At 39.2% G+C, this 246,522-nt stretch overlaps 5 protein-coding genes, 1 long non-coding RNA gene and 1 pseudogene across 8 annotated transcripts; 4 read left to right on the forward strand and 3 right to left on the reverse strand.

Annotated features, from left to right (window-relative positions):
• Positions 1 to 21,845: 21,845 nt before the first annotated feature.
• On the reverse strand, positions 21,846 to 27,854 carry LOC118827949. Its single transcript, XR_005008923.1, has 3 exons — positions 27,689 to 27,854; positions 24,286 to 24,333; positions 21,846 to 23,070 (listed from the first exon to the last, which is right to left on the reverse strand). It is a non-coding gene; the product is annotated as an uncharacterized LOC118827949 (long non-coding RNA).
• An 810-nt stretch (positions 27,855 to 28,664) lies between these two features.
• MTHFD1 (methylenetetrahydrofolate dehydrogenase, cyclohydrolase and formyltetrahydrofolate synthetase 1) lies at positions 28,665 to 117,667 on the forward strand. Its single transcript, XM_036735182.1, is given in 30 exon segments — positions 28,665 to 28,871; positions 58,664 to 58,748; positions 64,783 to 64,842; positions 65,422 to 65,475; positions 67,174 to 67,310; positions 67,460 to 67,560; positions 72,592 to 72,728; positions 73,356 to 73,467; positions 80,105 to 80,232; positions 82,618 to 82,715; positions 82,872 to 83,045; positions 84,453 to 84,589; positions 86,475 to 86,521; positions 87,237 to 87,344; positions 87,478 to 87,552; positions 88,985 to 89,087; positions 90,731 to 90,807; positions 91,665 to 91,805; positions 96,111 to 96,179; positions 96,809 to 96,920; positions 97,033 to 97,172; positions 101,223 to 101,264; positions 102,214 to 102,314; positions 104,072 to 104,249; positions 110,640 to 110,685; positions 110,688 to 110,725; positions 110,727 to 110,747; positions 111,491 to 111,643; positions 117,288 to 117,381; positions 117,519 to 117,667. Coding segments are annotated over 29 exon segments (2,805 nt in total). The 5' UTR covers positions 28,665 to 28,830; the 3' UTR covers positions 117,378 to 117,381; positions 117,519 to 117,667.
• Positions 117,668 to 122,916: 5,249 nt separating this feature from the next.
• Positions 122,917 to 133,665, forward strand: AKAP5 (A-kinase anchoring protein 5). Its single transcript, XM_036769494.1, has 2 exons — positions 122,917 to 123,186; positions 130,854 to 133,665. The coding sequence occupies exon 2, from the start codon at positions 131,175 to 131,177 to the stop codon at positions 132,522 to 132,524; it is 1,350 nt and encodes a 449-aa protein (XP_036625389.1). The 5' UTR covers positions 122,917 to 123,186; positions 130,854 to 131,174; the 3' UTR covers positions 132,525 to 133,665.
• An 18,158-nt stretch (positions 133,666 to 151,823) lies between these two features.
• On the reverse strand, positions 151,824 to 160,608 carry ZBTB25 (zinc finger and BTB domain containing 25). 3 transcript variants are annotated; one of them, XM_036736942.1, is made up of 3 exons: positions 160,435 to 160,608; positions 156,046 to 156,989; positions 151,839 to 154,099 (listed from the first exon to the last, which is right to left on the reverse strand). In XM_036736942.1, the coding sequence occupies exons 1-3, from the start codon at positions 160,605 to 160,607 to the stop codon at positions 154,047 to 154,049; spliced, it is 1,170 nt and encodes a 389-aa protein (XP_036592837.1). In that variant the 5' UTR covers position 160,608; the 3' UTR covers positions 151,839 to 154,046. The 3 variants fall into 3 exon arrangements, with proteins under 3 accessions (XP_036592836.1, XP_036592837.1, XP_036592838.1); XM_036736941.1 differs by having other exon boundaries at positions 151,824 to 156,989; XM_036736943.1 differs by lacking the exon at positions 160,435 to 160,608 and adding an exon at positions 160,188 to 160,267 and having other exon boundaries at positions 151,839 to 156,989.
• A 9,027-nt stretch (positions 160,609 to 169,635) lies between these two features.
• On the reverse strand, positions 169,636 to 187,486 carry LOC118829860 (annotated as a pseudogene).
• A 1,641-nt stretch (positions 187,487 to 189,127) lies between these two features.
• ZBTB1 (zinc finger and BTB domain containing 1) lies at positions 189,128 to 213,107 on the forward strand. Its single transcript, XM_036736381.1, has 2 exons — positions 189,128 to 189,367; positions 209,584 to 213,107. The coding sequence occupies exon 2, from the start codon at positions 209,604 to 209,606 to the stop codon at positions 211,743 to 211,745; it is 2,142 nt and encodes a 713-aa protein (XP_036592276.1). The 5' UTR covers positions 189,128 to 189,367; positions 209,584 to 209,603; the 3' UTR covers positions 211,746 to 213,107.
• A 24,618-nt stretch (positions 213,108 to 237,725) lies between these two features.
• HSPA2 (heat shock protein family A (Hsp70) member 2) lies at positions 237,726 to 241,156 on the forward strand. The gene is made up of 2 exons (XM_036735102.1): positions 237,726 to 238,463; positions 238,675 to 241,156. Exon 2 carries the CDS (start codon positions 238,680 to 238,682, stop codon positions 240,585 to 240,587), a length of 1,908 nt encoding a protein of 635 aa, XP_036590997.1. The 5' UTR covers positions 237,726 to 238,463; positions 238,675 to 238,679; the 3' UTR covers positions 240,588 to 241,156.
• Positions 241,157 to 246,522: the final 5,366 nt, after the last annotated feature.

Here is a 246,522-nt window from a genome sequence, read left to right on the forward strand (position 1 = left end):
GGACTATAGAATCTCACTTTGGTGACAAGGAAGTTATACACACACACACACACACACACATATACATATACATATATATACGCACACATATATGACATATATATACACACATATATATGACATATATAACATATAACCAGAAGACAACAAAGTCTAAAATCCTACATCAAAAGCTGCAAGAAAAATGTTAATTGGTCTCAGGCCATGGAAGGGATTTTGAAAATCAAGTAAGAGAAGTAGAGGAAAAATTAAATCCCTGGAATAAAACATTCTTTCTGAATGATACAAGAGTAAACAAAGGTATAAACACAATGATTGATAATCATTATCCCAAAGACTAAGGCTGGGGCACACCTGAGCTACCATAATTAAAGTTATATTCCTTTCTACTATCCTAAACAACTTGGTAAACGGGTATTTGGCTTAGACATCTGCCTGTTACTAGATAGGTAGATAGATAGGTAGATAGATAGATAGATAGATAGATAGATAGATAGATAGATAGATCTGCCTGAAATAAGGTGCTTAAATGTTTCTAAATGATGTAAAATATCCTCCCAAGTTTTTTATTATAATTTGAAGTTAAGTTAGCCTCTTACAAGCAAATTCATTTGTATAACTATTGAACCCAAGGGTGGAAAGCTTCTAGCTGCAAAAGTGTTGTTACTAATATCTACATGTATAGGGTTGGATCCTCAATAGCATCTGATCCTCCTAAAATCATTAGAATCACAGTAGAAACTTTTTGGAAAGTAACAACATCAGAAAATACTGTATATCAAAAGTAAATAATAGCATCATGGGGGTCTTGGCTTCTTTCTCCTTATGTTTGGGCTCTGTATATTGAACTTGCCTGTCAAATTTCTGTCTTCCAGACTACATGTCATTCACTTACAGTTGGTAGCCCATACTTACCCATCATCCCCTGGATGTGGCCTATGCTTGGTTCCAGTCAAACTCCTTCTCAAGACCCACTGAAGCAGAGACAGTTCTACATCCCTTGCAAGCTTGAAGAAGTTACAGAAGCAGAGACTTTTGTCCCTTTTCCCAAATGAATTTGGGCCCCAGCTTTTTGAGGGGGGGAATGAAGGAATCCTAATAAAGCTGCCCCCAGCCTCAATATTCTGATTTCCTTATGGGCCCCACTGACCAGCAGGCATGCCCTGATTTGACTACATAATCTGACTATAACCACACCCCAGGCTCCCAGATTCAATATAGCCACTGCCCCTAGCTAGTCACTGCCCTCAGATCCAATTCACATATTTGAACAGGTATATCCAAGACAGGACCGCAATACCTAACTATATTTAGCAAGTTCTCCTAGGAGTTACCCCAGTTGAACTGTGCTACCTGCCCTGCTTGGAGCCGAGAAGGTGGGCTTAGTTTCTAAAAAGATCATCAAATCACAGTGTTCAGATTGTAACTGTTGCAGTAACTTGTATTTATTCATACACATATGAGTGTACATATATAAATATGTATATATATTTACCTATTTATATACTGCCATCTAGCCACCTATATATAAAAATATATAAACAATATTATATATGAATCTTATTTCTATTAAATTATTATATTAACCTATACAATTGAGTTATAAGCATTGATTATTATTCATTCTTCATTCTCAAAGAAGACCAGTGACATCAGGGGTGTAAAGTCCTGACTTGCAAGTGAATTGGATTTAAGTGAGACAGAGCTGTGCAAAATGACTAGCTTCAATCTGTTCTACAGAGTCATCAGAGTCCCAGGCAAGACACAGGTCAGGACAACTGGAGGTGGCCCCAGGTGCACCGGGATATGTTGGCCATTTTAAGCTAAGGTCTTTCCCAGGTCTCAGTTTGTTTGAGGCAACATTCATTCAGGCATTAAGGCTAGGTAAGAAATGAGGCAAAGGACGGCCTATTCTGCCTTTACAAAAGAATCCATCTTAGAGGGGAAGACCCTCAGGATTTCTGTCCAGAACAGAAGGTGCCTATTAAATGAAGGTAGGCCTCTATAGCTAACACAAGTGATATCTGAAAGGAATAACATCAATTATTTACATCTTTGCTCTAATTAATAAGTTCATGAGAACAAAATCTTACTACTCATGTAAAATTTGCTGGATGAGAAGGGAGAAATGTATAATCCAATCTGGCGTAATATAACCTGAACTGGAATTTTGTCTATGAGCTCAGACTTGGGTGTGAAGTTAATGACAATCCCTGAGCTGGTAAAGAACAACTGGGCATCACCTTCAAAAGGAAGTTGACAAAGAAATGTAGGTGTGGGGAAGGGGTAGAAAAAATGGGTTTCCTGAAGGCAAATTTTACCTCCTTCACAACTTAGCATAAGACTATCCCTGTTTAAAACATATACATGCATCAGTACCCATGTATATTTCAGTATAGGATTTTTCCAACTGGGGCATTTCATTCTAACTCTGGAGGGGACTTTGTGCTGGCATCTTTAGGATGGTCCCAAGAAAGATTTTTTGCTCTAAGTATTCCTCAAGGTGGCTACCCTTGATTAAGATAAAATGGTGAAATATTTAAATTTGTTTTCCTTTAATGGGACTGATCTCGAAGAGGACAAAAGAGGGGATTAAACAAGTCAGGTATCCCTAGGAAATATGGTGCTGTAAGTAAGCAATGTGTGTTTTTGGTGTCCCATCATTTCCTTTTCAGTATTCTCCTGGGCCCAGGGCGGAAATACCTAGTGCCTCAGAATGCCTCCAACCCTCATTGCCAGACCCCACTTTATCATGCCCTCCCCAAATCATCTCCCTTCCAACCTTTTACTCAAAGCCTTGATCAGGCCCAAAGATTCTAACAGATCCCTCTTGTATCCTAGAGCAATGCTAGACTGATTTGTTCTATTATGCTAATGACAATGAATGATATACTATTCTCAGCCCAAGGAATTTGCAAGATGAATCCAACAGTGATGATTCTAATACTCTATAGTGAGTGAAGGGTAAGAGTGGGATGATAGATTGAGACATTTGGGGTCTTCTGGTGCCTGTTCCTCAAATTCTGATGACTTAATAACATTTTTTTGCTGATTAATCTTCTGCTGTTCACAGAATCTCTTCAGAGGTATTATCATCTTGTCTAATTTGATCCTGATCATACTGCTATGAGGTAGAAAGGGAAGAAATTATTACTTCCCATTTTTCAGCTGAGGAAACTAAGGCTCAAGGTTTGCCCAAGGTTATATATCATATAGGAATCTTCCTACTCTGACTCTGCTTAGGTCTGCCTTATAGATGGTGAGGTATTCTTTGAGGACACTCTTTTCATTTTTCTGTGTTCCCATTTTATGAATCATTTGTGCTCCAAAGGCAAATTTTTCTTAATGAGACCCAAAACACAATTTTTACCTTTTCTTATGTTTTGAATTTTTTTTGAGAAACGATTTCTTGAAACTACTTAAGGTTTTAATTTGACTACATGAAAAGTCATTATATCTGGCTGATATTCTTCCCATCTTTCAAAATTCAAGTTCCACTTCCTCTGTGAAGACTTCCAGATGTTTTACTCAATTTCATATCTTGCTACTTTGCTGATGCTATTTATTAGTCTATTAGATTTTTGTTGATTTTATGTTCCACATAAACCATCTTATCACCTGCAGAGATATTGTAATATCTTCTTTCCCATGTTTATTCATGTAATTTCTTTTTCTTGTTTTATTGCTATAGTTAGAGGTAATATTTCTAGAGTGATTTCCAATAATAATGGTAAGAGTGGCCATCCTTACTTCACCCTTGATCTTTTGTGAGAAATGTCTAATATTTTTTCATAACAAACAAAACTGGCTTTTGTTTTTAGATAAATGTTTTTATCTGTGTTGAGAAAAATCCTTCCCTTCTTATATATTTTAGTATTTTTAATATAAATGAGATTTTTATTGAGATTTTTCTTTATTGATATAATCCCATGACTGTTTCTATCATTAATATTATTATTGTTGGACAATGTACTAATAAACTTACTATTTTATATTATTAGAATAAATCTACCTCACTTAAAATTAGTAATCTTTTTGAGACATTGCTATAATTTATTTTTAATAACTTTTCAACAATGTTCACTAGTGTTATCATCAGTAGTTCTTTTATTTGGCCTTATCCACCCTGAGTTAGGCCTCAGGATCATCAACTTGTTTTTATAGAAAGAGTCAAGTGCTGTTTTGGTCTGGGCTTGACTCAAACAAGTCAGTTGGTAGTTTCTGTTCAATACTGGAACAAAATGAGACACTCAAATCACTCAACAGTTAGGAGAAGGTGATTTATTTAGCCACAAAAGGAAAAGGATATTCAACAAAGATGAACCCTGAAGATAGACAGAGGTGATTTGGCTGAGCAAAGTCCCCCTCGCCTCTTAACTAGTCAGAGGTAGACTTCCAGCATCAAAGCATTCCTGCAGCCCCTCAAGAATGTTTGTACTCAGTATGACCAAGAAGTGATGACAGTAGCCTAAGCCTTCAGTCCCTTGAGCCAATCATGCCTCAAGAATGGTTTCAATACATTTTAAGAAAAAACCAGCATAACTTGTAGAGGGGTGTAATATTAATTAAGTTGGGACTTTTTTTTTTTTACTGTTTTAGAATGCTAAATTAAGTGTCTTTGATTGAGCCTTACTAGGTGCAAAGCCCCAGCCCAGACCCCTATGTACTAGGTGCTAAGCCCACGTGGGCATGAAGCTCCCAGGGCCGTAAGGGGAGTTGCTAAGGCCAGAGCCAATAGTATGAGCCTAAGTTCTGGTTGCTCAGATGACATTTAATGATGTCCAAAGACTGTGTAAAAAGAGAGAACAGAGCTATTGAGGCTCTCACTCCTGGAGGAGTGTTGGCATGGGACTCTGGGCAGCTGCCTTAAGAGCCTCCCAGCTCTTCAACCCAGATGTTGATGGCTTCTTGGTAACTATGAATTGTGTTTGGTCTGTTTATAATGTATCTTTGTAATTTGTTTGTATTTGCTCTGAAGTTCAGGGTGCTGGCTTTTTCCCCTGACCTAAGTGAATGATATTTGTATGTTGGATTAAAATGAGATTGTTAACCCCCTAACATTACTTTCCTTAATCAAGTAGATGAAAAGCATTCTTGTTGTTGGGCTTGTGTTGGTCTTTCACCCCCACGGCAGCTGCTGGCCAAATTGTTATGGCAAGGGGTGTGGGTATGGGCTAGGGTATTATTCCTATCACAAGTACCTTCTCTCTTTACTTTTGAAACCATTTCATGAACCATTTATAAAAGTGTGCTGATAAATGTTTAACAACCAGCTATCTGCGGGGAGATGTACACACAAGACTTTTAAGTTTAATTTGCATTATCAATATTTTCTCCATTGCTTTCTTAAGTCTAGATAATTAACAAAATAATAAATCAAGCTTTAATTTGTAGCATTTGCCCATATCCAAAGTGTAAACACTTATGCTGAAATTTAAACAATCAGCTCTCACAACTGGTTCAAGCTGGCTCTAGCATGCCCCTGAATAAAATTATTTTTTCTTTAAGTATTTGATAGCATTCACTCACAAGGCCATCTGGTCCTGATCTTTTGTTCTAGAAATAAGGGGGCTTGCACCCCTATGATTTATCCTACCAAGATAATTCTTTTATCAGACATATTTCTTAGATTTGTGGCGGAATACATGAAAGTGCGATTGGGATGGAGATGAATCATAAACAGAGGGCTAATGTTATAGGTAAAAAAATTTTTTTCTTCTGTAGGAGTTTAGTTATGCTTTGTTCAAATTTTCTTTTGAAATGAGGTTGTTTAAATTATATGTTTCTTGCTTTGGCAATTTAGGGGGTTTACATTTTATAAAAACTTCATTTTAAACTGTTCAGTTTTTCCATAATGGTTTTACTTGTATTTGTATTATTGTATTTACTTAAATATATTTATAAATTTATTTATTTCCTCTTCATTTGTTATAATCTGCCATTCTCCATTTTAGTTTTGTTCTTTTAGCTTCCTTCCCTCACTATTTTCATTAAACTAAATAATTGTTTATCAGTTCTTTTTTTAAAAAAGGTTTTTTTTATTTTACTTATTCCACTTACCACACTCTTCTCCTCCCCCACAGAGAGAGCAGTACTTCAGGTGGTCTTAGGGATGTGTGACTAGAATAACACTCAGAGTGCTGTAACTGGATGGGCCATCAGGCAAAGCACTTAATGTGAGCTAAAGGGCATGTACAAGCCAGGTTTAGCAGTTCTTAAACCTGAGCCTTGATCTCATTTACTGTTTGTGACAAACTTCTCTACCTCTCTGGTTTTGTCTACTCCCAGGTTTCTGTCAACAATCTAGGGGTGAAGGTCACCTGAAGGTCACCTTCCTCTTATACTTCATAATTCATGTCTACCCCCGTCCCACTTTCCCTTCTCAGTGACCAGAAAGAATTACTCACTCAAGTATAGATTAAAGCACATTTTCGGGAAAACATATTAAAAGTAAAAGGTGTTAAAATTTCGGTGGGACCACTGTTTTCAGAGTCTGAAATTCCAACACTCTTTTACATTCTGCCTTTTGTTGTTGCCATAAAGCAGAGGTTCTCGACCCAAGGTCATTAGTTTCTTTTAAAATATTTTGATACCTGTATGGAAATATTGGTTTCTTTTGTAACACTGTGAATTTTATTTTATGCATTTAAAAATATTATTCTAAGAGAGGGTTCCACTGGCTTCACCAGACTGCCAAAGGGGGTCCATGACAAAACAGAAAATAAGAACCCCTGTCCAAGAGACAAGTGGGTCCCAAAGTCATAAGAGTGAGGAATATTACATAAGCATTTTCAGTCTCAAAAATAAAGGGGACTAGGTTAACTTTCTTGGCTTCCACAACTGGCTGCTTAAATAAGGACTATCACTTGCATTATTGCTATTCAATACTTTCGTACTATATTGTGTGTGTGTGTGTGTGTGTGTGTGTGTGTGAGAGAGAGAGAGAGAGAGAGAGAGAGAGAGAGAGAGACAGAGAGAGAGTGAGAGAGACAGAGAGTTATTCTATTAAAAAGTACCTCCAAGTTTTGTGACATTATAGCTTCCTTTACATTAATCCAGAGCCATTCTACTCCCACTTCTTCTCCCAATGCCTTGGCACCTCAAAATATAGGAAATGGAAAGGAAAAACAAGTAGCAACTGCAATGTGGGAGGATAATTCAGTTAAGTGTTCATCAGGGGGTTTTTTGTTTGTTTTTGTTCAATTATGTTTATATCACCTTTAGTTTTAAACTTTTTTCTTTTTTATGTTTGCTTTGGGATAATTTGTTGCTCTTCTAATTTGTTAAACTGTATATTCAGTTAATTTATCTTCCCTTTCAGTTTTAAAAATACAAATATTCAGAGATATATATAGGCCTCTGAGAAAAGCTTTAATGGCAACCCATCAATTTTGATATGTAAAAAAACTATTGTTATCATGTTGTACTTTTTATTCTTTGTGACTTCTTTTTAAACCAATCATTATTTAACTAATCCTTAATTAGCTGCTATTTAAGTCTATTATACTCCCCCCTCCCCCATGTTTCCTATTTTATCATGCATGCTTTGTTTGTAAAGTAAATCTTACTTGGAAATTCTGTAAGTAATAAATTTTTGTTAAATTTGTTAGAAATCCTAAGTTTGTTTGAGAAGAAAATTAATTGTTTAATATTTCTATTCAGCTCTTTCAATATATCAAACCAGTTTTTTTTTTCAATATTCTGTTCTTAAACTTCGTTTCTCTTTCTGTTGGACTTTTCCAATTCTGAGAGAGTAGAGTTAAATTTTTTCATAACTAAAAGGTGAGGAAGGTGTGGCTAGATAGCAATTTAGCGGTTTTAGTGGACTGCAAGTTCAGTATGAATCATTCATATGATACTGTAGCCAATAATGCTCATGAAATCTTAGGCTGAATTTACAGACATATAATATCCAGAACTAAAGACCTGGTAGTGCTGATCAGCTCACAGGTGGAAGTACTATGTTAATTCTGGATACCACATTTTAGGAGGGATGTTGATAAACTGGAGTATATCCAAATGAAGGCAAACAAGATCATGAAAAGCTTCAAGATCATAGCTTGTGAAAACTACTTGAAAGAACTGTGGATTTTTAAACTAGATAACAGAAGATTTGGGACATTATAATGAAGGAAATAGCCTCAGAAAGGTCACATAGACAGTATTTGATTTGGGGATGTTTAGCAATAGAAAAGAAGATTTGATGAGGTGTGTGCAGGTGTGTATGCATGACATACTAGCATTTGAATGCAAGTCAGATGAAAGAAGCATTAGACTTTCATTGCTTGACTCTGGAGAGCAGAACAAGAAGCAAAGGTTTGAAGTTTAAAAAAAAGAGGCAAATTTGGCTTTAATGCACATCAAAACTTTCTAATAATTAGAGCTAATATTGTCATGGGCTATCTTGAGCAAATGGAGTTTCCTTGACTTGAGGGTTTCAAGAGAAGTTTGAATGAGTCAGTCAGTCAACAAACGTATATTAAGTGTTTACTGTGTGTGAGCCATTATGCTAAGAGCTGAAATGAGCACTTGTGAGACATGTTGTAGAAGAGACCCTTGCTCATGTGTGGTTGGATCAGATTGTCCAGCTGTTTCCCACCTTAATCCTGTTTCCCATCCTTAATCCTGATCAAAATATCTATACCCTGGCTCTGTTACCCTAGCCCTCTATTGTCTGTCATTTCCATGTAGCCTTCAGCTATTTCCCACCCTGGAGTCTGACCTCATCCCAGTCCCTTCAAGCTCCTCCTTAGACTCCTCCTCAAGTCCCTCCCTAAACTCCTCCTCTGGTCACCCCAGACCGCCCCTCAATCCCTTCCACAATCTTTGTGTATATAATCTCCATCTTGCCTCTATGAAGGTGGTCAGATCCAATCTAGCTCAGATTGATCTGGCCCACTTTCATTACAGGCGTCACAAGGGGTGGGATGTCTTGGGGCAGGCCTATTTGGCTAACTCTTAATAAACTTTGTCTTTTCCCTTGGCTGAGAAAGCTTGAGTCGAATTCTTTCAGCAGGACCCAGTGTGTCGGTACTTTGGGGTGTCGAGCACCCCTCACCCCAAACCCTCTTCATGAGGTCCTTACCAAATCTGAAATTCTATGATTTTGTGTCTTACTGTCTATGTTTTTTTGAATTTCAGTTTATTTTTCTTTTCAATACTTAGTTTCCATGCCATTTAGAATATGTGTGTGTATTAATATTAATAGGTGGTATAGTAGATAGAGAACTGCACTTGGAATCAGGAAGACCTGTGTTCAAATTGATGAGGTTTAGACTGTGGGGGCCCCCTTGAACTCCCCTTGAATCTTCTTACTAGATGAGGCATTTGCCTGAGGCCATAAGCCTTTCATTATTGCTAGGCCCAAATCTCTATGCTAGGTTACTCTAACCTAGCCTAGCCCTCTATTGTCTGGCTAGTTTCCACCCTTGATCTTGTCAAAGTGTCTATGCACAAATCTGTTACCCTTAAACTAGCCTAGCCCTATATTCTCTGTTACCTTCAGGTAGCCTTCAGCTACTTCCCACCCTTAATCCCATTCTCTTGGTTTCTGGAGTCTCACCTCACCCCAGTCACATCAAGCTCCTCCTTAGGCTCCTCCTCAAGACCCTCCCTAAACCCCACTTCCTATCACCCTAAGATCACCCTGGATCCCTCCCACAATCTTTGTGTATATAAGTTTCATCTTGCCTCCATGAAGTGGCTCAGATTCCATCTGCCTCAGATGGAACCTGGCCCACTTGTGAAAATGAGCATCAGAAAGGGTGAGATTTCTTAAGACAACCCATTATGGTAAACATTTAATAAATTTTGTTTCTCTTTAGCTGTGAGAAGGCTTGAGTTGAATTCTTTCGAGCAGGAGCCAGTGTGTTGGTATTTTGGGGTCTTGAGCACCCCTAAAAACATATAGTTCCCTGATCTCTTCAAAATCTTGCCTTAGAATGTTATTAGCCATACAACCCTATGTAGCAACAATTCAGCTAGCAGCTGCTGTAGGGGTGAAGGCCCACCAACAACCAGCACACAGAAAGCTGCTAACACAGTTTCTTTTGATCTTCTTTACTAAGGAAAGTAACTTTAAAGGGTTAACAATCTCAATTTAATCAAACATATAAATATCATTCACTTAGTTCAGGGGAAAAAGTCAGCACCCTAAACTTCAGAGCAAATACAAACAAATTACAAACATCAACAGACATGCAGAGGTTAAAGCAAACATGTTGATGGTAAAGAACTATAGGTTTCTAGGGGTGCTCGAGACCCCAAAATACCTACACGCCGGGTCCTGCCCAAAGAATTTGACTCAAGCCTTCTCAGCCAAGGGAAAAAAGAAAGTTTATTAGGGATTCACCATAATGGGCTGTCTTAAGAAATCCCACCCTTTGTGAGCCTGTTTCCACAAGCAAGTGGGCCAGATTCAACCTACTGAGCTAGATTGAACCTGAGCACCTTCATGGAGGCAAGATGGAGATTATATACACAAAGATTGTAGGAGGGATTGAGGGGTGGTCTGGGGTGACTAGAGGAGGGGTTTAGGGAGGGTCTTGAGGGGAAGTCTAAGGAGGACCAGATGAGGTCAGAGTCCAGGAACCAAGAGAATGGAATTAAGGGCAAGAAGTTCCTGAAGGCATGGATACTGATAATATCAAGGTTGGGAAGTAACTGAAGGCATGCATATCTATTGTTAAAATAGAGGGCAAGGTTTAGGCCTAATGATAATGTGAGGCTATAGTCTCTGGGGAAGGCCGGATCTAGTTGGAAGATTCAAGGACAGTTCAAAGGGGCTCCCAGAGACTGTATTACAGATTCAAGGGGGTTCCCAGAGACTGTGCCCTCATCAGACAGACCTTGTCTGATTCAAATCACAATTCATAGTTACCAGAAAATCACCAACATCTATCTGGGTTACAAAGCTGGGGGGCAGTTATGGCTTGACCAGAGTCTCAACACTCCTACCATGAGTGTGCCCCCAAAAGTCAAATGCCAACCTTGGATCTTATATAGCCATCTCAGGGCCCTGGGGCACTTGATTACCTTGGTGCTGAAAAGCACTCAAACAAAGAACAGTGAAAAATCCCATTTAGGGGGTGGGAGAGCTAATCCCTAGTAGGACTCCTGATTGTCTAAGCTGAGAAACATTCCAAGACAAGATCTTACTTTATCTGCCCCATTCAAAACAAAGGCCAGAATCATTAAAGACACTTAAAAGGAGAACAGCAAAAAGGTCCACCTTAATTACTGATACACCCTGAATGTCACCTAAACTCTCTCAGTATTGGTTTCTTCATGTGTTAAAGGGGAGGGTTTTTGCGACGTTTAAATGAGATAACACACATAAAACCACTTTGCAAACCTGTCTAATTATTACTATATAATTGTTAGTTATTATTGTTGTTATTTGTTGTACCTTTAAAAAATGAAATCATTTTCTTCTTTAACTCTCTATATTTTGGCTTCCAGTTATTTGAAATCATCATTGATGCTCCTGAATGGAGGGTCAACTGAGCTATAATACATTTTATTCCAGTCTCCCACTTTTAATCAGTATATATCCATTACCGTTTGGTATATAGGTTTTAGGTTTGTCTCTTTTATGCAACTTCTTATTGAACTATTTTTTAAAAATCTATTCTTATACTCCTTTCTATCTGCATGACAAGTTCATCTCATTTATATATTAAGGATTATGGCTGTTAAACTTTTTCCCCCCCCCCCCCCCCCCCCGTTTTCAAACATATTAACTTTTTACTATTCCTAGGTTGCAATGACCATCCAAATTGATTAGATCTCTGATCCATTTTAGTTTTAACTTTCACTGGACACATAACTTTGCACTTTGACACAAATACAGTCCACCATCTCCTCCTTTCACACCCTGTACACAGATCTTTGATTTTATTGAAATGAGATTTTCTAAGCTTCTCATCTCCTCCCTTCCATCAAATAGTTGTGGTTTGAAGAACTCCTTAAATCCCTCCCACCTCATTAATTAGCTTGAATTTTATCTGCAGTACTTCAGGTACAATAACTCATCCTTTTCCCCTTTTCAACCTTCTTCAGGGTCATTGTTATTTTTTTAATCTCCTATGAAGTACTACAAAGCAATTTCTCATTAATCAGACAATAAGCATTGATTAAGAGCCTACTAGTCGCTAGGGATAGAAATACAAAGAATAATACAATACTTACTCTCAAAGAGTTTATATTCAGATGAGAGAAAACAATAGGCACATATAGAGCTATATGCAGAAAAAATATCAAAAGAATAAAGAAAAGTGAGTGTTCCCGCGAGCACTGCACCCACTCTCCCGGGGAGCGTAATAAAATGCCTTCCTCTGCCCACTCTGGTCCTGAATTCTTTGGGTGTGAATGGGCAAATCACATACATAGATTTTCCTAAGGTCAAGTGAAGGGAAGCAACAGGCAGCGGAAGCTCGCCAGGCTTACTCCTGGATCTTGTCTTGGGGTGTCCTGTGATCCCCACTGCGGTGTTAAGGGGGCTACCACTCTGGATTCCCTTGGGGAACCCTGTGGTCTGCATGGCCTTCTTAAGGGGACATCACATGGGACTTCCGACCCTGTCTCGGGAGCCTTATGATCTTACTGCCATCCTAAGGGGCCATCACTTGGGTCTTTCTTAGGGTCTGACCCCTAGGAGGCCCTGTGATCCCCACAGATTAAGGGATGGCTACCACTTGGTCTTCCTCTGGGAGTCCTGTGGTCTGTACAGCCTTCCCTAGGGATTATCACAGGGTTCTTCTTCAGGACTTTGGCCCTGCCTAGGAAGTCCAGTGATCGCCAAAACCACGTTTCTCACAATTTGGGGGCTCGTCGCGGGATTCTGAAGACCCCAGGAAGGGTGAGTAAGATAGGGCAGAGGGAAGAGCGCTCCCGCTCACTGTTAGAGTGGTCCCACTGTCTTAAGCTGAAAACCCCCTGGAGGCTCTGAAGGACCCGAGACCTTGTTTGAACAAGAAGAGTGTGCAGACTAACGCAGAGGGAACCGTGGGAGACTGCGCAAGTCAGGTCACCTGAGCAAGAAGGCCTGCTGAATTTCTACCTGTAAGCTAATTGGTTGCAGTTCAAACCTATGGAGACTGGGTGCTGATTAAATCCTGGAAAGAAACTAAGCTTCAGACCAGCTGGGAGGGACCGTTCCAGGTTCTTCTCACTACAGAGACCGCTATGCTGAGAAAGGGTGGACTCATTACACCAAGGTAAAAGCACCTGTGGGGGGAATCCCAAGAATGGACTACTAAGGACAATTCCGACCCCTTGAAGATTATTCTACACCAGAAGGGAGAGGGACACTGGGAGAGAACGAACTCATAACCTTTGTATTAATATTGTTTCCATTATCTTGTTAATCATTCAGTATATGCCAGCTTCAATGAAGGATGGAGGGATTATTCCACTAGTTGAAAATTAGGAATAGTGGGGATAACAGGGACAGTGGCATTTTTTTTCCTTCCATCAGAATAAGGGGGGAGGCATAAGGGAAGGCACAGGTTTATTTCTTCTGGAAAAGGTAAAAGGGAGCCTATTGTCCTGGTTACTGGGATCACTCTGGCCATCGGAGCCCCTGTCTCCCCTCCATGGAAGGAGGAGAATAAGTTTACTCAACTGATGGAAGTCATTGCCAGAACTTTTAATGTAACCAATTGTTGGATCTGTGGGGGTCCACAACAATTTGAAAATTGGCCCTGGGTACCTGTACCTCTGAGTCTGGCCTGGATCCTTAGTAATCGGTCTCTTCCATACCAGACCTAATGACCTCTTGTGGTAAGGGTAATATAGGTCAGAATTTCTGGCACTCGGTAGCTATAGCAAGGTGTCAAGCAGAAAGAAACTAGTGGAATACTTCTGGATCCTTATAGACAGTGGGGATGGGATAATGGTTTTTGTTTTGGACATTTTGATACTTTTTGGAGTAAAAGTAAGAAAACAAGTAGCCCCCGGGTAGAAAGGTGTGAGTGGAGAAGGACAGAGCAGCTGTGGAGGTGCCAATATTGAAGGAATGGAACCCGGTCTTACCAAGGAGGGCCCTTGGGGTTCCACGATAAGCAATATTATCCCTTTCTTTGGAGTGCTTCCAAAACACACAAGACAGAGCAACCAGCCCTAAAAAGGACATTATTGGATTTGTGGCCACACAGCCTATGCCCATCTCCCTTTAAATTGGACAGGGGTGTGCTATGTGGGGTTGGTTAGACCAAAATTTTTCTTTTTAGCAGGACAAGAAGGGAACAAATTGGGAATACAGCTATATGACGATCTAATGCCCCCAAGTGAGAGGTTCAAGTGGGAGATAGATACTTTTCCTAACAGTCACCCGGGATGCCAATGGGTGGGGAGATGAGTGGCCCCCACAAAGAATTGTTCAAAATCTGTGGTAGAGATTATCACCAACCAGACTGCCAAGGCATTGGACCTACTGGCTGATCAGGCTACCCAAACCAGAGAGGCTGTGTTATTATTTGCTAGCAGAAGAGGGAGGTGTTTGTGGGAAACTCAACCTCTCTAGTTGTTGCATAAAAATAGATGATAATGGACAGGTTGTAAAAGATGTCCCAATTCAGACATGGACCAGTCCATTCAATCTTTCTTGGTTTGATTGGTTCAAGGGTTCCTGGTGGAAACAAATTATTGGAGTCTTCCTGCTAGCATTTATATTAGGAAGGCAGAATTTATGATTTCAAAGAGGATCTCATATGTGCCTAAAAGGTCCGGAACCGCAGGATATAAGGAATTCTCTAGGCAGAAGGCAGGAGAACTAAAGCATGTATTTACACTCCACAATAACAAGCCCACAAACCAGCGTCCCCATTTTGATATTTTCATCAAAAGCTTCCAGGCCCAATAAGTCCGCCTCACAAGGGTAATCAGAAGGCCACAGAGAAGCGAGATGGTATAAGGCAAAATCGTATACATGCTTACCCTCTACGGTAAGAAGATTACCCACTAGCCTCTAGTCAGCTCTGCTACCGGCAGCTCAGCTTTGGCTGTAGGTGTCTCTGGCTCCAACCGGAAAAGGAAAGGAGGATCTTCAAGCTGTCCTCTCCCCTCTTATAGAGTTTTTGACATCATCAAGCGCCGCCTGAATGACCAGGGCCGATTGGTTCTTGACTTGGCCCCCCTCCCCCAGCGTAGACCACGTTAACACACCTCCCCTCAGCCAGCGCCATGACTCATCACACAGGAAGCTCTGGTCCTGCCCCGGAAGAGCAAGCCCCAGCGTCCAGGGAAGTTCAACGAGGCAAGCTGAGTCATTCAAAGAAAACAAAGTCCATTCTGGCTACAGCATTATGTGGCCTATTCTTGTTACCTCTTATGTATACCCTGTATTATATAATTGGTTACCAAAACTGCCATTCAGGGTGTGGGGGCGGTATATTTTAATGAAGGAGGGAGGGTAAAAATGTTGATTGTAAAAACAGATGATGGGAAAGATGATGAAGAATGTGAATTAATGTTAAAACAAATTGAGAATAAGAAATGTGGGAGCAAAAATCTGAAAGCGGGGGGATGGAAGAAGTTTTATGAGATAATATTATTGAATCCTTATCCCATAGACTAAGGCTGGGATATAAAGTTATGTTGTATCTTTGTGGGATAGGGTCCTTAGATGTTTTAAAGTGATATAAGAGCAATTAGGTATTGATACAAATAGGGTAATTAATCACTGGAACTAAATCAGAGACATCTTCAGTTTAGGGAAAAGAATTTCAATATAAATCTCTTTAAAGGAGAGATAAGTTGTAGAATTGTGTTGATGGAAAAAGTTAAATGTGGATTTGAATTCATTCCATCATCTAAAACATAAAGAGAAAAATTATATGGTTCAATTCTTTCAGATCAGGTATAATTAGAGAAGAATAGAGAAATAGAGGAGAAACTGATGCAAATGTGTCAGAGCAGTAACTTATGATCTTAATGGGAAGATTTTATGAAAAAGGGAGGAAATGCTTGCAAGCTATTTAGAGCTAGCTTTAAGGATGTTCCTGAAGCAATGTGACTTTATAGTCATCAATTATTGGAACTTGTCATTCAAAGACTTAACGGGACTAATAACTAACTGTTTTTCTGAGTCTAACTCCAGGTGTGAGTATCAAGGAAGGCTGACCCAAGATGGCAGCAGCCCTGTGGGAGGGCAGGCATGAGCTGCAGGTATGATTTCTTGGCAAAGTTGAGGGGGCAACTGTTCAGCATGTGCTGAGGTGGGACCGTCTTGACCTGATGCCTCAACTGAAACCTGGCAGACTAGGCCTGGCTCAATGCAGCTTGCAGTTTGACACAGCCTCTGCCTGGAGTTGACAGGAAGCTGGGGAAAATATGGTCCCCTTACTCTAAGTCCCTACTCTCTTGGTGGCAAATTTCTATAATCAGAAGGTTTTGTAAATCTATTAAAATAATTGATTATGGAACATCTTAGATTACTCTAGGACTGGGACTAGTGTTAAGTTAGGTTTTTTTTTCTTGGAAATGGTATGGAGACAATTAGGTCAAGGGCTTGTGAGGATATTTTGTTATTTGGTTAATATCATGCTTGTCTAAAGCTTTGTTACAATTAGTAATGTTAAAAGAAGAATGGCTTGTGGTTTATTTCATACATGCCATCAAAGAAACATGGCATGACTAAAAGTTTTATATCTGTACTGTGTTAAGAATTGGTTATCTAATGTATTTAGGTAGGTGCTGGAGTCTGCTGTTAATTCCTTAGTGAAATATTATTCTCCTGGTGAGGAAATGTTAATGTAAAGTATGTTAAGTAAAGTATGTAGGGAGTTAATGTAAAGTATGAGGAACTGGGTTCTGATGTAAAATTTCTTAAACAGAACAATTGGTCAAGGTTCCAATTTTGAATTTGTAAAATGATTAGGGTTATAAGGATTAGAAATGGTAACTTAAAATTGTGCTAAGGTAACTTTTGTAGGAGAATGGAAAGAAAGCTGGTTCCTACAAGAAGGCAAGAAGAAGATGCTGGAGATGGCTGGAACAAATACCAAGGACCAGAAGACTTCACTGATGTTCCCTGCCAGACAGCTTATGGGAAGAGACTTTTGAATCTTAAAGGGATAATTGCATTATTGTTTTCTTTTGGGTCTCTGTATCTGTATTTACAAAGGGGACTTCCCCCTTTGATTTTTCAATGTGTCGATCAATCCTTCCCATATTTAAGGGGGTGATGATTAAGGAAAAAAATTCAGATGAGAAAGAGAGTAAGGGAATATTAAAAATGTGGAAACAAAAATTTGAATAAAAGAAGAGGGGGAAATTGTAAGAAATGGGGGAAGGAGTTTTGTTTCCACAGAACCAAAGGTGTGCTTCCCCGCCCTCCCCCACCCCAGCTTTAGCAGAGACCAGGCCTCAAGGTCGGTCAGGTGAGAGGTCAGAGGCTTGTAAGCATGTGCATACTTTTTGAGAAGGCAGTCTAGGGAATTAGAGAGGCCAAACCCACTTGAACCTGTTCAAACTTATCTAGGGTCTGGTCTTGGTCAAGAATCCAGGCCTAATTTGCATATGTTAAAGAGGGAAAGTAGAGGAAGTAAAAGAATATAGTTTAATCCTAAACTAAGACAAGGAAAATCTAATTAACTTCACTTTTGCTTCTGTATCCTTATTGTCCTATTTATATAAACTGTATAACCTAGGAAAACTGTGTAAAAAAACAAAGATTGTAAACTAACCATGACTCTAGCAGGAGTGGAGGGAATGGTTACCCCTGCTCCTGCAGCTGTATCAGTGTGAGTGTTCCCGCGAGCACTGCACCCGCTCTCCCTGCACCCGCTCTCCCGGGGAGCGTAATAAAATGCCTTCCTCTGCCAAAAAAAAAAAAAGAATAAAGAAAAGTAGTTATATACAAAATAGTTAGGAAGACAAGATAGTAGGAGTTGGGGTGTAGACATCAGGAAGGTTTCATGCATAAGGTGGTTCTTGAGCTCTGTCTTGAATTGACAAGACTCAGTGAGGCATAGGTTAAGAAGGAGTGCAAACTAGGAAATGGTTATGGGCGGTATAAAGGCACAAAGCAAATGGAGAAATTTTGAATAATTTGAATAAATTCACTTACCTTAGCAGTATACTTTCCCACACATTGATGATGAGGCTGATGCATGCATTGCCAGAGCTAGCTCAGTGTTTGGGAGACTCTGAAGGAAAGTATGAGAGGAGGGTCTTAGACTGACTATCAAACTGCAGGTCTACAGAGCTGTGTTGACCTCATTGTTGTATGCCTGTGAAACCTGAACAGGGTACCAGAGCCATGCCAGGAAACTGAATTGCTTCCTTTTGAATTGTCTTAGGAAGATCTGGAAGATCACCTGGCAGGATAAAGTACCGGACACTGAGATCCTTTCTCAAACTAAACTGCCAAGTGTTCAAACTCTACTGAAGAGAGAACAACTGATGGGCTGGCTACATTGTTCAAACGCCAAACATGTTTTCCTAAAAGATTATTTTACGGAGAATTCATACAGGGCAAGTGCTCACTTGTGGTCAGAAGTGATATAAGGATACAAGGACTCTCTGAAGAACTTTGGAATTGATTGCAAGAGACACTGGCTCAGGTGACATGGAAAATACTGCCACAGGACCCTGCACAGGACCACTCAGCAGGGTGTAACCTCTTCAAAGAAGGTGGTGTGTTCTATAAGCAAAGCAGAATTGAAGTAGCTCAAAAGAAACATGAGATGTGCAAATTTAGAGAATCCACCCCAAATGTTCACATGGACTATTTGTGCCAGACCTGTGGTAGAACACTCCAATCTTGTATTGATCTGATCAGCCACAGTTGGATAACTTGACTCTAACATAGTGATGTATTTTGGTCCTCTTTGAGGATGAAGGACAACAACTAACCAACACTAAAGGCACGAAGAAGAGAAATGGGATGTCATATGTAAGGAATAGCTAGGGGGCCATTTTGACTGGATTGCAGAATGTGGTAAGGGGAAAAACCTATCATGGCGTAAGGTCCGGAATTCTCCTGACTGGGGAACCCTGTACCCCGCCAACAACCATGGGGTGTTCTTTTTTTAATAGCAAAGGAAAAGGTCAAGAAACTCAAGATTGATCATAGCTTGTATAATCAATCATTATGAATACTTACAAACAGGGGCAATCTTCAGTCTGGGGAAGCAGCCCAACAGTTCTGTGAATCCCTGCTGAAGAACCCCCAAATCCCCATGGTAATTATAGAAAACATAAGCAGAAGGAAGAGGGATGAGCCAAGATGGCAGAGTAAAAGCAGGGACTTTGTTGAGCTCTCCCCAAAACCCCTCCAAATACTGTAAAAAATGACTCTAAACAAATTCTAGAGCAGTAGAACCCACAAAATGACAGAGTGAAACAAATTTCCAGCCCAAGACAACCTGGAAGGTCAACAGGAAAGATCTGTTTCACCAGTTTGAGAGAAGAGCACAGTCCAAAGTGGGTCACACCATCACAGACAGGGACAGAACAGCCCTCAGGGAACTGAATTGCTGGCAGGTGTGGTGGTTTCCAGACTTCTCAACCCACAAACTTGAAAGACAACTTAGGTCAGTAGGAAAGGTCTGTCGGACCTAGGTAAAAGAAGAACACAGTCTGGTCTGAGGGTGGCCGTGGTGGCAGAGCTGTGGCTGCTTCTGGAGCTCTCGGCCCACAGATGGTGGCAGGGATCAAGCAGCTGATCAGAGGGGAATTGCAGGGATCTTTTTGATGGTGTTGAGGCAAGATTCTCTTGCTTTGCCTCTACTTCAATCTGGGTCCCAATCCTGGGGGGAGATTTTTGGGGCATGGTGGACCTTGTGGTGGAGAGGGAATCCTCCTCACAGTTCTAAGACAGAAAAGAGTGCTTGTGGTCACTCAAAGACTAAGACAGGAATAAATACCTCTCCTTTGATCATACTACCTTGGAAGAACTGAAAATTTACAGGTCCCCAGAAATATCTCTGAAAACAGCTGCACAAAACCCCTGAAGCTTGGGACAGTGCACCCTCAACACTGGAAGCAGAGACCTACCTTAACAAAGAGCTAAAAAGTAAAGTAATAGGCTGGAAAAATGAGCAAACAGCAGAAAAAAATCAAACTTTAGAATCTTACTTTGGTGACAAGGAAGATCGAAACATACAACCAGAAGACAACAAAGTCAAAGCTCCTACATCAAAAGCCTCCAATAAAAATATTAATTGGTTGCCAGCCATGGAATAGCTCAAAAAGGATTTTGAAAATCAAATAAGAGAAGTAAAGGAAAAATTGGGAAGACAAATGAAAGTGATGCAAGAAAATCATGAAAAAACAAGTCAACAAGGAGACCCAAAAAATGCTGAAGAAAATAACACCTTAAAAAATAGACTAGCCCAAATAGCCAAAGAGGTCCAAAAAGCCAATGAGGAGAAGAATGCCTTAGAAAGCAGAACTGGCCAAATGGAAAAGGAGGTCCAAAAGCTCACTGATGAAAATAATTCCTTAAAAATTAGAATGGAGCAAATGGAAGCTAATGACTTTATGAGAAATCAAGAAATTATACAACAAAACCAAAAGAATTAAAAAATAGAAGACAATGTGAAATTTCTCATTGGAAAAACCACTGACCTGGAAAATAGATCCAGGAGACAGAATTTAAAAATTATTGGACTACCTGAAAGCCATGATCAAAAAAAGAGCCCAGACATCATCTTACAAGAAATTATCAAGGAAAACTTCCCTGATATTCTAGAACCAGAGGGCAAAATAGATATTGAAAGAATCCACTGATCACCTCCTGAAAGAGATCCCCAAAGGAAAACTCATAGGAATATTGTTGCCAAATTCCAGAGTTCCCGTATCAAGGAGAAAATATTGCAAGCAGACAGAAAGAAAGAATTCAAATATTGTGGAAACACAATCAATATAGCCCACGATTTAGCAGCTTCTACACTAAGGGATTGGAGGGCTTGGGATATGACAGTCCAGAGGTCAAAAAAGCTAGGCTTAAAACCAAGAATCACCTATGCAGCAAAACCGAGTATAATACTTCAGGGGAAAAAAATAGATATTCAATGAAACAGTGGACTTTCAAGCATTCTTGATGAAAAGATCAGAGCTGAATAGGAAATTTGACTTTCAACTACAAGAACGAAAAGAATCATGAAAAGGAAGATTCTCATGATCACCTGGCAAGATAAGGTACTAGACAGTGAGGTCCTTTCTTGAGCTAAACTGACAAGCATTCAAACCCTACTGCAAAGAACACAACTCTGATGGGCTGGCCATCTTGTTTGAATGCCAAACATACAATTGCCTAAGAGACTTTTCAGAACTCATACAAGGCAAGTGCTCACATGCAGGTCAGAAAAGGTGATACAAGGACTCTCTCAAGGTCCCTCTGAAAAATTTTGGAATTGATTGTGAGACATGAGACAATGGCACAGGACCACCATGCCTATATAGCATGTCCACATCAAAGAAGGCACTGTGCTCTATGAGCAAAGCAGAATTGCAGTAGCTTAAAAGAAACATGATGTGTAAATTTAGAGATATCTCCATTTCAAATGTTCTTATATAGTATTTGTGCTTGACCTGTGGTGGAGCCTTCTGAGCTTATATTGTTCTTATCAGCCACAGTCAGACACACAGTACGTTAACCCTGACATAGTGATGTTATTTTGGTTCTCTGACTATGAAGGATGAAACAACAACTCTCATTCCTAGATCACTGAAGTAAAAACCAGGTCTCCTTCTAGATATCATTCTGTTAGTCTAGTAGTTAAAACACTTTGGTTTACCTTTTATAGGGATTAGTCATGTCAACAGCCTTCATATGTTTAGCTATGTAACAATTAAAATTAAGATAGACAAAGACACAAAATTCTAAGTACAATTAATTTATTAGTAAAGCATGAATTTACCAATAAATCAGATCTCAGCTTCCCCATAAATGCTAAGACCTCAAATGAGGGGGACAGCTTTCTTTTATATTTTGGGGTAATACAGAAAATAGGAAGGCTGGCATCATAGTTGGAACAAAATATAATTGGATAGAAATTGCGAATGAGGGCTAGCAACATTCCCCTCCTTTCCTCCTATGACTAAGACACGTTCATTGTTTGAGTCCAACTGTATTTGTAAGGACAGCAGTAGCAAACCAGACTTTTTTGGATAATAAACTAGATATCCTTAAAAGATAAAAAAAAAAAGCAGGAGGAGCTACAGAATGCATCACCACTGATTGGTGGATATTTTTGGTTTTCTGCTTAGTAGTGAGCTTGGGAGTTAAGCCAATGTTATGTCCAAACAAAAGTTTGTGTATTTATCATGTCCTGGTCACAGTATTCTTGTTTTGGCTTTCATAAATCATAGTATCTTAAGTTTTGACTCAGTGTCTAAGTTATGATTTAGTATCTAAGTTACAATTTGTAAACAGATCACCATGTTTGGGCTTCCATCTTTCATAGAGTTTAAGTTTTGTGACTTTTTACTTATTACTCTATTTTAGGTGTTTTTCCCAATTCAAATCCTATAATCCACCCCTGAAAAGCAACCCATATAATTTTTTGAATATCTTCGGCAATGTCCTTGGGGCAGCTCTATGCTTAGGGTGTTTAGGGTCTTTTTAGGTACAGCCAGGATGATCTCATTTGTAAGTATAAACCACATACCCAATATAAGCACAGATTGGAAACAACATGACCAAAAAGAAAATTACCAGAATTGTTAGAATTTTCTTCCATTTCACCCTGGGGAGGTGAAGGAGAACCAATGGCATCTGGGGATTAATGGGTGAGTTGAATTTCTGAACTTGGTTCAGAGACAAAGAAACATGGCTTGGGTAGTTTTACAACATATTGGGGGTGGCAGAGAATAGAATCCATTACAGAATGGGATCAGAACAATTTGATTTTATCAATGAAGAAGGGACACCCCCAATGTCCATTTAATTATCAAATTTCATCTTGGAATCCAGATGTCCCATGTAGTTGTCTGGTGTCCGGAACATCTTTTCTTGAGGCCATCTGGAAAATGTCTTGTCTTCAGGGGCAGCTCTTCAGTAGAATTGTTTTTCTGGTTCCGTGTTGCTTGTATGGATTCCTTAGATATTCCTGCTAAAATCTTTTACAAAACAGACCTCAATACAAATTTAGTACAGCCTCTCAAATTTTACTTCTCCAATAACTAGTCCATATTGTGAAGACCAGCTCAAACCTTAGAGTTCTGATCTTAACCATAGAACTATATGAGGGAACATTAAAGTAGGAACCCAAAGTTGGCTTGAAAAATCAGAAAATTTAGGTGTTTTTTTTTTTACATGCCCCATCAGAATCATTTGTATCTGACATACAAGATTGTCTAATCTTGTTGTTTTCTCAAAATTTTCCACTCTGATTCCAAATCCTTTTGAAGGATCAGATACTATTAGGGATTCAATCCTGTATATGAAAACTTAAGTAACAATATTCTTGAAGGTAAAAGTTTTGCACCCCTGGGTTCAATAGTTATACAAATGAATTTACTTATAAGAGGCTGACTTTATTCCAATTATAAAAATACTTGGGAGGATACTTTAATAATTAATTCCAAAAGAGTTCATATCCATAAGTTGTTTATAATCAAATACATTTGTACCAAAGGACATGCAGTATAGACCTGCATTATTTCCAGATCAATAATAAACTTTGAATGAAATTGACTTATCCATTAATGTAAAAATATTTCATAAGAAAATTGATTGTGCCAAAATTCTCTTCAATAAACCAAAGCGAAGATGTTTCTAATTTAGCTTCAGCCATTAATAGAATAACAGCTGCCTTTTTCAATTAGTTGTACCAATACCCAATTATTCTTTTATCATTTTGAAATATTTAAGAACCCTATTTTATCTTTGCCTAATTTTTCCTATATTATTCTGAAAGGCACTTAATCTTTCACGTGGATGTGCACATAGGCAGACGACAAGCCTAAGTACTAACTTACCTAGTTGTTTGGGATATGGAATTACTACACATTCAAACTGAAAACAAGGTCTCACATACTTGCATTGTGCTCTGATCTTTTACTGACCAATTGTTCTGATTATAGAAATTTGTTATAAAAGGAAAAAGCTGATCATACCAGCATCAAAATGAGTCCTTCAGGCTTAAAGCCTAGGGGCACATATATGACAGGATAAAGTATCCTTAGCTATGTTTGAATTTAGATAAGAGTCCCAGTTTGGCACCCACCCATGCAGTATCAATTCCACCTCATAGCTAGACTCAGGAATAGCCAGGTGGGAAACACTCCTTTTCAAATGAACATGATGGGGAAACTGAGCCAGGAGCATCCTACCTTAGGCCAAGGTTGTCCTCTCAGCTTTTCTCAGATGCAAACCTCCACCTGTAACAGTTCAGGATCACATTCCTTCTGAGTAGTTTGTGGCATTTCTCTCAATTGGTGGATTATTGATTATCGATTAATTATTATGATCTATCAGACCTGAATTCCAAACTTGAAGCTCAAAACAAAATCTGTTACAGTATCAGGAGCTTTTACTTCAAACAACAAGTTTCACTAATCACAGCTTAGGGCTAGATACAGTTAGTTTTACTCTCATGAAGCTGCAATAAGCAATAAAAAATTATCAGGTCCCATATACTCAAAAGATTTCACTTAACATCTTTCACTTGTTTTTCTTTTCATCTCAAATTTAAATTTGTCCTGGTATAAAAGCCAATCAGAAATCATTTCTATATTATACATAAACTTGCAAATTCTCAGCAAGCCAAGTTCATTGTTTAGTAACTGTAGCACCAATGTGATATCTTGTAGTAGCAATTTAGATTTGAAGATCTTTCCCACCCATTAATAGGCCATGTGACCTGCTTACTCACAGGAAGCCTAAGTCACATGTGGTGGGAGGAGCTTCCTGATAGGAAAAGGAAGTTATATCACAGGAAATGCTGAGAGAGAGAGAGAGAGAGAGAGAGAGAGAGAGAGAGAGCTCGCGAGGGCAGCTGTGGCTGCCAACTGCTGCTCTCTCTGACTGCCTCCTCTCTCTCCAAGCTGCAGCTCCCACAGTCTCCCTCCCAGCTCTGACCAACTTCCTCTCAGCTCTGCTCCACTCTTCCTGCTCCAACCCTTCCTATGTCACCCCTTCAGCAAGCTCCTCCCACCACAGGCTTCATGTGACTCAAACTCATGTAACTTAAGCCTCCATGAGACTTAAGTAGGTCACATGGGCCTTTTAATGGATGGGAAAGATCTTCCCATTGCATTAACAATACGTTCAATACATTCACAATACAGAAACTCCATAGCCCAAACAAGCTCTTTTCCCAGGGCTGATAACCTTGCCCATACAGCTGGTTTCCAGGGACCTGGTAAGTTTACAAAATAAGGGGAATCAACAAGTACCCCAGGGAGGGGCTGATCCTGGTGCCGCTGCCTGCCAACCCCCATGATATTCTTCCTCTGGATTGATGTAAACCATATATTTTCTAGGTGGCAAGTCCCCTATTTTCAGTCTTAATTTAGTTTGTTTTGCCCCGACTTGATTTTCCCCATATCTTTCTGTGGCTACCTACTTGCCAGAACATCTCTCTGGGCTCCCACATAGCATCATGCATTCTGCACTGGTATCTTCCAGAACAGACACAGTTTGTTTATTTTTAGGACCCCAGCGCATGGTAACTGGCACATGGGGCCTCCAGTCACCTCCTGTAGCCCTGCATCTGAGGCAACTTTGCCCATCTTTCTAATGGAGGTGAATCAGGGTTGTCCATCCCATCTATCCTTAAAGCTGCTATTGGCTGTGCTCTTTGACACCACCACCCATCCTCCCCCAAGATGGAATAGATTAACCTTGATACCCCCAAACCTGCCTCTGGATAATCATGGAAATGCAGGCAGTTTACTGTTCAACTTGTAAAGTGATAGTAAACTTCTTTCTTTTTCAAAAGTTTCCAAACCATTTATTCTTAAACCCTCTCTTCACACTGTTCATGCAAACAGATAATGACTTTCTTTCTGCCCATACTCCTTTCATTCCTACATATTTAAACTTTTTTGCCTTTTCTTCTATCTACTTTTCTTCCCTCTGGTAGACTTTGATTAAAGCCTCTTTTTAAATGGCACATGTCTTATTTCTTTCTTATTCTGATCCTATTTCTCTTACCCTCCTCTACTTGCCTTTATCAATCACAACCTATACTTCACCAAAAATATTCTCTCTCTCTTTCTCCCTCTCTCTCTCTCATCCATTCACTCCTCTGAGGCTGCTACAGTCAGGGAAGGAGGGAGGGGAGAGAGAAAGAGAAAGAGCCTTGCTTGTGGCTCCATTTAATGGCAAGGGTAAGGGTTGCCCCATGTCTACCACCAGTCTTGCTCTCTTCCATGGTGGTATCTCTTTCTCAATGCCATGAAGAAGAGCTGTCCCCATGTCAGTCACCAGCCTTGTTCCCTTCCTAGCTAACCCCAACTCCCCTTTGGCATTCCATTGGTATCCTGCTCCACTACACCTAATGTAAGGTCTGGAATTCCCCCAGCTTGGGAACCCTGTACCATTCCCATAACTGTGGGGTGTTCATTTTAAGGAAGAGACCAAAGAGCTCAAGACTGATTAAAGGTAGTAATTTAATCAATCATTATGAATACACACAAACAGGGGCAATCTTTGGTCTGAGGAAGGAGCCAGGCAGTTCTGTGGATCCTGCTGAAGAATCCCCAAAATCCCTATAGTAATTATAGAAAACAGACAAAAGCAGAAGGAGCTAGAGTGCATCACCACTGATTGGTGGATATTTTTGGTTTTCTGCTTAGTAATGAAGTTGGGAGTTGAGCCAATGAGTTGAGCTCAAACATAAGTTTGTGTATTGATCATGTCCCAGTCACATTATTCTTGTTTTGGTTTTCATAAATCATAGTATCTTAAGTTTTGATTCAGTGTCTAAGTTATGATTTGTAAACAGGTCACCATGTTCAGGCTTCCACCTTTCATAGAGTCGAAGTTTTAACGCCTTTTCACTTATTACTGTATTTTATGGCTTTTCCCCAATTTGAACCCTACAAATGAGAATTAAATACAGGTTGAGGCCAGGTTGTGAAAGTCTATGAAAGCTGGACAGAGGAGTTCATGTTTAAAGAGCCATTCAAGATGAGGAAACTGAGGTAAACGGGATTAAGTGACTTGCTCAGTGTCATATAATAAGTGTGTGAGGCCTCATTTGAACTCAGGTCTTCCTGTCTCTGGGTCCAGTGCTCCCTTCATTGCGCGGCCTAGCTGCCCCACCCTTATTAGCAATAAGATAATAGAATTTTAGCTGGAATAACTTTAGAGATAAGATAGCCCAATTCGCTAATCTTATATATGGAAACATAAAACAGGCATAGAGATTAACCAACTTGTCCAATGATAAACATTATTCGATACCATATTTGGGAATGCACTTTTTAAAGCAACTACCACTAAAAATACATCTATAATAAAACTTTAAAGTTAAAAGGTTCATAACCCTCCCACTATTTTCTCTGAATGGAGATCACAGAATCCTACTTCTACCTGGAAAGAACTTTAAAGATCTTCTCCAACACCCCATTTTACATATGAAGAAACTGAAGCCCTGCTGGTGCCTTGTCTAAGGACACACAGGTGGCAAGAAGATCTACCTACACCCGATTCAGATCCTCTAGCCCCAAATCCACCTGCTATTGCTTCGTGCTATTACACGCCCGATTTGGAGTCCGGGAATCCCACCTCATACACTTGTGGCTTGTTCCTTCTGCGGAAGGGAAGCTGCGATCTCCCAACTGTTTCAACTTCGGTCCTCAGTTTGCTCATTTGTAAAATAGGGATGATAATAACTCCTACATTGTTAGTTACTATAATAACACACTATCTCTAAATATTCCGCTTTCTTTCCCTAAGGGGAATTCCTGGGGGGTGGTGGGGGTGGGGGTGGGGGTGTGTGTACGTATGTGTGTCGCGCGCGGTGATCTGGTACATGTGTGCGCGCGCACGCGCGCGTGAAAGTCAGGCGACCCAAATTCCAGCCCTATAGTTTGCAGAATCAGGGTACCTGGTTTATTTTATTTCATTTTTTGATAGGAAAAATATAGCCTTACTCCTTTACTACTGATACATAAGAAAACGCCCGACACGGCAGCATATCCTTATGTCAGTTAAGCGGCGCATATCGGCTATTGCAATACCCTCCCGATCAAAGCGAACACATTTTCTCGGAAACCAGAGGTAAAGTCCAAAGTGTTTTTTATGACAAGGTTGTTTGTGAAAGCCGAATCAGGCGCAATGGGGAAACGTTCATATTTGTCCCTTAGGACCTAACGTAATCGAGCGCCGACGCCAGCTAGGGGAAGGTTAGCCAAGTGTCAGCCTAACGGGCCCAGGAGACCCGCTCACACGCTTCCTCCGGATGTAAGGATGTACGCATGTACGCATGTACGCAAAACACACCCACCACCCCTCCCTCAAGGGAAACGGTTCCCACCCCCTCCAACCAACCCCGCCTACCCTTCACCGCCCCTCTCCCAAGCCTCCTGATTAGCTAGAATCGAGAGCGAGCTTGAACAAACACGAGCGAGCGGAGTCCTTTTCCCTCCGCCTCCCACTATAATGAAGCGTTCCGAAACCCATGTTCCCTCCAGCCAATCACTAGCGGCTTCCTCCTTCCGTCTTCTTTCTCCCCTCCCCTACTCTTCCATTCCTCCCCGCTGCTCTATTTACCGCGCGCGCGAGCGCTCCTGAGCCCAGCGCCTGCGTAGTAGCTATCGAGCCTCTAGGTGGCAAACACGTGGGGTCTGTTGGTCGTGCGCTGCTCCAGAGTGTTATTGAGCTGGAGGACTGTGAGACCCGAAGAGGGCTGTGGGCAGAGAAGAGCTATGGCGCCAGCAGAAATCCTCGACGGGAAGGTGATCTCCGCGTAAGTCACAAGTCGTTCCAGCTTGGGGGCAGGGTTGGGCTTTGGGACTGGGGGAGTGGAGGGACCCCACACCTCCTCGCCCGTCTCTGGATCTTGCCAGATCTGAGACGGGGGGGAAGGAGGCAGAGTTGCCCGAAGTGGAGCAAAGGGCCCCGTAGGAACTTGATCAGGGATACACTTGTTTGCAGAGGTGGTCCTAGGTCCTAGAGGAGGGGTCAGATTCATGGCAAGGCTTCCCCATGGGATCTGCCTTCCTCCCATCCTCCCAGGTAGTAGGACACTCCCACGGTGGCCTGGGACATGACCTGCCCTTTCCTTTAATAAAATTTCCTATTAAGTTACGAGGATCGTCAGGGACCACTCCTATGTCTATACTGTTTGGAATCCGGGCAGTGTTTTTGATCGGTCCCCTCCTGGAATCCAGGGAATCTTAGCACTTGTTTAAGCAAAAAAAAAAACAAAACAAACCTATTTTCTCCTCTTTCCCACGCTTAGTATTGAAGCGGATCAATGATCATTTTCATTGTTGCTACCCTTGAGAACCTTGCTGGGACTGATCCAGAAGTACACTTGGTGGATATGGGATTGTCAGAAACTTCTTGCGGGATCCTGCCATGTGTTTCCTTTCCGAGGAGTTGAAGAACTTAAAATTCCCTGAGGATTGGATTAGCAGGAGGGTGCTTTGATGCATTATTGTAGTTGTAAAGGTTGAAGGTGTGGATAAGGAAGATACATTCTTTTGGAATCCTGCTTCTGGGACCCTTGACCTTATCTGTTACTTAATAACTGTTACAACTTAAGTAGCAAAGTCCCACAAAAGCTGTTCTTAGTGCACCAGGAAGGTAACTTATAGCATAGTTGCTCCCAAAACCATACTTTTGGAGTTTAGAGATGCAGAGAGAAATGTAAACCGGACTGTAATGGAGGTAGCTAGTTTGGGTGAAGAAATCGCAGTTTCTTGGACTGAAAACTTGGTGGGGGGAGGAGAGAGGACAAATCATGTAGCTGAAGAATTGCTGTAGACTTGAGAGCAGAGACTGTTTTTTCTTTCCTCTTTTATACATAGTGGGCAAATAATAAAAGCTTGTTGCATTGAATTCAAGTATTTGAAAGGTTATGATGCACAAGAGGATAGATTTATTCTGCTTGGCCCTACAAAACACTACTAGGAATACTGAAAAGAAGTTACAGAAAGCCTGAGTGAGGCTTGATAGAAGAAAAAGCTTCCTAATGATAGAAAATTGTTATTATTATGACAGAAATTGTTAATACCAGATGTAATATGGACTGCCACACCTTTAAGATCCTAGTAATGTCATAATTTCGATATCTTTACATTCCTGCTCTTGAGATAATTTGCTCTTCATTAGGTTGAGTTGAACTACACCACAAGTCCCTTACCGAGCCACCCAAAGAATTTACCTTATAAAGGAACCTAGCTTAAGATGGATCTCAGCTTCTAAAGTCCATGTCCCCTTCCATTGGGATTTGTGCCATGAAGGGCAAAATAGGGAAAATGAATTGGTTTTTTTTGCCCTGATTGCCAGGGCCCACTGGGGTCTCATGATCAGGCCTTGCTATCTCATGCTATACCTCCTCCCCCTCTTTTCTTAAAATTATAAAGAACCTTTCTTGAGCCTCTTAGATGAGAAATCCATTGCGCTCTGCACTCATGAGACGTCCCCCAGGGTGGCAGTTTTGCTACCCTTCTATCTTAATTAAAGATGCTTTATCTCTCACCTCATGGCTATGATTTATTTCAGGACTTGATACAAAAATTGAAGTTAGTCAAAAAAATAGAGTGAGGTCCACTCTACAGTACAAGCATTTTCTGAACACATACTACATGCCAGGTACTGCACCAAGTGCTTTACAAATATTTCACTTGATCCTCACAATTCTGTGAGATAAGTACTATTACTGTTCCCATTTTACAGGTGAGGAAACTGAGGCAGATAGGGGTTGAGCGACTTGCTGATAAGTGTCTGAGGCCAGATTTGGGCTGAAAGTAGTAGGTTATTAATTTGTTCTGGAGGTTTTCAAGCAGAGGTCGGGTGTGTTTTAGAAAGGATTCTTGTTCAGATGTAATTTTGCCTGTGGCCTAGTGGGTTTTGTCAGTTCGCCAACTCCACCAAAGTTCTCAAGGACAGCAACAGTGAAAACGACCTTTGACTGGTATCCTGAAGGGTAGCACTCATGTGACTGCAAGTTGTTGGGGTTTTTTTAATTTGTTTGTTTTTTAAGATGAACAATTAGTAAGGTCTCTGAGGCTCTTTCCTACTCTAAATTTGAAATGGTAAGTCATTTAGTGTCACTGGGCCTCAATTTCCTCATATGTAAAATGAAGAGATTGGATTAGTTGATCTCTAAGGTTCCCCTGGCTCTAAATCTTTGATCCTATGGTCAGTGTCCAAAAAGGCAGCTAAATGGCACAATGTGCTGGGCTTGGAGTCAAGTGGGCTCAGATACCAGCTGTGACTCTGGGCAAGTCACTTAACCTCTGTCTGCCTCAGTTTTCTCATCTGTAAGACAGGGATAAAAATAGCAACTACTACCTTCCAGGGTTGTTGTGAGATAGTATGAAATATTTTTAAAGTCTTAGCATAGAACTTGGCACAAAGCAGACTCTTAATAAATGCTTATTTCCCTCCTTCCTTGTGTTAAGTTTCTGTTTCTCCTTGTTTGGAATCCTACATCTTCTTTTCTGCTTGTCATCATCATATATTGCTAACTTTACTGGTGTTATGTTTCAATTAAAAAAATGATTTTTATTTTCTATGTACTTACCAGACACTATCTCAAAGTATTTTTTTTTTCTCTCTCAGGTAGTCTTTTTCAGTAAGAATGATTATGAAAGAGATGAAACCTGGGCCTCCTGCTTGTGCATTTCATTATCTCCCCAAAATGACTTGTACTGAAAATTGGACCTTCAATACCTTTGAAATATTTCTATCATTTTTGCAAAAGTGTCACAAAATATAAAGAGCCATACGTGTATATGAAAAATTATTATTGATAATAGAATTAGTAGCATAACTATGTGCTTTATTCAGTGCTTTTTTAATCTAATCAGCAGTTAATTGCCAATGCAATGTAAAATACTTCCTTCCCTCAATGAGTTTATATTCTCTTATAGTAGAAACTTCATTGATTTTTGAACTAGTTGTATGTAACTTAGGAGCTGGTTGACAACCTGGAGGCGCTGAAACCTGAAGCTGTGTCTTCTGAACCATTACATAGCCACATTTTTTGAACAGGCAACATCGTTACAGTGTTTTAGGCACATACCTGGAATAACTGTTAACCCTATTCTAGTCATCCTAAGAAAAGAAGAAAGAATGGCAATGATTTGATGCACAGAAAAAGCAAGAGCTGCAAAAGTACCATTTCTTGTATTTTCTTGGGGTTAATGCAAAACTCATAGAGACTCCAGTAATTTACCCTGTGGCCAGAATGTGAATTTGTCCACTAACGGAGTTGAAAGTAGTCTCCAAGACTGACTCCTAGACCCTTCTGTTTATCAAAGATTTCCCTTTAGTCAGCCCTGTAAGACAAAAGGCTAGGTCTTCCCCAAATGATTTTAAGTGTTGAATTTGCTCTGGATCCTAAATATAGAATTCTTTTGCCTCTTTTCTTTTGCTGGAAGGAAAGCTTTCCTTAGAACTATTCAGTCATTAATGTGAAAATATATGAATATATATGTAGAACCTATATCAGATTGCATGCCATCTTGGGAAGGAGGGGGGAAGAATTTGGAACTCAGAATTTGGAATTGAATATTGTAAACTAAAAAGAAATTAATTTAAAAGGAAATAAGAAATATTCAGTCATTCTTATTCACATATCAGTTCTTTTGGTTGCATCTTTCACAGAGCAATCCAATGGATTTCAGGGAACTTGGAAAGAACACTAACTAGTCTTAGGGTCAGAACTCCTGGATTTGTGTTCTGGCTCAGCTACACACAAAATCTCAGGATTGGAAGGCAATTTGGGGGCCCACTAGGCTAGCACATAAAGAAGTGAATCATCAGGTCTTTGAAGATTTTGAAAGGGAAAAGGTAGCCCATTCCAGTGTGGGAAAGCTCTACTTACGCTTAAATTTTCCTCTTTGTCATTCAGCATCCAAGCCATTCAGTCAGCAAACATTCATGCTGCTTCTTAGCTGAGAAAAGAAAGACACCCTTGATTCTCAACTCACCGTGTAATGGGGAGATAACATGTAAACGTCCAAGAACAAAGAAGATGTGCAGCATAAATTGGAGATAATCTACGGTGGCCACATGCTAGTATTTAGGGGGCTTGGGGTCTTCTGGGAGGTAGGATTTGATCTGGGTCTTGAAGGAAACCAGCAGACAGAGTTGAGGAAGGAGAGTATTCCAGGATGGGGGAAAGCTAAAGAAAATGCCAGGAGCTGGGAGGTGGAATGTCTTATATGAGGAAGCAAGTATCACTGGATTACCGAGGGAATTAGGGAGTGCTATTGTATTGGTAATTAAGGTGGGACTTTTTTTACTGTTTTCTCTTTTAGCACTTATTTAATCAAATGCCCTTGTCAGTCCTGCCTTTCTTTCTTTGATTAAGTTTGGAGTCTTTGATGACTTCCTTCCCTCAAGGGAAAGCCCAGTTTGCATGGAGTGACATGTTTGGCTTTCAGGTCATATGGGTTTGAGTTGCACATTGTGACGCCCTTTGACCCTGAGCAAGATACATAAACCCAGAAGTTGGTGTTCCCCTTTGGGGCTCTCAGTCACTGGAAGAGTAGTGTGGGACTCTGGGCAGCTATTTTAAGAGCCCCCAGCTTATAAACCCAGATGTTGATGCTTTTCTGGTAACTGAATTGTGATTTGAATAAGGCAAAGTCTGTTGATGTTTGTAATTTCTGTTGGTATTTGTTCTGAAGTTCAGGCTGCTGGATTTTCCTCCTGAACTAAGTGAGTTATATTTGTATGTATGATTAAATTGAGATTGTTAGCCCCTTACAGTTACTTTCCTTAGTAAAGCAGATTAAAAGAACCTGTGTAAGTAGCCCTTCTGTATGCTAGTTGTTGGTATTACACAGTCACAGTAGCTGCTTGCAAGATTGTTGCTACAGCTGTGTGAAGTAAGGAGTCAGAAGACTGAAAAAGTAGGAGGGGGCCAAGTTACTTTGTAACTTTTACCCATTGTTCCTAGTTCTCCGCTCTGAGGACAAACAGAAGTCAACTTCTCTTTCATGTTTCCCCTCAGTCTTCTTTTCTCTGAGTTAAACATACTCTGTTCAAATATTGTCTTTATGACAGGGCACATCAAAAATTTGTTCTAAGCCTGTAAATTAGGAATTATTTTACTTGCACTACCCACCCCTCAGGGATTATGAGGACTGTCCTTTGTAAACTTTAAGGTGCCATATGAAACTTGAGGAGAAGCAGCATGTGAGTGCTAGAGAACTTTCCTTGGAGTTAGGAAGCCTGGGTTCAAGTCTTACCTCAGACACATGAGCTGTATGACCCTTGATAAGTCACGTAACATCAGCGCCAGAAGCAGGCAAGAACTCATTTCTCCCCCAAGTCAAATATATACTTAATTGTGTATATTAAGACCTTACACTGAGTTTTGGAAACCCATTTTTCCTGGTAGGCGGTAGATCCCAAATCTAATCGCTAAGTATGTCCTTTGCACTCTAGATGCCGACTCCTGCCTGAAAACTATTGCCCTCAAAAAGCTGTTCTCTTCTTACTTTCCTAACGCCCCTTCACCAAGTCAGGACCCCCAATCGATCAACAAACATTTGTCAAGGGCCTCCTGCATATCAGGCTTTGTGCTAGGGATTCAAAGGCAAAAATACAACAACCCCTGCTTCTCCCTCTGTCATTTGCTAAATATCTCCCAATTATATTTTCATCCGGTTCCCTTAGAACGAAATGAGCATTTAGTTCCTCCCAATGATTCCTCTGCCTCCATTCTCATTTCTATATGTTTCTCTATCTCTAAACACCAACCTCTGATCTTTCCAGCAGAGGCTTTTTGAAACTAGTGCCAGCAATTTAGATTACGTGGAATGAAGAATGAATGGGAAGAGTCGTCAGATTCATGTGAGCAGTGATCGGAGACTTTTACTTCAGCTGCCTTATTTAGTATGTGATATTATTATAACATAGTCTTATTTCTTATTCCATCTCTTCATGAATTGTTTCCCCAATCCCAGCAGGCCATTCCCCGCTTCTCTTGTTTTATGTAAACTGCTGCCCCTCCCACCCCACCCCCACACCCCTGCCCCATGCCTTCGGAGGATCCTTGTTTTCCTTAAAGGCTTAGCTCAGGTACTGGGGGCCGTCCCCAGTCATCCTGAGGAAAAAGTGAGGTTGGTGACTTTGCACAGCCCTCCCTCGCTTAAATCCAAGTCACAGCATCACCTTCCTGATGTCATGGTCTTGTCCAAGGACAAACAACATCTCAAGTACCACCTCTTCTTTGAAACTTTATTTTATTCTTTGCCTTCTCAGTTGTCAATGCTTTTTCTCTCCTCAAATAATCTTGCATTTACTTATCTAAATACATAAGAGTACATGTATAATTTTTGTCAGTGCCTAGCACAGTGCTATGAACATAGAAATCACTTAGTAATTATCTGCTGAGTTGAACAGGTGTATACTTAAGCACATTTGAAGATCCAAAAAACAGGCTTACATTACTCATTACTGTTACATCAGCTCTCAAAGGGAAGCCTTGGGATATCTCTGTAAGCCCAAATTCTGAACCCAGGGTTTGGAATGCTGTGATTAATTTTAAAAAAATAAGTTCAGGACCAACAATTTACAATTATATCAGGAGATGCTTGCCCGTGATTTTCTCAAGAAGTATCCAATGGCGTAGTCTTTTATTCCTGTATTAAAATGTTTTTGAGTTTCTGAATCCACAGATTTTTGTGTAGTGAATTCACACTGTCTCAAGTTTTTCAAATTATAACTTTTTAAAGCATTTACATAGGCAATAAAAAGCACCTTTTTTTGGTCTACCTTTTACCTGCTTTTGTTTATTTTGTTTACCTATTTCATTAGTGGGCAGCCCGGTCTATTGTGACAATACATTTCTGTAGAGAGTGTGGAATATTCCTTTATGAAAAAGTCATTGTATGGCCTTCACAGATCGTCTCATTTATCCAAAATTCCATGTTAAGAAAGGTAACTTCTCTTTGATCAGCCAAGATTTCTTTAAGAAATTGCTAATTGAGTGTGGCTTGCCTATGAACACCAATTTACAGATGTTATATATTTACAGCTTGTTATTGCTATGCTAGGAAGGAGGGGACTTTTTGCTAGGTGAAAGTTAGTTGTTGAGAAACAGCCCTTCCTTTCTGGGGAACTTGTACTGCATTAGAAATTCTGTAAGGGGTATGAGATGAGTTATAAATTGTAGTGCATTTTTCCCTAGAAACAATGTAAATTATGCGTAGCTTCTCAAGCTGCTTCTAAAATATGCTGTCAGGTCACTTTTTGGACTAATCTGGGAATGTAACCATCATTGATTATGTTACTTCTATGAGAAAATGCAGTCCAAATGCCAAAAAAACAAATTTTCGAAACAACCTCATTTAAAGTTAAGTGCTGCTTATAGTTCACTGACCTGGACAAAAAGATTTCATCCAGTACTCTTTTCAGTAACCAAAGTAGGTACAAACAAAATCAAGGCCCCGTTTAAGTGCCAGCTACTACCCGAAGGCTTTTGTGGTCTTTCTAGTTACTTTCTCAAATTACTTTGTATTTACTTAACTTTATACGTATTGTATCTCTCCAGTAAAATTTAACCTCCTTGAGGGCAGGGATTGTTGCTTTGGGGAGAAGGGGTGTCTTACTATCACCAGCACCTAGCAAAGTGCTTTACCTAATTTTTTGTCCTAATCCATGATTTTATCAGCATAGGGAACTTTGAGTAAGGAAAGTCCCTCTCTCACTACAGATGAGAGTCTCTTGGGAGTGCTGACCAGTTAAAAAACTTGTTCAGCCACTGTATGTAAGAGATAGGACTTAAACTGTGTCTCCCTGACTTGGAAGCCACCTGTGATACAGTGCCTTTCGTGCAGCAGGCATTTGATAACTTTATTAAATTGAATTTAAGCAAAGTGCCCAGGAACTCTTCATACTAGAAAGAGCTTTCTTTTTCTTTTCAATCAGTATACGGGTGTATCCCATTTTAAGAAAAGATTCTTCTTACAATTCAAACTTGTTATTTAGGAGATGATTATTTGCATTGATCATTTTTTCCCTTTATAAATGAAGTCATCCCCAATATCAGGTATTGTTCAGGTAGGCACTGTCTTCAGGAGTTGATGTGGTTGAAAATTTTGTCATCCTATTCCACCCTGATGATGAAATCCTGCAGACTTGGGCTAGTCTTTGACTGTCGCCAGACTCATATATAAGGGTCTCCTAGAATTCATTTTGTTGGCATAGCTTCTGAAAATCCATGGTCACCTTCATGATGCTATAAGGCCTCAGGGTGGGTGATTTCTCTAAGTATATTTAATATGTGATTTAATTTCAAAAGTTAACTTTCACAAACCCTTTTTTTCAGGAACACACTCAATAAATACTTCCTGTGTGCTAATTGGCTATGGTAGATAAAAGGGTAGAATAAGGTGCATTTCTTAGGGAACTTACAGTCTAGTAAGGGAGAAAGATATATACATATATATATATATTAATATATATATTAATGTATATACAGAGAGAGAGAGAGGGAGGGAGAGATACATACACACATGCTATTGCAATACACATAGTATATTATTTGCCTTGGAAATGATATAAACAAAAATTGGGAAGTCAAAGGAAGGAGAAATCACTTTCAGCTTGGGAGTACCCAAAGCAATAAATAATCCTAGCTTTCATTTTCACAGCCTTTTAAAGTTTACAGAGCAGTTTGCTTACAGTGTTGCTGCAAAGTATTATCTTCTTTTTGTAGGTGAAAGAAACCGAGGCTTAGAGAGGTTATTTTTGTCCAGTAAAAAACTGAGATTCATACTCAGATCTTAGCTTGACTTCAAGTTCAAGAGCAGAATGTCTTAATCTGGGATCTGTGAAATTTCCCTTTTTTTAAAAAAATAACTCTTCCAGTGTAATTGGTTTACTTTGTAACTTTGTGACTTCATTTTATAAGAAACATTCATCTGAGGAGTCCATAGACTTTATTATACCACCAAAGGCCTCTATGACACAATAAGGTTAAGAATCCTGCTTTAGAGGTAATCTAGTCTATTTGTCTTTTTTGATAGATGAAAAAACAAGCCCAGAGTAGTTATATGACTTACCCAAGATAACACAGCTAGTTAGTGTAAAATAACAATAATATTAATAGTGATAATATAAAAGCTGTTGAACTGAGTAAGTCCAGTACTTTTTGTGTCATATTTTGTTCCCTCTGACAAATAATTATCCACAAATAATCCCTCAGGTTTCCTTTTGGCCAATATTTTTAACTTCTCTGTTCTAATGAACAGGCAAGAAAACTGATTGGAGATACCTCTGTTGATACTGTTTACTGTTTTCTGAATTGCTAATCAGTAATGAAAGGCCAAAGTAATTGACTAAGTAGATAAATAATAGGAGGAAAATGAAGGGTTGGTATATGAAATGAAATTATAAAGTAATGAGACTGATGTCTGCTAACCATATGAAAATCAATTTTATGACTTGAGTCTTCCAGTATTATAAAGTCTTTCCTTATTTTTCCAGATTAACTAAATAACATCAGGGCAGCTAGGTGATGCAGTAGGTAGAGCACTGGCCCTGGAGACTTAAATTTGGCCTCAGATACTTAATACCTGTGTGACCCTGGACAAGTCACTTAACCCCAATTGCCTTACCTTTTCCCCCAGAAAACCCCTCTCCACTAAATAATGTCACTTCCCTTTAAGTAGGTGTTGTTCAAAGGTCCTGAAAGATTTGTGGTTGAACCTCCTGTGAACAGTTTTTTCATAAGTCCTATTGGGCTTCAGAAAATGTAACAGCTTTATCAATATTTCATCAATACATTTAAACTCTGTTTTAATTGCTGCATATGAAGACAGTACTTTTGCCATCATTGTCCCTAGCTTTTTTGTCTTCAAGATTCAGCTGGGCCTTAACATAGTTTTTAATTCCATGTGCCATTTATTGGGGCAAAAAGTTAACTGTCACAGTTCCTGTTAGATTTCTGTATCAAAGACAGAGAAAAAGAAAGGCCTGGCAATAGACAAATTAATTTAGAAAAGTTGAGAGTGTTGACTTAGTGTTGAATAAATAACCTTTTACCTTTGGTTTGCCTGCCTCTAACTGCAGACCTACTCTGGGTTAGATCTTTTTCATCAAATTCCTTCCCGCTTAATTGGATCAAGAGTTATTTGAAATGCTGTGTATTTGAATTTTAAACAACTTAATATGATTTTCAGGGTGTTTAGCTACTGAATCTGTAAAGAAGGAAACCAGAATTTGTTGAGCATCTACTATGTCCCACAGCAATAGAGAGCTTGACAGTTATCTCATTTAGTCCTCATAAGAACCTTGGGGGGTAGGTGTTGTCATTTTGCCCGTTTTATATCTGAGAAGACTGAAGCAGACGTAGGTTAAGTAACTTGCCCGGAGTCCTATAACTAGTAAGTGAGACCTGATTTGAACTCAAGTTTTCCTCATTCTAGGCCTACACTCTATCCACTGAATCCAAAGAGCAGGTGAAGCTTTATAGCTAAATCATGAGCTGATGATACAGCAGCTCCACTACAATACTTCGTTCAGCCCTGCTAGTGACCTGCAGGTGATGCCAGCTGTCACTGTGAAGTTGAAGATTCATTCATTTATATTTCATAGCATTCAAAGCTGTTTCTTAAGAAAGCAACATTGTAGATACCACTTTACCGTGTGGAGATTTATTTTAAAATCACTTGGAGATCCTTGAATGAAAGGACATCGTAAGTCAGAATGTGAAATACTGGTTTATTGACCTTATTAGGCCCTGAAATTAGGCTTGCATGTGTTGTCAGAGAACTTAAACATTTCTGTTAACTTGGGACTGAAAAATAAGGAAATATCCATTCCTGAGTAAAATGCCTGAAATTTCTAAAGTGGTTTGAGGTTATAAAGTATTTTCCTCACACCTGACTCATGAGGTAGACTAAGTAACATCCCCATTTTAGAGATGAAAAAAACAGACTCAGAGAAGAGGTTGTATAATACCAAGGAAAATATTTCGTTGGTTGCCCATTCTTTATTTTGTTGATCAGTATTTTTTAGTTTTGCTGTCACATTAGTAAAGCAGGCTAATAGACAAATTTTCTTCCACAATATGAAATTAGTTTGGTAAACTTCTTCAGTTGACTTTGGTTTTTGATAACTACATGTACTTTTCAACTAGGATAGCTAAAGTAAAAAAATGTACTTCATTGAACACCAGGTGGTGTCACAGTCAATGGCTTGTATTTATACGTGTTTCTGTTTTATCATATTTTCTGATAAAGTATTTTCAGACAGAATTGGATTATGGAACCAAATGTCAGAGGCAGAGTCAGAATGAACAGGAGAGATCCCTCAACAGAGTATTAGACTGGAAAGCAGTGGAAGAGGTCATTTAGTACAAGGTGCTCATTTTTCAGGAACTAAGATTCAGGGAAACATTTCAGTTGTATGAAGACACAATAGCAAATTAGTGATAGTTACAGCTAAGATTGAGGATTCTAAATGTCCGTTATGCTAAGTATAAAGTTTTATCTCTGTAGGCACTGCATACTCAAGGCAGCTTGTACTATAAAGAAAACTCTACTCTTTAAAATTAAGAAAAATTTTCTTTTTTACAATCAGGCCAGGAGTTTGGCCTTGTGAATTTCTTTTGAAATTTAATATATTATGAAATAAAAGTAGTCATTTGTACCTTTGAGAAAGAAACAGTAGGGCAGAGCCAAGATGGTGGCTGGGAAACAGGGACTCACTTAAGCTCTCCCCCAAATCCCTTCAAACACCTGTAAAAAATGGCTCTGAACAAATTCCAGAGCTACAGAACCCATGAAATAACAGAGGGAAACAAGTCTCCAGCCCAAGACAGCCTGGATGGTCTCTGGGAAGGGTCTGTCACATCATTCTGGGAGTGGAGCACAGCTCAGTGTGGGCTGCTCCAGGACAGACCAGACTGGAAGTCAGGTGGAACAGGCATCAAGGCCATGAATCACTGAGCTATAGCAGTTACCAGACTTCTCAACCCACAAAGGCCAGAGACAACAGAGAAGGTCAGTGGGAAAACTGCTGGATCTAGGTGAGAGAGGTACACAGTTTGGGCCCAGCCCTGGAGGCGGTGGAGGTGGCCCAGCAAGGTAGCATGGTGATAGCAGCAGGAAGCTCCTGTGGCTGCTTCCAGAGCTCTAGCGGCAGCTACTTCTGGAGCCCCTGGCCCACCCAGTGGGAGGAATCAAGCGGCTGATCAGAATGGGAGTGCAGAGATTGCTTTGCTAGCGCAGAGGCAGGGTTCTCTTGCTTTGCCCTGCTTGGATCTGGGTCATGGTCGTGGTTGGTGGTTCTTGGGGGAGGAGGAGTGCTGGTGTGTCAGAGCTTGTGGCAACTGTGGAGTAGAAGTAGCTCTGAAAATAGCAGCACAAGGCCCTTAAATCTTGGGAGAAAGTACTCTCTACTCTAAAAGTAGTCATACCCTGACAAAAAGCTCAAGGGTCAAGTAGTTGGCTGGGAGCATGAGCAGGCAGCAAAAAAGGACTCAGACTCAGCCTACAGAATCTTTTTTTGGTGACAAAGAAGACTAAAACATACAGCCAGAAGAAGTCAACAAAGTCAAAGACCCTACATCAAAAGCCTCCAGGAAACACAGGAACTGGTCTTAGGCCATGGAAGAGCTCAAAAAGGATTTGGAAAATCAAGTCAGAGAAGTAGAGGAAAAATTGGGAAGAGAAATGAGAGTGATGCAAGAAAATCGTGAAAAACAAGTCAACAGCTTGCTAAAGGAGAACCCCCCCCAAAAAAAAAACTGAAGAAAATAACACCTTAAAAAATAGACTAACCCAAATGGCAAAAGAGCTCCAAAAAACCAATTAGGAGAAGGCAGAATTAGCCAAATGGAAAAAGAGGTCACCACTGAAGAAAATCCTAACTTAAAAATTAGAATTGAGCAACTGGAAGCTAGTGACTTTATGAGAAATCAAGAAATTATAAAACAACTGTTATAATAGAAGGGAAGAGGGGGGTAGGTGAAAGGGAGTGAGTGAATCTTGCTCTCCTCGAATTTGGCTTAAGGAGGGAATAACATACACATTCAATTGGGTATCTTACCCTACAGGAAAGTGGGGGGTAGAGGGCATGAGAGAAGGGAGGACAGATCGGCAGCGGAAGAAGTCAAAAGCAAACACTTTTGAAAAGGGACAGGGTCAAGGGAGAAAAGTGAATAAAGGGGGACAGGATAGGATAGAGGGAAATATAGTTAGTCTTTCACAACATGACTATTATGGAAGCGTTTTGCATAATGATACATGTGTGACCTATGTTGAATTGCTTGCCTGCCTAGGGAGGGTGGGTGGGGAGGGAAGAAGAGAGAGAATTTGGAACTCAAAATTCAAGAAGCAAATGCTCAAAAAAAAAGTTGTTTTTACATGCAACTGGGAAATAAAATATACAGGCAGTGGGGTATAGAAATCTATCTTTCTCTACAAGAAAGTAAGGGGAAAGGAGATAGGGGTGAGGGGGTGACAGAAGGGAAGGCAGACCGGGGAAAGGGGCAATCAGAATATATGCCATCTTGGAATGGGGGGGGGAAGGTAGAAATGGGGAGAAAATTTGTAACTGAAACTTGTGGAAATGAATGTTGAAAGCTAAAAATATTAAATAATAAAAAATATGAGAAAGAAACAGTAAACGTTACTGTATTTCAGGCAGGAGAACTGAGTTATTCAATTATAGAATGTCAGTGGCAAGCTATTAAAGTTAGAGTGGAAAGTTTCAAATGCTGTTTTGGAAGTTTGTTTGCATTTTTGACAGTTTTTTTTAAAACTTATCAAGAGTGATCAGACAAAGTTGTGTTATTTACTTGTATAGCTTTTCTTCTCAGTTTCTCTATTATGTAAATTATGTTGAAGCTACTTACTGCTGTTGGGTTTTTTCCAAAAAAAAAAAAAAAAAGCTCATGGCAGTATAAAGAACAGATTTGAAGGAAGTAGAATTTGCAATAGATTCCATAAAACTGATTGTGTATTTGTATTGGTATCTGTGGTCCTACTTTTGAAACGGAAATATTTATGTAATCCCTAGTCTAGAGCATAATTACTTTAATTGCTTTTCTAGACCTACCTAAGTTTTAGCTCTGTTTGAAGGAAATTTTCCTAATTAGAACCTTCTAAAAATAGAATGTCCAGGTTATAATGAATTCCTCAGGACTTAATAAAAGGATTTGTTTTTTGAAGTTTGCAACCACTCAAAGGGCTGCACTTAAGGACCTAGAAAGCCACATGTGGCCTCAAGGCTGCCGGTTTCCCACCCCTGCCCTAGATAGCTTGAATTTAAGTTTTAAGGCCCTTCAATTAAGAATCTACAGGATTTCTAACATTATCTGGATACAGTGGAGTAGGAGTACAGAGAAATAGTATGGCTGCACTTGGCAAAAAGGTTAGTATTTATTTTAGACACAGAAAAGAGCAAATAGTAAAAGTGGTTAATTTTACATGTTACTTATATCTGTATCTTTACCTAAATGTAATCTGCCCTGCCCATTTACAGTCAGGCCAACAAAACTGGCCAAAAAATGGAGAAAAATTAAATTCCAAGCTCCTGAAAGCCAAATTTCAATTGGCTGAGATTCATTTGATTAGAATAGGGAAAAAAAATTGTGCTGTTTACACTTTCATCTGTTGACTCACTGGTTGGGTAAGGTTTTTGACCAGGAAGGTAGTGCCCCCTAATCAGGGCCAATAAAAATATTTGTCTTAGCTTAGGTAATCTGATCAAGAGATCTTTAACCTGAAAATAGAAGGGGAGAAACAAAATTTCTTAAAACTGTCTACCAAGTCTCTTATAGAGAGAAGCAGGTGCAACATAGGAAGAAGAATAGCGTAAAGAGAACCAGTAATTCATGGAATGCAATATTGAAGAGAGCCAGGAGCAAAAACCCATCACTTCAGATATCTTTGTCCAGATGCATGAAGTATGGATAATAAACAGGGTGAATTAGAAAATCTAATGCTAAGAGACAAATTTGACTGGATAGGGATAACTGAGATGTGTGGGATGGGATTTATAACTGGAATATGGCCTTGAAGGACATATCTTACTCAGAATGAACAAAAAAGATAAAAGGGGTTGTGGAGTAGCATTTTATATTAGGAAGATATATTCATGAGTCATAGGGCAAGGAATAGAGAACATTTAAGAATAGAGAGCATTTAATAAAGGATCAACAGAGGAAGTGTCTTAGGCCTGTGATTTGGTGCATTTAGCATAATATTGCTTTCCCCTTCAATTTTTTATTATCTTTTATTTTTATATCCTTCATTTGCCAGTAATGAACAGCATGGAAGCATTTATTAAGTACCTACTTTGTGCAAGGCACTGTCCTAGGCACTTGAGATACAAGACCAAAAGTGATACTGTTTCTTGCCCTCAAGGAACTTATATTCAATTTAGGGAGGCAACATATATGCATAGGTAGGTACAAAGTAGACACAAAGTGGTATGAGATGGGAAGGCACTAGGAGCTGGGGGTTTGTATTAGCAAGGCAATAAACACAACATGGAGTATAATTGTCAATATGTCTGTGTGGTTCTGTATCACAAAATATAAGAAACTCTCCATATAGAATGTAGAAGAAGTAAACCATTTATTCAGACACCATATCCGAAAACCAATAAGCCTAATTCATCACAGCAGCAAAGAACTCAATACACAACATCACAGCAGAGAACAACTCCATCCCATAACTTTCTGGCCCCCTGCTGAGGCCTTCCCACAAATACATTCACAGCACAGCTAGCACACGTCTGCTCTCTCCCTCAGCTCTAACTGTTCTCTCTCTCTCTCTGAGCATTTCCTGTGACACACTTTCCTTTTCTTCTCAGCAAACTCCTCCTACCACATGTGACGTAGGCTTCCTGTGATATAAGCAGGTCACATGGCCTGTTGATGGGTGGGAAAGATCTTCAAATCTAAATTGTCATTACAGGGTTTCAAGAAAGGAGTCATGTAGAAGATAGTCCTTGAACTGAGCCTTGAAGGAAGCTAGGGACTCTGAAAGATGGACGTGAGAAGGGAGTTCGTTTTCACGTATGAGAGGTGGTCAGTGCAAAAGAACAGACATGGGAGTTGGAATGCTAGGTATGAGAAATAGCAAGACTGACTGAACTACAGTGTGCATACAGCAGAGGTTCTAACCTTTTATTGTGTGTCATGAACCTTTTTGGTAGTCTGATAGACCCCTTCTCAAGAATGTTTTTAAATGCACAAAGTAAAACACATAATATTATAAGTTTTATTGAATTTATTGAAATAGCATTATGAAAATTTTATTTAAATACAGTTACAAATTTTAACTTCCTGGACCCCCACATTAAGAATATAATATAGAATAGGGCTGAAAAAGGTTGTGAGAGATCTTAAATGCCTGTAAGACAGATAACACTAGCACACAGGAGGGCTGCTAGCACAGGTTCACTCTTGATCTGGTCAGACAGGAAAGATAGCTTGAGAGGGGTTAATAATCTTACTTTATTCTAGTCTCATCTTCTCACTAGGGTTGCTGATAATGAGCACAAACTCCTACAATATTCCCAAATCACCCTTTTCACAGGGGCTGGCAAAAAGGGGGGCAACTACCCCTACGTCTCAATGGGGTCAGGTGAGATAGGCACAACTTGTGTATCCCCCTAAATCCCCTCAAGCCTCAGTGGGGGCCAGTTGAGACAAACACAGATTCTCCCCTAAACTTGATGGGGGCTGATCAAGGCACACACAGCATTCCAACTTGTACATTCAACCCTAAGGTTTCCCCATTCACTGACCAGTGCCCATCTCCTTTATGGGGCAACAGACAAAGAAGGTATATGGCTAGCAATAGCCTCACAAGTTTACATCACCTCATCCCTATATCTCATTGCACAGTTGCAGTGGATGTTTCCAATTTCAACACAAATGTTCATATTATTTTTTTTTGTTTTTATTTTTAGTTTACAACATTCGGTTCCACAGGTTTTTGGGTTCCAAATTTTCTCTCCCTCCCTCTCCTCCTCCCTCTCCCCCAAGATGGCATGTAATCCAATGTAGGTTCTACATTTACCTTCACATTGAACTTATTTATGTAATAGTCCAATTATAAAGAAGAATTATAACCAATGGAATGAATCATGAGAGGGGACAAACAAAACCAAAAAAAAGAGAGCAAATAGTTTGCCTCAATCTGCATTCAGACTCCATAATTCTTTCTCTGGATGTGCATAGCTTTTTCCATCATGAGTCTTTTGGAGCTGTCTTTGAACCTTGTATTGATGAAAGGAGTCAAATCTATCAAAGTTAGTCCTTACAGATACCATGTGTCTGTAATAGTGTATAATGATCTAGTTCTGCTGCCCTCACTCAGTATCAGTTCATATACGTCTTTCCAGGTTGTAATGAAGTCTGTCTATTCCTCATTTCTTATAGGACAATAGTATTCCATTACATTCATATACCATAGTTTGTTTAGCCATTCCCCAATTGGTGGGCATCCCCTTGATTTCCAGTGATTTGCCACCACAAAGAGAGCTGCTATGAATATTTTTGTACATACCAGTCCCTTTCCCACTTGTGTGATCTCTTTGGGATGTAGGCCTAGAAGTGGTATTGCTGGATCAAAGAGTATGCACATTTTTATAGCCCTTTGGGTATAGTTCCAAATTGCTCTCCAGAATGGCTGGATCAGTTCACAACTCCACCAACAATGTAGCAATGTTCCAATTTTCCCCCATCTCCAGCATTTATCATTTTCCTGTTTTGTCATGTTAGCCAATCTGACAGGAGAGATGTGGTACCTAAGAATGCTTGCATTTCTCTAATCAATAGTGATTTAGAGCATTTTTTCATATGACTGTAGATATCTTTAATTTCTTCCTCTGAAAACTGCCTGTTTATATCCTTTGACCATTTCTTAATTGGGGAATGACTTGTATTCCTATACATTTGGTTCAGTTCCCTTTATATTTTAGATACGAGGCATTTATCAGAGACACTGGTTGTAAAGATTTTCTCCCAATTTTCTGCTTCCTTCCTAATCTTCGTTGTATTGGCTTTGTTCATGCAAAAACTTTTCAATTTAACATAGTCAAAACTGTCCATTTTGCATTTTGTAATGCTCTCTATCTCTTGTTGGATCATGAATTCTTCCCTTTCCCATGAATCTGACAGGTAAACTATTACTTGCTCTCCCAAATTGCTTATAGTATCAGCCTTTATTCCTAACTCATGAGCCCATTTTGACTTTATTTTGTTATTCAGTGTAAGATACTGGTCTATGCCTGGTTTCTGCCATGCTATTTAACAATTTTCCCAGCAGTTTTAGTGAAATAGTGATTGAATTATGATTTTTAATCCATTCTGCTATCTGCCTCTGTTTTATGGGAGAGCTCATTCCATTCACATTCACGTTTATGATTACTATCTGTGTCTTTCTCTCCATCCTATTTCCCCCCCATTTATGCTTCTATTTTCTCCCTTCTCCCTTCCACTCCTCAGGAGAGTTTTGCTTTTGACCACCGCCTTCCTCAATTTACCCTCCCTCTTGGTTTTTCTCCCTTATCTTACTCTTTTCCTCTTGCTACTTCTTCTCTCCCTTCTGACCACCCCCCTTCTTTTCTTTCCCTTTTCCCCTCCTACTGCCTGTAGGACAAGTTTGAGTTCTATGCTTATCAGAATATGTTATTCCCTCCTTGAACCAAATCCAATGAGAGTAAAGCTCAAATACTGCTCTTCTCTGTCCCTTCTTTCTCTTTACTATAGTATGTGTTTGTGCCTCTTCACGTGATGTAATTTACCCTTTTCTACCACCTCCTTACCTCTTCTCCCAGAACCATCCCTTTACACCCCTTATTATGTTTTTTATCATTATATCAGTTATTTATACTGACACCCTTAGTCTATGTATAAGTTTCTTCCCCCCTGTTCACCTTTTTAGGTCTCTCAAGGTTTGTATTTGAAGATCAAATTTTCCATTGAGCTCTGACCTTTTCATCAGGAAGGTCTGGAATTCCTTTATTTCATTGAATGTCCATCTCCTTGCTTGAAAAATTATGCTCAATTTTGCTGGATAGTTGATCCTTGGTTGTAGCACAAGCTCCTTTGTCTTTCAGAATATCATTCTAATTCCTCCTGTCTTTTAATATAGAAGCTGCAAGATCCTGGGTGATTCCACGATATTTGAGTTGTTTCTTTTTGGCTGCTTGAAGTATTTTCTCCTTGACCTGATAATTCTGAAATTTGGCTACAATATTTCTTGGAGTTTTCAATTTGGGATCTCTTTCAGGAGTGATCAGTGGATTCTTTCGATGACTGTTTTACTCTCTGGTTCTAGGACCTCGGAGAAGTTTTCCTTGGTGATTTCTTGGAAGATACTGTCCAGGCTCTTTTCTTCATCATGGCTTTCCAGTAGACCAGTAATTCTTAGATTATCTCTCCTCCATCTATTTTCCATTTGAAAAACATTTGAAATATTTTTCCAATTAGATATTTTATGTTTTCTTCTATTTTTCATTCGTTAGGTTTTGTTTGACTGATTCTTGATGCCCCATAAAGTCATTAGCTTCTACTTGCCCAATTCTAATTTTTAAGGAATTGTTTTCTTCATTTAGCTTCTGTACCCCCTTTGCCATTTGCCCAATTTTACTTTTCAAGGCATCATTTTCTCCAATTAGGTTCTGTACCTCCTTAACCATTTCACCAATTGTACTTTTTAAAGATTTGTTCTCATCAGTGAACTTTTTCTATTTTTTCTTTTAACTTTCTAATTTGGGTTTTAAAATCCTCCTTGAGCTCTTCCAGGAATGCTTTTTGGGCTTGACACCAGTTCACATTCCATTTTGAGGTTTCAGATGTGGGTATAGTGTCAATGATGTTTTCTTCTGAATTGGTATTTTAATCTTCCCTGTCTCCATAAAAAGAATCAATAGTCCACGTTTTTCGGGACTGCTTCTTCATGTTGGTTACCTTTTTCCTGGCTCTAAAGTGGAACTTCCTGGCTCTAAAGTGGATCTCTGCTTTGGGGCTCAGGGGGCTCTGTCCCAAGCTTCTTGTTTTGGGAACTCTGGGCCTAGTTACTGGCTTTGTGTCCTATGGCCTCTGGTTTGGTGAAATGTGGGGGAGGAGTAGTCTGGCTGCTGGAACCCTCCTCTCCCCCTAGGGCTGCGCTACAGTATATGTAGCCTCAGCAGTTGTCTGCGCTGGTGTCTGCCACTTCCCCTGGCTGTGTGAAGGCACCTCTGGGTTCCTGGTATTGACCCTTGCTGGCTCCAGCCCCCCCTCTCCCCCCGGGGCTCAGGAACTCCCACTGTTTGGCTACTGAAGCCGCACTTCTGGCTCTTCTATTTCAGGGTTTCTCCCAAGGGAGTATTATCTCTGGGTGAGGAAGGGAGGGATGAGAGCCATTTTACCTGGTCATCATGGCTCCAAAAAGTTCAACAATGCGAGTTTCAAACCTTTAAACTGTGGGCAGCAAGCCTCAGGAGTAGTTGCTCTCAAGGCTGCAGGCGCTGCAGTGCCGTATCCAGTAACTCTGACGGACTCCTGTCTTGGGCTGAGAGGCCTGGAGCTCGCCACCAGTTTCACGCACCCAGCATTGTCCCAGCCCCTTCGCCGGCTGATGTTCACAGCTGCTCCCTCTTTGGTGTGGTCTGGTGCACTTCCACACGTTGGGCGCCCTCACAGCCTACAGATCTGTTCTGTTGACCCTGCGGACTCTCCTGGCTTGGAAATTTGCCACACTCAGTCTACTAGTGGCTTCTAACTCTCTCAGATCTGCTCAGATTCACTTTTTTAGAAGTATCTAACAGAATTTGTGAGAGAGCTCTGGTAAGACACTGTTTTCATTCCACCATCTTGGCTCTGCATGTTTATATTATTTATCATTATATAATGCTGCACAAGCATAGTGGAGATGTTTTGAACCATGAGCCTGGGAAATAGATTGTTGTGGCCATGGATCCTGGAAAACTGAAGTCTAAGGAATAATAAAAAAAATCCACTTCACACATGCTAAAATCCACCTTACTTATAATGCCAAACAGGAATTTAATTTTGATCCTGGAGGTAATAAGAGAGCCACCAGAGTTTGGGTAGGAAGGTGACATGGTCATATTTGTCCGTTAGGAAAATCAGCTTGATAGTTATGTGAAAATTGCTGAGGGGAGAGACTTGAAGCAGGGAGACTAATTAAGAGGCTAGTGCAATATTGTAGACAGGTGTTAAACTAGGGCGGTGGCTGCGTTATTCCATTGCAGTCAGTCAGCAGGCATTTATTGTTTACCATGTGCCAGGCACTGTGCTAGGTGTGGGGATAAAGACAAAAAAAACAAGTAATCTTTTCTCTCAAACAGCTTAAATTTATTGGGGAAGACAGCATGTGTACCTGTAAGTATAAGATAGGGCAAGCTAGAGACTAAACATAAAGATTGCATCGATAGAGGGAACTAAATCCTGGATGAGAAAACGCTCTTATCAGCATAAGTTGGCACTTCTTATAAGACTACTTGTAGTCTTAATTGCCGAGGGAACTGAGAAGTTAAATAACTCAGGGTCACACAACCAATTTTGTGTCTCAGTAGCAGGACTTGAACCTAGGTCTTCCAGGCTTCAAGATTAACTCTCAGATTTTTTTGCACAGGTAGTATGTTCCAAGTGTAATGGACAGTCACTGCAAAGGCACAGAAATGCTGGTGAGGAGACAAAGCTAGTCTGGCAGATTGTGCCACATGAGAATTGGAGTGGTGGGTAATGAGGCTGGAAAGAGGTTGTGGCAGGTCTTAAAAACCAAACAACAGTTTCACTCTTAACCTAAAGGCATTTAAATAGAGGAGCATGGTCAGAGCTGTGCTTTAGCAGCTGTGTGGAGGAAAGACTTGTGGTAGAAAGACCAATGAAGAAGCCATTCTAGTCCAGGAGACCAGTGATGAGAATCTGTGTGAGTAGTGAGGCTGGATAAGGAATGGAGGTAAGAGATGTTGTGGAGATAGAAATGAAAGGGTTTGGCAACTGATTGGATATATAGGGCAAGGAAGGGTCAAGAGCAGAGATGATGCCAAGGTTTTGAACCTGAGAGACTGGAAGGGTAGTGGTACCTTTGATAGAAATAGAGAAGTTCAGAAGAGGAATGGGTTTGGAGGAAAGATAATGAGTTCTGTTTTGAACATGATGAGCTTGAGCTGTCTGTGGGACATGCAGTTTGAAATGTCCAGTAGGTGATGCAAGGATGATTGGAGCTCAGGAGAGAAATTTTAAAAATATATAGATTTGGGAAGCAACTGTAGAGAGATGACAAGTAAACCCAAGAGACCTAATGAGGCCACCTGGAGAGAGTGTGAAGAAATCAGTGGGGCCCATAATTGAGCCTTGGGGTATATTCACAGTTAGGCATAACATGGATGATGACTCAACAAAGGGTACTGAGGAGTGGCCAGACACATAAGAAGAAAACCAAGAGAGAATAGTAGAATGAGAACTCAGAAGAGAGAGAATACAGGAGGAAAAGATGGTTAGTAATGTCACATGCTGAAGAGAGGTCAGGAAGGATGAGAACTGAAAAAGTCCATTAGACCTGGTTGTTAAAAGGTTATTGGTAACTTTGAAGGGTCAAGTTTCAGTTTAATGATCAGAAATGAGATCGCAGCAATTTGAGATGTGAATAAGAGGGGAGGCAGTAGAGGCAATGAGAGTAGATAGCTTTTTATCTTATGAACTTAAACATGAATAATTCAATATACAATGAGCAAAAAAGGAGGATTGTCTAAGAAGCTAAGCTACTATATATAGTTTTTTTAAGTGTATAAAGCATTGATAAAAATGTGAGATGGTGAGTGGTAGTTCTTGGAGAACTGAAAGCAACCAAGAGCTTCACGGAAAAGTATACAATTACCACTAATAATAAGAAAAAGGCAAATCAAAATATTTTTAGCTCCACCCCCAAAGGTTACACCAATTACTTCTCTCAATAACGAGTATGCCACATACAGTTTTCTCTATGAGTTTGACTGAGAAAAGGAGGTGAGATATGAGACTTTATTTCCCAAAACAAAGTCACAAAAAGAGGAAAATCAAAAATAACTATCACAAAATTTGAGAGTTGGAAGGGACCTCAGTGATCATCTAGTCTAACTCACACACAAAGAATTTTCCACTCTATAACACAGGACGAGTAGTCATCTAATTTCTATTTGAAGATCTCCAAGGAGGAGGCCTTGAGCTGAACATAATGCTCAAGCTGTGATCTGTTGGAGACAGAGTATACCACCCTCTTCTTGGAAGCTATGCCATTAGCTTGCTTTGGCTGCCACATCTACTTTCTCAACATCCCCTCCTTCACTCACATTCCTTGTTCCTGCCCCATCTCATACTTGGGGAGTGGATTTTTTGGTACCTAAATGCAGGACTTTACATTAACCCTACTGAATTTCTTGTTAGAGTCAATCCAGCGCAAGTTAACCAAGACTGGGCCAACCACAAATCCCTGGAGTACTCCACTGGAAGATTCCTGCAACATTGACATTGAACCATTAACAACTATTCTTGTGAACCTGGCCATCCAACCAGTTCTGAATCCATTTACCTAGTCCACTTCTCTCTATTGTCTCCACCAGAATAGTATGAGATACTTTAACATAAGCTTTGCTAAAATCTAAGTCAGCTCAGTCCACAACATCCTCCCCATGTAGTAACTGGTTTAGTAATCTTGTCCCAAAAAAAGGAAATCAGGGTGGCCTGGCATGACCTATTTTTGATGAAGTCATACTGGGTTGTTGTAATCACCACTTTTCTTTCCAGAGGTTTACCAGCCATTTCTTTAATTGTCTGTTCTATAATTTTTCTGGGAGTTGATGTAGTTTACAGGATCTCCTCATTTCCCCTTTTAAAAAATCAGGATGTTTGCCCTTCTCCAGTCTTGTTTTTGTGCTTTTTCAAATATTATTTGCAGTGGCTCAGTAATCACATCTACTTGTTCTTTTAGGAGTATAGTTAGTTCTTCTGGGCCAGGGGACTTGGATTTATCAAGTGCATCTAAGTGCTTTCTTGTGCTCTCCTTACTTATTTTGGGCATCGGCTTCCTGTTAGTCATTCCAGTGCAATTGACAGGGGAAAAAAAATGGAAACAAGATGAGAATGAGCAGCTCTGTCAGTCATCATGCCATTTATACCAAGCAAAGGTCCTCTGCCTTCTTTAGTCCTCCTTTTTCTTCCAGTATTGCTTTTTTTTTAAAACCCTTATTCTTAGCTTCTCGTGCCTGCATTCACTCACTCCAAACTTTAGTATGCCTTATACCTTATACTGGTCTTTATATTCATCCTCTGTTTCCTCACCTTTTCTACATTTCTTTCCCAGACAAAGTGGTTGATGCATTCCCTGGGTGGCCTTATTAGTCAAATCTTATTTTTCTTCACCATTGGAATTGTTTGTTTTTGTGTCTTCAGAATACCATTCTTGAGCATTTCTCATTTCCTCTAGTTCTGTCTTCCTCTGTAACATTTTACTCCATTGGAGATTCTACCTATCTTTCCCCTAAAGCCCTTTGAAATACGCTTTGCCAAATCTAGGTTACTTGCCTAGATTTTCTTTCTTTCTCTGTAACAAATTCTGGTAGGAAGCTATCATTTCCCCTCAAATTCCACCATCATTTTCATATTCTTCATTCCTTGATTTGAAATAACAGTAAATGGAAACAACCTATGTGACAATAATTGGGAAATAGCAGAACAAATCATATGTTAATGTAATGGAATATTATGGTGCCATAAAAAGATAAATATGAAGAATACTAGGAAATATGGAAAAACTTGTGTTGGCTATTGGATCAGCCAAACCAGAATTGGACCCATAATAACTGCAATTATATTTAAAAAAACATAAAGCCAGAAATATCGGGACTTGACATATAATATAGTGAAGGGACATAAAACAGAAGCAGTTTTACTTATTTGTTAATTCATTTGGTTCCACTTTGAAGGATTTTATCACTTTATAAGTTTTTTTGTTGCTGATAATTGATCTTAAAAACACTTTGTTTTGTTATATATTTTATATTTATTGAGTGTTAATCATATACATTTACGTACTATAATTCCCATTTTAGACATCAGCAAGAACTTTTAACTTAATACCACAATTGTTGGTGTGATTTTCATTGGCTCATAGACTGAGCTTCTGATCCATGATTATCTCACACAAATATTTTGAGAGGTTGCATGCTGACTTGTAGAACCTCAGAGTTGGATGGGACCTCAGAGTTCGTCTAGATAAAACGGTACCTCAACAAAAATTAATTCTACAACATCTCCAACAAGCACCCAGCAGCTTCTGCCTAAAGATCAGCAGTGATAGGGCACTCTTATGTTATCTCCCAAGACAATCCCTTCTGCTTTTGCAAAATTCTAGTTGTTAGGAAGTTTTTCCTTTTATAGAACTGAAATTTGTCTTTGAAACTTCCCATTGCTCCTAGTTTACCTTCTCAGGCCCAGTAGAACAAGGTTAATTCCTATTTGATGTTGTAGTACAAAGTGCTTAACTTACATTTTCTACTTTTATCCTCAGAACAATCCTGTGAGAAATGTGCTCAGGCATTATTAGCCTAATTTTACAGATGAGGAATGTAAGGCTCATACCAGCTGTCCATGGTCAGTCACACGTTATGTGTCAGAGCCACAATTTGAATCTGTTTTGCTGACTCCAAGCTCTCATTTCTTCTCTTAATGAAGTCTGAAATTGCATTAGCTTTTTTTGCTGCCATGTCATACTATTGATTCATATTAAGATTGTAGTCTACAGAAATCCCAGGTCTTTTTTTTTTAAGCCAGAATTGTTATCTTGGGCTATCTACCCATTCATATATTTGTGCAGTTGAATTTTTTTAACCATAATGTAGGACTTTACATTTGCCTCCAGTTAAATGTCATCTCATTAGATTGAGCTCATGGTCCTTCTAGTCCAGAGGTCAGCAAAGATGGCAGCACAGTCAGCAAGCTAAGGATGGTTTTTACATTTTTAAAATAAAGTTTTATTCTGTTTAAAAATGTAAAAGCCATTCTTAGCTCTCAAAAGCAGACTGGATTTTGTCCTCAGGCCTTACTTTGCAAATCTTTTCTTTTGAGAACTTTCAGTGTTCTGGTTACGTCATCCACCTTATTAGTTGATCCCTATAGCTTTGTGCTTCTGTAAGTCTGGTAAACAAGCCATCCATGCCTGCATCTAGGTGATTGATGGAATATTGAATAAGTGGAGTCTTGAGTACAAATCTTTGGGACAGTCTACTGAAACTTTGGAGAATGGATTGGATTGGGAGAGACTTGATGAGGAGACCAGTTAAGGGGTTTTTGAAATGGTCTGGGTGAGATGTGATGAGATCCTCAACTGGTGCCGTGTGAGTGGGTAGAAAGCGACATACGCTAAACAGATGTAAAGACAGAAATGACAAGATTTATCCACTTTCTGGATATATGAGATGAGAGTGAGGAGTCAAGGATGACCCCAAGATTGCAAACATGGATGATTAAAATTGTGGTACCCTCAGTAATAGAGAAGTTTAAGGAAAGCGTAGAGCTGGGGGAGGGGGGAATAATTAGTTTCTTTTTGGATATGCTGAGTTTGAGATACTTGTGGAACATCCTTTTTAAAACGCTAGTAAGCAATTGCTTATGTGTGATCAGAGGTCAAGAGAGAGATTAGGATTTCATAAAGATGATAAATGTACCTATTGGAGCTAATAAGATCACCAAGTAAAAGAATGCAGAGAGAGGGCCCAGGACAGAGATAGGAGTATATTACTAACAGCCACCAGGACCTGGATTTGGATTGTGAACCTCAAAGGAATAGAGGTTGCTGAGTGATGGTGGAAGAAGGAAAGTCTGGAAAGGGCCATGGAGACTAAGGAGTATTCTGACTCCTCCTCTAAGAGGACAGAATTCCAGAGAATCTTAAGAAGTAGATGCAGCTAGTGGTGGAAAGGATGCTTGGGGGGGGGGGGGGGGGGCAGGTGTCTGTGAATGCCTGAAAGTGGAAGTAAAATCAGAAGTTGTCTTAAATCTAGGGAATTTTGTTGATTATGGACCCAGAGTTCCAGAGGGCCTAGTAAGGGAGGCAGGCAGATCTGGAATGGTTTGTTGGCAGTAGGATAGGGTTGAGGTGGCTGCTGTTGAGGTAGATGAGAATGAGAGAAGAGGTAGCAGGGGTTATTGCTGTTTAGCAATGGAAGGATTCAGTATCAGTATAGGGGGCAGGATGCACAGAGGAAGTCTACTGTCTATTGGCGCATGAGTCCAGGCATTGTATCAGTGAATGGGAAGAGTTCTCCTGAGAAAGGTAAGTGAATAGGATGTTCAAGGTCAGCTTAGTCTTGGGATCCTCCCCCGGTGAAATGTTTTATCCAGAGTTTGATCAGCTAAGCATCAGCTTAGATATTGATTAGTTTCTGGGGTGCTGGTTTGGGGGTGGGGAGTGTATTGATTGGGGTTACGTGAATGCCACTCATTCTTCTACTGTTCCAGCCTAGAGAAATGTTTTAGACTTTCTTGAGCCAAATTGCTGATGGTACTAGGAGTTGAGTTTACATTTTGAACCTTTTATTCCCCTAAATCTGTGCTAACAATTCTATTTCACATCTTTATGAAGTAACATTTATCACATTTCTCCACTATTAACTGCTTAATGGGTTAGGGATTGTGGGATGGATTAATTACCTCTTTACTTCATTGCTTCCTTTTCACCTTCTGCTGTGAGACATTTGGATTGTATTAGCATCTATCAAACCAGTTTTCCTTTCATTACCCCTCGGTGATGGTCATTGTATTTTTGCTCTTCAGTTGTCAGTTTGGGACCGTGGAATGGGTTCTTCAGTGAATCTGGCTCTTAATGGCTTCCTGCGTCTAACCCTTGTTGCCAGAGTGGAGACAGAGAACATTGACAGAGCAACCCAGGGCCTTGATGGGTGGTGTAGAAACATAGATTAAATGGCCTGTGAGCTAGTGTCCTCCCTTGGGCTTGAACACTTCTTTTCCTACCCATTTTAATTGTGAAATGGCTTTATTTTAAGGTCAGCTCTTTTCCCACATGTACAAAAATATTTATAGCAGCTCTTTTTGTGGTAGCAAAGAATTGGAAATTGTGAGGATGCCCATCAATTGGGGACTGACTAAACAAGTTGTGGTATGTGAATGTAATGGGGTACTATTGTGCTATAAGAAATGATGAGCAGGCATGAACTGATGCTGACTGAAATGAGCAGAACCAGGAGAACATTGTACACAGTAAAAGCAATATTGTGCACTGATCAACCATATAGACTTAGTTCTTCTCAGCAATACAATGATCCAAGACAATTCCAAAAGACTCATGTTGGGAAGTGCTATCCAAATCCAGAGAAAGAACTGTGGGATCTGAATGCAGAATGAAACTTACTATTTTCAGCCTTTTTTTTGTTTTTTTCTTTCTCATGGTCTTTCCCTTTTGTTCTGATTCTTCTTTCACAACATGACTAATGTGGAAGTATGTTTAACGTGATTATACATGTATAACCTACATCACATTCTTTCCTATCTAGAGAGGGAGGGAGAAAATTTTGGAATTCAAAATCTTACAGAAATGAATGTTGAAAACTATTGTTACATGTAATTGGAAGAAAATAAAATACTCTTAAGTATAAAAATAAATAAATTTTTTAAAAGGTCAGTTTTTCTGCTTAACCAGCCAGTGCAAGGAAGCTTAAACCCTGAAATTATTCTCAGAGCCCAAATTTAGTCCCAGATAGAATATTTGCCTTTGCGTTTCATTTCTATTTCCGATATGAATTTTCCATTGCCTTGGAATTCCAAAGAGAGTGGAGGGAAACTAATCTCCCTATAATGATTTTGGTTTTAATTTCAGAGAAAAAAGATACATCTTGATTTCCTAGGTTGTCATTTCTGGTCAATAGTTAAGGGGTTAACCTATATGTATAAAAATATTTATAGTAGCTCTTTTCTGGGGGCAAAGAATTAGAAATTGAGGGGATGCCCATCAATTGGGGAATGGCTAAACAAGTTGTGGTACTGTGGATTATGATGCAATACTGTTGTACTGTTAGAAATGATGAGCAGGATGCTCTCAGAAAAACCTGGAAAGACTTGCATGGGCTGATGCAAAGTCAAATGTTCTGGGTACAAAGTAACAGCAATATCATAGGATGATCAGCTGTGAATGACTTCGCTATTCTCAGCGATACAATGGTTCAAGATAACTGAAGGACTTGTGATGAAAAATGCTATCCATCCCCAGAGGAAGAACTGATGGCGTCTGAATATGGATTGAAGCTTACTTTTTTTTGTTAACTTTATTTTTCTTGAGTTTTTTTTGTTTATGTTTTCCTTCAGAACTTGACTATTATGGATATGTTTTGCATGATTACACATGTATAATCTGTATCAAACTGCTTGCCTTGTCAATGAGGTGGAGTGGGGAGAGAGGAAGGGAGAGATTTTGGAACTCAAAAGTCATAAAAATGAATGTTAAAAATTGTTTGTACATGTTACTGGAGAGAATAAAAATAAAATACTTTAAAAAATAAAAAAATTGTTAAGGGGCTAACTTTTTTTATTTTTCTCCCTAGGCAAGTAAGAGAGAGACTGAAGAGCCAAGTTACTCAAATGAGGGAGCAGGTCCCAGGTTTCCGACCAGGCCTGGCAATTTTGCAGGTATTATGATGTGTCCATTAAAATAATTTTATCCACAGGAAATAAGCAGTTTTCATTTGAAATACTCTACAGAATTGTAATACTACCTCACCACGCACTATGCATACTTTCAGCTTCCAGATATATTATCTTATACATTATCTTACTCCTTATGAAGTCTTTGCTAGGAGTGGATGCTGTGTAACATAATTTTCTTCCTTCCCTATTGTCTTGCCCCTCTTGCTTTTTCTCACAAATTATTTCCCATTGGGAAGGTTGGGATTTCTAAGAAAGAAAGACAGTTTGAAGGCCTGTGGTTATATTCCCAGCACATATTCTCGCTGTGATTTTTTGTTTTGTCTTGTTTTTTACTTTTTCACAAATTGCTGAGTGAGAATGAAAGTTATGTTGTAGAACTGTGCTTGGAACACCCAAAGACTGGTTATTTCTTGGTTTATTAAAGAGAGAAAGTCATAAGCAAATCTAGATTTCCATTAACACTTTTCTTCAGTAATACTCTGCTTAAAGACTTCTGTCTGACCCTTCTCTACCCTCCTTGTTTGGATAGGGTAACCTCTAGTGTTTTCATTAAGTAAATAACATTGTTTCTCCTTGGCTGCTTTGCAGGTATTTACCAGAAAGCATATCTGTGATGAATTTACCTAAAATATTTTTCTCTTCTAAAACAAAGAATAGTAGTTTAAAATATAGATTATGATTAGACAAGGAATTGGGGAAATAGATTAATTAGGCTCTTTTAATAATGCTTACCCTTGCTTTCTGTATGTGTCTTAAATGGCCTGTTTCTATTTCACAGGCAGGTAGGTGAGAAAATATCTTGCTTGATAGTAGTGTTGAGTCTGAATGGACAGCTGACCCACAATGAGACTGAAATGTGAGGTATTTATAGGCATTCTGGAGTATTTGATTCGTTTACAATCAGTGATACCAAATTTGGATTTTATATGCATTATTCAGGAGTAAGATGGTTGTAAAAACTCAGGGAGGATCCTGGGAGATTTCTTGTTACCATGTTTTGGTGAGAGAAGTGCCTTGCATTGGGGGCAGAGCCAAGATGGCAGCTGGAAAGCAGGGACTTGCTTAAGCTCCCTGCCAGATCCCTTCAAAAAATGGCTCTGAACAAATTCTAGAGCTGCAGAAACCACAAAATAGCAGAGGGAAACAGATCCCTAGCCTGGATGGTTGCCAGGAAGGGTCTATCGCACGTAGCTGAGAGCAGAGGGCAGCCCAGCGTGGGCCGCACCAGGACAGACCGGACCCAGAGTCAGCTGGCCGGAAGAGGCCTTGGGGCCATGAAACAGTGAGCTGTGGCAGTTACCAGACTTTTCAACCCACAAATGCCAAAGAGCAGATTGGGGGAAACTGTGGGATCGAGTTCAGAGCGGTCCAGTCGCCAGCTCTGGGGGTAGAGGAGGTCGTGCAGCGGTAGCCGAAGCAGCTGCAGGAAGCTCCTGAGGCTGCCTCCAGAGTGCCAGCGTCAGCGGCTTCCTGAGTCCCTGGCTCACACAGTGGGAGGAATCTAGCAGCAGATCAGAGCAGGAATGCAAGGAGCTCTTTGTGAGCACAAAGGCAGATTCTCTTGCTGTGCCCTGCCTGAATCTGAATTGCAGTCCTGGTTGGTGGTTCTTGGAGGAGGAGCGCTGTTGTGACAGAGCCTAAAGCTTGGGACAAAGTACTCTCTACTCTACAGGTAGTCGTACCCTGACAAAAACCTCAAGCGTCAAGTCGTTGGCTGGGAACATGAACAGGCAGCAAAAACAAACTCAGACTCAGACTCAAACTCTAGATTCCTTTTTTGGTGACAAAGAAGATCAAATCATACAGCCGGAAGAAGTCAACACAGTCAAAGAGCCTACATCAAAAGCCTCCAAGAAAGATGTGAATTGGGCTCAGGCCACGGAAGAGCTCAAAAAGGATTTGGAAAAGCAAGTGAGAGAAGTAGAGGAAAAATTGGGAAGAGAAATGAGAGTGATGCAAGGGAACCATGAAAAACAAGTCAATGACTTGCTAAAGGAGACGCCAAAAAATACTGAAGAAAATAATACCTTAAAGAATAGACTAACCCAAATTGCAAAAGAGCTCCAAAAAGCCAATGAGGAGAAGAATGCCTTAAAAGCTTGAATTAGCCAAATGGAAAAGGAGGTCCAAAAGACCACTGAAGAAAATATCACCTTAAAAATTAAATTGGAGCAAGTGGAAGCTAGTGACTTTGTGAGAAATCAAGATATTATGAAACAGAACCAAAGGAATGAAAAAATGGAAGACAATGTGAAATATCTCATTGGAAAAACCACTGACCTGGAAAATAGATCCAGGAGAGATAATGTAAAAATTATTGGACTACCAGAAAGCCATGATCAAAAAAAGAGCCCTAGACATCATCTTTTAAGAAATTATGAAGGAGAACTGCCCTGATATTCTAGAGCTAGAGGGTAAAATAGAAATTGAAAGAATCCACTGATCCCCTCCTGAAAAAGATCCCCAAAAGAAAACTCCTAGGAATATTGTTGCCAAATTCCAGAGCTCCCAGATCAAGGAGAAAATACTGCAAGCAGCCAGAAAGAAACAATTTGAGTATTGTGGAAACACACTCAGGATAACACAAGATCTAGAAGCTTCTACATTAAGGGATCGAAGGGCTTGGAATTTGATATTCCGGAGGTCAAAGGAGTGAGGATTAAAACCAAGAGTCGCCTACTCAGAAAAACTGAGTATAATGTTTCAGGGCAAAATATGGATTTTCAAGAAAATAGAGGACTTTCAAGCTTTCTCAGTGAAAAGACCAGAGCTGAATAGAAAATTTGACTTTCAAACACAAGAATCAAGAGAAGCATGAAAAGGTATTAGGGGAGTTGAAGAGAATATAGACAGAGGGCACAGGATAAGTTAAATATGAAGGGATAGTATCTAAAAAAAATGAAATACATTTAAGGGGTGAGAGAGGAATATATTGAGAGAGGGAGAAAAGGAGAGATAGAATGGGGTAAATTATCTCACAAAGAAGTGGCCAGAAAAAAGGGGGGTTGATAGAAGGGAGGGCAGATAGGGGAAGGAGGTAATCAAAATTAGTAAGTCAAAATCTTGTAGAAATCCATGTTGAAATCTATAATATTAGATAAAATATATACACACACACACAAAAGCGTCTTGCACTTTTAGATATTTCAGTGAAGCTGCCTTTTTACAGGGAACCCTACCATTGTATAAAATATCATTACTATGGAGCAATAACTCATAGATATTAAAAAGACAACTTAAAAATAAACTTTTAGAATAAACAAAGATAAATCTTAAAAGAATGCAGTAGTGTACAGAAAAGTATTAAGTGAAACTTTGCCCTCAAGGCTTAATCTGATAGGGACAGTTTGTGCAACTGTGGATCAGTGGGGTGCTGTGAGGTTCAGATGAGAGGAACAGAAAGTTTTTTATAATCTGGAAACATTATCTAAAGGCATGCAAAAAATGAAATAACAATAAAAGTTGTTTAAACTTTAAAAAACAATTTAAAAACTGTTCAAGACAGTACTACAAGAGCTGTTAGGTCTTATGTGATTATATAGTAAATAATTGAAACCATAGGTAAAAATGAATTGTAAAGGTGTCAGGGGAATGTGCTTTAAGCTGAAGAAAAACAATTAATGTGTAACTTTAGGACCACCTCATATGCCAAGAATGTATAAGCATGTGTGTTATAGTGCTCCTCAGATTCCAAAAAAGCAAAGATAAAAATTGATTAATCATTAATTAAAATATTGATCATTAAATCAATTAATCGATTCACTTAAAAACAATTGAGGGATAGCTTTTTGTAGTGGTGGGAGCCAGGAGAGAGACAGAGAGATAGACACTCTGGCAAATAGATGTTTTAGGTCCTCGTAGTATAAATAATAATAGCTCACATTTAGATAATAATGTTGCAAGATTATAAAACGTTTTCTGTTCCTCTCATGTGATCCACAGTTGTACAAATTACCCCATATTTTTGATGAGGACAGTGAAACTTAGAGCTAAGCCATAGTACTTTAGAGTTGAAAGGAACCTCAGATTATCTAATCTGATCTAGGTAATGAAGGCCATACAAATAATAAGTAGGTTTGCTAGAACTTCAACCCTTGTATTCTGACTATAAATTCAATGGTTTTTTTTTTCTGCTATCCCACTACTTGATTACATGAGAATAGTAGCAACTAAGGAAGCTTAACCCAAATAGGGTCAATCTAGTGGGTCAACCCTGAATATGAAGGCATCCTTTCTTGAATCATGTTTTTTGCCAAAGAGAACAAAATACATAATGACAACGATAATACCCATTTTTAGACTTGAATGTCTTTCCTTGGAATCTAAATAAGGGAGCCAGCTTTCTACAGAAATTGTCTTAACCATACTGATTGTGTGTATTTCAGTCAAATTGCATTCCTTGTCTTTTTCCTATAAAAACCAATACAATCCAATCACTCCCAAGACCCAATTCTTAATATTTGTTGTACATTATATAGGCACTGCTCGGGTTCTATACTGATGACTGATGGAACATGAATTTTAAAATAGCAATTCTTTTTTATAGTTGGATCTGGGATTCTGTTGGTATAGGGAGCTCCTAGTGAGGAGTTCCCTCTACCAATACAATTTGGAGTTGCCTGGGGCACTGAGAGATTTGGTTTTGCACATGGTAGTGATTTATTTTTGTGATAGTAAAAAACTAGAAATAAAATGGAGAGTGGCTGTATAAATTGTGGTGTAGGTGAATGTGAATTGTTCAACAAGCATTTATTAATAAATGCTTGCTATGTTTTGGGCACTGTGCTAAGTCCTAGGGATACCAAAAAAAAAAAGGGAGGGAGGAAAAACAGGGCCCTGCCTTAAAAGAGCTTACATTTTAATGGAGAAAACATGCAAAAAAATTTTTTGCATACAAGATATGTACAATGTAAATGAAAGTTAATTTCTAGAGGGAAAGCACTAGCAATGGGAAGGACTAGGAGAGGCCTCCTGCGGAATGTAGGATCTGAGCTTGAGTCTTGAAGGAATCCAGTGAGGAAAAAGTAAAATCCAGCCATGAGAGATTGCCTGTGAAAAGGTGAGGAGTCTGGAGATGACCTGTTGTTTTTCAGGAAGAGAAGGAAGGCCAGAGTAGCTTAGTTGTACAGTAGATAGAGGAGGGTGTGCTGGAACACTTGTCTGTAGGAGAAAGGGTGAATTCAGAGTGATTCAGAGAAATATGGGAAAGTTTATATGAACAGATACAGAACTGTGAAGGCAGAACCAGGCAAACCAGTGGTAGAAATGAATCCCTGGGGCCACATTGACTTGGAAAACCACAAATTAACATTATATTGTATTGTGTTTTTATTTATTTTGTTGAATATTCTCTAATTACATTTTAATCTGGTTACTGCTGAAGTTTTCTAGGCTGGGATTTTCACATCTCTGGTATACACCATGACAATTGTAATGTAAATTAAAAAAAAACAAAGACAGCTGAACTCAGATAACTTGCAATGCAAATCTTTGCATTTACATCATTGAAATCATTTTATATATTATTTTCCTGGTTTCGCTTACTTCATATATTGTCTTCTTATGTAAAATCAATTTCTTATTATAAGATGCTAGAGAATTTGTTTCAGTCTCCTGTAAATGTTTATTGCCAACAAGAGTTGCACAATTCTTTGTCTTAGGAACAAGTTAGAGGGTAACAGATCTCTTAAGACTGCTCTAGAAGCAGTACAAGCAATCTTCCTAGTTTCCTCAGCCTTGAATGTGAGAAGGGAGAAGAGAATGTTAGATCTCTGTTTGTGTTTGTTGCTTGTTGTCTTTGTTTACTCAGATTTTAAAAGATAGCACAGGACTATAAGCTGTATCTAATTAATGATTTCCAAAGGTTATGTATTTCTAGATACATTAGGTACATTCCCCAAAGTTAAATATAATAAGGTTTGTTTTAATTAAAAAAAACACTACTTTATCAAATTAAAATTTAATGGCTTTCCTATGTATTATACCACATTAAGTAACTTTGTGTTGTTTGTTCTAGGTTGGAGATAGAGATGATTCAAATCTCTATATAAGTATGAAGCTAAAAGCTGCTGAGGAGGTAATATCTAAGCTGGTACTGCTAACTAGCACATTGATCCCATCACCACTTCTCCCTCCCCCAAATAAAATGCTCATACCTTTATCCTAATTTGACTTATACTGCAAATTAGAAATAAGTGGCTTCTGACTAGAACCTCTGTCTTTTGTTTACTTGCTTTGCTTCTTAAACAGAAAGGTAGAATGGAAAAATCAAAGGAACACAATAAATCTGAAATATTGTGGGGAAATAAATAAATGGGTAATTGTATGACAGTGGTTCTCAAGCTTTTTGGTCTCGTGATCTTTTTACACTCTTAAAAATTATTGAAGACCCCACCTGAAGAACTTGTGGCTGTATCCTATTATTGTTGACCATATTAGAAATTAAAAGTATTAGTATTATTATGAAAATAGTTTTAACTTTGTAGACTCCTTGAAAGGACTGGAATGCTACAGATTCCTTTAGGACATAGAAATTTAAAGCAAATAATACCTATATTTATTTATCATTACCCAAGAAATATCTCTATTTCTCAGTCCTCCCGCTTCTTCTAGCTGGTTAGATCATTAAACATATTTTACAATTTCATTCTTACAGATTGGAATCAGAGCCAATCATATTAAACTACCAAGAACCTCAACTGAGGCAGAGGTAAGCTGTTGGGCTCATGTGGATCAAATCTTATGGTTCCATATCATGGTTATGATTTACTGACATTTTCAGGGGTAGGAAGTGTGTGTGTGTGTGTGTGTGTGTGTGTGTGTGATGGGTGCATACCTTGCCCCATATTCAAGGCTGCCTCACTTCAAGGGAAGGGACCCAAAATAAAGGGGTAGTCCTGTGATATGGGTGATTCAGTGTTGAACACACATGTATTAAGCGTCTGCTATGTTTGGAGCATTGTGCTAGGAACTGAAGGAAATACAAAGAATAAATACCTGATCCCTGCCCTCATACAGTCTAGTAGGTGCCTGTGACAGACACAGTTATCACATAAGATGACTCAAGTACATAAGAAGAGGTATAGAGAACCTCGTTCTGCATAAGAGGTGCTACATATGAAGTTATATAAAAAGTTTAACATCTATATTGAATCCATTGTTTCTCCTAATTTACCCTCAAGGGGTAAATTCTGTATTCAGACCCTCACACTTGGAGGATGGAATGTCCTCCTAACTGTTGTCACAGCTTCTGTTCTTTCCCCCTCTCTCATTCATCCCCAACACAAGAGCCAAAATTACCTTCCTAAGACACAGGTCACTCCCCTACTCCACAAACCGCTCTTGCTTCCAGAATAAAATATAAACTCTTCTGTTTGGAATTTAAAGCCCTTTACAATCAGACCTTAGCTAACTCTTCCAGACTGGTTTGATCTTCCTCCCTTCCTCTAGTCCATGTTCCGGCCAGACTGGCCTGCATTCCTACTCCTCATACGTGACATTCCATCTCATCTCCTTACCTTTACACAGGCTGACCCTCCTCACTTCACCTCTGTCTGTTGAATCCCTAGTTTCCTTTAAAGCTCAGCCCAAATGCCATTCCCTTTTCTGGTTATCCTGCTGCTAGTAATTCCTACTTCCCCACCCCCCCAAAAATTGCCTTGTATCTATTTTATATACTTATATATGTTGTCTCCTATAGAATGGAAACTGTGAGGGCAGGAACGATCTCATTTTTGTCTTTGCAACTTTTTATTTTGGTAGATTATTAATAAATGCTTGTTGATTGCTTAATAGTAAGCACTTAATAAATGCTTATTCAATTGAATCATGAACAAAAGCATTCCAGCAATAAGAAATAAAAGGTAGAGCTCATGACAGGGCCCTAAGTGACTAAGTAAGAAGTTAGGCCAAGAAGCAGAGCAGCATATTGAATAGAGAAGCAGCCTCAGTGTCAGGAAGATCTGGGTTCAAGTGTTACCTCTGACACATTAACTGTGTGACTTTGGGCAAATTCCTTAACCTCTCAATGTCCCAGATATCTCTCTAGAACTATAAATTACAGAAGTGGCAGTCTTCTAGCTAACCGTTTGCATTGGTAGGAGCTTATTCACTGAAAATGCCTTACAACAATGAAATCACAGATCTAGACCATTTCCCCCTAGAGGTTCCCATACCCTTTTTTTACCTACTACCTCAACATACCTCTCTAGTATCCAGAGATATTATTGCGAAGTGTTTTGATCTAAGAAGAAAGTTATATGCAAGATCTGTGTGATGGTAGATTTTTTTCTTTGAACTCTCTGAAATAAAACTCTTGGAGGGGAAATGAGATTTGAGAAATGTTTTGCTTTACAATAGTTTCCATTCCTACCCTCTACCTTCTTTAACTTATAAAATTTGTTTTTAGGTTTTAAAGTGCATCACATCTTTGAATGAAGACCCTACTGTACATGGACTTCTGGTTCAGTTACCTTTAGATGCAGAAAAGACCATTAACACGGAGCTGGTGACAAATACCATTGCTCCTGAAAAGGATGTGGATGGGTGTGTTTGACTTTTTGAGTCACTTCATTTTAAAGTTGTTGTATCTTTAGAACATGTATTGGTAACTAGGGAAATTCCATGCCACTGTTTAAAAGGGTTCAATGAACTTAATTACCTTGTTCTTATTCATTCTGCCTTTAATGTTTCAGATTGACTAGTATCAATGCTGGGAAGCTTGCTAGAGGTGACCTAGGAGATTGTTTCATTCCCTGTACACCTAAAGGATGCTTGGAACTTATCAAAGAGACAGGTAAGGCTAATTTTTTTTCAGAGCCTCCCCTTTTTTGTTTTTAATTTTTTTATTATTTTTAGTTTTCAACATTGATTTCCACAAGATTTTGAGTTACAAATTTTCTCCCCATTTCTACCCTCCCCCCCCACCCTAAGATGGCATGAATTCTGATTGCCCCTTTCCCCAATCTGCCTTCCCTTCTGTCACCCTCCCCCTCCCCCCATCCCCTTTTCACTTACTTTCTTGTAGGGCAAGATAGATTTCTATACCCCATTGCCTGTATATCTAATTTCCCAATTGCATGTAAAAACAACTTTTTTTTTTAAAACTTTTGCTTTTAGAATTGAGTTCCATATTCTCTCCCTTCCCTCCCCACCCACCCTCCTTGTGAAGGCAAGCAATTCAACATAGGCCATGCATGTATCATTATGCAAAACACTTCCATAATAGTCATGTTGTGAAAGACTAACTATATTTTCTCCCATCCTATCCAGTCCTCCTTTATTCACTTTTCTCCCTTGACCCTGTCCCTTTTCAAAAGTGTTTGCTTTTGACTACCTCCTCCCCCAGTCTGCCCTCCCTTCTGTTATCCACCCTCTTGTCCACTTCCCCCTACTTTCCTGTGGGGTAAGATACCCAATTGAGTGTGTATGTTATTCCCTCCTTAAGTCAAATCCAATGAGAGCAAAATTCACTCATTCCCTCTCACTAGCCTCCTCTTCCATTCCAACAGAACTGCTTTTTCTTGCCACTTTTATTTGAGATAATTGACCCCGTTCTATCTCTGCCTTTCTCCTTCCCCCAATATATTCCTCTCTCACCCCTTGATTTTCAAGATATTATGAAACAGAACCAAAAGAATGAAAAAATGGAAGACAATGTGAAATATCTCACTGGACAAACCACTGACCTGGAAAATAGATCCAGGAGAGATAATTTAAAAATTATTGGACTACCTGAAAGCCATGATCAAAAAAAGAGCCCTAGACATCATCTTTCAAGAAATTATCAAGGAAAACTGCCCTGATATTCTAGAGCCAGAGGTTAAAATAAAAATGGAAAGAATCCACCGATCACCTCTTGAAAAAGATCCCAAAAGGAAAACTCCTAGGAATATTGTAGCCAAATTCCAGAGTTCCCAGGTCAAGGAGAAAATATTGTAAGCTGCTAGTAAGAAACAATTTGAGTATCGTGGAAACACAATCAGGATAACACAAGATCTAGCAGCTTCTACATTAAGGGATCGAAGGGCTTGGAATATGATATTCTGGAGGTCAAAGGAACTGGGATTAAAACCAAGAATCACTTACCCAGCAGAACTGAGTATAACACTCCAGGGCAAAACATGGATTTTCAACAAAAGAGAGGACTTTCAAGCTTTCTTGATGAAAAGATCAGAGCTGAATAGAAAATTGGAGTTTCAAATACAAGAAACAAGAGAAGCATGAAAACATAAACAGGAAAGAGAAATCATAAGGGACTTACTAAATTTGAATTGTTTTGTTTACATTACTACATGGAAAGATGATATTTGTAACTCATGAGACCTTTCTCAGTATTAGGGTAGTTGAAAGGAATAAAGGAATATATATATATATATATATATATATATATATATATACAAAGGGCACAGGGTGAGTTGAATATGAAGGGATGATATCTAAACCTGCTCAGTTGTCTTTGCCTTTGGGGGTTGAGAAGTCTCGTAACAGCCACAGTTCAGTGATCCACTGGTCTACTCTGGCCTTGTCTGTGCTGGCGCAGCCCACGTTGGGCTGTGCTCCGCTCCCAGCATGGTGTGATAGACCCATCCCAATTACTATCCAGGCCTGTCTTGGGCTGGAGACTTGTTTCCCTCTGTTATTTCGTGGGTTCTGCAGCTCTAGAATTTGTTTAGAGTCATTTTTTACAGGTGTTTGGAGGGATTTAGGGGAGAGCTTAAGCCAAGCCTCCCTTTTTTTTAAAGTCTTCTATTAATGTTTCTACTTTCTATTCATTGGTTCCATGTAAGACAACATGCATTAATTTAAGGACCTTCTCTGTAGTGGGCACTGGCAGGGAGCTACAAAGTTTATATAAAAAATACCTTTCTTCAAGCTTATGTATCATACCATTGGAGATATGTTTGTTTATGACAAATTAAAAATTTTATATTAATTTTTTAGAGTAAGCAATCCTTTGAGTTACTTATCTATAATTTCTTTTTTCCCTTTTTTTTGGGCGGGGGGGGTCTTTACATTCATTCATCAATTAGTCACCAAGCATTTATTAAGCACTTGCTACATGTTAGACCCTGTGCGAAGGGTTGGGTAATACAAAGAAAGGCAAGAAATTGTTCCTGGCCTTAAGAAACCTACATTCTAAAGGGGGATTTAACATGTAAATAACTAGATAAATACAGATACATATACAGAATAAATAGAAATAACATTTTATTTTTTCCCCAATTACATGTGAAAACAATTTTTAACATTCATTTTTTAAAATGTTGAGTATCATATCTTTTCCCTCCTCCCTGAGATGCTAAGCAATTGATGTAGGTTATATATATACAATTATATAAAACATTTCCATCTTAATCACAATCTTTAATATTCAGGTTGCATATCCATTTTGAGCTTTTTGTATATGGCTTAACATATTAATTTCTCATTTAGTTAATTCCAGTTTCTCCTAAAGTGCTTTGCCATTTTTCCATTAATTCCTGTTAAATAGGGAGTTCTTCCCCATGCAGTGTATAATTTCAGGTTTACCCCAGCACTGTGGGTTATTGAGTTTGATGTTCCTGAGACAAAATAGTACACTATATAGAGAGCTAGACTTTGAGTCAGGAAGACTCATTTCATATCTTGCTTGTCTTATTAACTCTCAGCCTCATTTTTCTCACTTGTAACATGGAGATGATAATAGCATCTACCTCTTAGGATTGTTGTGAGGATCAGATAAGATAATATATGTTAAGCGCTTATATCACCAATGTGGCACCCACAGCGGCTGCTATGAATATTCCAGTGTATTTATAGGTTTGAACTGCAAAATATAACAGACTCTCTAGCTCAAAGACGAAATCAAGACATTTGTTCAAACACCAGAAAACCAAATCCATCATAGTAAAACTCACTTCTTCTTCAAAGTGGCAGGTTCCAAATCTTGTGTGATCCTTACTGTGGCTCCTTGGTATTTGAACTCTTTTTTGTTTTTGTTTTTTTTCCTTTGTCCGGGAAACTTTAGGCTTAGGCTCTTATGTTCACGGGGGTTTCTTTCCCTTTTGGTGGATTCTTTCCCTTTTCGCTTTGCTTTCTGGTTCTAAGCAGTCTGGGCAGTTTTCATTTATAATTTCCTGATATATAAAATAGCCAGACTTTGGGGGTGGAGAGGGAGGGAGTGTCATGATTTTTCAGAAAGTTTAATAATTTTAGATTGGCTCTCTTTGACCTGTTTTCGTGGTCAGTTGTTACTATATTCTGTTTCGTTTCCATTTTGTGGTTTTGTTTTACTTTTCCTTGTTTCATTGAGTCATTTTCTGTTTGACTTCTAATTTTTGTGGTATTCAGTTCTTGGGTGAGGTTTTCCACCATGTCTTCTAAGGTGTTAATTTGCTATTTGTTGTAAGGTTGCTTTCTTCCTTGGGTTTAACACCCCACCTCACCCCCTGCCCCTTGTGTCTCTGTCCAAGGTATTTTCTCATAATGTTTGTTGTATTTATTTTTTGTTCATTATTGACTGTCTCAGGGTCTAGGTTGGGGACAGAGGTCCTATGCTTGGGTTCTTGCACTCCTGAAGGGAATGGGTAAGCCTTGTCTGGTTCTATATGGAGTGAACAAGTTAGGACATTCCCTCAAGGGATTCCAGTGCTGCCCCAGCATTGGGCTCTGCCTAGATCCATCTCCTTGCTCCGGGGCTCCTGGGCAGGTTCCTGTGTCAGGCTTTGCCTATCCCCTTGCTGCCAAGCCCTGGGGCTACTGCCAGCACTCCTACCTAAGTTTCTACAAGGACTCTGTGCCACCACATGGCTCTGGTCTTTCTCCCTGCCTTAGATGCTGCTACAGCTGTTCCCACAGAGTCCCCAGAAGACTTTGGGGTTGCCCCCAGCTGGTCTTTGTTCAGGCCTATTCTCCTGCCCCTGGCCTTCATTGGCTCCTTCCCAGGTGGGAGCCACACTGTTGCTTTCCAGTTGCCCAAGTCTGCTTTGCACTGCTGTCTTGACCTGTCCCAGCTGGTCAAGGTTCCTACAGGATTTTGTCAGTCCTTCTGTGCACCCATGGGATTGGTGCAGGACTCTATATGTGATTCTTCTTATTTCACCAGATAACAGGATATTTTTAGTTTTGGGGGAATGTTTGTTGGGACATCTGGCCTCCTATGGCTAACCTCACCTTCTAGGGTCTTGGTTTCTTCCTCTGCAAAATGAAGGTATTATGCTGGATATAAGATCCCTTCCAGCTCTGAATCTGGTTTGGGACCCTCTTTATTTTTCAGCCATAGCCTCTGCCCAGACCCCCAGCTTCAAGGGAAATGTGAGCAAGGAGAATTCTTGACATTCTTCCAGTATATCATTTTTCTTAAACTTAAGGAAAATAAAACTACATACTCCTTAATCTAATCTCTGTCTTGTCTCTGCTCCCTGCCCCTCCTGCCCCCCGCAACTTCCCACTTTGTTGCTTATAACTTTTCTTTCTTGTAATTTAATCTGGTACCCTCTTCCATATTGCTGTTTAGCTGTGTCAAGTTGGTTTTTTTTTTTATGTGCATGTGGGTTTTCTTCCCACTCTGCTATGACTCAGTGAATGAATTTTGCTTAAGCTGCTTTCAGAAAACCCACAGCAAGAAGGAGCACATGTCCAAGTCTCAATTTGTTACTCAAACTTAAAAGCAGAGAATTTCCACCCAAGAATGAAGGGAGGTGAAGAAACTTGAAAAGTTTCTGACTTTTGATAGAAGCCCGTACACGTACACTTATCCCTCTGGCCAAAGTAAAACATAGGCAGCATTTTGAACAAAAATTCCTCCTGCCTGTGTGTTTGAGATTGTTTCTGGGGTTTCTTTCAGGAGTACAAATTGCTGGTAGGCATGCTGTGGTGATCGGGCGTAGCAAGATTGTTGGTGCACCAATGCATGATTTGCTTCTGTGGAATAATGCCACAGTGACCACGTGCCATTCAAAGACTGTCCAGTTATCCGAGGAGGTAAGATTTCAGGGAATGGTGTATGCCTAAGATTCATCAGTGTTAACTGACAAAAAGTATGCTATGTCATAAGGGTGCAGGGAATTGGGTGCACAAAGTACCAGTTGGACATTGACAGTTTTTCTGATTACTGAAATCCTTAGCACAGAGCAGGGATAAATTCTAATGCCTTTGTGATCATAGGCAAATGTCTAAATCAAGATGTTCAGCCAGATTTCTGTATTCATAGTAAGATGAGGCTGATGCTTTCCTTAACAGAGATGTATGTTGTAGAACTGAAGGAGATGAGTATCAGAAATCGCTTCACTTGGGATTTTTAGTCTTTGGCTCATTTGTAAGACTTCCTCCTCTTAAACTCGCCCCTCTCAAATACACCCAGTAAACTCCTTTCACAATGTCCCTACAAAGAACATGGTCATATCCCTATTTTATAGATGAGGAAGTTGAAAGCCCGAGAAACTAAGTGACTTACAAGGCTTTTCTGGGGTAGCTAAGAGGAAAAAGACAAGGTTCTTGATGTTATCTTCCCATTCCAGTGCCCTTTCCACTGCTAGACCGTGTTTCTAGTATCTATTTCTATTTACTGCTATGATTGTTTGGGGGGGGGGTTTCCTCCTTTTTTGACAGGTGAGTAAAGCTGATATCCTTGTGGTTGCAACTGGACAACCTGAAATGGTAAGAGGAGAATGGATTAAGCCTGGAGCTATAGTAATAGACTGTGGAATCAACTATGTTACAGGTTGGTGTTCTACTTGTTATTTTTGGAACTTGGGGAGGGTAAAGGAAGATTCTTTGACTCTTTGGAAGTAAGCCAGGAACACACATGTTGAATGGAATGGTGATAAGTGAATTATTCTAGAATTTGTGCCATTTATGGACCTTAATATGATGGGACCCAGTGCGGGGAGTAAAGATGTGATTTTTAGATGACATTGATGAAATCTAGTCTTATTGAATAAATACACAGTGTCGCATCTAGGCTTTGTTTCAAATCTCAAAGTGAGGGATAATCTTCTTTTCCCCTTCTGGTCTTAAATATGAGGCACAGATATTAAATTGCTAGGAAAATTAGTCACTGTCAAGTTTTCACCATATTTAATCTTCCTCCCACTCTCTCACATGCTTTTAAGGCAGTAACTCATAATTGATAGCTCGTTTTTCCTGCAGTGCAATTATCTAATGGATTATAAAGAACTCACTCTCCTACAACTCATCACTTTCGCTGCTTCCCGATGACACTGGAGTTTCTTCTGTTTAAGATCTTGAGTCCCCTACATAACAAGATTTCAGTCTTTGCCATTCTTTACCTTTATCCTTTGTGAGATGCACAGAGATGGAATAAGAAAGTTCATAGATGATGGCTGCTTATTCTTGTAGGTTATCATAGAATGTTTACTTGAACTTGAAGCTTTTACCAACCTCTCCTACAGTCTGCCTTTCTCAGAGAGTAAATATGAATAAAACAAAAACAGCTCTTTCTTACTGTTGTTCCTCTATGAATTGTTATTGTTAGGTCAGAACATATAAACACATGGTTGCCTGCAAAATTGGTTCTCGTGTTCCATGAAAAAGAATAAAAAATAGGACAGAACTAAAGTAGAGTGAATGAATCCAAAGGTTAAACTTTCCAAATGTTCCTTTTGGATAGATCCTTGTCCCCTACAAAGTGATACTTATGTTTTGGTTTTTAGTTTAATTAATACTTTTATTTATTTAATTATCTTAATATTAATTTATGATTTATTTAAATAAGTAAATTAATATTAATTTAATTATTACTTTTACTTTATTTAATCATTACTTTTTTAATACATTCAAGGGATAAAATAACATTATCCTACCAAAAACCCAAGGGGCCTGTGCCAATTAAAAATAGAAGATAGCAATTGGGTTAGTGAGAAGAATGGAGACTAAGCCATATAAGCATCATCTGATGGAACTGGGAATGTGTATCCTGTAAAAGAGGAGACTTAAAGGGAACATGATAGAAATTTCCAAGTATTTGCAGGGCCCTCATGTGGAAGAGGGATTAGACTTCCTATGTTTGGCTGTAATAAAGCAAACTGGGAGCCAGAGGTAGAAGTTTCAGGAAGGCAAGTTTCAGTTCCATGTAGAAAAATACTTCCTTACAACTTTAGCTATCTCAAAGTGGAATGGCACTGGTCTCCTTGCCAGGAGATGGTAAGTTTCCCCCTCATTGGCTGGAGGTCTTTAAACAGAGGCTGGAGGATTTTTTGTTGGAGCTGTTCTAAAAGAGATTCTTCATCTTGTAGAGGTTGGATTAAATGGCCTCTAAGGATCTCTCGAAATTTTAGGGGGGGGGGAAGAGAAAGAGAGAGAGAGAGAAGAGGAGATTATCATAAAATTTAGCCATTCTGGAGAAAAATTGAGGTTTGTGATTTTTACAATAGGTTTTGGAAATTGTTAAGTGGTTGCTATACTAGATGCTATTTATTAAAAGACTGAGAGAGCTGCAGTACTTCAGGAAAGCAGTCTGTAAGCCCAACTTGGTATTGGACTAAATCTGAGTACAGAAAAAGAAAAGTTTGAAGTGAATCCAAAAACCAAGCTACAGACAGTAGTTGACTGTAATATGCTACAGTTCCATTAATTGGAAATGTTACTCAAGACTGAGCCTTTTAGCTTAAGAGATCCTGGAGTAAGTGTTCCTACCCAAATTGCAGCTCAAAAACAAACAAAACTTCTCACAATCTAAAGCTTTCACAGGAGGCTCTGGCTGTTCTGAAGGTAGATAAGCATCATCATCATCATCCCTTATATTTGCATAGTGTCTTATCCTTTTCAAAGCACGTGCATTTACATTATTTTGGTAGGGGAGGTGGCATTTTCCAGCATTGCAGAGGAGGAGGCTATAAAGGCAGAACTTGGATTAGGACCCGTGTCTCTTGACTCCTACTTCAGTGCTCTTCCCAATATAGCCTTCTCTTCATCCCTGGAGAAATGAAAACAGAGAAAAGTGGTGACTGAAACAAGGTTGCATGCAGATGTTGAAAGGCCCTGCTCACAATGGAATTCCAGATTCTGGCTCTGAACCTTGGAGCTGCAAAGTCTAGACCTCCTTCCCCTTAGGAGAAGCAGTGAAACTGAGTGTAGGACGTGCTTTGTGTGAGAGAGTGTGTGGTGTATCCTTTGCTTTTGTTCTTCCAAATAACTATTCTTTGCTGTTAAGATTTGTAGTCGTTCTTGGCATCCTTTTGAGTGAAGCGTAATTACATTCTTTGCCTTTTGCATACACTTATGGAGCTGCTCATCTTTGGAATTGGATGTTGGAGTGTTCTTCAACTCACGCAGGGAGCTTAACAGAATGCTGACAGTTGCTGTAGAAACGGGATCTGGCAGCTGTGACAGGGTTCAGGCTTTGTGCACCTAAAAACTCCTTTTGTAGGCCTCTGTAAATTTACATTTTAAGAAGGGTTCATTATGGAACTGTTAATTGGCATAAAGAATAAAGAACAGCTTCAGTTTTCTTCAACGCCTGGTATCAGGCAAAAGGATTTTCCCGTTAGTCTATCAAAGCTTAAGCATTTTATTATGGTTTTCCATTTTTTGTGTTTATTTTAATAATTTAGCAACTACCATTTATCCTATTCTTTTTGAAGTTGGAAAACAGCTATAGCTTACTACAGCCATAGCAGATTTTATTTTATTTTTTTTTAATTATTAACTTTTTTAAATTTTTCCTGCCACTTGTAAAAACTTTTGTTTTTATTTGTTTTTAAAGTTTTGAGTTCCAAATGCTCTGGCTCTCTCCCCACCCCACTTCATTGAGAAAGCAAGCAATTTAATATAGATTATACATGTGTAGTCATGCAAAACATATCCATATTATTCGTGTTGTAAAAGAAAATATAGACAAAAGAAAACTCAAAAAAATAAAATAAGGTTTTTTAAAAGTATGCTTCAATCTGTATTTAGAAACCATCAGTTCTTTCTCTGGGGATGAATAGTATTTTTTCATAAGTCCTTCAGAGTTGTCTTGGATCATTGTATTGCTGAGAGTAGCCAAGTCACTGACAGCTGATCATCTTACAATATTGCTGTTACTTTGTACACAGTACATTTCACTTTGCATCAACCCATGCAAGTCTTCCCAGGTTTTTCTGAGAACATCCTGCTCATCATTTCTTATAGTACAGTAGTATTCTATCATATTCCATATTCACATTCCACAGCTTGTTCTACCACTCCCCATTGATGGGCATCCCCTCAATTTCTAATTTGTTGTCCCCAGAAAAGAGTTGCTATAAATATTTTTGTACATATAGGTCCTTTTCTGTTTCTGATCTCTTTTGGGATACAGACCTAGTAGTAGTAGTGCTAGGTCAAAGGCTATGCATGGTTTTATAGCCCTTTGGGCATAGTTCCAGATTGTGCTACAGAATGGTTCAGTCGGTTCACAACTGCACCAATAGTGCCTTAATGTCTCATTTTTTCCATATCACCTCCAACATTGGTCATTTACCTTTTCTGTACTATTAACCAGTACAACAAATATGAGGTAGTACCTCAGAATTGTTTTAATTTGCATTTCTCCAATCAATGGAGAGTTAGAGTATTTTTTCATATGGCTAGAAATAGCTTTGATGACTTCATCTGAAAACTAATCATATCTTTTGATCATTTATTAATTGGGGGGTGTCTTTTATTTTTAAAAATTTGTTCTTTATTTGTTAGAGTCCTATATGTGTTAGAGAAATGAGGTCTTTATCACAGAAACTTACTTGAAAATTTTTTCACAGTTACTATTGCTAAATGTATTTCCCTCCATCCTATTCCTCCCCCAACCCCATTTTTCTATTCTTTCTCTCCTTTCATCTGTCCCTCTTCAAAAGTTGTCTTCCTTTGACTAGCCCCTCCCCCAATCTGCCCTCCCTTCCATCACAAACCCCCAACCTCCCTCATCCCTTTCTCCTCCTACTTTCCTGTAGGGTAAAATAAATTTTTGTTCCCTCTGTGAGCCAGTTCTGATGAGAGTAAAGTTCACTTGCTCCCTCGACCTCCCCCGCTTCCCCTCCACTATAAAAGCTTTTTCTTGCCTCTTTTATGTGAGATAATTTACCCCTATTTCTACCTCTCCCTTTCTCTTTTCTCCTGGTACATTCCTCTCTCACCCTTTACTTTTATTTTTTAGATATCATCTCTTCATATTCAAGTCATACCTGTGCCCTCTGTCTATATATACTTCTTCTAATTACCCTAATAATGAGAAAGGTCTTAGGGGTTACAAATATCATTTTCCCATGCAGGAATGTAAACAGTTTAACCTTATTAAGTCCCTTATGATTTCCCTTTCCTGTTTACCTTTTTATGCTTCTCTTGAGTTTTGTGTTTAAAAGTCAAATTTTCTATTCAGCTCTGGTCCTTTCATCAAGAATGTATGAAAGTCTTCTATCTCCTTGAATGTCCATTTTTTCCCCTGAAGGATTATACTCAGTTTTGCTGAGCAGGTGATTCTTGGTTGTAATCCTAGCTCCTTTGCCCTCCAGAATATCATATTCCAAGCCCCCTGATCCTTTAATGTAGAAGCTGCTAAATCTTGTGTTATCCTGATTATGTTTCCACAATACTCGAATTGGCTCTACCATATTTGAACTCTTTCTTTCTGGCTGCTTGCAGTATTTTCTACTTGACCTTGGAACTCTGGGAGTTTTCATTTTGGGATCTCTTGCAGGAGCTGATTGGTGGATTCTTTCCATTTCTATTTTGCTTTCTAGTTCTAGAATATCAGGGCAGTTTTCCATGATAATTTCCTGAAAGGTAATATTTAGGCTCTTTTTTTGATCATGGCTTTCAGGTAGTCCAATAATTTTTGATTATGTCTCCTGGATCTGTTTTCCAGGTCATTTGTTTTTCCAATGAGATATTCCACATTGTCGAAATTTTTTCATTCATTCGTTTTGTTTTGTTTTATTGTTTGATTTCTCACAAAGTCATTAGCTTCCAATTGCTCCATTCTAATTTTTAAGGAATTATTTTCTTCATTGAGCTTTTGGACCTCCTTTTCCATTTGGCCAATTCTGCTTTTGAAGGTATTCTTCTCATCTTTGGCTTTTTGGGACCTCTTTTACCATTTAGCCTAGTCTGTTTTTTAAAGTGTTATTTTCTTCAGCTTTTTCTGTGTGTGTGCATGTGTGTGTGTGTGTGTGTGTGTGTGTGTGTGTGTGCACGCGCGTGTCTTTTACCAAGCTGTTGACTTGTTTTTCATGATTTTCTTGCATCATTCTCATTTCTCTTCCCGATTTTTCCTCTACCTCACTTGCCTGATTTTTCAGAATCCTTTTTGAGCTCTTCCATGGCCTGGGACCAACTCATATTTTTCTTGGAGGCTTTGGATATAGGAGCTTTGATTTTATTGTTTTCTTCTGAGTGTACATTTTGATCTTGCTTGTCACCATAGTAACTTTCTGTAGTCAGAGTTTTTTTTTCTGTTGTTTGTTCATTTTCCCAGCCTATTACTTGACTTTTAACTCTTTGTTAGGGGTGGAGGGCACACTGTCCCAAGCTTCAGGGGTTTTGTGCAGCTGTTTCCAGAGATACTTCTAGGGACTTCTGAGTTTTCAGTTCTTCCAAGGTGGTATGATCGAAGGAGAGGTATTTGCTACTCTCCTGGTCTGTGAATGACCAGAAGTATTCCCAGAACAGTGAGGAGCTTCTCCCCTCCCCCGCCCCCTACCTTCAATATCCCTCGCCCTGGGACTACCACTGCCACCCAGGACTGGGACCTAGATCCAAGTATGGGCAAAGCAATAGAGTCCTGCCTCAGTGCTAGCAAAGAGACCTCTTTAATCTCCTTCTGACCAGTTGTTTTACCATCTTTGTGCTGAGAGCTTCAGAAACAGCTGCTGCCACTGTTGATTCAGTGGTTCCCAAGGCCTGCTCTGGGTTTGCCTATGCCTGGGGATATGCTGGTGTGGTCTGCACTGGACTACACTCTCCTCTTACCCTGCTACAACAGACCTTTCCTGCCAACCTTGCAAGTTTTCTTGGACTGGAAATTTGTTTCACTCCCTTTTTGTGGGTTCTGCTGCTCTATAATTTGTTTAGTCGTTTTTTAAAGTTGTTTGCAGGGGTTTAGGGGAGAGCTCAGGCAATCCCTGCCTTTATTCTCCCATCTTGGCTCTGCCTCCCTATCCTATTTTTTAAAGAGGAAAAGGGAATTATACCTGGGTAGGCCCCATGATCTTAAGCCCACTTAAGTTTCTAGTACAAACTCAAATAACTGTCACTTCATCAGATACTACAGGAAATACAGATAGTAAAAACATTGGATGAAGAGCTGAAAATTCATGAGAATTTGGTCTGGGTATTTCCCTTATCTATAAGGATTTTTCTGTTTTTAAAAATTTGTTCTGTAGATAATACAAAATCTAATGGAAGAAGAGTTGTTGGGGATGTGGCTTATGGTGAAGCAAGAGAGAAAGCTTCCTATATCACCCCAGTTCCTGGTGGAGTTGGACCCATGACTGTGGCCATGTTAATGCAGGTATTTCCATTTGAAAAAAAAGTAAGAATAAGAAGCACTTTATGTAATAATAACAATGGTTAGAACAGACAAGAAATGTTTCGAGAGGAGACTCAGAAAAGGTAAATAAGTATATGAGGCTGGCAGAGGAGTTTATGTGGAAATTAAGATACATAAACATAGAACTAATTATCTGTTCTGAAGGAGTAGAGCAATGGCATGGATGATCTCTAAAATTATTTATATTCGATTCAGAAATGTTGATTGATTGAGTGCTTTCTCAAAATACATACCAACCGTGAATGGAGGGAGGCAGCCCAAGAGTCTGCTGGCTGGCAGTATTGAAGCTAGCCTGGAATGAAAACTTGTTGAAAATGAGGCACAAAGTGAATAATTCTTTATTGTAAGGTAATGGAAAAAACACCATGTAGAGTCAAGAGGTTTGGGTTTGGGTTCTTGTCTTGGTTGTTCTACTAACTCACTTTAGCACCTTGGGAAAAATCATTTAAGCTGTCTGGGCATCTGTTTCCTAATCTGTAAAGTGAAGAAGTATGACTAGATGGGCTCTAAGATCCCTTCCAGTTATAAAATGATGTAATTCCAAGAATCTTGGGTCTGTCCACCATCGAATCCAACTAGGTGAGAGAGTGGGCGTGGGGGGCGGGGGGCGGTTTATAAATGTTCTTTGCCTCCTGAAATTGGATATAGAATAACTGATTTGGGGGGTAGAAGAGGGGTGTCCATTATGGTATACAACTTGTACCTCTTCTCTTATCCCCTACCTAGAATAGATAAGGTTTTTTGGTCTTTCTGCCAGACCCATGATTTCTTTTGAATAGGGAGCTCCCAGGAATGTGAGCCCCTCTACTGATAACGTTCTTTAACTTTGCAGTCTTGGTGAGCAACTGAGAAGCTGTTGCTAGCCCACGGTCATGTAGCAAGTCTGTGTCCAGAACTGGGACTGGAATTCAAGGCTTCCTAATTTGCTAGCTCTGTCAGCTAAGCTGCAACTGCCTCCCATTCAAAAGCTGACTGCAGCAATAACAATCGCTGGCATTTATATGGTACTTTAGCGCTTACAGGGCAGTTTACATACATTATGTCGTGTAATTATAACAGCGCTGTGAGGCAGTCACATGTATATATTAACCTCTCTATACTGTTGAAGAACTTGAGGCTCAGAGAGGTTATGTGACTTAGCCAGGGTCAGGTAACTGTTAAATATTGGAAAAAAGATTCAGACTTAGGCCACCTCTGACTTTAAGCTTAATGGCTTAAAGAATATACAGGAATAGACTATGGAATAAGAGTAGATAGTGATAAAAGATGATGACCGTGCAACAGTTTGAACCCCTTTAAACAAAGCAGCATAAAGCAGTGAAGCACAGTGTTCCAGGAGTCAGGAGACATCGTTTCAAATCCCCCCTCTTGACAGTTAATAGCTATGTGACTTAACCTCTATGGGCCTCAGTCTTCTCAATTGTATAATGGGGGTTATTACTTACAGGACTTGTCTTTCAGTGTTGTTGTGAGGGACAGAATGAGGTACTTTTGTTTCATTACTGCAGTAGATCTACAATTTACTTTCCATTGGGTGTTCCCTCTGACAATGCACATCACAGCCCATCCGTGCCTCCCCATCTTACTCAGTTCATACCTTTTTACTTTAAGAAATTTGCCTCTGGAGGCCTACTTGTTTTATGATCATAGATGTAAAAAGCACTAGTAAACATTAAAATGCTGTATGTCAGCTATCGTTATTGGTATTCCTCCAAGATGTCTTTCAAATTTTTTGAGTGTCATTTGCTTTTAATTTGGGCTTTCCATCATCCATGTGACTGTGGTGTGGTATATTGGAAGACAGCATCCCTTGCCATCCATTTCATTTCATTGATAGCTTTAACTTTGTTCTGTAGGACCTTGCTTTGTAGGGTGTGTGTTACCAAGTAAAATAGCAATATGTGCAAGCCTTAAAAAAAAATCTGACCGCTTCCACAAAATTATGGTATCTCACATTCAACAGATGAGTTTAAGAAAGGAGAAGGTTTTTGATCATCTAAGAGAATACTTTTTAAAATTTCTAATATGAAGAGAAAAGAAGGAAGTTAAGAAGGGAATATAGACAGTGAGGGTAATGTAAGTTAAATTTAGTTTAAATTTAGCATATATTTTAAGTTATAAACTTTATATAATAGATTAATGGTTTCACATACAATAACCTCTTTCTCTCTTGTATATGGAAGTGTTCGTGTTACTGATTTTCTAGTTCCTAATTTTAAATATATGTATACTTTCTGAAAGATATGCCCAAAAAGGGAAGAAAGGAGCAATCATCACTTATGAAAATCAGACAGTCACTTCCTTTTATAATCTTTTGTGTATGTGTGTGTGTGTGTTTTTATTTAGAGCACAGTAGAAAGTGCAAAGCATTTCCTAGAGAAATGTGTACCAGGAAAATGGAATATCCAGTATAACCATCTTAGCATCAAGACCCCTGTCCCAAGGTAATTTTACTGCTGCCATTAGAACCACCTATACTGAATTATGTAATTAGTATGTATTTGTGATATTCTAGAAGCAGCTTACTCTGAGGGGAACAGTATGTTATTAAGTTGACTGAATGAAGCATCACATAACATTTCCTCAACATTTCTTTAAAGCGACATTGAAATATCACGTTCTTGCACACCAAAGCCCATTGGTTACCTGGCTAAAGAAATTGGCTTGCTCTCTGAAGAAGTGGAAATGTATGGTCAGACAAAAGCCAAGATTCTGCTGTCCACCTTAGAACGCCTGAAACATCAGCCTGATGGAAAATATGTGGTCGTAACAGGGTATGTTTTTCTGATGCATGCAGCTAAGTTGATTGATAACCCAAAATCTAACCATAGATTTTTTCCCCTTTTTTATTATGAACTTGACAAACATCCACCTATGAACATTTCATTGACTCCTTTTTTTTCTTTTTTAACAGCGTTCTCATTCTTCCCTCCTCCCCTCTGAATCTCCCCTACCCTTCCCAAATGAAATCCCTTCCATTGTAAGGAAATAGTATGAGCAAAACAAATTTGCGTGTCATTTGTGTCTGAAAATATAAGCTTCGTTCTATACCTATAATCCCTTACTTCTCCGCCAAAAGTTAAGAAGCGTGTTTGATAATCAGTCTTCTGGTGTTATGATTGATTTTTACATTGTTCAGAGTCCTTAAAACTTTCAAAGCTGTTGTCCTTTACATTGTCTTAGTCATTGTCAAAATTGTTCTGGTTCTGCTCACTGTACTAGTTCAGCACTAGTTCATACAAATCTTCCCAGATTTCTCTTAATCAGCCCCTCTTGTCATCTTGTACAACTCAATATTCTGTTACACTCATACATAAGAGTTTATACAGCTCCCAGTTGATAGGTCCTGGCTTTGTTTTCAAAGTGATCCTCTAAATATATATTTTTTTCACTTGTAGACATCCTTTTCTTCCTTGATCCCTTTGGGGTATGTTTCTAATAGATATCATCGCTGTGCCAGAGGATCTACACAGTTTTTAGTGAGAGTCAGGATTTTAGAGCTAATGAGACTATCTCTTATTACCATTTGTAGTGTAGTACAGATTTCCTAGCATGTATGACATGGAGGAAGGGATAGTTTATTTTTCAAGTTAATTCATCTGCCCTCATTTTACAGATGGTGAACTATCTCTAAGGAGATGAAGTGATTTGTAGGGTTGGGATTAGAATGTCGGCCTCTCAACTTCAGTTCAAAGAACATGGTTAAATGGAAAAATGGTGATCTTTATCTGACTTGAGGCTCATCCAATTTCCTGGACTAACAAGTAGACAGATGACCATGGTCTCTATTTCCCCCAAATATTGTAGTGGCTACTTAGTGAAGGGTGGAAACAAAGTAGGACATTAATTTAGTTTCATAGTTTTAGGAACTGTATCAGATCCCCTAAAACTAATGGAAATTTCAGGCATTTCTTTCTCAGTTTTTTTTTAAATGGTGAAATTTTTTCATGTTGAGTGGGGTGGAACTTGTGGCATGAGGTAAGGTCTCTGTGTCAGTGAGTGACCTTTTATTCTGTGGACTTTTTATTCCAGTTATAAGACTGTACTAAGTAATTCTCTCTGTTGTCCCCAAACAATTATTAAAGTTTCAGTAGAAGATTGAATGAAATTCAAGTACTGTAAATAAGTTGTTTTGTTTTTATTTTTTTCCTTTTCCTTGTTTTTTCATTTTTATTCTAAAGAATAACCCCGACACCTCTGGGAGAAGGAAAGAGTACAACCACAATAGGGCTGGTTCAAGCTCTGGGAGCACATCTTCACCAGAATGTTTTTGCTTGTGTTCGACAACCATCTCAGGGCCCAACCTTTGGAATAAAAGGTATTCATTGGTCTTTGATCCCATGGTCAGTGAGAACCTTCTCATTTTATTTTATTGTTCTTTTATTCCCCTGAAATAGAACCCTTAGATTCTGGCTAGGCCAAGTATGTTCTGATGGTTTTAGGAGTTCCAGTATAGTGTGATTAACTAGTTCTATTAACCTGCTCCAGCTGTTGTTTGGGGTGAGAGTTCTTGTCAGACCTTGACCAAGATTAGTCCTATTCGTCTCTTGCTGTTTTGGTCAGTACTACAAGGATCCTCTGGGATTCTGTTTATAGGAAGTGATAAATGCTGAAAGAGAAATGACACTCATTTTATATACATATGTATGTTTTTATATATCAGATAGATACAGATACAGATATAAATTAATGTAGTACTTCGAAGTGTTACAATGTACGTTCCTAATTGCACTTTGGTGACATAGATAGTATTATTTTCTCCATTTTATAGGTAAGGAAACTTAGATTCAGGTATTTGTCTGTGCTTAGAGAGTTAAAAGTATCAGAACAAGCATTCTGAACTGTGGTCCCCAAGTCCATTGCTCTACATACTACATCCTTCAGTCTTAGTTAGTTGTTACTTTTCTCTAATAAATGAAAATGAGTTATAAGCAAGATTTGCACCCTTCTCTTAAAAACCTCAACATAATTGCCATATACTACTAATTATAACGATAAGAGCAGAAACTTTTTACTTTCAGCTTTTATTTGGCTTCTAACACAATTCTTGTTAATTACCAATACAATTTCATCTTTGACAGTCTGTTTAATGTAGCAATTCTTGTTAATACTACTCAATGCTCTTCTTAGCTTCATCTCTTAAACATTTTTATTAGTTTATTTACCTTGCAGTTCTACCTTTACCTTCAGCTAATATAACTAGAAAAGTTTGGTCTCTTCCTTCTGAGCCTCTGTAGCTTGCACCTTCCCATTTGATTTAGTGATCGATGACTGCCCTAGCTCAGATGTCCCTTCTTAGGATAAATCCTTAATATATCACAATAGTTTGCCTTTCTTATTGATCCATTGGTTACAATTAATAGACCTTTGGATCCAAGCAAAAATATAGCAGTGATAACATTTCACAAAAGAGTCTTCTAACCAATGTCAGCATATTTAGAGAGATGTTTTCTATATGTTCCTATATCCCTTTCTGACATCATTATGGCATTTGTGATACTATCATTTTTTTAAATTTTAACCACTTTGAATGAATGACTTTCCGAATCTTTTATATAATTCCCTGCCTCCTTTATGTTTTTAAATGAATAGGAACTTTCAGATTTCTCCAGCAAGCAGTTAGCTCTAACAGCTTAATGATTATTCCCTTCCAATGGAAGGGATCTTCTTCCATTTTCTCTGTCCATTGGCCCTTGTATTTCTGAATGAATTTTTCTTTTGTAAGTAATGCTTTCTTTACTTCATACCAATTCCTTTTTAAGGGGAAAAACCATCGGTTCATTTTCTTGTGGAATTGTTTAATCTAATTGAAGAATGTTAGCACTAAAAGGGACCTTGGAGAACATCTACCCCAAGATACTCATTTTACAGTTGAGGAAACTGAGGACCAAATTGATTAAGGAACTCTTAACTGAATGCTGGAGTTTTTGATTAGGGCCAATTTAGTGTTTCTCAAAATTGGGGCTATTGGGGAACATATTTCCAATGCTAAAATTATTTTTAGTTTGTATAAAGGGCTTTATTTTAATATTTCATTAGTGGAAAGTAGATATAATCGTGAACAGACTTGTCCAAATCATTGCAAAAAATACATAACCAGCTGTCTTAATAGATTATAAGAAGGTTCAGTTTCTTCTGATTTTTTTAGAGAAATTTCAGTGTAGCTACTGTTTAGATAATTATATTTTTGACCTGATTTCTAGGTGGAGCTGCAGGAGGGGGCTATTCTCAGGTTGTTCCAATGGAAGAGGTAATTTTCATTTTTCTTGGTTTTCTAAAACTGGAGCTTTTTTACTTGGCAGATAATCTCTTTCTGTTAGTATGTGAACAGTTTGCTATACAGCAAAACATCTTGAAAGGAGACACTTGTTAATTTGTCAGCTTGTTGGCAAACTTACTTCATTTTTATGCCTGGCCTTTAAGGGTTAAGGATTTCTTTTGCCTAAACAGTAATTTTTAAAAGTTTCTAAGCTAGTGATTGAACTGGATCAGAGATTGGGAAGGAGCTTATAAATATAAGCTATCAATGCTCAGAGAATTTTAAAATATTGTGACTCAAGCAAAGAGTTCATAAATATACATGGGTCGTGCTGAAATATAACTACATAGTGAAATACTAACAACAGAATTTTATTACTCATATGTGGGACATGAAAGACAAATACAATTGAGTTTTTTAAATGGTCTTATAGCTTACCGTAACAGCATGTGTCTTTTCTGGGTTCTGGTCCATGTTATTTAAGAAATGTCACATTGACTGGGGTGGGGGCATGGTACTTTATGTGGGTGGATTATTGGTAATTTTTTTTTTCATTTTCACAAGTTGTATGGAATATTTTCCCAATAACTATGCTCTGTCACTATTCTGCTGGCTTTAGCATAGTAGTATGTTCAGTTGCCACAGACTGCATATTACAGAAGGAAGTTGGAAAACTGAAGTGAAGAAAAAAATTTTTTTTTTTTAGTTCAACCTCCATCTCACCGGTGACATCCATGCCATTACTGCAGCTAATAACTTGGTTGCTGCCGCTATTGATGCCCGCATATTCCATGAACTGACACAGACAGACAAGGTACAGTCGAATATTTGGAAAGTAAAACTAAAGATCACCTGAATTTGAAGTATTGTTTATACAGCCTTTGGTAAAGATGATAGTGTGAATAAGATGATGCTTTTGCTCTTAAAATCCTATTCTTTTCTTCAAGGCTCTCTTTAATCGTTTGGTACCTTCAGTCAATGGAGTGAGGAAGTTCTCGGATATTCAAATCCGTAGGCTGAAGGTAAGTTTTCATTTTGTTTTGTGATTTGAGGGAATCCTATTGGGGTAGGAAAAGAAAGTGAAACTTCTAATCACCTGCTGCTAAGTCAGTCATGTCACATCTACAACTGGAGTTCTAAAGATCTCATTTTACTTAAATGATGCTGTAGCAGGTATTTGGTATACACTGTTAATGATTTCAGCCACAGATTTCAAGCAGCCAGATCTCAAATGAATCATAGATGATCTATGTACCATCTAACCAAAAGGAGATTATATATGCTAAGGATAATAATGCTTTTACACTTGGAGCACTTTTGACTTTTTTCCGTGTTCTCACATCTTTTATTTTGCCTTCACAACCATCTATTTCGGTAGGTATCGTCCCAGTTTTACAAAGTAGAAACTGAGGCACACAAAAAATGAAGTGTAATACTTAAGACTGCATCAAATTGTAATCAGGGCCTACACTCCTGAACCCTAGACCTGTGTTTTTTCCAGTATAAAAGCAGGAGGTAACCCCGATACCTCCCACTCAATCACTGCATGCTTTTTGACAGTCCTTAGCATATCTGTCATCTGTGGTCACAGGATTATAGATTTAGCTAGAGCTGAAAGAAATACCAGAGGCCTTCAAGTCCAGACTCTCAGTTTAGAGATGAGGAGCCCAAGTCCCAGGGACAATAAGTGCCCTACCCGAGACTGCATATAGTAAACACTAGAGCCATACAAGGTCTTTGAATGAATGCCCCCTCCTAATTGAGGGACTTGATATGGATATTGATATGTCAGCAGCAAAATTCATGTGGTTCCTGTGTGAGAGACTAAAGATAGGCTAAATTTACGTTTTAGATATTGTGGGCTGAAAAGCGTGGAGCATAGTTTTGACTAAGAAAGTTTAGCTCTTGTCTGCCACAGGATTGAACAAAGGAGAACGAATTCTTTATGTTTTTCAAAATAAACAGGGGTGCCTCTTGTTGAAATGATCCCTGCCCCATTAAAAAGCTTGGCAAATTGCTTATCCTTTCAGTATTCATGTTTGGAGGCTTTGGGTGAGTGGGGTTTGTAGATGTGTACTTGTGCAGGTTGGGGAGGGAAGCAGAGCTGTGCTTTCTAGATTTTGTTTACTGAATGTTTTAGAAAAGAGTCACCAAGGGGAAAAATGTGTTCTAAAGGAATAGATGCAAATATATAATGACCAGTAATCTGAAGTAGGCTTATGGAGTTTGACCAAGAATGAAATTTCTGTTTCAAAAATAGTTGTTTTTTTTTCCCCAGCTGATGTTGACACCCATTCTAATAAGCAAAACTGGTGTCTTAGAGTTCATAATTCATTGCGCTGGCTTTTCTTGAAGTGACTTAGAAATATGCTTTCATCTCTTAACTTTACTTGGAAAGCATTTATTTTCCAAGGAAATAAAGATTTTATATTTTTTTTCTTCCCACATTTCCAGAGACTAGGAATTAAAAAAGATGACCCTGCCACCTTAACAGATGAAGAAATAAATAGATTTGTGAGATTGGATATTGATCCAGAAACCATAACTTGGCAAAGAGGTATCAGAATGATAAACCAGTCTAATTTGTGTTATTTCTATTTAAGCTAAGAAAAGTGAATGTGTGCGATTTAAGATGTTCCTTTGACCTTTGTGTGAGTGGCAGCCAGCATGAAAATTGGTAGGCTCAAATAGCGTCTAAAGTTACGTGTGTTGTCCTGATTTGACTGGTCCTTGTTAATCAGCTGTAATCAAGAAACACTTTGCTTGGATGGTTGAGTATTCTTAAATTCCAGATGTTCTATGTAAATTGAATGAGGGTTTCCAGGAGAAATTTCATTCTTGAATATAAGATAATTGTTTGCCAGTTTTTATTTTAAAATGTTATGAATTGTTAGTATAGTAAAGGTCATTTAGAAAAGAAAGGCTGGCAAGATGATAAGGGAAAGCAGAGGTTTTCTCCGAATTCAAATCTAGTAAAAGTGATTTTATTTTAGTTGTGGTCTTACCTTGCCTATCATTTTTATCTGATTTTATTCAACTCTATTACCACAAACTATGAGGTAGCCTTCAAGTCTCAAATTCCAGTTCCTCAGTAACTCAGTGAATGAATGCAAAATATGCCAGTTGTGGTGAGTCACCTGACTTCTCCATATGGCTCTAATCGTTTATGCAAAACTGCTGTGACCTAGAATTTTGTTTGGTACATTAGTCAATGTCCCTTTCTTCCTCCTCCCCCTTCACCCCTCCCAAATACCTTTTACATTTACCTAGTGGGGAAATTTTTCTTTTAGTCATGACTTTTTGCAAACTTGAGCCAAAATCATCAACTTTTTATTATTGTAGTTGGCCCAGTGATTACTGCTGGTTAATGACAATTAATGTGATTATTTTAATGTCAGAAAAAACATTGAGTAGTTTTCAACTCTTCGCTAGAATAACTTTGAACAGATGGCACAGTGACTCAGCAAAGAATATTCTAAGGATTACTTTTGAAATTTAGTTTCCCATTCACTTTATTTCTTTGCTTTATGTGTAATTCATACTTTCTGATATAAAGTAGAGGTAGAGAAAGGGAAGGATTTGAACATGTCATAGTGCCCACCAGTCCCATCACTGACTATGTTTAATTAGGAGAAATAGTAAAATTTAGAGACAGACCTCCTTTCTTCTTTACACGGATATGACCAGATACATTGAGATACAAGCCCCATGTCTTCAAAAGATGTGTTGTTCAAACTATGGTCATGAGAACTCTTGTTGCCGACAACCAATTCTTTCCAAAATGCATTCATTTTTGCCTGCTTTATGACCTGTTACACTACAACTTTTCATCATGGTTCCAGAAACCAAGCAACCATTACAGATTGACAAAATAAAGTAAGCTAGTCTCAGTTTTGCATTAATGTGTGATACATTTGAGGGCATAAATGAAACCTATTTCCTTTTGAAATGTTTAGTAAAAATAATTATTTCTTAGGGGATTCAGGTCTTAATTCTTGCAAGCTGAATGAAACATATAGTATATCACCTTCCTTAGCATTTTGAATTTTATTTTTATTTAAATATTTCTTTCTGATTCCTTATTCCATGTTCTCTAGTGTTCCCAATAGGCCATAAAGTTTAAATAGTATCTTAAAGACATAACTCTTATATTTGATTTTTGTAATATTTCTTTTTCTGTGTCTTCTCTTACTTTGGTAGTGTTAGATACCAACGACAGATTTTTAAGGAAAATCACAATTGGTCAATCACCAACTGAGAAAGGACACACACGAACGGTGACTTTTTTACTTTTTTGCTTCAAGTAAAAACACTTGTCTGAATTAAGTTCTCCTTCCCTTCCTTTCTGTCCCCTCCCCCACTTCATACCTACCCTTGTCTTAACAAATGCTTCTTTTGCCTTCTCACTTTTAAAATGAAAGTGAGTGGGTGTGTGTGGAAGAGAGCTCTGACAGCTTTTGCAATGAATTTCCATTTGCCACCTGAAAAGTTTTCCCCAGAATATTTTCATGAAGATGGATAATCTCAAGTGAATATCTTTGCATGTCAATTGGTTGTAACTAACTTTTAAAAAGTAGTTGTGTATTCCATTGAATTAGAGAGCTTTGGGACTTGTAGTTGAGTGGACACTGTCATTCAGTGTAACAGCTCCTTGTGTGGGTGTGTATTATTAGGGAAGCCATAACTTCTCACAGATCACTAGTGTGTTTCACCAAAATTTTGTGTGTGTGTGTGTGTGTGTGTGTGTGTGTGCATAATATATGTATGTATATGTATGTATATACACACACATAGACTTAATACAATGTTTTTAAAGAGCTAGAATAATTACTTTAGGTTTTAATACTCACTTTATTGTCACCCAGCAGTCATCTCACTAACATTCCAAAACTTATTTTCATGCTGTTGGTTGTGTTTTTTGTTTTTTATCTCCTTGTTCACTACACTGTCTTCATGGGATAATTCTATCAATAGGTCCACTTTTTAAAGTAGTCCTCTAGAAGTACAGTGTCTGTTGCTTGGGCCAGAGAACTGGACAGTCATCTTGGTTTTGCTGTTGACTTGTTTAGTTGACTTGTTTGCCTTGATATAGTTGGGTTTTGTTTTTCTAAATCATTTTTTCCATCCCCAATAGACTCAATTTGACATCTCTGTGGCTAGTGAAATCATGGCAGTTTTGGCACTTACCAGTAGTCTGGAAGATATGAGAGAGAGACTGGGCAAGATGGTGGTGGCAAGTAGTAAGAAAGGAGAGCCAATCAATACTGAAGATTTGGTAAGATGCATTCTTGAAGTCCTAAAAGATTTTGTCTCTAATGTATTGATACACTCCATTTGTTGAACGCATTGAATTTTTTTTATTACAACATATGTTTATATTATTTCATTTTTATACTAGTGATGACTATGAGATAGATACTGTAGGACCTGTGCTGCTGGTAAAGCTACCAGGGCTCAGCACTGTCAGGTGACTTGCCTGAGATCATCATTGTAGAAAACCAAGGAACCTGGATTCTCTTTCTGAATTCTCAATTCTCTTTCAGCTTTGGTGGGTCCCAGTTACTTCAGCTATTACTTTGTTTACTTTCAAGCTGAGACATTATGACAAATGAGAACAGAAAACCTTTGTTGAAAGGTAGCTAGCAATTTAATTCTTAGTCAGATATGTTGGGGATTTATTCGTTGCCATTGACATTTTGATGGTGGTATTAGCAACCTTGGCATAAATGCTTGGTAGGAAAATAAGTGTGCTAGCTGATTATCATTAGCCTCATTTTCTTGAATTCTCAAGATTCATTCTGGGCTTAACACAGCTTTTAGCATGAAGCTAAAGACAGGTAGAAAAATGATAAAACTTCTAGATGGTTTAAACCCAAGGTAATAAAAATGATAGAGAAACCAAACAGAAATGTTGATAAATGACTGTAATGGATTTTAGAGAAAGGAAAGTTTTAAAAGTTTTTACTTTTTCATTTTGACAAAGTATATTAAATTATGTAAACCAAACTAGAGTTTCGGAAATATCTTTAGAATTGATACTTTGGTGTTTCAGTGGATCTGTTATCTTATCAACAGTGGTATTTCTTTCAACAGTACAGATTGCAACTATCTCTTCCTGGGTGATACTTATCCATGTCTTCTGATAAAACCTTGACAGAATGTTTCCTTAATATGCTGTGGATCTTCTTTAGATCCCTTATTACATGGGTATGAATGCAGCAGCACACTGTCTGTCTGACTCTTACTCTCACCATGTGACCGGCCTCTTCTATCCCTATATCTTTGTGACAGTCTTCTTTTACTCCACTTTTGGTATGTAGTTCTTCATTAGTAATTTGCTGCTCTTTGGGTAATTTGAAGACACATCTGTGATTCCATGACTTGTAGGCCTGTGATATCATGGAATATTTCTTGGTATTAAAAAATTGGGGCTGTGTTTCAGGGTCACATCATTTCTAAAATTTATTCAAGGCCATTCTCTTCCTTTTATTTAATTAAAAAATTCTAGACCCTCTTCATTGTTAATCTTCAGGCTCTGTCCAAGATACACATATGGACACCAGCTCTATGGGCTCTGTCTAATTATGAACTATTCTAACTTTTCATGGTTGTTCCAGAAACTGATCAGCCTTTACAGATTGAGAGGATAAATACTTCCCATTGAAAAAAAGTAGGCTAGTCTCAGTTTTGCAATAAATAAGTGAGATATAGACAGATAAGTAGATATAGGCACAAATGAAACTGGACAATAGGTGTTCTTCATCCACTGGGTTTTTTTGTCTGGATAGTTAGGCTTCCTCTTTTGAATGATTATGAAATCTTGTTTAGGAGCCTCCACAGTGTTTTGAGATTCTTTGCAGTCAGCACAGTGTCATTGGTTAATGGGAGCATCTGGAGAAATTCACTACCCATAAGGAATCCTTCAGTTTGAACACTGCACTGGATATCCTTAGCACAGTTAATCAATAAGTATTTTTAAATGCCTTCTGGGTGTTTTAACAAGTATACATGTAAGTATAGATTATTAAAAATAAATATTTATGTTTACAAATATTTATATTATCTAAATACAAAATAGTAAAATGCAAGTTGGTTTCAGAAGGAAGGCACTAGCAATTGAGAGGATTCAAGAAAGTGGTACTTCATCTTCTTCTTGAAGGAACACTGGGATTCCAGGCATAAGGGACAGCCAGTGCAAAGAAGCCATAGGTAAGGAACAGAAAAGCTAATTTGACTAGACCACAGAATATAGGATGGAGAGTCATATACGGCAGGGATGGAAAGGTAGATTGGGACCAGATTGTGAAGGGCTTTAAAAACTAATTAGAGGAGTTGATATTTTAGCCTGGAAGCAGTAGGGAGCCTCTGAGGTTTATTGAATTAGAAGTATGATATGGTCAGATCAACAATTAGGGGAAATTACTTTAGTAGCAGTGTCAGGATGAGCTGGGAAACAAATTGAGGCAGAGAGACCAATTAGGAAGTTATCTTAGTAACAGGTGAGAGGGCTAAACTGAGTTAGTGGCAGTGAGAAGAGAGAGTAGGATGTGAGAGATGTTGTGGGATAGAAACAACAAGATTTAGCAACTGGGTTGGATACATGGGCTGAGGGAAAATCTAGTATAGGGAAGTCCAGTATAATGCCAAGAATAGTTGATTTTTATAATACTTTAAAGAGTTAAGTGTAATGCCAAGGCCATGAACCCAAGAGCCTAGAGAAATGGTGGTGCCTCTGACAGAAAGAAGGGGAGGTTTGGGGGGAAAGGATGATATGTTCTGTGGTGCACATATTCCTGTGGCATTCTGTTTGAAATGTCCAGTGGTCATTTGGTGCAGATTGAAGCTTAGAGGAACGACTAGGGCTGGCAGGTACCTGTGAGTGCTTGGGAGAGATAGTCATTAGATTAATTTCAATGATGCGGTCACTGGGGGATCATAGCCCTGTAGGAAGTGTGGAGGTGCTCGCAATTAGGGGGCACAATATGGAGCCTTAGAAGGAAGAGAGTTTCACAAAAGCCCAGACAGTATCCAAAAGGAAGGAGGAGAATGGTTAATGATGTTGTGTGCAGCAGAGAGTTCACCAAGGATGAGGATCAAGAACCAACAGATTGGGCACCTGAAACGTCACTGGTGAGTTTAGGATGAGCAGTGTCGGTTGTGATGAGGTAGAAACCGGATGGCAAAAGATAGAGGAATCTGAGGGGAGAAAGGAAAACAGTAAACGTAGAGCTTTCTCTAGGATTTAGTTGAAAACAGGAGGAGAAATAATGGACAATAACTTGGAAGAGATAGTAGAATATAGTGACAGTTTTTTTTAAGGATGAAAAGACTTGGACATGTTTGAAGACAGTAGGAAAATAACAAGTAGCTAGTGAGAAGTGGAAGATTAGGGGGAGAGAGTATGATTCAAGTTGAAATCTCTTGGAGAAGCCTGGAGGAGATGCCATCAGTGACTCATAGAGATTGGCTTTGGCAAGAAAATGGACTTCTTATATATATTGGTCTTTTCCAGAAGCTTGTCTCATCTCTTCCTTGGTCCCCCCCACCTCCCCTACCCACTTCACCCCCCTTTAATTCACTTTCTACTTCTTCATGTAGTTCTTTAATGAATGTGATATTGAGTCCAAATGTGGTGGCTTCACTGGTGTTTATGAGGAAAAGACTTAGAAATCTGGGCAGATCTTTTCCCTTTTTTCCCCACATTTACTAAATTTCCCAGCTCCATCCTTAAGTACTCTCAGGATGATTTGGTAAAATTGGGCCTCTCACAAGCTTTCTAAAAACTTGTTTTTCCTTTTATTGCTTCTCTTTCTTTTAGGAGATAATACTGCTTATGATCTTCCAGTTCTCTTATCTAGAAGATGTCACAAAATAGTTTATTATAAACTATATTTTATGATCTCTGACCTTGGCTTGGTTAGGAATTCTTCCCTCTAACCATAACTCTACTGTTAACCATAATATAACTCTACTGTTCTAATTTTTTATGACTATAATTCATTTGTATAGTCATTTCTTAATCTTGAACCTTATTTTCTGACATGTTTTCACCCTGTTTCTCTGTACCCACCTTTGCATTGAAATAAATGAGCATTAAAAGTATTTTATGTTGATTTAGTCTGGTGGGTCTTATGGCAAGGTCTTTTGGTGTTGCATTTTGTTTTATAGATATCTTTTGTTTTTATATCACAATCATTAAAATGGATTAAATTCTTCTCCATTTGGCAGTTATTTTTGTGGTGATCTTACCTATATTTTTCATGAGTATTACAATCCAGGATACTCTCAAGAGTGCTTTGACTCTTGGAGAATTCCAGGGTCACCTCTATGCTATGATGTGGTATCACAGACATTTACTAAAGAAAGCAGAAATTAACTGCTGTTCAAACCAATGTGAGAACAATTCCCTTATCTGTAAGTATGCATGTTGGTCACCCTTGCTTCCTGAGGCTTGTTTCTCAAGGATAGATGCTTTTCTAAAAGTCTCCTTACAGTGGTAACTTCACATATCTAAGTTAACTTTTAAAATGGTGTGATTTACTTGAAATTACTGAAATATGTATGTTTTCTGTGCTCATAGGGAGTGAGTGGTGCTTTGACAGTGCTGATGAAGGATGCAGTCAAGCCCAATCTCATGCAGACATTAGAGGTAAGCCTGTCAGTTTTTAATCACTCACTATGTGGCTTTATTACAGAATGAAATGTATGTGAAACAGACAAGTATTCTCTTAAAGAGAGATTCCACTAGTATGTAGCATATTCTCTATCCCACCAGTTGATTCGTATCTATTTTCTCCACTTTTTCACAACCCACAAAACAAAAATTGATTGAGCAAATATCTATTGAGAACCAACTCTGTGCAAGAACTGTGCTAGACACTGGGAATACAAAGACAAAAATGAAAAAATCTCTTCCCTCAAGGAGCTTACATTCTATTAACATCCCGCATTTCTTTTTATTGGACATAAAAGTATAACAGTAAATCTTGGTAGAAAGGTAGTACTAAATAGCTCCCTTTGAGAGCAGTTTTTCCTAGTTCTCGTTTAGAGTTGGTTGGGCCCTTGGACTTCAAAATAATATCTAGTCCAGCCTCTTCTTTTTCTAGATAAGGAAGCAGGCCCAGAGAGGTCTCATGACTTGCCCCTGGTTGCCCAGGTAGCCAGTGGTGCAGAGCAGGGATTTCAACTGGGTCCTCTGATGTTCTGTTGTAATCCAGGTTCTCGTCTCAAAATTAAGGTTTAGAAGTATATCTCATTGCTATCTCTTAATTTCCACAGGGGACCCCAGTGTTTGTTCATGCTGGACCATTTGCCAATATTGCACATGGAAATTCCTCAATCATAGCTGACAGGATCGCACTGAAGCTCGTCGGCCCTGAAGGATTTGTAGGTAAGAGTTTGTTTAATTTTCAGAAAAGAAAAGTAAGTCACCCTAGCTTTTGAGTTTGTTATAAACCAAGCAGCAGTGGAAAAGGGTTGAGTTTTCTCTTGCCTTTTTGCAGTGACTGAAGCAGGATTTGGAGCAGACATTGGAATGGAAAAGTTTTTCAACATCAAATGCCGATATTCTGGTCTCCGTCCTCATGTGGTGGTACTCGTTGCCACCATTAGAGCTCTCAAAATGCATGGAGGAGGCCCAACAGTAAGTACTAAGATCCAGTGACATTTATTATAAATGGGTCATTTCATTTAGCAAACACTTGAGTGCCTACTATGTGAAGAGTACTGTGCTAATAAGTGCTGCAGGTGAAGCACCATGCTCAAGTGTCACTGTAAGGTAAAGCAGTGAGAGGGCTAGAGCCTTCTTTGGTTGGGTGTTTTCTTAACAAGCCCTCATGATGAATTATTGCTTGAGAGCAACATAATTAAGTAAATGAAATTGTTTACTCAGGAGCTGCTGAGCACTGTGAAACTGTGTGTGTGTGTGTGTGTGTGTGTGCGCGCGCGCGCGCATGTGTGTGCATGTGCGTGTGCATGCGCATGCGCATGTGCTTGCATGCAGAGGGGATGCAGGGCATACCCTGTTAGTAATTTGTGCATTAGGGAACAAATGCAAGAGAAAATAGCACTATGTTAAATGAGACACGGGTTATTTAATTCCAAAGGAATGTTTTCAAAGTTAATGGTTTGCATAGAAATGGATGTTGTTTTCCCTAGAACTGTTTCTTTAGTGAAATGGGAGAAATAGGAAAGAAGACCAGAAATGAACTGGGACTAGTGTCTAGATCAGGTACAAACAAAACGAATGAGACTTCATGGAAGAAACAGCCTTGACCATAAACAAAATCTTGTTTTCAGATGAGTAAAAGGATGGAGATGACAAAAAAGATTACCCTTTCCTAGTACTAAGTTCCTTGTGAACAGTTTTTAACCAGAAAATCTCACTGACTAAAGTTGGATGCCCTCAGGTGATTGTGATAAATGTGACAAATCTCTTACCTGATGGTATTTGAATTTTACTTCATAGACTGTTCTCCTAGGAAAGATTCCTAGGCTTATCTTGCTGAATCTAAACTCTGATTCTCTAGCCTAAGTGATCTGGTACAGTCATATGCTCACCCTTAAGACTGTTAGAGTGAATCAGAAACCCCTCATTTATGCCCAGGCTGTTCTCCTTGATTCCATTTTCTCAATAGCTGAGAGGTACCACTAGCAGACCTAAGATCCAGGTGAGGAAGAAGAAATAAGAAGGTTTAGCAAGAGAGACAGACAGACATGCTGGGGAATGGCAGAGTAACAGTCACTGAAGACTCCTGTGCTACAAGCTGCCTACCCCAGCTTAAAGAGAGAGTTCACAGAATTTCAGAGTTGGAAGGGACCTCAGTGACCATATAGCCCCACCCATGTGTGAAAAGAGAAGACCCTCTACAATACCTAACAAGTAAGTCATCCAACCCTGGCTTGGAAACCTCCGCTGAAGGAGGAGAAGGCCGTCTAAGATGGCTTATTCATAATTAGGAAGTTTTTCCATGCATGATCATATTTCTTCTTCTGGCGCTAAGCAGAAAAATGTTAATCCCTTCAAAAACTTAAAAATGGTTAGACTTTGTATTAAAGGGCTTGGTTTTGATCATTCTCTTTCTGCTTATTATTTGTATCACCTTGGACAAATCACTCCCCCTCTCAGGGTCTTGGTTTTCTAATCATCCATAAAGAGAGAGTTAGACCAGGTGATCTTCATGATTGTAAATCTGTGATTTTTATGTGTGTTCCTAAGTTTTTTTCTTAAATAGGCTAATTATCTTGCAGTTCTTTCCACCTTGTATTAGGATTTCTAGTCCATTTTGTATACTAGAGTTCAAATTGCTTGATAGTACAACTTATCAAAAAGTTGTGGATTGAGGCTTAAAAAAATTTTTCCTACATCCTTTGTGCATGGAATTCTACACACATATGTATGTGTGCACATACATATGCATGTCTCGTAGGCTGAACATTTAACTTTTATTCCTCTGGGACTTGTTTTACCTTTAAGTCAATCTGTAAATCATTGTGCTTTTTGAACATCTATGTGCAAGGTATCGTCCTTACAACAGAATAAGTGTCCCTACCTCAAGTCTTTCCTTATTCCAGTCCATCAATGTCAAATTGAAATCTTCCAAAAGACTAAGTCTGACCATGTCACCACCCCTACCACACACATGCATGCCCACGCATATCACACACACACACACACACACACACACACACACACACACACACACCCTCTACCTCTACTCACTAAACTAGTGGTTCCCTTTCACCTCTAGAATCAAATATAAAATCTTCTGTTTAGCATTATAAACCCCACATAACCTGGCCTCCTCCTGCCTTTCTAGCGGTCTTGTTCCTTCCATTCCTCCCTACCATATCCTCCGCAATCCAATAATACTGGCCTCTTTGATGTTCTTACACAAGATACCTCATCTTCTAGGTAACTAGGTGGAGAGGTGGATAGAGTGCCAGGCCTAGAGTCAGGAAGACTCATCTTCCTGAGTTCAAATTTGACCTTAGACACATTAGCTGTGTGACCCTGGGCAAGTCACTTAATCCTGACTGCCTCAGTTTCCTCATATGTAAAATGAACTGGAGAAGGAAGTAGAAAACCCCTCTTTGTCAAAAAAAATTCCAAGTGGGGTCATGAAGAGTCGGACGTGTTTTCCACGTCTAGAATTTTCTCCTTCCTGAATTCTGCTTTTTGGCTTCCTGGCTTCCTTCAAGTCTCAGCAAAAATCCTACTTTCTGTAAGAAGGCTTTATTGATCCCCCTCAATGTTAGTGCTTTCCCTCTCTGATTATCTCCAATTTATCCCGTCTTATTTGTAAATTATTGTTTGCATATTGTCTTCCCCATTAGACTGTAAGCTCCTTGAGAGCAGGGCCTGATGTTTGCCTTTCTTTGTATCCCCAGTGTTTAGCATCGTGCTTATTGACTTGTTGACCTGACAAGAAAATAAGTATAAGACGGATTTTAGAATTCAGTTACACATCTTAAGAGACTACAACCCAGTAATCCTTTTTATGTACCAAGATGTAGTAAAAGTCCAAAAAAAGCAAAGTAATGGTGTCTCGATGATGCCTATTGATGACCATTGTGTCTAGTAGCAGATTATTTGTTCTGTCAAGAAAGTGAGCATTTTGATCGTTTGTTTTTGGAACTTAAATCCTTGCCTGAAGGTGCCCTGTAGACCTCCCCACTGAGGCTTGTATTTTTTACTTATGTTTATTCTAAACTCATGCTAATTTCTGGTTTAGTTCAGGCGAATGACGTGTTTGTCATACAGTACTGATACAAGTGTCAGGAAACATCAAGCTACTTCCAGTTGTTTGTTTTCCTATGTCTTCAGATAGATTAATGAGGTTGGGAAGATAAGGCATATGTTGTTCACAGGGGAAAGTATAAGCTCCTTAGCATGGAACTCAAGGGCTCCATGTGCCAGCGAGCCCCACAAGCTTCCCTTTCTGATCATTCTTTCACTACTCCACTGTAGCCCCCTGCATAAGCCCTTGACTCCTGTCAGACGGGATCACCCAAAACCATGCTTCTGGCTCATGTTATTTTTCCTGCCTTGAATGATGTCCTCCTTCTGTCAATCCAGGTCGCAGATATCTTTCCATCTCTACTTCTTCTGTGATGAGTTTCCCTAATCTAGCCCATTGGTGTCACCCTTGTGAACATACAGCATGTGTGTTCCATCTTTGTTGTCATATCTTATGATTCTTCATGCAGATATGTCTTTGTCTTCCCAGCAAAGATTTCATCATGTACCACCTTGTGTTCCCCCAAGGCTCTTGTGCCTTAAACAAAAGAGGTACTCAACAAATAACTTGCTATCCACGTATGTTTATCTTTACTTATTTCAGTACTTTCCTACCCCTGATTTCAATGGCATATGTGTTCCTGCCATCACTTCTTTTTTCTTTACATGTTATTTTTGAATCGATATGGCCAAAAAATCATTTTTTCACTGACCAAACCTTTTAATGATTCATCTCTCTGAACATACAGTTGCTGGGCTCATACTCGAATTCAGGGCACCACCACACCATGGTGAGGCATTTAAAAGAAGCGCCAAGTAACTGAACGCTGGTAAAATGTTGTGGATTGGGAAATATATATCTTTGGGAGTAAGGCTAAAACAAAGTCACATATGGAAAATGCTTCAATTCACTGGTGTTTGGTTTCTCTTTCTCTCTCCCCTCCCCCCATCCAGGTCACTGCTGGAATACCTCTACCAAAGGATTACATAGAAGAGGTAATCTTGAGCATGAATCCTGTCTATTTTTGGAAAGAGCACTAGATTTGGAGTCAGATGACTCAAATTCAAGCCTCAGCCCTGATACTTACTGGGTGCAATACTATGGGCACATTGCTTTGTATCTCTGAACCTCAGTTTGCCCATCTCTAAAATGGTCATAAGTAATTGCACTCTCAGTCAATCTTATAAGCTTAAATTTGCCTTTTATGGCTATTTTGTAGAATTGAAGTATAGGGTAAATTCATGCCCTTCTGCTTCTCCACAGATTTCTTTCCTCAATTAGAATGACCACCCCAGTCCTTCAGTTTACGTCTTCATTAGCAAAACATGTGGCTATTATAATACATTATTACACGTGTGTATTGCATGCTACATTTATGTTGCACATACATGTGATATGCGTGCGTACATACGTGCACAGCTAGGGGCACAGAAGGTACGGGCCTGGAGCTAGAAAGACTCACTTTCATGAGTCAAATCTGGCCTCAGACACTTACTAGCTGTGTGATCCTGGGCCAGTCATTTACCCCTGTTTGCTTCAGTTTCATCTTCTGTAAAATGAGCTGGAGAAGGAAATGGCAAACCGCTCCAGTATATTTGCCAAGAAAGCCTCGAATGGGGTCATGAAGAGACAGATACAGCTGGAACGATGGAACAAACCCAGGTGTTCCAAGGAAGAAAGTTTGATTTTTCACTCGAGTATCGTGGACTTATGTTAAATTCATCCCAGAATGCTTGAGGCTGATTGAAACTAAGAATAAAGGACTTAGGTTGTGACGTCACCTTCACAAACCCATCGTTATTTTCATTGTCAGTCATGAGAACAGCTTGCTTTGTTTCTGGAGTGGTAGTTGTACAATGAGGTGCTTGTGAAGAAGGCAGCTCTGCTACCTCCACAGTACTTCTGTTGCCTTCATAAAATATTTTTCACTCTGACCTTTTGCAGAACCTGGAGCTGTTGGAAAAAGGCTTTTGCAACTTGGGCAAACAAATTCAAAATGCCAGAATATTTGGCGTTCCAGTAGTAGTGGCTGTCAATGCATTCAAGTAAGTGGAAAGAGGAGTCATTGAAGAAAGAGAGTTACCAGGCATGGGGGCATACAACTGTAATCCCACCTACCGGAGAGGATGAGACTGGTGGATCTCTTGCGCTCAGGAGTGAACTACAGTAGGCTAAGCCAATGTTCGCACTAAGTTTGGCATGGATGTGGTGAGCCTCTAGGAGCCAGATGCCCCTAGGTTGCCTAAGGGAGACCAAACTGGAGCGGGTCAGAGTTCCCGTGATGATCAGCAGGGGGACTTGGCCTGTGAATAGCCCTTGTACTTTCAGCCTGGTTGACATGGGGAAACCCAGATTTAAAAAAACAAAAACAAAGTTGCCCTGAAATGTAATTGAGTTATTTATGACTGCAGAGAGGGGGTGATGATAACTTGCATTGTATCTCACAGGGTTGTTGTGAGGAAGGTGCTTTGTCCAAAGGTGCTTAAAGTCCGAAGTACTATACGAGTGTGAGTTGTTCTTGTTGGATTAGTTATTAGGCTGTTTGGGGGAGTTCTCACTGGCACTTTTACTGGATGTGATCTGACTCTCCCAGGAGGACCTCACTGCCTTTTTTGGCAGAGCCAGCAGATTGGGTAATGGTACATGCCTTCAGGAGGGTTGATGTATCCTGCCTTGGGTCGTGTTAGGGTTGGCAGAATGTCTTCACCTTAACCAGTTTTTTATCTTGCCATGAGGTCAGGTATGATATCTGCCCAAATGAAAGAGAACAAAAGACATGGGTGTAGAAATCCTGACCCTAATATTTAGACAAGCATGCGCAACTTACCTTTAAGTGTGTAGGTTAATTGCATCATGTTTCTGTCTGAATTTTCCTATCACCAGGCTCCAAGGAGAGAGCGATTTGCCTTTTTTGTTGTTGTTAGAATTATACAGAACCTTTTCTCTGCAGAGCTGAATGTCTCCCAGTGAATGGAAAAGATGAGGTCTATTGTCTTAGCTGAAGCCCTAAGATAGCATTTAGCTATAAAGTTGTCCGTCTGTATTAGTGATGTGGGGGAAGGAGTGATGCTCCTGTGGTATTACCTAACCATCAGTCTCCAGTTCAGTCTTTAAATGAATATTCAAGTGCTGATGCCGTGCCAAGTACCAGAGGGCCCTTCCAGCACTAGATCTGTTGTAGGATCATACAGTTTAGAGTTTGTCATTATATTTCACAGAAGGTATTTGGCTTTTGTCATCTCCAAGTCTGTCGTAGGTCTCTACTATATTTAGTAGTTAATCCCTTTTAATAATTTACATCTAGTAGTCAGTCAACAAGCATTTATAAAAAGCTTACTATGGGGGCAGGTAGGTGGCACAGTTGATAGAGCACCAGCCCTGGAGTCAGGAGGACCTGATTGCAAATCTGACCTTAGACACTATGTGTGTGATGTGACTCTGGGCAAGTCACTTAGCCCTGATTGCCATGTGCGGTGCTCCCCCCCCCCCCAATAGCATCTGGGGCAGCTGGGTAGCATAGTGGATAGAGCACCAGCCCTGAAGTCAGGAGGGCCTAAGTTAAAACCCAGCCTCAGACACTTGACTCTTACTAGCTGTGTGACCTTGGGCAAGTCACTTAAACCCTATTGCCTCACCCCCACCCCCCGAAAAAAAAAAATTATGTCAAGCACTGGGAATACAAATAGAAGTAATAAAAAGGAAGACTGTCTCTGCCCTCAAGGAGCTTACATTCTAAAGTATGGGCAGAAGTCTGACCTGCACAAAAACAACCGTGGTCGTATCTCAAGTGCTGTTTTTACAGGACTGATACTGAGGCAGAAGTGGAGCTGGTTGTCCGCCTGGCTAAGGAAGCTGGAGCCTTTGATGCTGTGAAGTGCACTCACTGGGCAGAAGGGGGGAAGGGAGCTGCTGCCCTCGCTCATGCGGTCCAGAGAGCATCGCAGGCCCCGAGTCACTTCCAATTCCTCTATGACGTGCAGGTAAGCAAGGTCTCTACGTGATTGACTGACTGGGCTCTGTCCTGGGTGCTCTTCTGTCCTCTATGTTCTCACTTGGTGACTTGATCACTTTATCCTAGGAATTTAATTACTATGTCATTATGCAGATGACTCAGAAGAATGGTAAGAGTATTGGTCACAGGAGTATTGTGTCAGCGGTGCTAACTTCATACCATGATCCCCATGTGGACCAGGTTATTCCTTATTCCATGGGTGCAAACTGCACCCCTGACTCCCAGCTAGCTGTCTTGTAAATGTACTCTGCTATTCAGATGGAGAGAATAAGAAGAAAGTAGATGGATCAGATCATCTCCATCCCCACTACAAAAACAGTAATTCAACAAGTCAGTCTAAGGAACCAGTTGTGCCGCTGAAGGGCATTCTGCTATCCACACACTTCATTGGAGGAGGGGTCTTCTCTCCCTGAGTCACATTTAGAGCTCAATCTTTTGTACTTAGTAAGACCTTTGGATCTGATATGTTGTTCATGCACACAGGCAGAAAGAAAGCCCAAATAGGGGCAACTTAAAAAATAAAAAACCTTTTTCTTATCACCACCCTAAACTTAACATGGGAAGGAATTATGTGCTTTTCAGTTCACCTCCTGATTTATCTGTATTTCAAGCATTCAGTGAAACCCTCAGGTGCAGAACAGAATTGCCTCTGCAAAATTTGATCACTTTTGACATTAGTGAGTAAATTAAATTTGCTCAGGCCCAGCAACCATGTTCTTGTAGCATACACTCTATAATGAAATAAGCTTAATTCACAGAGCGGTTTGTTTTGTTCTTTTTCAATCCTGTGTTCTGGATATTTCAGAATATTACTAGATATAAAACAGGACCAATAACCAGCAAGTTGGTTTGGAACATAAGAATGATATTTTAGTCCTCAGATCTTTTATATGGGTTTTCGTTGGTGGTGGTGGTGGTGGTGGTGGTGGCGGCGATGCTCATTTTTGATACTGTGGACTTTGAAGTGTGATACTTGTGCAGGACTTTTTGGTGGAAGAAACCATGTTGGGAGTTGAGAAGCTCTCTTATTATTTTTATTTGTACTCCCTTTTTCTTCTGAATGAGGTAATCAACGTCTTTTGTGTCAAAAAAACCTCATTAAGTTAAGAGAATAGTAACCAATAAGACAGTGCTATGTGGGCATGGTAATGGGGTGAAAGGAACAGCAAGAAGCCATCAGCCTCCCAGCCTTTTTTTCCTTAATCCTCCGTAGACACCTGGATGTGTCTTGTTTTGACCACACTTCATTAAACTACTGCTTCTTACCAAAATGCCTTCATTGAATTACAGTTTAATGCCACGCTTTCAGCCTTTATAGAGATGTTACCATGAGACTTGTCTGTTTTAATAACACTTCTGTATCTAGGGATACAGGTACAAAGAATGAAAGTCCCTACTTGGAGTGAACTTACATTCCAATGGGGATACAACAAATACATTTCAAAATATATACAGTATAAATATGCAGTAAATATGTGTGTGTGTGTGTGTGTGTGTGTGTGTGTGTGTGTGTGTATACATATATACATATATACATATATGCCTGCATGCATGCACACAGACAGGGTACAAGGTAGTTTGGGAGGGACACTATACAGAAGATAGATGGTGTCCGATTTATACCTTAAAGGAAGACAGATACACTTATGAGGTGTCAATGACGAAAGAATGCATGCCAGACATAGGGCACATCCTGGACAAAAGCACAGAGACAGAAAACGGAGTGTCATGAGTAAGGAAAAGAGAAATGGGTCACTTTGGCTGGATCACGGAGGATGGGAATAGCAAATACTAATGTCCAGTGAGGCTGGAAAGGTGGATTGGGGCCAGATTGTATAGGGTTTTAAAAGCTAAACAGAAGAAGTTTGTAATTTATTCTAGAAGCCCTTTTGGTATACTGGAAAAGAGCACTGGATATCATGTCAGAAGAACCCTAGCTCTGCCCAATGACCATGGACAAGGCACTTAATCCTTCTGTGTCTTATCTGTAACATAAGGGGGGTGAACTAGATGACCTGTAAGGCTAATTTATAGTCCTATTAAGACATTATTGGGAAGTAAGGTCAAAAAGATAGGTCGTGGTCAGATTGTACAAAGTGTAGCATTCAAAGTTTAGTGTGGTTTTCTTTTTATTTTCTTTAATCAGCAAAGCAATAGGATCAGAGCTGTCCTTTGGGAAGATGTGCTCTTGGACTAGTGCATAAGATAAATTAAAGTGGTGGGTAGAGACTAGAACCTAGTTGAAAAGAAAAGAAGACCTAAATTAGGGTAGTAGCCATGTGAATGAAAAACAAGAGACTCATATGAAAGGAAGGATTTAGTGACTAATTGAATGTGGGAAACGAGGAGGAAGGAGTTGAAAATAACTGAGATCTCTCCTGGGCAACTAGGAGAATGTCACTAAGCAGGGGTAAGAAAAATTAGGAGGAGGATCAAGGTTTATAGAGAAAATAAGTTAGTTTGAGATGTTAAGCTTGAAATACTTGGGTTAGTAAATCCAGGTGAAGCTGTCTATCAGGCAGCTATGGACTGCCCTGGGAATGGGTGCAATCAATGAAGGAGAGAAAGAAAAGGTCAAGGACAAAACATGTCAAAAGAACAAATTCTAGGTCAGATGAAGTCAACAAACATTTATTAAGCTCCCACTACATGCCAGGAACTATGCTAAGCACTGGGGATACAAAGAAAGGTAAATCAGTCTCTGCTCTCGATAAGCTCACTGTCTAATAGAAGAGGCAGTTTGAAAACAATCATGTACAAACAGTGTATGCAGAGCAAACTAGAGATGATTGAATGAGGGAAGGCACTAGCATTAAGGGGGATTGGGAAAGACTTCTGGCAGAAGTTGGGATTTTTAGCTGGGACATCCCTCAGGAAGCCAAGAGACAGGTGCGGTGGGAGCAGGGAGAGCCAGTGAAAATGCCCACAGTTAGCAGATGGACGTATCTTGTAGAAGGATCAGGAAGTAGGCCAGTGTCACTCAGTCACAAAATATGAGAGGGGAGTTAAGTTGTAGGAAGACTGAAAGTAGGAGGGGGGTCAGGTTATGAAGGGCTTTGAATGCCAAACAGATGACTCTATATTTGGTTTTGGAGATAATAAGGAGCCAACGGGGTGTTTTTAATTGGGGGGGAGTAAAAGAAGTAATGTCAGACCTACAGTTTAGGAAGATCATTTTGACTGGAGTGGGGAGAGATATGAGGAAGGAAGACCAAGGAGAAGAATTCTGCCTTGGAATCTAGGCATGAAGCGATGAGGGCCTATACTAGCATGGTACCAATGTCAGAGGAAAGAGAGAGGTGTAAGGGGACAGAATCTTCTGCCCTAATTGTGCCAATTGTAGGGTGGCATTCTGCCCTCCCCTCCCCCCCCCAGAGAATAATGAGATACCAAAGAAAGAAGGGCTCATATCAGCTTGGTGATTAATAAGTTTTATTAGGGTTAATTAGGTTGATTGGGTTGTTTAAAGGAATTTACTCACAAGAGGCCAGTCATCCTGGATGGTAGCAGGACAAAGTAACATCATGGATCCCCCACACCAACCCCAGGCCAAGTCAGTTATTATATAGAAATAGAACAAAGAAGGCATAGTGCCAAGATGGGCCCAGGGTTACGTGCAAATTTTCCCATGAGATCGTTGGAACTTTTTTTGCTTTTTACATTTACTCAAGGTAGTTTACATTTTTCTGTGGTGTCATAGGTCATGTTCCCATTCTAGCTTATGGGGGCATGTGCAAAAGATGTTACAAAGGTAAAATGAACAGGCCTTGGCAACAGATTGTACGGGGGGGTGGGGGGGGGGCATTGAGAGAGTAAGGAGCCAAGGATGACACCTGAGTTGTGAACTTGAGTGACTGAGAAGATGGTAGTGCCCTGCACAGTGAGAGGAAAGATAAGAAGTAGAGGACTTGGGGAAAGATAAATTCAGTTTTGAACATGATGAATTTAAGATGCCTCCAAGGCATCTTGTTTGAGATGTCCAAGAGGCAATTGGAAATGCAAGTCTGAAGGTTAGGGCTGGTTAGGGCTACACTGTCAGAGGCTTCAGAGAGGTCAAGAAGGATGAGGATTAAGAAAAAGTTATTAGATTTGCCTATTGGTGACTTTGGAAAGAGCATTTTGGTTGATTAATGAGTCAGAAGTCAGACTATAGCGAGTTAAGAAGAGAATGAAAGGAACTGAAGAAGAAGCACCAATTCTAGATAGCCTTCTCAAGAAAAAACTAAGTGGAAGAAAGATAGAGTGTTAACCATCAGGGTTGGAAGGGCGACACGGCCATGTTTGTAAGCAGTAGGGAAGAAGCCAGTAGAAAGGGAAAGAATGAAGATAAGTAAATGGGTGTAGATGAAATAGGGAAGCAATCTGCTGGAGAAGATGAGAAGCGCTAGAATCACTTTTGAGGTTTGTCTTGGCAAGGAGCAAGGCCCTCTCTTCGTGTGAGACGGGGTGAAGAAGGAAATAGTATCCAAAGGCCTCTGAGTGGTGTGAGAGGAGTAGGAGGGGAAAGGAGGGAGCTCTTGGAGAATGATGTGTTTCTTGTTCGGTTTTGTTTTATTTTAGGAAAATATGAGGCACAGGTCTCAACTTAGGAAGGTGGGGAGAGGGGAGCCATGGAAAAGAGATTTGAAGAAGGGTAAAAAGTGTAGAAAAGCCACTGTGGTGAGTGAGTCATTAGGTGTAACGGATAGTAAAAATATTGTCTTGCCTGCAGTGAAGGCTTAGTTGAAAATATGTGATCTAAATTTGTAGTGGACCAGTCAGCACAATTTTGTGGTTTTTCTCCAGCGTGTGAGTAAGAGAGAAGATAGTGGATAGTGGGAATAATCGAAGGCTGAGGTTTGTCAGTGCAAGATCAGCAATTGGATTGTGGAACAAGGGCCTCCGGAGTGGCAGTGTAGACAGCAGTGTAGAGTGGAACTGGTTCACTAAGGGGTCATGATGGAGGAAGTGGAAGATAAGAACAGGGTTGGGGTTGCGTGGGAGAGGGAGAGGTGAAATGACAACAGATGTCATCAGATGGGGGAATTTAAGAATTTGGGAACATGGAAGTGGAATAATTGTAGTGATGACAAGATCAAGATCCCTGTGTGTGGCTGAGGTGGGAGGGGAGATGAAGGAGTTGAGGAGCTGGAAGGTTAAGGGAGTATCGTTCTGTACGTTGAAGTTCCCTAACATGAAGGCCAGAGAGAAAGACTGAGTCAGGCCCTGCACTCATTGACAAAAGAAGGTAAATGTCCTGGAGATTTAGATAACAGCTACCAAAATCTTGATGGGATGATAAATATGGATTGAGTAAACCTCAGAGGAGGAGACCTTTAGTGGCAGTGGTGAGTAAGGAGTATGCCAACTCACCCACCTCTAGCTTTGAAGATATGAGTGAAAGTGCAGCCAGTGCTAGAAAGTGGCCAGGCTATCTGTATCATCAGGAGGGAGCTAGATCTCAGTGAGAGCCAGAAGATGGAAGGAGTGGGATAAGGAAAGTTTTAAGGTCAAAGCAAGTTTGTTACTTAGGGAGCAGGCATTCGAGATTGCACGGGTTGGGGGGTAGGGTGTTGAAGGGAATTGGGAAAAAGCTAGAGGTCAGTTGGGGGCAGAAAATAGGGTTGAATAGTGAGGGGGGTGGATCACTGAGATGGGGAGGTTAGAGATTGTTAATCATTAAGCAATAAGTTCTGGTAGGTTGTCAACATCCCTAGGGGCTTAGCCTCAAGGTGTGTAACTGGAAGGGAGGAGGAAGTGCCCACCTGGGACCAGATTTAGGCAAGTTATCTATCTAATGAGTATGATAGATGGAAGCTGGCCCGAAGGCCAGGCTAGGAATGTAGCAGGAGGGAACATATTAGAATGATGTTTCTCTCCTACTCAAGAGAGATAGTAGGGCAGGCTAGGAGATCCTGATATTTGATGTAATAAAAGCAAGCGGGTGCTACTGGATTTTTTTTTTAAGTTTTAGTGATGCCTTTTGGGTTTGTTTTTTTTTACACCACAGACATTTCCCCCAGAATCTCTTGCCCTCATCCCATAGAACCTTTCCTTGTCATCAAGAAAGAATTTTTTTTAAAACCAGTTAAACAAAGCTACTTCATTTTGTATGTAATATTTGATATTCATAGTCCTCCATCACCCCTATTCTGGTGGACATTTTCCACCCCATCTACTGTGCTTGTAATTCATGTGTTCAGTATCGAAAGAAATGTCTGTAATAGTAGAACAGTATTTGGAAAGTCTGACATATCTAGAAGAGAGAAATATTTTGTGCCTTATTCTCTCCCCAATATGTGAATGTTCTTATAAGTGACTATATGACAATCATTCCCTTGTCTCTCTCTCCTTCCCCACCAATACACCCACCCCTCAGCTCCCTGTTGTAGACAAGATCAGGATAATTGCACAGAAAATCTATGGGCTGATGACGTTGAATTATTGCCAGAGGCTCAGCATAAATGTTGAAGTCTACACAAAGCAGGTAGGAGTTATGGTTTTTATTCTTCTTTTACTACTTTAATGAGAAAGCAGAAGGAGCATTGAACTAGTAATCCTGGCTCCAGCTTCACCAGTTTCTGTATGTACCAGTATCTATATAACCTTGGGCAAGTTGTCACTTTTCTGGGCCTCAGTTTTTTCATCTATAAAATGAGGGACTTGGATGAGATCATGTCTGAGCCCTCCCTCCTTCCTCTTCTGCACGAATCTTCCCCACCCCCAAATTCTCAACCTTCACTCCTGGGCAATTCTTCTCAGAAATGTCTTCTTTCTTAAGAGTGTTGTACTTTGATTGAAAGGTCATTCAGGTTTTCCCATGTAGGGCATGCTATATATTATGGATGTGTGTCAGAAAAATATGGAAAGCATTGGTAAAATGTTGTATCTTTTGCCTTATCGATACAGCTGCTCCACCCTATATCATTTGAATACTTGAAATAAAAATCTTCAGCTGTGTTTTAGATTTCTAAGTGTTTTATTGTCTTATCCAGCTAGTACCTGAGATATTTTTATTCTTTGATAAGTAGACAGAAGATAGTTGTCATTGAGGGAGGTGGAAATTATTTCTGTCCTGCCAGATGAATAAATAAGAAATGAAAGTCATTTGGCTTTAGAAAGAAATGTAAAGATCATTACAATTACAGTGCTTATATGATTGTTTTGCTCAATTAATACAAACATTTCTTTTCTTCGTTTCTCCTTCCCACTTTGCTCTTTGCTCTTTAGGGATTTGGAAACCTACCCATTTGCATGGCTAAAACCCATCTGTCCTTATCTCATGACCCAGAGAAGAAAGGTGTGCCCACAGGTTTTGTTCTGCCAATCCGTGACATCCGGGCCAGTGTTGGTGCTGGCTTCTTGTACCCTCTGGTAGGGACGGTAAGTGCTACACAAAAAATGATGCTTGGTATGTTGTTCGTAATTATGCTTCCTATTTTAAGTTTATTCCTATAGTCACCAGTAAATGGCTAAATGGGCAGAAGCATTGTTGCCAGAGGAGGAAATGGGAATCAGACCTATGAGAATGATTAATCCTGCTGAGGTACACTGTTTGGTGTTATTTAAGTGTGATGCAAGTACTGCCTGTGCTGAATAGTAACCTGGGGTATGTTTCCAGTTTTCACACTTCTATTGTGACTTTGATTGAGTTCAGGATGGGCCTTGTTCACAGAAGAAGTAGGTGTGATACATTATTTAGGAGCACCAGGAAGGCTCCATTTCCTACCCCCTACCCATATCTCTCTTGAGTTTCATGGCAGGTGCCTGAAATTCTACCATTAGAACTTTATTCCTTTGGATTGGGGAATTGTCCCTGCTGAAATGTAGGTACCCCAGGAGGGATAAGGCATTAAATTAGTTACTTATATTTAGTATGTTTGTTTTCTTAGTTCTTTCTAACTTGAAAGCCAATTGAGAACTTTTTATAAAGGGGATTAGAGATTGAGAAGAAAGAGGGTGCTTGATTTACAGTTTTGCTTCAAGCTAAATTTATTAAATCATCCCTTCTGTGTACCATGTCTGATGTCCCTCAGTTGAATATTCTGCCTTTGGGTACCGCACAGCATACATTCAGTCCTTTTAAACGTTTATGAAGCATGCTGTAAAAAACAGTTGACATTTAAGTCACCTTAAACTATACAAGTGAAAGATAACAAGTTGTGTTTTGGAAGACAAATGAACTTTTGAATGGAAGGGATGGTGGAATTTAATCATACTAACAAATGAAGGTGATTTTAAATGAACATTTTAAAATAAAATTTGGTCCCATATTTTAATTGCTCACATTCAGTTCTGAGTATGTCCCTTCTCCCCACCACCAAGTAGCAAAAAACTTTTAAGGGGAGGAGGGAAGCAGTTTATTGAAACTGACCAGTGTATTAACTGTTTCTGACACCATATACTGTTCTTTACCTCTGCAATGAAACGAAAGAGGTGCATTTTCTCAAATCTTCCCCTGGGCCAAACTTGGGCATTATAATTATACAGCGTTCAGTTTTTTGGATGGTTCTTTCCATTTGCATTGTGGTCATATATTCTCTTCCTGCTTCATCTTACTTCCTTCTTCATCAGTCCATACAAGGTTTCCCTTGATTCTGTGAAAAATCTTTATATTTTACATTTCTTATGGTACAGTAAATAGTATTCCATTACATTCATGTGCTGCAGTTTGTTTAGCCACTCCCCAGTTGCTGGGCACTCTTTTGCTTCCTGGTCTCTGCTACTACAGGACGTATTGCTATGAATATTTTGGTATATATGGGAAATTTTATTCTCTCTTGACCTTGGGGTGTATGCCTAGCAGTAGGATCTCTAGATCAAAGGGTATGAATATTTTAGTCATTTTTTACCTAATCCAAAATTGCTTCATACTAGCATCTTTTAAAATAAGAATCTTAAATGGCAAGCACCCTCAACAATACATTTTATTTTTCCCTTTCAAGTAACTCTGTTTAATAGCTGTGAAAATATCGCAGCTATATTATTTTGCATAGTTAGAGATAAGATATAAATATGAATGGAGAATTAAAGATCAAGACATAAAAGGAGTTTAAACCAGTAAAAATAGCCTTCTGCCAGATGGCAAAGAGTAACAATAGCTTGCTTCATAACCCCTTGCTTCAAATTTACCATTTGGCCTGTATGTCTAAGTCAGTAGAGCTGTAGCAATGAATACGCTTTATAAAATCTTAAGTGAGTATTGACTATAACTGACTATAAACTTTTCATCTACTTGGACACATACAGTCAGCAGTAATTTTGTTTCCAAAATTCACAATGTGTACAATATTTAGCAACAACTCGGGGAATTCCATTATTAAATTGCCTGTCACCTAGGAATACTTCCTGAAGCTATCAAATAACAGACTTCCCAGAAAAGGTTCTTCCAGCCGTTGTGGCTCCATCAGAGCTGCTGTTCTTTATTCTACAGATTGATAACATATATTACTAGAGGATATCTTGGGTACCTCACAAAGTCCTATGGATTGTTTTTTTTAACATTTATACTGTTAGATGTTTTAACATTTAAATGAGGTGTTCTCTTTCAGTTTAACATCTTTATGTCTTTCCTGTCTTTATATAATTGCTAATCTTTACAGCTTTATTTTCTGATTGGTCCTGTTTTTCCCCTTCACTTTAAGCTCCAACTTCATATCATTTTAACTTCCGATCATAGCATTTGGCACCGATGCTAACTTTAGAGGACTCTTAGGTTTCTGGATTGTTTCAGGAATTGCTGATTAATATAGCTGATCCCATTAGATCCTAGTTAATTCAAATAATGAGTCCCATGGAGTGGTCGCATCATTTGAATTTGCACTGCATGTTTCCATTGGGTTGGAACCAATTACCATATTTTACCTAATTATAACTTGAATAATACAAATTCAAATATATGTGACGACTTCACAAGATTCATTATTTGCAGGAAAACGGACCTAGCTGTGCTTAGAAATGTCAACGTTAAGTGATACAGTTTTTAAATTGCATTGTATTACAGAAGATCATTCAGCTGGTCCTTTAAGTATGTTTTTATACTTGTCAGTTTTTAGAAATTCTACTTCAAACGTCTTATTTTCAGTCTATATTTAAAGTAGCACTTGCATAATTTGTCATTATACAAAAGATTATAAAAATCAAAATGTACTGTGTAGAAGCTGGATTTTCAAGCTATTTTGATTTGTACTTAACCTGATTTCCCTGCCCACCAAACCAAAAAAAGGTATTATTATTATTAGGAAATAAAAGCAAAGACCTCAGTGCTTTAATAATGCATTTATGTTATGGCTCTCTTCAGTTTTTGGAAGTCTAAATTAAACTAGTAAGAACAATGACAGTAAAACTATATGTTCTGTTTAAAAAACAATGCATATTGCTTAAATGCACAAGTCTTGAAGTAAATTAGAAAATCTGCCTACTGAGACTAATCTATTCTTTAAAAAAACAAAACAAAAAAGGCTTTACCCTTCTCATTCCACCTTGTTTAACTAAGCAAGTAAGATAATTGTATCCTTTTCAGACTTTGCTCATTCAACTCTTGTTGAGCCGAGATCTTTGTTCACCTCTATGCTTGAAACCATTACGCGGTACAATTTCATGAATCCAGTTCTTTAATTTTGCTGAAAATTTTGCAGCCTTACTTACTTACTAATGCTAATTGGGTTAATTATAAGAATTACAAATTTATATAGGGTGGAGGGCTTTCAATCTTTTTCCTTTTAAGTAATAGGCAGAATTGGCAAAGATGACAAAAGATGTAACTGTAGCTGATGGAGGCATTTCTGGAAGATACGCATGATATACTGTTAGCCTGTGATCTTACCATTCTCAAAAACAAGTTGGAAGTAGAATAAAGTGACTAAAATATCCATCCCCAGAGATATCCCCCCCTGGTGGGCATATATGCCAGGGAAGTCAAAGACCAAAAGAAAGGTCCCCCTCTATACCAGAATATCCCTAACTGTAGGTCTATTGGTAGCAAAGACCTGGAAACAAAAACTATACCCATTGATGGAGGAATGGCTAGATACTGGGGTACATGAATGTAATGGAATATTACTGTGCCACTGTAACAACAGTGCTGCTTGCAGCTACTGTGGCTATGTAAGACCAACAACACCAGCACACAGGAAGGCTGCTAGCACAGGTTCTTTGATCTGCTTTTCTAAGGAAAGCAACTTTAAGGGGTTAACAGTCTCACTTTAATTAAACATACATATATCATTCACTTAATTCAGGGGAAAAGCCAGAACCCCAAACTTCAGAGAAAATACAAACAGAAATTACAAACACGCATTATATAAACAGAGCAAATAACACAAACCAGTCTATCCATAGCAATACACAGTTACCAGAGAAGCACCAACATCTGGGTTTCTTCAAAGCTGGGGTGCTCCTTAACAATGGCTACCCAGAGTCTCATATGGTCAAATCATACAACACTCTTCCAGTGAGTGAGAGCCCCAAAGCAAAATGCTAACCTCTGGGTATATATATACCCTTCTTAGGCCCAAAGGTTTCACATCCAGTCAGCAAAAGGGTGTGGGCATGGGGCTTCATACCTAATCAGCAAAAGGGTGTGGGCCTGGGGCACCTAGCAAGAAAGACTTAATTAAAGGCACTTGATTACTTTAGCATTCTAAAAGAGAAAGCCATTTTTAAAAAAAAAAAAAAGTCCCACCTTATTTATTAATACAGCCATAAGAAATGACAAATATGAGAAACATGGAAAAACTCAAATGAACCGATGCAAAACAAAATAAACAAAAGCAGGAAAACGGTATATACAATGAGTACAACAGTGTGAATGGAAAATACAGTAAAATGAAATTGGATTTTATGACCAAGCTTGGATCCAGAGAAGAGATGAGAAAATATACTTCCCTCCTTTCGTTGATGAGAGAGTAGAGGACTTTGAGTATGGAATGTGTTGGTTGATTTTGCCGAAATGTTGTTGTTTTTCATCTTTTTTACAAGGAAAGGCTTGCAAGGTGTTTCCACAATCCAGCTAGCAGCTTCTGTGGGGGTATAAGATCCACCCACAGCGAGCACCCAGAAAGCTGCCAACAGCACAGGTTCTTTTGATCTGCCTTAATAAGGAAAGCAAGGTTAAAGGGGTTGACAAGCTTACTTTAATTCAGCACACAAATATCATTCACTTAGTTCAGGGGAAAAAGCCAGCACCCTGAACTTCAGAGCAAAATACAAACAAATCACAAATGTCAACAGACAGACCCAATACAATACATAGTTACCAACATCTAGGTCCAGCCCGGGAGCTCAGAACAAGGGCTGTCCCAGAGTCACGCGCCACCACTGCTGCGGCAAAAAGCTCCAAGGAAGAGGAGGCCAACCCCTTTTTTATATCTTTTTCAGTGTCCAGGGTGAGTCACACATGCGACTCAGCCACGTGACCTAGAATCGTCACAAAGAGGCGACTTAAACCCATGTGGTCTAAAAGCCTCTGCTGTCCCAGACATGGGACAGGCCCTCCCTGGAGTTAGCCCCACCTTGGGCCCCACCAGTTGCCAATCCACACCCAAATAGGTTTTACACCTAATAGGGGTTTGGGCCTGGGGCTTAGCACTTAGTAAGACTCAATGAAATACACTGAATTACTCAAAGCAAACAAAAGCCAAACTCTTCAAGGGCACTTGTTCAACTAAGTGATAAGGAGCCCATTTTGCTTACCAACACACAAGGTAAGGATAGATGGGAGAATATATTCAGAAATTAATGTGCTGTAAAAGCAAAAGGCATTACTAAAACTATTCAAATAAAAGTAAAACAAAAAGTCAGCCTAGTATTATAGAAAGAACATTACAAGCCAGAATTACAGTCCTGGCTTTTAAGTGTTATGATATCTAATGGCTTCTTTAGAGAAGTTCTGTGTCTCCTCCCTTGATTGACAGTGAGAAAAATCACCATATGACTTTGTTCCTTGGTTTGTTCTATATGAGGAAGGCAGAGGGAGGGTTGTTAGGGCTAGATTGCTCATTTTTTGCAATTCCACCTTGTTCCTTAGATGAGCACAATGCCTGGTCTCCCAACTCGGCCCTGTTTCTATGACATTGATTTGGATCCTGTATCAGAACAGGTGAACGGATTGTTTTGAATTGGTAAGTTATACTCAAAGAGGAGTCCTCCATTTTTATGAAGATTCTCAAACATAAAATAAAGATTTCATATTGTGATGTTCAGCAGCAGTAAGTAATGATTATTATTAGTTTAATTTCTCTTTTCCTGTCCATATTAGGTGTATCTTCCAGAAGCTACATTGGAAGTTAACCCAGAAGCCTGCATTCATAGTGCCTGACTTACGTTATCATGTGTAGATTTGCTTAAATCATGGAAGTCTTTATCAATCCTTATGAAATTAAATAAAATGAAGTAATTTAATATCTTAAACTTGTCATTACTTATTTCTAATTCCAATATCTCCTTCTCCTTCTACCCTTTATCCCTTCTTGGTATAGAATTAGTACCATCTCTAATACATGTTTAATTGTGCCTGCCTCTGCTATTGCTTTGATATCCCCCACTGAATAGGTGACAGTACAGGATTTTAATAAGGATAAGAAAGATCCTAAGTATTTGGTGCCCAAAATTTGTTTCATAATCAAAATATTAAAACTAGAAAGGACTTTTGAGATCATCTGACCCAACTCCTTCATTTGCAAATGAGGAAACTGAGTCTTCAAGAGATGACATGGCTTGGTTTGTCTGTGATCACGCATAGAGTTAGGGTCAAACTAACATGAGGACTTGGATCTCCTGCATCCAGGATTCTTTCCACCACATCACCCATTGCCAGAGAAACTCTTGACTCTAAGGAAGAAGTCTCCCACAATTTATCTGCAGCTCTTCATGTCTCTCAAAATCAACGACCCTGAAGTTATCAGGGTCAGAAATGTTCTAGAAGAGATGCTCAAATAGCCCCTCAGATCTGCTGAATAGCTCTTGAGGCAATTTGTGGTTAGTTTATCTGGGGTTGGGGGTTTGTTTTGTTTTTTTAAGCTTAGTTCTTTCATAAAGCCCTCTGAATATGTCTTAGACCTACTGGTGTTACTCACATCCAGATATAGTTAGAAAATATCAGTTCATGACAGGACAGATAGAAAATTACTGTTCCTGACTTCTGTTAACTTTTCTTCCAGCACTTTTAATGCATAATAATAAAATCTAATAATAACTAGCACTTTAATATAACATATAACATAGCACTTTAAGGTTTGTAGACCACTTTACATGTGATCTCATTTGAGCCTCATGACCATCCTGGGAGGTAGATGCTAATATTTATCCCCATTTTGCAGATGGGGAAGGTGAAGTGTAGGAATCCCATAAGATCTTCCAGGTCACAGAGCTAATAAGTAAGTGTCTGAGGAGGCAAGATTCAGACTCAGGTCTTCCTGCATTCAACACCTAGCGACCTGTTTATGTCACAACCCCAAACATGGGGAATACCAAAACACTGGATTGTATTTTACCTCGCAGACAATTTGCCTCAGAGAGCACTAATAACACAATGCTTTCTGAGTAGTTGTGCACTTAAATAGTAGTAATAATAATAGCTGGTATTTATGTAAATGCTTAGATTTGTCTAATTCAAAGGCACAGCCTTTACCTAGGTAGAAATAGCTCACTTTCATTTCTGTCTGGGCTCTGGTGAGGCTTTGATTTGTTGTACCTGCCCAAATCCATTGCTGCCCCCCAAACTCTGGATTTGATTCTCTATTATCCTATATTTCTCCTCCCTTCCACAGCCAGACTCCTAGAAAAAGCTGTCTATATTCAGTGCCTTCTTTCTTTTCTGGATCATCATCCACACTCCTTCCCTCTGTCATTTAGAACTCAATGCTCTATGCTGGGCCTTCCCTACATTCTCTTCTTAGTGACCTTATCAACTCCCATGGGTTCAGTTATGACTCTGAATATGTAAATATTCAACCTTCATCAACTAAATTCTACTTCTGCATCATCAGCTGCCTAACTGGATGTCCTAGGGTAGGCATCTCAAACTTAACATGTCCAAGTTCTCCAAACTTCCCTATTTCAGTTGAGGCATTATGATTCTTCTAGTCATACAGGTTCACAATCTTGGAGCCAACCTCTATAGCTCATTCTCCCTCACCTAACCTATCCAGTATGATGCCAACTTCAGACCCTCTTGTCAGTTCTACTTTCATCACATCTCATGTGACACCACTCCACTCACATGCCCACCATGTCTGTTGGCACTCTTCACCTCTTAGACTACTGCAATATCCTCACTGGTGCCTCAGCATCATCTCTTTCCTCTCCAAATCATTTTCCACACAACAGCCAAAGCCCCAGCAGGTTCCCTCTTGCTTTTAGGATAAAATACAAACTCCTCTGTTTGATATGACCCTTTGTAATCTGGCCCTAGCCTTCTCTTTCTAGCCTTAGTATACCTCACTCCCCATCATACACATTCTAGCCCAGTCAGATTGGCCTAGATGCTTGTCTCAAAGGATAACTGTATGTTGTAGCTCAGCCTTTTTACAAGCTGCTCTCCCTCCCTGGAATTCATCCCTCCTCACCTCCGCATCTTGTTCAGTTGTTTCAGCCATGTCTGATTCTTCATTTGGGGTTTTCTTGGCAAAGATACTGGCGTGCTTTGCCATTTCCTGTTCTAGCTCATGTAACAGATGAGGAACTGAGGCAAACAGGGGGAAGTGACTTGCCCAGGGTCACACAGCTAGTCAGAAGCCAGATTTGGACTCAGGAAAATGAGTCTTCCTGACTCTGGGCTTGGCACTCTATCTACTTCACCACCTAGCTGCCCCACATCTCAGAACACCTAATTTCCTTCAAAGCTTAGCTCAAGCCCCACCTCCTTTGACCACCATCCTCCCCACCCCTGCCACCCTTCATTATACTGTATTACTTTTGTATATATTTATGTTTCATCCTCATCCCCCAAATGGAATATAAATTCCTTCAAGGCAGGGACTGTTTAATTTTCTTTTGTAGTCCCACTGCCTTGGCACAGTACCTGGTACAAAGGCATTTAATAAATGTTTGTTGATTGACTGAAAGTAGATAGGCAATGAATAGGGCCCAGAATTCATTAGATCACACTATTACATTTGAGAAATTGTATAGTGCTTTTAATGACCCCAAGCTTCTTCCTGAAATAAGGCTTTTTAAAATTAATATCTTCTAGCGATTCTATATGCCCGTGAGTCATAATATATACCACAGTCTTTGAAGAATTAGTCTCAAGCCAACCAGAGTGTAAAGGAGAGGTGTATGGTGAGCATGAGTGGGCAGCAATATGTGCTAATGAAAATTGCAAACCAGAAGAAGCATGTAGGATAGCCTCCTTGGATATTTGAAAACAATGACAAAAAAGGCATGTCATGTAATAGAGCTCAGTATAACCAGTGGGCTGTACTCATATTCCTCCTGTTCATGCTCTCCCCCTTCCCCCATGGAGGATTTATGGAAATGACATGGACAATAGCTATACATTGATGTCAGCATGGATGCTTTGCTATCTGTACTGTTGGAAAAAAAAAAATATTCATTTGGATGCAATCATAGATCCAACCAAGAAAGAATGCAATGGGGAACTATTGCTTAAAATCAAGGTATTTAATAACTTAGTTAACCTCCTCTGCCCTCCAACTAACCCCATTTGAAAGTTATTAGTTTCGTCACCTTGTGCAGAATGTGGGAGACTCCTGTTTTTTGGAACAGTTTGTCTGAAAGGGTGGATACCATTCCCAGCCCTAATGTCCTAAGTCCTAAATGAAAATTATTGCAAGGGCAGTCTCTTGGAGGGAGGGAGGGATGGTAGAGCCAAGGATACCATCCCATGCCTGGACAGGAAAGAGATTCCAGGAATTTCCTGGAGGCCCATAGGGGAGGGGAGCAGGCTGCAGAGATATTCACCTACATAGAGATATACAGCCAAAGGTAAGAAATCTTAACCTGATAGCATCCCATTTTAATCATTCTTACTAACTAGGCAAGAGAGGCAAGCAAGCACTGCCAGCAACCCCTAAATTTTGGATGGCCCTGAGGGAAAGCCTCAGCTGCTTTCCCTAGTTACAGTTCTGGGCCTATTTTCTTCCCCCATTCCACCCAGTAAGGTATCTTAGCTTTTTTAACAAAGCCATAGATGCCTCTAGGACAGGGGCTATGTCTTATACCTCCTTTAATCTCAGAGCCCAACACAGGATATGCCCTCCTTGCAGAGTATTTTAGAAAAGGTTTGTAGCTCCCTTTCCGCTAAATGGTAATCAGGATGGGGCTTTGATGCCTGTTATCAGGAGTTGGGAATGGGTGGCTTGTGAAATCTATGGATGACCCTTTAGACTATGTTTCTTGTCCCCAGCCCAATGGATCTTAGACAAAACAAAAAAATGGGAATTGATGCTCTGAGCCCCAGGGTGCTCCAGCTTTTCAAGAAGCTATCACACAGCACTTGGTGTAGTGAAAAGAGAGGTGCTCTTGGAGTCAGGAGAAAGGGGTTTCAGTAGGAATTCTGACAGTAATGCAAGCCAGCCAATCTGGCCTTCCTTCTGCTTCTCACTCATAACACTCCATTTCCTTCCTCAGTGCCTTTGCATTGACCATGCTGCATACCTAAAATGTGCTTCCTCCTTACCTGTCCCCATCTTTAAAACTCAACTCAGGCACTATGTTCTGCAAAATCTTTTCTGACAGCTGAGTCCCAACTGCTAGTGCCTTACCTCCAAAACTACCTTATATTTAATGATTTTTAATATATTTGTATTTATGCTGTATATTTTTTTAATTACTTGCTCACTGCAAATAGGGAGTGTTTCATTCTTTGTACTTGCATCTACATCACCTTGTTGGTTGGTTGGTTGGTTGACTTGATAGCAGCAGCAGAAGGCATAAATGGATTCTCTGTTGTCTACAACTACCTTCGTGATTATATTAGTAGACCCCTTTCCTGCTGACCTCGCAGGGGCTCTCTCTCCATTTCTTGCCAAGTCACATGCTCTTGCGGCTATAGGACCTCTCCCCGCCCCCCAATTAAGTGCCAGACGCCTGTGTAAATCCATCTTCCCATCTCCTCTCACCTTCCCGTCACATCTTTCCTTAGTCTTCCATCTCACCTTATTTTTTTTCCCTCCGTTGGAGAGGCCTATATGGAAGGAGCAATAAATTCAGGCTGCTCCTGGAAGGGTCTTTTCCATTTTCTTTGTTCTGAGTGGCATTTTCATGTTCTCATGGAGGCTCTCTTTCCACGCCCCTTCTCTAGTGTCCGCTGTCTCCCCTTTAGATGCCCTGAATGTCAGCCCACTAGTGTGAAGTGACTTCTTAGTACAGAGAGAGAATTCCCGCCCCCTGTTCGTCTCCATCCCCAATTCCCATCCCCATCCTCAGCCCCATCACCACCAGCGCTCCCTTGACTCCCCCGCTGTCAGACCTGGTCCCAGCCCCCGAAGCACGGGCTCTCCCACCCTCTGCCGTCCTTCCCTCCTTCTCTCCTTCCTTCCCTCCCTCCCTCCCTCGTCCTACCCTCCTGCTGCAATCTCTGCCGCCTCTACACTTGAGGCTGCCGCCCCCTCCAATTGGGCAGGCTCCCCATCCATTGGTGCTGCCTCCTGCCAGTCTGCCTGGGTTAGCTCCGCGACAGTGAGCTGGGGAAGGGGCGTAACCCATTTTCGAGCTGCACATCTGTCCAGGGCTGCAGTACAGAAGCGGTGGGTTCAGCTTCCCGCTCCCAAGGAGCTGGGATTGGAAAGGCATCTGTAGCCCTGGAAAAAGCAAAAGATGTGAACCGCGAGGTGTCTGTGGGAATCTCCAGGTACTCTCAAGTGAGCTCTCCAGGATCCAGGAGTTTGCAGTGGCAGCAGAAAATCTAGCTGGCCGTGCTCTAAAACATGAGTTTGCAAGGAACCATGACCACCCTTGGGTAGGTAAGTAAGGAGCTGAGGGCACCAAAGGTTTCAGAGGCGGGTGGCAAAGAATACATGTGACTGTGGTCTTGTGGGAGATGGAGTGGGTGGTGAGTTCTACTTCCCAGACTATATTGAGTTAATGGGGGAGATGGTGAAATATCCTTAGAGAGGCCCCTGTATGGTTAAGGGTAAATGCTCTCCTACCCAGTAGTCTTTTGTCCCTTAGCAAAGACCCCAGATTGCTGGACTTGTCTCCATTTTATCACAGCTTTGTAGAATTTTTACCTGTTAAGATTGGGATTCCCTCTTTTTGAAAAATATGTGACATTGTCACTATAATTAGTTTGTAGAGGGATGCAGGATCAGTTGTGTTGTACTGCATCTCATTCTTTAAAAGTGTATTCTATTTTGTACATTCATATTTTCAGGTGGAGTTGATTGGATGTGAGAAAATATAATTACATTACATACAAATTCATTTTATCAGAATTCAATTAAAATTTAGTAGCATCTGATAGGAACACCTGTTACTGTACATTATAATATTTTTTTTTTGCATTTGTTGGATGGACTTTTAGGCCCTCTGTTCTGACTTTGGAAGGACCAAGTTGAAGTCCCTTCCAGCTCTTAATCTATGATCCTATAAATGCTTCATATTTTTCTCTCCATCCACAAACCACAAGGTTAGTTGTAATTTGCCTTTTGATAGTGGTTTCACCATTTTTTCCTATGGATCAGTGAGGTTCCAGCTTAAAAAAAAAAAAGGAAGAAAAACCCAGCTTCTTCACCATTTATGCCCTCTTTGTTTGAAGGAATGGGGGTGGGGGGGGAAGGGTGGGAGACTTTGTGCAAGTATGAGCACATTTTCTTCCAGAGAGTGTATGGAAAACAAAGCTATAGCAAGAAATAGTGTGATTAGAGTGGTTATAGCCCTGGGCTTGGATTGGAGTCAGGTGATTTCCTGGCTGTGCATCACACTAGCTCTGACTTTAGACAGGCTATAGAAGCATAGACCTAGAGTTAAAAGAGGATCTCAGACACCAGTCTAAGGTTGTACAGGTGTGTCAGAGTAGGATTTGAATCCAAATCTGACCCCAGGTCTCTTTCCACCAGACCATGCTTTCACCTGTGATATGATCTCTAAATGACCCCTGAGTTTACTTGCCGGTTCAGGTAGTTTATGGTTCCACAAAAAGCTGCTGATAAGCTGATTATTTGAAGAAAGAAAGAAAGAAAGAAAGAAAGAAAGAAAGAAAGAAAGAAAGAAAGAAAGAAAGAAAGAAAGAAAGAAAGAAAGAAAGAAAGAAAGAAAGAAAGAAAGAAAGAAAGAAAGAAAGAAAGAAAGAAAGGAAGGAAGGAAGGAAGGAGGAAGAAAAAGGAAGAAAAAGAAAGAAAGGAAAGAAGGAAGGAAGGAAGGAAAGAAAGAGAAGGAAGGAAGAAAGAAAGAAAGAAAGGGCAGTCAGCAGGCTAACTAGAATGAATGGTAAGAAAGCCAGAAAGCTGTAGGATCTCTCTTCATGCTGAGAAATCTTTCTGAACCTTCTAACTGGTTTCTAATTTATGCTGTGCTACAAACAGCACACTGTACAAGGAAAGGGGGACTGCTTACTGTGTCAGTGGGAGGACATAGCTTGCAAGGCTATTCCTTTTCTGTAAAGACGATTTTTAAAAAATAATTTAAATAGCATGAAAGGAAAGCATACTTAGGTTTGGATCGACAGTACCTGGGTTAGATCTCCACTCGGTATCACTTAATGCCTTCACTCTGAGATCATCCCCAGTGTATTCCATATATATCTTGGTTCTGCATCGTTGTTTGGATGCTGTTTGGATGCTGAGCTCCTTGAGAGCTGGTACTGGGTTTTGGTGTTTTTGGTTGTTGGTTTTCGATGTTGTTGTTTTGTGTAGCTGCTTAGCACTGTGCCTATCACAGAGTGGGCACTTAACAAATGTTTGTTGACTGACTATGTGGCAACATAGTTGGACATTTGAGCCTTAGTTTCCTACTCTGTAAAATGGGAGTGTTGGAGTGGATAATCTCTAACAACCCTTCCAGTTCTAAATCCATGATCACGTGAAAATTCTTTTAAAATTTCTTAAAAATCATGAACTAACAGGATAGGACTGAACCCGTGATTTCAGTGATAAAAGGAACTCCCGGCAGGGAAACTACAACGCAGGTCGCACCTTCTCTCGCAAATTAGGAGGTTGTTTTAGCACGAGAGTCTCCTAACTTTTATGCTCACACACCTCTATCAGCAAAACCTTTCTGGCCATGCAATATGGGTATGTTTACTTATTTTGCACATTATATACATGTGCTACTGTAGTGACAGGGCAGCTAGGTGGTACAGTGGATAGTGCTGGGCTTGGAACTAGAAAGACCCATTTTCATGAGTCCTCATCCAGCCTTACTAGCTGTGTGACCCTGGGCAAGTCACTTAACGCTGTTTGCCTTAGCTTCCTCATCTGTAAAATGAGCTGGAGAAGGAAATGGCAAACCACTCCAGTATCTTTGCAAAGAAAACACCAGATGAAGAGTCAACAAAGAGTCGGACACAACTGAAAAATGACTTAGCACTGTAGTGATAATCATGTACGTTATAGAAACATACAAATAATAGAAAATTTTAAAGGATGAAATAAATATTAAATAATATTTTACATTAGTCAATAATGAGCTACTGAAGTAGGCCAGCACTTTAGGAAAGTTGCTTTAGCAATTGAATGGAGGATAGACTGGAAGGGAGAGATGGAAGCGGGGAAATCAATTAGGAAACTACGGCAATAGCTCAGGCCAGAGGTGATGAGAATCTGAACTAAGATGGCTGCTGTGTGAGTAGAAGAGACAGATATGAGAAGTGCTAAAAAACAGAGGTGAACAGGACAAGCCTTGGCGACTGATTGGATATATGGGGTGAGGGAGAGTGACAAGTCAAAGGGGTCACCAAAAGTGATCACCCAAGTGACCGGAAGAAAGGTGGTGTCCTCAAAAGAACTCTGGGAGTTCAGAAGGCAGGTTGATTTGTGAATTATCATGTCGTGAGATTTATGATACATAAAAGCCATCCAGCGTGATTTACTCCATCCCACTCAAAATGAAAAGGAGAAGCAGGACAGGGTTGTTGCCCTGGAGCCATGTAGTAGGGGTGCCTACGACAGCCAGAGGGTGACCTGGGGTACAGAAAATGAGTATTTGGGGGAATTTTCCCAATAGAGTCTATAGGTGCCCAAGTAGTAGTGTAACTGTCCTGAGGGGCCAACTTCAAGGAGAGAAACAGGGAGACTGAGAACTCAAGCAACTGGAGAACAGGAACAAAGTGGATGGGGGAGTCTTAGAAGATAAGGGTACCTGTGTTGTGTGGAGATAAGCCCCATAATGAACTTTCACTGAGATGGTAGGATAAGAGCTATTTTTCCACCTTTCAACTGGTTGATCATCCATTCCTCGGGCACAGACCAGGGCCTCCACTTTGGAGGCTACTGGTTGAGAGCACATAGAGGTTAAGTGACTTCCCAAGGGAACACATGTTTTGTATCACCTTCTAGACCTCTCTGATGCAACACTACCGCAGCTTTGCTTTATATGTGTGTGTGCACGTGTGTGCATGCATGCATATGTGTGTGCCTGTGTGTATATATTTTTCCATATTTCTTTGAATGCTTAATATTTCTCTTTTTTATAGAATCAATGTAAAATGAGGATTGGGGCAGCTAGGTGGTGTAGTAGATAGAGTGCCAGGCCTGGAATCAGGAAGGCCTGAGTTCAAATCTGGCCTCTGGCACTTACTGGCTGTATGATCCAGCACAAATCACTCTACCCTATTTGCCTCAGTTTCCTGGATCTGGAGAAGAAAATGGCAAACCATTCCAATTTATTTGCTAAGAAAACCCCAAATGGGGTTGATTAAAATGACTGAGCAACCACAAAATGAGTATGATAATAGCACCTATCTCCCAAGTTTATTGTGAAGTTAAAGCACTTTGCAAACCTTAAAGTGCTACATAAATGCTAGCTACTATTATTATTATTATTGTTTTGAGAATAAATTGATGACCCAAAAGCAATTATCAGTTTTGTGATTCATTGCAATATATATTGATCTCCAAAATATTTGTACCAGCCTTCAGTTACATAAACAATATATCAGAAGGCCTGCTTCCCTTCAGTTGACACTAGCATTTATTAAATGCCTACTATGTGCCAGGCACTGTGATAATCCCTAGGGATACAAGGAAAGACAAAAAACAGTCCCTCCCTTTAAGGAGTTCATAGACTAATGGAGGAGACCACATGCAAAGAACTACATACCAATGAAATCTAGACAGGGTGATGTGAAGGGAATCTCAGAGAGAAGGTACTAGCATATTGTGTGTGGCGGTGTTTGTCCTTCATTCCCATAGAGGATCATTGAAGGGGATTGGAAGAGGTGGGATATTTCCTGGGGCTTGAAGGAAGCCAGGAGATGGGAGCTGAGGAGGGAGAGAATTTCAGGCATGGGGGGACAGCAAGTGAAACAGCCCTGAGTCAGGAGATGGAGTGTCTTGTGGGAGGAACAGGAAGGAGGCTGGTGTTACTGGAGGGGAATAAGATGTAGAAAGACTGGAAAGGTAAGAAGGGACCACGTTTGAAGAGCTTCAAAAGCCAAATAGAGGATTTTATATTTGATCCCAGAGGGGATAGGAAACCATGGGGAGTTTATTGAGAAGAGGGTGACATGGTCAGGCCGGCACTATAGAAAGATCCCTTTGATAGCTGAGTGGAGGATGGACTAAACTGGGGAGAGACTTGAGGTGGAGACACCAACCAGAAGGCTATTGAAATAGTCCAGCTAATGAAGGCCTGCTCCAGGGTGGTAGCAAAAGGTTTATGGGACAGTGAATGCATTAGGGATTCATTAGCCTGAGAAGATTGCCTTGCCATAGCGAGGGCCCAGTTGAACTTAGGTGACTGAAGTTTGTAGTGGATCCAGTCAGCTCCTAGATGCTGTGATTCTGGGGTTTTTTTTTGGCTTTATTATTCTCTGTGTAAGGTTGTATCTTAAAGTTCCCTTGATTTGCATTTCTCCTATTATCATCCTGGATGCAATGATATCTGTGTTGTGATGCTGTCGTTCACACATTTCAGTGATGTCCAACTCTTTGTGACTCCATTTGGGGTTTTCTTAGCAAATATACTAAAGTGGTTTGGTATTTCCTTCTCCAGCTCATTTTACAGATGAGGGAACCGAGGCAAACAGGGTTAAGTGACTTGCCCAGGGTCACACAGCTAGCGTTTGAGGCTGGATTTGAACTCAGGTCCTCCTGACTCCAGGGTTGGTGTTCTATCCACTGTGTCATCTAGATACCCCACAGAAGCAGCATGGTGTAGTTGAAATAACATTAGACTTGGATTGATAAGACTTAAGTTTGAGTCCCAACCTGAATGACCATGGCTGAATCACATAACTGTTCAGCCTTAGTTCCCTCATCTGTAAAATGGGGATGTACTACTTGTCTCAGAGAGGTTGTGGGCGGGAGGGGAATAATACCCTTTGTACACTATAAAGCACCCTATGTGTGGGTCACAAAATGTATTTTTCTTTCACTTTTCCCTCTCTACTTAATAATAGCCTACAATTATATAATGCTTCACGGTTAACAAAAATCTTTCAATATATGATTTAACTTGCTCCTCCCCAGAGCCCTGTGAGGTAAATGCTGTTATTATAGCCACTTCCATTATTTCCAGTTTAGTAGACTGTGCATAAAAGAAGGATATTCAGGTTCTGTAAGTGTCTGAGACAGGATTCAAACCCAGGTCTTCCCCTCACTTCAAGTGCAGCACTCCATCTATGTCACAACACCTACTTACTTAGCATGAAAGTATGAGCCATTCAAGACTGCCTATACAGTCATGGTTTTATTTCAGAAGCCTTATTCCTCAAAATACTAAGCTCCAGTAGCCTCCATTCATATATCTGCTCAAAAAGATTTCTGGCCCATTGAACTCACGCAGGGTAAGAGGACCAAGGTGTAATTTGATCATAATCAACGTGTTATTTCAACGAGTGAAATGATATCATAACCCACCTATAATTCCGTCTTTCATCATTTAGTTTTGGGATTAAAAAAAGAACGTAAGATTTTCTTTTTTTTAAATTTTTTTTAAGATTTTTTAAAAAGAATTTTCTTATTTTGGGGGTAGCTAGGTGGTGAAATGAGTAGAGCACTGGTCCTGGAGTCAGAAGGACTTGAGTTCAAATCTGACCTCAGACGCTTGACACACTCGCTGTGTGACCTTGGGCAAGTCACTTAACCCCAATTGCCCTGCCAAAAAAACAAAAAAAAATTTCTTATTTTGATCCTACCAATACTACTTTTATGACAATGATAGGTCATATTGGATTAAGTGAGTGTTTACCTTCATCATAAAAGGCCTCAGGTCTCTAGGGCTAAATTGGTCATGCTAGTAAAATTTTATCAAAAGATTTATATAGCAATCTTCCAAGGAAAAGTCCCTTACCTGTTGTGTTCTTAATGGTCACTAATGAAAATTCCCAGGACTTTAACGAACATTTTGATTCTCTCTTTACTACTGTCACACTGTTCTCATGGAGTAACTCTTTACTACTGTCACACTGCTCTCATGGAGTAACTCTTAAATGCGTCTAGTGCATTATTTCAGTGGATGGCTTTCAAATGAGCATCAGAACCAAATTTTAAAATCTTAGTAATAAAATAGAAAAAAAAACCAACCAACTCATTTGTATCCAGAAGAAGTGGTGAAAATAACCTACTTTTAAAAAATGTATTTCCCTGAGCATTGACAGCTATTTTATGATTACCCTGTAATGGAGGCAGCCACAAGCAAGCATGATTTTTTACCAACAGGGCTACTATGGATTAATGAGGGACAGCTAGGTGGTGCAGTGGATAGAGTAAGGAGCCTGGAATCAGAAAGACTCATCTTCTTTAGTTCCAATCTGGCTTCAGATACTTATTAGCTGTGCGACCATGGGCAAGCCACTTAATCCTGTTTGCCTCAGTTTCTAGAGAAGGTAGAGAAGCTAGAGAAGGAAATGGCAAACCACTCCAGTACCTATGCCAAGAAAACCCTAAATGGGGTCACAAAGAGTCAGAAATGACCAAATGACAGATGAATTCTTCAAAACAGGTCATTTTCTTTATAAATGCCTAGAACCTAACTAGAACTTTATTATACTCTTTATGGTAGAAAAGTTTGATTTTTCTACATATACAAACACAAAACCAAGGAGGACTAGAGAATTAGGAGAAAGGGAAGAATTTTAATTTCCTTTAAAAAATCGTGTTTTTTTTTCCCCCAGAGAAAAATGAGGCCTTTATGATCTCCATTAGGGAACATGCATTTCATAAGGAAATGAGTCTGAGTGCTGTGTTTCCTATGTCTATCTGCATCCATCTCATAAAAATTACAAAACTAATTAGAATAATGTCACTATGCATTACTCAATTTTGTATAACATATTAAAAGGAAGGAATTATTTTTAAAGAAGAGGGAAAAAAAATTTTGTTCATGGCAAAAGTTTGAGAACAATTTGTTTTTATTTTGCCATCACTGCCATCAGCTTTCACAATAGAAACATATGGTGGAAATAGAGCTATTCAACAGAAGCATCTACAGAAAACAGTGAAATGAAATATCACTTTCTCTTCCTTTTCAGGTTGAACATATCAGTACAGAAGATTGTTCTTTAAAAAGAAAGAAAGAAAAGAAACAAGGAAGCCAAACTACGAAAGGTCTTTCTTTCATGGAGAGAGTAAAACTACCAGCAAAAGAGGATTTGGACTTTTTTTTTTAATCCAGAAAGAACCACCAAAAACACCTGTGTGGAACAAGACCACTTATACTCACAAAAGAAATAAAATAAAAAACTAACAAAAAAAATCCCCTGCCCTTTGGGATGATATTTTTATCAATGTTCTTCCCATAAAAGGCTGTAAAAGAAGAACAAATATTGTTTTCTAGAGACTGAAAGAGTGTGATGCAAAAAATGGAGGCAACAGTGGCAGAAATTCAAGTAGAAGGCAAGGATGAGAAGGAGTCTGTAGAGATAAGTCCTCAGGATGAGGAGCAGGTTGAAAAAGCCTCTATGATTTGTTTTAAAAGAAGAAAGAAATCAGCCAAAGCTTTGAAGTCGAAGAATTGTTCTGAAAAAGCACCCCATGACACTGGTCCATGCAGTGCCAAGGATCACACAGATGTGGAAGCTTCAGATCAGTTTCAGTCACCAGGGGGGACCTGGGCAGCAATCAGATGCTTTGTCACTCGACGGAAAAGGTCAAAATCTTCAAAGAAAGAAGTCCCCTTAGATGCTAAAGCACAACCTAAAGACAACACTGACGAAACCAAACCCGCTAAGAAAAAGGCTCGATCCAGGATTAAAACACCCTGCATAAAACTCTCGAGAAGCAAGAAAAAATGCAGTCATTCCCAAACTATTGAGGAATCTGAATGCAGTATGAAAGTAAAGGAAGTTACAGACAGTTTAGGTACAGAGATTCAGACTCCTGAGGATGCTCCAGCTGTAAAGGATAAATTAATTGCAGATGTAAGTGGTGGTACCTCCCAAGTAGATAGTGTAAGTATGCCACAAGTTAGTAACATCAGCTCTTCTGGGGAGAATGTGGCTTCCATAGAACTTGAGGTTGACACGGAATCTTGTGCCATTCACACAGCAGCATTAATCCTTGAAAAAAATATTGAGAAGCCAGAGGAGAAACAGGTTGTAAACCTCCAACAAGAAAGCCTCCCTGAGACTTCAGAAGTGGGACACCAGCTCCCTAAGGAGGATACGGAGGTTGGTAGTATTGTAGTACCCAATGAAACTCCCACAGAGGAACCTGCAACCCCAGAGATCATGGAAGAAGCATCTAAGGATGTCACAGAACAGGAACCAAAAGAGAAAGAACATGAAAATGAAGTGATTGCTTCAGAAAAGAACAAGTCAAAAGACACCATAGTATGTTTCAGTAAATCAGATTTCGAAGAAAATGCAGTAGGCCCGAAGATGCCCCAAGCAGAAGAAAGCAAAAGGATGGAACCAATTGCTATTATCGTCACAGACACTGAAGTCAGTGAATTTGATGTAAAGAAATCCAAAAATGTCCCTAAGAAATTCTTAATATCGGTTGAAAATCAGCAAAGTGAGCCATTTTCTAATGCTGTATCATCCAAAGGGGTTAATGATTTTGAGGGCAGAACTTCTGAGCAGTATGAGAAGCTTTTAATAGAAACTGCTTCCTCGCTTGTCAGGAATGCCATTCAGTTGTCTATAGAGCAACTGGTGAATGAAATGGATTCTGGTGATAACAAAAGAAATAGTCTTATATAAAAGACCAGAATTTCGGCTCATGTTTTCTTTTAATGGAAACCTAATGAAGAATTATTTTACATTTTATGACATCTTTAATTCAGAAGAATCATTTATGGATATTTACAATCTCCAAAACTCAACAGCACCAGCTTCTGTCGAGTTGGAGACGAGAATCTGGCCCAGAAATGTACCATACTGCTCCTTAATGTCCTTTTGATGACAGAACTTTGTTTCATAAAGCAATTTATTTCTGCATATACATTAAGCCTGCATTTGGTTTCAAACCCCTGTTTTTTTACAATGCAATTTTATTGTTATAATTGTGAGTAAGGTGGGCTAGTTTTGTAGATATGTGAATTATTGTAGCTGAGTAGCTGGCCAATGGTCTTACCTCAAAAATGTGACACCTGCATTATCTTCATTTCAGTGGCATATGTGTATGTTCACAAAATGCATATTTTAATGAGGAAGAAGAGATTTTCTGTTCTTGATTCTTCTAAGCTATTTGCAAAAATTGCATTAAAATGTCTTCAAATAGTTGGTGAATAGGTTGGCAACTATAAATGCTTACCTTGACTTCTCCCTTTTTCCTCCTCTATACAATTACATCGATGCTCTCATTCCTCCTTTTTTACAAGAGGCATCCTTGACAGGGGGAATAGAGAGAATGGTGAAGCATTTTTACTTACTATGCCATCACTCCTCCTAAGGTTATGGTACTAAATTAAAGCCATTCCTTCAAGAAATCACCCTGAAATTGGCCTTTTGTGGTTCCCCATCCCTTTAGCAAGTAGATGGCCTCATAGGAGGATAGCAGATTCCAAGAAAGATAGTGTAGCAGCTTAAAACCCTCTGAGGAGCTCAAACATTTTCATTTTGGGAAAGTGTCAGTCAAATTTAGCCAAAATACGAAGTTATTTATTATCTCCTTTATTAAAATATGTGTGATAGTTCCAAAAAATCACAGCAAACCGTTCTGGTCTTTGCAGAAATATTTTTTACTTTAAACAAATCGGCAGCTCTGTAATGGAGAAGGATGGATAAAGCATTTTCCATATTCAGAGAAGAAGGCTTTTTTTTTTTTTACTTTCAGAATTTAGCTACACCAACTATAGAAGAGATCTGTATAACAAATTAAAAGAAATTTTTTTTCTTAAGGAAAAAAGAAAAAATAAACAAATTAATACCTTTTGTCATTGAGAGAATTGAACCAAATAATAGATATGACTGGCATGATTTAGACAATCTTGAAAGGAGAGGTGAACCACTATTATTCAAGAATAATTTAGGATAGGGTCCTTGATAGCTGCATTGTTAATAAGGGGAGGGAAGGGGAGTTCATGATTTCTGGTCTTATCAGTGATTGCCTTTCTAGCTCAGAGGGAGTCATTTTACCACCTCAGTCTCTCACCAGAACAAAGGCCCACAATGTTTCATGAGATGCTACCTCACAGGTCAGTTTTTGGGTCCTAGAGCTTAATTTTGGCAAGCTCCAAATGGGGTGTTTGTGAAGGTAATGAAAAGCTTTGACTAGATATGTAAGGTATCTGCAGTACTGAGAGTTTCATGGCAGGGAAAAAAACAACCAGACAATTAGAAATGCTTTACTGTGTGAATTCTCATATTTTATGGGTCATATAGAGTACATATTACTAGTTTGGCCTACAAAATCCTTCTTGTTCCATTCCATATACACATTCTCAGCAGAGAAAATTCTTTACTCTGAAATGGGAAAATTAAATTAAATGACAGATGTGACATCAGGAAGTTTTACTCCAATATAAAAATGCAAAGTTGCACCACCACCACCACCAACCACCCCCCCACCCCCCAATCTGTGAGTCCTTTGTGCTTCCAAATCAGGGAAGAAAATACTAGCAGTTTCTCATGTAGTCAAATATATTATTCACCATTGTCATCAGGATACATCTTTTAGGAAACATGAAGAAAGAACCCAGAATCAAATTTTTTAAATTGTATAGACTTTACTTTTTTTTTTTTAAAATGACGGTCAATTATCTTGATCACAGTATCTCTAATTCACTTCTGTGGTGCTAACAGATTTGGATTTTTTTTATAACTACCAGCAAATACTATGCCATATTTATGAAATAAAGAATTTTAAAACCCTTATGTACATCCTTATGTACTTTAGTTTCATGATGGATATGGAATCCATTTATTGCAAATGCCTTTGTGCCAACGGACTTATTTTAATTTTAAATAATCATTCATAGCAGATGAAAGAGCTTTCACTAACCACTGAAAATGTTTTGAAAAGAGTGCCATACAATTAAGCAGGTGAAATTTACAATAAAAATTTTATGTTGTACCAATAGCATACGAAAATAACATTATCGCTAAATGCAGAAAATGATTTTTTAACTAGCTCTATCAATTGCTATTGGTTTTTCACCAGTTTGATATCAGTAATTAGTATATTATATTGGATTACTTTTACAATGAAATATATCTTTGGTTGCTTGCATGCTAAACTTCTTGTCCTTTCATTATTCTATTCTAAGTGATCAGGCAATTAAATTAAATAGGACTCCAGCCAGAAAAAAAATTAGTCCAAATGTAGATTGATTCTATTCAGTTACAGGCTAAATTTTGACATGTCTTCTAATGAGTTGTCCAAATCATTTCGTTATGCTGGAATTTAGAGGATATCATTTGGGGTTTAGAAATATTTATGTCAAAGATTTCCTGCAGTAATAATGTTTTAAATTAGCTAACTTTAAATTCATTAAACCAATTAAAAGAAATATTAAGTTTTTTATTCTAATTCTAATTTATTTGTTAATATTATTGAAACAATCAATAGGCAATCTAAAGGGAAGATATTAGTTTTTATAAAATCCCTGATTTGCAAATGCATCCGTAAGACTTCAAATATACATCCACAGGCTATGATTCTGAGTTTCACTTAAATCTCAAAATTTTGTTAGCCACAGTGGATTACTGGCTCATTAAAAAAAAAAAAGATTCTTCCTCTGCTCTGGCTTTGAGAGAGTCAAGTTATCTGGTTTGGTTGGTTCTGGTTACAGTCTCATGAATATCAAAATTCCCCTCTGTTTTATGCACATTATTCACTTAGCATTTTCTCAAAGCTCTTAACAAGGTATAAAAATAGTACCCAGTAACATTTAAGTAAAGGTGACAGGAAACAAAAGAACCTTCAAACAGAAAGTGTTCTCTGGTACCACCGCCCCCTCTTCAAAGAGTAATAAGCATATGGCAGAAATTTATGCCTGTGTAATACGGGCTCAAGAGAGCTACACGCACATTATCTTTTGAGGCGATCACCAACTTACGTCAACTACATTAATTAAGTCTATTCAATAGAGTCATAGGATTCTTCTAATTAGTTGGCATACATGCCCTGTGAATTGTACTGATAAATAGGATTATTGTCTACTCTAGGCTACTGAGTGCAATTCAATGTTAATCTTAAACAGTTTGCTTTAAAAAAAAAATTTCCCTTTACCTCTTCATGACAATTCAGGACTCACTGCCATAGTAAATCAGTTAAGACCTGATTTTCCTAGGGACCAAAGTAGATTGACCTTTACGATGTTTCATTACCTTTAGGGTTCCCTGATTTTAGCTACCCAATTACTTAGATGTTATCCGAAGTTTTCTAACCCTCTAAAACAGTGGCTCTTAACTTGGGGTGGATGAACTTTAAAAAAAAAATCTATTTTGATAACTATCTCTACATAATTGATTCGCTTTATAATCTTATGTATTTTCTTATGCATTTAAAAACATTATTCCGAGAAGGGGTCCATAGGCCTTACCAGCTTACTAAAGTAGTCCATGTTACAAAAAAGGTTAAAAATCTCCCTAGATAATCTTAAAATTTATTTTGTAGTGTAATTCCATTTTAATGTGTAAGTTGGGTTTAGAGACTGCATTTGATACTGCAGTTGATTGTGTACTTTTTTTTTTTGCATTTCCATTTAAAGGGCTTTAAATTAATTTTTTAAAACCACCTGATCACATATAAAGACATTTTTGTGAGAGCCCACACAGACAGAAGCTCTTCATCCCACATTCGGTAGGGCTGACTCCTGACTCTAAGAGGAAACCTAAACTTTCAAGGTATCCCTGCATGTTCAATTGTGATTCTGCCATATTACAACAAAATACCTAGGACCACTCCATTCTGGAGCAAATTCTGGGCACACCTTGGTTTGATTTCCAGGCTCTGAATCTCAATTTTTTCTAAAGTTTTTTAGAACATAAAAAGAGGATTGCATATAAAATCAAGAATCTCTATTCCATACTGCTCCCCCTTTTAAAAGCATATAAAAATTTCAACACGTTACTTTCAAAGCTGTCCTGCTTCTATGTTCCATCTGAACATCCTTCTGTTATCTTCTATGAATAATTTCTGTGGCCCCATTTATGGGCATCACAATTGGTAGGCCCTCCTCTGTTACCCAAATCCTTCCCAATTAAAAACGGGAGGAAAAAAGAAATCATGTAACAAATCCATATAGTCAAGCAAAACAATTCCAAAAATACGTCTCTGTTTGCTGAGTCCATCACCCCTTTGTCAAGAAGTAGGAGATATACTTTGTCATTGGTTCTTTGGTTTGGTCATCTTAACATTTTTCAAAGTTGTTTTTTTCTTTTGCAATGTTGTTGTACAAAGTGTCCCCCTGATTCTGCTCACTTCATGCTACATCGGTTCACACATCTTTCTAGGATTCTCTGAAATTATCTTTCATCATTTCTTACAGCTTTATTTAATGTAATTTAATTATATTCATATACCATAATTTGTTTAGCCATTCCCCAGTTGATAGACACTCCTTCAGTTTCCAATTCTTTGCTGCTTTTTTTTCCTCAATCTTTCCCTCTTTTCATGATCCACCCTCCAAAGTTGAGGTTTGTTTTGCTTTAACTATTCTTTCCCTGATATTATCCTCCCTCTTAACCCTACCCTTTCCTATTCTCATCAGTTCCCTTGTTTAGTTTAATGTACTTACACACCAAACTGCTCACCCCACCCCCCTTTCTCCATGTCTGTATACTCTTCTCATGCCTCTTCAATTAGGAGATAAAGCAAATTCCAACCCTTTTTTCTTTCTTTCTATATTAGTGTATTCCTTTGACCCTCTCTTTTATTTCCCTTCTCAAAACCCTCAGAACAGAACCAATACATCCTTTGGGACCTCTGATGGTCTTAACTCCCTCAACACTTTTTAAGGACGTTTAAGATCTGAAAAAACACTTATTTTTTCTTCCCCATTAGAATGTTAGTGTTTTATCATAATACAGTCCTTTCCAATGGCTCAAATACATTGACCTTTCTAGGCTTTTCTTTGCTCATGTGTTAGCATTTCAAAGTTCCTATTCAGCTCTGGTACCATAAGGAATGCTTAGAAATCTTGTATTCCATTGAAAATCCATTTTCCCTCTATATGATTATACATAGCTTTACAAGGTAAATTATTCTTGATTATAAGTAAAAATCTTTTGCTTTTGGAATTACTATATTTCAAGATCTCCTTTAATTTGTAATAGAAGTAGGTAGGTCCTATGTAATTCTCATGGTACCTTAGTATTTGAATTCTTTCTTTCTGGTTGCTTGCCACATTTTGTCTTTGACATGAGAGTTCTGGATTTTGGCTTGATATTCCTAGGTGTTTTGAATTTAGGGTTATTTTTTTTTTCAGTGGGCAACTGGTGAAGTCTTTTTTCTTTGTGCTCTGGTTCTAATAGATTGGGACGTTTTCATTAGTGATTTCTTGAAGTACAGTATCCAGGTTATTGTAAATGGTTTTCAAAGAGCCTGATGATTCTCAAATTATCTATCCTTGACCTGTTTTCCAGGTCAACTCCTTTTGATAGTGAATAATACTTTTTCCTCTATTTTTCTAATGGCTTTATTTTGTTCTAATATTTCTTGTTATTTCACAAAGTTCTTGATTTCTATTCCAATTTTCAAGGAATACATTACTTGAGAAAGGTTTACCACTTCCTGTTCTAGGTTATTTATTCGTCTTCCGATTCTTTCTTCTATAGCTTTGATCTCTCACTTGCTTCATTTCTTCTATTCATTTGGTCCTTGTGGAAGACTGATTTTTTTTTTTTGTTCCTGCTTGCAATTGTGGAGTTCCTCTCTTCTTCTGGGTTGTAGATTTGACTATCTCTAGATCTATAACAATTTACAGTGGTCATTATCTTCTTATGTTTAGTCATATCTTCAGCCTTCTTTCCTAAACTGGGTCTTCGTGCCAGGGCCAGGCTCTGCCCTCTGCTATACTTTGAGGTGGGATGGTGAGCCCTTCTGGTCTTGACCTGAGTCACTAGAGTTCTTGAACTGCCCTCCATTTCCCAGAACGTGTCTATTCTAAATGCACAGTGTTGGTTTTTAGGCCCCCCTGGATCTTTGAGATTCAGTGTGCTAGATCATCAGGGCCCTTCTATAGCATCTCTGGGTAGAGTGCTATGGACCTCAAAGCCCCTGGGCCAGGAGTGTCCCAATCTGAGTACACTTCAGGGAGATCATCCTGGGTATTTCTTGTGAGAGAGCCCTCCACTCTTGCTGTCTCTGGATACAGAGCCTTGCAGGCTACAGGTTTCTCTGGTCTGTCTTTGGGTGTGTTGGGAGGGTTCTGTCTTGTTTGCCTAGGGCACAGGCTTTTCTGAAAGGGCCCTTTCTTATTGCCTAAAAACTTCTGGCTGACTTTAATTCTGGGATGAAGTCACTTACTGTATGTAGTTTCTCAGTGGACTTCTTGATCATTATTCAGTCTGGTGCTATTTTTAAGTGTTTCTTCAAACACCGATGTAGGAGCTGGGACACCTGCATTTGTTCAAGCAAGCCGTCTTGGCCTGACTTTGACTGTGCACTTTTGTAAATGGGACTATTTCTTGGAGAAACTGTTTTCATGTAGTAACTGAAATTTTTCCAAGAGGCAATAGAGAGCACTGGACTTGGAGTCAAAAGACTTAAGATTCTTCTTATCTCTACCACACTTCAGATACTGGACAAATCTGTCTCTCTGGGCCTCTGTTTCTTTCTTCATTTGGAAAACAAGAAGGGATTGGATTAGATGACCTCTAAGGTCCTTTCCATCTCTAAAGGCCTATGAGCCTCTGGCCAGGGTTCTTAAGATTGATTTTTTGGGGTCCGTGAACTTGGATGGGAAAAAAAAATCACATTTATTTTCACTAACCTTTGGTTTCCTTTATAATCCTATGTATTTTATTTTGTATATTTAAAAGGATTATTCTGAGGAGTCTATAGACTTCACCAGAATGCCAAAGGGGTCTATGACACAAAAAAATTTAAGAACTCTGGTTGTGTGGTCTATGATTCTACTATCAAAGGGAAGTATTATTAAGTGTAATTATTTCTGTCTTGACCTAGCCAGAACTTAGTAAATCTGAAAGAATATAGAGCTTTTAAACAGCTACATGATGTATTCATTTTGGATATGTGAACAGGTGCAGGAACAAAATTCAATGCTACATATATTTATAGTAGTACTTTGTCTTGAAAATGTTAAGTAGAAGAGATATTACAAAAGTTCAAGTTGCATTTGTGATTCTCATTAAAATGGCTAGAGTTATATTTCTGTAGAACAGATACTACTGTCAAAGAAATTGTGGATTAAAAAAAGAGATATCTTAAACTGAATTAATGTGTAAAAATTACTAATACAGATTAAATATGCTTTATCAGGTCCATGTTGTCTTTTGCATAAAATGGATGGTCTATCTCTTGTATGTGAAACATGAATGCATTATGCTTCTTTCCGAAGCACAGAAGGCTCATAATTAAACTACTAAACATAGCTCAGCTCTAAAACCCCATCTTGCATTTATGCTTTTGATTGGGCAAAAAACAAGAGAGGTCAGTCAATGCCTTACATCATGACCCTGTCTTATTAAGACATACCCTTTTTTGAAATGAGTATGCCTACAGTAAAGGATAGAACACATGTTTAAAACATAAAGGAGATACTGATGAACTTCACCTAAGCCAAAGGGCAACTGGAAAACAAATTAGGATTTTGGTGGGACCAATTCCAGATGCATTCCAGTTGTCGATCTTGAGAAGAGCCTCATTTGCTTTCCCAATGCTTTACCATTCTTACTGTAGTAAACTTTTCATTATTTTCATTCATTGTAATGTTTATCACCTTTTAAAAAGCTTTATTTATTTGACAGTGTTGATGTGAAAAATGCCTCTTTTAGGGGCTGGCAAATTATAAGATGCTTCCTTGAGGCTGAGATAAGCACTAATCTATCCATTTCAATCAATCAGGAAGTTAAGCAAATCTGTTTCTTCTTATGCACTGTAAGAACCATGCTCCTCTATTGGAACTTTTATGTATAACACTCTCTTTGGGGTGTCTTATGCCTATGTCTTTTAAGTGACATATAATAAGGTCCTTAGATGTGCCAAATCCTGCACTAAAGCAAAGATGATGACACTCATTGTAGCAATAATGATGCATTCATATAACGTTTTAAGGTTTACAAAGCACTTTACACGTTATCCCATCCAATCCTCACAACTCTAGGAGGTAGGTGTGATTGCTGTTCCCATTTTTACAGATGAGAAAACTGAGGCACAGAGAGACCGAACGGCCTGCCCAGGGTCACACAGCTGGTGTCTGAGGCAGGTCTTCCCCATTCCAATATCCACCTAGCAGCCTCAATTTACATACCTTATCATAGGGCACCACTATATCTATCTCTATCTACAGATACACACATATGTATATGTACATGCTATATGTTTGTATGTATACACACACACACACACACACCACAGTGCTATCTCCTGACTCTCCCTGATCAGCCAGACAAGCTTGGCTGTCTAGTTGGTGGCAATACACTGGTAGTCAGTGATGGTGGTAGTTGTCGCGATGGCAGTTGCTTTACCACAAATGTTGCTTCCCAGGTTGGGACATTGGGCCAATCATGGTGGGGAAGGGAGACATTGCTCTTCCCAGGACTCCTGGCCTCAGGGTTTTGGGCTGTCTCCATTCTCAAGGGGGTTATAGTAATGCTTTAGTTCTCTCCCACACACATCCCACCCCTGAGGCCTTTCCACCACTTGTTGCCTCCTGTCTCTTCCTTTGAGTGCTACTTCAGCTAGTCTGACTTACCTGTAGCTTCAAGGTCAATTGGGGTTATGAACACAGGAGCTCCTGGAAGTCTTGCATGTCCATCACTGCCTGCCCTCCTGAGTCCATGTGAGGGATCAAGGAGAGAAACACTAGAGGAACTTCCATCTTGACCAGAAGATATCCCTCTCCAGTGTCTATTTCTCTTTGGTACCCAAAAGGGTGCTACATATGCCTGTGGGTGTTATACTCAATACTACAGGGGCCTACCTTACTCACATGGTCCTTTTGGTCAGCAGGGATTCCAAATCTGGCTTCACAGTTGAAGAATGTAATACCATTTGTACAGAGCTATAGTTACCTGCTTATAACTGAAAGATACCTTAATACTTTGGAAGGGCTTTATTTTCGTCTTTGTGTGGGCACTCTTCTGAGCTTCCACGGCCAAAAATGTAAATTAACTACCTGACAGCTAACTTTCTGGTGATGAGTCTCTCCAAATCTCACAAGGCTTTTAAATCTGAGGAGAGAAGCAGTCCATTGTGAGACTCTGCAGAGCTCTACACTGCACTAGGTTAGCTTTTGAGAATTCCAGGCTCCCTCCACATCCTGCTGACACATCGGGAAAAAGCAGTATTCCAGTGGACAGAATGGTACAGGTGTGAAAATGGGAACAACCTTATGCACTAAACAACCACGATAAAACCAACTAGATACAAATGAGTCCAACATACAAGCTGTAAGAGGCAGAATTTTATTTTTCCAAATTATAGGAGCAGCTAGGGGAAGAAAGAACCCCCAAACCTATAAATGTGTGGAGAGCTATTTAAATGTTAGATCAGGTTGTCACAAGGAAGGACAAAGCAGAAAGTCATTCCTGAGATTAAACACAAAGTCTTTGGGGTGGGGATGATTTTATCTAGCTCCTTGATATGAGACAAATTGGATTATTTTCATTTTAAGAATAGCTGCTATTAAGGTAAAGTCTTGTATAATTCTATAGTTATATACACAGTCATATACATAGTTCAGAAATTTGGATATGGTGGGGTTTCCTTTCAAGAAAGTCACTGACACTATGACCCTTTTCCCCATGCTTCCACAGGATTCCTAGTGGAGAGGGAAAACAGGCAGCAACGGTATCCTCTCCCCCTTCCAGCTTAACCAGGCACTTACCTGCCAGTTCTCCTCCCTCCCTGCCACCCAATCTCAAGGTTTCGGGAAAATTAAAAATGGCTCCTTTTACAAAGAGTCTAGGGAAGGTTGACTAGTACTTTAGTATTATATATAGAGACGAAAAGGGGAAGTTACCTGTTTGTTCAATCAGTCCAAGTGGTATCAGATATTTTGTTTTTTATACAGAATAGCTTTAAAGTAGCCTTTTTTTAAATTAAAAAAGGGTAGAATATGAAACATGGGATTAGACATTATATATACATAATATATATAATTTGCATACCTTGCCATAAGGCACCACTGTTTGTGTGTATGTATGTATATATATGTGTGTGTGTGTGTGTATCTATATGCATATATTTAAATATGAAAAGCATTTAATTAGCCCTTTTTAAATAAAAAAGGTATAAAATATAAAAGACATCATATATATATATATATATATATATATATATATATATATAACATGTAACACATATAATTTGCATACTTTGCCATACGGCACCGCTAAGTGTGTGTATACATAGATTTAAATATAAAAAGCTTTTAAATAGCCCTTCTTAAAAATGAAGAAAATGTAAAATATGAAACATAATTAGACATGAAAATTATGAAATTTTGAAATGTGAGCCATCACCTCCCCTGCTACTTGCTCTCACCACCAAAGTCCTTGAAACTGTCAAATTTGGATTCAACCTCAGAAATGGCTCATCAATGATAAATAAAAAAGATGTATCCCCATCTGTTCTGCCCCTTTGTCCTAAGCTCCACTGAGCCTTTTCCTGTAACTCACATCAGAAACCTCCTGTAATCCATCGTCTCCCCCTTTAGGGTGTCAGTTTCTTGAGAGCAGGGACTGCCTTGCTCTTCTGTTTGTATCCGAGGCACTTAGCACAATGTTTTGCACACACTCAGGCACTTTTCCCATTCATTCTTCTTCACAGCCCCTCGGCACCCAACACATAAAGTGGTGACCCCAGAGAGCAGCAGGTTGCCCACGAAAACATATTGTTACTCTAGGTACAGGTCCTCACAGACCTCAGTTAAACTGACTCAGTAAATATGGAAGATATTTTCCAGTGCTAGGTTTTCAGTCTCTAGGTCAAGGGGTCCTAGTTACTATTTCTACTTATTCTACTATTACTACTTATAATGAAAAACTAAAGTTCTGTAAAACACCCAATTAATTAATTCCCCCCAGGAAGTGGGGGAGCAAAATCTCACTTTTGAGGGTAAGACTAAGGAAATATGCATTCTATAATGTTCAACCCTGCTATTATCATCCCCATTTTACAGAGGAGGGAAGTAAAACAAGCTGAGTTTAAGCGATTCGCCCAGGATCGCACAGCTAATTCAGTCCGAGTCTGAATTTGAACTCGGATCTTTGTGACTCCAGGTCCAGCACTCTATTCACTGTGCCACCTTAGTTATCCTCAGTGCATGTAGCATTTTCCTTTTCTAGTTCCCAAAGACTTTGTTTAGAATAATAGAGCAAATAACTTCAATGTTGACTGACAGACTTCTCTTGACTAACAAAAAGTTTAAGGGCAAAACATCGTAATTATATTCTAACACTGACTTCTTAAAGTTGTCCATGTGTCTGGACCTGAGCTCCTTCCAACCCATCATTTGTTTGTTTCAACCTGCATCTTTTGCTCTCAGGACATTTCCTGGACATGTTACCCAGGGTGCTGATCACAGAAATTCAAATGTATATTTCTTAAACTGAAAGATGAAAGCAAAGTTATGAAGGATTTGCAGAGGCTAAAGCTTCACAGCTCTGACAATTATACAGTGGGGTTAAAGGTGAAATGTGGGCCGTGTGAAAGAAGGAATTCTTCCCATCCAGGGTAGCTGGTGGTGGTGGCTGGTTTGGAGATTCACTAGATAAGAGCTCTACAGGCAGCTCGGCTCTTAATCTACTGGTTGGAGCTCAGTGCTATTTGTAAAGGGCAAGGAACAAAAGTTTATTAAGCATCTACTATGTGCCAGACACTATGCTAAGTGCTTGATAAATACTATCTCACTTGATCCACACAACAACCCTGGGAGGTGTATAATCCCCATTTTACAGTTGAAACTGAGGCAGGCAGTGGTTAAGTGACTCACCCAAGGTCACACAGACAGTACATGTCTGAGGCTGGATTTGAACTCAGGTCTTCCTGACTCCAGGGGAGGCACTTGCACCACCTAGCTGCCCCAAGTTGTTCTCTACATGCAGAGAAAGAGGGAGGACCTTAGAAGAATCATTAGTCCAGGCCACCTGCCACAAGAGGACCAGGTACTTCTGGTCAAGTCAGCCAAATGTTACCCCCAGGGCTAGCAGTCGCTATTTTCAGATGAGGACGAAGCAAACCCATATTGCCAGCCAAATCTCTGCTGGTGTCAAATGTTCATGATACAGTACCATAAGTTAGCAGACATTTTCACTTAGCATTTTTTGTCTTGTCAAGGTACTTTTCTAAAGATGTTGAGGGACTGGTTCATCCAGCTACAAAACAAACGTGAGAAGAAGAGCAGAAAGTAGAGAATTTAGAGCTCAAAAGAAATTTAAAGATTATCTAATCTGACCTCACCATTTTGTAGATAAGGAAATCAAGGCAACCTGAGGGTAAAGGAATTGTTGGAATTTGGGTGACTGTGCTCAAAGGTCATGAATACTAAAGATATGAAGAAGGTGGTAAATAGGAAAGGGAGTCAGATTATGTACACGGGGCTCAGATCTAGAAACCAGGAAGGAAGGGGCTGAAGAAAGGAAGCACAAAATGATAATTTTTTTTTGAAAGAATGAGGAACCAAAACTTATTTGGAGTTAAGGTTATGGGACAGCCAGGTGGTGCAATGAATACTGTGCCAGGCCTGAAGTCAAAAAGACTCATCTTCCTGAGTTCAAATCTCGCCTCGACATTTAAACTAGCTGTGTGACCCCGAGCAAGTCACTTAATCCTGTTTGCCTCAGTTTCCTCATCTGTAAAATGAGCTGGAGAAGGAAATGGCAAACCACTCCACTATCTTTGCCAAGAAAATCCCAAATATGGTCACAATGAAACAGACACAACTGAATAACAACGATAAAAGGCTATGAAACTAGATAAAAGGAAATGAGAGGGAAAGGTCACTTCTTAAACAGTGGATTGAAGAAAGCCAATTTTGGAAACCACACTACCAGGCCTGCTTCGTAAGGGTGGGCGTGAGGAACAAAAGGAAGCAGGAACAGACCAGCCAGTACTTTGGCCCTGGCTTCGTCTCCTAATTTTGTAGCACATCACAAACTTGCACATAAGGCTGCCTGGCTGAGTCTCTAAGAATATCTAAGATGGAAATCCAAGCCCCAGAGTCACTGGTGCCATAAAAACCTGCAGAAGTGCTTTTAAAGCACTTGCATAATCACTTGAGCCAAGTTGTTTATCGTTATAACGCATTTAACTACAAACTGGAACTATCCTAAATCTGGAGATGCCAAGGGATGATGTTGCCTTGGTTTCAAACCTATGCGAAACAGTCAAGTCCTAGAAAGGACTAAAGTCAGGTGATAAGCCAAAAATAATAACCCAACTGAATTATGAACATTAAGTTGACACAAGCTAAAAGTAGGCATGTCCCGAGTCTCCCCCCCCCTCCACCGCCCCCCCAGTGAGACTTGGCATAAATGAAACAGTGCTGCCACCTTCTGGCCAACCAAGCATTAGCACGAATAACCAGTAAAATGTTCTTTCCTGCAATGAGGAGGGAGGTAAGCACCTAGGGGTCAAGCAGCACAAATGGAAACACCCTCCTGTGTACCCTATCTCCACTTGTCTTCCATTCTCCGGCCTAAACAAACACCCAAATGATCTTCGTACGGTATGAACCGCACTCGCTCACCTCCTCAGGACACGTCCATCGTCAATCTCTTTCCAAGAATGTGTTGCCCCAAACTGAACCCAGTCTTCCAGGCAGGGTCTGACCGGGGCAGGGTAAAGTAGGGTGTTAACTCTGAGGCAGCTGGGGGCCCCCGTGGATGCAGCATTTCACCTGGAGTCAGGAAGACTTGAGTTCAAATTCAACCTTACACACTGGTTGTGTGACCCTGAATAGACTGGGGGTGGGGTGTAGAGAGGGAAAAGGTTCCTCCCCCCAGACTTCACATTAAGGTAGTGAATCTAAAAGGAGAAGTCATCAAAAGCATAGGCTAGGTCTATGTGTGTTGTGTCCGTGTAGTTTGTGAGTGTTCACACATATTTTTGTAGATGTGACTCAAACAGAGGCATGAACGGCTATCTCTGGAGTCACTTCTGCCCATCGTCCTTCAAGCAGGAGACTGGGGTCATGAAGGTAGCTACTCCCTCAAAGAAGGGTCACTGGGCCAGAACTGTATCTATCTATCCCTGCCCTTCCAAATACAGTTAGTCTAAGGGAAGTAAGTTTTAGGCTCAAGCCATTCTCCTGATCATTAGCCCTTAATTGGGGGGGGGGGTGGAGAGGGGCATCTCCAGTTGTCCTGATCTGTATCTAGCCACTGAACCCAGATGGCTCCGGAGGAGAAAGTGAGGCTGCTGACTTTTCACAGACCTTTCTCACTTAAATCCAAGTCGCTTCCAAGTCATGGAATCACCTTCCTAATGTCATGGTCCTCTCCGAGAATGAAGGACAGACAACAGCAACAAGAGGTAGGTGTCAGAAACTGTGCTAAGCACTTTACAAACACTTTTTCATTTGTTCTTCCCAACAATAAGCAGGTACATTTTGCAGCGGAGACTTGCTCTGTATCGAAAGCTTGAACCGGATCGGGTCTTCCTGACTCTAGTTCCAGCGATGTATCAATTCAGTAAACATCTATTAAGCACCTACTATGTGCTAAGCATCGAGGGTAGAAAAAGAGGTAAAAGACAGTTCCAGCCCTCAAGGAGCTTACTGCCATCTACTCTGGATCAATTTATTTTCCTTGCAAGGTAGAAAAATTACAAAGTGTGCAGAAAGGAACAAAGAACATGAATATGAAGTCTGTATTTCATTTTTATAAGCTGGTAATAAATAGGGTTAGGCTTAGGACAAACCATTGGGACTAATAAATAGTCCAAATGAAAGGTCATCCGAATATAAAGGATGCTTTTTAATCTACATGCCTTTAAAATTTCTATTGTGGCTGTTGTTGTGTTTGTCCTTTGTTTTCGAAGAAGACCATGGCATCAGGGAAATGATGACATGACTTGCAGTTGACTTTGATTTGAGTGAGGGAGGGCTGTGCAAGGTCACCAGCCTCACTTTCTCCTCCAGAGCCATCTGGGTCCAGTGACCAGATACTCATCAGGATGACTGGAGATGACCCAGGATGCAATGGGAGACCCTGGCCCTTTCAGGCTCAGGCCTTATTGATATTCATAGCAGCCCAACATAAAAGAACACATCATGCAATTTAACCAAACTATTCTGAATTCTTAATGTTACGGGTAATTATAAAACATCCCTAAGTCCATTTTTCCTTCCGGACTAAATCAGAAAATTCAACATCCCTTTAGTTAGACCTCTCCAAAAACTATTCACACTTTCACTTACTGCAAAAGTTTTCCAGTCATTGCAAAAATCGTATTTTTGGAAGGACTGGCTTAATGGTGTATGCCCTACTACCAAATACCATTGTTTACCGAATTCAGTACTTTTTTCAGACTGAAATTTAATCTCACTTATTAAAATCTCAAGAGGTCCCCTTCAAAATATTAAAGAAAGTTATGTTCAAATCTGTGACCCCAGGCTTTGTGATCGGACAAATCACTTAACCTCTCCAAGCTTCAAGGAACAGGCAGATTGTGAACTTTTAAAAACTACCAAAATTATCTCACTGCTTATCTAAATAACTGGTTCTAAATTAGCACAGTTCAAGTGTCCAGAGAACACTTTAGAGCAGATTTAGCTGTCAGATAAAGGGGACAAAAAAATTCCAAAGCTCAAGGCTGTGCTTTCATGGGTTTCACTTGATTTTATGATAACTGAGAATGCAAATTGCTTGTTTTGTCACTTTAAGCCTTTTGTTATCTGATCTACCTTTCCAGGCCAGCCAAAGTGGCCTTCTCGCCAGTCCCAGATGCCTTAAACCTGCTCCCTCCTCTCTACTTCCAAGAATCCCTCACTTCCTTCAAAGCTTGGCCCAGAATGCTCCCCCTCCTCTACTCCAACTACTGATTGCCCCGACTTTAAATTCCAACTAAAATTCCATCTTTTACTGGAAGCCTTTCCCAGCTCCTAATTCCAGTGTCTTCCCTCTATTAATTACTTCCTATTGATCTTGTATAGAGCCTGCTTTGTATATATTTGTTGGCACGTTCTCTTCCCCATTACACTGTAAGGTCTGTGAGGGCAGGGACTATCTTTTGCCTCCTTTGCATCCCCAGCACTTAAGCATGGTGCCTGGCATGTAGTAGGCCCTTAATACAGTTATTCCTTCCACATCAAGTGGGTAGGGGCACAGAGCCTATGCAATCTGGAAATCATGTAAAATTTTTTAGATTTTGTACTAGAGAAGTCTGAATTTTTTATTTTTCTTTTATGGGGTGTCTACGGTACCTTATTGTAAAATTTGGGTTAAGTATTTGGCCATAGGCTCTGTGTTGTCTGCTGGCCTTCACCTATCATCTGTGGCTTCCACAAAACTCCCATTTAGTTTCTTTTGCCGACCTACAACACATCAAAACCGCAATGGGGAAAGTTGCAATGTGGAAGACATAACTGTAAATGTCTGATTGATTAAATGACATCCCCTCTAAGAAGCCTTTCCTGATCTCTCCTAGCTAGCAAGGCCTTTTCCCTCTACCTTCTCCATCATCCCCTCCAACACAAACACATACAAATTACTTTGTATGTTTTTGGACAGAACCTAAGATTTCACTGACATGGGTAACTCCTGGTAAGGAACTCCCTCTACCAATGCAGATCATCGTTTGCTCTACAACTCCAAAAAATGCCTATATCACTAAAAGATTAAGTGACTTGCCCAGGTCACCCAGACAGTGCATGTTAAGAGGCTGAACTTCCTCATTCACAAGCCAGTTCTTTGTCCACTACTACTATCCTGCCTCTCACTGTGTATTTTCTTATATATGTACATGTTATTTCTCCCATAAAGTGTAAACTCCTTTAAGGCTGGGATCAAATTTGGTTTTTGCCATTGCATCTCTAGAGCTTGATACAATGTAGGCCCTGGCACACTGTAGGTGCATAATAAATGCTTGTGGATTAATATTCATTATGAAATTTACCTTTCAAGCTTTTGATGAAAGAGAATGGCCAAGGCAGGCTACTTTTTTCTTTTTTGGAGGCATCTGGGGGTTAAGTGAATTGCCCAGGGTCACACAGCCAGTCTGAAGCTGGATTTGAACTCAGGTCACCCTGACTTCAAGTCTAGTACTTTGTACCCACTTCACCAGCCTAACACAATATTATCCAACACAGGAGAATACTTACCAAAAGGTTATGAAGACAAAGTTTAGTAGACACTGCTGTCAACTAAAAATTAATTCTTTAAGCAGAGCTAAGTAAAAGCTTTTTAGTTTTGCTTTAAGTAAGCATGATCCCACATGATAAAATAAATTTAAAATACATTAACTCTTGGCTTTTCTTCCTTAACTTGGGCCTAAACAGTATGCCAAACCCATTTGTATTTGGCTTCAACATTAATTACATTCCATTTCTTAATATACACCTTCTCCATTTCATCTGGTTTATTAATGCAGGCAAACCTCGTTTTATTGTACATTTCACTTTATTGTGCTTTGCAAGTTATTGTGATTTTTACAAATTGAAGGACTCTGTGGCAATCCTACATCAAGCCCAACTTATGGGCACCATTCTTGCAACAGTATGTATTCCCATCATGTCTCTGTGTCACGTTTTTGTAATTCTCACAATATTTCAGGCTTTTTTATTATTATTACATCTGCTATGGTGATCTGTGATCAGTGATCTTTGATGTTACTATCGTAATTGTTTTGGGGTGCCACGAACCACGCCCATATGAGACAGCAAACTTAATCAATAAACGTGTGTGTTCTGACCATTTCTACCCGTCGTGCCCCCATCTCTCTCCCTCTCCCGGGCCTCCCAATTCCCCGAGACACAATAATACTGAAGAATATTACAGAAGCTTAGTTGACAAAGCAGTAGCAAGGTTTTGCGAGGACTGACTCTAATTTTGAAAAAAGTTCAAATGCTATCAAACAGCATCACATGCCACAGAGAAATCTTTCATGAAAGAAGGAAGAGTCAATCAATGCTCCAACCTTCATTGTTGCCTCATCTTAATTGTCACAGCCACTCCAACCTTCAGCAACCACCACCCTGATCCATCAGCAGCTATCAACACCGAGGCAAGACCCCCCAACCAGCAAAAAGATTATGACTCGCTGAAGGCTCAGATGATGGTTAGCATTTTTTAGCAATAAGTACTTTTTAATTAAGGTATGTACTTTTTTTTAGATATAATATGATTGTACACTTCAAAGATCACAGTATAGGGTAAGCATAACTTTTATATGCACTAAGAAACCAAAAAACTTGTGTGACTCACTTTATCTCAATATTCAGAACCCGCAACATCTCTAAGGTATGCCTATATTATTAAATTTAGTTTACAATCTCAAATTATCCATCAGCTGAGTGACTGGGGGAAGCAACCAAGGATAGTAGAAGGGACAGTTATTCTGAGAATAAAAACCTGATCTCATAACTTCATGTACATCATAAAGAATACGAGATATTCTTTTTAAAAAATACAACCCTGTCTGTACTGGGATTACAAGTACTTATCAATGAAAGTGGGGGGCTACCTGTGAGAGCCCGACAACTTCACTTTCAGAGCTGATATATAAAGTGTCAATGAGTAAATGCAAACAATCCACCTGCCCAAGTTTTTCACTTCTGCATATACTTATGTGTATATGTATACGGTAAACTTAAATAAGCTGAATATTTAAAAAATAAAAATTTTAATGGCTTATCACAATCATCTGTTTCTCGAACATGTTTTACAAGTCAAATGTTTATGGAAACAAGCACAATCAAACAGTATTTTATATTGTCACACAAATTTATTTTTTCTTGATAAAATACACAAAAATGCAATCACTTCCATTGCAATCAAAAGATGAGTTTTATTTTTAAAGGAACAGGTATTCTAAACATTTTAAATTCATTATAAATTGAACTGCATAACTCTGTCATGCAATAATACAGTGTATTTATTACTGGCACTGGTCTGCTCTATGTTCTATGTATTACCTGTCCCTTGAAAGGTCTCTTATGGGGGCTTTATTTTTTTAAACTATGCAAGTTTTACAATCCAAATATTTTTAAAAATGCCTCCAGTTGATATTTTATCTACCTGACAAAACAGTAGGCACACAACAGAGATGAGTCAGTAACAGGAAAAAAATGTAGTTGGATGAGCATCAGCCTAGGTGTACAAGGTGCATCATAGACACATACCGTGTAAAGCACAATAGATTGGCTCCTCCTAGACTTGAAAAATCATGGGCTTGACTTTTCTGGTACCTAAAAGATTCTATCTTGGGAGAGGTGGGTTGGGGAGAAAGGTTGATAACCTCATCACAATTCCCCCATAAAGTCCAACTGTACAACACAGATTTATATCACAGAATAATCATTTATGGATTTTGGTATGAAGAATTTTAAAGTCAATGGTCGTAAGAAAATACTATATAGCTACATTTACAGTTTAAAACATACAAAGACGCAAAGACTAAACTAGGTGGGGTTTTTTGTACTCTCCACACAGCCTGTATTTTCATCTAAATTACTACAAAAATGACACTCAAGTCTTCAGTTTCAACATCAAGAACTTGCCTAAGCAAAAAGGCTTTTTTATACTGAAATTGTACCATCCCATTCCTTTAACCTTGTTTGAGGTCTTACTTACAATAGCATGGATAAAAAAGGACATGAACTGCTATGTTTCATCATCCTTTTTTCCCTTTTCTGTTTGTATTCCCTAGAAAATAAAGGGCTATTCCCTTATTGTTCAATGTGTTTTCACAGGGTATGAAGCTGAAATTAGCTGGTTTTTAGTGGTGCTAGCACATATTTAAAGTTCACATTCATATGATATCATATCCTAAGACTTGGATTTTAGGCATTCACTCAACTTTGATGCCTCATAAGGGGAAGTTTTTAACAAGCTAGAGGATTTCCATGTTTCTAAGGCCTGAAATAGTGAAGTTCCATGTTTAGCTAGAATAGAGGAAAAGCAACAGCAAGTCTCCTGCATGTGGGACTAGGAAGATTGAGCATTTTGACAGTTTCACAATTAATCCTCACAATACCTGTGAAGTAGGCATTTCTCTGGTAATTTTTAAGGACAGGAAAACAGAAGATCAGAGCAAGAAATAATAATCTGGAGAATTATAAATCAGGGAGTTCTCAATCCTTGTAAGGCAGACAAAATTAACTTTCTCTGAATACTGACCAATCCATAACAACAATCAGACACAGTCTACCTGATTTTTTAAAAAATATTGTTACATCATAACCAACATCTTTGAAAAATACAGCATTTTTCTGGAATCTGCTTGGGTCCACAGCTGTCACATGTGAGCTAGCAGATGGTAAATGCAAGACAAGGAACCCACTATACTTAAGGTCTGGAAAGTGACAGGGGAGATTTCTAAAGATGATTCATAAAGGACATCTGTGTATTGTATTTGTTTAATAATGTGGCAATGCTTATTACCAGAGTGGCAGAATGGATAGTCAGAAAGCCTTGGAATTAGGCAGACCGAGGTTCAAACCCGGACTCTGACACTTATTGTCTATGACCATGGGCAACCCTCAAAGGTTCTAAGTAAGTCACAGACCAGTTACTGATCTGAATTCAGTGGAGTTTCCTATGCTGATGAATTATAGGCCAAAAACCCCAGTTTATATAGCACTATGTATTTTGAAGAACTCCAAATTCATTTCTGAATTGATTCGCACTACGTCCCTATGCCATTGGTTGATATTGCACCCTTAAGTGAAAGAAGACAAAATGAAGTCCCCAATTATTTCACTGATTTTTTTAAAAAAACACCCTTTTTTTTTTGCCAGTCTTTGTGTCTATTATAATAACACCAGACTTAGAACATCGTGTGAGGCACACAGAAGGTGCTTTAACAAAAGTTCACTAAACGAATGTATGTATGTATGTATGTATGTATGTATGTATGTATGTATGTATGAATAAACGAACAAATGAAGGTTGGGTTCAGTCCCCACACCACCACCACTTGACCTCTGGGATTCAGGTTTTAGAGTTTTTTCTGTAAAATGGAGTTAGTAGTGCTTTTCCACTTCCTAAAACAGAGAGATAGTATGAGGATTAAGGAAAGACCATACATATAGACTTATTTTGCATTTTAGTCAACCACTATTTTTTTAAACTGTCCAAACAAATCAGAATGAACGTCTTTAAATCAATGTTCTTCAATCTGAGATTGCTTGGGGGCCCCTGGCCCTATGCCCAACAACACATAAGACTAATCTACCTAATGCCCACTGTTTAACTATCTACTTCCTATTCAGTGACCTATACCAACGATAGGGGGAAGAATTAAAGGGAAAAAACAGGAAAACTGCATTCTTAAAGGGAAGCATAAACATTTGAATTTAAAGTATGAATTATTTGCAAATAAATTATGAATACACTTGTGACCAAATGTGGCCAGTTGTGGCCTGAGGCCAGACTGGAATGAAAGAATAAAGTTAAAGATTAATTTACTTTGTTTCATCCCCCAAAGAGCAATCCCACCACAACTCTCCAGAAAGAGACATTCAGCTGTGGTTCCCTATGTATCAACCCTGACCCCCAAAAAATCAGTAGACTCTTGCCTTCTTTTAATTAGAATTCAGAAAAAGCTTATTCCCTTAAACTTAAATGCTTTCCCTGAAAAATCATCTTTGTCAGTACTAGTTGGAATAGTTTTATTAAGTGACTCCCTACTGAAAGGTAGGCAAGTGTCATGGTCCACTCAGGGAACAACACTATGCAATAAATAAGCTTAAACAAATCTATTATTTTCTTCTATTTCAGTTTTAATCACAAGTCACTACCAGCAACCTTTGGTTGTTTTGGAATTCTGAGCATTTTAACATATTTTAAAAATAGAAAAAATAAGTTAACTATAGACTTTATCCTTTGGCATTCTAATAACTGAAGTCTACGAGACTAGTCAGAGTAGCAAACTGAATCATCCCCCTCTGACAATGTCAGTTTTGTCTCAGTCTTGGGAAGACTATTAGAAATTAGGAGTCACATTAAACTTACAAATGGGAAGGTAGTACCATAGGTTTTAGACATGGTCTTGGAATACTGAATTTAATTCCTTAATGTTAGGACAAAATAAATGGTAAACTGAAAAACTATTTTTAAAAATTAGTATTATCTTTGTTGTGTGGATGACTATTTTGAGACAAAGGGAAGATGGCTCTACATTTATTACGCTTTAATCGTTATAATTCATGTCATTATATTTTAGGATTGGGAGTTTTGAAAAGTAATTTTGAAACCATACTCCTAACTAATATGCTTCAGTACCCAATTCTGATATTGTATGTGTAGCATGTTTATTTAACAATTACTTATTTTCTATATAATGACAACACTATGGAATCTTCTTTGTAGAGCTGTGATTTACATGAGATATTAAGCAATAGTGAGGCTCTGGAATACCCTTTTATGACATAACTTCAAACTCCACAGGACGATTTTTAAAGCTCTACACTCTAGAATAACTTAAATGATCCACTATAAACAAATTCCTGAATTCTGTTTGACTATTTTAGTTGATTTCTAAAGAATTATTTAGTTAATTAACGGAAAGTTTGTCTTTAAATCGGTCATTTCATTGTTGTATTGCTATCAAGGACAATGGTGATTTCAAATTAACCACATCAGAAATGAAATCTGTTGGCTTTTTAAATCTTGGATGACAGAGTGAACAATCTAGTAATACTGAAAGGGGCTGGGAGGTTGGAATTGCAAAAAAAAATTATTATATAATTTTTCCCCTTGTTTTCAAAACTAACGTTGCTGTTTTAAGGGGAAAATAGCTACTCTACGAGGATGGTATCCACATTTTCTTGCGTGAGATCGGATCCTAAAGTACATGATGAACCTAAATGATCTTGAGACAAACTAGAACTTTTCAAAGGGCCCTCAGACCAGCTGTTACAATATGGCTGAAATCTGTGGGCCACTGCATTACCAAAACCTCGACACCGGTTAGATCTATAAGGTTTACCTTTGTGCGTGTACATGTGCTCCAGCAACTGGCTCTTCCGGAGAAACTTATGACCACAGACAGTACAGCTGATTTTTCTTTTTCTCGAGAAAGAAAAGTTACAGTTTAATTCCACTGGTTCTGTGTCTTTAGAGATCAGAGACAGCTGACTGATCTGTAATGGTTCGATGGTGCCCCGGTTTGAGTGGTCAGGCTGCGGCTCATTTTCTTTAACAAGGAAGGTGTTGAGCCGGTGGCACTCACTGATAGCCTCGCTGCTTTCACTGATTGGATGTACTTCCCCAAGGTCATTACTTTCTAGGATGGAGGCTGGGACACCAAAAGGAAGGGACCCAGACACGTGCGTGTGGAGATGTTCTCGTAAGTTATTCCGTGAATCAAAGCGTTCTCCACAGTAATGGCACAAGTGAATTTTGACTCCACTTTCAGTAAAAGTTGGGCCCGTCACCTCTGAAGGTGAGGGGTGGCTCTGAGAGACGACAGATTCAGGGTCGCACCTTTCTTGCTTGATAGATACTGGAGGCTTCTGGAGCTCCTCCAGTGACTGGGAAGAAGCATGAGATATCTGCTGGTCCGGAGTGCCATCATCTAGCCCAATAGCAAGAGAGAGTTGTAACTGCGGGTGGTCACCCTGGGCAACGCTTCTGCTTCCATTGCTATTGGAAGGGTTTTCTTTCATCTCTAGCCCTTCCTTGGTTGTGGCTTTTTGTGTGGTTGAGATTTGAATCCCATACAAATTTGAAGACTGCACAGTCTCTGGAGAAAATACTTGGTTCATTTCTGTGGCAATGTGAGAAAGGTAGTCTGCGTGAAGAAATCGAATCCCTTCTTCCAAACGGCCATGATCCACAGTTTGCTTTGGCCCTTTCCCAGTGTACATAATGTGCAACAAATAGCTGAATATATCAGGTTGGATGTCAGTTGGTTGTATTTTTATGCATTCACTGTTTAAGAGAAAAAAACACAAAATTAAATTTGTCAAAGTAGACAACTGCTCTGGCCCATGTTTAACATAGTTACTTTGATAAAATGACATAATGTTAAGCTAAAGGTACTTCTTTACAATCATACCAGACTTGGAGATCTCACTGCATAGAGTAACCCGAATTTATACTTATCACTTCCAGGTCCCACTGGCAATGAAGACATTTATTTGGTATCACTGTCATGTTTCTGGTTCTAAAAACTCAAAACTGAAGGTAGGGTATAAAGACGGAAAATTTTAATAATTATTAAACTGGATTCATATCTGTCTGTAAATTATCTACCTGTGATGACATCTGTATCTATATGTTTGTGATTGCACTAGCATGGGTTGTTTCCAGGGAAGAAACTCTGTTTACCAATAACGATCCAGAAACTGCTCTGCCACTCTATTCTGTGGTATACTTGACAGGTGAAGTGACTTGCATGGGGTCACATAGCCAGTACAAGTCAAAGGTTTGGATCCAGGTTTCCTGACTCCAGGGGTCAGCGCTCTATCCCTTACCTACACCAACACCCCACTAAGATATAAGGTAAACTATCCGCTGAACAAATAAATGTATACAGCTGTAATAACTTACAAAAAGCACTTTCAAAAACCCCACAAAACACCTAACCTTTTAGGTAAATTTAGCATTCAAGTAATAGAAAGAAATTAGTGAGATACCTAAAAACTGTGGGGAGCTGCCCACTTCCATCCCCAAATGAAAGGTTAATAGTAAAGGAACTGTTGCTGGCCAAGGTATGATGCCAGTGGTAGACTTATTTTGTTCTTCATGAGTTCCCTATTTACTTCTTGAGTTGATTTTCCTGAAGTAGGTTTTTATCTGCACTGTGTATTGGCATGCCTTCATGCTCCTGGGTTCCTGGTCTCTACAAGACCTACCCCAACCAGCCCCATTCTGGCTTTGGCCCACACCCAGCAGGGTCTGCTGGGAGCAGGTTTTATGCCAGTTATGAGTCCCTCTATTCAATGGAGCTACTGATTTCGCTGATGTGGATACTCCCTCAAGTAGTACAACTTACAATCCATCCATACCTGCTCCTATGAGAATCTGTATCTTCCTATAAATCAGGCCTGCACAACATACAGCCCGAGGGCCGCTTGCAGCCCGCCAAAGTGGCCCACAGGCAGCATGTTGTGCAGACCTCTTTTTTATCCTCTACATTTTTCACTGGCCTCTCAAAATCCTTTGGTGGGCCATGTGTTGTGTGGGCCTCCATAAATCCTCCAAAAAAGATCTAGCGACTCAATACAGTGAAAGCCCTTCTCTTTTTAACATTTTGTAGGTACTAGTACAGAGTCAAGCTATCCATCTATGATCTCTCCCTGTTATTACATAACTGGTCCATCCTCATTTCTGATGGCAAATGTACATTTCCAGGATAATATCTTTTACACCACTTAATTCTATTAACTAAGATTTGCCAGTTATACAATAAAAAGTCGCTATATTTCAAAATCTTAAAAACTCTCCTAGGATTTTAAAAAATGGAGAGAAAAAACCAAAATGAATACCAGAAAGCCAGATAAGTGGGACAGCTTTGAAAGCTATCAGTTGATATTGCTCTCTCTGTATGTATGTCTGTATGTATGTATGTATGTGTGTGTGGGTATGAAACAGGTCATAAATATACACACATATATGTATAATACATCTTTTTCTGTTCTAATATAAGGCTTAAAGCTACACTAAGACTTTTTAAACACCCTGGATATAGAAAAGTTCATTTCATTTGGTTTCTGAGTTCAGAATAAAAATAAATTTTAAAAAAAGGACACCTATGGACTATAATCAAGGCCACATTTGTTTGTTTTTTTTTAAAGGACCAATCATCAAAGGTACATCTGATATGTAATGTGATAAAGTATGATTCTGGATGACAAAAACTTGTAAAAGTAAAAATCTCTCCTAGGAGGCTAATCTGAAGGCTAATCTTTCACTTCTAAAGTGAAAAAGTTATTCTATGCTAGACCTTGATAAAATCAGCTAATAATAAGGATTCAGCAAACAATGAGGAGGAAGAGTACTGGATTTAGACTCCGGTGACCTGACTTCCTATCTTGGCTCTGCCACTTGTGTGATGCTGAGTAAGTCACTACTCCCCCTTCTGTGCCTCTATAAGGGAGTTAGACTAGATGACCTCTGTGGTCCCTTCTAGTCTAAATCTATGAGCATAAGGTTTTATCACTTAGAAACACTGATACTGTGAAATTAATTCCTAATTTCATACAAGGTTTCTTTACTCTTTAAAATAACCCAGGTCACTGCCAAACTGGGTTGAATTTAAATCAATAGTTAAATGATTTATCCAGGGTCACATAGCCAGAGGCTTGGATCAAGACTTTCAACATTTCAGAGGAATTCCTTCCTCCGTCTTTCAATGTATCTTAAAATCAAATCATATCCTTTTGAGGAATGTATTTGCAGATGTATATATGTTTTTCTGTGTCTGTGTGTATACACATCTGTTGTTGATGAGTCATTTCAGTCATATCTGACTATTTGTGACCCCACTTGGTGTTTTCTTGTCGAAGATACTAGAGTGCTTTGTCCATGTTCACACAACTAATATCTGAGGCCAGATATGAACTCGGGTCTTCCTGACTCCAGGCCCAGTACACTATCCACTGTACCACCTGGCTGTGTGTATATGTATGAAAAACTTTGACTCTGAAGCAAAACTTAGTTGTAATCATAGAGAATTACTGCTACATGAGTTCTTTGCTTTCTTTATTTCTTTGGAAGTCATTCTTCACATTTTACTGGTGAGAGAACTAATATATACCTACTACCTAAAAGAGATGTTGGAAGAACAAGAGATAGCCTATAAGAAGGACTTTAAGCTCCTTTTGAAAGCCTTCATCTGAATTCAAGGTGTTACCATAACTATTATAATGGAACCATATTATAGAACATGATTGATTATGGAGTAGAACTCAAAAGGCATGTCTATATTAGACCCAACTGGGGAGTAACGGAGTCAAGTTTTAGTTACTATAACAAAAAGATGACTCTTTAAAAAGATGATAATATAATTTTACTAAGTGAGGCAGTCCCACATCAAGGTTCGCATCATAAGGTACAGCATTATGGTAGAATTCTAATGATTTCTAATACTAAAAAGTGTTCTGATTTGCAAAAATATATCCTTACCTGCAGAATATGTATGGTGATACACACTTTCCTCCTCTGGGTAGAGAAGTGGTAGACTAAAGGTAGAAAATATGGCACAGACCATCAGACGCATTTGCTGTGATGGCTTATTGTCCTTAACTTGTCCTTTGCTATAAGGGAAGGTCCTATGGGGGTACAGGGCTTAAAGGAAATGACAGTTGTGTTTAAAACAAAAAAAACAAAAAAATTAATGAATAAATAGATACATAAATGCTTATAACCTTACCTGGTCTGGTGAATAAATATCATTTTGAAATAGTTAGAAAAAGCAGCAAGGACAGCTCGATGAGCTTTGAAGTAAACATCTCCAATGGCCACTGTGCAATCACAGAGAAAACCAAATTCCCTCTGCATATTCAACTGTTGCAGGAGGACAAGGCTATGGCCAGCAGTATCCATGGTGGCTCTGAGAGAGAGAGAGAAAAGACGATATGTATATGTATGCTTAACAAAGTCAGCTGAATTTTCATGCAATTCAGTTTATTTCTCTTGCAGAGATTACAAGAAACAGAGCAAGGTGCTTACCTTCCCCTCCCAAACTGCTAATCTTTAAAACTGCTCAATACTGGTAACTATGCCACAACTGGATAATGGTAAATTTTTTCCGATACAAACTTGTTTAAAAATGTTGATATTGGTATGAAATTCAAACTGCCTTAATTAAAATTACATTTTCAAAAAAGAGGTTTAAATTATCAGTCTTTCCTACCTATCTCTTCTTCCCACCTATAAATATAACACTTTTCCTATCTCATTTCACCCCCATCATCTCATCCAAACACATTTATTAAACAATAAATTTCACACGGCACTGTGAAAAACTGCATAATTAGTGCTACAGAGAACAGATTGATCCCTGCTCTTTAATTAAAACAATACTTATTCCATGTAAAGATTCATTCATTTAATAATCATTTATTAAGTACCTACTATGTACCTAGCAGATTAAAAAAAATGAAACATTTTCCTTTACTCAAGGAACTTAAATTATATTTGGGAGGGGGGTACACACAACTTGGAAAGGCAGAAAGGAAAATACATACATATACATACACACATATAATGTGTGTATATATACATATACATACCATATAAATATATGTATATATATATGTGTGTGTGTGTGTGTGTGTGTGTATGTATGTATATGATCCAAAATAATTTGTGAGGGCACAGGTTACTAGCAACTAGAGGATTCAAGGTATGCTTCCTGCAGGAGGTTGGAAGGAGTATATTTTCAGGCATGAGGAATAGCCAGTGCAAAGGAATATAGAAAGAAAATGGAATGTAGCAAATGGAGAATAGCAAGAAGGCTAGTTTGGTAGAAACATACAGCATCATGGAGAGCAATGTGTAATATACCTGGAAAAGTAAGCTAAACACATAATGAGTAGCTATATGATGCAAATGGGACTTCCAGGTCATGACATTTTCTCCATTTTCTCTCAATAACTCTCAAAAAAAAATCCAAAAAAGGAATTATACAGTAGAGGTAGTGTAATTACAGCTGAGTTCACAGGAGAAGAAAGTAAGATGATGACTGCTTGAGAACGCTTAATCCTTAAGGCAATTTTAGCAGTACTTCCTCACCAGCTGCCACACAAGGGCACAAGGACAAGGGACACACAAAGCCAGACATGGGTTGTGCTTGAGAATTTACAAAGGGATTCTTCTCTTACTGAACAGATTCTGCCAGGAAGTAGGCATTAACTTCTGCCCAGCTACATGGGAGGGGGTTGAGTCAGTTTTGCATTCCAGCCTTGAAGGTACTCTGACCTTATCAAAGGGAGAGAAGTCAGAAAGTGAGTGAAAGGAAAATATAAGGAAAAAAGGCTAAAGCTGCCAAAAATTTCAAGAGGAAAATTCTATTAGAAATTAGAAAAACAAGCAGACAAATCAACAAGGACAACACTAAAATTAGGATGAAACATTCATACTAAAGCCTCAAAAAGATTACAAACTTCTCAAAGAAATATTATAAGACAAAAGAAACTGAATCAATGCCTGATGAAACAGAGCCCCTTGAAATCTCCAGGGAGCATGCAACCACAAGAAGATATTCCAGAATGGCTCAAAAGATGAATAGAAACCATAACAGAAGTCAGAAGGGAATAAATGTCAGAATTTATGCTAAAACAAAATATGATCTCTGTATGAGCAAAAGATACTGATTTTTCAAAACCAGGAGAACATCATATACGATTACAGACACATGGTATCTATAAGGACTAACTTTGATAGACTTGGCTCTTCTCATCAATGCAAGTTTCAAAGACAGCTCCAAAAGACTCACGATGGAAAAAGCAATGCACATCCAGAGAAAGAATTATGGAGTCTGAATGCAGATTGAGGCAAACTATTTGCTCTTTTTTTCCCCTTCTTTTTTGGTTTCGTTTCTTCTTTCTCATGATTCATTCCACCAGTTATAATTCTTCTTTACAACCTGACTATTACGTAAATAAGCTTAATGTAAAAGTATATGTAGAACCTATATTGGATTACATGCAGTCTGGGCGGGGGAGGGGGGGGAGAGAAAAGTTGGAACTCAAACTTGTGGAACTGAGTGTTGTAAACTAAAAATAATTTTTTTTTAAGATTTGCAAAGTAAAAAAAAAGTATTAATTTTCAAAGACAAGATGCACAGAGACAACCTAAGGATCATAGGTCCCCTAAAAGAACATTGCAAAATGGAAAAAAAAAACCCACCATAATACAGAAAATAGTGCAAGAAAACTACCCAGGACTTCTGACTGCAAAAACAAAAAACAAAAACAACAACAAAGCATCAAATAAAAGAATCTATTGTTCACTTCTGGAAAAAAACCTTATGTTTCAAACTCTAAGACAAAACCCTGACCAAGCTTAACAATTCCAATGACAAACAATACATTCTGCAAGCAGCTAGGTAAAAGACCTGTAAATGTAAGGGAAATTCAAATAATACACTATTCTACATTCTACATTCACTGCCAACGACAAAAATATATTCCAAGAAGTAAAAGAACTCAAGATGTAACTAAAAATGACATATCCTGTGCAAATTTGAGGATAATCATCAATGAAAAAATCTGAACATTTGTTTGACCTGCAAACCTTTTAAACAACAGAAACATAAGAGGTAAATAAATACAATGCCAAAGAAAGACTAAGCACAGAAAGAAAAAGAGCGACCTGCTGGTTTAAAAAAAATAAACAGCAAGACTTTTAAGAGATTTGCTTAAGTATGCAGGAGGGTAAAAAAAAAAAGCAGAATTTAAAGAAATAGAAGTAATGATAGAAGAGCAGGTCCGAAACACCAAAGGCTAAATAAACCCCAAGAACCCTCCCTCCTGGTTTAATCAATACATGTGATATATACAGCATATATGTGGGACTAAATTCCAGAATGGTAGGGTCTATAAGTGAAGAGAGGAGAGAGAGAGGATGGAGGAGAATATGGGATATGCCCTAATCAAGTCTATGAGGAAACAACAAAGGACGTTCTAACTCTTGTAGTGTCTGAACAAGAAGGGTAAAGAAGAGTGGGAGAAGTATGAAAGGGGAAAGCTTTTAATGAGGGAATGAAAAGGGCAGGTACCTTTTTTTTAGGGGGAAAGGCAGGGCGATGGGGGTTAAGTGACTTGCTCAAGGTCACACAGCTAGTAAGTGTCAAGTGTCTGGGGCCGCATTTGAACTCAGATCCTCCTGACTCCAACTCATTGCGCCACTTAGCTGCCCTCCAGATATCTCAATCTATGGAGGAAGGAGTCCTACTGGCACTATAATGAGACATGGAACCTACAATGGGTTTAATTGTGTCTCCAAGGGCAACATTCTTCCTGAGAAAAGAGAGAATCAAACCAGCACCTAGAAGAGTGGAAGGACAGTGACTACTTGGCAAGTGGGAAGGACAAACATGGGAAGAGAAAGAGGTAGGATTGTACTGCAGGATTTAGGACAAAGTAATGTCTACTGTGGGGCAATGTTTCTGTCCTCATCATTTCTTTCATAAATTGATACTTCGAAGAGTGATGCACAGCATAAATAGGGATGATGAAACCAAGGACGATCTACAAAGACATTAACAGAAACTAGCTAGAAGAGGAAGCGCAAACTTGGTACTTCAAGAGCTTTAATTCCATAAGGAAAATAAGGAGATTAAGGAATAAATACATAAACCAAAGAATAAAAGTTGAGAATAGACATAAAGAGAAGATAATTAATGAAAAGAGCAAGGTATATAAATATTTAAAAAAAGGTTCAGAAAAAGAAAAACTAATAAACAAAATAAATTGAAGCGGAGGGGATTTTGAAATAACTATATAACTGAGAGGAGAAAAAAAGGGGAAGAATTAGATAACTAAACAGAGGAAAAAGAAATCAGTAAATAAAACACGAAAACTATAGAATACAGAAAGGTTGTAAAACAGGAAGGAAGGAGTGGAGAAGAATGGGAGAAAAGAGTCAATAGAAATAGAGTTGCATCAAAGTAGATTAGTCAAAAATAATATTCAAAATCACATGGTTATCTCAATAGATTTGGGAAAAACGTTAACAAAATACAACACTCATTCATGTTAAAAACAAAACCAAAAAAACTCACAAAGTATAGGTATAGTGAAAGTTTAACCAAAAGCAAGCATTATGTGCAATGGGGATACATTAGAAGCATGCCCAATAAATAGAGGAGCAAAGCAATAATGGCCCCTTTGTATGCTATTTTTGATACAGTTCTAGAAACGCTAGCAGTAGTAATAAGATAAAAGAACAAAACTAAAGATATTAAAATAAGCAAAGAGGAGACAAAAAGATCTCTATTTACTATTAACTTGTTTACTTGGAAAATCCTAGAAAAATCAGCACGGGAATTGAGTCAATTAATTATTTTAGCAAAGTTACAGGCTACAAAAGAAACTCACAAAAATTAACAGCATTTATACATACTAGTAACACAATCAAAGAGGCAATAAAAGGAAGGGAAATTCCATTCAAAAGAACTACAAAATATATAAAATATTTGAGAGTCAGTTTATCAAAGCACAAAATTCTTGTTTAAAGAGATTATAAAGCAACCTAAATGGCTGGAAGGATATTCAATGCTCATTGCTGGGGCATATCCATAATAATAAAAATGACACTAGTACCAAAGTACTAGTACAGATATAATGATATATCAACCAAAATACTAAAGGGATACTTTACAATACTGGATGTAATAAAATTCATTTGGAGGAAACCATAATAGTGCGTCTTATGCCCCAATATGGGGTCAAGACCCATAGTTTAAGAAGCACTGACCGGTCACAAGCAGAAAAAGTTTAAGAAGCCCTGATCTAGAATATGAAGAGAAATAATTAAAAAATATCGGAATAAAGGAGGAATACTACTTCAAAATTCAAACTATGTCATAAAGAAGCAATCATCAAAACCATCTGGCATGAGTCAGAAATAACTGAATTCAATAACCCAGTATTCAATAAACCTGAAAATATAAATTACCTAAGAAAGTGCTCCCAAAAGTTAACAGCTTTGGGAAAAACCAGAGAGAAGTCTGGAAGAAACAACGGAAGTGACAATAGAACAAATAATAAAACATCTACACAGTAGTCTACAATAAATTCAAAATGCATGAGTAATATGAATGTTAAAGATCATATCATAAAACAATTAGAAGAGAATTAAATCATATACTTTTCACAGCTATGGGTCAAAGGTTAATTCTTAACAAAATAAGAGAAAGAGGAAAATTATAAAAGAAAAAATAAATCATTCTAATTAGATTAAATTGAAAACCTTCTGCACAAACAATATTAATCCATTTAGGATAAGAATGGAAGTAGTTGAATGGGAAAAAAAATCTTTGTATTAAATATGTCTTATAAGGGTTTGATATCCAAGATATATGAACAATTAACAGAAATATGTAAGACCAAAAGTCATCCCTCTATGGTCAAATGATATAAACAAATGGTTCCCCCAAAAGAATTGCAACCTATGAATAACCAGACTGAAGAATACTCCAAATTACTACTAATAAGAGAAAAGTAAATCCAAACAACTCTCAGGTTTCACCTCATACCGAGGAAACTGGCAAAGATGACAAAAGATGGGAAAAGTCAATGTTTGGAGGAGCTGTAGAAAAACAAGCATTATTCGTGGAGCTCTGAATTGGTACAAACATTTTGGAAAGCAATTTGGAATTATTAATAAGTGGCAGTTAGGTAGTATAGCAGAGTGCCAGGCCTGGAGTCAGGAAGGCCCTGGGCAAGTCACTTAACCCTGTTTGCCTCAGTTTTCTCATCTCGAAAATGAGCTGGAGAAGGAAATGGCAAATCACTCCAGTATATTTGCCAAGAAAACCCCAAATGGGGTCATGAAGAGTCAGAAACAACTCAGCAACATCACTAGATATGATAAAGTGACTAAAATGCCCATTCCCTTTGACCCAGAGATCCCACTGCTAGGCACTGACGAAAAAGAAAGGCTTCATATACAACAAAATATGGAAGCACTTTTTAATCGGAACAAGGAAGTGACAAAGTGGATTCCCATCAACTGGGGAATGGCTAAACAAACTGTAGAATATGAATGTAACTGAGTATTGTGCTGTAAGAAATGATGAATGGGAAGCATGGAATAACTTACATAAGCTGATAAAAAGTAAAGTAAGCAGAGACAGAAAAGCAATGTACACAATGACTACAACAGGGAACATGAAAGAACAACCACCAGAAAACAAAACTGAATATTGTTGAAGTTAAAGGACCTAGCTTGGACCCAAGGAGGAAACATGAGATGATACCTCCCCTCACTCCTTTGAAGGTTAAATATTGAATAGAATGTCAGATTTTTTTTCAATATGCTGATAAACTTTGCTGAATGTTTCTTTCTTTTTAATTTTTTTGTTATAAAGGATGGTCTCTGAAAGGAGGGAGATAAAGTGATACAGGGTAAAATCTAGGTAAAACATATATAAATAAAAGGGTCCGCTTCAGGTTTTTCCACCCTATCATTAGCCTATCCTCTCAAGAGACCAACAAGAACCATCTTCTCTCCAGGAACAGGACCATGTAGACCCAGCAGAAACCTTTCTTCTTCCACTGGCCTTGATTCACTTCTCCAGCACCTAGGCACAATAACTACGAAATACTTCGTATCATGTTTCAGAACGAGATGATGATGTGAAAGTCTGTAGAAGAGCCTAGCTCCACTATACTCCAGAAGACAAAATCTTTTTAGGAAAATAAATTCTTTTTAGAAGACTCTAAAAAGAATACAAAAGAGAAGAATAATAAAAAACAGAGGTTAAGTGCTTCCATCCAATCCAGAACTTCACAAAAAGATGACCAGAAGCTAGCAGTAGCTGAAAGAGGGAAGCCAGTAAAAACCCCATTATATAGACCTGAAATTTTCAAATATAGGGAGAGGGGCCAAATCAGGGAAAATATGAACAAACAGAAGAAAACTCCAAAGATAATGAAGAAATACTACTAAAAGAATCCCAAGAGGTACTCTTAGTCAAGGAGAACAATTTCACAAGACATAGTAGAACCACACAGAAAGAGCTATCACAAATCTGAGTAGGCTAGTTTTTTCCTTAAAAAGTACTGAAACTGTCTCCAAGATTGAATTGGCTAAGGGGACTTGGGTTCCACCCAATGATGTAAGTAGCTGGTACCTGAATATAAAAATGTGCCTGAATATAAAAATGTTCCAAAATCACTAATATTTAGAAAAATATAAATCAAAACGCTGTTTCCACCTCACAACCTGCAAATTGGCAGATGACCAAAAAAATGGTCAATGTTGGAGGGGATGAGGACTAATAGGCAAACATCATTGTAAGAGGTGGGAAAAGTGACTTAAAATATCTATACTTTTAAACCCAGAGATTCCATTACTAGGCTTACACCTGTGTGAGGTAGTGAGAGAAGACTTACAGGGAATATGTATGTATATGTATTTATATTTAAAATGTTTGAGAATCAATATTTAGAGAAAACGGAAATGGGATAAATTTGAGTCAGTGGGAATCTGATTATTTAGCTTTTAGGAATGTCTTTCTCCCCCTCATTCTTTAGATTTGTAGATGTCACCTCAATCATGAATGGAACACAAGATTGTGAAAGCTTCCCTACGAATAACTCAGGCAAGGTAATATTCAAATAGAGATAGTACAAATTTAGTTAGGATGTGAACCTCACCAGGCCCAAGTTTTGTTTTCCTGTAAATCATATGATTTTGGGGAAATCAGATGATATTCCCCTCTCCCCCTCCCCTAGCCTACTTACAAACTGTCATCTTAGCATTAAAATTTCCCTATAAGGTAATTCTGTAGTTTCTGTGCTTGTATTGGGTAAAAACTTATTCCTGGTTAGATTGTGAGGCCACTCATCTCCGCAAATGGGGATAGGGGTCCAGCCCCTGGGGTGGGATTTCTTAGAATTGTTTGTACAAGTGTATATATCTCCCTACTTGTCTTCTCCCCCTTGCCTCTCGTCACTGCTATCTCTGCCCTGGTAGTGAGCGATGCCCAATTCTTGCGAGACTTGGTCAAATAAAGCTTCTGTTTCATTTTTCTGCCTTGAGAAACCAAGACACCTCTGGTTTTTTTTTTTTACTTGAGTCAGCAGTCTTTTGACCCACACATACCCCAAGGAAATAGCTGATAAGAAGAAAGTTCTAATACACACCATAATATTTACAGTAGTATTTTTTGTAATAGTAAAAAATTGGAAACAAAGATGCCCACAGATTGAGAAATGGTTAAACAAATTGTGGAACATGTATGTAACAGGATGTAAGAAGTGATGTGATAAGTACAGAGAAGTACAGAATGACGTACATGAATAAATGCAGTGTGAGGCAAGCAGAGCCAAGAAAACAATGGACAGAATAACTACAACAGTGCAAATGGAAAGAACCACATAAAAAAAATCAAAAGTGAATGTTACAAAACTATAAAAATCAAGCAGGACTCAAATAAAGAGATATGAAAGGACCACATCTAACCCACCCCTTATGGAGGTGGGACGTCTAGAGGTGTTATACACTGCACCTGTTCTCAGGAATTTTCAATAAATTCAGCAGTTGTGCTGAATGTTTTCCTTTTTATTTTCTTCAAAAAAAGGACTTCTTGTTATAGGGGATGACTTTCTGAGGGGTTGGGAAAGATAATTTTTTTCCCAAACATTGACGTACTTTATTGTGGGGAGAGTCCCCCCTAGGACCCCACCTTTTAAATAAAAAAAGTGCATAGAAAAGAAGGGATTTAGAAACCTTTGTACAATATATCTACATCCTGGACCCTGCAGGCAGGTGGTAACTGGAAGAGGGCGGGCAGGGCTCCCTGGGGACGCGTGGGGAGGTTGGGGAGGGGGGAGATAAGATGGTAAGGTATGTGGGTGGGGTCCCCTCAGGGCCAGGCCAGGGGCCCACAGCTTGGGGGTCAGTAGAGGAAGCAGCGGCAGCGCTTGGCCCCACAGTTGCAGGGCAGCTTGTTGCTGGCATCCTCGATGGGGAACTTGTAGTCATAGGTGAGTTCCTCCCCGCTGAGGATGCGGCGGAGAGCAAAGATCACGATGTTCCTCTGGCCCTCCACATGGATCACCCTCGAGAAGCAGTTGGGCTCACAAGAGTGGTTGATGAAACGCGCAGCATTGCCGTGCATGGTGGCATCCACCACGTCAAAGTCGTCCCTTCGGAACATTTAGCACCCGATGCCCTTCCCATCGTGGTACTTTTCCCGCTTGTCTGTGAGCACTGAGCGGATGACTATGCCCGAGTACTCGATGACCATCTCCCCTGCATCGATGTTGCGTTTACAAAACAAGCCTCGGCCATGGATGGCAGATCTGTAGACCCCCACAGCCTCTTTGGATGTCTTCTTAAGGTGACGGAAGCGCATGGCCATGGGCAGTTCCAAACTGGTGGCGCGCCTGGTGGACCTGAGCTGCACCTCGTCCTCCTCCTCGTCACAGGCAGCCCCCTCAAGCAGCACTCGATGCTGGGATGCCAGGAAGTTGAACATGTCGAAGGTGCATTTCCGGAGGTAGACTTCTGCCCGGGTGGCACCGTGAGGGTTCAGGGGAGGCTCTTCTTGCCCCTCCCCCTGCTGGTGGTATTGGAACTTGTAGTGGTGGCAGCGCTGGGCCCCTGGCAGCTGCTCGGCCAGGAAGATCACAGCATCATGGTGGATCCCCAAGAGCCCTGCACCACTCATCCCACTGAAGGAGAGGTGCCTGGGCCAGGCATGACCCCGAGCCTCCTGGACCTTCTCAATCAAGGTTCGCCATGCTTCCTCCAGGCTCTCAGCTTCCACACTGAAGCCATCTTGGGAAAGATAATTTTGACAATGTAAAAAACAGAAAACATCAATAAAAACTTATTTTTTTTTAAAGTCAAGGCAAGAGAAGCTGCTCCGTGGAGCTTTTAACTGAAGACCACCCAATAACCCATATCAGCTGAGCAAGGCTATAGCCTCAATGCACACCTGTTCACTGGCATCAATGTCTTCCACCACCTCTGAACATCCTTCCCCTGCTCTAGCTCTTTCTATTAATTGTCAGATCACAACTATCTCATTTCATTTGAATCTCAAGCCTAATGTACCAGCCCAGCCTAAACTAGGCCTGGCCTACTACAGAGAACAAGCAGCATATAGTAGAAAGTAGAAAACTTTATCCTGGTTTGGACCTCCTTAAAAGATTCCTTAGGAAACCGACTAAAAATATCAGAACTTCCCAAGACAACAAATATTAGAATACAGTCAAAAGATTAAAAATAGGAAAAAATGTCAGGTACCTACTAGCAAAAAGAATGACCTACAAAACAGATCAAGGAGAGATAATTAAGAATTATCAGACTACACCATATTTCAAGAAATCATAAAAGAAAACTGTCAAGATCTAGAAAAAAAAAAACAGAGGATAAAGTGAAAATAGAATGAATCCACCAATCACCACCTGAAACAAAATGCAATCTGAAAACACCCAGGAATGTCACAGTCAAAACTGAGAGTGTAAAGGAAAAAATATCAGGCAGCTAGAAAGAAAATGTTCAAATAACAAGGAACCAAAGTCAGGTTCACAGATGTCTAAGGTGAAACTATAACAAAGAAGAGAAAATCCTTGAGGTGGTATTTCAAAAGGCAAAAAATATAGCCTTACACCCAAGAATGTTACCCTATCAAAGTGAGTATAATCTTGTGGGAGAAAAAAAATGCACCTTTAGTAGAACAGAGGACTTCCAAGCATTCCTGATGAAAAAAACTAGCTGGAACTGGGCAAAATCTGACATGCCAAAAAGGAAAATAGATAAGGATCACCAGGAAAAACCTATCAGACAAAACTAAATATAATCCTAAAAGGGAAAACATACCATCAATGGAATAGAGGACACACGGATAGGGTAGGGAAGGTTTAAGAACTAGGGCAGGATAAATGAGCAAATAGTTATGGTGATACAGTGGCTAAAGCACTGCAGTCAGGAAGATCTGAATTCAAATCCAGCCTCAGACTTACTATCTGTGTGACCTTGCACAAGTCATTTAGTCCTCTCTGCCTCAGTTTCCTCATCTGGAAAATGAGCTGGAGAAGGAAATGGCAAACAACTCCAGTATCTTTGCTAAGAAAACCCGAAATGGGGTCACAAAGAGTGGGGCATGAGTCAACAACAACAGAAGTTATACACAAAACAAACTCCAGCCCCTGAGAGAGAAACAAGAAAGCTACCAATGTAGTTAAAATTAGAAGGGTGTCACATAATCAGGAAAAAAAACCACAATCTTTGCAGCAAGTTTCTCTGAAAAAGGTTCCATTAATGATGTATAAGGAACTGATTCAAAGTTAGAAGAAACAAAAGCTATTCCCCAATAGAAATGTAGTCAAAGGACAGGGACAAGCAGTCTTCAAAAGAAGAAATATCAACATTACTTAAAAATGCTCCAAATCACTAATAATCAGAGAAATGTGAATTAAAGCAACTCTGAGGTTGCATCACACTCATCAGACTGGCAGAAATAAGGACAGAGGAAAGCGACATATTGGAGGGGGTTCTAGAAAACAGGTGCACACCAATGCGCTGTTAGTGGAGGTGGACGTTCCTACCATTCTGGAAAACAATTCGCAACTATGTCCAAAAAGTCACTCAACTGTTCATGCCTGCAGACCTAGAAAAACCACTACTAGACAATCACCCCAAAGAGTCAGCTCTTTTTGTAGTGGCAAAGCCACAGAAATCAAGGGGGCACCCACTAATCGGGGAACAGCTAAACAAATTTATATTATACGAATCTAATGGAATGCTAGCGTACCATAAGAAATTATGAAAAGGATGGTTTCAGAGAAACCTGGTAAGACTTCTATGAACTGACCCAGAGGGAAGTTAGCAAACCAAGGAGAACAATTTCTACAATATCATAGGGAGAATAATTTGTAAGACTTGAGAACTCTAATCGATGCAATGATCAATTAGCATTCCAGAGAGGCTGTGGAGCATACTTTTGGACAGAGAGGTGATGGACTCAAGATGTAGAATAAGAGAGTCAATATGGCGATTTGATTTGTTTTACTATGCATATTGTTACCAGGGTTTTATTTTTCCTTTTTGTTTTTCAATGAGGAAGAGGTGAAAAGGTTAAGCTGGAGAAAGATAAAGATAAGGTAGCTGAGAGAGAAGGAAGGAAGGAAGGGAGGAAGATGAGTTATTGTGGCATCTCTTAAAAAACAGAAAAGAAAGCCAAAAAGAATAAATGAGCAGAAAAATTTTTAAAGCTGCATGCAGTTTAAATTTAGTATATATATACACTTAAAAATAAAACTATACATAATAGGAATCTGCAATTTCATTACAATCCTTTTTCTGTTCTATTATACAAATGAAATACCCATTTTCTTCAATGCTTGTTAAAATTCAGAATAAAAATACATTTAAAAAAATTTTAGCTCATGTCCTTTGACCAAGTGATACCACTACTAGGCTTAAACCACCAAAAAGATCAAAGAAAGAAAGCCCTCATATGAACAAAAATATCTGTAGCAGCACCTGTTTCTTGCTACAGCAAAGAATTGGAAATAAAGAGGGTACCCATCAACTGGGGAACAGCTAACCAAATTATGGTATATGAACGTAATGGAAAATTAGTGGGACATAAGAAATAACCAAAAAAAAGATTCAGAGAAAATTGAGAGCACTTGTACAAATCCATGAAATGAAATGGGCAGAACTAGGATAATTTATATGTAAAGGAATTTGTTTGTAAAAGGAAAAAGGTGAAAAGGCTTAAGAACAATGATCGATGAAATGACCAATCATCACTTCAGCAGACTGGGGATGATTTATATATCCCAATTCTTGGTAGACAGGTAACAAGCCAGTGCAAAATGAGACACTAGTTTTCAGCTATGGACAATGTGCAAATTTTATTGTAGTTGATTATGCTTATTTGTTACAAGGGAAGATTTTTTTTTGGAAGGGGGAAGAGTTATGGAAGGAGTGGTAAGTTAATGATAATTGCAGCCAAAAAAGAAAAAAAGAGGAAAATATCATCAATAATATTTAAAAATACTTTGAGTTTCAGAGGTAGATGCACAAGAAATACATTGTTGGAAATTTTCTATATACTTGACTGGGAATTGGTCCAAGTATTTTGGAAATCAATTTGGTATTATGTGAGAAAAGTCACCAGATTTTTGTTATCTTTTGACCCAATGATCTCAGTATTGGGCAAGGAGGTCAATGATGGAGAGAAGAATCAACAAATTATTCATAGTAGCACTCTGTGGTAAGCAAAAAAACTGGAAACAAAATGCATCCTCATCAATTGCAAAACTGCCAAACAAATTTTACAGAAGAATTCATTTAATAATCTTCCAATTAGATGGTAAACTCCTTGAGAGCAGACTGTCTTTTGCCTCTTTTTGTATTCTCAGCACTCAGAACATTATTAGCTGCTTAATAAATATTTATTGTTTAAGCATTCCAACCTATCCTTGTGGAAGTATGTAGACTAGATCATAATACAATTAGATGATCTAGAACTGGTTTAATGATTGAACAATCATTAATGGTTCCCTGTCAGTCTGGCAAGAGAATTTTATATAGCTCAAAGGATCTGCACTCAGCCTTGCACTCTTTTAACATTTTTTGAATGACTTGAATAAAAAACCTAAATGGCACATGTCAAATTTGCAGAGGACACAAAGCCGGGATTGAAACTGAACACACTGCATAACTGAGTAAGGATCCAAAAAGATCTTGACAGATCAACTATTAGACTGAATCTAGAATGACACTCAGTAAAAAATAGCTGTGAAATCCTATGCTTGGATACAAAAAAAAATCAATTTCACTAGTACGAGATGAGGTAGGCATAATTAGACAAGTTTAGTCTTTAAAAAGATGAGGGTTTTACTTGGCCATAAACTTAATATTACTGTTCAGCAGTGTGATGTGGCAACAAAAAAAATTACCTAATGAGATCTTGTGAGGCAAAGATTCCAGGAATAAGAAGATAGAATCTCTTTGTACTCTGATTTAATCAGACTACATCTGAAATACTGCATTCGGCTCTGGAAACTAGTTTTGGAAGAACACTGCTAAGTTGGAGAGCTTCCTGAGGTCAACTGGGAGAGCGAAAAGGCCCAAGCTCTTTGGATAAGCTGAAGAAACCAAGAGTGTTTAGTCTGGAGAAGACTCAAGGACATGGTAACTATCTTCAATTAACTGAATGGGGAAAGGGGTTCAGACTAGTTCTCTTTGGCCCCAGCGGGTGTAACTTCCACTGGAGGAGTATGATGTCGCAAAAACTTCCCAACCATCAGTTTCCAAAAGGAGGGTCGGCGGCCTCTGCTGGTAAGGAGTTTCCTTTCCTTAGAGGTCTTCAAGGAGGCATGTAATAGTGAGGGTTTCTTTTCTGAGATGGGTTGGACCAGATGGCCACTGGGTTCACTTCCAATTCTAACACCTTATGATGCTGATTCAATGCAATGGAATATTATGCTGTAAAGAATAACAAACATGAGGAATTTAGCAACATGAGACATCTACGAACTGGGTAATGAAAGCAGAGGAAGGAGCACACACTGTACGATGACTGTAAGGATAGGCAGTAACACTAAAAAGCATGAACTATATAGATCCTGGAGCCTCCTGATAAGGAAACATACTGTCCTGAGTGGAGAGATGACAACAATGGCAAAGGCAAAGTTAATAATAAAACTTTTTAAAGTTAATGCATTTTTAATTTAGCTTTGCCAATAGTAAAAAAAAATAAAAATTTTTATAGTCCCCACAATTAATTCCATAGCTGATATATCCAACGGAATTGAGAAACAGTGACCTGAAAAAGTATAATATAATAAACTTGGTTTCCTTTTTTTGTTAAACTCATTTATCAATCATCTTACTTCTTCCCTGTACCTGTGATTATTGTTTACTTAATTATCATATTAAGTAGTAGCTTCTGGAAAATATAAAGAGCAGGGGAAATCACTACTAAAATCAATTCTCAGTAACTTTTTTTTCCTATTTTACATTATAACTTCCAACATATACCTGGATTGAACTTTTTAAATGCAAAGAGAATACGACACAGCCAAAGGAATCAAATATTAAAAGTTATAAAACAAACATGAATTTACCTGATTAAACACTACAATTATTAGCTTCCAGAACAGGTTTTCAAAGGATGAACAAGAGGCAGCAGGGTTCCAATGTGGTGCTTTTAAGAATAGCTATAGTTGTGTTCCATTCTTGAATATATTTTTCTCACCAATATTATTATGTTTTTCTTGCAAAAGAAAGTGTGACAAATTTTCTGTGTATCTGTGTGTGTGTGCATAAGTCTCATAAAATACAATTGATAATAATTAGTGGAAATTTGAAATGAACTGTCAAGTTTAAGAAAAAGACGGTTTACTGAATGATAGTGTATCATTTTACGATGATGACAAACATGGGGCCAGAATTATAATAGTAGAGAGGGAAATTGAAAGGTGCTTGTGGTGTGTGTATGTGTGTGTGTTTGGTCTTGAACCATGATTTCATTGGTGTAAGGACCTCCCAAGATGGATACTAAGGCAGCTAAGTGGCACAGTGGATAAAGAACCATTATTTTCTCACATGGTTGTTTCAAGGATCAATTATGTAAGTGAGAACACTTTGTAATAACAGAGGACTATATAATTATTGAAGCAGGTAGTTGACACAGTGGATGGAATACTGTGTCTAGAGTCAGAAAGACTTGAGTTCAAATCCAGCATCACATACTCACTAGCTGTGTGACACTGGGCAAGTCACTTAACCCTGTTTGCCTCAGTTTCCTCCTCTGTAAAAGGAGCTAGAGAAGGAATTTGCAAACCTCTCCAGTATTTCTGCCAAGAAAAGCCAAAGTGGGGTCACAAAGATACAGACACAACTGAAAATGACTGAACAGCAATTAGAGCATGGGCTCTGGTCTCTGAGACAGTGACCAGTGACTAAGAGTCCCTCTGACTTTTCATTTTGGGTGTCCCACATGGACCACAGCAGATCTCCTTATGATATCCCAAGCCCATCAGTCTTCTAAATTTTTCTGTTATTATCAAGGGCAGCACCAGTAAATCCAGGTTCACAACCTCAGCTCCTCACCCTCTCAACCCACATAACCAGTCAGCTGCCAAATCTTCCAGTCTCTTGAATATGTGTCCCCTCCTCTCTATTCACACAGCCATCACTTTAGGTGAGGCCCTCATCACCTCTCCCCTGGATTACTGAGACAGCTTCCTCAAGTCTCTCTCCTTCTCTATCCATCCAAAGCTACCAAGTGATATTCCTCAAGTAGAGATATAACCTTGTCACTCTCCTACTCAATAAATTCCAGTGGCTCCCTATTGACTTTAGGATCAAGAATTATTTTATATTTAACTCATCCTTTTTAAAATTTTATAAGGCAGTGGTGCAGTAGATCGAGCACCAGTCCTGGAGTCATGAGAACCTGAGCTCAAATCTGGCCTCCAATAACTTTACTAGATATGTGACCCTGGCTGGGCAAGTCATTCAATCTTGACTGCCTCAAAAAAAACCAAAACCCCAAAACCCTATAACATGCATAATTATTAAAAGGATAGTATAACTGTAATTTACAAATAAGTATATACATGTTAGGAATACCTGCTCAAAAATGTTTTGCTGATAGGAGAGCATTATCAAAAAAAAAATTTGGAGACCACCCCCTAAAGGCCCTCGAGATTAAGCAACTACATATCGAATAGCAAGTCTTCCAGTGATGTTATATGTCAATATGGAGTACAAGTGTTAAAGAAAATTGTGGATTTTACGAAGATAAGGTCAAAATGGATACATGACCTAGATATAAAGGAAGATATCATAAGTAAATTAGAAGAACATGGAACTTATTACCTATCAGATTTATGGATAGGACAACTTATGAATAAACAAGAGAGCATCGTGAGATGTATGAATGGATAATTTTGGTAAAGTGGATAATTTTGATCACATTAAATTAAAAGGCTTTGTACAAATAAAACCAATGCAGCCAAGACTGGAAGGAAAGCAGAAAACTGGGAGCAAATTTTTAGAGACAGTTCTGAGACAAAGGTCTCATATCTCAAATATACAGAGAACTTTGTCAAATTTATAAGAGTGAGTCACTCCCCAGTCGAAAAATGTTCAAAGGATATGAAAAGGCAATTTTTTGATGAGGAAATCAAAACTATATATAGTCATTATTGATGAGAGAAATGCAAATTAAAACAACTTTGAGATATCATGTTACAGTAAGATTGGCTAAAATGATAGCAGGGGAAACTGACAAATGCTGGGAGGGATATGGAAAAATTGGGACACTCATACACTATTGGTACAACTGTGAACTGATCCAACCATTTTGGAGAGAGATCTGGAATTATGCCCAAAGAGTTAAAAACTGTGTATATTTTTAGGTCTGTTTCCCAAGGTGATGCAGGAAAAAGGAAAAGAACTTACATATTCTAAAATATTTATAGCAGCTCTCCTTGTGTTGGCAAAGAACTGGAAACTGAGGGGATGTCCATCAATTGGGGAATTACTAAACAAGTTGTGGTACATCACTGTAATGAAACATGGCTGTGCCATTAAGAAACAATGAGCAGGTTGATTTTTAGAAAAACATGGAAAGACTTGCATGAAATAATGAAGAGTGAAATGAGCAGAACCAAGAGAACGTTGTGAAAGTAACAGCGACATTGTTTGAAGAATACCATGAACGACTAAGTTATTCTGAATATTATAAATACTCAAATCAACTACAAAGGACCTATGAAGGAAGATGCTATCTATTTTCAGAGAAAGAACTGATAAATGGAAAGTGTACATAGTATGGTGGCCTCCTCTAGTGCAGGGTAAAATGTAACCCTTCCCTCCAATAAATAAATAAATAAGAAAATTGTAGATTAACCAAACTGCAATGAAGAAATGTATGATGGGAGTAACTACAGGGGAAGCACCCCTATCAGTGTGATTCACCTAAGTATGTGAAATGTGATCACAATTTTTGTCTTTAACTTCTATGGCTAGTTTTCTTTTGTTTTATAAGATGGGCACAAACACCTAGGATATCACAACCTAAGTTCTCTTTTGTGAATCTTTACCACATCATCTTCACCAAGACCGACAGGGTACAATGTTTATAACAGGCACCTCATTCATTTATTCATCTCTCAATGAATAATTTGTTAAAATCAGGATCTTTCTTTCTGTCATTGACCTCCTTAGACTTAACAGTCCTCAGAAATGAGAAAGGATTGGGCAGTCTACCGCATAACAAAATAAATGCATCAGATGGTTTCTGTCAAGTTAAAAGAAATCAGTCCTATAGATAAGCATCTGAGTGCTTACATGGGACCCTGAAGACCCCTTTAGACAATAGCAAAATTCTGATGTCTCCAGGGAAAACCCCGAGTAGGGACATAAACCATCAAGTTATTAGTGAGAACTCTCAGGACTGATCGGGGTCTATGTAAATACAGAGCTTAGTTCCCTGCAAATTCCCAGAAGAAAGTCATCATTTTCAATTTTGGTCTTTTTGTCCCCTACTCATAGTATAATGTTGTTGTTTAATAAATGTTTGATGAACTAAATTCTCCCTTAGGTTCCTTCTGGCCATATGAATATGTTACAGAGGGGCTAAAACACATTTTCTGAGCCTGTAAATATAAAAAAATGAAAGGTAAACAAATTTAAAATGCCTGACAAAATAATAATAATCTTGCATATGTATGATGTTTTATACTTTCCAAACGGTTTTCACATACGTTGATGTAAGGTGCTCATAGAAATATATGTTAAAAAAGGTGTGTTTGTGTGTGTGTGTGTAGAGGCACTACAGAAATCATTTTATTCGGGAACAGTCAAGAAGCCAGAAGGAGTACTTAGGTTAACATTTCTAACTCTAATATTCTGAGTTTTGTCAATTCTCTTTACGTCAAAGGAATGCAAAACAAAATAAAGATAAATATTAAAAAATCGATAGCATGGGGGGCGGAGCCAAGATGGTGGCTGGTAAGCAGAGACTAGCGTGAGCTCCGTACAGAGTCCCTCCAAAAACCTATAAAAAATGGCTCTGAACCAATTCTAGAACGGCAGAACCCACAAAACAGCAGAGGGAAGCAGGGCTCCAGCCCAGGACAGCCTGGATGGTCTCTGGGTGAGGTCTATCCCACACGGAGCTGGGAGCTGGGAACGGAGTGGAGCAGAGCCCAGCCTGAGCAGTGTGGACCAAAGAGACCAGGAGCTGGGCGGAGGAGGCCCTAGCCCACTGAATCAGTGAGCTGCAGCAGTTACCAGGCTTCTCAACCCACAAACACCAAAGACTGCTGAGAAGGTTAGTGGGAAAAGCTGTGGGAGTAGAAGGAGTTTGAGGTTCGGCTTCCAGCTCCGTGGGCAGTGAGGTGGGGCAGCTACAGCTGCTGTTGCTTCCGGCCCCAGGCCCACCTGGTGGGAGGAATTAAGTGGCAGATCAGAGCAGGAGTGCACAGCCTGCTGAAGATCTAAGCCCAGTCCAGGTTGGGGGTTCTTGGGGAAGGAGCAGTGCTGGTGTGGCAGAGCCGGCACCTCACCCCCAAACTACAAGCAGTCATACCCCACTGAAAAACTCAAGGGTCAAGTTGGTTGGCTGGGAACATGGCCAGGCAGCGAAAACACACCCAGATTCAGTCTCAGACTTTGGATTCTTTCTTTGGTGACAAAGAAGACCAAAACATACAGCCAGAAGAAGTCAACAAAGTCAAAGAGCCTACAACAAAAGCCTCCAAGAAAAACATGAACTGGTCTCAGGCCATGGAAGAGCTCAAAAAGGATTTGGAAAAGCAAGTTAGAGAAGTAGAGGAAAAATTGGGAAGAGAAATGAGAAGGATGTGAGAAAACCATGAAAAACAAGTCAATGACTTGCTAAAGGAGACCCAAAAAAATACTGAAAAATACACTGAAGAAAACAACACCTTAAAAAACAGACTAACTCAAATGGCAAAAGAGCTCCAAAAAGCCAATGAGGAGAAGAATGCCTTGAAAGGCAGAATTAGCCAAATGGAAAAGGAGGTCCAAAAGACCACTGAAGAAAATACTACTTTAAAAATTAGATTGGAGCAAGTGGAAGCTAGTGATTTTATGAGAAATCAAGATATTACAAAACAGAACCAAAGGAATGAAAAAATGGAAGACAATGTGAAATATCTCATTGGAAAAACCACTGACCTGGAAAACAGATCCAGGAGAGATAATTTAAAAATTATTGGACTACCTGAAAACCATGATCAAAAAAAGAGCCTAGATATCATCTTTCAAGAAATTATCAAGGAGAACTGCCCTGATATTCTAGAGCCACAGGGCAAAATAGAAATTGAAAGAATCCATCGATCGCCTCCTCAAATAGATCCCAAAAAGAAATCTCCCAGGAATATTGTCGCCAAATTCCAGAGCTCCCAGGTCAAGGAGAAAATACTGCAAGCAGCCAGAAGGAAACCATTTGAGTATTGTGGAAACCCAATCAGAATAACCCAAGATCTGGCAGCTTCTACATTAAGAGATCAAAGGGCTTGGAATACGATATTCCAGAGGTCAATGGAGCTAGGATTAAAACCTAGAATCACCTACCCAGCAAAACTGACTATCATGCTCCAAGGCAAAATATGGACTTTCCATAAAATAGAGGACTTTCAAGCTTTCTCAGTGAAAAGACCAGAGCTGAATAGAAAATTTGACTTTCAAACACAAGAATCAAGAGAAGCATGAAAAGGTAATCAAGAAAAAGAACAAGAAAAGGAAATTGCAAGGGACTTACTAAAGGTGAACTGTTTTGTTTACATTCCTACATGGAAAGATGATGTGTATGATTCATGAGACCTCAGAATTAGGGTAGCTGAAGGGAATATGCATGTATGTATATATGTTTATGTATATATATATATAAGTGAATGAGTATGTATGTATATATCTATGTGTGTATATATATATATATATATATATATATGGAGAGAGAGAGACAGAGAGAGAGAGAGAGAGAAAGTGTACACAGGGTGAGTTGAAGATGAAGGGAAGATATCTAAAAGAAATAAAATCAAATTAAGGGATGAGAGAGGAGCATATTGAGAGAGGGAGATAGGGAGAGACAGAATGGGGTGGATTATCTCGCATAAAGGTGGCAAGAGGAAGCAGTTCTGTGGGAGGAGGGGAGAGGGCAGGTGAGGGGGGAATGAGTGAACCTTGCTCTCATCAGATTTGGCCTAAGGAGGGAATACCATACATACCCAATTGGGAATCTTACCCCACAGGAAAGAAGAGGGAAGAAGATAAAAAAGGGGGGGATGATGGAGGGGAGGGCTGATGGGGGTGGAGGTAGTCAAAAACAAATACTTTAGAAAGGGGACAAGGTCAAGGGAGAAAATTCAATAAAGGGGGATGGGTTGGGAAGGAGCAAAATATAGTTAGTCTTTCACAACAGTATTGTGGACGGATTATACATAATGATACACATGTGGCCTATGTTGAATTGCATGACTTCTTAGGGAGGGTGGGTGGGAAGGAAAGAGGGGAGAGAATTTGGAACTCAAAGTTTTAAAAACAGATGTTCAAAAACAAAAAAAAAAAGGTTTTGCATGCATCTAGAAAATAAGATACACAGGCAATGGGGTGTAGAAATTTATCTTGCCCTATAAGAAAGGAAGGGAAAAGGGGATGGGAGGGGAGTGGGGTGACAGAGGGGAGGGCTGACTAGGGAACACAGCAACCAGAATATACGCCATCTTGGAGTGGGGGGGAGGGTAGAAATGGGGAGAAAATTTGTAATTCAAACTCTTGTGAAAATCAATGCTGAAAACTAAATATGTTAAATAAATAAATTAATAGAAAAAAAAGGAAAAAAAAAAGAAAAAAAATCAATAGCATAAACTCTAATTCAGAGTCAAAAACCCCAAGATCAGTTCCTTGCAAGCAAAGTATATTACCATACCGAGAAATCTTTTTCGAGAAAATACTGGTGAAAAGCATTAACTTCTAACTCCCTATACTTATGTCCACATTACCTGACTCAGGGGCAAAAATACAAAGACTGAAACCAAACCAATGTTCAAAGTATTCATCTGAGCTGAGTGCAGGAATTCCCTTTAATATAAAAGATATTTAGCATATTGATGCAGGGCAGGTGAGGTGAGAGATAATCCAGATGTCCTTAATGGCGCAAGAAAACTGTAACTTGGCAATTCCTGAATGTTGATATTCAGTTCTTTGCACCTACCACCCAGCTCCAAAGATATTCAGTGAAGCCCCTGAAGTACAGCAAAAAAAGAATACTAACCCTAGTGGATAGAGCACTGGCCTTGGGATCAGGAAGACTCATCCTCCTGAGTTCAAATCCTATCTAAGACACTTGCTAGCTATACGACCCCTAGGCAAGTCATTCAACCCTGTTTGCCTCAGTTCCTCATCTGTAAAATGAACTGGAGAAGGAAACGGCAAATCGCTCCAGTGTCTTGTCCAAGAAAATCCCAAAATCGGGCCAGGAAGAGTTGAACATGACCGAACACCACCATTAGAACAAAAATATAAATGGACCTAGTACTCTTTCCCCTCTCATCTCCACCTCCTGACTTCCCTGACTTCTTTCAGGTCTCAGCTACAGTTCTAACCTGTGAGGGAAGCCTTTCTGAGTCCCCTTAATGTTACTGCCTTGCCTCTGTTGATGCATGGCCAATGCTACGTGCAGAACTTGTTCATGCATAGTTGTTTGCATGCTGTCTCGTCCATTAGCCTGTAAGTTCTTTGAGAGTACGGACTTTCTTTTGCTTTTCTTTGTGTCATCAGCACTTAGAAAAGTGCATGGCGCATAGTAGGCACTTAATAAATGCTAGCTAATTCACTGACTAAAAAACACCAGCAACCTTCAGTAGGAAAGAATAAGAAAAAATATATATATGCATATGTATATATATATACTTATTTAGGTAATTAAAGAGAAATATGATTTTTTTTGAGGGGAGGAGAAGGGGCGGTGAAGAACCTGCGATTTCATCAATCTGAGGACTTCCTTCCAGGTGTAGAATGCCCCTTCACAGATGCAGATCAGCAACTCATCTGCAAAATATAACAACCTGTTCATAATCACACAACTAATATCAAGGCAGGCATTGCATTTTGACTCTAGGATAGCTTCCTCTATCTATTATGCCAGAGTATCTCTCTTTTATTAATCATCAATAGAAAATAAGATCATGGATATCTAAAGAAAAAGAGGGATTTAAGAAAGCAGCAATGTAAAATGTAAATCCACACCCACAGCACAACGCTAGAGTTGAAAAGGATCTGATATGAATTGAGTCTTCTTTCTCAATCCAACTATATATTACACCGGGAAGTCATTACTCCTTAGGGGCTAAAAAGACTGTACTTGAAATATTCTGAGTTTCATCTTCTTATAATATTATTATGTGTTAAAGATATTATATGTATAACATGAATTAATTTATTACAGAAAGCAAATCACTTGCAGAGTATTCATAGAATAAACTACTATAGTACTATAGGAACTGAAGGACAAGATGTTCACATAGCTTAGAAGTAACACAAAGGAAGAAAATAATTCAGTCAATAACTTCATCTTCCTCTCCCTCCCCACTTTCAGTAACTCAGCGGGCAAGGGGGATTGCAATGTTTTCTACTGTAGATTTTTCTTTCTTTTTTTTTTTTAATTAGAAGAAATATTGTCCTCACAGAAGTCCCTTGAAAGCCATGTAAAGCCCCTAACTCTTTTCTGAATCCAATCCATTTTATAAAATGGATGAATTTTTCATTACCAAGTGTGATACCTCCAGGTCACATTAAATCAATTCGCTATAACGGCGGGGAAAGTATTATGTAACACTTCCCAGCAGAGCCCAGACCAGGACTTTTTTTTTTTTTTTAATGGCCCAGACATTTAGGCCCCTCCTCCCATCTAGACAGCCTGGCTCCTTTAGCATCCCCCAACTCTGGGGCTGGGATAGGGAGAGTGCCACTCCACTTTTCAAGGGCAATAGAGTGTCTTGGAACCACAGGCGCCAATAACCAGTCACAGACCTCTTCCTTCCTGATCCCAAAGGGGGAGGGAGGAGACAGCAACTGCCCTCCCCATTAATAATGCACACTCAAACCCAGCCTGTACCAGGCCAAATAGTGAGGCAAGCAAAGTGGTACACATCCATCCCTCTTCTCTAAGCATTCAGGCTCTAAGCACTTGCCCTTCTGATGCCTAGAATCATCTCTCTTCTACCTCTCCAAGGTCCCAGTCCTCAATCATTCATTCGTTTAACAAATATTCACTATTAGGAGGACTTCAAAGAGAAGCCATTTAAGCTGAGTTTTGAAAGAATAGGAATCCAAAGACTGGGGAATGAGGGAAAGGGTTTTCTAGGTGACTGGAAATAAAAATCCCAAGATGGAAATGTCTAGGGAATATTTAGCCCAGTTTGACAACGGCTACAGATGAAGAGTAGTGAGAAGAAAGCCTCAAAAAGTAAGAGGAGGTCTGTTTGCGGATGGTCTTAAAAGACATATCTATTAATTTTAGTACCTAATGTAGTACGTACAACAATCCTTATATAAATGTTAATTGAGCTAATTTTTAGTTGGCTGACACAATCTCAGATCACAAACAGGTCCATCAATGCTTTCACAAGGATAAGAATTTCAGAGCACTTAACAAGCCCTTAGGGGAAGTTTTGAGAGGGGGCTGACACATTTCTGCTCCTCAAATCATAACACAGGTAGTCTTTGGTCACTTCCAAATATTTGGTTTGACCCTAAGCCACCCTCTCAACATGAGGTATGCATTGACATACACTAACACTGATTGATTCACTATGACAATCTGTAACTAAAATTTATTTATTTCACAATTTAAGTACCTACCATGTTAAAGTTACTTTCAAACACAAGAATCAAGAGAAGCATGAAAAGGTAATCAAGAAAAAGAAGAAGAAAAAGAAATTGCAAGGAACTTACTAAAATTGGACTGTTTTGTTTACATTCCTACATGGAAAGATGATGTGTATGATTCATGAGACCTCAGTATTAGAGAAGCTGAAGGGAATATGCATATATATATATGTATATATATATATATATATAAGTGAATGTGTATGTATGTATATATGTATGTGTATATGTATATGTGTGTGTGTGTATATATATATACATATATATATATATTTAGAGAGAGAGAGTGCGGGCACAGGGTGAGTTGAAAATGAAGGGAAGATATCTAAAAGAAACAAAATCAAATTAAGGGATGAGAGAGGAATATATTGAGAGAGGGAGATAGGGAGAGATAGAATGGGGTGGATTATCTCCCATAAAGGTGGCAAGAGGAAGCAGTTCTGTGGGAGGAGGGGAGAGGGCAGGTGAGGGGGGAATGAGTGAATGAGATTTGGCCTCAGGAGGGAATACTATACATACTCAATTGGGTATCTTATCCCACAGGAAAGAAGAGGGAAGAAGATAAAAAAAATGGGGGGGATGATGGAGGGGAGGGCAGATGGGGGTGGAGGTAATAAAAAGCAAACACTTTCGAAAGGGGACAGGGTCAAAGAAGAAAATTCAGTAAAGGGGGATGGGTTGAGAAGGAGCAAAATATAGTCTTTCACAACATGAGCATTGTGGAAGGGTTATACATGATACACGCGTGGCCTATGTTGAATTGCATGACTTCTTAGGGAGGGTGGGTGGGAAGGGAAGAGGGGAGAGAATTTGGAACTCAAAGTTTTAAAAACAGATGTTCAAAAACAAAAAAAAAAGTTTTTGCATGCAACTAGAAAATAAGATACACAGGCAGTGGGGCGTAGAAATTTATCTTGCCCTACAAGAAAGGAAGGGAAAAGGGGATGGGAGGGGAGTGGGGTGACAGAGGGGAGGGCTGACTGGGGAACACAGCAACCAGAATATACGCCATCTTGGAGTGGGGGGGAGGGTAGAAATGGGAAGAAAATTTGTAATTCAAACTCTTGTGAAAATCAATGCTGAAAACTAAATATATTAAATAAATAAATTAATTAAAAAAAATAACAACTGCTTATAGAAAAAAAAAAGTTACGATGTAGAGAAAAGAAAAATGACCCTAAAAGTCATGAAACGGCACTACACTGCTATGTCACCTTGGGTAAAATGTTTATTTAAAGTCTCTGGGCCTCAGTTTCCTCAATTGAGGGAGATGGCCCGACGATCTGGAAGCTCCCTTCCAGGTCCAATATTCTGAATTGTACTTTTGACACTTGAGAAATTCCTGGGGAAGAGAAGGAATGAAGGGACTCTCAGAAGAGCTACTGGCGTAACCTATACGAAGTGTTTGGGGAGGGTGGACAAGCTGTATGGAACTGGGTACCTGATGACACCTGTAAATGAACGGTGGCAGAGAAGTAATGGCAGGTGGAGAATAAAGGTACTTGACTGGATAGACTAAACTTGGTAGAAGGTGATGACAACAAATTAATGAAATGAGTCATCAGGAAGAACTTCGCGCCTCGGGGATTGTTCATCCCCAAGGCGGGAAGGATGGGGGGGGGGGCGGGGCTGAATGATGGAAGAAGCATCACTCTGATTCTGCATAATGAGAATGGACCACAGGCAGGTTGGACTCGGGGGTGGGGGGCTTAGAGTGAGGAGGATTTGCAGTCCATCCCAGAAGCGAGCAACCTGTTTCAGCAGGTCCCCTACACCGGGGATCCTCAGATTCACACCTGTGCCCACCCTTCTTCTAGGGAAGGGAGCCTAAGCACAATCCTGGGGGCTCCCGACATGAGGCCGACGGAGAAGCTCCAGATTCTAGCGAGAGACAGCTGTCCCTTTAAGGTGGCCGTCTTCAGGCTCCCAACCCACTATGGTGACAGCACCATCCCGGGCGGAATGCACTCAACACCGCGGCCCCCAAGGGCAGCACCCCCTGCCACCCGGGGATGGGGGAGGTGGGGAGGGCAGGTCCTGAGCATCCTGGCCCAGGAGAGCGCTTCTGGTTGCCATTTTCCTCCTCCCTTTTTTTGCACGTCCAAAACTAGAGGAAAAAAAAAAAACAAAACCCAAAACCAAAAACCCACCCCTCGCCCCGGAGCTACTTGCATCTGTCTCGAGACGGGTGCCGAAAGCTTGCAAACCTCCGCGGAGTGGCTCACGCCCGGAGTCTGCAATCGGAACGGAGAAACCCAAAAGGGCTATGGAGGTGCATCCCTTACCCAGGTGCCGCCGCGGCACTGCCCGCTGCTCGGTGGGGGAGGGGCCGGGAAGGAGAGTGGGGGGAGGGGGAGCAGGCGAGGGGGGCGGGGGGAGTTGCAGGCTCCTAGCGGGGGACCTGGCAGCGGCTCGCGCGCTCACCCAGCGGCCCCGGGTCTCGCGCGGCTTCAAGTTACACCGCTCCCCCCCGCCCCCGCCGTCGGAGATGGCCCACGTGATCGCGCGCGTGGTCGTAGTGGGGGAAATGAGAGACTCGAAAATGAGGGCGTGCGTGCGTACGGTAAGCGCGCAGGTGGCCGGACGGGCGAGGCCGCGCTTTGCGTTGCTCCAGCCGCCGCGGTTCTGGTCCCAAAATGTGGGGACTGGGTTTGTGCCTTGTGGGCTGGCGGGTTACACGCTTGCGAGCGCACGCGCATACTGGCCCCCTAAGACGACTTTTACTAAGAGCGTAGAAAAAGCACAAACGTGAGAGTGGGAGAAACCTGAGGGTGGGCGAAGCCCAGTGAAGCTGACCCCTGGCTGTGATGAGAGCTGGGGCGGGGGTGGAAGAGCTAGGACCATTGATCATTAGTGCCTCCACACCAGTGCAACGTTGGGCAGGGCGGAGCGTGAAGGGGTGAGTGACTCGGATTCAACAGGCTGCCGAGCAAAAGGGGGTGAGGGCTGTCAGGGTAACTGGAACTTAGGACTGGCGTCTTAGCGACCACCGAGCCTACCGTAGGGCATAGCCCACGGGCTTTTTAGTGTTTCCCGAAGAGAAACAGCGCCGGCGCTTGTCAGTCTGAGGTGCCAAGAAAAGTCCTGATGGCCCCACACGTCAGGAGTCTTAACATGTGGGACCCGGAAAAAAAAAAAAGGCAGCATCCGGACCCCGGGAGAGTTGGGAACTCTAGCCTAATCAACTACCCTATGTATACAGCCGTGAAAAAAAAAAAAAAAAAACAAACCCGGTGCAAGGGAGAATCCCGAGATTATCCTTTCTAGAAGTTTGTGGAAGCCCTCCCAGTGCGGATAGTACCGGCCCCGACGCAGAAACTTGTTGCAGCCCCACAAGCTGCCGCGAGTGCCCCTAGGAGCGAGCAAACGAGCGCCTGAGGAGGGAGTGGGTGGGCGGGAGGGGAGGAAGGGAGGGAGGGGAAAGCTGGCGGACGCCGCCGCCGCCGCCAGCGAACGGGTGGGCAGACCCTGAGTCGCCGCGTAAGCGGGGCCGGCTCAGTGCGGTGCAGCAGGCGCGGCTGTGCGGCAGCGGAAGTCCTTTGTTGCAGCGCAGTCCCTGGCAGAGCAGAAGCCGAGCTCGGGGAGCAGCCGGAGCCCAGGGCGCCTTCGCTGCTGCCGCCGCCGGGGCTTCAATTCTTTTTTTTCCACCCTTTCGCCGTTTCCCGCTCCACCACCCCCAGCTTTGCCTTAAAAGTCCCCCGAGGCTTCCCCCGCAGCCCTAGGTCCTGCGGTGGCCGGTGAGTACACTCCAGGCGCGGGAGGTTGGGGGTGGGGGGGACGGGACGTTCGCACAACTTTGCGGCGCAGCTTTGGCCTGGCCGAGGGCGAGGGCCGGGGAGGGGCGCCAGGACACGCGGCTGGCGTCGGGACCGAGACTCGGCGCTTCCAGCCCTGCCTTTGGGCCTGTGGGGCCGGGAAGGCTGCGCCTGTCCCAGCCGGGGAGCCAGAGCCGGCGGCCTCTGCGCAGACGGATTCTGAAATGACTTCGCTTCTTTTCTTTTTTAGCTTGCTTTCTTGGCGGGAGGGTTCGGTTTGATTGACGTGTCCGGAGCCCCACCGCGGGTTGGGGGGGATTCGGGGTTGGGAGGAATGTCCCGGAGCTCAGGCTGACTTGTTGGGCTGGCGGGGGAGGACGCCGCAAAGACCGGGGGTTTTCCTTGCTGCGCTGCCACCCGCCCACGTCCTCCGTCCCGCAGCACAACACGCTGTTGTGTGTGCATTGGAAAGTGCGTGGGTTAGGAGTTTGAACCCTCTTACGTGGAAAAAATCCCTTCCGCTTTTAACCAACTACAAAAATGGTTAGCGCGGGACCGCCCAAAATAAGTCTTGAGTTCGATTTCTGCCCCTCCCATCCTCACCTCTGAAATGTCAGTCTTAAAGAGGAGAAAAAAATTTCCGAACTGAGAATGCAAAGGGAACCCTCCTACCTCCAATTATTGAAATAATGCTTTGTTTTAGAACGCATGGTATAGGTTTATTCATATAATTTATTTTAATGACATAGGACGAGTCAAACGTGGCAACTCGACTCAGCCTGATCCGTCTGTCAGAAGTGTAATGCTACACTGCAGGAAGGTTGCACCAGTGTGTGGACTGGGCCTGGGAGAGACTAACTTTGGATGGGTTCCGAGGGGTTTTGTGGTGTCTCGGAATCGATTTCTTAAGCCAAAGTTGACATATTCTCGAGGAGATTTTAGTGAGGAATTCAGTTGCCACAGTGGAGGAGCTTTGGCACACAACCGCAGCCTCCAGCATTAGCTGCAGACTTAACATGTTTTTTGTGCAAGTAGGACAGTGTAATTTGGGGCCCAAGATGGAGATAATAGGGAAGAAATGGGGAAAACTAAGACAAAGGCCAAAACTTTGGTGCAGGAATGGTGTTACCTATCAAGTTGTCAGAATCTTAAAGTTTTGGGGGGTTTCTTTTGTTTTTTTTGTTACTCTCCCGGCCCGGCATAGTGCTAGAGAAGTCATAGGCTACATACACTGCCATAACTTGTCATTTTGGTTGTTTCTCTTTTCTTTGGTAACTAGGTAGGAGACAGCTAGTCTGCTCATTTTTAAATAAGGGGATGAAACTGAAACAGGAGAGGTGATTTGCTAGAAGTTAGACATAAAGAGTGGGTAACAGACCCCCAATGCTGTGTTTACATTCAGGTTTATCCTATCCACTAGAGCCAGAATTCTTTACCCAGACGATGACATCATGGTGGATATATTTCTAGTTGAACTATCTTTGTTGGTACTTTTGCCCCTCTCTAACATAATAGTTTTGTGGGGAGTCCAAGGATTGCCCACAGGAAAGGGAAACCATGCCTCAACTGAGGCCTTGTACTGTGTTAAAGCAGGAAATCAAAATTCCACCCACAGAGCTTGGGTACAGCAGTGACCTGACTCCTCATCCCTGCTGTGCTTAATTTCAGTTTATGGGGCTTTCCTAAAAGTTGAGAAGCAGGGCAACTATGGCGTATCAGTAATGGTTCTCAGTAGACTGCTACTGCCAGGATCCTAGCCCCTGCAAAATAGAACTGTGTATTCCTTAATATGCTATTTATACTGTGATTTGCATTACACTTATGTGTAGGTCTCATCAGGTGATCTTATTCTTGCCTCTCTCAGGGCCTCCTAGCACAATGCCTGGCACACAGCGTTTAATAAATGCTGTCTTCTTCCTGTGCCACCTTGTGTCTTGATTTCACTTTCATTAAGCTCTGCAAAATGTTGGTGTTGCTGGCACTCCCTTCCCCTGCCTTGCTAGGAGGGATGTGATCCTTATACTTTCCTTTTCCCCACCACTCTCTTCTATTTCTGATTGAAGAAGTAGCAGATACAGTTTTGTAAGCCTTTCCTTTCCTCTTAGGAAGTCTTTTTCCTACCATGTTAAGACTGATAACTAAAAGGAGAAAGCCTGTTTGTTTATCAGATTTTCTGTTTGGTAATTAATATTAGGCAAACAGACCCTCTAAACAACAAATGAAAGTTTGAGCAAATGTAAAATGGTTGTTCTGTTTTCTAGTAGGGTATGTACGTGGTGGGGAAACCACAGCATAGGGTCTTATTTTCAACTTCGCACATTCAGGAAGTCACTTTTACCAATTCATCCATGTGAACAGGCTCTGGAAACTTGGTAAACCTAAGCAAATTCACATAAGATAACTTTGTAAGATAACACCAGATGGTTATTATTAGGGGATATGACTGCTCTAAAGACCAAACCATTCAAGCCTAATGGCCAGGATACCCTCTTCCTGATATCAAGGTACCTTGAAAACCTAATTCATAATTAAAAGGTTTTTTGAGATCATGGAGTTCAGAAGGTGGGGATTTGTAACTGACAGGTCTCAAGGGGGAGGAGGGAGACAGTGGCACAACTGCAGCTGTATGTTGGTACCCTAGGTACCTCACCCAGATGGGTTTCCTAGGTACACCTAAGATTTTGGCTGGTAGCATTCTATTTATTAAAGGTCAGGGCGATTTAGTTGGGAAGAACCCTGGATTTGAAGTTAGAAGACCTGAATTCAAACATTAGCTCCTAAATTTACTATTTGACTGTCCTTAAACTAATCCCAATTCTCTGGCAGGTAGTATCCTCATCTGTAAAATGATAGGATTGGACTCGGTGATCTTTATAGCTCTAAATTCTGTGTTCTTATGTAAGAAGTTTTAGTCAAAGTACAGCATTACTTAAGTATCGAGCACCTCAACTGTATCAGAAGACAATGAAGATATTGCATAGGGCTGAAGATGTTCCTTGAAAAGATAATTGTATGCAAATTTTATGTTTGTAATCTGTGTACAATGTATTTATTACTTTTGTTTACAGATCAATTGATCTCTGTATGTTTTTATTCATAAGTCTTATCCATTCATTCAGTAAACATAGGTGAGGATAGTCCCTACTCTCATACAACTGAAAGTTTCCTGGAGGGATAAAACAAATATATAACTACATTACACAGTAGTACATGATAAATGCATCATCAAATTGCAAAACAAAGTGATATTGTGGTAGCAGGAGGAGGATTTTGGTCCTTAGTGACCAGGAGGGTTCATGGAATGATCAGTAGCAGAGCTGACATTTGAATTAGTCTTTAAAGAAGATAGGCAAGATTATAACAGGTGAAGAGAGTAGATGTAGAGAAATAGTGTGAGCAAAGAAATAGTGTTGCATTGGGATGTTGGGCTTGAAGTCAGGAAGTACAACCTAGATTCAAACCCCACACTTCAGGTATTTACTAGTAGGCAGGTCACTGAACCTCAAGTTCTTGTGTGTAAGTGGTAATAGGGGGTAATAGCACCTTTCTCTTTGGGTTGTTGTATTAAACGAGATAATATATGTAAAATGCTTTGTAAAACTGAGAACCCTATAGAAATGTGAGCTATTACGGTGGTGGGAAAGTACAGAACTTAATTCCGTTAGATTGGAGCATATTAATAACAACCAACATTAATGTCATTTAATCTTCACAACCATTCTGTGAGATGGGTGCTACTGATATCTGGAAGGGAATGATATGAGAAAAGGTTGGAAAGGTACAGAGGCACTAAATGGAGCAGGGCGTTGAATACCAGAAACAAGAGTTTGAACCTAATTCAGGAGATAGTAAAGTGACTGAAGATTTTTGAGGAGTACCATGCTAGATTACTCTAGTATTCATATTAGAAGCAGATTGGAAGTGGAAAATCCAGTTAGAAGCATTGGCAGAGTTGGTAATGACAGCCTGTAACTAGCAGTGGGAATTGGGTGAAAGAAGGGAGAAATATTGTGGTGGGAGAGATCCATGGAACTTGATAATTTGGCCACTGGCCTGCACAGATGCCAATTATTAGGGGAAGGTGTATTATGAGTTAGCAATGGCAATGAACGGATGGAACATCAATGAAGTCTGCTAGAAGAAGAGGACAGAATAATAGCTCGTATTTGTGTGGCATTTATACTTTACAAAGATCTTTTTAGACAGCTCAAGCCCTGGCTTCTAGCGCCTATACATCCCCAAAATACCATGTTTTTGTTTTATACAGCCTGCATGTACTTGTGTACATGTTGTCTCCACTGATAGAAAGTAAGTTCCTTGAGGGCAGGGACTTTTTCATTTTTGTCTTTGCATCCTCAGAACTAAGCATAACACCTGGAACACTGTAGCAACTTAATAAATGCTTGTTGATTAATAAATTATGAGCTGGGAGATCCAGGGAGAAAGTAATAGTAGCTATCAGTTCTAGATACTTCAGAGGAAGGATTCAAACTGAAGTGAAAATAAAGGTTGAAATAAATGATAGAAAAAATATATGCCTGATTGCCTTTGCTGTTATACATTCCCTGGTGTGCTTTGGAATTGGTACAAGGCCTTAATACTTTGCTGAATCTGTGATCTCATCAGTGTGGGCATTTCCTGGAACAGTGGGGAACACAACTCATTTGTTATATTATGACTGGTCCACACCCTGGGGTGGGGGTGGGGGAACGTTTCTCTGTGTTATTGGATATTATGTGGATACCCCTGCATCATGAGGGCTGTCTGCTGGTTATCACATAATCTCAGAACATGATGACCTTTTTGGCCATATCTTTGACAATCTCCTTCATTAGTAGTATGTTACAGCTTTCTCATACCCATAGTGCTTTCTTCCCTTGCTCTTTGGGTGATCTGACTAATTCTGAAGAGACTGTTATTCTATGATTTGTAGCAGTTTAGCATCACTGGAATATTCAGTCGGTAAACTGATATTTAAAAGATGGGACTTTCTTTTGGAGAGAAGTTCAGGGTCATTAAAAGCACTGACATTTACCAGATGTAACTCAGTGTGCCCACCTCCTCTTATTCATTTCTGGCCTTGGTCTGTCTATCTGCAGCATCTGTTAGATGTACGAGCAGATTAGCTCTATGGGCCGTCCATCCACCTGTTCATAGTCAACAAACATAGCAGGCTTTTGTTTTCTCTGCGTCTGTAAAAATGTGGTCTGCCATAGAATTTTGTTGGTAGCAAGTTTGCCCATTCCTTTTCTCCTACCTTCGTCAAATATGTCCTTCGTTATTCTCATAAAGATTTTATAGAAGAGAAATTGACATAGACTGATATGTTAAATGTACTTAAAGGTTTAAGAGTTATGTGCTTCTTTAAGTTAACAGACTTGTATTTTATTCTAGACTTTTCTCCATTTCATTTCATTGTGTATTCATCAGGGTATATATTGTGAAATGTCCTAGAACCAGAATAGAATTGAACATGAAAAAAGCCACATATGAGAAAACATTGTAACCACAAAATTGGTGGTGGGGGGGTAATAATTCAGTAAAATTACAACTAAAGTATTAGCTGACTGGAGAATGCTAAAGGGGGAGAGAAAAGCTGAGCTACTCTCAGAGCCAGGAAAAGTGTCTCTCAGGACTTGATCCATGGGAACAGAGTAATTATGGGCATTTAGAAGTCCCCTGGGCCCAAGGTACATAAAAAGAGATATTTCCTGTGATTTTTTTTAATAGATGGAAGGAAAGCTAGAATGCATTGCCTTTTAATGGAGGGGTCGTTGTTGCCTTTTTAATGAAGAAACTGAGATGTAAAGAAAGTAAAATAAATTGGTCTTGGTCGTACATAGAGAAAATGTAGATCTCCCAACTCAGTAATTCTCCTACCACAATCAAGTAAAATGCACTGACTAAACACTTACTTTATGTCATTTACTCTACTAGGACTTGAATTCTACCCCCCAAAAAAGATTACTGTTCTCAAGTTAACTGCATTCTATTGGGGTGGACAACACACTCACACAATAAACAGTTGTCCCTGTGTTTTCTCCCCATTAGATTGTGAAATTCTCAAATGCAGGGATTGTCTTTTGTGGCCTTTCTTCATATCCCCAGGACTTATCTTGGTACCTGGCACATAGTAAGTGTTTAATAAATGCTTATTACCTGAGTAAATATGAGGTAGTTTAGGGGGCTGGGCATTAGCACTGGGAGAATCAGGGAAGATCTCATATAAAAGATGGTTTTTTGAAGGAAGCGAGGAAGTTCTTCAATTCTTTTCCAAAGAAATCTGCCTTCTCTTCCTCATACCTCCTTTTCACTTCACCTCCCATTGCATTTATCAGTTGCTTAACCTTTCAAAATTGTTTGTTTTTACAATATTGTTGTATAAATTATTTTCGTAGTTCTGCTCAGGAAGTGAGGAAATTTTTTGAAGTGGAGGTGAGAAGAAAGCACATTCTAAGTGTGGGAAATGACCAGTGCAAATACATGGTTACAGGAAATGGAGTATCATGAATGAGAAACAGAGAAGGCCAGTAAATACTACCAAGCCACAATTACTTCTGAGAGGCAGCATCATGAAGTGGAATCAGCCCTGGGTTTGAAATTTCAAAGATAAAAATTGAAGTTAAGAGTTTGCTATTCACTAACTGTAATTTTGGAAAGATCATTTACCTTCATCTAACTTCAGTTTCCTCGTCTATTAAAAAAGAGTCTCTTTGCATCCAAAAAATGCATCACAAAGTCCAAACACTTGAAAATTCCTAGAAGACCCTTCTCAGAACTTCCAGAAAACATTTTTACTCTGATTTAGATGGGCATAGTTACAAGTTTGGCTTTTTTCCTCTCATTCCATTAACAGACTAGGAGCAAATTAGGATGGATAAAAGTCTCCTAGAGACTGGCTCATTGATAGAGTGATAAGTGATAGGAACATGAAAAGGAAGGAAAAGCCAAAAATAATATAAAAAGTAAATACAATTCAATATATTCTTAGGAAGGCAAGGCAGAATGTATCCAAAATGGTTTCAGTTTGGCACTAAAAGGATTCTGGGTGAATGAGGTGTTGTAGTATTAATGCTATTACTATGATTAGTTCTTCACTTACTCCAGTGCCTCAGCAAGTGGCCCAGAGCTGACCCTCATTTTTCAAAGGTCATCACAGCAAAGTAAAATTATGGTCAACCCTGTCCAACCAGGAGGACTTGAACAAGGACCCATCCTCAGACTCTCAAATAAATACCTGCCTCATTAGGATTGGAGAGTCTAATCCTCAGGATCCAACAAGATAAAGTGCTTTGTAACTGTGAAATGTTCTAAATTTGACAATGAACTTTTCAGCTACAAAACCTCATGAAGGTTTTCTACTGAGGCAGAGAGGACATTTAGTATTTTTTGGAATGAAACCAACCGCGAAGTAGAACTACTGTAAGTAATAATTGCCAACATTTATGTAGTGTTTTAAGATTTGCAAAGTACTTTGCCAAATTATCTCATTTTATACTCACAGTAACCCTGGAAGGTGGGAACTGTTATCCTCATTTTACATGTAAAGAAACGGGGGCAGACAGAGGTAAAGTGATTTGTCCAGGGTCACAGAGCTAGTAAGTATCTGAGGTTGGATTTGAACTTGGGTCTTTCTGACTCCCAGGTGCAGCACTCTATCCACTGTACTGCCTAGCTGACTCAACTTCTATACTTGATGTTATCTGCGACCCTCTGCTGTGAGATTTGTAGTAAAGATTCAGACCCATCCCTACCTGCCCCTGTTCCTCTGTAAGTATTCCATGGAAAAGATTCATGGGTTATAGGGTAAGCGGTGGGCCTTTCTCTCTAACTCTTGACATTACATGGATAGCAGTAGATCATCTGTCAGTTATACCAGTCTCTTAATTAAATAAATTAAATTAAATTTTTTCCAGTCATCTCATTTTTTAATGACATCCTCCTCCTTCTCAGTACAATGTTGCCTGTACCTACCACTGGGCACCTTTCCATTGCCTTCCGGGTGACCAGTAACTTTGATATTTCATGTCTTAACTCTATGCAGCATTACAGAAGAATATTGTTATTAAAAAATAGCTATTTGTTTCAGGAAGAAGTTTGGGGTCATTAAAAGCATTATCCAGTTTCCTACATTCAACCTAGCCCATTCTTCTCTTTCTGTTTAACTCTGGGCCCAGCTCTTTGTCCAGTTGCAGTGCCTGCCCAAGATAGAATCAGTTGTAGGCTGGCCTGGAAACCTAAAAAGTATAATGTTGTTTCTCAGACCCAGATGGCCTTCTTACAAGTGAATTTTTTTTTTGAGACTACTGTTTTGTGATTAAGGAATATCCCATTGTAGTGTTGAACCCATAATCTTGTAGCCAGACCAGAGATGGAAATTAGTGATCACACACTTAGGTACCTCGGTGAATCTGTAATTTTATGGGTGTGGGTATCCCTTCTATCCTTGTATGTTACAATTCAGTTCATATCTTCTCATCTTCTTCTCCATACCCTTCCTCTGTAAAGAATCTGCCCAATGCAATAAGGGCCTTCTAGGTCTTTAATACTTCACAGCCTGTCTATATGTTAATCCTTCCAGTAGTTCTACATGTCCACCCCACTTCCTTTTCCAGTCATATATGCTCTCAGTGAAGTCTTTATACTACTTTTTGTTTCTATGTTATCATAGTAACCTGCTGCACCCTTACACTCACCTTGTAGGTCCTTTGGGCCATCTAGAATTAATATTTCTTTGGGGTTCCTTGATGTTATTATTTGCAGGCCTAGAACATCACCAGGAAAATACTATACTTTCAAAAAATGGGTTTTGGTTGTAGGGAGAAGCTTAAGATCATGGAAAGTACCATATAAATTTTCTAAATAAATTGCATAGGAAAGAAGACAGGCTGGGGGTAGAGTGGGGTGGAGAGACTTTATAGTTATCACTTAACCTCCCTCAGCCTGAGTTTCCTCATCTCTTTTCACTGTTCTTATAAATGACTTAGGTACATGTTTTAAAAAAAAATAAAAAGAGTAGACATTGTCCCTCTATTTCCAGGGTCCCTAACCTCTTTTTGTGTCATGTGACCCCATTGGCAGTCTGGTAAAACCTATAAAGCCCTTCTTAGAATAATGGTTTTAGTTGCATAAAATACATAGCATTACAAAATAAACCAATTATGTTGATAGATAGTTCTTTTTTTTTTTTAAGTTTTTAAAACTTCATGGACCCAAATTAAGAACCTCTACTCTGGTTAAATTTATGATGTACACATACACTATAATGTCAAACAAAGCATAGAAATATGTGACGTATTAAAAATTCTGGTGAGACTCAGAAGGACTTCAGTTGAATAACTCAGACACAGAATTGGAAGTAAGTTGACTAATTCTCATCCTGCTGCTCAGAACCTCAGCCTAAAATTTGAAATAGACTCTCAGAAACCATCTAATCCAACATATATTGACCAGGAATTGCAGTTACAAAACTGATGAATAGATATCCAGCCTCTGCTAGACCTCCAAAAAAGTGAAACCCAAGGCAGTCTCTTCCATTTTTGGACAGCCTGTGATTGTTAGATTTCTTCTTTACTTCAAGAAGAAAATTGACTCTGCAACTTCTAATTACTGGTCCTCCTTGTGTCCTGTGGGAGCTTACAGAATGCAAGTCTAATTAATTACTCTTCCATATGATGGCCCTTCAAATACTTAATGACCCATCGCTTCTCAAGGCTAAACATCCCCAGTTCTTTTGTCTGATCCTGAGACGGCTCCAGTCTCTGAACACACAGTCGGTTTGTCCACATCCTTCCTAAAATGTACCATTCAGAACTATACACATTTTTCCAGTTGTGTTCCGTCCAGGGCAGATCATACAGTGGGATTAACACTGTTCTTAATGTTACCTAGTCCTTTTATTTTCCGGCTAGAATGTTAACACCTTGCGTAAATCTCTTTTTCTGCTCTTTTCTATAATACAAGTACTATCTATGCCTGGGTTGTGCCCTGTAAGAAAAAAAAAACTTAAGAAAACAAATTATAGGGTTGCTATTTGTATTACAAAATAACTACAAAAGATTATTTTATATAATAGGGGAAAGTACCCTTATATTTGTTTTACACAAAATCATTCTTAGACCTGGAGCTAGTCTACAGGGATTTTAAAGCCGTATTATAGTAGTGCCTATTGAAGATTAATCAGAAATCGTCACATGCCATGCAAATTAGCATAATTGACAACAGATGGGAAGTCAGTGTTGGAGGGTCTATGGAAAGATAGGCTCACTGATGCACAATTACTGCAGTTATGAAGTGATCTAATTGTCTTGGATATCATTTTGGAATTATGCAAGAAAAGTGACCAAACTATCTATGGCCTTTGAGCCGGTGATCCCACTATTCACATTCTTTGTAGTAGCAAAGAAGTGGAAACAAAGCAGATGCCTACTTAAGTACTGGGTAATGACTGGGGGAAAACAACCAACTGTGACATAAGAATGCAGTAAAAAAAAAAATAACAAATGAGGAATCCAGAAAGGCATAGGACCACTGAATCAACAGTCTGTGAACTTCTGGAGATGGGAACCAGACTTGCAGATGGAAGAAAATCCCTCTAAGGCAGCGTAGTACCCTTTCTGCACTTTATAGGGAAATATTTAGAGCAGTGAGAGGTTAAGTGATTGCCCAGTTACACAGCCAGTATATGCTGGAAGTAAGACCAGGTCTTTTTGGCTTCAGTAATAATAGTTAACATATATATAGTATCTGGGGCAGCAAGGTATCAAGATAGAGCACTGGGCTTCGAATCAGTAGGACTCATCTTCATGTGTTCAAATTCAGCCTCAGATACTTACTAGATGTGGGATCCTGGGCAAGTCACTTAACCCTGTTGGCTTTAGTTCCTTGCCTGTAAAATGAGCTGGAGAAGGAAATGGCAAACTACTCCAGTATCATTGCCAAAAAAACCCCCAAATGGAGTCATAGAGTTGGACATGATGGAACAACAAGAACATATAGCACCTGCTCTGTGCCAGGGTTTTGATCCTCACATCAACCCTGGGAGACGGTCTTATCCCCATTTTGCAGTGAGGAAACTAAGGCAAACAGGTCAAGTGTCTGAGGCTGGGTTTGAACACAAGTCTTTCTGACTCCAGGCCTAGCCCTCTGTCTGCAGCACCACCTAAGCTGCTTCAAGGCTAGCTCTCTATCCACTGTGCCACACTTCTCATATACAGATGCAGAGGAAAATAAAGAGCACTGGCAGTAGTTGTGCAAGTCTTATAGAGATACACACTGATTACAAGAAATATTTTTAAAAATCATTAAAGAGCCCAATAATAATGAAACATACCCTCCCTCCTAACAGAATAGAAGAAGCATTACTAGGATAAAATGTCTCATATACTGTCAGCTCATTTTATTAAACTGTTTTGTGACAATAAAAGGCTCAATCTGGAAAGAGAGAGGAGTGATCAAAAATTAAAACATTTCTGAAATGTCTGTGGAAATTATTCAAGTATGGAAATATATTATTGAAATACTCTATATACCTACTCACTTTACTACCTCCCAATTCCTTTTACTTGATATTTCAACTCCCTCAATCTCTAGAGTAAGGTAGTCCTTCCCCTCTATTTTGGTACTTTATTACATTCTATTATTTCTACTCCAAAAACCTGAAATATTAACCTCTCACCCATTCCCCATACTTAGCATACAGAGGACATTTCAAAATGCTTTCAGCTGAGAACATGGGGATTCGAAATAAATCCATTAAAAGTTAAAAGGCCAAGGTCCATAGGAAAGAAGATGGGGGAAAAGATTTTACGGCCATCTTTAAGTATTTGAGCAGCTAGTTGTTGGAAGAATCAGACTTTTTTTTCCCTTGGCCTGAGAGAACCAAGCTGAAGCAAAAGTCACTTCTATGTGGTGGAAGAAAAAACTTCATTAACAATTGGAGCTGTGCAGGGCCAGAATGGCCTCATCCAGGAAGGCTGTAGTTTCTTCACACTGGAAATCTTCAAGCAGAGGCTGGGTGACCACTAGTTGGCAGTGTTGTAGAAGGGAGGCCAGCTTCAGCCGTGGGTTAGACCAGGGCTGTCCGAAATGTGCCTGCAGTGCAATTTATGCGGCCTGCCTACAAGCATAGAAACTTACATAAATGCTTTAGTAAATGAAGCCGAGCTACAGCAGAGCTCTCACTAAAATGGCAAATCAAAATATGTTGTCTGTTGTTTCAATAAAAACCTAAGGTGGGACAGCCCTGGGTTAGACTAACCCTCAGAAGTCTCTTCCCACCTCTGATAGGATAATTTTAGGCATATGTATTATTACATAAATCCTGGTCTTTCAATAGCCACAGGATTTCCAAGGTGCAAGAGACTTCAAAGGCCATGTAGTTTAACTCTTACCTAAAAAAGCAACTCCTTTTATGACATACCCCCCAAAATATCCAGCCTTTTCTTAGAAACCTTTGGTAAGAGGGTTGCAAGCAGGGGCAGGGGTATATCCCCAGAGGTATCCCATTCCATTTTTGGATCAGTCTGGTTAGGAAGTTTGACTTCACATCACACTTAAATTGCCTCTGCAACCTCCGCCCATTGCTCCTAGTTGTGCTTTCTAGAGCCAGACAGTCCATCTGATCCCTCTTCTACATGGAGTCCTTCAAATACTTAAATGCAGCTGTCACGTGCTCCTGACGTCTCCTCTTCCTAGGCCTTCTAAACATTCTCATTTCCTTCAATAGGTTTGACCCCCATGCAGCATGAATTCATCAAGACTTCACCATTTTGATTTTGCCATCCCTTTGTACTCTGGCTTATCAATGTCCTTCCTAAAACATGGGAGGGAGAGCTAAACATAGGAGTATTCCAGATGTGATCTGACCAGAATAGAGTCAATCACTTTGAGGTAATGGGCTAGCAGGTGAGGAACAAGTAGTTTAAGTAATTATCTCAACTCTGAAAAGTTAAGACCGGACCTAAAAAAAGCCTGAGAGAAATTAAACAAAAATCAGTTGCGTTAAATCCACTATAATGTCAGAGAGGTTTCAGCCATCACATTAGAAAGAAAGTAGGTGACAAACACACTGCCTAGCTTGTGCTAGATAGGTAGCCTGTTGAGTTCAATATATTCTAGACAGGCTAAGCAAATGAACCCAGAATTAAGTAGAGAAATAGTATTTTGGAAATTGCTTTATATTGTTAGATGCTACCAAAGTTTCATTCTTTCGCACCACTAGTTTCCTGCTGATTGTATGTCTGATGTAATCCAAATTACATATAATGCAAAAAAGATCAATGGAAAATTGGATAATAGACATAATTAGGGTATAGAATCTTGCTAATAATGACCATGCAAAAAGTGGCATAAAAGACGAGATTCAGGACATGTATGACTGAAAAAGGTACAAATGGACAGCCTGAATAGTTATCCTACCACGTTGAAAGAATGAGACCTCTTAATGTCTCTGTCACCAGAACACGTAATGGAAAAACACAGACAAGTACTCTACAGGATGAGAAGGTATGGAAAGATGATAAAATCTAGACCAAGGAAGACTATCAACCACCATTTTATAGACAGAAGACCTGGGTCATAGGGAGGTTAATTGACTTGCCCAGTCATACTAGCAGTAGTATAAATATGAATATACATATATAATATATTGCTATACATATGACATAATCTAACTATAAATCCTGCCATATTTCCACTACCAGTATTAATGAAAAAGTCTCTTCAAATGTGATGAATGGTACAAGCACTATGCAAAAAAACATTTGGAGGTCAGGAGTCCTAGATTCTGGGCCTAACTACTGCCTAACTCTTTACCTTTCTACCTCAGTTTCCTCTTTTTTTTTTTTTTTGAGCAAGAAGGTTAAAATAATGATCTCTTAAATATCTTCTAGGTTTAAAATTCTGTAAATATGTGTAAAGTTCAGCTTAAAAATAAATTTATTTTAATTTATGGTTCATTCTTGGAAAACTGTTGGGAAAAGTTTTCACGTAGCCACCAGAGGGACTCCTTAGGATGTGTGGACAGCTGCCTATGTACAAGAGACAATGAGTTCTTTGAACTGAAGTCTGATGTTTATGTGTTCAGCCTTAGCCTCATTGCTTCTCTGCTCTAGCAAACCAGTTTTACTAGTGAGGTAATTGGTACTGTGGTACTGTGAACTACACCGAAGTAACTCCTCATATTTTAATCATACAAGCAGAAATAGATGGAGTAAAAAAGCACTTTTATTTTAACTTTTGGAAAAACTTTGTTACAATATCAAGTCTATAGACTTTTGGTAATTTATTGTGTCTGGTCTATAGTAAAGAAAAAGAATTCAAGGTAAAAACTGACTTGTTTATTTTTGAGTATAATGTGTTTAGGTAATAAAACTCAAATTTTATAAAAATATAAAAGTTACCATCCAGGGGCAGCTAGGTGGCACAATAGATAGAACACCAGCCTTGGAGTCAGAAGGACCTGAGTTTAAATCCAGCCTCAAAACACTTGATGCTAGCTGTATGACCCTGGGCAAGTCATTTAACCCTGATTGCCTCATGATGAATAAAAAATAAAAGTTAGCATCCAAAGGTAATCACACTAAATCTGACAGGAATTTATTCAGTAATTGCTCTTACTAATTAAATCGTATAATTGACATAAAAGCTACACTGCTGACAACTGTGAAACATTCCAAATAGCCTTTGTCAAAGCTAAGCTCCCTGTGTACAAATTGCACTGGATTATCTTTAAATATCAATAACCTAGGCATAGTTTTTGTTCACATGACTGTCCTAAACAGCAAAATCTAGGGAATAGGGAAGGATGGCAGTACTACACTTAACTGTTTTTTGATTTCATCATAAGGTCCTAAGCTGGAGGAACATTAGAGGTCATTTAGTCCAATTCCTTCCTTTTACAAATGAGGAAACTGGAGCAAAGGAGGAAAAATGACTTGCCCAAGGTCACTGAAAGTAGTACATCACAGAACTGGGGTTTGAACCGAGGTCCTCGGACTTCAAATCCAGCACTCTTTGCATTGGACCATACTTCTTCCATTAAAGATACTTCGTCTATCACTGCAGATTGCATCCTTACCTTAGATAGATAGGCTTTCATAAATTTCTGTAATCTAGTCTTAAGCCTCACTAAACTGGTCTTCTGATGATACTGTTACCAGGCCCATACTTTTTACCTTAGGAGAGCCTATCAGTACTTTTCTTCTTCTTTGAGAACCCAGGGTCACCTTCATGTTAGAGTAAAACATCAGATTAGGATTTTAGTGAAGTGAAAATACCAGAGACACACAAATTTGCATCAGAAGTCTCACAGGTATATGCATGCCACTTTAGATACTATAGATCAGGGCTGTCCAACCTTAGGTTTTTATTGAAACAATAGACAGTATATTTTGATTTGCCATTTTAGTGAGCTCTGCAGTAGTTCAGCTTCATTTACTAAAGCATTTATGTAAATTTCTATGCTTGTAGGTGGGCCCCATGCAACCCGCAGGCTGCATTTTAGATAGCCCTGCTATAGATTTTAGTTTCTCCATTCTCCGAAAATGACATAGTTGTTCCACAGTGCCTCAAGTTGGGAGTACAGTGAGAAAGGAGGCTTAAGTATTATTATAACAACTCAAATTTATATAATGTATTAGAGTTACAGGGCATATTTACCACAAGCCTCAGTACCTAGCTAAGGAAAGTGAGGGTCAGAGAGGAATTGAACAGGGATTTAAGAAATGTTGGGATCGAGTTTGTATCAATTGTAATTCTGACTGTAATAGAAATGTAGACATAATACAAATTAAAATCAAGACTCAGCACAAGTTTATTAGCTTTTCAGGTTCCCAAAACTAATTTTTTTCCAGTATTTAGGCAAAACATTCACAAGGGAGAGAATTCACTACAAAAAATTAAAAAGACAAAAACTATTTGGTTCTATCAGAAGCCATATAAATAAATTTGAATAATTATTGTTGTTCAGTCGTGTCTGACTCTGTGACCCTATGGACATTTTCTTGGCAAAGATACTAGAGTGGTTTGCCTTTTCCTTCTTGAGTGTATCGCCTTTTTGTCAATGATCCATGAGGCAAATGAGTTGAAGTGACTTGTCGAGGGTCACATAGTTAGGAGTGTCTGAGGCTAGATTTGTACTCAGATCCTCCTGGCTCCAAGCCCAGTGGGCCACCAAGCTGCCCCAAGTATTTGAATAATACTTACTACTTGGAGCTCTTAGGTAAGCATGGTACCTTGATATACACATTTAACCTCATGGAAGAATCCCAAAAGGGAAATGTTCCATTGATCAGTCCCCTTCTGTTCTCTAACTGAAGAGGAAATGTCTGGAAATAAAAGGTTCCACTCCTTATAACCTAACATAATTTGTGTAGTAGACGTGGCAGGAGATTTGGGATCAGAGAACATCAGTTTAAATCCTAGCTGTACCATGTGCTTCTAGGACACCATGGAGAAGTCACTTTAACTCCTTTGGCCTGCATTGCATTACCTGTACAATGAGAGGGCTTGGACTAGAGGATTTCCAAGGTCCCTTCCAGCTGTAAATTCTCAGTTGGAAGAAACCTTAAGTATCACATAGGCCAGCCCCTACATGAAGCATGCATTTCTATTACAATATCTGAGGGATAAACAGAAGGTAATGGCAGTAAGACCTGTCATGGGAGCCTCTGTTCTGTAATAAAAAAGAAAACTTATTCAATTATAGACTTGAGAGTTTGGGGTTTGAGACAAGTGGAAAAGGTGTGCTTGTTAGGAAAGACCTGGTTTCCAGTTCTGCCTCTGACATTTATTAGCCAAGTACCACCACCACAGGGCTGCATCATTTGGCAAATCCTAAAGCCATGTACTAGCCAAGCCATTAGTATGATTTTATGTGATCCTATGTAAACGGCTCAATGTGGACCCAGACAACAATTTGGGGACCCAGTCTTAGAAAAAAAAATCACGGTTGACCTACCTGAAGAAGGCTAGAAAAATATCAAGTAAAAGCAATTGAGGGGCAAATTTACTGAAATGATTGTGATGTTTTCTACGTCATCAGTATAATTTCTGATGGCTCTAGAGATTTTTTAAAATTATAATTCATTAGACATTAAAATGAATAATACCTAGCATTAAAATGTCAGACTATGAAGGGACTTTGAAATCATCTAGTTATGCCCTTCATATACACTGCCGTCCAGCCAAACCAGCCTTTCTTTCCTGGTCCTAACACAACATTCTTATCACCCATCCCTGTGCCTTTTCATGGGCTCGACCATGCCTGCAGTATACTCCATCTTTCAAGTAAGTGTGTGTATGTGTGTGTGTGTGTGTGTGTAAAATTTATTACAGTTGTTAAAATTCAAACCAATCTTAAAATAAAAATGTAGCATATATATTTGTAATATAAGCACGATCATATTAATGTTTGGGGTGGACTTGTTTTGGGGCATGAAGTTTCTCAAAATGTGGAATATTTTCTCTCTGCATCTCTGCCTCTTGGAATTTCTAGTTTCCTTCAAAGCTCAACTCAAGTGGCACTTCCTACATGAGTCTTTTCCTGATTTCCACCAGCTACATTAGTAGCCCCCCCGCCTTGTATTTATTATGTAAATATTAGTATATGTACATATTGTCTTCTTGAGGACAGAGACTGTTTAGTTTTAGTCATATCTATCCCCCAGTGCCTACCAGTATCTGGCACATAGTAGGTGTTTAACAAATATTTGTTGGTTGGTTGATTGATTTTACAGATTAGGAAAGAAAGAATTCCTCATGACTAAATAGCATGGTCACTTAGTCTTTTAAAAGGAATGTATTCTTTCAACATTTTAAGGCCTGAATAATTTTTTTTCTCGTTTGTATTCTTTTTCCTTATGATGTTTGGCCTAGGTCCCCAGCCATATTGTAAGTTCTTCTAGTAAGGCTCCTGTTGCTTTTTGTATCCTCCTACACTTTCTAATAAAATGCTAACAGGTATATAACAAGTACTTTTTGAATTAATTGACTAATCTAGAAATAAGGTCAGAATTCTCCTTGAAATTACATATTTTTTGTAATCAGTTATTAGCCACAAAGTTGCTTATTTCCCATGGAAGTATATGAGAATTACTTAAACACATTGAAATGAAGTTAGATCCAATTATTTCTATATCAGCTTTTGGCTAATATTAAAAAGTCACATGCTTTAGGCATATCATACTAGCCTACTAGAAGTTCTCTTCATTTTTGTCTTTTGAATATCATACTTTTAACATCCGTTACTAACTTATTTCCCTTAAAAAATACACTTTCATTCATTTAGGAGGCGACCTTAAAGCTTTAAATGTGTGGTTGATTTTTTGTTTCTGTTTTTTTTTTTGGGTGTGTGTGTGTGTGTGTGTGTGTGTGTGTGTGTGTGTGTGTGTTGGGTTGCTTTTTTTTTTTTTTAACTGCATCTCCTTTCCCCACCAGATCAGAAGTACAAGTGACCACTCAAGAGCTGATAAGTACTGGAGCTTTGACCAGCTCTGTTTCCAATCTGGGCCAGTTTGCCCTTCCTTAAGCAGTCTGTTAGTTAGCCCCTTGCTTCCACGGGCTCACCATGTTTGTGCCAGATTTATTGTTGACCCCTGATGAGCTCAGAACTCACAAACTCAAATGATCCACTAGCTTCAGAGTCCTTAACAGCAAGGATTAGATGTGTGCCATTATCACAAGCTAAATTTTTCAAGCTTGGGATATTTTGTCCCTGAAAGTTACTAAACTCTGATAGCTGACCTTGATTTATTATAAATTGGCCTGAGTTTGAGCCTTACTAACTCAGAATATTTCAATACTTTAGTACATCTGTGATCTCACTGATGTAGAGAGATGACAACTTATCCATATCCTGTCATGTGATACTTGAAGTTTGTTCATATTTCACCATAGATCCTGCACAAAAGGTTTACCCTTCACCATGCTAGAAGTCATCCTCTAGGCCTTTTTACATTTTGAAGGTACCAGTGGAGCGCTCAGGATGTCCATTGTCTCTAAATGGCAGAGTACCTATAAATTCTGCCTACATTCAGAAATGACATATTTATGTACTTTTTGGCAAGTTGGCCAGGGTCCGAAATAATCTTTTGAAATACTGCACTAACGATACGGCTGTAGGTCTTTATATATCACTAACAGCACAATAAGGAACCCCATTACCTGTCTTCTGTGTTCCTTTCTGCCTTTGTGAGGAAAATGAAGAAAGGAGAGATGAGTAGATAAATATCCATTTATATATGATACATATTTTTATATATGTATATATATATACATACATACACAATGTGTTTAATATGGTATCAGATTGACGTGTAAAGAAAAGGTGGAAAATCAAGAGTTTTATGTGGAAGTAAACTTGAAAAAAATTATAGCTGTACCTAGTTTGAGCTGTTGTTCTGATGATGTTTTTGGAATAAAGGTGGTTTCCAGTAGTGCAATCGGTTCAGAAGTTTTAGATGATGCCAATTAAAATTTGACTTCAAACTGAAATTTGGTCTTAATTTTACAGCTTTGTGTAAGAATAAAGATCTTTAGAGCTTTGAGGATTTCCTTCATTTAAAATCAAGTCTGCGCTAAAATTACCAACCATCTTCTTCTAGAAGCCCTGCTTCCTTAAATATTGTTGAGCAGTATATGTGGTTTTCATTCCTTTACAGAACCGAACTTGGTTCATTTCAGCATGGGGGGTGGATGGATGGGTAGGGGAACCAAGCCATAACAATCAGAACCTTAATAACTGCTTGGGATGATTTCTTCGTCATCTTTATAATACTGTACTAGCTAACCATTTACTTTGGATCTCTTTTGGTTTATTTAAATTATTGTTATTTTCACCTTATGGTCTTTTCAACCTTCTGAAGCAAATGTCTTTTCTGGTCTTTTTTTATTCTTCTAAAGTTTATATTTATTTTCCCCCATATATTTCTAATAAAGCCTAAATGGCATTGGCTTTTGATACATGTGTACACATTTCTTAATTGTATATAAAAACCAACATTAGTATCTGAAACAAATAATAGGGTTTCCTTTATTCTTACTTAAAAGGCCTCTAATATAATTTTTATATTTAAAATGAACATTCCTAATTTGATTATACTAGGAAGTCAAATGAGTCTAATTTTAATTAAGATTATTCTTTTATCATTTTTCTGCTACCTTTTCTGATCTTAATATCTTTTTTTTTTTATATATAGGTCCGTAATTAAAGTAGAAGATGGCAAGACCCAGCCACAGCAGCTATGTCCTTCAGCAGCTAAACAACCAAAGGGAATGGGGTTTTCTCTGTGACTGTTGTATTGCAATTGATGACATTTATTTCCAAGCGCACAAAGCAGTTCTAGCTGCTTGCAGCTCTTATTTTAGGATGTTTTTCATGAACCATCAGCACACCACTGCACAACTGAATCTTAGCAACATGAAAATTAGTGCTGAATGCTTTGATCTAATTTTGCAATTTATGTATTTAGGAAAAATTATGACAGCCCCTGCCAACTTTGAGCAGTTTAAAGTAGCAATGAACTACTTACAGTTATACAATGTTCCTGACTGTTTAGAAGACATACAGGATGCAGACTGTTCTAGTTCAAAATGTTCATCTTCTGCTTCCAGCAATCAGAATAACAAAATGATATTTGGGGTACGAATGTATGATGACACCGTAGCTAAAAATGGCAGTGAAGCAAACAGGTGGTGTGTAGAGCCAAGTTCAACAGTAAATACATCACAAAACAAAGAGCCTGATGAAGAGTCTTTACAATTGGGCAACTTTCCAGAACAATTGTTTGATGTATGTAAAAAAAGCTCGGTGTCCAAATTATCTAACCCAAAGGATCGTGTGTCACGGCGCTTTGGAAGAAGCTTTACCTGTGACAGTTGTGGATTTGGTTTTAGCTGTGAAAAGTTATTAGATGAGCATGTGTTAACCTGCACTAATAGACATTCGTATCAAAATGCACGGGCATATCATAGGATAATAGATGTTAGAGATGGAAAAGATAGTAATACCAAAACTGACTCTTGTGAAAAGGATTCTTCTAAAGCATTTTCTGCACAAATAGACAAATATAGAGGGGATGTAAGCCAGGCCACCAGTGATTCATCATCAGCCACTGGAAACAGAAAAAGCAGCACGGCAGAATCTGAAATAGCTGGTGAAGAGAAGAGCAGAGCTGCTGAGAGGAAAAGGATTATCATCAAGATGGAGCCAGAAGATCATCCTAAAGATGAATTTAAAGACTTTAATGTTATTAAAGTTTCTGATAAAGACTGTAATGAATCCACTGACAATGATGAATTAGAAGATGAACCTGAAGAGCCATTTTATAGATACTACATTGAAGAAGAGGTCAATATGAAGAAAAATGCTAGGAAACTTTTAAAACCTCGGATGTCTGTAAACACAGATGAAAGAAGCAGTTTGGAAAATACAAGGCACCCTAACAAGGACAGTCCTGTACAAGGGGATACTGAAGGCACATCATGTGAACTGTGCGGACAAACAATAACTGAAGAAGACCTGTCATCTCATTATTTATCAAAACACATAGAAAATATCTGTGCTTGTGGTAAATGTGGTCAAATACTAGTCAAAGGTAGGCAACTTCAAGAACACGCACAAAGATGTGGAGAACCCCAGGATTTGACAGTGAATGGGTTAGGAAACAGTGAAGAAAAAATGGACATGGAAGAGAATACTGATGAGCAGTCTGAAATAAGAGATATGTTTGTTGAGATGTTAGATGATTTCAGGGATAATCATTTCCAAATAAATAGTCTCCCCCAAAAGCAGTTATATAAACATTCTGCATGTCCTTTTCGATGTCCCAATTGTGGCCAACGTTTTGAAAATGAAAATCTAGTGGTTGAACATATGTCCAGCTGCCTAGACCAAGATATGTTTAAGAATGCCATTATAGAAGAGAATGAAAGAGATCATAGAAGAAAACACTTCTGCAACCTTTGTGGAAAGGGATTTTATCAGCGTTGTCACTTACGGGAACACTATACAGTCCATACCAAGGAAAAGCAATTTGTTTGTCAGACATGTGGAAAGCAGTTTTTAAGAGAACGTCAGTTGCGACTACATAATGATATGCATAAAGGCATGGCTAGGTATGTCTGTTCCATTTGTGATCAAGGAAACTTCCGAAAACATGACCATGTTCGGCATATGATTTCTCATTTGTCTTCTGGGGAGACTATATGCCAGGTCTGCTTTCAGATATTTCCAAATAATGAACAGTTGGAGCAGCACATGGATGTTCATCTATATACATGTGGAATATGTGGAGCAAAGTTTAATTTACGAAAAGATATGAGATCTCATTATAATGCCAAGCATTTGAAAAGAACATAAGTAATTCCTGCTGTAAGAGTATTAACTTGACAGCAAACAAAACACCAAAGCAAGGAATATGATATATTAGAATTTGATTTTATAAAATGAATTGTTGGAAAAAGCATATTTTATGACCTTTTTACCTTTTAATATCTTTGTTTAGGATCATTAAGTATATACATGTTTATCGTTTTTACTGTTATTTTTACTGCTAATAGAAATTTTTATGTTTTTAGTTTTTGCCTTAGCTATATTATGATTAAAATTACTTTTAAATATAGATGAAAAGCACAAGCACAATGTTATCCCTTCAATGACTTATTAAACTCATAGTTCCATATAAGTAAGATGATGATTTAACTATTTTCCATGTGTTTTTCTTTAAAAGTTCTGTTGCAAAATTTTAAATACATCATCAGTGGTCATCCTTGATTTTTTTTTTTTAGATTTAAAAAAGGAAATCGGTTCTGAGAGACTAGCCACTTTTGTAACTGTTGTTTCAATACAGCAGTGACTTAACCATGTTCTTATTCTTATCATGAATGAAGTCCAGATTCTGAAGCTGATAAGGATATTAGGTAGATTGGTTGAGCTTAATCTAACTTTATAATTTACATAGGCTAGAAACCATACACTGAAAAAGACCAAAAGAGGTGAAAAAATGAAAAAAGGTGAAAAATACCTGAATGAATTTAATTTTAGAAGTACATTGAATAAAGAAACAAATAACTTGACTCCACTTAAGAAATTAGTGGGAATAAACCAACCTGTTCTATACTACAAATTAAAATAATATATTGATGTTATATCTTTTAATATTAAAATTTATTACATCACAATATCCTAAATTCCACAGTACTTTAACTTGATTACTTATTGCTTATAACTGGATTTTAATAACATTGTCACCTAATTAGCCAAAGGAAGATGATTTTTTTGTCTTTAAAATTATAGTTTTGAAACTGATTTTTTAAAGATTTTAGCTAAACCACTGTATATTAATAAAACTAATAAAAATGAGGAAATCAGTTCTAAATATGGTTATTCTATAAAAGCACAAGGCTTGAAGAGCAAATATTACTGTGTTTATATATTATCTAAACTTTGGAGAAAACATGGGGCAAATACTAGTTTTTAATCATGCTATTTCTCTGTCACAGGCTTGTACGATTTTTGACAATGCCAAATATATGCATATGTATACACATCTGTGTGTGTGTGTGTGTGTATATATATATATCTATATCTATAAAATGATGTGGTTCAGAGTATAACCTGAAATGTATTATAGTCAGTATTATTATTAGATGCTAAAGCAGGGTCTATTTAACTACATGTGAGCTAAGATATTGACATAAAATTTATCTTTTAAACACCTTATAAGCTGTCATGTGATTTTTAAAAATAAATGTATTACCTGGACCCATTTTAAATGCATGATACAAATGTATGGTGAAAAGGAATGTTTTTAAAACAGCATTTTATATTCTTTGAATATTATTTTGTGTACAATATTTTTAAAATTGTTTCACGTTGAAATTTTAAGGTATACACGTTGTGTTTTTGCATACATTTTGCTGATAAATAGACAAAGTGGCCCAGAGAACTGAAGATGCTAACACAAGCTTGGTTGAAAGAGAATTATTATTGTAGCACACACAGTGAGCTAAGATATTTGCAATGCTGTGGAGAGGTGCCAAATAACACAGGAGACAAAGCAGAATTAGAGCAACATAATGAGAATTTTTTTTAATGACATAATAAGCAACATAATGAAAAGCAACAAGAACAATCCAGAAGAAAGCAAATAACACTAGAAAGCAGAACAAGTCTTACAGATATGATGGAAAGTGACCCGCTTAGCATTAGATACTTTTCAGATTAGAATATTAACTTCTCGTGACATAGTTTGTTACTAAAGGCACAACCATCCCATGTTGTTTACAAAATAATGAACAGATTTTGAAAATACAAATTAAAAATAAAATCGGGAATGTCCAATCACAATAGAGAACCTAAAGGACAATTAAAGTGTTAAGACAAGTGCAGGTCCCTGGAAATAGTTTTTAAAGTTAGGTAGCAGCAGACAAAACCAAAATTAAAGAATTGTGATTACTGTATACTATTGAATGGGACTTTTCCTTGAGATAATTTTATCTTACAGTGCCATATATTTAGTAGGTTGTTAATATCTGTTAGTTGAATAAATGAGGAAGCAGTACAGTACAATACACATTGCACTCCAAATGCAAATGTTGGATTTGGAATTAGAACTTTTGGGCTAGATTTTCTTCTATCAATACCTGTGTGACCTTTAAGTCACAGCCCCACTTGGCCTTATTTCATCATTACTAAAAAATAAAAAGGTTAAACTAGAATGGTCTCAAAGGTCTATCTCTAAAATCATCTCTGTGATTGAATGGATTTTTAGTTATCTAAATCTGTTTTGTATTGCTCTTCCTATATAGAAAGGGGCTGCTAATCTTTTTTAGAAAGCACTTACACCTTCCATTCAGTCAGTAGAATTTAGTTTAGAATAATTTGACATGTTAGTCCATGACTGACCTGCCAGTAGTCAGCAAACAACAATGATAAAGGTTTAATTACTATGTTTATGCAACTGAAGTGTCTATAGGTTAATAAAGAGGTTGAGTTGATGCTCATTTAAATACTGTCTCCCTTCCCTACTCCATCACCCACCACCACCACCTCACATTATGTGCACAAGAACGTACTATTTTCTTGTCCTCTTTTGAAACTAATTTAATAGCCATTACAGGCTTTTAAAAATAGGAGATTTTCCTTGAACAGGAACGCAAAGCATTGGCTGACAGAATGAGTGAGTGAACATTCTAGATGACCGCATCTTGTCATTTGTAGGGTAGGGGTAGAAGAAAACTAGTTAGTGTTCTTATGCCTGAATCCATTTACCTTTTGTCTCTCATACTATGAAATGGGAAGATTCTCCATTCAGTCCCTTAGTCCCTTCAACCATAAGGAGATGCAATAGAGAACAAGGAGTTCAGCATCTGCCTAGTTGGCCTTCCCTTGGTCCTAAGATGCTTAAACGCTAAACCTAAAGTGAAAGTGAGATAAATACTACCTTATCATGCAGATCATGCTCCCTTTATTTCTCTTAAAACATCTTTTTTCCTCCAAGTAAACAAGCATTTATTAAGTGCCTACTATATGCTAGTCACACAGCAAGAAATCTTAAAGGGAGAAATATTAGGCAATTCCAGTGATGGCCATGTAATTCTGGCATGTAGCAGAATGAGGTTTCTCAAAGATTAATGAAAGTTGTCCAGGGGTAGCAGTGCTATCAGGTCTTAGATGATGATATGCTTTCCCCTCCCCCTACTTTAAAATGAAAATATCAAGGATATACATTATATAGTAAATGTTATTGTGTGAACTTAAGTCAATGTGTTTGAGTACTAATAGATTCAAACAATCAAATACAGGAATCCTAAAATGTGATAAAATTATATAAGGACTAGAACACAGCAAAAAATTATAGGATCTCGGGGTTATAAGAGATCTTCGAAGACATCTATCAGGTCCAACCCATATCTGACCTAGAATCCCCCAAGCAACATCTCCATTAATTGGCCATCCAGCCTCTGCTTAAAGCAGCCCTTAATATTTCTGTATACCTCTATTAGGAAGTTTCTCCCTGCTTTAATCCCAAATCTGCCTTTCTACAGCTTAAACCTATTACTCCCAGTTCTGTCCAATTTGGTACCAAACAAAATGTTTAATCCTTTCAATTCAGCTTTTCAGACACATGAAGACCGTTGATGCTCCCAATGCCCAAACACCCTCAATTTCTTTAGCCAGTTATTATGAGGCATGTACTTGAATCCCTTCACCATTATGGAAGTTCTTCCCTAGATGCCCTCCAATTTGCCAAAGTCCTTTCCAACATGGAGCCCATACCGCAAGTGATATAACCAGGGCAGAGAACAGTCATCTCTAGCCCTAGAACCTAAGCCTGTTCATAGAGTTTGAGATTGCATTAGCTTATTTGACTGGCATATCAGAGTACTGACTCATGTTGATAAAACCATCTTTTTCATAGAATTTTTGTTCGACACCTTCCTCACCTAATATTTGGTTCAAAAAATAAACTTCACAAATACAGAATTACTTTTTCATATTTAAATTTAGATTTAACCCAGTATTTCAGCCTGTCAAGGCTATTTTTTTAATCCTGTCGTCCAGTGTACTTGCTATCTTTCCCAGTCTTGTCATCTGAAAATTTAATAATTATGGCATCTGTACTTTCAAGTCATTGATAAAAATGTTAAATAGCACAGGTTCAAGCACAAATCACTAGGCTCTGCACTGGGAGCCCCACTCCAAGTTGACGTCAAGCCATTAATAATCCATTCTCTGGACACAGTTAATCAACCTGTCCAAAATACAACTGACTTCATTATTGACTATCCCACAGCTCCCTTTTGCTTCTTTAGAAGGGTAACATGAGGGCTTCTGTTAAATGCTTTGCTGAAATTATGCAAATTTCATCTACCACATTAACATGATATAAGTAAACTTAGTCTGGCATGACCTGTTCTGATGCTTTGTGCACACTACTTGTTTCTGTATGTGTTAAGAAACCACCTTTAATGTTTTCTATAATTTTGCCGGAAATAGGTCAAACAGCAGCCTGTAATTTGTAAATGGTACTCTATTTTTCTGAAAACTTGGATAACAACATTTGCCCTTTTCTAGTACTGCAGCACTTCTTCCATTCCCTAAGATCTTTCAAAGAAAACAGACAGTGGCTCAACAATCACATTCTCCAGTTCTTCCATTACACTTCGATAGAATTTGCCTGGTCATCCTGACTTAGTATCAAAAGTACTGGACATTCTTACTATCTTTGCAACCTTTCCTGGGATTTAACTCCCTATTAGTTATTTTTTCATCCTTTTCAGTCTAAAGATCATTCTTTGGTAGAGAAAATAAAAATTAATCTGAGTGTTGTCTTATTAATAATCCATTATTATCCTGCCTAGGAAGGCCTAGCCCCTTTGATTTCTTTTTTTCCTCCAAAATTGTTTTTATTTGTATTTTAAATTTAAATTATGAATCAGAAAATTCTCAACAAAATTAGCATCTCCATATAAAGAAGTCTAGGAAAATAGAATTTTATGTCAAACCATGAACCTATCACATGTCACTTTTTAAGAATATATATTAAGTTTAACATGTTAATAACAACATTACCCTGCTCATCTGTGATACAGTAAGGCTTGTATAAAGGATTTTGGTTTTTGTCAGCCAAAGAAAAACAGTTTATTAAAAATTCATCATATTAGGCAGACTCTTAGGGAGCTTGAGCATTTGTGACGCTGATGCCAGCAGGCAAGATTAATCTGAGCTGAGCTAGATTGCATCTGACTCTATAACGGACTTTTTTTAGAAAACCCTTTTGGTTTAACCTAGTTTTCACTATACTGCCTCTATAAAATGAGGCTGTACCTAATGATCTCAAATCACTTCCAGCTCTATCACAGTATGATTCCATATTCTACGATCAAGTGTTATGCACGTGAATAGTAACCATACATATTTTTCAATTCCTTTTAAAAAATACAAAACCATCCTCAATGTGATATAACCGCCTTCTACTTCTGCAGTGATAATGAGAGAGTAATGCAAGAATGCAGAGGATGCTAAGAATCACAACTTTTGGATTATACTATAAATATAATATCCTTGTCCAGTGACCAACAAGGGTGCATAGTACTGGGAAAAAATGAATTATGTCAATATTGACATTTTCACTATAAATGAAACCAAAAGAAGGAAGGAAGTTGCAGCTAAATGAAAGGATGACTTAAAGGTTCTCCTTTGTGAGGCAACTAAAGGAAATGGCATAGTTTATGATGCAGCTAAAGAAATCAAGAAACGTTGTACAAGCACTTAATTACCTTAACATTGCAGTGTACATAAGCCTTTGTAAAAAGTTCTTCAAGGAAATAATTGGAACTTATTTACCAACATCTGATGTAATAAATTCTATGAAAAAATTCAATAAAACTCTAAATATATACTTTAATATCCAATGACTTCAAAAGCAAGTTGGAAAATATGGTTTGGAAGTAAGAAACAAAACAAGCTAAATGCCAGTAGGCTACACGAAAGCTTCACATTTGTATCATCAATGCTCATTAATATTAATACTTTTTTTCAAGAAGAGAGTTGATAGACAATGGACATGATGAGTACCGAAATAACCACCAAAAAGTAAAATTTATTACATTTTGACAGAAAACAGCTGATTACTAATAGGGGAGTCACTTCCCAAATCAACTGTCTGCATATGGTCAGACTACTGAGAAGTCCAGGGAGAAATAAATACTAAATTAGAACAGAAACAGAAATATGCAATTAAAAGAACTGTAATCTAAAAGAGCTCTACCAAGCTACTGATAACCTGAAGAGGAAAGATGGGTAAAAGAACCAACTTCAGTATAGGCTACTGACATTTCCTAAGGAAGCTTAATGCACATAAATAATTTGTCACAAGAAAGACACTACAAACTTGTTTGTAAAATCTTACAGAGGAGGAAGATGGAAGATATAAGTAGTTTTGTTACACCAAAAAGAAAAAAGCAGTAAAGGGGAAAACATTTTCAGGAAATTTGGGGAAAGATAACCACCATCCTCCCAGCCACACAGGTTTATAATTACTGAATCTTTCCTTATAATAGCAATTTAGATCACTTCCTTTATCTAATGAATTACTAACTCTTACTGATGTCTCCAAAACATTCCTCTTCTAAATCATCTTCACTCACCTGGCTACCATCCCAAATTTGACCCCAGTTACTCTCCTGGACTACTGGAATAGCCTCCAAATTGGTCCACTTTCAGTCTCTCCCTTCTCTAATTCATCCTCCACATAGTTGTCAAAATACTTGTCCTAAGCCACAGGTTTGATGATGTCACTCCCATTCAAAAACCTTAAATGACTTGCCATTGCCTATGGGATAAAATAAAAGCCCAACCTGACAAAGCCCCTGATCTAGCTGCCACCTACTTTTCCAGCCTTATTCCATACTACTTCAACTCCTTCCAGCCAAATAAAACTATTGACTATTTCCTAAACTTGATAGTCCAACTTCCATCACCATAAATTTATACAAAGTGTTAGCTATGCTTGGAATGACCCTACTGAATTTTCATCACTGCCTCGTTCTTGATTAGGGTATGAGAAGAGAAGAAAAAGGCTTTTGCAAATTTCTACAGCAGATCATATCTTTATGGTAATACAGATGACTGAAGCATGCACTGAATATGATCCCATAGTGCTTCTTTGTTGTTGCTGACTATAAAAAAAGGCTTTGATGCAGTAAAGCAAATGCTGCTTTAGAGGCTCTCTTCCAACAAAGTATCATCCCTGCATACATTAAAATTGTGCAAAATTCCTTGACAGATGAAATAACAGATAATTTTGTTCAATAACCTTCCATATAAAGATACCATTAAAGTATAACGATTGGAGATGAATATTCACTGAATTTGTTTGCTGTTCTCTTAAACATTGTCCAGCACCAAATCTAAATTGGACAGGAATTCTCCATAGATGAAGAAGTCCTCCAAATGTACCTGTTTTCACAAAACATAATGTTAATCCTATTATGCTCCAGAACATACAAAGTCCCCTGAAGGAGATCCATAGTTACGCAAAAGTAACTGCCTATTGTCTAGACCAGGGCTTCTTAAACTTTTCCCACTTGAGACCCCTTAGGCTGTGATATGTAATATCACATATATCCTGGACAGACACTAGATGGCCAATGAATTTGGCTCAAAAATGAAGTAGAACAAGCTAGATAGTATTTCCATCATTGTTCAGTACTTTAAATGACTCCAGGTTTCTTACAAAAATAAAAGGCCTATTTTTTTTAACACTAGTATTCCTCTAGGGATGCCATACGGCTATAAGTTGTGAAGTACCAAAGCCTCTGGGGAATTCCAGTTGTGAGTCTTCTAAAGAGTAATGGGGGGATGCACATTGAGCAGGAAAAGACAGTAGCATATTACCAATGAAGAATAATGTTCAAGAATAATGTCCAGCTTATAAAAGGTATTATCAAAAAAATTATTAGAAAGGTAGTTGGTTAGTCATGTAGTGAGACCAAGGAGTGACTAACAGACAGCCCACATGCTCTATCATCACCCATTCACTGCCAAGAGATCAAAAATATTGGGTGGCTCCTTTGTAAAGTATGAGAGACTGTGGACAAGAATCACATAGAATAAGGTGTGAGTGGGTGATGATTTATACCACTGCAGGGAATATTCATGTCATTAAGATCAAAAATGTAACCAAATACTGAAAAAGGTAAAACATGAATGAATTATTAATCCAGGATGATGTTTTATAGATACAATGAGCTAGTGACTTAATGCTACTCACTTCTCAATTTAACTAAACCTAAACCCTAAATAGCAGCATTTTGCAAGCAATTATGAGAGACATATAATAGAATTAATGTGTTGTTTGATCATCACATGCCTGTAATTACCCCCTCCCATTCCAACATCCCTGTCACCTCTTACAACCTCCTTACTGAAGCCCTTCTTTTACCCCCCTTCCACTGGTTATCATTTCTTTCTACTTGTCTCATACTCAAGGATGCTAAGTAGACCTATAATTTTGGCAATAAATAATTATTAGGAAAGAGTAATAGGGCCAAATTTGATGGTTTTGCCCTAAACTAGTGCCACTACATGTCATAAAAATAAAACCTACTCGACCTTAGTGTGATTGATTTTGTCATAATTTCCTTAAGTTGTTTTCTAATTATAATTCTAACACTTCAAGAATTCTACAGCCCAGGAGAGCCTGGATGGTCACCGGAAAGGATTTATCCCATGATGCTGAAAGAGGAAGGCAGGCTGGCATGGGCCGTGCCAGGACAGACCAGACCCAGAGCCAGCCAACCGGAAGAGGCCTTGGGGCCATGAAACAGTGAGCTGTGGCAGTTACCAGACGTCTCAACCCACAAACACCAAAGAGCAGGTTAGGAGGAAACTGCAGGATCAAGTTCAGAGCAGGCTGGTCACCAGCTCTGGGGGTGGAGAAGGTCATGCAGTGGTGGCGGTAGCAGCAGCAAGAAGCTCCTGAGGCTGCTTCCAGAGCGCCAGCATCAGCAGCTTCCCAAGTCCCTGGCTCACACAGTGGGAGGAATCTAGTAGCAGATCAGAGCAGGAATGCAAGGAGCACTTTGTGGGTACAAAGGTGGATTCCCTTGCTGTGCCCTGCTTGGATCTGAATTGCAATCCTGGTTGGTGGTTCTTGGGGGAGGAGGAGCACTGCTGTGACAGAGACCAGGGCGACAGTGGAGAAGTAGCTCTGAAAACAGCAGTGCTTGCACCCTAAAGCTTGGGACAAAGTACTTTCTACTCTACAAACAGTCATACCCTGACAGAAAGCTCAAGGGTCAAGTAGTTGGCTGGGAACATGAACAGGCAGCGAAAATGAACTCAGACTCAAACTCAAACTCAGTTCCTTTTCTGGTGACAAAGAAGATCAAATCATACAGTCAGAAGAAGTCAATAAAGTCAAAGAACCTACATCAAAGGCCTCCAAGAAAAATATGAACTGGTCTCAGGCCATGGAAGAGCTCAAAAAGGATTTGGAAAAGCAAGTTAGAGAAGTAGAGGAAAAATTGGGAAGAGAAATGAGAGTGATGCAAGAAACCCATGAAAAACAAGTCAATGCCCTGCTAAAGGAGACCCAAAAAAATACTGAAGAAAATAGCACCTTAAAGAATAGACTAACCCAAATGGCAAAAGAGCTCCAAAAAGCCAATGAGGAGAAGAATGCCTTGAAAAGCAGAATTAGCCAAATGGAAAAGGAGGTCCAAAAGACCATTGAAGAAAATACCACCTTAAAAGTTAGATTGGAGCAAATGGAAGCTAGTGACTTTATGAGAAATCAAGATATTATAAAACAACCAAAGGAATAAAAAAATGGAAGACAATGTGAAATATCTCATTGGAAAAACCACTGAGAACAGATCCAGGAGAGATAATTTAAAAATTATTGGACTACCTGAAAGCCATGATCAAAAAAAAAAGAGCCTAGACATTATCTTTCAAGAAATTATCAAGGAAAACTGCCCTGATATTCTAAAGCCAGAGGGTAAAATAGAAATTGAAAGAATCCACAGATCGCCTCTTGAAAAGAGGGCAAAATGGTGGGCAGCCAGAAAGCAGGGACTTGCGTGAGCTCCCTGCTGGGTCCCTCCAAAAGCCTATAAAAAATGGCTCTGAACAAATTCTAGAACTGCAGAACCCACAAAGTAGCAGAGGGAAGCAGGGATCCAGGACAGCCTGGATGGTCGCTGGATGAGGTCTATCACGCACAGAGCAGAAGCGAGCGGAGCTCAGTGTGGGCGGCGGCAGGACCAACCAGACCAGGAACCAGGCAGAACAGGCCCTAGCACCCTGAATCAGTGAGCTGTGGCAGTTACCAGACTTCTCAACCCACAAACACCACAGACAACAGAGAAGGTTAGTGGGAAAAGCTGCAGGGGACAGAAGGAAAAGAGTTCATGGTTCGGCCACCACCCCAGGGGCAGTGGAGGTGGTGCAGCTACAGAACTACAGCTGCAGTTGCTTCCAGCCCCAGGCCCACCTGGTGGGAGGAATTAAGTGGCGGATCAGAGCAGGAGTGCAGAGCCTGCTTAAGATTTGCATCAGATCTGGGTTAGGGGTTCTTGGGGAAGGAGGAGTGCTGGTGTGGCAGAGCTGGCTGTACAGAAATAGCTTTGAAATCAACAGCGCATCCCCTCAAGCTTGGAACAGAGTACTCTTTGCTCTACAAGCAGCCATACCCGCTGGCCAGGCAGCAAAAACGCACTCAGATTCAGTCTCGGACTTGGAATCTTTCTTTGGTGACAAAGAAGACCAAAACATACAGCCAGAAGAAGTCAACAAAGTCATAGAGCCTACAACAAAAGCCTCCAAGAAAAACATGAACTGGCCCCAGGCCATGGAAGAGCTCAAAAAGGATTTGGAAAAGCAAGTTAGAGAAGTAGAGGAAAAATTGGGAAGAGAAATGAGAAGGATGCGAGAAAACCATGAAAAACAAGTCAATGACTTGCTAAAGGAGACCCAGAAAAATACTGAAAAAAATATTGAAGAAAACAACACCTTAAAAAATAGACTAACTCAAATGGCAAAAGAGCTCCAAAAAGAGAATGAAGAGAAGAATGCCTTGAAAGGCAGAATTAGCCAAATGGAAAAGGAGGTCCAAAAGACCACTGAAGAAAATACTACCTTAAAAATTAGAATGGGACAAGTGGAAGCTAGTGACTTTATGAGAAATCAAGATATTATAAAACAGAACCAAAGGAATGAAAAAGTAGAAGACAATGTGAAATATCTCATTGGAAAAACCACTGACCTGGAAAATACATCCAGGAGAGAGAATTTAAAAATGATTGGACTACCTCAAAGCCATGATCAAAAAAAGAGCCTAGATATCATCTTTCAAGAAGATATCATGTTCTTATTATCTTTTTTATTTTTAATGTAATAGAAAAGGCATTATTGATCTTCAGAAATATACTTCACTGGATACCTGTACCTTAAATATTTTAACAAGCAGGAATGCAGAGACCTGACTCCACTGCATATCATCTAAAGCATTAATAAGAAAAGCCTAGATATATGGGTAGTCATGTCTAAGGCTCAGAGTGATCTAGAGAAAATAGAGGAAAAGAGGCAACCATATGTGACTGTATTAAGTGTCCTAGAAAGTAGAAAAAAAGAAAGAGATTAAGGAGCATGCAACTGAGGCTGCTAATAATTAAGAAAAGTATTGCGCAATACTTTAAAAGTAGATGATCTATTTTTCAGAGTTGAGAAAGCTTATAAAATTGAAAACTTTTTAACTAGACAACTAAAAGAAAAAGCATGCATCAGCAACAGAAAATAAATAGCATGAAGGAGCATGTATTTGTTGGAAGCTTTTATGTACTTGTTGAAAATATGGACCAAGCTGTAATGATACTAAATCTGGAGACAAAATAAGTTGTAGTTGTAACAAAATAACATGATTATTTATATTCTACGAAGATACCAAAAATTTTTAGCCAATAGAGCATATTTTCTCTGCGAATAATTTAAAGAATTACAGAATAATTTGTTAGTGTTCATGTTCTTTAATCCACTGTTTTCATTTAATAAAATTTCTCTACTTTTCACAAGTTAATTTTAGTATTTATTATTCCCATATATTTGTATCCACCTAAACCAATTTTTTTTTACCTAAGGCCATGTGATGAGTTATCTGATATATCTGAACTGTGCACATTGGTAGCTTTAAGAAGTGCTATAAATTACATTTTTACTTTTAATAAAATTGTTACTGCCTATGCCTTATGTAATATTTTAGCCACAAAAAAAGAACTTAGAATGCAGCAGAGTTATGGAAATAACAGGTTTTATTTCAATATGGAGATAATGAATGCAAATGAAAGTGAAGGAGTTATATTGAAAATAGTTTGAAAGATTCTTTCTAGTCAGTCACTCAGTTAACAAGTATTGCTAAATACTTAGTATAAAACCCAGCCACTGTGTTAAGTACTAAGGAGACAAAACAAAACAAAAACAAAACAGTCCCCATTTGCTAAATAGTCCAAGGATAAAACAGGCAGTTCTCAAAGGAAGAAATCCAAGCTATCTATAGTCATAAGAAAAAATGTTCCAGATCACTAATAATTAGAGAAATGCAAATTAAAAGAACCCCGAAAAACCATCTCGTACTCATCAAAGTTAACAAAAAAGGAAATAGCAAATGTTAGAGGGGCTGCAGGAAACAAGACACATTGATGCCCTGTTGGTGGAGCTGTGAATTGACCCAATCATTCTGAAAAGCAGTTTGGTACTATGCAGTTGCTATACTGTGCTTACTGCCCTTTAACTTTATACCAATGGGCCTTTCCCCCAAAACATCAAAGAAAGAAGTTTCAAAATGTACAAAAATTAAAAATATATTATATATATTATGCATATAAGTACATACAAAATTGCTCTTAGTTGTTCTTGTTGTGGCAAAGAACTGGAAACTAGGGAGTGCCCATCAGTTGGGGAATAAGGAAATAAAGTTATGGTGTATAAATGTAAAGGAATACTATGATTTCAGAGAAAATTGGGGAAATGTGTATGAATTGATGCAGATGAGAGAATCTACCACAAGGCCAAACCAAAGTCCAGCTTTTGGTAGGACTTGACAGAGCTTACACTCTGCCGAAGGGATAAAAAAAAAAGGCAAACAGTGGAAACTATAACAAACTTGTGTAAAAAAATTTTGAAAGATGTAAGAACTCTGATCAAAATTAATGATCAATGATGATTCCAGATGACTGATAATGAAGAACACTACCCACATCCTGACAGAGAAGTAGTGAGCTAGATATGGAGAATGAGACACATTTTTGGACATGGCTAGTATAGGAATTTGATTTGTTCAAATGCATATTTGTTATAAGGGTTTTAAAGAAGGTGGGAAGGAGAGCTTGTTAATGGAAAAAGTAATATAAAAAGAAAAAACCCACCACCTACAACAGAAGGCAAGAACAATAGCTCTAATTCATATAACATACAAATGCTATTTGCTATATTTTATCCCTTTAGCAAACTGAAGAGTCCAAATTTCTTCACTTTATCAAAAGTCATGATATTTTAAAAACAGAGAGTAATGAGCTATTTAAGAGTATTTATTCATAGTTTAGAAAGTATACTAATTTACTGCCAAAGAACAGCATTCTTCTACACATGATCAGTTTTGTTATCAGAAGGTTGTCATTTTTGTTTTAAAATATCATAAAATTAACAATAATGACATCAAGACTGATTTTTACCTCTTGCAGAAATAAGAATCATTTCCTTCACATCCAAATATCATGTCCTCTACACAAAATCAATGCAAATGTAAAATTAGAAAGAAAAAAGTTAAATGGGGGAAAATCTTGGCAACAAGCTCTTTGGTAAAAGTCTGATATCTAAGACATATGGGGAAGTGATTAAAATATATTATATATACACGTTATATATAATATATAATAAGAGCTATGAAAAGGAAGTTTCAAGGGAAGGAACCCAAACTATCAATAACCATGTTATAAATACTATAAATTGCTAATAACAAGAGAAATTATATTGAAACAATTCTGAGGTTCTACTTCGCAGCTATCATATTGGCAAGGATGATAAAAAAGGAAAATGATCATTGTCAAAGGTGATGGGAAGGGACAGGCACACTGAAACATTACTGATGAAGCTATGAAATATACCTCATTTTGGAAGGTAATTTGAAACCATGCTCCAAAAATCACTGTATTGATCATATCTTTTGAAAGAACCAGGGGAAGACCCTATAAGTACCCCCAAAAAATAAAAAGGAGGATTTTTGTTATTACAAAAAGCTGAAAAATAAAGGGATATCTATCACTTAGGGAATGACTGAACAAATTATGGTATATTAATATAGTGGAATATTACTATAACATAAGAAATGACAAAAGGAATGGATTCAGATAAAATATGTTATTAACTTGTATGAGTTGAGGCAGCGAAATGATCAGAACCAAGAGAATATATACCATATCTACAACACTGTAAAGAAAAACAACTTTGAAAGACATAAGAACTCTGCTCAATGCAATGATTAACTTCGGTTCTAGAGGGCTGATGAAGCAGCATGCTACCATCTCCTGAAGAGAAATGATGAAAAATGAAATAGGTATTTCTGGACATGGCTGATAGTTTTGCTTTCTGTGCTGGGGCTTATTTGATATAAGGGGGGTTATTTTTAATTTTGAGGAGGTATTGAGTAGGGAAAGGGAGCAAGTGATAGTGATGAATCATTTGAAAACAATAGATGGAGTTTCTGAGAGGGACCCCAACAAACAGGGTAGCTTTGAAACTAATCTACTGAATTTATTAAATGCTTGTTAAAAAAACAAGCTTGTAGTTTCACATACAATCTCCCTTTTTTCTGTTCTTTGTAGGCAGAAATGCCCATATTAATTGATATTAAGAATAACACCCTTACCCTGACCAAGGTTTTAATTTTAAGCTAATATTCAGCACACTGAATTTCCTCCCCTTGAAGATCATGTCAGTCACTGTAGACTTGCCTCATGATTCCAATAGGTAAAGTCTCAGTTGCCTGGGGGGGGGCGGGGGGCCTATATTGCAAATCCCAGGGCCAGTTCAGGTGAACTGCCTTGATTCCGGCTCCTAGCCTTTACTCCAATTGTTTTGTTTATACCAGCATGCTTTCATTCAACCCAGACCTAGCTCAGGCAGTTAGGGTTCTACAAGGGAGGAAAATGGACCCTTAATGGTGTCCTGATGAAAAAAGTCCAAGGCTGTGTAGAAACTTTGAAGTTCAAACATAGGAATTAAGAAAAACATAAAAAGGTAAACACAAATGGTCATAAGGGACTAAATAGGAATAAACTTACATTCTAAAATGGGAGATGATACGTGTCCCCTCTGAACCCTAGGGAACAGCTTAACCAGTTATGTTGTATAAATGTGATAGAATACTATTGTACTGTAAGAAAGAACGAAGGGGGTGATTTCAGAGAAACATGCGAAGACTTGCGTGAACTAATGCAGGGTAAAGTGAACAGAACCAGGAGAACAGTTTATATACTAAATGACAGGAACTCCAGGCCAATGTATGAATTCATTTTGCTTGGTTATGCATATTGTTACAAATATTTTTTCTTTCCTTTCTTTGAGATGAATGGATAACGTGAAATGAATAGAGGATAAGAACAGGGTAGCAAAAAAGAAAAATAAAGAAAGGAAGGGAATTTTAAACATCTTTTTAAAAGAGTGCACAGAAGAATACAGAAAGGCTAGAAAACATTACAGACTAGTACGGCAATTTTGAAAGTTGTGTACTGAAATTAATAAATATTTTAAAAGAAAAGCAAACTACACATGAGATCCACAGTTTTGTGTGCAATCTTTTTTATTCTCTCACATACTTGAAATACCCATTTTACTTAGTATTTGTTAATCTCTGAATAAAAGAAATTTAGAGACCAGAGTCAAGAAAACCCAGAAAGAAAGTATCTAGGAGAAAAGGGAATCAACAGAAGTCAAGAAAGATTATGATTAAGAAAAGTCTATCACATCTGGCAAATAAGACACCCTACTAATTATGGAGAGTGCTGTTTGAGTTCTGTGATGATGTCAAAAGCTAGATTGCAACAGGCTGAGGATAGGAAATGCAGTCAATTGGTATAGACAACTTTTTTCTTGGAATTTGGCAAAGAAAGGGAAGAAAGATATGGTAAGTTCTGATGAGGGGACAGGAACAAATAGATGGACAGAGATTATGTATGTGCATGTATAAAATTATGGAGAGAAGGAGGAAGGGATGATAGGGCAATCTGCTGAAGAGATAGGAGATAGATCAAAAGTACATGTAGTATACCTTGGTAGTGAGAAGGGCCACCCTTTCATCAGAAATTGGAGTAAAGGAAAAAATGGGCAAAGATGTCAAATGGTTGTGAGATGTAGAAACTGGGAGAAGAGGAAGAATATGGTAAACGATCTCTATTATGGGACAAGGTCCTCAGTTGTGAAGTTGGAGAGAGGTCTAGAACACCCACCGTAGAAAGTAGCATACAGAGCCAAGTAGGGAAGATTAAAAGAACTGCTTTGCTACAGCGAGGGACCAGTTGAGATTAGATAACAAATATGTTGTGGGCCCAATCAATACAGCGTGTGATTTTTCTTCAGCGTCATTCAGCAGCACATGAATAGGAAAAAAGGAGGTAGGTGGTGAGAACAGTACACATGAGCAAAGATACTTGGTGACTAAGTGGTATATGGCTAGAATGCTGAGCTTCGAGTCAGGAACACTTAAGCTTGAATCCTGTTGCATCCTACCAGCTGTATCATCTTGGGCAAGTTATTTAATCTCTCTCAACCTCAATTTCCTCATCTGTAAAATATGGATAACCCCTACCTTTTGGAGTTGTAAGAACCAAATGAGATAATATATGCTGTTTGCAAACCTTAAAGTACTACGTAAATGTTAGCTATGATTATTAGTTATCACTTGAACTGATAGAAGCGGAAGAAATCCCCAGGAAGAGAATACATGTATAGCGAAAAAGAAAGGCCAAGGACAGAGCTCTGGGAACACCCAGACCAAGGGCTCAGGAGTAGGATGATTACCCGGGGAAGGAAATGAAAAAAATAGGTAGGAGAACCAGAATTAAGGAGTAACATCAGGGTGAGTTACCCCATATAAAACACTTTGCAAAACTTAAAGTTCTACATGTTACCTATTGTCATCATTATTGTCATCATTATTATCCTCATTATTATTACAGATTGTCAAACTATATGAATAACCGGGGCAAGTTACTTAACCTCTCTGAGCCTCAGTCCTCTCACCTGTAAAATGAGGAGGCAAGATTAGATGACCTCTAAGATCCCCTCTCTCTCCAGACTTATGACCTCCATCATTCCAGGACAGCACCCTGTTGACTACATAGGTCAAGACTATAAAGGAGGAAAGTGTGCCCAGAACAGAACTGATGGGATGGGAGGAGGGATAAAGAGACAGGGACAACAAACAGAAGGTTGAGTGAGTCAGTAAGAAAGAAGGCAGATCTGAGAGAAAGGGGCAGAGGATTTTTTCTATTGTAACCAACCAATAGGAAGAATTGAGAACCATACAGGAATGAAAATTTAAACATCAACATTCGGCAGCTGGGGGAATTTTTTGTTTGAATTTTTAGAGTAAATTCATCTGTTTTATACCATAGAACAAGGAAACAAAAACTTTATTTAATAAATACAATGAATGGTGAGTTTCAAAATATACTTCTTGTCTTATGGGAAATTAGGGCGCTGGAAGGGAAAAGATGCATGGGCAGCCTACTGAATTCTTATCTTCTTTTAAAGTTCACCTTAAATGTTACCTTCTCCAAGAAGACTTCTCTCCCATCCTTAAGCTGGTACCTTATTTGTCTTGGTAAAGCACTTTGTATGGACCTGTTTTAGTTGTCTGTGTATCAATTTCCCCTACTAGTATGTAAACTCCATGATGCAGGAAACATGTTTGATCTGAACTTTGAATCCTCCCCAGCACCTAGGTAACATTAGGCACTTAATATTGGCTAAACTGAACTTGTTGAAAGAGGGTGAGAGTAGGAGGAAAGAAAAATGTCAGGTACTATTATTTTATTTGCTCCTACACCAATCCTACAAGATAAATAAATAATACACTTATTGTTATCTCCATTTTACAGGTGAGGAAACTGGGGCTCAATGAGGTTAAATGTCTGACTTGGCAGGGATAGAATTCCAAGCTATCTAATCCATTGCTCTTCTGACTGCATTCACCAATCCAGCATTCTTTTTACTTACGCCCTCTTTCACACAAAGAACTGAGGAAACAAGAGACAGAGAAAAACAATAGAGAGAAAGAGGCAATAGATTCTGAGCTTAAACTACTTGTCACATCTTGGGTCTCACAGTGCAATCCTTTCTGCTCTCTGAAATAATAAACTAAATCAAATATCTGTAAAGTGCTTAGCACAGTGCCTGGCACACAGGCACTATTCATATTATCTTTCATTATCATATTTTATTATATCATTTATAATGATATTATAATCATATCATTATAATTATTAAACCAACCACTATTCCTCGTCTTTCTTTGAGCACTTAACCATACAGAGGCTCTTTAAATGGCAGCCCGCCAGGGCATAGAGATTACAGGGAGCTATGTTGAAGGTTAGATTAAAATAAGGCAAGGGCTTGGTTTTTTATTATATACCTTATCTTCCAAAGGAATTTAAAATATCTAAAAAATTTAAGGTTTATTTAAAATGTGCATACTATGTAAAAAAGAAAAGCAAGCTGTACATAAGAGGTTTGCAGTTTTCTGTTCTATTGTGTGTATATATAGAAGTGTTCACTTTAGTTGGCATTTATTAAGATCACAATAAAAAGGTTTAAAAATTTTAAAACGCAATGTGCATAGTCATAAGATCTTTGGTCATATACACAAAACAAAAACATAGCTAAAAAAAAGCTAAAGCTTTAGACCCAAAATTAGAAGGCTGTCCATTAAAGAATGCTAATCAAAGGACTTTAGTTAGATAAACCTATCAAAATACAAATTGTATTCTGATTGCTACTTTACATATGCAGTCAAAATGGTCACAAATGAAATTCTTCTAACAGGATTGTGTTGTAATTTTTTAAAAATAGTATTTTATTTTTCTAGTTACACGTAAAGACAAATGTTAACATTTTAAAATTGAGTTCCAAATTTTCTCCCTCCCTCCCCCACCTTTTCCCATCCTAAGATGGTAAGCAATTTGATATGTTATATATTTGCAATCATGTAAAACATATTTCCATATTAGTCATGATGTGAAAAAAGAAACAGACCAAAAGGAAAAAATCCATGGGAAAAAAGTGCATAGCATGCTTTGATCTGCATTCAAATTCCATCAGTTCTTTCTCTGGATGTGAACAGCATTTTTCCACATGAGTCCACTGGAATTTTCTTGAATCACTGTACTTCTGGGAATAGGTAAGTTGTTCATAGTTGATCATCATACAACATTGCTGCTACTGTGTACCATTTTCTCCAGGATCTGCTTGCTTCACTTTGCATCAATTCATGTAAGTCTATCCAGGTTTTCTGAAATACTGCTTGTCATTTCTTATAGCACAATAGTATTCCATTACATTCATAAACTATGTCTTGTTCAGCCATTCCTCAACTGATGGGTATCCCCTCAATTTCCAGTTCTTTGCCACCACAAAAAGAGCTGCTATAAACATTTTTTTGTACAAGTAAGTCCTTTTCCCTTTTTATGATCTCTGAGATTCAGAACTAGTAGTGGTATTGCTGGATCAAAGGATATGCACATTTTTATAGCCCTTTGGGCATAGTTCCAAATTGCTCTCCAAAATGGTTGGATCAGTTCACAACTCCACCAACAATGCATGTGTTCCAATTTTCCCACATTTTCTCCAACATTTATCATTCTTCTTTTCTGTCGCATTAGCCAATCTGATAGGTGCAAAGTGATATCTCAGAGTTGTTTTAATTTGCACTTCTCTAATCAATAGTGATTTAGAGCATTTTTTTCATATGACTATTGATAGCTTTGATTTCTTCATATGAAAACTGCCTGTTCATATCCTTTGGTCATTTATCAATTGGGGAATAACTTGTATTCTCATAAATTTGACTCAGTTCTCTATGTAGTTGAGAAATTAAGCCTTTATCAGAGACACTTGCTATAAAAATTGCTTCTCAGCTTTCTTCTTTCCTTCAAATCTTGGTTGTATTGGTTTTGTTTGTGCAAACACTTTTTAATTTGACATACTCAAAATGATCAATTTTGCATTTCAGAATACTATCTCTTGTTTGGTCATAAATTCTTCCCTTTTCTATAAGATCTGACCTTGCTCTCCTAATTTGCTTATGGTATCACCTTTTATGTCTAAATCGTGTAGCCACTTTGACTTTATCTTGGTATATGGTATAAGATGTTGGTCTATACCTAATTTCTGCCATGCTGTTTTCCCACTTTCCCAGCAGTTTTTTTTTTTCCAAATATTGAGTTTTTGTCCCAGAAGCTGGGATCTTTGGGTTTATCAAACACAAGATTACTATGGTCATTTACTACCATGTCTTGTGTACCTAATCTATTCCACTGATCCACCACTCTATTTCTCAGCTAATGACGGCTTTGATGGTCATCACTTTATAATTTAGTCTGAGATCCGGTGCTGTTAGTTTACCTTCCTTTGCATTTTTTCCACTAATTCCCTTGATATTTTTGGCCTTTTGGTCTTCTAGATGAATTTTGTGACCATTTTTTCTAGATGTACAAAATAACTTTTTGGTAGTTTGGAATAGTACAAAGTATATTAATTTGGGTAGAATTGTCATTTTTTTATTATATTAGCTCAGTCTATCCATGAGCAATTGATATTTTTCCAATTGTTTGGGTCTGAATTTATTTGTATGAAAAGTGTTTTATAACTGTGTTCATATAGTTCCTGGGTTTCTCTTGGTAGGTAAAACCCCCAATGTATTATTATACAAATTATTATATTGTCTACAGTTACTTTAAATGGAATTTCTCTTTCCCTTGCTGTTGGGCTTTGTTGGTTCTATATAGAAATGCTGGTAGTTTATGTGGGTTTATTTTATGTCCTACAACTTTCTTAAAATTGTTAATTATTTCAACTATTTTTTCAGTTGATTTTCTAGGATTCTCCAAGTATAACATTATATTATCTGCAAAGAGTGATGGTTTTGTTTCCTCATTGCCTATCCTAATTTCTTTGATTTCTTTTTCTTCTCTTATTTCTACAGCTAACATTCCTAGTACAATACTGAATAACAGTGTTGATAATGGGCATCTGTTTCACCTCTTATCTTAGGGGAAGTTTTCTTGGTGACTATAGTGTAATTTTAAAAAATCTTAATTGATATTAAAATTGAGGTATCAAAAATTAACAAACTTAAATTTATTATTTTTAAATTATTAAAAATTAATACACCAAATGAAATAAAAATGTTTCACTGGCATCTAAAAGGCAGTACTTTTTTTAGTACTTCATTTCTTTATATTGTGAAATTGATTTTGTAATTACTCTTTAAACTAAAACGTGTCTAATCAGTACAATACATTATCAAAATGTTCTTTCCTACAGCTGAGTTCTTTCTCCATAGTACCAAGGATCTTTTAAAAAGAATGATTAATACAAATAGAGTATTTCATTTCCCACCCAGATGAACTCCCCTAGACTACTTCATCATGCCCCAAAAACCTCTTCCTCCTGGAAGATCATTTCATCCCAGAACTTATAGCCCCTCAGGACTCTTCCCCCAAGGTCCCCGCCCTCTGATGGGAGGATGGAAAACTCTCAGAACTTCCATTTAAGGAGGTCAAGAGCAGGCCAACCCTACATCTTCTTTTCCTAGCTGGCTGCACTACTCTGGACTTTCCTATCATGCTCCCATGCTTCATACCTTTCCTCTACCTTCTCTCCTTTTCAGCTTCCTTTTCTGTGTTGTCTTCCCACATTAAAAGTATAAACTTCTTGAGATCAAGGACTGCCTATTGTCTTTCTGTGTATCCCAAGCACTTAGCATAGTGCTTGGTACATGGTAGGCTCTTTTTTTTTTCTGATTCAAATCTTTTTTTTTTATTTTTAGTTTACAACATTCGGTTCTACATAATTTTGAGTTCCAGATTTTCTCCCCCTCCTCCCCCCCTCCTTCCCCTAGACGGCATGGAATCCCATATAGCTTCCATGTATAACTTCGCATTGAATTAATTTACACACTAGTCAAGTTATGGAGAAGAACTGTGATCAATGAAATGAATCATGCAAGAGAAGAAACAGGACCAAAAAAAAAAACCTACCCAAAAACAAAAACAGAAGAGAGAAAAGGAAAAAAAATGGGGGGGGGGAAGGCTATCATGAAGTGTGCCTCAATCTGCATTCATACTTCATAGTTCTTTCTCTGGATGTAGATAGCACTCTCCATCGTGAGTCCTTTGGAGTTGTCTTTGTACCTTGTGTTGCTGAGAAGAGCAAAGTCTGTCAGGGTTGGTCCTCACAGAATCCATATATCTGTGGTTGTGTACAATGTTCTCCTGGCTCTGCTCCGCTCACTCAGCATTATGTCGTGTAGGTTTTTCCAGGTTGTTATGAAGTCCGTAGCATCCCCATTTCTTATAGCACAATAGTATTGCATTACCTTCATATACCACAGCTTGTTCAGCCATTCCCCAATTGATGGGCATCCCTTTGATTTCCAATTCTTAGCTACCACAAAAAGAGCCGCTATAAATATTTTTGTACATATGGGTCCTTTTCCCGCTTGTGTGATTTCTTTGGGATACAACCCTAGAAGTGGTGTTGCTGGGTCAAAGGGTATGAACATTTTTATAGCCCTTTGGGCATAGTTCCAAATTACTCTCCAAAGGCTGGATCATCTCACAACTCCACCAGCAATGTAACAATGTTCCAATTTTCCTACATCCTCTCCAGCATTTATCATTTTCCTGTTTTGTTATTTTAGTCAATCTGACAGGAGAGATGTGGTATCTAAGAGAGTTGTTTTGATTTGCATTTCTCTAATCAGTAGTGATTTAGAGCATTTTTTCATATGCCTATAGATATCTTTAATTTCTTCCTCTGCAAACTGCCTGTTCATATCCTTTGACCATTTCTCTATTTGGGAGTGGCTTGTCACATGGTAGGCTCTTAATAAACATTTACTATCTGCATTCAAAGATAGTCAGTGTCCCTGCTCCCAAAGTCCCAGTATTGTAAATGTTCATTACAGACCACATCAATGCAAATGCCACCCCTGCCAAAAGTTTAGGGTGCTGTCTCAAGTACGAAACTTTATTAGGCAAAATGCTAACTCAAAGAAGAAGTCATAGATGATGAAAATGAAAACTTATTACTGTGGCTTTTAAAAACAGTATTAAAGATATTTGTAGTGGTTACAGCATGTCTTCTCTGTGTTGTCTACAAGAGCTGTGTCTAGAAAAATACCTTTTTGCTCTGAAGTTCTATGTACTATGGAATGATTTTTGCTAGAGGTAAGTATATGAATGCCAGATAGGCATCATAGTATCCTGCAGAGCGCTGGCCTCAAGAATCAGAAAGATGGGTTCAATTCCTACTTCTGATGTGTATTGGCAGTGTGGACCAGGACAAATCACTTAACCTTTCAGGGCCCACTGGCAACTCTTTAAGACTAAATTGAGAGCAGGTGTCAATCTGTGTCAGAAGAGGGAGTTTCTTCACTGGAAGTTCCTCAGATGAATGAAATCATAGATCTGGTCCAAAAATATGGAAGAGTCCCACTGGTATATCAAAGATGTAAGCAAGATTTTTACGAATCTCACATTCTCTCTAACAAAGTATTTGTGGTTTTGACAAAAAGTTTCTCTGTGCCATGTTATATAGTAATTTCTATAGGTGCCTTCATTTCTGCCTCTAGCTTCTCTACTCTCGTTAATTGAAAAGTAAAAACGTGGGATCTCATACCTGACTTTAAACATAAATGAAAAAGATAAGATGGGTATTAAGCCCTTCATACTCACTATTCGGAGACAGTAGAATTGTAGATACTTGTCAGTTTTATCTTTCTTTGGCACACACTTTTACAAATTTGTTTCTTCCATTTTTACTTCAACTCCTTTGAGAGAGAAGAAGGTAGGGATGCCAGGAGTTGCTGTTTGTGATTTTAAAAAGATGAAAAGTAAAAAAATATTAGAATGAAAACAAATGAACAAGAAATGACTTTAAATTGGAAACTGCCGTGACCAATTAAGAGAACCCTAAACTCTCAGTACCAGAGTTTGCAGGGCACTGTTTTTACCGCTCCCAGGTGTATTATATACAAAATACTTCTCAATCAGGACTCAAGAGTTCTAATATCTCCCCTTTCTTTTAACACTACGATTCAAATGATGACAGAACTTGGAGCTGACAGAGACTTTGGAGATCTTCCTCAATTTGCAAATCAGGAAAGTAAGGCCTAGAGAAATGAAGTTATTTTGCCCAAGGTCACACAAGGAATAAGTAGTTAAAAGAGTTACTTGGGCCTGTCTTCATTCCACTACAGCAGCCGTTGATTTAACCTAATACTGTAGTCAACTCAACAAAAGAGAAAAATAAAAGAGTCCTCAACCAGTTGACGAAAAATATAAAAGTTAAATTTAGATGCAGACTGTGTAGTCTGGTTGGAAATGGAGGTAGTACCTGATGTGAGAGAGACTTTACAGCAAACATTTACGCAACACCTGTATGTAACAGAAAATAACGGGAAGCCAGAGAAAGAACGGAGGGTGGTGAAGCTGAGAGGTCTTAAAAGGCAAAAATCGAACCCAAAGCACAGAAAGGGGTCGTTTCAAGCTCCTGGGCACTACTGACTCCCTGCTTCTGCGCTAGATAGTCCATGGTGCCGACCATGCGTAGTTTCAGGGGCTGCCTCTCCCCCTCCCCCCCAATCCCTGGTGGGCTTTTCCTCCTCAAGTATGCCTCCTGGCGTCCTTCGGATCTCGGCTCGAGTCCCATTTCTGCAAGCCTTTTCCTGGAACCCCTCAATAGTAGTTTCTCGCCTCTGGGATTACCTCCGATCTATCTTGCGTACGTCATGTACACCCAAAGTGATTTACACGGTATCTCCCCCGCTGGCCTGCAAGCCCCTTTGGGGGTCGTTTTTTGCCCGTCTCTATATCCCTAGTACTTAGCACCGCGCCCGGCGCTTTGGAAGCGTTTGCTTAATAAACGCCTGCTTACTGCAGGGATTTCTGGGTGTAAAAAGCCACCCGCCCGCCGGGGACTCGCAGGCCTGCGTAGTCTTTGTGATGCATTAACCTTTTCCAGCCCCGAGGCTTTTATTTTCCCTTCCTCAGAAACACAATGTAAGTGAAACCCCGTTGCTGGGGAAACTTGACTCCCCACCGGCCTTTTAGGGCTCAAGTTTTAGAGACCATTAACTATTTACGAGTAGCCGTGAGGCGATGCATCGAGTGGTCACAGGCGCGGACCGTCCGGGCGCGGTCACTTTCATTTTTTAAAAGCCCTCGATTCTCTCCCTTCCCCGAGTCCGGCCCCTGAATCAGACGCTCAGTTTCAGAGCTGGAAGTCATTTAATCGTCCACAACACCCGCCCCTCCCACTGTACAGATGGGAAAACTGAGGCCCAGAGAGGTTAAGTGACCTAAGGTGACACATTTAGTAAGGTTTTGAACCCAGTCCCTTTCATTCCAGATGGGGGGGGGGGGACCGTGGAGGGTGGGGGTGGAATCTTTGGGCAAGCCTCTTACCCTATTTGGAACAGATTCATAACGTTATTGGGCGGGTAATTGTAAAAGCACTTCGCAAACCTTAAAAGCGCCACAGAGAGCAACCAATACCAGTGAGACAATTAGTATTATTACCGCACCACCCTTTCTGGCGGGGGGGAGGGGAGGGGGAATGCGGGGGAATGGGGCAGGGGGAGGGGACGTCCCCGGCTGCCTCGGCGCTTCCTCACCCCTCGGAGCCGCTGGAATTTTCCACAGTCACCAAATAAGGGTAACCAGCGCCCGAGCGCGCGCCCTCTGCGCGCTTAACCGTGACATCTGCCATCGGACTCAGCTTTCCAGAAGGACCGCGGACACCGCCCCCCCGAGGCTCTCCCCCCTTTCTGCTGGTCGGGTCCAGGCACCCGCGCACCCGCCCCACCTCCGCCTGTCGTCCCCTCCCCGCCCCTCACTCCTTTCCGAGCAGCCCCAAGCCCCGTCAGCAGCCCGTGGGTACCGGGCTCCGCTCACTCGCTGCACCCCCTGCCAATCAAGCGAACGTCGGGCGACCCCGCCTTTGGGCCGCTTGGAGGCGGTGGAAAAGAGCCTGGACTGGTGGGGTCGCGAGCCCAACGCCCCTCCCCAGACCCGTCCCGACAGCGCGAGACTCGGACTACCAGGCCCGCCGGGGAAGGAGGGCGGGGCGCGCGGGGGGGGTCGGGGTGGGTTGGGGCGGGGGGCTCATTTGCATAACGGACGCCTTCCTGCCTCCTCGCGCCGGCTCAAGTCCCGCCCCACGCCCTGCTTGAAATCTGTTGGGCCACCGGCCCATCACTCCGGCCGAGGAAAGCCTGTGGCACCGGCTGGAAGGGTTTGTGCGGGCGGGCCCGGGAGTAGATTGGTCCTGGAGGCGGTGGGAGGTGGTTATAAAAGCGGGGGCGACGGGGGGTGCGGCCGGGAGAGCCGAGGCCGGCGCGGAGGGTGTCGCGGTGTGGGGGGCGCGGAGGGCAGCCCGGTCTCCGACCGTTGACGCCGCGGTTTCTCATCGCCCGTTGTCTCCCGTCCCCTTTGCTCTCTTTCAGTCAGGATGTCTGCGCGGGGCCCCGCCATCGGGATTGACCTGGGCACCACTTACTCGTGCGTGGGCGTTTTCCAGCACGGGAAAGTGGAGATCATCGCCAACGACCAGGGCAACCGCACCACCCCGAGCTATGTGGCCTTCACGGACACCGAGCGCCTCATCGGCGACGCCGCCAAGAACCAGGTGGCCATGAACCCCACCAACACCATCTTCGACGCCAAGCGGCTCATCGGGCGCAAGTTTGAAGACGCGACGGTGCAGTCGGACATGAAACACTGGCCATTCCGGGTGGTGAGCGAGGGCGGGAAGCCGAAAGTGCAGGTGGAGTACAAGGGGGAGATTAAGACCTTTTTCCCGGAGGAGATCTCCTCCATGGTCCTGACGAAGATGAAGGAGATCGCCGAGGCTTATCTGGGCGGGAAGGTGCAGAGCGCAGTCATCACGGTCCCGGCCTATTTCAACGACTCGCAGCGCCAGGCCACCAAGGACGCCGGCACCATCACCGGCCTCAACGTCCTGCGGATCATCAACGAGCCCACGGCCGCGGCCATCGCCTACGGCCTGGACAAAAAAGGGAGCGCGGGGGGAGAGAAGAACGTGCTGATCTTTGACCTGGGGGGCGGCACGTTCGATGTGTCCATCCTGACCATCGAGGACGGCATCTTCGAGGTGAAGTCGACGGCCGGCGACACCCACCTGGGCGGGGAGGACTTTGACAACCGCATGGTGAGCCACCTGGCTGAAGAGTTCAAGCGCAAGCACAAGAAAGACATCGGCCCCAACAAGCGAGCGGTGCGGCGCCTCCGGACCGCCTGCGAGCGGGCGAAGCGCACCCTGAGCTCCTCCACTCAAGCCAGCATTGAAATCGACTCACTCTATGAGGGCGTGGACTTCTACACGTCCATCACCCGAGCCCGATTCGAGGAGCTCAACGCCGACCTCTTCCGCGGGACCTTGGAGCCGGTAGAGAAAGCCCTAAGAGATGCCAAGCTGGACAAGGGACAGATCCAGGAGATTGTGCTGGTGGGCGGTTCCACTCGTATCCCCAAGATCCAGAAGCTGCTGCAAGATTTCTTCAATGGTAAGGAGCTGAACAAGAGCATAAACCCTGATGAGGCTGTAGCGTATGGAGCGGCTGTTCAAGCGGCGATTCTTATCGGAGACAAATCGGAGAATGTGCAGGACCTCCTCCTACTTGATGTTACTCCGCTGTCATTGGGCATTGAAACCGCAGGTGGAGTGATGACTCCCTTGATTAAGAGAAACACCACTATTCCCACTAAGCAGACCCAGACCTTCACGACTTACTCCGACAACCAGAGCAGTGTCTTAGTGCAGGTGTACGAGGGAGAAAGGGCAATGACCAAGGACAATAACCTGCTCGGCAAGTTCGACCTTACAGGTATCCCTCCGGCTCCCCGTGGGGTGCCCCAAATCGAGGTAACTTTTGACATAGACGCCAATGGCATTCTCAATGTCACTGCAGCAGACAAAAGCACCGGCAAAGAGAACAAAATTACCATAACTAATGACAAAGGCCGTCTAAGCAAAGACGATATTGACCGGATGGTACAAGAGGCAGAAAGATACAAGTCAGAAGATGAAGCAAATCGTGATAGAGTTGCTGCTAAAAACGCAGTGGAGTCATATACCTACAACATAAAGCAGACGGTCGAAGACGAGAAACTGAGGGGCAAGATAAGCGAACAGGACAAGAACAAGATCCTGGACAAGTGTCAAGAAGTGATAAGCTGGCTAGACCGAAACCAAATGGCAGAAAAAGATGAGTTTGAACACAAGCAGAGAGAGCTTGAAAGAGTCTGCAATCCTATCATCAGCAAACTTTACCAAGGAGGACCGGGTGGAGGCGGTTCGGGTGCCTCTGGGGGACCAACCATTGAAGAAGTGGACTAAAACATGCACTCCCAGTCAACAGCAAACCTTTACCATTCTCTACACGTTATTTTTTTTTTCGTTTATACTTTAAAGTGTCAGTGCCAAGTACAAAGTTTATTGAAGAAAATCTTAGCCTGCTGTATGCATATGAAAAGCAAAGGTACAACAACTTAGTTTAGTAAAGGTTAGTTCTAAAGATTGTTTATTTAAAAAAACTAATGTTCAGGGTTTGTCTTTAATGCATTTTGTGTGTTTGCTAACTTGAGCATTTTTTGTTAACACTTACAGTTTGTGCATGAAGATTTTGTTTGGGGAGGAAAAAACACCTATAAAAAAACCGTTTTCCCACCTGTCCTATGGAAGCTTTGGTAACAATAAAATATTGAGAAGCTTAACCTGCTTATTTTTTATGTACTGTTGTTTTTAAGATTCGATTCGTTAGCTTAAAAAATGTTTCTTAAGTTTGTAAGAACAATTTACAATCTTAATAATGAATGCCTTAAATAATTATTAGATACTAGTTGACAAGTTGTCAATTATTGTAAAAAGCAAAACTGGTCTCAAAATAACTATCTGATGCTCTCAAATATTTGTGTGATTTTGCTGCCTTGTTAGACAACAAATCTGATAAAAGCTTTTGGTTACTCTTGAAGAGGTTAAAACTTGATATAGGAGGGCCTTGGGAAGAAGGTGGTTTAAAGAGAACAGAGCTTTAAATAATTGCCTATGTATATGTAACTTGGTGTGGTGGTGTAAAATCTAACAATTTGTATAGCTGTCAGATCAGCCGACTGACATAAGTTACCAAAATCCAAAGGGGAAACTGGGGAAACTTTCTCAGTATATAAATCTAGATGGGGCCTTTGGATGCCCTCTTAAGAACTTCTAGGACATAATTGTAAGATGAACACACTACCCTTTGAAGAGGTCCCTCAGTAGAAACCAGAAGTGGAAATAAGTTGTTTTAAATATGTGTGAGTACACAAAACTTGGCTACCAGCACACTTAACTGAACTGGGAGTGATGGACTAAAACCATGATTTCTAATGTTCAGGTATACCAAATTTGTAAAAACCTGGGGTGGGGGTAGCTTTTCCAATACAGAAATTACTGACCTTTTGGAGCAAAATTTCATAAAGATCGTAGTGCTAGAGTGAGAAGGGACCTTGGCTATCTAGTCCCACCTTATCATTTTTCAGTTGAGGAAACAGGCCCAGGGGAGTAGTAACTTGGCCAACGTGTTTTGTAAGTATTAAGAGGGTTGTACACACTCACTACAGCTCTTAAAATAGGGTGGGGTAAAAATATCTGCTTTATAAATCAGACAAAGTGGCATCCTTTTAAAATTAAAAGATCACAACTCCCTTTTAGCACCTGCCAATCAGACTTCACTAATTTGCCATTAAAACTACATATATTGTTTTTATGTTTAATGTTTCTCTAAAGACCACAGAAGTCCTTAAAATGTATACAGAATTTATAACAGAAAACTGGTTTGAGAAGTCCAGAATTATAGAGGTAAGATCACTATAACTTTTGACCAAAATTTAATAATATTCAACACTTGGGCTATTTATAGTCTCTCCTTGGGAGGGAGGAAGAGAGGGAAGGGTTAGGAAGGTATTTACAGTTACATAAAATTGCCTTTAAATTTCTCAAGTTGAGAAAGCAAAGCTATGTTTGGGGGGAAATGGTTAACCTAATCTGTTCCACTATCCTTTAGACATTTTGACAATTTTTTCCAACTTGAGTTTGCTTTATATATTTGTAGTAGTAACATCAAGAAAGCAAGATTTAAATTTCCTATGTTCTATCTTTTAATGTGAAGGATCATAGAGCACTGGAATTAAGGAGCCTTAGAGGTAATATAATCTACAGATGAGGGAACTGATGATACCTAAAAGGAAAAAAGTGATTTGCCCAAGATATACAACACTTCTGTCAGAGCTGGAACCCTAGACCTCAGTCTCTAGAGTCCAATAAGCCTCCAGAGCCCAAGTATACTTTCCCCTCTCATGTTATGTGTTAAATGATAGAACAAGGGATGGCTTCTGTCCAATTTTAAAATCTGCATAGGAACACAAGGTTTTGCCAGTGATCCTCTTAACAACAACAAAAACAAAAAAATCTTAAATTTTAGAGAAATGCAAGTAACCCTATTTCCTTTTGAAAAACTAAAACATCCAGGATTTGAAAATCATAACTCCACTTAGTAGAGTTGGTGTTAATTCAGGGGAAAGCCTTCATGTGAGAAAAAAGGGCGTGTGAATGATTGAAAAAAAATTCATCAAAACTGCCCAGAAAATAAACCAACTGGGTGAGTCAGGATCTTCCTGAAAGGAAAACATGTAGAACTCTCGTTATTGATATATAATCTACCCCTCTTCTTTAATTTACTCTTTAAAAGTGTTTGCATTTTAGGCCCTTTTTTTGGGTGTTATTTAAAACTTAATAGTATCTAATATAAGGATGATTTGTCTTAAGCCTATCTAATGGTATTTACATACTGAAGTGCCTTGTTACAAGACGGTCTCTTGGCTTAGACCCTAGTCTTAAAGCAAGTTTTCAAGGATATTAGTGTTCTTGCATTCTGCAACTTTAAAAATGATTTGTAAAATGCTGCCTCTTCTCCTATTTCTGTTTTTTTTTATTTGGATTTGAGTTTTAGCCCCAACATTTGCTTACCTGTAAAATGGGGTTACTTGTAATACTAATCTCAGTTCTGAAGAAATGACCCATGAAAATCTTAAAACACTATATAAATTGGAGCTGATGATATCATTTGCATTTTGCCAAATGGGGATATTGAGATTGGGGATCATTTGAAAATCTATGGAGTCATAAAGTGAAGAGCTAAGACTCAACCTTAAAGCTGTTTTGCTTTAGCTTTCCTGTAGTTATTTAACCTGAAAATTAAATGCAACGAACACAGGAGGACGAGCTAACTCCACCTCCCCCCTCCCTTTGTTTTCAACCAGGGAGACTTTAATAAGCAGATTACTAAGGGAAAGTCATCTAAACAGCCAGTTAATGTTTCCATCAAGCAGCTTGTACCAGCAAACCAAAGTTGTCCTTGGCTTTATCTAGTATTTTTAAGTGGTAGTCAAAAAAGTACCAAGAGGAAGATATTTCAAATTTCCTAATCACTTCAAGGTTTGTAAAGCCTCATAACAACCTTGTGAGCTTATGTTCCCATTTTGCAGATGATGAAACAGGTGAAATAACTTGCCCGGGGTCATATAGCTAACAGGTATCATAGCTAGCATTTGAACCCAGACTGCCTAAATTACCAATCCAGCACTCTTTAAACTGCCACACGGCCTCCTATATTTTAAGATACAGTTTCAATTATTAGCATCCTTTGTGCCTTGGGAAAAAATTAGAGGGGCAAGTGTCATGTAGAATGATCAAAATAAAGTTTAAAAAAATGAAAAGCATATTGGAATGAAAATCCTATGCTTAGTATAGCAGACAACATGCAAACTATCTACACCTTATGTAGCTTCCTAATAGCATATTTGTCTTAGAGTGTTATATTTTTAATGTATATTTTTTCTAAGGGTAGTGGCCATCTTTTGTAGACTCTAAGGTTTGAGTGAAGAGGGTCTCTGAGAAGCTTAGTAGAACAATAATTGAACTTGGGCCCATCAATTTTTTCTCTCATTTGGTAATACACATTATATAGGCAATGCATAAAAATGGTCATAAATACTATTGAGTAAAAATAGTATTTAAATGTTTACATTTCAACTCCTATAAAGGAACAAGAGGTCCTAATGAACCAATTAGGGATACCAGTCACACTTTTAAATTTGTGTCATTGATAGCTTGAGAGATTGGGAAAGTATCTTGACCACACAGATTGATGCTCTGAGACTCAAGTACAGGACCTGTAAATTATTCATCTGTTCTAAAATTGTGGTGTTTATAAGTCCAATTCTAGGATACAACCTCAAAAACCAAGATGCAGTTGAATCCAGTGATCCTATAGCAGTCCTCACATTTCTAGTCAACATATATACTTGGTAATTCAGAAAACTGCTAAGGATGATAGACAAGCCTCGATTCCTCTGGGTTTTGATCTTTTCATATACTGAATAAAAATGAAGGGTTATACTAGAAGACCTCTACTGTCCAAATAAATGCATGATATGCTTCTGGTTTAGGCTGAGCAGCAGAGTAACATTACAAACAAATGGTTCCTTTCCCTTTAATCATCTTGCTGTGAAAATGTGGGTGGAATATTTTAAAGGGCTATGCATCAAACCACTTCTATTGAATAAAGAATCACATTCCTTAGAGATATGGAAGAGTATGAAAATGAGACCAAATCCATATCTTGGTCTTTATCTTTGCAGTAGTAGAGTTTGGTAATAATTTGGGATAGGAGGGAATTTCAATTATGTGTTCTGTATTTTTTTTGCTCTGGCCTTTTTTAAGCAGATAAAAGTTCTTGACCATATCTCATCCACCCCAGTAGGGACCAGGTTTTCAAGCCTTTAGTGGAGAATTGGTTTTACAGGGTAACAAAGTAAATTCGTCCTTGAATTCAGCATTGTTGTTCAGTTCAGTCTTGTCCGACTGGACATGGCTCCGTGGACCACAGCACACCAGTACTATCCATGGAGTTTTCATGGCAGATACTGGAGTGGTTTGCCATTTCCTTTCCCAGAATTTAGCATCACCCTTATCAACATCTTATGTATTGATACGTAGTACAGTTTTAAGTGAGCTAACAAGTCATTCTCCTGAGGCATAGAATTCTAAGATTGCAAAAGTATCTGGATATACAAACCCATGATATATAAATGTGTGCATAAAGAGCAGGAAAACAAATTCAATTCTATTCCTAACAATGAAATTGTTAAGATAATGTTGGAAAAGTCAATACAGTATACATTTAGAATTATTATCCATAAGGAGTCTTATTAATTTAGAGCATTAATATGTATTTTGGGATAAGGACAAGGATAATGGCACTGGATGAGGAGTCAGGAAGACCAGAGTTCAAATCCTAGCTCAGATCCTACCTGTGTGACCGAGCCTGGGCAAGTCACTTAACTTCTATTAACTCATCTGTAAAGTGTGGATTACAGCATCTGCCTCTCAATTTTGTCTTGAGGATAGTGAGATTTTTCCTTCAGCTTAATTAGAGTGTATGTTTTGCTCTTCCCCCTCCCCCCAACATACTTTAAGAAAACCCAAATTTTGAAAACAAATTAGAATTCATTCCAAAGGGTTCTACTTTATTAAATCAGTCATCTTCCTTTATACACAGTGTAGGATTAAATGCTGTGGGGATAGACAGAAGTGTAAGAAATAAGCTTCTTTTAGAACATTTAAAAATCTAACAGATTCTGCTTATATAGCTTCTTCGTTATGATAAGTTACAATGGCAGTAAATTAATAAGGCATTGTAGATGTTTAGTCTTTACACCTATTGATTTGTGTGTTTACCCAAGTTTCTTATCAGTTTCACTAGCCTTGAGAATGTGACAGGTTTTTGTGAAAGTTAGAAATCCTTCTGAAGGTAACCTGACTACACACTATGAGGAAGATTCTGAATATTTATCTATGGTCTCTAGGAAAACTCGACCATGTTATTCTGGGTTATAAGTAGTGAGGTCTTCCTGTTTTGATTGATGTCTAACTCACCCCTTGGTCAATTCAGACCCAACAAATCCAGGAATGTCTTGTGAATGTTACTAGGTTGTCAATCTGCCCTAAATTCCCCCAGAGAAAATGCTTTGCTCTAAATCCAAGTCCTTCAAAACAAAAGGCACTAATTGATTACTGAACTGAATGAGTTTCTCATAGCCCCGGGGAAGGGCAGATACCTTTGTAGTGAGTTAGTGAGCCTCAAAAAGAGGTGGGGGTGGGTGGAGAAGGAGGATTCTAAGGCCCTAGAAAAGTTAACTTAGTACAGGGAACACTTTCGTATACTGGGGATAGG

This window comes from Trichosurus vulpecula, chromosome 8 (assembly GCF_011100635.1).
Source record: "Trichosurus vulpecula isolate mTriVul1 chromosome 8, mTriVul1.pri, whole genome shotgun sequence".
Taxonomy (NCBI): domain Eukaryota; kingdom Metazoa; phylum Chordata; class Mammalia; order Diprotodontia; family Phalangeridae; genus Trichosurus; species Trichosurus vulpecula.

What these genes read in the sequence shown, in the direction of transcription:
- HSPA2 (XM_036735102.1), top strand. Translation starts at nt 238,680, where the DNA reads ATGTCTGCGCGGGGCCCCGCCATCGGGATTGACCTGGGCACCACTTAC.
- ZBTB1 (XM_036736381.1), top strand. Translation starts at nt 209,604, where the DNA reads ATGGCAAGACCCAGCCACAGCAGCTATGTCCTTCAGCAGCTAAACAAC.
- ZBTB25 (XM_036736941.1), bottom strand. Translation starts at nt 160,607, where the DNA reads ATGGATACTGCTGGCCATAGCCTTGTCCTCCTGCAACAGTTGAATATG. An exon ending in ATATTTATTCACCAGACCAG is followed by an intron (nt 156,990 to 160,434) that starts GTAAGGTTATAA and finishes TCTCTTAAACAG; the next exon opens with TGAATGCATAAAAATACAAC.
- AKAP5 (XM_036769494.1), top strand. Translation starts at nt 131,175, where the DNA reads ATGCAAAAAATGGAGGCAACAGTGGCAGAAATTCAAGTAGAAGGCAAG.